Source organism: Pinus tabuliformis, chromosome 1_1, assembly GCF_031772625.1.
Source record: "Pinus tabuliformis cultivar Carrire ecotype Pingquan chromosome 1_1, CPIR1, whole genome shotgun sequence".
NCBI classification, from domain to species: Eukaryota; Viridiplantae; Streptophyta; class Pinopsida; order Pinales; family Pinaceae; genus Pinus; species Pinus tabuliformis.
Genome location: NC_142297.1, coordinates 676,189,664 through 676,478,021, shown reverse-complemented (window position 1 = coordinate 676,478,021; position 288,358 = coordinate 676,189,664). Strand labels below are relative to the sequence as shown.

Genomic DNA, 288,358 nt, shown 5'->3' with positions numbered 1-288,358 from the left:
TATGTGATGGGAGATCATATCAAGCACACATGTGAAGATTGGTTTGGATCAAAGGTTTTTTGGGGGATCATACTATGCATGTTGTGATCATTGGGTATTTTCATAATCTGGTTATTTTTTTTTTAATCAAATATATGTCTCTCATGTTTCCATTGCAAAAATTCCTTCATGGACATGAGCTTGGGAACTTGGTTTAAGTGGAGAGTTTCCATTTTCTTTGGATATGTATGTTCATAACTTAGCCATGGCAAGTATCACTTTGACGGAAAGTGATGACATCCTCTCGTGGGATGGAAAATTATTTCAAACTAGGCCTCGAGGAAGGAGGTATATAATTATATCTCGCTAGCACAAACAACTTGGGAGGATTGAAGTTGGTTCCAAAAATTCTGGAAGTGGAACCTTCCCCTTAAACTTATATGTTTTGCTTGGTTGACGTGGAAAAACATAATATTAACCTGTGATAAATTATGCAAGAGAAGTTTTATTGGCCCGAGGAGATGTGCTATGTGCAAAATAGATCTTGAAGATGTGAGACAACTTTTTCTAAAATGTCCATGCACGATTCCATTTGAACTGGCGTATTGAATATCTTACAAATTTCTGTAGAGTGGAATTCGACTTCAATAGAAGATTGTTTATTGGAATGGATCTCGAATAACAAGGTATGTCACACTCCCTTTATAGTTTTATACATATTCTGGGGTATCTGGAGAAGTAAGAATGCTCTCATTTTTTAGGATTCTTCTATAGACAACATGCTCATTTGTAGGAAGGTGGTTGCATACTACTCTTAAATTGGACGAGTTTTTAAAAAGGCTTCACCTAGAGTTATAAAACGAGTGGATGTTTGGAGAAAATACCCAATTGGTTTCTTTGACGGGGCAGCATGCAAATATGTATGTGGTTGTGGGGCATATATAGTCATTGAATTTGGAATTTATTATCACTTTTGTTGGTTTAATGGGGCGGGTTCTAATACCTAAGCTGAGATTTTTTGTGTTAAATGGTTATCCATCGAGTCTATTGATTTCTTTGGAGATTTAAAAGTGGTTATCAACTGGGTGCAAAAGTGGTCTTTTCTTGAACCACGCGTGCTTATAAATTGGATGAAGCACATTAAAATGTTGATTGGTGGTTTTCAAAGACTGATCTTTTCTCACATATACAAAGAAAAACATGTTGTTGTAGATGCATTATCCAACGACGGCTACAACAAACAATATGGATAAATCTATTTTTCAGCTATCTGCAATGATTCTCTCCAAATATCAGGGAAAATAGGTACCACATAGACACTTTTTTGTTTATGGCACATATGTATTTTCTAGTGAGAAGTTTTTTTGTGATAACGTGATGTAGGGTGTCTTTATATATCTTCTTAATAGAATACTTTTTGCGAAAGATTTTAAATTTATTTTGTGTAAGATTGGATATATATAGTCACAAAACTGGTAAGGTGTATTCCTTAGCCTTATGAATGGAGGTCATATAACCCTATGTTGAACATAGATATAAATTATTCTAGCTAATTGGAAGAATGGAGTAGAACATGGCATAACAAAACAAATAAGATGTATTCCTTAGCCTTATGAATGGAGGTCATATAGCCCTATGTTGAACATAAATATAAAGTGTTCTAGCTAATTGGAAGAATGGAGTAGATCATGACATATTTTGCTAATATAAAATTATTATTTTAACAGAAAATGTGTTGGTTTTTTTTTGTAATTTTTATTTTTATTTTTTATATCATAATAAAAATTCCAAAATTCTAGTTAGCTAACCTCTTCAATCACTTTAAACTTGTGTATATATATCCAAGTTGGTCAAATCATTAGCCCTCTTTCACGAAGCTCAAATAAATTCTCATCGGATCCATCAAAGTTAAGCTCCCCATAATAAAGTAATAAAGTGAATTAGACAAATATCATTATACACGTAGTTACAAATATATATATATAAAGTGGATTGGACAAATATCATTACACACGTTGTTACAAAATATATATATATATATATATGTAATCGCAGTTGATGTTAAAGGTTAGCTCTTTGATATAATAATTTCATTTTTAGGTCAGTCTTTTATTCAAAGTGAGTTCCCCAAGAGTTAATAATAATACATAACCCACTTGACATATGCACGTCAGTGGTATGGATTTTTTAATCGATTAGAATTTCTTACGGCAACTTGGGGTCGATTTGAATTTATTTGTGAGGGTAATAACATACAACTGAAAGGACAAACATATAATGCACTCATCGCAAAACATACATAACACATAACATGGTTAAGCAATAAGTGTATTGAGTTTGAGGGTAAAATTTTGGAATAACACTACCCTAATCATATTGCAAGTTTGACTACAATACTAGTATTCCTAACCCTTTAACTCATAATAAATGAGGTTGTTTTAATTATTTTGGTCAGAAAAGGGATCAATTTTTTTATAGTCATAAGGGTTTGGTAATAGATTAGGTGGATAATGTGCTTCTTTTCATCGTAATAGGCAAAACTCGACAATTAATTCCTCATGCCAAGGAATTGTAAGGCGGACCAACCTTTAGTCACACTATTTAATTAATATAAATCATTAATTTGGTGCATTGACCACTTGTGGTTGTCTCCATGTTTCTGTGGTCGTTGCTACTATATTTACCATAGTGAGGTAGACAGGGAGTGTTACATTAGCTAATGATGTCTAAAGGAGTCCACCTGACTCCTCTAGCCTTCCTTGACAAGTATTTTCTTGTTTTTTTCCTCAATATTATTTTTAATGGCTAAAGGCACCTCCACCATCTCAAATTCCATTTTCAATAAGGGAGCTTTTAATATCAAGTTCATGAGATCAATTTACATCTTTTCTTGAAGCATAATTTCATCACCCATCAATTGTTAGTCAACCAATTAAATAAAGCGTGTGCTACATCAATTTTAAATCATTAGCTAATTCATTCTATTTACATGCACGCATTCATTCATTCATTTTGAACATTTTTAATGATGTTTTCATACATCAACGATCAATCAAGCATTCTCAAGCTACTTTAGAATTCAACTTTTTTTTTCAAATTAAAGAAAGACATAACAGCCAATACAAAAATAAATTTTCGAGGGAAACACCCTTTCTCAATGTGTTACATAACTTGGGGACTTCACAGTGTAGTTGTTTACATCAACCTAATGATGCAGGTGCATCTAACCTAGGTCAACTGTTTATTAGAGGAGTTAGTTTACAAAGTTAGGATTTAATTCATTAATGTATTTTTCCTATAGTTTTAGGAGAAAATGATCATTCTTGTAAATAGGAGAAGATTTGAGAGTATTTTGGAAGGTTTGAGAGATTTAATGGAAAGTTGGCTCTTAATATCTAGGGATAAGGTATTGAATGAGAGATTTTATGGATTATGAGAGATATTTTGGGAGTTATTTTAGGGATCTAGAACCTACTTGGTTTCTAATCCATTTGTATAAATTGAGGTGAGCCCATGAGGCGTGTATGTATGTAGAAGTGTGTGAGTGAGTGTGAGGAATGAGAGGCCAATCATTGGGCCAGTAGTTATCTTGTAATTATTTTGTTTATTAATTAATTATTTCTCAGATCTTTATGTGCATATTCTTGGTGTGTCGATTTCAATTCAGTTTTATATGATGTGTGTGTAATACCTTATGGTTAGACATGTGTCACCCAACCAAGCCCTCCCTGCCTGATTTTTAATTATTCAAATCTACCCTCTTGATGCAACTCTGCATTCAACTCAACAAGGCAAATTTCCAAGTTCATCCACAACTGCAACATATGCAACATTTTTTATTTAAAAGTAAATTATAATTTTCAATAGGATCAACATCCTTTAACAACCAAGGGCTCTCTTCCACTAGCACTCATGTGTATATAATTTGTCCCAATATATATTATATCATATATATTATATATTTTATTACCTTCTTGAAGTCATGAATTTTTGTTGATGTACAAGTGTCAGATTCTGATATGCCTTACAAAATTTTCAATATGTATGGGTCTTATGCTAACAAGAATCCATTTAGGGAAATTTTGGCATCATCTAGGATACTTACAACGGAATATCATTTTGGGGGTATCTAAACTTCAACCTATCTCCGAGGGAGGTATGGAGAGATCACCCTTGCCAAGATTATCTTAAAGGTTTCTTTACACCTCATAAAAACACATAATCTAGTGGGCTTGGAGTTGTCTAAGCCTACCACTAACTAGAGGAATGGGAGGAAGGGAAAGACAAGTGTTGTGAAACGAATTCAATTTTTTTGTATCAGAGGCATTACTTGATGGCCCATGGAACTTGAAGTATTGGGTAGGTTAAGTGGGGTTGTTGGACTACTTACCAATCTTACTTAAATTGGATCCCATGGAAAAATACCTCCTTCATCCTTGAAGCTTAACCATACTTGGTTGGAAAAGGACGATTACAAGGATCTCATCACCTCAATTTGGGTGCATCTCTCAAACTATATAGGTAGTTTTTTTATGCATCAACACAAAGAAAATTTGTGCAAGGTCAAGAAAGATACAAAGAAGTTGGTAGTTTCATTGAACCAGAAAGCCCAAACTCTTCTTAGGGAGACTGAGAACAAAATATACTCTATTTACACTTCAAATGAGTTGGGTCTCTTTTAAGAGGAGAGGTTTTAGGAATTATATCTTCTAACAAGGATAAGGTAAGAGCTAGTAGGCAAAGAGGAGGACCTGTGGAGGTTGAAGAGCATACTTATTTATCTAGCTGAGGGTGATAATAACAAAAAAAATCCATAATTATGCCTCCTTTCAGAAAAATTGAAATGTCATTTGGGAGATATATATCAAAGATGGAGAGCCATATAAATTTTTGAAGAGAAAGCATAGGTAGGAAAAGTTCGTTTTAGCTCCCTATTCTCAGAGTTGGTTAGGTATCCCATCAAATAAATACTAGTAGTGATTAGGTGGTTTCCTAAGTGATCGATGATGAAATGAATAAGGCTTTGGACGTCGAAGTATCATAGAATGAGCTTCAATCCACTCTCTCAACCATGAAGAGAAGAAAAATCCCTTTTATTGATGAGTTTACAATAGAATTTTTCTTAAGTTCTATGACCTCATGAAAAATGATCTCCATATGAATCCAAGAGGAATGGGAAAATCATGGGAGCCATGAACTCCATGTTTCTAGCCATTATCCTTAAGAAACAGGACTTGGTTTCATTTGAAAACTTCAGGCCTATTTCTTTATTAAATGTGAAGTATAAACTAATTTCCAAAATCATAGAAAATAGATTGAATCATATTCTAAGCGATATCATCTCAGAGGAAAATTTTGAATTTTTTTTAGACGTCAAATCCATGATGTTGTTGTTATTTCCCAAGAAGGTTTACACCTAGTCAAAACACTTAAAATTACTTATGTGATTCTCAAACTAGATCTTTCCAAAGCATATGACAAGGTTAGCTAGACCTTTCTCATAATTTTTTTATCCAAATGGGCATGATCCTAGCCTGTGTCCACTAGATTTTTGGGAGGGTCCAATCAAATTACTTTATTGTCCCTATAAATGGGTCTCCATCCAACTTATTTGGTGCTTCTCGATGGCTTAGGTAAGGATGCCCACTCTCCCCCTTCATTTTACTTCTAGTAACACAAACTAAGCAAGCTTACAATCAATGCCAAAAATAGAGGTGAACTAAAAGGATGAAATATCTTCCCCCCAAAAAAAATATTCTCATATGTTGCTCAATGATGATGTGATGCTCTTTGGTGTAAGAAAACTCAAGAATATCAAAGTATGAAAAGTATATTGGAAATATTCTATAAATTTATGAGGATGAAAATAAATTAGACCAGGTAATGTGTAAATTTTTATTTACCCCAAGAAGACCTATCTCTATCCCTAGAGGCAATTCTACCTTTCCCCAAGCAAAGGATCGAAGAAGGGTTCAAGTATATGGGATTTAATCTCAAGGTAAATTATTATAGTTTTGAGGGTTGTTTTTGGCTATATAATAAAGTGGAGACTCAAATCTATTTATAGGTTAATGGATGGATATTGAGAGGAGGAATAATTATCCTTCTCCAATTGATCTTGCAAGGAATTCTCATTTATTGGACATATATTGCCAAGGTTCTGAAAGGTATTCTCACAAATATTCAAAAAGCGTATTTTCAATTCTTATGGTTAGGAGTACTAGGTCAGGGAGGAGTTACTCTAATTAAATGGCTAGTGTTGGCTCAACCTAATATCCTAGGAGGATAGGGCATAAAAAATTCCCAACACTTTAGTCTAGCTCTTGCAAGTAAAATTCTCTAGAGGCTTATTTAAAACTCTACTCTTTGGGGGCATATAAGGAGGCCCAAAAACATGGAAGACTTATCCATTGAAGAATGGTTTCACTACCCACATAAATTAGCCAAGAATGGATTGGTCGCATGGACAGCCTTGGCAGAGGCTTTTACTATGGTAAGACAATGGGTGGTATGGAAGATAGGTGATGTGAAGAAAAAGTAAGGATCAAGGAGGAACCATGGGTAAGCTTAAATAGCTAGTTTAAAATTTCTTTTCAGTTAGTGGATCGTCTCCATGAAGAGGGAGTTTTCTCATTATGGGATTCCCAAACTCAAGGTGTTAATAGAATTAATAAGTATAGTTGGAAATTGAAGTAGGAGTTGCACTTAGAAGGAACCCTATCAGAATATTGGCGCAACTATTGTAACAACCCTGGTGAAAAGTTCATGTATTAAAACTTAATAAAGGCAAAATAAGACAACGGTTAAGGGACACTTATTCCAAGCTGAATGTTGGAAAAAGATATCCTAGTGGGCATCACTGAATGTGTGTTTTGGCTAAGGAAAATTGGCAAAGGCTAAGGCAAAAGCATTAAAAGGCAAAAAGACATTTTTGGCACATGTATTTATGAAAAATAAAGGAAATTAGGAGAAAAGTAAGGTAAAAGGTCACAAATTGCATGTGAGGAGGAAAATGAAGGAAAATAATGGAAAATAAAGAAAATGGAGGCCTCATCAATAAAAAAGCTTCTGAGGACCAGTTCATGGCTTTTCTCAGTTCAAGTTTGGAGCTCTCTCAATTTTTCTCTCTCTCTCTCTCACTCACTCTTGGTCACTCGGAGTTTTCTTGGAGCACTCTAGCTTTGGATCAAGGAAGGAAAAGAAAGCAAAGGGAAAGGAAAAGCAAGAAAGAATCAAGGAAAGGAAAGCAGTATCAAGCAACCTCAGCGGGAATACTTGCAGGTAACATTTTGCGTGTGTGATTTCCTAGTTGGTTTGGACATGCATGGCTTTGCATGTTGGTGTATGATTCTTTCGCTATCGGTTGGCATGGTTTTGGCGGGTTGTGACAGTGGATTTCATCCTAGCCTTTCCTTTTTCCAGTTGCCATGGTGTTGGGATGTTTATTTCGGTTTTTGAGCTTTGGTTTGGTGGATGGATTTCAGAATCCAGAGCGGAGGTGGTCTCAAGTTCCATTCCCAAAGGCCTAGGAATCCCTTGATCGTTTTAGTGGGATACACGGTAAAGCCTGAGGGAGCAGTCTCAGTTTAGGGCCTAGTGATCCAAGTCTGTATTGCGGTAAATCCTGAGAGACAAGAAGATGAAAAATTCCTCAAGGATAGTGATGGATTCTAGATGGAATTCCAAGTTCTATTCAGTTGTGATCGGAGCACCGGTTTTGGTGTGATCACGGTTTGATGAGGGTGGAGGTGGTTTAACCTCTGGATTCCCTTGGTTGTTCTTAGATTGGTTATTCTATGATATCCCACATTCATGCTTGGAACATGGCACGGAGGTGACTAGTTGAAAGAGAGATTTGGTTCAGCCATGTCTATGGTTGGGTGGTACGTGCAAGTCCGAGACCTGGTCGGATTTGCCTATGATTAATGAAAGCTAAGTTCTCTTGATTTTGCACTTGTTTATATGTGGATTTAATGGCTGTCATATCTCTGATATTTATATGGTTTTATGTTGGTAATAAGCATGGTTAAATGACTCGTTCATGTCATGGTTATTTCATGTATTTACTTGTAACTGTTAAATGAATGGATGTAAGACGTAATTGATGATATAGTAGTTCAATGGAGAAGGAGGTGATCCTTCTGGTTATGTTTCACAAGCTCTTTCATTCATTTATGCTCTGACTTGTATCCTAGACTTGTAGGTTACATTGATGCCAAGTGTTTAACAAAATGTCAGTCCCAGTCGGGGATGCTTAGGCCTAGTCCTGAGGTTTATTTTGATTTATCAGCATTGTTATCAAGTACTTAATGAATTCTTAAGGTTGTAGCAAATTTTGGGCAGAGGCCAAGATTCTAGGCTAGAAAAGTGGCTTAAATACTGGGATCTCTGGCATGTAACTAGCAATTTTGGTCCACAGTCACTGGTAGGAAGGCTTGTGAGAGCGACTTTAGGTTTTTGGTCACTCCCTTGCCCAGAGCATGAGAGAGATAATGGTCTAGGAGATCCAGAATAGTAGTGGACCCAGGGATAGGCTATCTGACTAGCTAACTTGTCTCATGAGGGTTCTATTGATAATGTTGGATGATTGTATGTGATGTTTCATCGATTCCATTTCCTTAAGGTTACATAGGAGGCCGAATCTGATCATATTAACCTCTCGTCTCATGTTTACCCCAGTTGGCATGGTTAATTTGGGTAGACCTGGGAGGGGGTGCTACAGATTGGTATCAGAGTGGGTTGCACTCTCTTTGGGTCATATCTAATGCTACAATATTGGCGAGTGTGTTGGTCATGCATGCATGTCAATTTCATGTGTGTCTCTTACACTTACGTTCCATGTGCTTGTTGCACTGCATCATATTGATCATGGTAGAAGTACGGTTATCATGAGGAACTTGATGTCGGTTTTATGGAATGCATCATCAGGAGTATATGGTTGGTTATATGATTATATACAACTTGATTACATTCTTGTATGTTGGGTTGCATTCTTTGTTATTTTATTATATGTATCAGTCTTGTAGGTTGGTTACAAGAATTGATTGCTTATGCTCGACTACATGTGGTTATGCAATGTGTAGTCGATTAGGCATTGCTTATGCATGTTGATAGTTGCATGTGGCAGTGTGTACAGGGGAATAATGGTTGTTGTCATGCATGAGGTCATAGCATGCATTGTTGATATGGCCTTGCATTGATGACTGGACCCTACCTAGAACAATGTTTATGCACTTATACACTTATTCGATATATGTCTATACGTTGTTATGATTATGTTATACATACATCACGCTAATTTTATGATCTTGCAGACAAGGTATCCTCCCTGAGTTATGCTAAGGTACATTGATTTATGGTGATTTGGTTTAGCTGACATAGTATGCCTTGCAAGAAAGAGATCAAATGGCTAGCAAGGTGGTAGACTACATAGAATCTCCCTATGCATGAGATGAGCAGCGTGGTGTGGATCATTCTTCTGATTTGGCAGACACATTAAGAAGCTTGAGGGAAGAAATAAGGAGTTGCAAAGAAGACAATGAAAAAATCATGCAGGGACAAGAGAAACAAGTAGACGTGAATAAGATATTACTTCAGAGTTTGTCAGAATTGCAGCAATAGGGGCCACTTCGTATCAGCCATGGACAGGAGGACAGAATTAATGGGGCATATGGAAGTAGATCTCCTAGTAGACACATGTCTTATGGTGGTCACAAGTTGGATAGATCTAAGACGATCAGAGATAATAGGTTGGTGGGCACTCTGGATAGGAGAGGCGCTGGACATAGGTATTATTCTAGTTCTGGTTCTAATAAGTATCATGATCGTCATCGTTATCATCCTTACGAGAGGAGTGATAAGGGATACTTATCGGATGAGTTTAAGAAGGTGAAGCCACCTACCTTTGATGTAGAGATGAAGAAATCACAAGATGTAGAGGCTTGGTTTCTTGGCATGAAGAAATTCTTTAGATTTCATGATTATTCAGAAAACATGAAATCAAGGATAACCATTTTTAGTCTCGAAGGTAAAGCAAATATTTGGTGGGAAGATGTGAAGAATGTTAAAGGTATTGATGAAGATGATTTTACTTCGCATAAGTTTGAAAGACTCTTCAAGAAGAAGTACTTGTCAGAGAGGTACTATGATGACATAGCTAAGGAGTTTTATGAGTTGTGGATGGGTTCTATGACTGATGAGGAGTATACTAGTAGGTTTCTAGAGTTGTTGAGATATGTGCCTTACCTCAAAGAGGAGAAGGCAAAGGTTCATAGATTCCTCAGTGGATTACCAGTTGCATACAGAAACTGGATTGAGTTCGATGAGCCTAGATCGTAGGAGGAGGCCATCCGAAATTTGAAGCATTGTTATGAGCAGTCAAAGCGCAAAGTTGAGTTGAGGCGTGACTTGAAAAGAAATGACAAAGCTAAAGGAAAATGGCCACAAAAGCAAGGAATAAATCAAGATGTAAGTGAGAAATAAAATGCAGTTCCTTACAAGAGATTCAATACAGCTGAGAAGGGACATGGAGAGCGCAGTGGTAGAGAACCATTGCAATGTTGGATATGTGGTAAGGATCATCGTAAGAAGGATTGTTTGCAGTATCAAAGTGGTGGTAGACCCCAAATCTACAATGTTAAGGAGGCGCATACAGTTGGTGATGTTGGTCATAACATTCTTCAGATCTATGCAGTTGTGGACAACAGGAAGGAAGATCATCAGGCATCGATCATTGAGATGGACAATAAGCTTTGTGTTTAAGTTGTTTCTATTTTGATTGATCTTGGATCTAACTATAGTTATATTAATCCTGACCTGGGGGATAAGTGTGGTTTGATAAAATAAGTGCATGAAAAATCTTGGTTGGTACAGTTGGATACAAGTACAAAGAAGCGAGTTCACCATTGGGTAAGATCTTGTGCATTTGAGCTAAATGGTATGCTTATAGCAGCGCATTTGAATGTATTGACATTGGGATCGTATAATACGTTTTTGGGTATGGATTGGCTATACATTCATAGAACCAAAGTGGATTACTTTGACAAGGCCATTGAGTGTGTGGATGATAGTGGGGAAAAGAGGACTTTGCAGGGAAAGAAGAAGCCTACATCAATGAGGATGGTTACTGGTATGCAGGCTAAGTGTAGTTGCAGAAAAGGTTGTGTGATGTTTGCAGTGAACATTTCCAGTGACAAGGGTAAGGAGGTTTAGGAGGTGGATGTGTTGAGCAGATACCCAGTTTTGCAGCAATTTCAGGATGTATTCACTGATGACATTACAGAGTTTCCACCTCACAGGGAGGTAGACTTTTTTATTGATTTGGTACCAGGGGCAGCTCCAGCATTGAAATCAACTTATAGGATGAGCACACCTAAGTTGGTAGAGTTGAAGTTGGAGTTAAAGGAAATGTTGGACAAAGGATACATCAGACCAAGTGTATCTCCTTTGAGCACACTAGTGTTGTTTGTAAAGAAGAAATAAGGTACCCTTAGATTGTACATTGACTACAAGCATATGAACAAGGTAACGTTCAAGAATAGGTACCCTTTGCCGAGGATCGATGATTTGATTGATCAGTTGAAGGGAGCAGCAGTTTTCTCTAAGATCGAATTGAGATCGAGATACCATTAGGTACGCATCAAGGAAGAGGATATCTTCAAGAATATGTTCAAGATCAGGTATGGGCATTATGAGTTTGTTGTTGTTCCATTCAGTTTGACTAATGCTCCAGCTACATTCATGTGTTTGATGAATAGTGTGTTGCATCCATATTTGGATAAGTTTGTTATTGTATTCATTGATGACACACTAGTATATTCTAAGAATGAGGAACATGTCGAGCATTTAGCAGCAACATTGAGATTGCTAAGAGAGCATATGTTGTATGCTAAGATTAGCAAGTGCGGCTTCTTTCAAACTAAGGTACATTACTTGGGACATGTTGTCTCCAAGGAAGGCATCGCAGTGGATCCAGAAAATATAAGGGCTAGCATGGAGTGGGAAGCTGCTAAGAATGTGAATGAGGTGAGATCATTTATGGGATTGGTAGGTTACTACAGGAGGTTCATTAAGAACTTCTCTCACACTGCATACCCTATTACATCATTGCAGCGGAAAGCTAAGATGTTCGAATGGACAAAATAATGTGAGGCTAGTTTTGAGCAGCTTAAGCAGTTGTTGACACATGCACAAGTGCTAAAGATTGTGAATTCAGACTAGGAGTTTGTAGTGTGTACAGATGCTTACAAGAAGGGACTTGGTGGAGTTCTCATGTAAGAAGGATAGGTAGTGTGCTATGAGTCATGGAAATTGAATGAGCATGAGCAGAACTATCCAACACATGACCTTGAGCTAGCAGCGATTATACATGCACTAAATATGTGGAGACATTATCTTCTGGGTAGGAGGTTCACACAGATGAGCGATCATAATGGGTTGAGGTATTTGTTCGACCAACTGAATCTAAATGCCAGGCAAGCTAGATGGTTGGCTACCCTTGGTGATTTTGACTTCGAGATCAGATACATCAAATGGAACGAGAACCGGGTTGTAGAGGCTCTTACTAGGAAGGTACAGGTATATCATATAGAAACTATGAGCTCTTATGGGACAGAGTTACAGGATAGGATCTTGCAGGCAGGACAGTGGGATGACAAATGAATAGAGATCATGCATAGGTTACAGCAAAGTACAGGTGCAGGTACAGGTACAGGTGTATACTACCATCTCATGGCAGATGGTTTGGTGAGATTTAGAGACAGGATCTATGTATCGAATTGTTGTGAGATCAAGAAACTTATCTTAAGGGAGTTTCACATCAAGCCATACTCTAGTCATCTAGGATATCAGAAGACATCGATGGTGGTAAAGAAGTTCTACTGGCTGAATTTAAAGGAGGAAGTGGTAGTGTTTGTGGCTAGATGTTTAAATTGTCAGAAGGTAAAGGTGGAATGTAAGCATCCGGGCAGTTTACTACAACATTTAGAGATTCTGGAATCGAAATGGGAGGTCATTTCCATGGATTTTATTACAGGTCTTCCGAGGAAAGTGAAGCAGCATGATTATATTATGGTCGTGGTTGACAGGTTGAGCAAGGTAGCTCACTTCATTCTAGTGAAGACTACATACTCATCCAGTGAGGTAGCAGAGGTGTTCATCAGAGAGATAGTGATATTGCATGGTCTCCCAAAGAAGATTTTGTCGGATAGGGATGCGAAGTTCACTTCCAAGTTTTGGAAGGAGCTATTTGCAGGCTTGGGTACAAAGTTGGCCTTCAATACAGCTTATCATCCATAGACAGATGGTCAGACAGAGAGGGTCAACAAGATTTTGGAGGATATGTTGAGGATGTATGTGATGCGCCAGCAGAGGAAATGGGAGGAATGTCTTCCTTTGGTTGAGTTCGCATATAACAATGGTTATCAGAAGTCATTGAGGATGATTCCTTTCGAATCATTTTATGGGTAGAGTTGTAATACTCCCATCAACTGGAGTGATCTAGTGAATAGAGTACTTATTAGACCAGACATGTTGGTGGACATGGAGTAGGAAATGTAGGTTATAAAGAAGAATATAAAGGTAGCACAGGATAGGAAAAAGAGTTATGTAGATCAACATAGGGTATTCAAGTAGTTTCAGGTTGGGGAGCATGTCTATTTGTACATTAAGCACAAGAAAATCTCTTTGAGGATTGGTTCATGTGCCAAGTTGGCACCATGGTATTGCGAACCTTTTGAGATCCTTGAGAGGATTGGACCAATGGCATATCGACTTACACTGCCTCCAACAGTGAAATTCCATGATGTTTTCCATATTTCATTGCTTAAGAAGTATATAAAGCATGTTGATCATGTTATTGATTGGTTTGTACTGGAGGTGGAGCAAGAAGGAGAGTTCCAGTCTGACCCTCAGTGCATACTGCAGCTGAAACATCTCATGCTCAGGGACAGAGTCATAGAGAAAGTTAAAGTGCAGTGGAAGCACTTTGGGCCTGAAGAAGCTACATGGGAGATGTCGGATCAGATGCAGACCCTATACCCTTCATTGTTCGTTATTTGAGACAAAGAAGTTTTGGTTTTATGTCAGTATATGTTTGGGATATGTTTTTTTGATGTTTTGGTATATGTATGTATATGTATATAGATGTAAATATCGTAATGAGTTGTGTTATAAAGCTTCAGTATGCGGTATGTTTTCATGTTGTCATGATGTTTTTCTTTGAGCAAGTCCTTCATTGTAAATACTGCAACAAGCTAAGCTATAATGCTCCATAGGAAATATACTTTCTTTTTTATGGTTTTACTGAGGTCTTGGTGTGGTTTAACACCAAGGACGGTGTTCCCCAAGGGGGAGGGTTCTGTAAGTTCATGTAATAAAAGTTAATAAAGGAAAAATAAGACCACGGTTAAGGGACACTTATTCTAAGTTGAATGTTGGGAAAAGATATCCTAATGGGCATCACTGGATGTGTATTTTGGCTAAGTAAAATTGGCAAAGGCTAAGGCAAGGGCATTAAAAGGAAAAAAGGCATTTTTGGCACATTTATTTATGAAAATAAAGGAAATTATGAGAAAAGGAAGGTAAAAGGTCACAGGTTGCATGTGAGGAGGAAAATGAAGGAAAATAATGGAAAAAAAAAAATAGAGGCCTCATCAATAAAAAGGCTTCTAAGGACCAGTTCATGGCTTTTGTCAGTTCAAGTTTGGAGCTCTCTCGTTTTTCTCCCTCTCTCTCTTACTCTTGGTCACTTAGAGTTTTCTTGGAGCACTCTAGCTTTGGATCAAGGAAGGAAAAGAAAGCAAAGGGAAAGGAAAAGAAAGCAAGGATCAAGGAAAGGAAAGCAGGATCCAACAGCTTCAACAAGAATACTTGTAGGTAACCTTTTGCATGTGTGATTTCCTAGCTGGTTTGGACATGCATGGATTCGCATGGTGATGTATGGTTCTCTTGTTGTTGGTTGGCATGTTTTGTCGGGTTGTGACAGTGGATTTTAGCATAGCCTTGCCTTTTTCCGGATTCCATGGCGTTGGGAAGTTTATTTCCGTTTTTTAGCTTTGGTTTGTCGTATGGATTTCGGAATCTGGGGCGGAGGTGGTCTCAAGTTCCATTCCCAAAGGCCTAGGAATCCCTTGATCGGTTTTGGTGGGATACATGGTAAAGCCTGAGGGAGAAGTCTCGATTTAGGGCCTAGTGATCTGGGTTTGGATTGCGGTAAAGCTTGAGAGACAAGGAGGCGGAAAATTCCTCAAGGATAGTGATGGATTCCAGATCAAATTCCAAGTTCTATTTGGTTGTGATCGAAACACCGGTTTTGGTGTGATCATGGTTTGATGAGGGTGGAGGTGGTTTAACCTCTGGATTCCCTTGGTTGTTCTTGGATTGGTTGTTCTATGAGATCCCACATTCGTGCTTGGAATCTGACACAGGTCTCACTAGCTGAAAGAGAGATTTGGTTCAACGATGTATATGGTCGGGTGGTACGTGGAAGTCTCAAACCTGGTCAGATCTGCCTATGATTAATGAAAGCTAAGTTCTCTTACTTTTGCACTTGTTTATATGTAGGTTTAATGTTTTTCATATCTCTGATATTTATATGGTCTTATGTTGGTTATAAGCATGGTTAAATGACTAGTTCATGTCATGGCTATTTCATGTATTTACTTGTAACTGTTAAATGGATGGATACAAGACCTAATTGATGATATAATAGCCCAATGGAGGAGGCGATCCTTCTCGTTATGTTTCACAACTTATTTAAGTCTTTTATGCTTTGTCTTATATCATAGACATGTAGTTTGCATTGATTCCAAGTGTTTGACAGAATGTCAGTCCCGGTTGGGGATGCTCAGGCTTAGTCCTGAGGTTGATTTTGATTTATCATCATTTTTATCATGTCCTTAATGAATTCTGAATGTAGTAACAAATTCTGGGCAGAGGTCGGGATTCTTGGCTAGAAAATTGGCTTAAATCACGGGGTCGATGGCATGTAACTGGCAATTTTGGTCCACAGTCACTGGCAAGCAGACCTGTGAGAGTGACTTTAGGTTGTTGGTCACTCCCTTGCCCATAGCGTGAGAGCGACTATGGCCTAAGAGATCCAGAATAGCAGTGGGACCCAGGGTCAGGTTGTCTGAGTGGCTGAATTGTCTCCAAAGGGTTATGCTGATGATTGGATGATTGTATGTGATATTTCATCAATTCCAAATCCTTAAGGTCACATAGGAGGTAATATCATATCATAGTAACCTTGCATCTCATGTTTACCCCGGTTGGCATGGTTACTTTGGGTAGACCTGGGAGGGGTTGTTACAACTATTTTGGTCTATTATGCTTTAGTTATATTAAGTTGAATGAAGAGGATCATGGCGTTTTAGTCTAGTAAAAAAACTTGTATTAGGAGACTATATGGTGACGTTAGTATACAAGTCACTCTTAGAGGAAGATATGTAGGGTCATCAGATATGGTGGTGTGATCGCATCCAAAAATTGCATGGGTCGAAAAATTTAAATTGTCCTATCGCTCGCCCTCAACAACAAATTGTTGACCTGGGACAATGGGATAGAGGATTGACAAGTCCCAGCAGGTGTGTTCTGTGTAGATAGGAGGCTAAAGATATTGGCCATATTTTTGCATCCTTTTCTTTTGCAAGGAAACTATGGGGCCTTTTAACAAACAAATTTAGGCTATAACTCTTTTAGAACTTGAAAAGTCTGGACAAGTGTATCCAAGTTTAGATTATGGATGCAAACGTGAGAAGTTATGGCTATTTCCCATGCCAATTCATATACTTTATTTCATGGGCATGCAATATGGTTATTTCCTAAGATAAATTCATTCTAGTTGAAGTACGAGAATCGTTGATCAAGAATCTTACTAGAGAATTTAGACATGATCGAAAAATGAAAAAGACCTAGATGCATTTTATGCTCGTTCTGGACTATGATACTTCATGGGGATGTTTTGATAGGGCCAGCATGGGCCATCCTACTAAATGTGGAGTCAAATGTATTTAGTTTGTAAATCAAAACCATTCATAATTATCACATCAAATATACTCCATGATGTGGATCCAATTAAAAAGAAAAATTCTCAACACTTTTTACCTTGCTTCATTTTGCATTATCGCATGGATTTAACCGTCTTCGGGTTCTGGGGAACTCTTAGGTAGTCATAGATTGGGAAATAGGTAAAGAAAAGGTGGATGTGGCCAACCTCCACTGATTGTTGTCCCAAATCCTTAGTCTCATACAAGAGTTTGCTTGACCTTCCTTTTTCTCATATTCTTTGGGAGTTAAACTAGTAGGAAAGTAAGCTATGAGAATAAGCTCTAAATTTTAATGTCGGGGATATTTTCTATCTATGAGTTTGACACTAAGAACATGGAATCCCTCTTGTAAATTTTCCTTTAAAGTTTTCTTCTCTTGATAGTGATGGTGAATGCTAAGCAAGGACATTATTTTTTCTTTTTTGGAACATTATGATCGAGAGATATGTCTTCGTGATAGGAATGAAGCATGGGGTATATGAAGTTTTGATTATTTAGTTAGATAGTAATAAAATTTTAGAGATACAAAGTATAAAGCTATAAGTCTTATTTTATCATATGTCCCATGAACAATTTATGTATATTAGAAAAAAAAAATCAAAGAAAAAAAATATTATTAATATCAAAATTTATATATATTTATTTTTTAATGTATATACTTTTATTTTCCTTTCCTTTCTTTTCAAATAAAATAAAATTTCATTTTAATTTTAAATCATTTTAAAATAAAAAAGTATTTAAGATTTGTTTTTATTTTTAAAATTCTCATTGAGTAAAACTTCACTTACTAAAATTTTTGCCCAAATTTATCTTATTAGCTTTTTTTTTTAATATAAATTTTCTCGTATGAAAATTATTAAAATTACTATAAGGTTGTAATTTGGGAAAAAAAGGAAGATTTTACACATGTATGAACATTTATAATTAAAAACAAAAAATAAATGAAGTTCATATAATATATTCAAAATAATTATAAAAAATCAATTAAAAAAAATTATTATACTAATAAAGAACAAGAAAGACCTTTATCATAATTTTATCTATTTTAATTTATAAGTTTTCTTATTAAGGAAAAATTATTATACTAATAAAGAACAAGAAAGACCTTTATCATAATTTTATCTATTTTAATTTATAAGTTTTCTTTATTAAGGTACTATGTAAAAGGGAAAATAATGGCTAACTCTCCGTATGACAAAGAGTGAGGTTGTTAGAAAAGTAATTAGGAATGCTTTTAATGAATCCTTACAATCTTATATGATAAATAAATACAAAACCCTAATTAAAAGAAAAAGGTACGATATAAATAAAAAACGAGAGAAGGTTTTGTTTTTTAAGGTATATCTTATGAAATTCTGAAAGATATTTTAATATGTAAGACTAAAAAAAATAATATGATTCATGTGAGAGACTAAACTTCTTATTTTTTTTTTTTTTATGAATCTCATAATGTCATAGACACAGAGAAGAAGATAGTTTTTAATAAAAACATAGAGTTTGGGGTTAAGTGGTTTGCAAAAGGGAAAGTTAAAGATATCTAAGGCTATTAAGTAGAGGTTTTAAAAATTTGAACATAATCATTCACATTCACAAGCTCTTGGTTTTAGAGAGTTAAATAGAGCTTTTGTAATCCATAGACTCAAAGCCTCATTGTACGAGTTTTAAAAGTGGGGATAAAATCATCCCTCTAATTATAAGGTCATTTTGATTAGCCCCCATTTAGCGAAGCTATATGGAATTATTTTGGAAAAGAAGAATAATGCATGGCTAAAATTTCATGAAAGAAGAGCTTAAGGCTAGGCTAGATTAAAGAGATATCATTCAAATATGGACCATCCTTGTATGCTTAGGATCATTGTGGAGGAGTGTCGCAATAATAAAATTAATCTCATATGTTGTGTCATTGACTTTAGAAAAGATTTTGACAGAAGAACTAGAACTAAGATTTGGAATAAATTAGAAGAGATAAATTTCATTTTGATTTTAGAGGTATTATGATAAGGTCGTACAAAAACATTACTTTCAAATTTATGAACATTAAGGGTTGGATAGAAGAAAATAATTGCAGTGTAGGAGTTAAGCAAGGTTTCCCATTGTCCCCTACCCTTTTTCACATATACATTGACAAGTTCAAGGGTTATTTGGGAGAAGTAGGTTGTATCAACCTGACTCTAGTTGGTATGGTCATCATCCTTCTTCTTTATGTTGATGATAATGTTCTTCTGGGAAGGAGTCCCTATGATCTTGACTAGCAACTAAAAATTTTCAAGAATTTTTGTTGTAATATGGGTATTAATGTTAAAACTAACAAAAGAAAAGTTAGTATAATTGAATCCAAAATATCACTTATACTAATTTTGTGTATGACAACAATAGCTCAGAGGCAGTGACTTCATACATGTATCTTAGAATCAATTTGCATCACAAGATTGATTAGAACTATAGCATTGAGAAAAGGATAAATGGAGGGTGGAAAGTTTATTATGGACTTGAAAACAATTGTAGATTAATGGAACTTTGGCTATGGCATAAGAAGAATGTCCTCTTTGAGAATCTTGTCACTCTTGTTATCTTGTATCATTGTGAAGTTTGTAGTTGTAGCATATCTAGAGAATTATGGAGAAAGATAGAGTAAATACAAACTTGTATAACTTATAATCTCAAAATTAAAGGTAATACATCATATCCTATCCTTCTCATAAAAACAATTATTTCCCCCACTAAGAGCATAGCTTTAACTTCAAGCTTCAGTCAAAATCGCCTATAGTTCATGTAGGGTTGGCATAAATATGTCAAGTCTTGGCTAAATCAATAGGGGATCAAGGAAGAGGTTACTCTCAAAAATAACAATAATATTAAATATATTATGACACTTGGAAACGAAATCTCACGAGCTCCATGAAATTAAAGAAGTCATTGGACAATTATTAAAATATCATGGATTAAAACAATTTATCTTAGAGGTGGTAAGAGGAGGAGGGGTAATTTATGGCCCCAAGGAGGATAAAGTGTTTAGGTACTCATTGGGTATTGGTCATATGAAAAATAATCAAGCAAAAATATATGGTCTCTAGGGACGTTTGTTAGCCAAAGAACATTAAGTGGACACACTTACAGTTATCAAATATTCTCTCTTAATCCTGCATCATTTTCTCAAAGGCTTCCTCTTAAAGGAAAGGAGAAATATATGGAAAACACCATGAAAAGGATCAAGAAAATTGCAAAAGATATCCAATCCACAACATATTTCCATGTCCTAAGCGACTCCGACAAAGAAGAAGACAAGTATGCTGAGAAGGGGTGTATTTGTTATCACCCCAAGAAACTCACCTAGGTTGTAAATTAGTGATGCTCAGGAACATTAAAAATTCAACAATTATGGTTGGATAAGATGATGGATAAATGAAGATATGCTGCACATTCAAGCCAGCTAACCACTTCTACTATGATTGACCCCAGACATGGGTGAACACCCCCAGACTACAAGGCTTTTAACCACCAATTACTCACAGTTCGAGGATAAGGTGATAATGGAGAAGACTGACCACACCAGCAGATGCACAGGACCCTGTGATGGCCGGCTGCAACCAGTTAAAAGGTCTGTAAATCTAGTTTCTAATACACAGACAGGATGACATCTCTCTATGCATTAAACCACAGAAACCCGCATACACGTTCAATGATACATGCTAAATCCTAACACATAGGTGGGATGACAGCCCCTCTAATGCTAAACATTAACAGAACATGAATCAATGCAAACAAGCACAGCCTGGAACAAAAAAGAGAAGTGGAAAGTGAGCAATTAATAGCAAAAGAAGCTTGTATTAGCTGGAAATGAAGACCAGAAGCTGCAGGTTACAAAGTAGTTACAGTCTCCAGAAGTTGAACCTTACAACAGGGTCACCTTCATCTAACACTCATCCCCCATTACATCTGTTTTTCAGTATATATGGTGTCTCATTCCACAATCTCTCTGTTAGCTATGCGTGGAGGAGCCCATAAATGGTCACCAACCACATTTACATTCAGGAGTGGGCCTCTGATACAAATCTGGTTGTGCTGTAAATGGATTTGACCCCTCTGTTGCTCTGCAGTCCTCCTTTGAGCAGGTGGCATGAAATACCAAAGGAGCCATAACCATTGAATGCACTGATCTGATAAACGATGTCCTGCTTCCTTCTCGGCCATACTTTTGATTAATGACAGCTGCTGAATCATTAAAATGGCTCAATCATGACTGTTTGGCTTTAAAACAGTGAAACGCTGCTACACTATTCATTCCCGCCCATCACTGTTTCAACCTTGACTTTAAAAGGTTCGGGCATGGTTCAATCATCTATCGGGTCCACCTTTCGGGTTGCAATGCATATCTTAACCGGCCAATCCTATGTTTCTTTGTATTTCCTTATACACAGAAAATGCGCCCAAAACCATTGAAAATGGCTTAAGCGCGGATTTGAAATTTTATAAGAAATGATTCATAAAATATCGGGTCCGACCCATCGGGTCCGAACTCCATCAATCGGCACTTGCCCAAGGCCTCCTTTGTAATTTCTTTATACAAAGAAAATACATAAAAAACATTAAAAATGCGAAGGGTGCGGACCCGAAATAATATGAAATGGAGTATTGTATGGTCGTCGGGTCCAGCCCATCGCATCGCAACATAACTCATGTTAAAGCCCGCCCCTTTGAAAGCGTCGATAGCGATATTGCCGCGGACCCGATAATCTATCAGAAGGAATTAACACTGTCGTTGGGTCCAGCCCATCGGCGATCGCTCATATATATGCAAAAGGCAATGCTCCGTTGGAAACACCAATGTGATATCGGTGATCGGTCATCGACGAAATATAAAAGCCCTTTGTAAGTCCTCCATTACAGCTCGCCGATGCGATATCGACGATCGCTCATCGGCGATGTCTTGTGCCCCAATCGCTGCGGACCCGATAATCTACCAAAAACAACTTAAAACGCCATCGGGTCCGGCTTATCGGGTCGGAAGCATATCATATGTGAAGGCCCTGTCCCTTTGTCGCTGCCACTGCATCCCCCGACTTGCGATATGCCGACGTGATCTGGACGGCTGAGATTAAAGCAGATCCTTAAGCCTGTAACTTTGATTTTTACATGGTTTTTGGGGTATTTCCGCCTCCCGATAGTGTATTTCTGCCCTCCAAAGGGCTTTCCCCTTGCAATTTTTCCGATCAGTGGAGGCCTTAAGAGGATTTTGAAGGCTTTTAGGGCACTTTGTATCCATTTTTGGGCATCCTTCTGTGCGCAAACAACCCAATCAGGACTACCTTTGATCCTCAAATGTTGGATTATGTAGCAGAGCTAACAGTATTCAAGATCAGTGAATTAATGATAAATGACCAAATCAAGCTTACAATAATTCTCCTATAGCAGATGAAGTCTACTAAAACAATTCCCTAGTTGTGTTATGCATTGTAAATTTTGTGTTTTGTTGGGGCAGTTTTTTAATTTATTCACCTACCAAACCCCCCTTTTTGTTACTTAGATATATACTCTTCAGGAAAACCATGTATTCATATGGGAAAGGAGAAAAAATTGAAATTTTTCAATGGATTAACTATATAATGTTTGATGTATATGCTATGAACTAGGCGCAGAATTATATAATACAAATACTTTAAGTTAAAAAAAATATATATCATTTTTATAAAGCTAAAAAAATTGAAGATACTATTTTTTAAATATATTTATTTCCTTTTTAAAAAAAAATGGGAGACCCAGGATCAATCCTCGTAGCTACCTCTATAACACCAGGAGTACATCCAACTACCTGCAAGTCGATATACTGAGATCCTATGATTTTAGCAAGAGCTAGATTCACGTGCCGCCAAGATGGGATTGGGGAATCTGCCCCTTTAGCTATCACCACAGCAGGTCAGTGTACTCAATGAGGTTTGAACTGCGGTCTCCCGGGCTTCGCCCAAGTAAACTTACTGTCAAACCACACATCATTGTACATATATATAATTAATGTTAGTGTAATAATAAAAGAAAAAATATGGTTTTTCTTAATTTGAAGTTTTATCCTTTACATTTTTGTTTTTTTCTTTTATTTTTCAATTATTTTTTATTTTTATTTTTATAATTTTTTTAGTATTTAGATCTTAGTTTTGAAAACATTGCAATTTTAAAATCAACACAAAAGAAATATATTATTCCTAAAATTAATTTTCAATTATGAATAATTAAAGTTATAATTTCAAATAAATTATGATTTTAATCCTAAAATAAAAAAGTACTATCAATAACATCATTTTTTTAATTTGGAAATTAATTTTAAAGTTTTTTTTTTCCCGCAAAAAAAAGTCGTAATTTTATTCATATTGATAAAATTACATTTTGTAGATGCATGAGGCATATTCAGATGGTTGTTCCTGTAATGACAGGCAACAAATAGAGAAAAAAAACACAAAATAGTAGATGAATGTTCCTGTAATGACAAGAAGCTACAGAAATAGAGAAAAAGAAAAAAATGTTCCAGCAAGACTAAACTTTTCTACCCTTCTTCTTCTCCACCTGTCGCCAACCACCAGTGTCGAGAGTGGGTGTAATAATAGCTAGCCCATTGGGATCAGTTGAAGTTCTTTGTCAGATTCTGAGCCCTCTGATCCATGGGTTCGTTTTATGCCGCTTATTTCCATTTGTGGCTCTTGTTGCAGATCTGAAATGTGTAGCCCCAAATGAGTAGTTGGGGCATTTTCTTCCTGAGTGTGTGTCTGTATCATTTGAGAATCAGGTTCTGTCTAGTTCTCTGTAGGCTCCACATTTATGTCTTCTTCTTCCAATGGGTCGGTGTGCTGCCAGCCTTTGGGCTTTTTCTGTTGTTTCTTGGTTCTCCTGGGGTCCTTTCGAGCAAATGGGCAATCATATTGAAGGTGCCCTGTTTACATGCATCCCCTACACCGGAACGTTGTGTTCTCATAGTCGAGCTGTTGTATCCATTGAGAATTATTGAAATTCAGCGTGATGTGGTCAGGTAGCCCCTGACTCAAATCCACTTCTACACATATTCTGGCAAATGTAAATATTCCCCTGATAGCTCTGTCTTCATCCATTTTTAGGAATTTCCCCAGGGAATTCCCAATAGCAGCTAATACTTTGTGATGCCAAAAGTGTAGAGGGAGACCATGTAGCCTAACCCATACAGGCATCGTTGAGACTTTCATTGTATTGGCGTCGAAATCAGAAAACCAGGGGGTGAGGAAGAGGCCAGCACTGCCCCAGAACCAAGGCCCCTGATTAATAATGTTGTCTCGTTCTTGTTCTGTGTTAAATCTAACTATGAAGTACCCTTTGGGGCATAGGTAAATTTCACAGTTTGTTGTCCATGTTGTAAAGATCCACTGGTGCAGGGCATCTGATTTAGGCCAGAACCCATTAAATCTACAAATAACTGCATTTTTAGATAAATCAGAGTGTAGACTAGTTACCTCTAGCATAGATACTAGTAGCGTTGGTGATTCTGGCTTTTGTTCAACAATGTAGGGTCCTGGTAACTCTGATGGTGGTGCTGCTTTATTTTTCATTTTTTCCTTCCCTTTCACTACATCCCAAAAGGAACCTGTATTTTTAGAGCTAGTTCCAGTGCTTTCGCCACGCAGTCGAAGATTTAAAATAATGGTTAAATCTTTGGCGATGTCGTAGTGCTGGAGAGTTTGGTTGTCCTGCATACTGTATCCTGAATATATAAGGTTTTGATATTGTGTTGGTGTTCCAAGGTGTCCCTAGATTTCCTTTCCTAACGCATGGATGCTCATTCCCTTACTGAGCCGCATGTAAAAATGTTTGCCCTCAATTTGATTTGATGAAAATCTGGAACAGATCTGCATCCATACTGAGTAAATCGGTCTTGTGGAGACCTCGCTTTGTTGGATCTGGCCGATTGGGAAGTAGTGGCGAAATATTTTGTTCAGCCCTCATCCGCACAGTCGTTCCCAGCCAGTTCTTTTCTCCCTTGTCTTTATGCACGATTATAAGATCTGAATCAGGGTGGGTTTGCAGATCTGGGCGGTGACGGGCTGCATCGTCCACTCCATGTCCAGTTATAATGGGTTCAGACGACACACGGTAGGATAAACCCTGAGGCAGATAAGGTGAACACAACCCGGTATCGTGCATATGTCCCTTCTGCTGTTGATCTGCCTTAAAGATCAGATCCGTGTGCTCTGGCTCTTGCGTGCCAAGCACTGTTCGCCCTACCAATTCACCAAAGGAGCCATTAATCAGCCCGAGTACGGTGGCCCTGTCTGGATCTACCATGTCACTATTCCTCACCTTCCGGCTGATGTTGCAACCCCTCGTTAACTCGGTGGGAGGCAGGGGCGCGAAACTATGTTCTACCCTTGCTCGTACAGCGATTTCCGGCCAGAGCCCTTCTTCCTCGTCCTTAAGCGTGGCACAAAGATCAAACCCAAGGAAGAAATTGCTATTATTTTGCTGATCTAGTCGATGCTGGGGTGTGTTGTTCATATCATAAGCTGCAATGAATCCACGGGAAAATTAGTGATAAGAACCCCGATACAGGTAAGAAAAACGTGTCCATGACTTGAACGAGGTTCGATCTGCCGCAGCGGGTCGATCAACCATGGGAGGTTTGTGATCTGGTTCATTACGGGGGCAAATTCTTGACAGAGTTACTGATTTGTCTATTCCATCAACCGAGATCCTGCAGGGGCTGCCTGCGTTCTCGGCTCCTTTGTTGATCTGCAGTGTGACGGCAACGGCGCAGGGGAGTTCAGAAACCCTAGCCATCTCTTCCACAAATCAAGTAGAGTCTTTCTTATAGAGAATGTGAAAAGCATTTTAAAGTTTTTATTTACATCATTACTAATTTATTAACACCAAAGCTTCATAAAAATTGTAAATTAAACATATATATATATATATATATAACTTTTCAAAGGTTAAATCAAGATTTATGTTTGTGTTTTAACCAGATTTAAAATCATGGTATCGAAATTTTATAATTAAAACCCAAAAAAACTCTAAATACTATTTATTAATATTTTTAATCGATAAATCTAAATTTTTAAAGTTACTAATAAACTAAATGTAAAGTTTACAAAGACAAGGGAACATAAGTCCAAAATCCGATACGAAGCAGAAATTATCAACAAAGTGTACTTTTTTTAGTTGTATTTGTGAAATTTTATTTTTATTATTCAAATTTCATATTGCAGTGACTCTTACATTTTGTATACTCAATCGGTAGGTAACATGTTCAACATTTATTTAAATCAATTCTACATATTTTGAATGCAATTTGACTTACCAAATTCTAATAATTCCTTATAAAAAGGATGAAATTCCTTTTTCTAGTTGTCTAGCATTAATAGGATCTATTTTTAAAAGTCACATTCCTCATTCCTCCTTGAGGTTAAAGTTGGCTACCTCAAAAGTAGAATCTATTTTTAAAAGTCACATTCCTCCTTGAGATTAAAGTTGGCTACCTCAAACATAGAATCTATTTTTAAAAGTCACATCCCTCCTTGAGGTTAAAGTTGGCTACCTCAAACGTAGAATCTATTTTTAAAAGTCACATCCCTCCTTGAGGTTAAAGTTGGCTACCTCAAAAGTAGATGGGACTTCAATATATTTATGACTCTCAAAAGTAGATGTGACTTCAATATATTTATGACTCTTTGCCTAAAATAAGAACTAAATACAATTTAAGCTTCACTATGGAACAAAGTTTGGTAAGTGATTAATGGCGTTGGAATTTTTCGATATATATATATATATATATATATATATATATATATATATATATCAATATCAATATCAATATCAAGTTGATTGTATGCTTTTTGTTCAACTCCTATAATCTTGTGGTTTTTTTACATGTTCCACTCTTATAGTCAACTATCTCGTGTGGGAAGTGGGACCTTGGTTTTTCCCTCACCCAGTAGAGACTTATAGTGCACTAAGGCTACTTGCCATTATCAAATAAAGATTTGGGTTACAGTTGTTTGAAATTAATAATAGCAAATATAATTATGTATAACACCAGTTGGGTGTTTTATTAAAGAGTTTATGTTTTCTAATTTTTTTAAGATACTTATAGTGCGCTAAGGCTACATGCCATTATCAAATAAATATTTGGGTTATAGTGTTTGAAATTAATAATAGCAAATATAATTATGTATAACACTAGTTCGGTGTTTTATTAAAGAGTTTATGTTTATGTTTATGTTTATGTTTATGTTTGTTTGTTTTTTTGTTTTTTGTTTTTTGTTTTTTGGGTAAAATGAAGAGTTAGTGATTTGTTGTAATAGTTGTTTTTGTTATCTTTATTATAAATGTTATTATGAATTGTAATTCATGTAACTAATATGGAAATAAAAATAGCGACTAGATTGGAAGAATGGATATAGATTTAGAGGTTTGAGGAGGAGTTGCTTGGGAAGTGATTAAATCTAAGTTACTGCATTTATTTTACCACCTATCTCCCTAATGAATTTATGAGGTCTGAGGAGGAGTTGCTTGGGAAGTGATTAAACGTAAGTTAATGCATTTATTTTACCACCTATCTCCCTAATGAATTTATGAGGCCTGAGGAGGAGTTGCTTGGGAAGTGATTATACCCAAGTTACTGCATTTATTTTACCACCTATCTCCCTAATGAATTTATGACCCTGCTTGTGAAAGCATGGAAGTGGAGTATGGGTTGCCTAGGTAAAGGATGAGCTCATACAATCCATGCCTTGGTGGTGTTGGTGTGGTCAACACATAAGGGGAGGAACATGAAGTAAAGGGGGATAACGGACATGAGATGATATATGCATATGTGAGAGTATGCTCAGAGGGGCATGGAGAAATAGCAAGAGAACTCGTAGAGAAAAGAAAGAAAAGAGGAAGTTCACATAAGAGAATTCAAAGACGTAACATATGTGTGGGAGCGAGAGCACATTGAGGTGTGCGGGGCAAGGTCAAGAAAAAGAAGAGCGAGTGGAGCCACTCTGGTGCTCTAGATTTTCTATGGTGTTTAACTGGTGGAGAACTTGAGTGCTCTAGATTTCTTGTGGTGCCTAACAGGTGGAGACACTATGTGCTCTAAATTTCCTATGGTGTTTAACAAGTGGAGAAAATGTGCGCTCTAGAATCCTATAGTGGTTAAGCACGTGGAGACACAATGGCCTCTAAATACCTATAGTGTTTAATTGTTGGAGATATTGTGTGCTCTAGACTCCTAGTTAACAAGTGGAGACATTGTGTTCTATGGATTTTTGTGTGATCTAGTTGAGTTTTATTGGTGCAAATTCCATTGAGCACTTAACTCCTCAAACTTTGAATCTAGCTTGAAGGTGGTCAACTACAAGAAAGATTGCAATGTGGTTGGCCTATGGTTGGGTGGAGAGTTGAAGTCCTCCCTAAGTTTTCAATCATTCAAGTTGATCAAATAAGTGTACTTACTTGTACATATGTTGCACTACCAATGATGAATGATGTTGTTGTGTTATTACAATGTATTCATTAACATTGTTAGCAGAGGAATGTGATATTCCTCTTGATCTACAATGAGATGTTTATGTGATTATTCTCATGGTTATGAGGGACTTGTAAATCCCTATGGTTGTTGATAATTTCCTAAGTATCAGAGTTATTTAAATGGTCATGTATGAATTCTTGATGTGCTCAGTGAAACTATTATGGCTTGTGGATTCCATTGTTTGATATGCCATGGATATCATGGATCTTTGACTACTTAATCATGTTGCTTGTATTTCCTATAAAAGGACTAGCAATGATGCAACGCATTTTAGATCAGTATATGTGGTAGTGTTTCCTTGGGACAATCCTTGTGATCTAACATGATGCTATTGTATTTGAACTTATAGAGTAGTGTTAGTTGTGGTTCAGTTGGTTTAGTGCATGATAATAGGCATGGTTATAAATTTGTTGTTTGTATTATGGCTATGCATAACCTTTGGTATGTTTAGTGTTTGAATGAAGGTTTCATTCTTGTGAAAGTTGGTGTTATGAGTAATGCCTAGCTTCAAATAGAACCTTGGTTAATTTCCTTGAAGTTTTAGAATTTTTAAGTATGAGTATTGTTAAGATCATACTTGTATTCAGGTTCAGATAAGTTGTTGGCAATCTTTCACATCCAATCCAGATGTGATTTAGGCCTAGTGGATGTATCTATGAATCTGGGATCTAATTGCTCTATGCTTGTGCATTTTCGTGGATGGACAAGATTTGAATAATACAGATATATCACGAAGGAAGCGGAAAGGAATTAATATCCAATGAGGGGCCCAATAAGGCAGAGCAAGATGTTATGTTGTTTTCTAAATGAATACGGGTGATTCAGGTGTTCATGCGTAATGGAAACATTGGTGACATCGAATGTTAAATGGGTCAAATCTTTGTGAAAGTATTGAAGATCCAAAGTGGGGCCCTTTTGGGAGATAAAATGCATGAAGCCAAATTTACCGCAAGACGGATTTCGTATTTAATGTTTAGGGTGGGCCCAGTTGATCAGGTGCTCAAAAAAATAGCTCAAAATTAAAAGTTGTCAGATCGATGTGGAACCTGAACGACCGCGCAATGCTCATCATCCTGAATCCGACGCAACTCATTTCACACGAAACGGACATCGTATGCTCCCATAATCATGTTCAGTTCGCTTTCTCAAACAGGGGAATTTAAAAAAAAAAAAAATTGAAAGCTTAGTCAACAGCCTGTATGTGATGCTTTGACTGGTCAACAAGCTTAGCGAATGGTATTGTTCCAAGTGGCACACTCTTATTGGACGAAATTATACGTTTTTTGATTGGCTAAATTGGTGGCCAACCAAGCACTGACACGTGGCCCAGTCGGAGGCCGCCATGTGGCAGCCTGTGGGCCACCAAGATTATGGGTCAAGTCCGAGCAAAGGCAACGAGGGTTGAACCCACGAACTAACACAACAAGTCCAAAGCCTATGCTAATACGCCATCGCATTTAGTTCTTAACTATTACAGTCGTGGGTTTTATTTGAATTGTAATGGTGCGATATTCCAGAGGAGGGGCCAACCCATGGGGGGTCGACCCTTGGTCGCGTAACCTCACACGACCACCGTCGGACCCAGTCGACGGGGGTGGGCCATTGGCCTTAGCTCAGGCACATGGCCCCCCATGTGTCCAAATTTTTCAGAATTTAGGCATTCGCAGACATTTAAAGTGTCCAACAATTTCACTCGATTTTCGGCAAAATTGTCGCTCTGATGGCGCTTTTTGGGGTAAATTTGTAGGATGGTCTCAGATTTTGGGGAATTTGCGGTGTGACTAGCAGAATATTAGGAAAGGCCATAACTTCTTCATTTTTTTATCAAATCAGGAGTAGAAAGTGGCTACACGTGCATTTTTGGGCATTCTAGAGCCATTGGAACAAGTTTCAAAGCTTTCTAAGCATTGTAAACTAATGTATTCACATTTTATAGCATAATAGAGAGGGTCAAGCCATTGGAAGCTGGATCAAGGAGATGTAGCCCAGGAGGGGTGAACTCCTTCATCATGTGCTGATGTGATATTGTTTATGTCAGTTATATATTGTTGTTCAGTCATTTGTTTATGTTAATTTGTACGTAAAAATTACATAAAAGCACTCAAAAACCCATGTTTAAACTTGCAAATAATTTCATAAATCCTCAAGCATATTTAACATATTCTGAAAAGAAATTTTAGCACAACAAAACTAATTTTCCTAATCATGTCACATTTGGTATCAGAGCTCTTGGCTTTATTTGTGCAAGAAATATTTAACTGTTTGCAAGTGAATGTCATGCTTACAAGGTTAAAACTCAAGAGAGGAGAAGGGAAGCTGGTTGAAAGCCCTGAAATTGGGTCAAAGGGAAGGAAGACAATGTTGCCACAATCCCCACCACTAGTTCTTCCTCAAGTTGCAGTTGAGACTCCAGTGAACATGTCTCATGAAGGACAACCTGCAAACATGGCAGAGGATGAGAAAGTCTTCAGGAAGGCTTCTTTGATATGACAGAGATGGTGAAGGTCCTCTATGAAGAGAGGAATACCATACTGCAGGGAGAAAGCTTCAAACCTCCCAAACGAGAAGGTTTTTCAGGAGGAGGAGGTAATGGAAATGGCAGTAAACCTCCACCCTCTCCACCATCTTCTTCATCTTCTTCTTCACAAGCATCTGCACCCTCTTCCACTAACTCAACCCTTACTCATACTCATCAACATACCTCAAAAGGAACTGGTAAATCACCCTTATTAAAACTTGATGTTAAATTTGAGCTACCCATGTATAACGATGAAGTGAATGCAAAGAAGCTTGACAATTGGGTTCGTCAATTGGAGGTCTATTGCAGAATTCAAAACCTTCAAGAGGATTACATAAAGATTCAATTAGCTTCCTTGAGGCTGGAGGGTGCAGCACTAGTATGGTGGGAATCAAAGACACAAGAAGAGATAATAATAATAAAAGAATGGTAAGATCTCAATTTCTTGGTCTAATTTCATTGTTGCAATTAAAAGACAATTCTACCCTCTAGCTTATATGCAGAAAGCCATCATTAATTGGGAGAACTTTAGACAACTTGAATGTCCAAATGTGTAATATTACACACAAGAATTCAAAAAAAGTTCTCTAATGTTAGGTGCAGATTTGCAATCACAAGATACGTTGTTGAAGTATATAGGGGGATTACACAGTTACCTTAGGCATACTATCCTTATGTTTAATCTCAATAATCTAGATGAGGTGTGTGTGCAAACCACTCATCTTGAGGCAAGAGGGAAAAACACTCCAGAAGAGGGTAGTAAAAAGTCATTTAAGGGTAAAGGAAAAGAAAAGGGTTTCAAAGGGAAGGGAAAGAAAAATGCATACATTAAATAAGAAGGAGATAAATTAACATGTAAGCATTGTTCCTATTGTACCTTAAGAAACTAATTTCCTGGTTGTAGATAAATTGTGCTTAAGACATTAATGATTATTGTTTGTTGTCACTTATTTGTCACTTTATTGTTTGTTGTATTCTTAAATGAAGGACCTGGAAAACTTGGTCTTTAACCCTTAATACACATATGACCAGAAAATCTCAGAATACCATTTGTTGCTAGATATAAATGATGAATGAAGAAAGCTTGAAGGAGAAGTTAAAGATAATATACTGCTTAACATAGAACCTACTATCTGTCACTTAGAAGAATTATGAAAATGAGAACTGAATCATAGACAATATGATGCTTTACACAGAAATTATTATCTGCGACCCTTGGAGAAGTTAAAGATAATATGTTGCCTTACACAGAAACTATTATCTATAACTTAGAAGGGAAGGTGAAAACTTCAAGTATAAGAGTGCTCTTTTAAGGGATTTTAACTTTATCTACATAAGCAAATAAAGACTTGCAACTTCATTATTATACTTGAAAGAAGAAAGCATAAGTTGACACGTGATGAAGAATTTACAAAATTATACCCAGCAATTCATGGAAAATTCTGATTCTTTGATTAATCAACAACTATATCAGGAATACAGTGGTTTAGTCTCCAGGTTCTCCAAAATTTGAACCCCCCCTCTGTAAGTTTTCCTCCCTTTATACATTTGTGAAACAATTGCTGATCTTTGAAACTGTCAAACTACTAAACGGTTTCTCTAACTATCTGAAGTAAAAACTATTATAGAATTTTATACATAGGATAAAAGACACCTCAAAGAACATGAAATAACAAGAAAATAATTGAATTTAGAAGATGACGATAACTACTGGCTTGCTCTGTTAATCCGCTACCGAGTTCCTCTGTATATGCCTTAATAATGTTTAATTCGTTTTAGCCGTAATGAACTGTGTTTGACTTGTGTAAACCTGGGCTTACATATGTATCGGGCATTTTGATTTGCCAAAATACAAAGAAAACATACCCAATTTCTTTCCTCTTCAGATTCAGCTCTAACACTAATTCTTCCCTTTACACAGCAAAATTGACGCAAAGCATGCAAAAGCGGAACTGAAAAGAATTAACTCTCTTTAATAAATCCATCGGATCCACCCGTTTAGCGTTACATTAACTTCTCTTCGCAAATCGTAATCAGCGCTTTCCAGTGGTGTATTAACCCAATCCTTAATAAACTGCGATATGACGGACGTGTCGGAGTTATAAAACATGACATAACTAATATTGAGTCCGGCCTGTCGCAAATCGCAATCGGCATAACCATATACTTATACATAAATCGTTATGTGATATCGCGGACTCACCAGCATTATAAAATGTAACGCATATATTTTCAGGTCCGGATTTTCCATCGTTCATCGTAATCGACAAAGGAACCAACACATATGCAAAGGCGCTTCGCAGACCCGCCGAGACTTATAAAATGCAACATATAGTTTTTCAGGTCCGGCCCATCATCGCAAATTGCAGTCGGTGATTCCGTGATGATAACATAAATTCCCATTACATTTTTGTGATTGCAATTAACTACATCGCTAACACACGCGCACACACACACACACACACACACACACACACACACATATATATATATCGGGTCTGGCTCCGTATAACCATTTATATAGCGATTTGATTTGTTCGTATATCGACCTTGGCTACACCAGGGTTGATTCTTTTACACTTCGTTCTTTTGCGATTTCGATATATAATAAACAAAATACTTCATTTCCCTTAGACTCTACGGATGTAAAGAAAATAAGGGAGATACACTAAGGTTGAACCCTTGCAGTGATTTTTAGACCACGCATTGTGATAAAAGTGATAAATAAGCTTAAACAAAATATAAGCTACAACATCTAGCTCCAATTGGGGATAGTGCTTCTGCGATAGAAGCACTAAGAATCGTAGATTAGTGCCTTATCCATTGGACATGGGGTCATATATTGCTTCGCCAAGCTTAACTGTGTAAAAATTTGTACAGTGAACCCACGCCAATATCTGCAGTGATAAGATGTTTGCGCTTTGATAGAAAAATATTGAGAATCGTAGATCAGTAACCTTAGTTGAGCATGGAGTCCAAAACTGTGAAAGCCCTGAAATTTGACAACTGAAACCTGACAATCTTGAAGTCTGACACCTCTGCAAACCAGTTTCCAACTAGGAAAGTCACCCTTATCATCAACTAATGATTAAACTTAAGAACTGCAACTGGAAACCAAAGGCTCAACACCTGAGCTTATTTATGTACAAATTCCTACATATGTAAATGATTGATCTCCATTAGGTGAATTCAATCTTCCAATGGTGCCACGTTAGCATTTGGGTGTTTAATCTAGAACCATTCTGCCAGTGAAATTTTAAACAACAATTCATCCTGACTGAAAAATAAACTATGCATAAAATCAACTCACAACCAAAATTAGGAGTATATCCACAAAATGATATGTGTAGACTGCTGATAAATTCTTCCATGTAATCTGCCACAGGATCTTCAAAAGTATAAGAAAAAATATGTTCTTGATCAGCTCCAAAAAATAAATTCTCTATGTATGAAGGTTCCTGCTCGATTAAACCTTCTGTTGGGATAATATGTTCAACAGAACAATCAGCAACATCTTTAAGAAAATGATCTATGTCACTTTCATGTCTCCACTTTTCATCTCTAAGCTTTGATTGAAAATAATTTGTAATTCTAACCTTATGAAGAAAAAGAAATTTTTTCTCATTACTATACGACATATGATCAACTTCAAATATATTGTTTACCTCTGATCCATGGACATCATTATGTTCTTAAATGCACTGATATACAATCTCTTTATCAACTTTCTTTTTACATAAGATAGCCTCTTTTGCTATGATAGATGGCTCAATATATTGTTGTCCAACATATCTCACTTGCTGGTTTCTTCCTGTAGGTTCAACACCCAACTGATGAACTTGAAGAGCTTCATCCTGCTCCCCATTTAAACCATTTTCATTATAGATAGGAGGACCATCAAATTTATCAAGATAAGATCTCTGGGATTTATTTGCAACTTAATTATTTCTTCCTCTTTTCGACTACTAAGCATAAATTCTTGATGCATGTTTGAACTTTCCTCTATCTGAATACTCTCTTGATTTGCTTGGAACTAGCTCAACCAATTCTCTGCTTGGGATATTATTGAAGAATTCTCCGCATCATTTTGAGAAAATGATAGTTCTTTGCTTTCAGAGACTTGCTCATAATTAATCTGGCTATAACCTCTCTGAATGCTTGATATATTATCAACAAGATCATTAGTTTCTTCAACAGGATTATCATGAGCTTTTAAAGTTTCTTTAGCATCATAATATTCACAACAACCTTCAAAAAGAAACTTGTGTGGATAATAAATTCTACAAGAAGAATTGAATACTGAATGGAAATCTTTCAAAGATGAAATTCTTGAAAGAGGCAGAGACTTGAACCAAAGCCTAGCTTCTAGGTCCAAAGAAAACAAAAACAACTTCATCTTCACATCTTCATGAATGATGCCCTACTGCTCCATGCATTCATGAAACTCTTGGAGGTGTTGAGCCAGATCTTCATATTCCTTTCTACTGAATTTTGGAAGATACTCATTCCACGTAGAAAATGCAGGCATATCATGAGGATAGCCAGTGATCCCAGTAAAATCAAATGGATCAAATTTATGGACTAAGAATGCAGGGAGATCCATTAAAACCCAAAAAAGAAAACTTCAAAGTGTAGTAGAGTCGCCAATTAATGTTGTAAGTGAAAATCACAGGTGTGAATGTACAACCAACTGCTGAAACTTGTCACTCTGAAGGATAAGCTTCAAACTTAATAAACCTATGGAAATGTGTTCTTATTCAATTATTTTGCAGGTTGTGGTCTCTATTATTATGGAGTCGCCTTTTATTGCTTTACTTCGAAACAACCAAGTATTTCCTCCTCACTGAACAACCAGAGGAAAATAGTGAAAACCCAGGGAAAAGTGTTCTTGTCTTCTCTCCTTGGCAACGGCGCCAATTAATGTTGTACCTTAAGAAAACAATTTCCTGGCTGTGGAGAAATTGTGCTTAAGACATTAATGATTATTGCTTGTTGTCACTTATTTGTCACTTTATTGTTTGTTGTATTCTTAAATGAAGGTCCAGGAAAGCTTGATCTTTAACCCTTAATACATATGTGACCGGAAAATCTTAGAATGCCATTTGTTGCTAGATATAAATGATGAATGAAGAAAGCTTGAAGGATAAGTTAAAGATAATATGTTGCTTAACATAGAACCTACTATTCGTCACTTAGAAGAATTATGAAAATGAGAACTGAATCATAGACAATATGATGCTTGACACAGAAGCTATTATCTGCGACCCTTGGAGAAGTTAAAGATAATATGCTACCTTACACAGAAACTATTATCTTTAACTTGGAAAGGAAGGTGAAAACTTCAAGTATAGGAGCGCTCTTTTAAGGGATTTTAACTTTATCTACATAAGCAAATAAAGACCTGCAGCTTCATTACTATACTTGAAAGAAGAAAACATAAGATGACACATTACGGAGAAGTTACAAAATTATACCCAACAATTCATGGAAACTTCGAATTCTTTCATTAATCAACAGCTCTATCAGGAATACAGTGGCTTAGTCTCTAGGTTCTCCAAAATTCGAAACCCCCCTCTATAAATTTTCTTCCTTTTATACATTTGTGAAACTGTTGTTGATCTTTGAAACTGTCAAACTACTAAATTGTTTCTCTAACCATCTTAAGTAAAAAATATTATAGAATTTTACACAAAAGATAAAAGACACTTCAAAGAACATGAAATAACAGGAAAATAACTGAATTTAGAACATGACGATAACTATTGCCTTGCTCTGTTAATCCACTGCTGAGTTCCTCTGTATATGCCTTAATAATGTTTAATTCGTTTTAGCTGTAATGAACTGTGTTTGATTTGTGTAAACATGGGCTTACATATGTATCGGGTGTTTTGATTGGCAAAAATACAATGAAAACATACCCAATTTCCTTCCTCTTCATATTCGTCTCTAACACTGATTCTTCCCTTTACACAGCAAAATTGACGCAAAGCACACAAAAGAGGAACTGAAAAGAATTAACTTTGTTTAATAAATCCATCGGATCCACCCGTTCAACGTTACATTAACTTCTCTCCGCAAATCGCAATCGGCGCTTTCCAGTGGTGTATTAACCCAATCCTTAATAAACTGCAATATGACGGACGCGCCGGAGTTATAAAACATGACATAACTAATATCGGGTCCGGCCTGTCACAAATCGCAATTGGCATAACCATATACATATACATAAATAGATATGTGATATCGCAGACCTACCGGCATTATAAAACGTAACACATATATTTTCAGGTCCAGATTTTCCATCACTCGTCGCAATCGGCAAAGGAACCAACACATATGCAAAGACGCTTTGCAAACCTGTCGAGACTTATAAAATGCAACATATAGTTTTTCGGGTTCAGTGGTGATAACATAAATGCCCATTACATTTTTTCGATTGCGATTAACTGCATCGCTAACACACACACACACACAGTTTATATATATATATAGATATATATTGGGTCTAGCTCCATATAACCATTTATATAGCGATTTGATTTGTTCGTATAGTGACCTTGGCTACATCGAGGCCGATTCTTTTACACTTCTTTCTTTTGCGATTTCGATATATAATAAACAAAATACTTCATTTCCCTTGGACTCTGCGGATGTAAAGAAAATGAGGGAGCTTCATTAAGGTTGAACCCCTGTAGTGATTTTTAGACCACGCATTGTGATAAAAGTGATAAATAAGCTTAAACACAATATAAGCTACAACAGTTCCAAAGAGGGTCACGATGAGCTCATTGTTGGAAGCTTCATCCTAAAATGAAACCAAATAAATTCAACAACAAGAGAAAACAAAAGACAACTACAACCACTCAACAAGATTTGGGATCTGATTCGGATCTGATATTCACCCTATGAGTGCCATCAGTTAAAGATTTATTAAACTAAGGTATTACAGACTCATGTGTTGGTGTGTGTTCTGTGTTATTGAAACAACGTATCGATCAAATTACCAATACACAGACAATAAAATGGAAAGACAACAGAGAAATACAATAAGCAACACAAAGACATAAACAATTTTAATAAGGAGTTCACCCTATTCTCCAGGGCTACGTCTCTGGTCCAGCTTTAGGGGTGGCCTTGTTTTATTGTGTCTTTCAGCGGAGAAATTACAATACAGGGACTCAATATGAGTTATCCTGAAGCAGATTTTGCTTGGCAAGGTGGTTCTTGGATTCCCCAAGCCACTTGGAGTACACAGACTCTTCTTCATCCTACTAGCTCTGTGACCTCTTAGTCTACAATGGAAAGAGCCAAATGTGATGCTCAGTCCAGCAAATTCCTATATGGGAAGGCTTGAATCTTCAAGCTCTCTGGTGCTCAATGCTGCCTCTGGTCATCTCGGCCCTCTGTCTCTTCTGATTAGCTTTACTGTTCTCTATATTCAGTCCTCCTCTCAAGGTTCATTATTCACTGTCTCTCTTGGTCGCTTGGACTCTTCTCAATTCTAATTCCAAAATCACCTCTAACTGATTCAACTGTCTCTGTTCATGGCTTTAACCATTCGATCCCTATGCATGTTCAGTTCGTCTTCTTCCTATGTCGATTCACCTTCTGCAGTTGCGCTTGGAGTTCCATGCATTCAGTGTCATCATGAACGCTCAGGGAGTGGCCACTTGTCCTTCTCTAAATGGCGCCAGCATGCTTCGTCGGTTCGTTTCTTCAGTTACATCGTGGATGCGTTCTTCCTCCACCGTGGCGATCAAACGGATTCCAAATCCCTTTAGAACACGTCTTAATTCCCTGTCGATTCCACTTCTTTCCATCGGGTGCAATCTCAGCCGTCCAATCTGGGCCCTCCAGATCTGACGCCATACGCACGTTTCGCGTGGTTGACTTGCTCAACCGATAGCACGTGATCAACGACGGTTTTCTCTCACCTTCACCTGCCACGCGTCGATCGGTGTATGGAATCGCTTCGCTCCTGTCCAAAACCTCTTACCGTTTAAGGGCACCCAGATCAATACTGCTGGTTTTCCAACGTGCGGGTCCCGCCTTCGTACGTTAGCGTTTTTCACTTTTTCCGCCTGCGGTTTCCTAAGTCCTGATGTGACCGAGTTCTTGGGCTCCCCCTTTAGGGCCCTATTTGCCTAGCGATGCGCGATTAATCGTGCATCAAAAACCTCGTCCCATTCCGAGGCTACTTTGGCCTCCTGTGTGGTCTCCATGGGCCTCGGTCAACGTGCTTTGACCGAGGTCCTCGTCGTTCCATGTCAGCTGCCATGGCCACTGGTTCAGGGTGTTTTTTATACTTTTTTGGATTTCCTTAGAGATTTGTTCGACCTGATTTAGTCATGGTTCTTGACAGTCTTTATATGGATCCAATTCGGATCACGGCCTCCCTACTGAAAATCTTTTGGACCACCAAAAGTTGGTTTTCAATCATCGATTGAGTGAGGATATTTTTCCTTCCCTTGTCCAATCTCAATCCACTTTGCATTGCTCGGCTTTGAACCTTTGAGCCCAATCCTGAGGTACTCAACTTCTCCCCTGCGTGTTGTCCTCACCTTCCTGTCCAACATTGTGTCTTCTTGCAACTCATTGAGGTATTCAGGTAGTAGGTCATCAATAGAAGGAAATTGATGTTGCTCTTTAGGGTCCTCAATCATTGAAGGTCCAAACAATCTCAAGCAGTCTGCATTTACGACTGAGTATCCTAAAAGGTCCATACCTGATAGACTTTAGCTTTTTACCTTCAACTTGCATCCTATCCTTGCTGATATACAACCAAACTTGGTCTCCAACTTGAAAACTATGCTCCATCCGATGTTTATCATGCTTAGCCTTATACTTGGCCTGGCTCTTTTCTAGTTGTTCCTATACTGCCTAATGGATCTCCTAGATCTGTTCAATGAACCTGGTTGCCTTGTCCACATCACTGTGTCCATCAACCATGGTATCTTTACCAAAAACAAAATCCAAAGGAGACCTTGGTGTGAAACCAAAGCAGGTCTCAAAAGGAGATCTCTGTGTAGAAGAGTGTTTGGCTCTGTTGTAAGCATGTTGCACATAACACAAGTGTTCATCCCAGAGCTTAGGATTTTTACTACAATATCCTCTGAGTAACTGGATCACAGTCTTGTTTACTACTTTTGTCTAGCCATCTGTTTGTGGATGAAAAACTGTGCTTTTATTTAATTTGGTGTCCATCAATTCCCACAGACTAGACCAAAAATTACCCACAAATCGGGTGTCTCAATCAGATACAATGGAAGTGGGTAATCCAAAATGAACCCATACATGTTCAAAGAACAATTTTGCAGTTTGTTCAGCTGTGATCTATTTACTACAAGGTATCAAAATACACATTTTTTTGAACCTATCCACAACAACATATAGATAATCATGACCTTTCCTAGATTTAGGTAGTCCTCCAACAAAATCCATGGAAACACTTTCCCAAGGGTGAGAAGGAACTGGAAATGGAGTGTATAAGCCTAGTTTCCTGTTGTTGGGCTTGCTTTTAGCACACATGGCACACCCTCTTACATATCTAGAAATTGTCTCATTCATTTTCGGCCAATAGAAAAATCTTTGCAGCTGTGCAACTATTTTTCTTACCCCAAAGTGACCTGATATCAGAGTAGTGTGTGCTTCCCTAATTATCTTTATCCTCTCTGTTTGTGGAATGCAGAGTTTCCCACAATGGTATAAGATTCGGTCCTTTATATGATAGTCCAATTCTTCTACTCTTTTGCCTTGACTCAAAGTTGCATATACATCTTTAAAATCCATATCATGAGCATATTGTTCTATGTAGCTTTCATGTAGCACAAAATTATGCTTAAGTATGGTAGATGCATTTATAATGGGTATAGATAACATGTCTGCAACCTTGTTATGTATGCCCTTTTTATATCTGATGAATAAGTGAAACTGTTGTAGAAAACCCATCCATCTATAATGTCTTGATTGTTGCAACTTAGTTTGGGAGTGTAGATATTGAAATCGCTGGTGATTAGTATGTATTACTATCTCTTTGCCCATTAAATAATGTTTCCACTTTTTCACACTCTGAACTAATGCATACAATTCTTTATCATATGTAGGATAGTTAACTACTGTAGGATTAAAAGTCTCGGAATGATAACATATGGGTTTTTTGTGCTGTGTCAACACTACTCCAATGCCATAGTCACTGGAATCAGTTTGGATCTCAAATGGTCTTTGTAGATCTGGCAATGTTAGTACATGTGTTGTACTAATTTTCTCTTTCAAGGTGTCGAAGGCTTTCTGATGTTTGCCTCCCCACTGAAACACCTTATTCAATCTTGTTAAAGCATGTAAGGAAGTTGCAATCGAGGAGAAGTTAGAAATGAACTTCCTCCAATATTGTGCTGCTCCTACGAAGCTTCTCACTTCTGTAGCAGACCTAGGTTTAGGCCAGTTCACAATGACTACCACTTTAGAGGGATCTATTTTCAATTCACCTCCCCCTACTATATGACCCAAGTAATTTAGATATGTTTTTCCAAATTCACATTTGAGAGTTTAACATAAATTTTTCCTCATTTCAAAACATATAATGTCTGCTTAACATGCTTTAAATGTTCTTCCCACGTTTCACTAAAAATCAGAATGTCATCCAGATACACAATAACAAAATCATCAAGAAAAGGTCTCAGTACATCATTCATTAATCTCATGAAAGTAGCAGGAGCATTAGTTAAGCCAAAAGGCATAACCAGCCATTCATACAATCCCTGCTTTGTTTTGAAATCAGTCTTCCATGCATCTTGCTCTGCAACTCTAACCTGATCGTATCCATTGTGTAAATCCAGCTTGGTGAAATAAACAGCTTCTTTCAATTGATATAAAAGATCATCTATGTGAGGAAGGGCATAACGATTTTTTATCGTTATCTTATTCAGTGCTCGGTAATCTATGCACATTCTCCACGAGCCATCTTTCTTTCTCACCAAAATGATTGGTGACCCACATGGTGATGTGTTAGGCCTAATGAAGCCCTTCTCGAGCAACTCCTGCACCTACTTCTTGATTTCAGCATTCTCTAAAGCAGACAACCTGTACATCTCAATGTTAGGCAATGGAACATCTTGCTGCAAAATAATATCATGTACTATTCCCTTTTTGGGTGGCAGACCTTTAGGTTCTTGAAACAAGACATTATACTCTGAAACAACCTCTTATACCTGTGGCTACTATAGTTGTTTCATCTCCCGAATCTGACCCCAAATCTCTTTGAATAGCTGCAGTTGTCTTCTTCTTCTTGCCCTTGGACTTCTTAGGTCTCAGCTCTGGATGCAAAATCCAGCAATGCTCATCATCATGCCCCTCCTTTTTACAGTGAGTGCATGAAGCTTTGGCTTTCTGTGCAGTGTTAGCATTCCTTGCTTTCCACTTCTATTTTCTTTTCTCCTTGCTCTTTCTTACAGTGGGTTGGGATGGTCCCCCAACTTCTGGATTGCCATTCTTTCCTCTAGCCTCTAGATGAGTAGCTTGTACATATACCTCATCTATACTAGTGGGATTAAACATGAGGATGGTATGCCTCATGTAGTTGTGTAGACCACCAATGTACTTCAAAAGAGTCTCTGGTGAGTCTAGTGAGATACCCAACGTCAATGCTCTCCTTCTGAACTCTTGAGTATACCCTTGTACACTTTGCCCCTTCAACTGCCGAAGAGTTTGCCAACTCATCATGGCCTGTTGCATGTAGGTCAATGGATAGAACTGTTTTTTGATTGCAGAAACAAAGTCACTCCAGACAGAGCTGGTCTTACCATGTCTTTTCATATCAGCTTGGGTTCTACCTTCCCACCAAACCAAGGCAATGCCTCCTAGATGTAGGCTTGCCAGCTGAATCTTACTCTTGTCTGAGTTTATGTTTTGTACCCTACAATACACATCAATTTGTCTAATCCAATTGTCCAATTTTTCAGCATTTAGCTCTCCATCATATATAGGAAAATCGAATTTAACATCTAACTTAATCAAGATACTTTCTTATTATGTACAGGGCTATTAGGAGGTGTGAAAAAGTTTTCCTCTTTCCCCTTTCCTTTGGAGTTGTCATGGAAGTGAGACTCGTCTTCTTCTTTCTCTTGATTAGAGCCTGATGCATCTTCCACCTTTTGCTTTCTAAAGTCTTTGTACATTTCTTCAACCATAGACTTTATAGCTAGGAAACTCTTTATGAATGGAGGGTCTGGCCCCATAGAACCTTCTTCTGACATGGTCTTTCGAGGATAGACTCTTCCAATTTCAGGATTAGTTTCCACCAACTCTCCTTCTCCTAATTTGAGCTTTGATCTTGTGAGAATTCAAAGCTATACCAACACAAGCTTGTCTAACCTTACAACCTTGAGCTTTGATACCTCTTGATCTGATATTCACCCTATGAGTGCCATTAGTTAAAGATTTATTAAACTAAGGTATTACAGACTCACGTGCTGGTGTGTGTTCTGTGTTATTGAAACAACGAATCGATCAGATTGCCAATACACAGACAATAAAATGGAAAGACAGCAGAGAAATACAGTGAGCAACACAAATACACAAACAATTTTAATAAGGAGTTCACCCTATTCTCCAGGGCTACGTCTCCAGTCCAGCTTCAGTGGTGGCCTTGTTTTATTATGTCTTTCAGCAGAGAAATTACAATACAGGGACTCAAATATGAGTTCTCCTGAAGCAGATTTTGCTTGGCAAGGTGGTTCTTGGATTTCCCAAGCCACTTGGAGTACACAGACTCTTCTTCTTCCTACTAGCTCTGTGACCTCTTGGTCTACAGTGGAAAGTGCCAAATGTGATGCTCAATCCGGACAGATTCCTCTATGAGAAGGCTTGAATATTCAAGCTCTCTGGTGCTCGATGTTGCCTCTGGTCAGCTCGGCCCTCTGTCTCTTCTGCTTAGCTTTACTGTTCTCTGTGTTCAGTCCTCCTCTCAAGGTTCAGTGTTCACTGTCTTTCTTGGTCACTTGGACTCTTCTCAATTCTGATTCCAAAATCAACTCTAACTGATTCGACTGTCTCTGTTCATGGCTTTAGTCATTCGATCCCTATGCTTGTTTGGTTCCTCTTCTGCCCGTGTCGATTCACCTTCTGCAGCTGTTCTTGGAGTTCCCTGTGTTCGGCGTCATCATGAACGCTCAGGGAGTGGCCACTTGTCCTCCTCTAAATGGAGCCAGCATGCTTCGTCGGTTCGTTTCTTTAGTTACACCGTGGATGCATTCTTCCTCCACCGTGGCAGTCAAATGGATTCCAAATCCCTTTAGAACGTAGCTTAATTCCCTATCGATTCCGCTTCTTTCCATCGGGTGCAATCTCAACTGTCCGATCTGGGCCCTCCAGATCCGACGCCATATGCACGTTTCGCGCGATTGATTTGCTCGACCGATGGCTTTTCTCTCACCTCTGCCTGCCACGCGTCGATCGGTGTATGGAATCGCTCCGCTCCTATCCAAAACCTCTTACCGTTTAAGGGCACCTCGATCAATACCGTCGGTTTTCCAGCATGCAGGCCCCGCCTTCGTACGTTAGCGTTTTTCGCTTTTTTTGCCCGCGGTTTCCTGGCTCCCGATGTGACCAAGTGCTCGGGCTCCCCCTTCAGGGCCCTATTCGCCTAGCGATGCGTGATTAATAGCGCATCAAAAGCCTCGTCCTTTTCCCATTCCAAGGCTCCCAGGGGCTACCTTGGCCTCTTGCGTGGTCTCCATGGGCCTCGGTCAACATGCTTTGACCAAGGTCCTCGTCATTCCACGTCGGCTGCCATGGCCACTAGTTCAGGGTGTTTTTGATACTGTTTTGGTTTCCTTAGAGATTTGTTCGACCTGATTCAATCATGGTTCTCGACAGTCTTTCTATGGATCCAATTCGGATCAAGAGATGAAACTAAAATTACAGCGACGGGTATGAAAGGAAAACAATCCATTGCTAGCACTAGTTTCAAATTCACACAATGAAACTCCAAATGAAAAGAAGAGGATATAACTTTTTCACATAAGGGTGATCTCAAAACATAGCAAAATTGATACTCGTTTTAATAGTGGCTCTCAAGCCAATATCATCTCTGAAAACATTGTCAAAAGTTTAAACTTGGAAACCATTCCACATCATAAACCATATCCATTAGGATGGGTGTGTGATAATGCACAATTGCAAGTAACTAGAAAGTGTAAACTGAAATTCGCCATTATTGCAAATTTCATAGATGAAGTGGAGCTTGATGTTGTGCCTTTAGACACATGTGGTATAGTTTTGGGTAGCCTGTATATCTATGGCAGAAAACCTATCTTCCATAGACATGAAAACAAATACCATTTGTTCAAAGATGGAGTAGAATATATTGTGAGAGCTCATAGCAAGAAACTAAATCTTTCACTTGTTAATGTCGAGCAAATAAAAAGACTAGTGAATTCAAGCAAGAATTTTGTGCTTCTAATGATCAAACCCAAGAATGATGTTGATAATGAAGCTTTTAAAGGTTGTAATTCAAGATTCAAATCTAAATTGGTTGATGTTGTTAACCAATATGATGAGATGTTTTAGGAACCAAAAGGATTGCCTCCCAAGAGAGGAATCCAACATGAGATATAGTTGCAGCAATATAGTCATCTTCCTAACATTGGCATGTACAAGATGTCAGTGATGGAAAGTGCAAAAATTAAAAAGCAAATTCAAGAGTTGTTGGATAAAGGGATCATCCGGCCAAGTTCTTTGTCATGTGGTTCACCTATTGTTTTGGTGCCAAAGAAGGATGGAACACGGCGCATGTGTGTGGACTTCCGTGCATTGAACAAGATTGTGGTAAAGAATCGTTACCCACTGCCTAAAATAGATGATTTACTCGATCAACTGAAATATGCAAAGTATTTTACTAAGTTGGACTTAAGAAGTGGCTACTATCAAATTAGAATTGTTGAAGGAGACATTTGGAAGACAACATTCAAAACAAAACAAGGTTTGTTTGAATGGCTAGTTATGCCTTTTGGTTTATGTAATGCTCCTGCTACATTCATGCATGTGATGAATGATGTGTTGAGGCCATTTCTTGATGAGTTTGTTATAGTATACTTAAATGACATCTTAATTTTCAGTAAATCTCGTGATGAACATGTCATGCATGTGAGAAAAGTACTTGATGTCTTAAAGAAAGAACAGTTGTATTTAAAGATGTCAAAGTGTGAGTTTGGAAAAACTTATTTACTTTACTTAGGTCATATTGTTGGAGGAGGTGAGTTGAAAATAGATTCCTCCAAGGTTGACGCCATTTTGAATTGACCAAGACCGATGATAGTTACTGAGGTAAGAAGTTTTTTGGGAGCAGCCCAATATTGGAGGAAATTCACTGCTAACTTTTCTTCTATAGCAGCTCCTTTGAATGCATTGACAAGTGTGAAAAAGGTTTTTTAGTGGGAAGGAAAACAGCAAAAGGCCTTTGATGCATTGAAGGAAAAGATTAGTTCAGCTCTAGTACTTGCACTTCGAGACTTGAGAGAGTCATTTGAGATCCAGACTTATGCTAGTGACTATGCCATGGGTGCAATCCTCATGCAACATGGTAAGTGTATCTGTTTTCATTCGGAAACTTTCAATGGTGCAGTGATTAATTATCCTACTTATGACAAGGAATTGTATGCATTGGTACAAAGTGTGAAAAGTTGGAAACACTACTTGATGGGTAAGGAAACAATCATTCATAGTGATCATCAGCCATTGCAATACTTGCAATCTCAATCTAAGTTGCAGCAATCACGGAAATTTCGATGGATGGGTTTTCTTCAACAATTCCTCTCGGTAATAAGGTATAAGAAATGTATCTACAACAAAGTTATTGATATGCTTTCTAGGCCTATTATTAGTGCAATTACTTTAATCAATCATAATTTTGTTTTGCATGAAAGTTATATTGAGCAATATGCATTAGACAATGACTTTCAGGATGTTTATGCAAGCTTGAGTCAAGGTAACCAGGTAGAGGAATTGGATTATCATTCACATGATAACTTGTTGTACCATCTTAGCAAACTTTGTATTCCACAGGGAGAAAGAGTCAACATCATAAGAGAGGCACAAACTTCTCTTATTGTTGTTCATTTCAATGTAAGTAAGACGGTGGCACATCTATAGAGGTATTGTTATTGGCCTTGTATGCTTGAAAGTGTGTCACATTTTATTAAAGGATGTTCATTATGTGCAGTTAGTAAGCCTAGCAATAAGAAGTTAGGATTGTACACACCACTTTCGGTTCCTTCACGACCGTGGGAGAGTGTTTCTATGGATTTTGTAGGAGGTCTTCCATTGTCAAAAAGAGGTCATGATTATTTGTATATAGTTGTGGATATGTTCAACAAAATGTGTATTTTGATGCCATGTAAAAAGAAAATTACAGCTGAACAAATTGCTCAGTTATTCTTTTAGAATGTATGGGTGTATTTTGGATTGCCCACATCCATTGTTAGTGATCAATATTCTCACTTTGTTGGGAATTTTTGGTCAAGCTTGTGGGGATTCATGGACACCAAATTGAAAAAGAGTACAACATTTCATCCGCAAACAGATGGTCAAACAGAGGTGGTGAACAGGACAATGATACATTTTCTTCGTGGGTATTGCAACAACATTCTAAGTTGTGGGATGAACATTTGTCTATATTCAGCATGCTTACAACCAGGCCAAGCACTCTTCAATTCAAACATCGGCATTTGAAGCATGTTTGGGATAATTTCCTAAGTCTCCTTTGGATTTCACTTTTGAGAAAGATGTTGGTATTGAAGGTCATAGTGACATAGACAAAGCAAAAAGGTTCATTGAACAAATCCAATTGGTACACCAAAGAGTTCAAGAACAGCTTGAAAAGAGCCAAGGCAAGTACAAAGCAAGGCACGAAAAGCATTGTGTAGATAACAAGTTCCAAGTTGGTGATGAAGTTTGGCTTCACATTAGCAAAGAGAGGATCCAAGGAGAAGGTAAAACGATAAAACCAATTAGATATGGTCCATTCAGAACTTTGGAAAAGATTGGTAACAATGACTTTAGAATTGATTTGCCTTCATATATGCAAATTTATATTGTTGTTAATGTTGAGAAATTAAGGTTGTATGAGCCTCCTTTGATTGAATATTAAGAAGAAAATTTCCAAATTCCTTCCATTGAGTATTTTTCTCCTGAATACCTTGATGAACTATCGCAAGACAGCATTCTTAACAGAGTAACAAAGTCTCCAAAATGAGGGAATGTGGATTACCTTCGAGAGGGGCTGAAGGGAACAAATCCTTCAAAGGCCAAATGGATCTAGATTGGAAAGGTGAGGGAATCGTACCCTCACCTGTTGGACAATTGAAAGTGATCTTTTGGGGTCCAAAATGCTTCTAGTGGGGAGGAATGATCAAGTGCTCAAAAAAATATCTCAAAATTCAAAGTTGTCGAATTGGTGTGGAACTTGGACGACCGTGTAGTGCTCGTCATATTGAATCTGGCACAACTTGTTTTGCGTGAAACGAACACCGTATGCTCCCAGAATCATGTTTTGTTCACTTTCCCAAACAGGTAAATTTTTGAAAAAAATTGATAGCCCAGTCAACACTCTTGTTGGGATGGGGTCACTGGGGTTAAATTTTGTATTTCCTTTTTGTAAAAATGTAAAGTCTCCGTGATTTGTGGAAGCGGAGCGCAAATAAAGTAAGAGTTAAAGGGGTTTTAGTCCCCTAGGTTGTTGGGTGTTAAGAAGGTTTTGAGACCCACCCATGGTCCACGGATCATGGTATTGTAAAAGTAAAGTCTATAAATAGAAGAGTCATAGCGAGTCTAGGAGGGTAACTTAAGGTAGAATATCATTTTTCGGGAAAGTAAGCTAAGGCATGAAAGTTTGTTTCCTGTATTTAGGCGAAGGGGAAGGCTCCTACAACAGAGTGCGCGAAGACCTTGGTAAGTCCGCAAGCTAAGTGCGCAGACCCCTGTAGCTGAGTGCGCAGGGAAAGTCTATAGTTTGAAAGATCATCTAATAAAACACAGTTTTGATCCATACTTTGTGTATCTACTTATCTATATTTACTTTTGCAATTTGTGTGTTTCCACTCTGTATCCCAAAGTATACGAATAAATGTTTATCTAATGCGTGAAAGTGGTAGATCAATATAAATTATGCATGTTATGACTAGTTAATGACCTTCGCGAATATATAATTGTTATGTATAAGATTTATTGCTATTGATTGTTTCAGAAGGGTTAGGGTTCGAGAAGACAGAACTAAGCCCTAGAAGCCATAGGAACCCATTACATAGATCTCTAGATGCAAAACCCTGGTTCTGTCATCCTCCAATACTGCTTCGGATGAGACTGCAGCCTGCGTTACGAGGGTGGTTGCCAAAAGGGCTAGATGTTTAGGGTTTTTTTGGTTGGTGCAGCTAACATTGAACCTAGGTCAGGCCCCATTAAGCCAACAAATGGTTTCATTGTTGGGACCGAGATCCTATTAAGGAATGTGTGATAAGTGGTTCCCCACTAAGAAAGAGATTAAAAAGTGGATCAATCGGAAGATTGTCCCATGTTGGTACCTTGTCCTTAGTATACACCAAAAGAACATTCTTACTTTAACTTAATATTTTAATTTCCAAATGGATTTAGACCACCACTTTGGCTCGGCCCATCCTTTCTTTGACATGAGATAGTTGTATCCATACTTTGGTGAATATTTTCCTGTGGGTGCATGAACCCATCTCAGGATGTTTGGACGATTTCTGAGGCGTACATTCGATCTCTGAAGTTCCTTGATAAAATTTTGCCATTCCTCAACCCATTGGGGCTCCAGATGTAGGTCCCTCCCTGTTAGCCAAGCTTGATGCCAGATTGTTGATTGTCCTACCTTCTCTATTTGGCTCAAGTTATAAACCCCTCTCGCTTTCAAATGGTCGATGATCTCCCGAGATAGGGCATATCCTTCATTACATCCCACCCATGGGTCTTGCCCCACCCTTATTTTCTCTTCGTTCAATGATCTTGATCGAATCCAGTGTTTCTTTCCACACAACAGAGGCTTGGGGGTATCTCTTATCTGGCTTTCTAAGCCACTCATCCATTGAGATCAGATCAATATATTTCCTTTTGACCACCGTCGTCCATAGATTTTCCATTGATATAAGCCTCCATCCCAGTTTTGTTGCTAGAGATGGGGCGAAATCTGTGAGATCTTTTATACCCCACTCCCCCCCACCATTCCTTCAGTCTTGCCACTTTCTCCCAAGCCACCCATGGAAGGACAAAGTCCTCTTTTGAACCGGCCCACAAGAATCTGTTGCATACTTTCCTTACCCTCGCAAGAATTCCTTTGGGAACCCATGTTAGGGCAGTCCAGTAAACCGAGATTTCCATGAGGACTAACTTGATCAATACCAGCCTTCCCGCTCTCGACAACCATTTGTAACTCCAGTGCTTTACCCTATTCTCGATTTTTGCCACCAACCAAAACCAATCCTAAATCCTGTAAGTATCTGGCTTTAAGTGGAACCCCAGATATTTGAAGTTGTCTGACATCTTCTTTTCCTCATAGGGAAGATCCTCTGATATCCTTCTAATCTCTGCCCTTGAGAACCCTTCAAGTATCAAGGAGGATTTTTGAGTATTAATGCACATTCCAGTGGCTTTTAGAAACAGATCAAGGATTTTTTTTAGCTGACGAGTTTCACTCCTGCTTCCATCACTGAAGAGAAGTATGTCATCAACAAACAACAAGTGAGATATATGAAGGTTGACAACCACTTCAATGCCCTTTATATCACCTCTTCTCCTTGCTTCTAAGATCATTTGATTGAGTCCCTCTGCTACTAGGAGAAAGAGTAGTGGAGAGAGGGGGAATCCTTGATGAAGGCCCCTCTGGCTCTGAAAAAAAGATGTGGTTGCCCCATTGATCAAGACTGCAAAGCTGATATTTGTCATACATCCCATCACCCAGTTTATGAACCCAATGTTAAACCCCAGGTGAGTCAATAGCATTCTAATGTAAAGCCAACTAATTCAATCATATGCTTTGGAAAGATCTATTTTGACAATTTCTCCTTTCCTCTGGCTCTTTTTGATGTTATGTAAAGTCTCTTGTGCTACCCCCACTACTTCATGGATCTGTCTTCCATCCAGAAACCTGAATTTCTCTTTTGATATGTTCCTTGAGAGAATAGGTTTCAATCTGACTGCAATTACTTTTGCAATAACTTTGTAAATGCAATTACACAGGGATATAGGTTTAAAGTCCTCAAAAGACGAAGGATCCTTCGTCTTTGGAATTAAAGCTATAAAGGTGGCATTGAAAGGTTCATATATCAACCCTTTTACCTGGGATTCTTCAACTACCCCTATAAGTTCATCCCCAATGGACTCAAAGAAATGTTGAAAAAACTCCACAGTCCATCCGTCCGGGCCTAGGCTCTTATCCTTCTGCATTGACCTTAAGATCCCTTCGACTTCCCCTTTTGTCACTGCGCCCATGATAACTTCATTTTCCTCCTCCTCTATATATGGTGGCCTGGGTGCAGGCGATATAGACAATCTGGAAATCCTGAAACAATTTCTTCTAAGTCTAATGGAATTCCTTCTTCTTCCTGCATTGGAGCATCAGTCATCTATTTCTAGGCTGATTGTTATAAAAATTCCCCTTTTTTTCTTCAAAATCACCACTCTTTCCCCCTTGATCGCCCCAACCCTTGTTATCAGGCACAATTTATATCATAGAGCCTCTTTTCCTCTATTGGGACTATAATTCCATAGGAATTATAAGATACACTATCGGTAGGTCTTTTGAATGGAAATAACGCAAATAGCGTAAATTACACTATCGACGTTGTAAACCAAATAAAATGCGTTAATACGCATAATACATAGTCGGCGGGGCTTTATTCCAAAGGAATGGAATAACACTATCAACGCTTTAAATACAATATCGGTGGGTTATCTCACGAGAACTGAAATAACACTATCGATGATTTAACATTGGTGATTCCTCGATGCGATATAACACGTGGGCTATCAGCAATCGCTATCGACGATTCCAACACTCCAATGCTAGGTTCCTACCACTTCGGTCATGCGATGTGATAAGCTTCACGAACCCGATAGCTTATCAACTCTCCTCTATAATATTTCAGGTCCAAGGTATCGCTACTTTGGACTTCGGCAATTCCAAAGGTCGGTCCCTCTTCACTATAGTTCTATGATGCGATATTGGTTCGGACCCGATATGGGTATAAGCCAGATATAATGATATTTTAGGTCCGGAACTCCATTCCGGCTAAGTCTTTTCACGATTTTCTAGTGTAAACTAGAATTTCGCCTACGGAACTCTGCAATACATACAAATGAACCAGGGCTCGCCAATATAAAGGAAACACACTCCAAAGGCTTCAACCAAAGTGTTAGTTGTGAAATAAGGCCAAATCACTGTTATTATGACTCAGAAGAAAAATAATGAAACCAATACATGCATAAATACTAATTAACAGGAAAATATAGTTCAAATGCACAGAAAGGCTTTCAGAGGTCACCATGCCTCTGGGATTGACCAATACACAGATAATCCCCTCTTCCTTTGAGAAATATGTGATAAAAGCATGCGGTCAAAATCCTGTTACAATAGCATCCAAATTACATTTATATTGGTTCATATTAACAACCAGATCCCTAAAACAGAGGCTTAATTTAATACAACTATCAGTTCAGTTGAACATCCTCCTCAAGAACCTCCACTATGCTTAACTAATCCTATCAGTTCAGTGAGGTATTTTCCTCGAGAACCTCCACTACAGCTTATCTATTTAACATTTATTACAACATGATTTAGTCCTAGATTCTATCTCTATGCTAAACTAGAAAAACATGGGAATTGATGGCTAAAGGATCCCACTCTTTTGCTTGTAGATTTTTTTGTATTTTTGGAATAAATTTGAATATTTTTCCTCCAAGTCTCATGCTCCTGCATTAGACTCTTGAGGACAAAATTCTTCATGGGCTCCTGTCCATGAGCTCTTATACAGAATTGCCCATCTTCTATAGCATGCTTTCTGTTACCCAAGTAGCTTCAGCAATTGGCTAATCTTTCCATTTTACCAAATACTGAAAGTACTCCTGTCCTCTAGTTTTCTTGAACACCTTTTTGTCCAAAATACTTTCTAGCTGTAATTCTTTTGCTGTAGGTAACTATTTTACCCAGTCAATCTCTTGTGTTTCCTGATCCTGTGTTGTATCATCTGCAATTTCACCTTCATACTTGTACAGGTTTGCAACATTGAAAATTAGAGATATTCCAACATCAGGGGGTAATTCAATCTCATATGCATTTGCAGAAAACTTCCTTAATACTTTGCATGGTCCAATTTTCTTGAACTTCAATTTGTTATACTCCCTTTTTGGAAATCTTTCCTTTTTGAAGTGTGCTAATACCAAATCTCCCACTTCAAAGTTTACATCTCTTCTTCTCATGTCTGCTATGGTCTTGTACTTGATGTTGCTATCATGTAGCTGTTGTTTCACCTGTTCATGTATTGCTTGCATTTCTGAAGAAAAATCTTCACCCTCTAAACTTCTCATCTCATCTTTTCCCAAGTTTCTCAGCTTAGATACTCCTCTTGGATGCATTCCATAAACAATATGGAATGGATTGTCATGTACTTCTGTTAGGTGAGTCATTGTATGCATATTCAACTTGTGCCAACACTTGATCCCACTGTTTTGGATGCTCTGCAGTAAGACTTCTTAAAAGATTGCCCAAACTCCTGTTCACAACTTCAGTCTGTCCATCAGTCTGTGGATGATAGGCAGAACTGAAACTCAATTTAGTTCCCAATTTCTTCCATAATTTCCTCCAGAAATTTCCAACAAATCTGGAATCTTTGTCTCAGACAATACCCTTAGGAAACCCATGCAATCTTACTATCTCCTTGAAAAACAAATTAGCAATGTGAGTAGCATCACTAGGTTTAAAACATGGAATAAAATGTGTCATTTTTGAAAATCTATCCACTACAACAAAAATTGAATCATTACCCCTTTGAGTCTTTGGTAAGACCAAAACAAAATCCATACTTACCATATCCCAAGGTCTATTTGGAATTGGTAATGGAACATACAAACCTATGTTTTGGCTTCTTCCCTTTGCATATTGACAGATTTTACAAGTTCTCTCATACTTTTCCACGTCAGATCTCATTTTTGGCAGAAATAAAATATGTTCAACTGTTCATAAGTCTTCTCTACACCAAAATGTCCTGCAAGTCCTCCACTCTGTTTCTCTTTAATTAAGTTCTCCCTCATAGAATAGTTTGGTATGCACAGATGATTTCTCTTAAATAACAATCCATCTTGTAAGAAATAATCCAACCATTTACTCCTATCCATTAAAACAGGATTCTTACAACTTTCAAATGCCTCTTTAAAATATGAATCTGTCTCATATAATTCTTTAAGAAAATCAAAACCCAACACTTGAATTTGACTCTCTTGAAGTAATATGTTTCTCCTACTTAAGGCATCTGCAACTTTATTTGATTGGCCATTTATATGTTTCAAGACAAAATGGAAAACTTGAAGATACTCTACCCATTTAGCATGTTTCTGGCTAAGCTTTGGCTGCTGCATAATATACTGTAGCGCATGGTTATCTGAATAAAGTATGAATTCCTTTGACATTAGATAATGCCTCCACTTTTTCAATGACTGCACAACTGAGTAGAACTCCTTATCATAAGAAGAATACTTCTTTTTGGAATCATTCAAATTTTCACTAAAATAAGCTATAGGTCTGTCTTTCTGACTTAAAACATCTCCAATTGCTTCTCCACTGGCATCACACTTCACTTGCAAAAGGTTTACTAAAATCAGGTAGAACCAAAATAGGCTTTTAAGTGATTTTCTTCTTCGATAGCTGAAAATTATTTTCTGCTTCAGCAGTCCATCTAAATGGTGGTTTATCCTTCTTTATGGTCTCAATAATAGGTGCATTGATCTTACTAAAATTCTTTATGAATTTTCTATAAAAACTAGCAAGACCATGAAAACTTCTTACCTCAAAAACACTTTTAGGTGAAGGCCACTCCAAGATTGCCTTGATCTTCTCTGGATCCATCTTCCGCCCTTCAACAGAAATAACAAAACCCAAGTACACTAGCTCTTCTTTCATGAATGAACACTTCTTCAAATTCAGCAATAATTTCTCTTATTGTAGCCTTTGTAAGACATAATTCAAATGTCTCATGTGCTCCTCCTTAGACCCGCTGTAAACTAATATATCGTCCAAATATACTATTACAAATTTACCAATAAATTCTTTAAGAACTTCATTCATGAGTCTCATAAACGTACTTGGTGCATTTGACAACCCAAAAGGCATTACTCTCCACTCATACAATCCCTCATTTGTCTTAAAGGCAGTTTTCCACGCATCCCCTTCTCTTATCCTTCTCTGATGATACCCACTTTTAAGATCTAGTTTTGAAAAATACTTTGCTCCACTCAAGAAATCCATTAAATCTTCAATCCTAGGTAAAGGAAATATGTACCTGATTGTGATTTTCTTGATGGCTCTTGAATCTGTACACATTCTCCAACGTCCATCTTTCTTTGGACTCAACACTGTTGGTACTACACAAGGACTCAAGCTTTCTCTAATCAGTCCGTTGTCAAGCAGTTCCTGCACCTGCTTCCTAACCTCTTCATTTTCTGTAGGAGTCATTTTGTAAGCTTCTTTGTTAAGTAGACTAGCTCCAAGAATCAAATCTATATGATGGCTGATTCTTCTAATGGGTGGTAACTCATTAGGTAGATCATCAACAATGATATCACAATAGTTGTCCAACATTTCTTGAATTTCAATGGGTAAATCAGAAACTTTAGTGGAAGTCATTATTACCTTAGGTTTGCAGATTATAGCAAAATTTACCTCATTCTCTTCAATTTGCTGCAAGTATTCAGTTTTTGTATCAGACTTCTTTCCTGATGCATTTTCTTCTTTCATAGGTAGCAACGTATGATTGATACCATCTTTACCAGACTTGTAGGTGTTTCTTTTCCCATCATGCATAGCTCCTCTGTCATATTGCCAAGGTCTTCCAAGCAATATGTGGCACACATCCATTGGCATCACATCACATACAATTTTGTCCTTATATTTGCCCAACCGCAACTCCACTTCACATTGTTCATTTACTAATAGTTGATGTCCCTTTTGTAACCATGACACCTTGTAAGGTGTTGGATGTTTCATTGTCTTCAGCTTCAATTTCTCCACCACTTCTGTAGAGACCAAATTATCAGTGTTGCCACTATCAATGATCATCTGACAACATTTCCCTTGAACCTTACATATTGTTCTGAACAAGGTTTTTCTTTGTGATGGTTCAACTATCTCTTTTGCTAGCTTGAGCAAAACTTTATTGATTACCAAAGATTCTCCTCTCTCTGGTATATTTTCTTCTTCTGCCACTATTGTTGTTGTTGCTTCTCCCTCAACTTGAGAAACAATTACATTCCTCTGGCTTGTTCCTGCATTCTCTGGGCACTCAAAAGCTCTGTGTCCCAATTTGTTACATCTGTAACATCTTACTTATTTTCCTCTTCCTTTGCCTCCTCTTCCTCTAGAAAAACTCCCTCTACCACTTGCTTCACCATGCTGAGTTGAGCTACTATTAGCTCCATCTTTAGGTGTTGTAGATCTTCCTCTACCACCTTTACTTCCCCTTCCTCGGAAAGTACCTCTCCCTCTGGCAGACTACTTCCGCACGAGTTTTTCTTCAGCTTTTAGTACCATCTGATAAGCTTCCTCTACTGTTTTAGGAGACAGTGTACTTATCTCATCTTGAATGTCCATCTTAAGGCCATTCACATATCTAGCCACCTTCTCATCTGTATCCTGAGTTTCTCCAGATCTTATGCTTACCTTATAGAATTCCTCTGTGTACTCTTTCACTGTCATAGACCTATGTCTAAGATTTTGCATCTGTCTGAACAAGGTTTGTTGATAATTACTTGGTAGAAACTTACCTCTTAGCTTTGTTACCATCCTGCTCCAATTTTTGATAGGTTGCTTGCCAAGTCTCTTTCTTTCTGCCTTCACTCCATCCCACCAAAGAGCTGCATGGCCTTTTAACTTGGTGACAACAAACTTTACTTTCTTCTCATCTTCTATTTCTTCATAGTCAAAGAACTTCTCCATGCCATTAATCCAGTCTTTCAATTCTTCTGGATTCAGTCCTCCTTCATATATTGAAACCTCAGTCTTTGGCCTAGCTATGGATCTCAAAACTGACTGGAAGAATCTCATCTCAGGAGTAACTGCGACAGCTTCCTCCTCTCCTTCAGCTTCAACCTCAGGCTCACTAACATCCCCATCATCTATATTTCTCCCTACTATTAATGCCTCTAATCTTTCTTGCATCTGTTGCACAACTTCCATCACTTCAGCATTTGCAACTGGTCGTCCTCTTCTACCACGTCCTCTTCCAACTCTAAAAGCCATATTAACTTTCCTTCTTCCGCTTCTGAGAATCAATTCAGTGTCAAAAGGTTCCTTCGATACCACTAATGGTGGCCTAGGTGCAGGCGATATAGACAATCTAGAAAATATTGAAACAATTCTTCTAAGGCTGATGGAATTCCTTCTTCTTCCTACACTGGAGTATCAATCATCTATTTCTAGGTTAACTGTTATAAAAATTTCCCTTTTTTCTTCAAAATCACCACTCTTTCCCCCTTAATCGCCCCAACCCTTGTTATCGGGTATAATTTATATTATAGAGCCTCTTTTCCTCTATCAGGACTATAATTCCATAGGAGTTATAAAATACACTATCGGTAGGGCTTTTGAATGGAAATAACGCAAATAGCGTAAATTACACTATCAGCGTTGTAAACTAAAGAAAATTCATTAATACGCATAATACACAGTTGGTGGGGTTTTATTCCAAAGGAATGGAATAACACTATCGGCACTTTAAATACAATATCGGCGGGTTATCTCACGAGAACTGAAATAACACTATCGGCGCTTTAACATCGGTGATTCCCCGATGCAATATAACACATGGGCTATCGGCAATCGCTATCGGTGATTCCAACACTCCAATGTCAGGTTCCTCCCGCTCTAGTCTTGCGATGTGATAAGCTTCACGAACCCGATAGCTTATCAACTCTCCTCTATAATATTTCGGGTCCGAGGTAACGCTACTTCGAACTTCGGCAATTCCAAAGGTCGGTCCCTCTCCACTATAGTTCTGCGATGCGATATTGGTTCGGACCCGATATGGGTATAAGCCAGATATAATGAGATTTCAAGTCCAGAACTCCATTCCGGCTAAGTCTTTTCACGATTTTCTAGTGTAAACTAGAATTTTGCCCGCGGAACTCTATAATACATACAAAGGAACCAGGGCTCGCCGATATAAAGGAAACACACTCCAAGGGCTTCAACCAAAGTGTTAGTTGTGAAATAAGGCCAAGTCACTGTTATTATGACTCAGAAGAAAAGTAATGAAACCAATACACGCATAAATACCAATTAATAGGCAAATACAGTTCAGATGCACAGAAAGGCTTTCGGAGGCCGCCACGCCTCCGGGATCGACCAATACACAGAGAATCTCCTCTTCTTTTGAGAAATATGCGATAAAAGCATGCAGTCAAAATCATATTATAATAGAATCCAAATTACATTTATACTGGTTCGTATTAACAACCAGATCCCTAAAATAGAGGCCTAATTTAATACAACTATCAGCTCAGCGGAACATCCTCCTCGAGAACCTCCACTATGCTTAACTAATCCTATCAAATTAGCGAGGTACTCTCCTCGAGAACCTCCACTACAGCTTATCTATTTAAAATTTATTACAACATGATTTCGTCCTAGATTCTATCTCTATGCTAAACTAGAAAAACATGGAAATTGATGGCTAAAGGATCCCACTCCTTTGCTTATAGATTTTTTTGTATTTTTGGAATAAATTTGAAGATTTTCCCTCCAAGTCTCATGCTCCTGCATCAATATACCTTGGGAAGTTTTGAGCAGTCATGATCACCTCGGCAATAGACACCTCATTTAGGGCTTTAAAGAGTTTTTTAAAATGATTCCTTCTGAGGAGGGACAGTTCCTCAAAAGACTTAGCCGGAGTGCCTTCCTCCAATTTTAAACTCCAGATTGTGTTTATATTTTTCCGGCCTTTGGCATAATTCTAGAATAATTTTGAGTTTTTGTCCTCGAATGTCAACCAAATTGCTCTGCTTTTTAGTCTCCACTGCTCTTTCTTGATTGTGAGAATTTTCCTTTGATTGGATTCTCGTTGCTTGATCTTGTCCGTCTTCACTTATGTCTCATATCCGTCTGCTTTCGGGCTCTCCAACAAATCTAGATCCTCTCCTATATGTTTTAGTTCTGCTTCTTCTTTGTCTTTCTTGATTTTGGCCCATTCAATGGTTGCCTTTTTCATACATTTCAAATTCTCCATGAACAAATATGCTTTGTCCCTGCCCTGATCATCAGCCCTTGTCCTCCAAGTGGTTTTGAACAGGTTGTTGAAAGATTCATCTTTGAGCCATGATGGATTGAACTTAAATGGGGAACCAGGCTTTTTATTTGGGCCTTTCATCTCTAGCAGTATGGGAAGATGGTCAGAGTCTCCTCCTTCCCCCACCCAATGTCTAAAGACCAGAAGCCTAGCCACCACTTCTTCTCTAAGGAGGAAGCGATCCAGCCTCTTTGCCACCCTAGCTTCCCCTGTTCTCTTATTCCTCCAAGTTGGCGTGGACTTGATCAAATTGATGTCTATAAGCTTCCTGGAACTGATCTTGTTCATGAAGAAGTCTGTCAGTGGGTCTACATGAGTTGTAGGTCCCCAGGTTTCCGATAGCCCCAACGAGAAATTCAGGTCCCCCCCTAATACTAGGTTTGGATTCTCCATAAAAGATTTAGAAAAAAGGTTATTCCAGAAAAGAGCCTTGTCCTGACAGGGCCCATATATATTTAGAATTAATAGATTTGTGCATAGCTCCAGCGAGTAAAATTCTACTCCCAAAGCTTGATCTAGCCCCCGGTGGATAGGACCTTCAGCCTTCCTTCTTTCACTTCCGTAGCTAGCCCCCTGGATCTACCTTTTGCATCCAAGGACTGAAAGGTCCAACCTGGCAATAATCTATTTAAAGCCCTACTAATCTCCTCTCTAGATCCTAGGGTTTCTTGCAATATTAGCACATCAGGATCATAGAATTTTATTAGGGCCTTCAAGGCTAGTTTTTTGGGAGCACTAGCAAAACCTCTACAGTTAAAGGACATAATAATAATTTAAGACCAAGAGAGGGGTTCTGCACTTCTTGAAGCACCACTGAAAGAGATAATTGTTTCCCATCGGCAATATCGATTTTTGCTCTTAACTAAGCCTTTAAAATGCTTGTCTTCCTTCCTCTGGATTTTCGAGGCCCAACTGAAATTGGGTGAACCCCAACCCCCTGACTACTTCCCAAGGAAGAATTTTCTTTTCTCAAGGCCTGAGGTTATAATGGGGCTTCTCTGAATGAACACAGGGTAGACTAGGAGTCTCAAGACTTGACACAAGAGCACAATTCAAATATATCTCAAGGATAGAAGTGATAATGCTATCAAGGGCTTCATTTACATTTTCAACATGAATATTTTCCGAGTTTAGTAGCCTGGAAGGACCAAGCCTTGATAAAGAATTGAGAATAGACAACAAGGATGAATTAAAAGAAGGGATAGGTTCCAGATCCATACCCTTCAGCTGATTTGCAGAAACCACTCCTTCACCTTCCACTGGATCTACCTGTGTTGTCTCCCCTTGAAGATCTTCCTCATGGAGAGGTCTCTCCTCAATCTACATATCCTCTGATTCATCGACATCCATCTGCATCTTATCCTCTTCCTTCCTATCCCCCTTCTCCTCTGGATTTTCCTTCCCATTTTCGTCCTCCAAATTTTTTTTTGTCTTTCCCCCCTCGCTTCTCTGCCTTCTTCTTCTTATGAAGCCCAGAGGGCATTCTCTAGCGAGACGACCATATTTGTGACATCTATGACAACGAAATGACAGTTGTTCATAATCGATCATTTGAGTATAGGAGAAATCCTTATACTTGAGGTGGATTTCCTCTGCCAACCCTTCCCTTGGGTTTAAACTTACCAGTATTCTTGCTAATCCTTTATCCCTTGTGTGCAGGAAAGACATGTCGGCTTCCAAGAACTGTCCCAAAGTATTTCCAAATGCTTTGAAGATCGACTCTGTCCAGAATTGAGGTGGTAGTCTCGGAAGTCTTACACATACTGGAATCTCGTCCACCTTCTCTCTTTGAGCATCAAATAGGGGGTTCCATATTTTAAATAGTATTGGACTTTTCCCAAAGCTCCAATTCCTTTCTAGCACCCATTCCAGGGTTTCCCCCTTAGAGAATTTGATCATGAACCAACCCCTAGCTAGGGTTGATACCTCAAAGGATTTGTCTGGTGCCTCCTGCCAACTTTTAGCAGTCCATTCCTTAATGTAATTAGCTGAATATTTTTTCCCCTTAGCCCTCCCGACCAAGGTAACTTCTGTTGCCTCCATAACTTCGTCGATCTGAAGATCAACTCCTAGGACCAGATTTGGGGTAATCTCTTTTTTCTTTATTAGCTTATTTTTCTTTTGCTTCTCCCTTGTATTCCTATGCCTCCCCCCTTCCCCAAACCCTGGTAAGTTCTTCTCTGCATTGATATCTACTACCAGGAGCGGCTCTGACTACCCCTCCACCCAGATGTTTCAGTGGTCGTTAAAAACTCCTTCCCCTTTCTGACCTTCCTCTCCCACCGGGTGTGGTATCTCCCCCGATTCTGAAAAATGATCTGCCCGAATAAAACCTTCCCTCTCTGCCGAAAAACAAAGATAAAAAAACCCTCCCTGTTGTTCACAGTTCCACCACCCCCCCCCCCCGCCCCCCATCCTCTGAGGTCTTCTGAAAATTACTCAAAACCCCCTGCCGACCATTTTCCACTGGAAACTCCGAGAGAGGACTTCCTTCTTGGCAGAAAAAAATCCCCGCTTCGCAATTACAAAGGGCTCCTGCATGCAATGGTGTTGTCCAGCTGTATCCCCCTTACAACTTCCGACGGCCCCAAATCTTCCACTAGAAAGGATTTCAACCCCTCCTGTCCCTTAATCCCACAGCTAATGACTATATCTTCTAGCCCACCCGAGAAAAAAATTGTTCTTTGAGGGGACTAGAGTACAAATTACTTACTTGGATCTCGCCTGCTTCTCCCGCTGTGCAACATGTCAACGAAACTAAATCTTCTTGCTTCCCTTCTGGCTCCCTAACTATTCTCCAGCACTCAAGTTTAGATATGCATAAGCTTTCCTCCAAAATCCCTAAAGCTCTTCCCTGTCTCCATCCCTCCCCCGAGCCTCACCTCTTCCGCCTGGCAGTCTAGCTGGAAGGATATATTTCTCTATATTCTAATTCGTGACTTCCAATCCCCACACCGATAGAATGTCTCCAGGTTCAGGATCCAAATCAACAGAGTCTTGTTGGTTGACCATGGTTTCTCCCCATGTTTGTACTTTGAATTCTCCTCAGAAACCAGTAAGTGTTTTCTCCTTTCGTGGGTGCGTGCAATCGCTTACTATCAACATCACAATGAAAAACAAACAGTAAATTAAACCCTGCCTCCATCCTCCTTGCTCCCTATACCCCCGTTTGCCTTCATCACCATTCCCAATGCGACCTGACTTGGTGACAGCTACCCACCAGCTGTCCTTGTGCTCTAACAGCTACCTCCATGCGTCGCCATCTGCATTGTGTATGGCCTACCCTCTATTGTCGCTCTCCTGTAGCAATACTAGCCCTCACGCCATTGTTAGGGTTTCAGAGCTCTCGTCCATTTTTTTTATTATTATTATTATTATTATTATTATTATTATTATTATGAAAGGGTAGTTTAGACTAATATCGTATGATTAAGATATCTAATATTTATGAAAATATATTTTTCCTATATGGTTCATGGACTTCGGAGATAGATGACTACTACGCCATGAAATATTTGTACTAGGCAAATCAACTTACATCGTGAAATATTTGTACCAGGCAGATCCACCTAAAGGAATCACTTACTCAATTACGGAGCTTAACACTGAACGTTGACCTCTCAATAACAAAGGTGTTTTAATGACAAGGACTCAACCAATTAAGCTAATATATAAAGATATGATAATTAAATTTGAATTTTTTTATTTATTTTTTATTTTGTAAACTTGGCAGTGCTTCCTCTATTTATATTACTTTTCCAAAATCATAGACTTCCTTTTGTTCCATGTGGCTTACCTGCCCGAAGGAAACTAGGTAGCCACCTGTCTGCATTAAAACCTGTCCAAAATTTAAAAAGGTTTTTTACTATCCATCTAGTGACATTGTTTTGACTGTCTATACTACTACTGCTCAGATAAAACAAATTAAACAAGTGAATGCATTTCATCAAAATTTTATCAGATTCGAACTGGACCGCTGCATCAATCCTCATCCGAGGATATTACTAGGGTTGGCGCTTTGGCACTGGAGCCGGGCATCTCGCTCCTCTGCTCAATTCGCCACTTCATATCTTTTAGTGTTTGCTCAATTCTTCCCAAGGCCAAGTTATTTTAATAGGTCTGTATCTGAACTGTTACTATTTCCCTGAGTAGTTTAGCCCTGACTGGATCCTTTTCCTTTTTTTTCTCCTGTGCCTCTGTTCCATCACCCGTTGCTTGTTCTCGATTCAGGGTCATGGCCCATGCCACCACATTCTTCATTACCCAATACTGTTGTATGGTTTGCCTGAATAGGGAGTGACAGCCACGAGAATTCCCTGGATCGGGAACCATGCTTTCCCACTCCTCCATGGGGATGTCTTGGTTCTTAATGTTGTCATTCAGTTCTCTCTCCCAACCAGCAATTTGGGCTTTGCTGTCTAGTGGGTTCCCTGCCATATATGCGTCAATAAGAGTTTTCATGTGTTCACTGCCCAACTTCCTCCCTCTTCCTGTTCAACTCGCTTGTTCCTTCTTCCTTCTTGTTTTCTCTCTTGCCTCTCTTGGGGGCCATGTTACTCCTTGCCTGTCTGTAACTGTCTTCTTCTCGTTGTTCTCTATTCTCCTCATTGTGTTGTCCTCGGTATGAGGTGAGACCTATCACAGATCCATTGCATTTATCAGAATTATAGTAAATCAAAACTATTTCCCATTTACCCATTTCCTTTCCAATTCCAAGGTTTGTTTCCTTCAATATTTTTGTCGAAATTTCACCATTCCTCTCCTTGTTATGGGTTCGATCCTTTCTTGGGTCTCTTACTGTTTTCCTTCCATGGTAACAGTCGGCTCACGGCCTGTCTGTTTTGGCCATCCTCATGGGTTCCTCCCCAGATAAGGTCAGTTTTTTGTTCCTCCCTTCCCGGGGTCTCCGTAGTTTGTCTACGTCTTCCCTCAGGGTGCTGGCACTAAATACCTCCCCTAAAGTTTTCTTGTTTCTCTGTTCTCTATTTTTCTTGCTTTTTTTCCCCCGAGGTGCTTCCTTTTTGCCTTCTGTATCCCTCTCATCGTTTCCTACAGGGATGACTATAGTCACGCTCTGTCTGGGTTTACTTCAAGCTTTTACCATGGTATAGTCCTCTCCCTTCCTGGGTTCGAGACCCCTTTCGATTTGTGTGTGTCATCCTTGCGCAGGGGCCATGCTAATCTTCTTTGTATCATTCTAATTTTATCGAATGTCTTCGAAGAGACAATTTGAAAAATTATTATTACTTTCAAATGAAATGGTATATATTTATTCAACTTTTGGATAATAAAAAGTTGGAAAAATAATTATACTTAATTTGATAAGAATAAATTAAATATATATTTAAATAACAATAATAAATAAATAAAATATTGTACTTTTAATTATTTAAAATATAATTTAACAAAAAATAAGATAGATAATTTGAAATTTTAATTTATAATAATAATAATAATTAATATCACCCACAAGGGGTAGTTTAATTGGTGTTTGTTGTGTTATGAAGTATTGTGTAAACCATGAGATTGAAAGTTCAAATCCTTTGTGGGTCAAGCCAACAAAAATAATAATAATTACTCATGTTGAAGGAAAATAGCTTGAGTGGTAGCTAGTATGTTTCATTCCCCCTCCACCCGAGGTCTATTCTCCGGAGACATGTTAGCCTATGTGGCAAAAATTTGAATAAGTTGAAAATAGAAATTAGTAATTCCTATAAGTCCGAAGGGGCAGGAAAATTTGAATATATTAATATTGAGGTGAATAGTGTCAGTCGTTGTGATTTGATTTTGATACACTAGTTATCGTGAAAATAGTAATAATAATAATAATACATAACCATGAGCTACATTTTCTTTGGAGGAATTTCAAAATATTAAAAATGACTATACAAAGCTTTAAACATTATCGCAAAATCAAATATTTTTGTAAACACCTATATTACAAAGGATATAATGTATGTATCCATATGACACATAAAAAGTGGCATTCTTATATTCATAGTTTGAGCATACCCTATTCTTGCTTAACCATTGACATCATGTTCATTCTAGATAGCATTAGAAGATACAAAACTATAGCATATCTGGAGGCCTTTGTTGAAAGGTGATGATTCTTGCAATAATATCAAAGCCATGAAGAGGCCCTACCAAGATATAGGCCTTTAGGAACTTGACAATTTAATATAATTCATTGCTTATTTTTTAGGTTTATGTGTTTCTCATTTGGAGCTTCCCAATATTTCATGGAAACATGAAACTAAAGGAAATTACTCATCAGTACCACCAAATATGTTATTCTTAATGAGGATATTTATTATTCACTTTATTTCTCAAACCATGTGAAAATGTATAGAAGAGAGGAGTGTTACAGCATAATCCTGAATACATAAGTTTGAAGATAATAAAAATTATTTTACTTTATCCCTAGCTTTCTTAAGAAACCCACCCAACTTCAAAAATGTTGTTTCAAGCATTAATGCTACAAAATATACACTTCCTTGATCTTGGGCTTGGAATGAGGTGGGTGCAAAGAGAGCTATGGAGCATTCTCAAGACATTTGCAAGTATTGTCATATTGATGTTAATGTTGCTAGAAACAAGAAGAAGAAATTGAAAGAGTAATAAATAAAGCTACAAGAAATTGCAAAAAGGGAAATGATTATTTTGGAGAACAAAGAAGTGAGGATTTGATGATATTAAGAATCACAATTGTCATTGTTGTAATCCTAATGTTAGATGATCCAAAAATACAAATTTTATCATAGGTTATAAAATTAGAATAAAATAATTATTAATTTAAGATATTAAATTAATAATTATTATTCTAGAATGTTTAATTATTTAATGGAGACTTTTAGAATTAGCATATTGTTGTAACTAGATATGACTCTCCAAATGTGTCGTATCTTAGGCTCTATTATAGGAAATTAGTTAGCTAATTGGTTTGAATAGCATTTATTGTAAATGGACACTTGTTATTTAATAAGTGATCCATAATTAGAGGTAGTTAGGACATGGAGCTTATAAATAGCTCATTGCAAGAGTGTTTGGTTGTTCGGGTGTAAGCTCTTGCAAATCAATTATGTAATTGTTTTTTCTGATTAATAAAATTACGTATCTGAGGACACTTCTGCCATTATTGTGGTATCAGAGCTCCAGTAATGCTGCAGTTGATTTGAAGAGGAGATTTCAGCTCTACAATTTTTTGGAAACCTCCATTGAATGATAAGCGAATGATTGGTATGAGAATTGTTAAATTTTTGTTCAAAAAGAAGAAATTTTATTATTTTAGTGATTTTAGATTTTTTAAAATCTGAAAATCAATTGTAAGAATTAGTGTTGCCACCATTTGATTACGATTGCTGTGAGGAATTCTGCAGTCACTAGAAGATCTGGAAAGTTCAGACCATATAAATTGAACTTTCATATTTCTATTCGGTTTGTTTGAAAAAGAATATCGATCAAATTTATGTTCATATTTTGTTGGACAAGAACAGGGAACGTTGAAAACAGCAGCAAATATTGTGACCCCTGCGAACATGTGTTTTTTCTCACCGATGTACATATAGTACTGTAAGCAAAAGGAATGCCTGTTATATCCTTCTGCTTCTCCATTTTCACCATCCAGAGATGGTATTGAAATGAAAGTATGCGATAGCCAACTGTCGAGTACTTGCAGCGTAAATTCCTTACAATTCTTCTTTCATAAACTGTCTTTCGCTCTCGCCATTTTTCAGTGAACAGAAATCGAAATCTGGATCAAAATGAAAAATTAGAAATTGAAATCTGAAATTGCAATCGGGAATCGAAATCGGGCAAAATGAAAATTAGAATTTTATATAATTGGGTATTTGCAGCGGATTTTTTGCTGTTTTTTTTTTGGCAGTGAAGCAGCCGGCGTGAGCGGTCTATTTCAAGATCACGTTCTAGGTCATTGTCGCATCGTCGTGGAAGAAGCCGCAGTCTAAGCTACAACAGCCGAAGTCGCAGCGATTTATTAGAAAAGGCAACGTGTACCTGACTTCTACTGTTCGAAAACTTTTCACTGGCGTCTTTTAAACGTGGCTGGAAGTGAAATTCCTTTACTGTCAAGGCTATGAACGAATAAAGTGCAGTATGATCAAGATCTGGAAACTGGAAGCATAAATAGTTTGATGATCTCTGGGCATTCTCTCGACCCTTTGCTTTGGTAACCGTTGTTCCAGCCAAGCTTCCAAACAACTTTGACAACCTGCGTGGATTGGTAAACTTACCAAGTAGAATTCTCTTTTTAAAAGTCAACGTGAGTTAGGAATGATATATGCTTTAAAAGTAGAATTCACCTTTTAAAAAAGCTCACGTAACATTCATTTTTTTTTAATGGTTTTTTTTTTTTTAAATCATGATAAGATGCATAATAAAGGTTTTGTAAAGCAGAAATTAGGTGAATTACAAAGTTTTTTTTCAATAGTGTGTAATTTGGAGAGATAAGGTTTTGTAATATATAGTTTGTAATTTGTAATTGGGTGAGATGCGGTATAATCATTTTATGTAATTGGAGTAATAAGGGTGATGTTTTGAAATTTTTTGGAGTAATAAGGAGTTTTATTTGTAACTTGGAGAGATAAGGTGTGTTTGATAATTTGTTTTCAAGAAGCTATTTTTTTAATTGGGATCACCATATTTGTAACTCAAAGTAATTTTACTTTGAGGGGGGGTAAAATTTTTTTACCAGATTGTGCAAAAGCACCGTTGTAAAAAGTCAAATTTTGAAAGTTGCCCTGTAAAGATTTGAGAAATTGACTAGAGCCAAGTGCAAAGCTCAGTCAATATTCTCCTGTTTTGACGACTATTCGAGGGTCAAGGCCAAGCCCCGATAGATCGTGTTTTTTGCGTGGTGTGTTGTGTTGACTATCTTGTACCTTATGTTCTGCTTCTTGGTGCGTCTCTTCAACGATAAAAATGTCTAAGTTGATTAACTTATTTTCTGATTCCGACAAACTTGAGGGCACTAAATCTTATAAAACATGGCATCGTCTTATTGAAATCACACTCATTTACAATGAATTATGGCAAGGAATATGTGATGGAGATGTAAAGCCGAATAAACTCACAGATGCAGATCCACTGGCAAAATGGGAATCAAGAATGCTAAAGCCTTAGCTCTTATTAAATCGTCTGTGAATGATGAAATGTATGTACATATAGAGAATGCCACAGATGCATGGACTGCCTTGAAAACTTTTAAAGACCTCTTTGATACTTAGCCAGAATCAAAGAAGGTTGATCTACAGTTAAAATTGTTGCAACAAAAATTAACTGAAGATGGTGATATTCTTGAATATCTCTCCAGACTTAAGAATATTAAGCAGGAAATTATTAATGCTGGTTTTCCCGCAATTGATGATAGCTTTATGGTCACAATTGTAATTGCTGGGCTTCCTTCTTCCTATACGCATTTTTTAGAAACTTTACAAGTAACTGGGAAATTAGAAAAACTAAAGTTTGATGAACTTTGTGAAATGTTAAGTCAACATGATAAAACTTTTGGGAAGAAGAAGAAATTTGGTGAAGATGTTTTTCTCACAGAAGCCAGCACAAGTAAGTCATCAGCAGATAGTTCTCGAGGAAGAGGCAGATGGAATCAAAATCAAGCAGAACATAATCGAGGTCGAAGCCAAAGGAGAGGCAACAATTTTAACAGAGGAGGAAGAAATAATTTTCAAGGTAGAGGAAACAACCAAGGAAGAGGCAATTTTCAAGCACAAGGATATAATAGTCAAGGTAGAGGACAATCTCCAAATAGAGGTCAAAGCAGAGGCCGAGGACAATCTTCAGGACGAGGAAGAGACTTAAGTCAAACTGTGTGTCGAAGATGTAACAAAGTTGGCCATTATGCTGAAGATTGTCGAACTTCACTTAATAAAATTCCCAAGTTTCAACAGCATTCAGCACAATTTGCAAATGATCAAGATGAAGACTGTTAGGATATTCCGACACATAGGATATAGTTAAGTTCAACTTGGTCTAGTATAGAGTTAGGTTAGAGTTAGGTAAAGTGTGTTTCTTTACCGTTGTACACTTTGTAACTTACAATCCGACGGTCACGATATGTAGTGATCCGACGGTTCACTCTCACCTCGGTATTACCGACACTTGATCCGTGGCTTGACACCCGATTGGTCCATGAGTTCTATTTAAAGCGCATGGAGGGTCATTGTTCGGGTAATCCATGCATGAGAGAAGCTTATGTAAATTTTCATTCTTTGATTAATAAATTGCCTGTAGTACCCACGTTGGGACAGGCCGTGGACTGTTTCCCTCCTTGCACTCTGAGGGTTTTAACCACGTCAAAAATACTGGTGTATTGATTTGAGATCTGGTTGTGAGCGGTGTCCTTTTGGTATTCTTTCTGTGGAACTTACCCTGTAAATTCCTACATGGTATCAGAGCTATTTGAGGGCCGCGTCCGTTGGTGATCCAAATCTGAAGCCGGTAGAACTGCATGCGGCTGTCGTTTCCTAGATCTGCTGTTTCTGACTGCTTTCGGGCCGAGAGGACTGCTCTGTTGCGTTCGGAGCATCTGTTCCAGTGAGGAACCCCTTTCGTTTCACGCGAAAAGGTTTCCGGTAGCCCTAGCTGCGTCATTTTTCAGATCGGGAGGTATACAGTGTTTTTTTTTGCAGTTTACTGTTATTTTCTCTCTGCTTATTTCGGTCTCAGTTTATTTAGCCTTTTTTTTTAACCGGATCTATACCTTTCATTTCTGCGTATGCTCTTTGCCCTGCGACTGTGCGATCTGGGCAAATCAGAAACAGAAAGGAAGGATTTTTCTCATGCGTATGCTCTTTTCCCTGCACCTTAGTGTGATCTCGGAAAATCAGAAACATTGAGAAAAATATTTAGTTTTTCGGCTAAAGCTAACTTTGAGATTTTTTTTTTTTAAATTTCTAGTTTTTTGGCTAAAGCTAACTTCGAGCCGCAAGGTTCGTTTTTCTTTGCATATTCGTGTTGGGTTTTGTGTTTTGTGTTTTGTAGGGAAAAAGAGCTTTCTCAAGGCAAGCACGCAAACCGAGGCCCCCCCCCCTCTCTCTCTCTCTCTCTCTCTCTCTCTCTCAAATTTTTTGTATAGATCAATTGGTTCAAAGCTATTTTAAGAGAGTAGAGGTCTTGGGTTCAAGTCTCCATTTTGTGGGGGCGGATTTTTTCATTCCCGCACATTCGCGCACTTTGCCGGCTACTTCAACAATTATTTTTCAAAAAGCCATAACTTCTTCATCCGGAAGCCTTTTTCAGAGCCGTTTTTTTTAAAACCGCCTATTTTTTCGAGATCTATCCATTGGAACACCTACTTTCAGCATCTTCAGCTTCAGTTTTTTTTAAATGGAAAGCCCATGCCAAGTCATTCTTGATAGCACTAACTACTTCCAATGGGTAGCCTACATCGAAGATTTACTTAGAAGTAAAGGTCTCTTCAGAATAGCCACAGACCAAGAGAAGAAACCAAAAGATGAAGACAAGGCGGCAAAATGGGAAAATAGACAAGATCAAGCACGTGGTTTGATAGGGATGTCTATTTCTCCTGATCTTAGATTCCACATTGCGGAACTTGAGACTCCTCATGAAGCATTAGAAAAACTTGCTAAAGTTTTTGGGATTAAAAATGAAATTAGAGCCCATCAACTTGAAAATGAGCTGCTTACTTTGGATCCTAATAATTTTTCTTGCATTGAAGATTTCTTGTCCAAATTCAAGAACCTTAGATATCTCCTGGAAGGTGTTAAAGTTAAGAAAGACGATGGTAACCTTATTTATTCCATCCTTACTAAGTTGGGACCAGCCTACTCTGTATTTGTTTCCACTTTCCATTCTACAAGAGAAGCTTTCATTTGTCAAAGACAAGACTACAAGCCCCCTTCCTTTGACTCCTTTTGTGATTCCTTAATAAGAGAACAAGAAAAACTCTTACACCTTGGTCTTCTTAATCTTGGAAACTCTTCCACGAAAGCGTTAGCCGCCCAGCAGCAACCAAATTCAAAGAATCCTAAGAAGTCATATCCTCAAAAGAATGGTCCTAAACCATTTCAGCCTCAAAATGAAAGATCATTTCAGCAAAATGATAAGACCAATAAAAACAAATGGAAGAAGACTGCTAGACATTGTAACTTTTGTAATCGAGATGGCCACTTAGAATCTAAATGCTTTAAGAAGATGGAAGCCTTGGAAGCCGCAATGAAGAAACATAACATCCATGTGGAGCCTACTTCAACTTCAACTTCCGGAATGGCACTTTCTGCATCTCATTGTCAATCATCTCAGTCTGGTTATGCATTAAATGTATCTTCTTCTTCTTCTCATTCTCATGAGTGGCTCATTGACTCTGGAGCCTCTTGTCACATGGCCAAAAGCCAAGCCATGTTTTCTTCTTTAAATGATTGTAACACCAAAAATATATATATTGGTGATGATAGATCTCTTAATGTTGTAGGGACTGGAACTGTTCATCTAGACAATGGTCAGTTTAATGATGTATTATGTGTTCCAACCTTATCCTGCAACCTTCTATCTGTTTATCAGATAACTCATTCAGGTGAAGGTAAAATTGTTGAATTTTCACCTCATGATGTTGTAATCAAGGATCTAAAAGATCCTAAACAGATTCTAGCTACTGGTCTTGCTGATGATTCCAAAAGGTTGTATAAGTTTCACAACTTTGGGTCATCCAATCTTCCCTCAGTATTTGTTGCTCATAATGATGAAGTGAGCAAACTTTGGCATGAGCGATTTGGTCACTTAAACTATCGCTCCCTTCAGCATCTATGTAAAGAAAATATGGTGACAGGTCTTCCTATGGTATCTTGCAGAGATGGTGTTTGTTCCGGATGTGTACTCGGAAAACATCATCGGGACAGTTTTGACAAACGTGCCTCTTGGCACGCCTCAGCCCCTTTACAGCTTGTGCACAGTGATTTATGTGGTCCTCTTCCTGTTGCTTCATTCTCTGGCTGCAAGTACTTCTTAACTTTCATTGATGATTTCTCCAGACGCACTTGGGTATACTTCTTAAAACTCAAGAGCGAAGTATTTACCACTTTTTTGGCCTTCAAAGCATTTGTTGAAAAACAATCTGGACATCAAATTCTTAAGCTAAGAACTGATAATGGTGGAGAATATGTTAAAAACACATTCATCAACTTTTGCACCGAAAATGGAATTCAAATGCAACATACTGTTCCATACACTCCACAACAAAATGGTGTAGCTGAAAGGAAAAACCGCACCTTAAAGGAAATGGCTAATTGTATGCTGCAATCCAAAGGACTCAGTCTTAGTTTTTGGGCCGAAGCAATTAATTGTGCAAATTATATAATCAATCGCACTCCTACTAAGGTTCTAGAGAATATCACTCCAGAAGAAGCTTGGAGTTCCATTAAACCAGATGTAAGTCACTTTCGTGTGTTTGGAAGTGAAGCATGGGCCCATATTCCAGATGAAAAGCATAAAGCTTTAGAACCTAAGAGTGAGAAATGTACTTTTGTTGGATATTCTGAAGATGTAAAAGGTTATAGACTTATTCCATTTAAGTCCAAAAATGTTATCATTCGAAGAGATGTAAAATTTGATGAAAATAAATCGGCCTGCGAGCCTAGTCCGGCGGATGTGCCACCTCTTCCTATCTCTTCTATCTTTGAAAACATTTCTTCTTCAGATGATGAAAGCGAGGATGATAATCCTCCCCCACCTTCTCAGGATCCTCAACTTCCAAGATGGGTCCGTGCTACTCGGGATGCAGCAGGTGATCTTGCCGGTGATCCTACAGATCAGCGACGTACACGTTCTCAGTTTGAAAGAGCCTCTTCTTTACTGGCTCAAGCTCCAGTAAATCATGATCCTGACACTTTTGCAGAAGCTTCAGGCCATCCACATTGGGAAGCAGCTATGAATGAAGAATATCATTCATTGATGACAAATGATACATGGGATCTTGTTCCTCTACCAAAGGGACGCAAACTTGTTAGATGTAAATGGGTTTACAGAACCAAGTATGGACCAGATGGGAAAGTTGATAAACATAAAGCTCGTCTCGTTGCTAAGGGCTTTTCACAGGTTGAAGGCATTGACTACACTGAAACCTTTTCTCCTGTTGCCAAAATGAACTCCATCCGCCTTGTTCTTTCCCTTGCTGCCTCTTTAAAATGGGAAGTCCATCAGATGGATGTTAAATCTGCCTTCTTGCATGGGGACTTGCAGGAAGAAATCTATATGGAACAACCCATTGGCTTCATACAAACAGACTCCAGCCTTGTTTGTCGACTTAAGAAATCCCTTTATGGCCTCAAGCAAGCTCCTCGGGCTTGGTATGCCAAAATGGATAGCTTTCTTTTAGAATCTGGCTTTTCTAGGTGTCATTCTGACAATACTGTCTACACCAAGAAAGAGGGCAACTCTCTTATCATCCTTGTTCTTTATGTTGATGATCTTATTCTTACTGGTAGTGATCCCAACCTTATAAACCATGTGAAGTCCAGCCTTAAAAAGAAATTTGAAATGACAGACTTAGGACATTTACACTATTTTCTCGGTCTTCAAGTCTTGCAATCCCAAGAGGGTATTTTCCTTTCCCAGTCCAAGTATGCTTGTGATATTCTTCGTCATTTTCACATGGAAGACTGTAAGCCAGCCCCTTCTCCCTTTCAGTCTGGAGTCAAACTTTCAGTCTCTTGTACCTCTCCTGAAGTTGATGCTACCTTATACCGTCAACTTGTCGGAAAACTCCTGTATTTAACCCATACTCGTCCTGATCTTTCCTTTGCTGTTGGCCTTGTTGCGTGTTTTATGCAAAACCCCCGTGAAAGTCATTGGAAAGCAGCTAAAAGAATACTTCGTTATGTTCGAGGTACAGTACAGTTTGGGATTCATTACAGTGCCAAAGCAGCTCCTCTGTTAGTTGGTTTCACTGATTCTGATTGGGCTGGTGACCTTGATGATCGGAAGTCTACTGCCGGTTATGTCTTCACTCTTGGTTCAGGACCTATTACATGGGCTTGTAAGAAACAGGCTGCCATTTCTCTTTCGTCAGCAGAAGCAGAGTATCGTGGTGCCGTGGAAGCTAGTAAGGAAGCCTTGTGGCTTCGTCAGATCCTATCAGAGTTTGGCTTTGAGCAGCAGCATTCAACCACACTTTGGTGTGATAATCAAAGTGCCATTCAGCTATGCAAAGATCCAGTCCAGCATCAGCGCAGCAAACACATTGAACTACACATGCACTTCATCAGAAAGCTCATTCATGACCATGTTCTTGAAGTGCGATATTGTCCAACAGATGATCAGGTTGCAGACATCTTCACAAAGGCTCTCACAGAGGCGAAGTTCACTAAACTTCGATATATGCTTGGAGTTCAGGAAGTTGTCACTAAGGGGGGATAGGCTCTAGTGCCTCCTTCCTTCTCCTATTGTGTCATATTTGTAAATCCTTCAATCCTATCCCAAGTTGTTCTTAAGGGGGGATGTTAGGATATTCCGACACATAGGATATAGTTAAGTTCAACTTGGTCTAGTATAGAGTTAGGTTAGAGTTAGGTAAAGTGTGTTTCTTTACCGTTGTACACTTTGTAACTTACAATCCGACGGTCACGATATGTAGTGATCCGACGGTTCACTCTCACCTCGGTATTACCGACACTTGATCCGTGGCTTGACACCCGATTGGTCCATGAGTTCTATTTAAAGCGCATGGAGGGTCATTGTTCGGGTAATCCGTGCATGAGAGAAGCTTATGTAAATTTTCATTCTTTGATTAATAAATTGCCTGTAGTACCCACGTTGGGACAGGCCGTGGACTGTTTCCCTCCTTGCACTCTGAGGGTTTTAACCACGTCAAAAATACTGGTGTATTGATTTGAGATCTGGTTGTGAGCGGTGTCCTTTTGGTATTCTTTCTGTGGAACTTACCCTGTAAATTCCTACAAAGACAGCTCAAAATATGTTTTTACTTCCTCACCAGCATCACAAATTTCATCTCATCTTAGAAGCGACTATGAAGATGCCTGGATCTTGGATTCCGGGGCAACTCAACACATGACATGTCGACGTGATTTTTTCTGGAATTTTCAAGAATGCCAACTTAATTCAATTTTTCTTGCTGATGATACAAAACATACTCCTTATGGAAAAGGAGTCGTAAAAGTTTTTCTCCCTGACATTGGAGAAAAATTGATTTCCAATGTATGGTATGTACCCAGTTTCAAGAAAAATTTGCTCTCTTTAGTCACGATTCGACAAGCAGGACATCAAGTGATTATGGAAGATGGTTTAGTCAAGATTAATTCAGTCAAACAGAACTTGAAAACAGTTATGACATGTTATGAAGATGGAAAACTGTTACGGATGAAAGGGACAGTTATTCCAAGGCATTCTGATTTTGCAGGGGCAGTGACTACAGGTATTTCACCTATCAGACTATGGCATGTAAGATATGGACATTTGAATTTTGAGAGTCTTTCTCAATTTCAGAAACAAGGAATGGTTAAAGGACTTCCCACATTCAAAAGGGAAAATGCAAAATGTGAAGCTTGCATTTATGGCAAACAAAATCGAGAAAGTTTTCCAACAAGTTCATGGCGTGCAAACAGGCGGCTACAACTAGTTCACAGTGATGTTTGTGGTCCACTACAAACCTCATTTGGTGGTTGCAAGTATTTTTTACTATTCATTAATGATTTCAGCAGAATGACTTGGGTTTACTTCTTGAAGAACAAGTCAGAAGCATTTGATAAGTTTAAACTTTTTCGCCAACTTGTTGAAAATGAAGTCAAAGAAAAGATAGGTACTCTCAGGACAGATAATGGGGGAGAATTCACTTCAAATGAATTCAAAACCTATTGCAGTGACAATGGCATAAGACGACATCTCACTAATGTTTACACTCCACAGCAAAATGGAGTAGTCGAAAGAATGAATCGCACTTTGTTAGGAATGGCGAGATCCATGTTAACATTCAAGAGGTTAAGTCCAACATATTGGGCGGAAGCAATACATACAGCTGTCTACTTAAGAAACAGATCTCCAACTGCTTCTTTAGACGGAATCACACCTTATGAAGCTTGGTTTGGTTTCAAACCTCGAGTTAAACATCTTCGAGTTTTTGGGTCAGTGTGTTATGCCTTAGTTCCAAAAGAAAAACGAACTAAGCTTGACTCCAGAAGTTTAAAATGCACAATGATTGGCTATTCTGATGAGAAGAAAGGGTATCGTCTTTTGACCAATGGAAAATTCATTGTGAGCAGGGATGTCATTTTTGATGAAACAAAGAGTAAGAGTGCTGAAGAAATTGAAAATCTTCTTCACAAATTAGAAACTAAGGGAAGTAAAAGAAATGGAAAAATGCAAAGTCAACCAACTTCACCAAATTGGTATGAACTTGATTTTCCTTCCTCCGAAGATGAGTCATCCAGTCCATCTACATCAACAACATCATCTGGGTCTTCTAGCAGTTCATCCGCATCTCCAAGCAGTATCAGTTCTTCAGACAGTGAGTCTCCACATTCTTCATTTGAACGACGAACATCAGTTTATATTAATCCTCTTTACAATGATGGGGACTTTACAGAAGCGCAAACAAGTGAGCACCAACTTCCGAAATGGGCAGTTCAACTTTTGAAAGATGTAAAGCCTGATGAATAGAATAAAACTAGCACCCGAAGGGCACATAGAAGTGAAGGCAATTTTGCCTTGATAGCAAATGATTTTACTGAACCTTCCACATACAAAGAGGCAGTAAAACATAAAGAATGGCAACAGGCTATGGTTGAAGAATATAAAGCAGTAATTGATAACAACACTTGGAAACTTGTTGATTGTCCAGCAAATGTTAAACCCATAGGATGCAAATGGGTTTACAGAATTAAGTATAATCAGAAGGGTGAACTTGACAAGTATAAAGCACGACTTGTCGCAAAAGGTTTTGCGCAGCAGGAAGGCATTGATTATGAAGAAACCTTTGCTCCAACAGCTAAATGGAACACCATCCGATTAACACTTGCATTGGCCGCTCAAAAAGGATGGAAAGTTCATCAAATGGATGTGAAAAGTGCTTTTCTCAACGGGGATTTACAGGAGGACGTGTATATGACCCAACCACCAGGTTTTGAAGTGGAAGGACAAGAACATAAAGTCTGCAAATTGATCAAGGCTTTATATGGGTTAAAACAAGCTCCCCGAGCCTGGTATGCCAAGATGGATGATTACCTTAAGAAAGTTGGTTTTCAACGAAGTGAATCTGATGATACTTTGTATGTGCGACAACAAGGAAAATATCTGGTAATTCTTGTTATGTATGTCGATGATTTGATCATCACTGGCAATCATGATGATCATATTGCACAGGTCAAAAAGGAGTTACATGCAGGTTTTAAGATGATAGATTTGGGATTACTTCACTACTATCTTGGAGTTGAAGTCTTCCAACGTCCACATCATATTTTCATTTCTTAGAGTAAGTATGCCGCAGAGGTTCTTCAGCGATTTGGCATGCAAGATTGCAAGCTCGTTCTCACCCCCATGGAGCAAAACTTGAAACTTTCAAAATTTGAAGGGGGGGAAAGGTGGACAGTACAACTTACAGACAGTTGATTGGCAGCTTGATTTATTTGACAAATACTCGTCCTGATCTATCTTATGCAGTCAGTATTCTTTCCCGTTTTATGCAGGAACCACGAGACAGCCACTGGAATGCAGCCAAAAGAGTTCTTCGATATATCCAAGGAACAAAAGATTTTGGTCTTCTTTACACAAAGACTAAAAATTTTGTACTTGGTGGATATTCTGATGCCGACTTTGTTGGGAGTATTGATGATCGAGCATCAACATCAGGTTATTTAATGAATATGGGGTCAGCAATAGTATCTTGGAGTTGTAAGAAACAAGCTACAGTGGCCACTTCTTCAGCAGAAGCAGAGTACATTTCAGCATGGGAAGCAGCATGTGAAATTGTTTGGTTGCGCTGAATTTTGCAGGACTTGGACATTTCTCAGGGAGAAGCTACATCATTGTTCATTGACAGCCAGTCAGCCATCAAACTTGCCAAGAACCCAGTTTTTCATTCAAAGACAAAGCATGTGGACACCAAGTATCATCATATCAGGTCTCTCATTGCCAAAGATGTCCTCAAACCAGTTTATTGTCCTTCTGAAGATCAGATCTCCGACATTTTCACCAAACCGCTTGGCAGAATAAAATTTACTAAGTTCAGGGATGAACTTGGTATCTGTTCTAATGTATCTTTGGATCATAGGGGGGAATGTTAGATGATCCAAAAATACAAATTTTATCATAGGTTATAAAATTAGAATAAAATAATTATTAATTTAAGATATTAAATTAATAATTATTATTCTAGAATGTTTAATTATTTAATGGAGACTTTTAGAATTAGCATATTGTTGTAACTAGATATGACTCTCCAAATGTGTCGTATCTTAGGCTCTATTATAGGAGATTAGTTAGCTAATTGGTTTGAATAGCATTTATTGTAAATGGACACTTGTTATTTAATAAGTGATCCATAATTAGAGGTAGTTAGGACATGGAGCTTATAAATAGCTCATTGCAAGAGTGTTTGGTTGTTCGGGTGTAAGCTCTTGCAAATCAATTATGTAATTGTTTTTTCTGATTAATAAAATTACGTGTCTGAGGACACTTCTGCCATTACCTAAGTTTATGTTTTGTAATGTTGATGTGGTTCAATTTATACAAGTTCATATCTAAACTTAATTAAGAACATATAAGATAAGATTTCACCAAGTTTAATAGAGTTTTTAATCCCAATGATAATAATTAAAAAAAATTATATGAATCAAAGAAAAATTATATATTATCTTTATGATGAGCTTCACTAAATTTGTACAAGATTGGTGGATTGTTGAGACATTTACATTAAATTCTTTGCTATGTGTTTTGTTCCTATTATCTATTATATCAATGGACATTCATGAATTACATACTAAGTGGTTGAGAGGTGTGCAATATGTTGAAATGATAATCATATTAGATATCAAAGTTATAACCATTTCATGAATTTTACCTAGCAAACCCATAGCATTATGGGAGCAATAAAATAATTGTGAATCAACATGGTTGAGACTATCAGTGAGATGGAATATGTGAATATGAAAAAAGAAACATGACATGATTTTTGTGGGGTGCCTATATGTTTATCAATTTCTCTTCAATGTTGACATTAAGCAACTCATTTGTAATTAATCTTACTAATAAGTTCTCAATGTCATTACCATTTACATTCATAATTTGTGAATAGTTGTTTTGGGTTTTTACACAGCTAAGAGTGTAGGTAAAGATAACAAAAGAAATGGCATTGTGCAAGTGTGAGATTCAAGAACACGAGGGGTCATGCAAGATAATGTTGTCCAATTATGACATGTTAATAGCAATGGAAGTCCATAAAAATTGAAATTTGATCATTAATAAGAATTAGTAGATGTACTTACACAACCTTTTAGGACATGGTATAAAGAGATGAAATGTAGACCAAAAAAAAAACTTCTTGAATATATAATTTTTTCTTATGGAAAATTTGTATAACTAAAAAAATGGTGTTTTTTTAAGATCGGTATATTATTTTTTCTCTAAAATATAATGCATATGTTCACATTAGTCCCTAGGTTTAGCATGTAAATGGACCTTTTTTTTAAATTGGATTCTAGTTCTTGTGTACCACTATTTTTCCATAATGTGTAATATTAATTTATGTTTTTTTTTTTAAATTAAGAAAGCTAGTGAATCCTTGAAATGACACAATCCCCTACTACGAGGGTCGGTCTTAACATAATCATTTTTTTTTGCTTTTGAAGTACATAGGTCTTCATCTTTACTAGTGAGGCCATTTTCTGATTCCAAGATATGTCAACCAATCAAATGTTATAACAAAAAAATAATAACAAACTTATATTTTTAAGAAAGTAAAATTATATATGTCCAAATAAAAATAAATAAATAATTAATAATTAATCTCTCTCTCTCTCTCTCTCACACAATCTGCTCATAGAGCTCTATAAGTGTGTGCAATTTTATTAACAATGAACACATTGATCATATACATAAACGTGGTTGAAAGTAAAGAATTTGTAAAAATGGATGTTGTTTAGTTTATGCAAACCACACCAAGAGGCTTGTCAATCGAAACTTAAAACAAAAGTAGCAACCTTGTCCACCATGTAGTTCAAATAAGGTGATCCTAGCAATTGTTTTTGAACTTAATAACGTGCACACATACACGTTTGTATTTCAAACAACACATGCTCACATTTATAATGTGCGTGTGTTTCTATAACACAAACATGTTACTATAACGCCTGCGTGTATGTGTTTTTCTCTCCATCACTCACTCTTCCTCTCACCATCCTTCCCTTCTCTCTCTATCACCCTCTCTATTTCTCCTTCCCCCCTTCTCTCTCTCCCTTTTTTTAAGAACATGTGCATGTATGTAGACCACTTTGGATACTCAATATGGAGGTTTGGCAAAGGTTGAAGATAGGGAAAAAAAGAAACATGCTCATGTTTCTTAGATTGTGCACACTTTCTTGTAACTTCTATGTTCACATTTATGAGAATACACGTGCATTCTTGGAATTTCTATGCTAGTGTGCTCATGTTGCACCAAAATTGGATAACATCTATGTGCAAGCACCCATGAAGTATGTACAATAAATGTGATGCCAACTCTCATATTGAAAAGAATTAGAAATCTTCATAACACATGAATTCAAAGCGGAATTCACAAAGACAACATGTTTAGAGTTTTTGGAAATCTTTCATTAAATGACACATAAATATTGCATATAACAATATGGTGGTGGGATATATATCTAGGTGTGAATTATGTAATGGATTTATTGATGTGAAAGTATACACCATATTAAAAATAATAATAATAATAAGAGCCAACTAAACTATAGGTTATTTTAGTTTTTTAATGTTAAAAACAAGTATTGTGTGATAAACCAATTCTCATTAACCAACCAAACATTGACTAGGAGGACATTGATGAGTTATTGAAATTCTTACTCTTCTATTAACATTTTTATAGTATTTATTATCTTTTATAAATGACAAATAATTTTAAAAAATGATATTTTTTAATTATTCTTTTAAAATTAATTTAAACTTTTAGAATATTTAAGAAAATTTAATTTTAATTAATAAATGAATCTTAATTTTTATTTTTTTAACCAATATGTTGGAGTAATCCAAAAGGAGACCAGGATCAAATCTTCCCACTACCACTATACCACCAAGAGCATATCCAACAACTAGGAAATTAGATATACCAATAACTTATGACTTAGCAAGAGCCCCACTCCCACTATACCACCAAGAGCATATCCAACAACTAGCAAGTTAAATATACAAATAACTTATGACTTAGCAAGAGCTAGACATGGGGGTGCCTACTCTTTGAGCCTTTTCACAATGGGTCAAGCATGTCCCTCATAATTTAACACAAGTAGATGGGAGAACAAACTCTACTCCCAATGAGTGGAGATACCTACCCACGACACTAAATGAATATTTATTACTACTACTACTAATAATAATAATAATATAATTTGAAAGTGAAAACCAAGTCAAACATCAAATTGGTGTATGGACCCCCTTGTTTATGGAACAAGGAACCACTTTTGCTCAACCATTTAATTGTTAAAATTTAAAAAAATTTACATACTCTACCCTCTAAATCTTAACCTATAAACTCAAAAAAAAAACACATATTACTTATTAAACCTACTCACATGGTACCAAAATCATAATAAATGATACCAAAATCATAATAAATATATATGAGAGATATCACACCTATAAAATAAACACAAATAATATACATCCCACATGTTATATAAATAAAATATACAACATTTAGATTTATATATCATATCCTGACTTTCACATCATTTCAGGTACAGGATGTATATTATATTATAGTTGTCCAAACAATACTATTGGAAAGAATGTGACATAAGCATATAGCTTCAAATTCAATGTGAGATTGCATGATATGAGTGTATCCTTCTATCTTCAACTTTTCTCACAATGTGATATAAATTAAAATATACAACATTTAGATTTATATATCATATTTTGACTTTTAAGTCAATTCAGGTACAGGTGTATATTATACGCCTAGGCTTAACCAGTCATCTCCAGGGTATTAAATGTCCAGGGATACGCACACAGCTTAGCCCGATAACACGCGAAAGACAAAATATTATTTAAAGCCGAAACTGACCGCTCCCGTATTATCGCGTTAACCAGCGTGCATATCCCCGAACATTAAATACCCTGAAGATGGCTGGTTAGACGTGGCCTATATTATACTATAAAGTCATTTCAGGTACAAGGTGTATATTATACCATAAAGTCATTTCAAGTACAAGGTGTATATTATATATTGCTTGACATAATCATATAGCTTCAAATTCAATGTGACTATTGCATAATATCCTTCCTTCCTCTAACTTTTCTCATAATAAATCCAAAAGGACAACATTAGAGAATCAAAAGAAAGGAACCCAACTATAAATGATTTTTTTTATTCATACCTCTGACTCTGTTTCTTTGCATTCTCCCACGAGCCTTTTGTCCCAGAAAGCCAACTACCAGACTTTCCAGACCAGCCAAGAATTCGCATCTACAGCTATTTGATCCCGTCGAGACTGTCGTGGCAAGCCTAGCGACCCAGGTTCGAAACGCCCACCTGCCAAACCACGTTTCGCATTTTTCGCCGCAGGGGATGCGAGGGTTTTGTCACGACTCGCAAGCCAAGCGCGAAATATAAGTCAAAGTTCTTTGTAAATATCGACCGTGCATAGAGCACGGCACCTCCAGTGCTCACTCCGCATCTGTCACTCCATTAACACTATTGACACCTCCGCTGCTCGCAGAGCTTCGAATCGATACGAAAATCTCCGCATTTCCTTCCAAATACCCTAAATACCGAGGGTTTTATCGCTTTTATAAGTGTCAAGATCGGTCAAATTCTGCTCTTCGAACAATTTTGAGCTAAATTTGCGAGAATAACCGCCATTAGCAGTTCTGAAATTATCTAATGGCGCAGCTATTGCAAAACCCCCTTTCAGTCCACAAATTCCCACTCCAGGTTCGAATCGCGGCATTTTCCTCAGCCAAAACCCGTCAATGGCCGCCACAGAAGCTGAGGCAAAAGCTACAGAACAATAGGATCTCCGCAATGCTGGAAATCGGTCAATCTCCATTGATTTCAGAGTCAGAGATCGCAATTAATGACAATAATAATGGTTCTGCTAGCGGCGTTATTGTCAAGAAAAGCGTCGCAATGGCTCCGGGAGTTATGGAAGTGGACAGTCTGACAGAGGCCGACCTGAAGAAACACGGGCTCCGACATACGAGGAGGACGAAGCTGGTGTGCACGATTGGGCCTGCTTGCTGTGGTTTGGAGCAGCTTGAAGCGCTGGCAGTGGGCGGGATGAACGTGGCGAGAATAAATATGTGCCACGGTACCAGGGATTGGCACCGCACTGTTATCAGGAACGTGAGAAAATTGAACGCAGTGAAGGGCTATGCGGTGGTTATAATGATGGAAACAGAGGGGAGCGAGACTTATATGGGGGATCTGGGAGGTGCTGCCTCAGTTAAAGCCGAGGTATTTTACTCTCACTTATGGTGGATACTCTCATTTTTTTTTCAATAAAATGTTTTCAAAATTAAAACTATATGTTTGTTAATTTTTATTTTTATAAAACCTTCATGTGGTAGGAGGCTTTGATGGGATGAGATAGTTATGTATGGGGAGTGAGCGATAGAAATTGGAAACTCTTATTTCGTGGATTATAGAAAAGTAAATGTTGGCTGATATGTCAGGCATTTACATTTCGCCTTCTCTCTCACAGCACGCGCATCGAGATAGCAGCCTGGAGAAAGAGGGCGAAAGGTAAATGCCTGACATGTTAGCGAGCATTTACTTTTCTATAGTCTACTAAATAAGAACCGCCATAAAAATTCAGTTAGTTTGCATTTTGTGTTAGTGTTGATTGGACACTGGAGAGAAATATTCAATAAAAGGAAAGAAAGTACATTATTAATTATATATATAATATATATTTTATTTGTTTTTTTTTAATATTTAATTTTATGATTGATTGTGTTTTAACAATTTGAATAGTTAGAATGTTACAGTGTTAATAATAATTGTAAATTTTGTAAATAACTAGAAGTTGTTTTTATATATGCATATATAGAAGATGGTTGGGTATAATAGTTGTTATTTTTCTCACTTAATTCAAATTCTCATTAGTGATAAGATGAGCTTTGTTGTGATGGTTTCGTGCATATGAATATTGTTATATTGGCAACCTCACTTAGGCTCATTTTTTTTCTCTAGAAAAATATTAAATAGTTAGAATACATTATTATAATAAAATAAGTGAATTATGGAAGAAAAAAAGTGAGTTAATTAAATTTGTATATAAAATATGTATAATTTTTATTTATAAAGTACAAAGTGAGATTAAATTTGCAGAAATTGATATACACCCATATTTGAGATAGAGAAGCATCTTGCAAATTTAGGTATTTACGATCACAGCCAAGCCAGACACCAAATTGGTGTATGAGACCCCAGACCCCCTTGTTTGTGGGACAAGGGACCCACTTTCTTGCAGCCATTTGACTACTAAGTCTATGAAGGCATACATATTCTACCCCCTTTGGTTTTGAACCTGTGACTTTTTAGGAAAAAACACGTGCTCTTAAACATTAGGCCCACTCAAACTATATATATATATGATATTTTTGTGTTATAATAATAGTGTTATAGTATCAAATTGAGACTATGCATAAATCACTCCACAAAGAGCACAGGAAAATGAGAATTTGAAATATAATGGGTAAATGTAGAAGAAAGTGAGGTAGTATTGGGCTTAGCTCTCACAGGAGAGCCCAGGAGGATTGGAGATTAAAGGTAAGGGTAAAGTAGGTGTAGAAGATAGTGAAGCTCAGAATTTATGTGGTTAAGGTTAAACAATTAACTTTGCTTGTGTTTTTGGAATTTTAAAAATTTAAGATTACATAATTCAAAGTTATTTATGTAATGTTATTAAAATTAATATAGATTTTACAGATTTAGATTTTACAGATTTAATGTGATTCATGAGTTTAGAGGGATCATATTGGATTGTAAAATGGGTTTTTCAGACTAAGAGATAAACATCATTACATATCATACTAAACTGTAAAATACACCCTTCGACTCAAAAATAAAATTGATTACACACTTATTAAACCAGTGTGATCGATTGTTGCTTATTTATAGGCAACGGAGTCAACCAATATGAAGTTCCCAGTTATCTACTGGTGTAATCAGAAGTGTATTGCGTTGTTTGTTAAGCCTGATATGGTGCACGACGAGCCATGCTCTGCGTTCACAGGAAATAAATAGCAGAGAGAAGGTTATGTTCAAAAATTACAGATCCAACCAGTCAAAAAAGAGATCTGCCCATATATCTGACATGGGCGATTTTGCAGGGAGGAGATCGGGCAATATATCTCATGAAATACAGATCACTAAGAAGTTGCCGCAGCAGTGGGCCACTTGTAAACTGTCGTGGACAGGAGAAAATATACTGACAGCGTAAGAGAAATAAATCATTGTGAACAGAAAATGTCGGCTTGCTGGTCCGCTGCAGTGGTTGGATCTATCTACAATATAAATGAAGTCGGGATGTTTTTGCTGTGCACAGTGATTTCAACGATGAGAGATTTTCCACGTCACTTTGTTTTATGAGATGATCCCACATGCATAAGTGGCTATGAACTCCGGAAAGAATGTACGTAATGATAAACAAGCGACGAGAGCCTTATCCACCTTGCTACTCAGTGTTTAATGCTGTTATACGCATTTCATCCATCCTCTTACGCAGTGGCATAGAGATCACGCTGCCTAAAAACCTTATTAGGCAGTGTTTAATGTTGTGGTAAGTGGAATAGGGATTATTAATTTGAATTAGTATCAATTCAATGGATAACCTTTGTATCACTGCATCACTAAATTTTATCTAACCAGGTGACTATTAGAATGTTCTTTGTATCACTTGCATCACTAAATTTTACCTAACCAGGTGACTATTACTAAATTCTACCTAACCAGGTGATTATTAGAATGTTTTTTGTATCACCTGCATCACTAAATTTTACCTAACCAGGTGATTATTAGAATGTTGTGGTAAGTGGCATAGGGATCATTAATTCAATTCTACCTAACCACCTAACCAGGTGATTATTAGAATGTTTTTTGTATCACCTGCATCACTAAATTTTACCTAACCAGGTGATTATTAGAATGTTGTGGTAAGTGGCATAGGGATCATTAATTCAATTCTACCTAACCAGGTAATTATTAGGCAGTGTTTAATGTTGTGGTAAGTGGCATAGGGATCATTAATTTGAATTAGTATCAATTCAATGGATAGGTGATTATTAGAATGTTCTTTGTATCACCTGCATCACTAAATTTTACCTAACCATGTGATTATTAGAATGTTGTGGTAAGTGGCATAGGGATCATTAATTCAATTCTACCTAACCAGGTGATTATTAGGCAGTGTTTAATGTTGTGGTAAGTGGCATAGGGATCATTAATTTGAATTAGTATCAATTCAATGGATAGCCTTTCTATCACCTGCATCACTAAATTCTACCTAACCAGGTGATTATTAGCTACCAATTTGATATGAGACTTGTAGTATTGAGATGGTGAATGACTTTTTTTTACTAACTTGTAGTATTGAATGGAAAGTGAATTCTTTTACTATTTAACAACTTGCCATGAGAGTGCAACTTGGGATGAGAGTTGTTGTATTAGGTGCAACTTAGCTACCAATTTGCTATGAGAGTTGTAGTATTGAGATGAATGACTTCTTTTATAATCTAACCTAATTTGTGAGGAGAGTTGTAGTATTAGGTGCAGTTTGTTATGAGAGTTGTAGTATTAGGTGTAACTTGTTATGAGAGTTGTAGCATTGAGATTGTGAATAACTTATTTTTCTTTGAATTGAGCATAGTATAGGATAGGACAAATCCATATATTGCAGGGAAAAATAAGTGTACTACTAATTAGAATGGTGTCTATATATTATCTACACCCAACATTAAATTCTATATTCTAAAGTAGTTATTAGCCACCATTAACCATAAATGTGTGATGAAATTCGTAGTGTTGAAATAATAAATAACTTTTTTTCTTTAAATTAAATTTAGAATAAAACAAATTTATATATTATATAGAAAAAACAATCTATGATTAAAAGTTAAGTAAATTATAGTACTCCACGTGAAAGTTAATAGTAATAGTAAGAGGTTTATTGAAATAATTCATGGGTTAGAATAGTAAGAGGTTTATTGAAATTAATTCATGGGTTAGAATAATAAAAAGTTTATTGAAATTAATTTATTGGTTAGACTTTATTCACATTTATTATGTGTGATGGGATCATTTTCACTATAAATATAATGTGTTTGAATTTATATAGGTTTTAATGTAGAGTGTCCATATTGATTAATGATATTTGTTTACCGTGATGAATTTTTTCCCTAACTATGTTTCTATTAGAAATATAACATATTCGTATTAATTGAAGTTAATGTTTTTTATTAAATTAAAATTATTTAATATAATAATAATATTAATTAAAGTTAATATTTTTTAATCTAAATTAAAATTATTTAATATAATATATTGTAATAATTAAATGTTAGAAATAATTATATATATTATTTGGAGTTATTAATTAATTAATATAATATGTTGTAATAATTATATATATTATTTAGAGTTTGCAATAGAAAAAAAAATAAAAATAAAGATTCTATATTATAGAGCGAAATATCTTTTTAAAACTAAATAAAATATGAAATTTTTATGTGTAATTTTTTAGGTTAACTTCGGTAATGAAGAAAGGATTATTGTTCATAGCTAAAATTGTCCACATTAAAAAGAGGGTATTTATTGTCATGAGAATAGAAAAACTAGTATGAAGCACGACAACAATGAGATTAGACAATTCTCGCAAAAAAAAAAATCAAAAATCTTAATCAATCAACCTAACGCTAGAAGGATGTAACCTCAACCCTTCAATCTCATAGTCCCCCAATCTCAGGGTAACATCCCTCAATGGCCACAACATAATTAGTACTAACTAAGATCTCATCATCATGTGTATACCCTCAATGAGAGTGGAAGAGGAAAATGATAGATGTGTAGTGAAACTATCTCTACATGACCATCATTTCAATTTTTGGTAGTAAGATCATTTTAATTTAAGGTTTTCATATTCTTTGTTTATATGACCAATATGTACTAAAATAAGATAAATTTAGGAAATTTCAACCTCAAACCTAGATATGGTCAATATTATATAGATTTCTAATTTAGTTATTTTAAAGACAAAAAACTAATTACTATAAGTCAACCTAATAGTAACCAAATAAACTTCAATCTAGAATTAATAAACATAATTAATAAAAATAAACCTAGATGTTTATTAATTCTCCTAAAACTAAAAAAAAGAATATGATATGAGTTAATCTTAAATATAATATAGTGAGTTATCTCACTCAAATAATTTCAAGTATTTCCAATTATAATTATTTATTAAAAATGATTATGAATTAATATTTAAAAATCAATAAAAAAAATAATATAATTTTTATTTATGGTAAGCTTTTTCATATTGTTTGATTTCTATATTGTTTTTTTACGAGTGAATCCATTTTTTAATGATATATTTATTTATTCAAGTTTGTTTTTTTATATTTTTTATATTTAAAAATCACATCAACTTATCAACCTTATGTTGTCTTATGAAGAACCATATTGCTTCTTAAACAATTTAATTGGAGAATCAATTAATAACATATATATATATATATAAAAGGTTGTAGTGAACTTAGACATTAGTCTAGATTTATCTTAACTTTGGATCCGCCAAGTGTGTCAAGGTCGATCAAATCTCTCTCTTGAGGTGTAAACCTCTTTTAGATTGAAAAGCAATTCGATCCCTCTCGGCATTTGGTAGATACAGAATTAAGATGGATCTCGATTGGTTTAATTATTAGCCCTTAAATAGGCCACATTAGAGAAGAATACTATGGGAAATACCATGTGTTGGAGTATGAAAATGTTATTTTATTTTGTTTTATTTTATTTTCACAGAGTCAAAATGTTAAACATTACAACATCTCTACTATATTGGATTGGAGAGCACCTCCCAGTGCAATCAAGAAAAGTCATGTATCAAAATATTAAAAAAATAAAGTACAATTCGATATTGATTGATAGAGTGTTGATTGCATTGAGATCATATTTTTCATCTAGGGCTCTTTCCTAGGGTTTGTTCTGCATAGTTGTTCATGGCTAGTTCTACATGAGGGGACTCAGCCCCCTCTTTCAGTGAAATTGTCTCAAGAGTTCATAGGAATGTTGGATATGCCAGTAATCCCTCTCAAACACCTCATCATTCACATCACTTTCAAATATTAGCTAGAGGAAATGGAGATTCTATTCACTCTGAGAAAGAATAGATTGGAACATTTTAGCAAAATAAAATTCAAGCCTCGTTGCTTACCAAAGTGGTATAAGATCCAAAATATGAGGTCATATCCAACAAGATTGTAGAATACGTCCAATATATGTAGGACCATGTTTTGATTTGCAAGTTCATTGGATTATGGCCATTTGAAAAGTCCCTGATCTGTTGGATCCAAAATAAATGGAACCTCAAGGGACAAATAGATCTAGAGCTAGGAGAAAAAGGGTTCTTCACGGTAATTTTTTCCAGCTTGGAGGACAGAATGATGGTTTTGAAAGATGGCCTTAGTTTTTTAATAATTATGGGCTCTTCATGTCATTTTGGAAAGAGCAGTACGATACTGAGAAGGAAGACTTCCTTGTTGCCCCACTATAGGTTTATATATTTTCTCTTCCAAAGGAATATTGGGAAGAAGAAATCATTGAAGGCATTGGCAATGCCATTGGTAACTTTGTCAAGGTTTCAGAGGCAATGAAGAGATGTAGATACACGTCATATGCAAGGATTTGTGTCTATATGAATATTTCTTAGCCTCTTCTAGCTTCAATAGATATTTATTATCAAGATAACCTTTGGAAACCAACACTGGATTATGAAAATGTCTTATTTTCATGTAGACAATGTCATGAATATGAAAATCCTTTTAGAGATTGTCCTTTGATTGTAAAGGATTCACCCATAGATGAATCAACTCATAAAGAGCATGAGGGATTTGAAAAATTCCCCAACTGCAAAGGACTTTGAGAGCTTAGGGAGCTACAAATTTTGGTCAAGACCCCAAATCTAGAAACATGTTTATGTCTCTCCTCTCTTTACAAGATCCCAACACAAGAAATAATCATACAATCCCCCAACTAGCGGTTGGAAGTATTCCCAAATCTTTGTTTCCCCTAATAGAGTCTAAGAAAAAGAATCCACAAGGTAAGAAAAAAAATCGTTGCCAAAGGAGCCAACTAACTTAGTAACGGAAGATGATGAGATTCAAGACCCCTTAAATGACATGGATTTTGAATGATCCACACCTACTGATTCTTATAACAGAGTATAGACTCGATAAATATCTATAATCCATGTCAGGCCATCATATCAAGAATATTTACAGGGAATATCTCAAATCCAAGAGTCAAACAGATAATGCTCAATCTAGTTCAAGTTCTTCAAATCCCCATTTAGGATTTCATATGCAATCTTTCAAAGATCCCCCCTTGATAGTCAAGGAGGATAAAAAACGATGCTAGAGCATTAAGGCCTTGATCCAATAAGATGGAGAAAAGTTAGTCAAGTCAAAGAAATTCATGTCAATATTAGAAGCATTTTCTCCTTCTCAACCCAAAAAACCCTAAAGTTTTCATCCTAAATCTTCAAAGAATAAGTATGTTATTCCTGTAATTACTGCCATGATTAGTCTCTGATAATTTGTTGTTAATTAGTAGATTTACTAATATTTTTAATCGATAAACCAAGATCTGTAGTCCTCTTATAATAAATAAGAATTTTTATACTTTGAAACACTTTGATTATATATAATCTTTTTCCTAATTAATAAAAAAATCTTATAATTAAAAAAATTAAAAAATTAAAAAAATACCAAATTAATATCTAAGACTCCTTTGTTTATGCGATGGGACCCATTTGCTTAGTAATTTGGTCTTTTAACCCCTTAAAAACTATATAATTGTAAATCACTACATTCCATATAAAAAATAATAAAATTAGCTCTTGAAATATGTGTTTTCAAAATAAGGAGTCACATTCCTAATAATGATTCGACAACTTGTTAGTTTCATTAGTACATGTTTAAGTCAATAGTTATTGACACTGGAAATAGTTGAGTATAAATTTAAGGCTATTATGTTACATGTTGCAACACAAAATATTAAACGTGGCTTTGTATTACATGCCCAACTCTTACAATCAATCACTTCATGTGGGTGTGGGACCTTAATATCTTAGCAATGATTAAGGACTTATGGAAAGTTAAGACCATTTCATAGTTATGAAATGAGTTTTTGGGTTATTTTGATGGTCAATAAAGGGGGATCAAAATAAGGGACAATGATTTATTAAGGTGTTTGTATTTGAAATATTTTAACAGCGTATTCGTGTATATTTTAATATTTTAGGAGTGTTAATATGATAGGGTTTGGGTGTATTAATATGATAATATTTTAGGAGAGTTAACGTGATATGGTTTAGGTGCATTAATATGATATAGTTTGGGTGGCAATGTATATTTAATATTTATCGGGTATGTTATTGTTTTTTATTACAATCATGTATAATATTGATGTAGTAATAAAAAAGTTTTGAGGATTATTTTAATTGATTGAGTTCATATTGTTAAAGCATTTTGTTAATAGGAGGTTATGAGGTCAATTTTCCTTGACATTTTTGCGGTTAGGTTTTATTAGTAACCCGACAAAAAGTGATCCCTTCAAGTGGATTTGCCCAAATATTTCTTCAGATATATATATATATATATATATATATATATATATATATATTTAGATGTATTGTTAATACTACACCTTAATATAATAATTACACCATGAATGTACAATGCTTTGCTATTAATATCATACGATGCAAATACACTGTGATTATACATTATACCATATTAAATACAATGCCAAAATTGAATATCGGGTCGTGTCTTCTTACCTTTTCATGTGTTCAATACATCATAACTAATCACATGCAACACAAACATGGCACTATTACATTAGCATGCACCACGTTCCCAATGTGCACTAGTAGCAATGACCCATTAGACACATGTAAAGATAACTGGGAATGACTTCTCATAGGTATTGGTGCAATTAGAATAATGTGCAAAGTTCTTACGTATGCACTATAGCAAATCAAACATATTTTTAATATTTTCTTATATTTTATGTTGTGTGTTTGAATTGTCTCACACACATCATTGGAAAGCAATGCACTATGTAAACATACACACCACTCTACATCTGCTTATTACAAAACTTGTGCGTCATAGAAAATGCATTAGACCAAAAACAAAATAGAATTCTACCACTAGAAAATAAAATATTCTTTTATATATGTAAATAAATAACATAAACCAAATTACTTGGCTTCGTGATTATTCATGAGGTTTCATAACATTGAATCTTAGGAATTACGGATATGAGGTTTTTCAATAGGATTTTTGGAAAGATATATTTGTCATTGTCAAGAAAATAAGAGGACCAGCATAATAAAAATGAGAAGTGGTGAAGTAGATTAAATATTTGACAAAGCATAAACATATTGGAATGATAGAGTGCTACAGGAGTGAAAATGAAACATGTAATTTTTTTTTTACTTTTATCCCATCTATGATGTGCTCCTATCCTTAATGCACTCGTACACCCCTTATCTTTTGGTGTGCCTATTGCATTATAATTAGTCACATGCATCATTGACAAGGAAGCATTATATTGGCATGCACCACTAACAATGAACCATCAAATTGCATAAAATTACTTGTAGGAACCACTTAACATAGGCACTATTTGTGTAATCACTAGGTGTTGATGCACTACATAGTGTAATGAGTTACTATCGTTGCACTTTGGCAATCTAGACATGTAAAAAAAAATGTTTTATGACGTGTGTTGGAGTTTCTCATATGCATCATTGCATAACAATGCACCATGCAATGGTACACGTTTATCTATATGTGCCAAACAAAACATTGGAGCAATATAGAAAACACATGAGAAAACAAAAGATGAAGTATTCCACTATAGGAAAATAAGAGAAAAAAAAAAAAAAGATAAAAATATATGCAAATAAATAAAACAAACAAAATTACACATTGTAATGCTTGTTACTTAATTTTGATGGGATTGAATCTCAATAATTATTATTTTAGTATTTTTAAGGAGGAATTTCAAAATGTGTATCTACCATTGTCAATAAAACAAAAGGATGAAGATACAAGTAGCAAGGTATCCTTAACCTTTTATGGAGCATTGATACTTTGGAGTTAATGGAGCATTAAAGGAGTGAAAATGAACTAAGTGAGAATGAAACTAGTAGTTATGTTAAACTTAAACCTCAGCTAGAATGTGCCACTATCCTTGATGCATTAAGGGATGTCACCCCCATCTTCAATGTGCATTGGTTAGAATAACAGTTGTTTTGATAAAATTATTTTATGCATCCTTCAATATACCCCCACCTTATAAGAGGGTGGGTGTAGGGGGAGATATTAGGGAAAGCATAAAAGGATAGGGATGAGGGGAGATATTAAGGAAAATATATTATGTTCTCCCTAATATCCCCTTTGACATTGAGGGAGAGATATGTTTTCCCTGATATTTCCCTTATTATATTTTCCCTAATATCTCCTCCCACATCCTCTAAACATAATATGGGGATATTAGGGAAAACACATTATGTTTTCCCTAAAATTCCCCCAACCCCACCATATTATGTTTTCTCTAATACCTTCCCCTTTCCCACCCTATGTTTTCACTAATATTGACACCACCCCCGCTCCCTCCTGACCCCCTTTGGAGAGAATGGAGCACTAAAGGAGTGCAAATGAACTAAGTGAGAATGAAACTAGTGGTTATGTTAAACTTTTACCTCAGTTAGGATGCGCCCCTATCCTTGATGCATTAAGGGATGGTTCCCCATCTTCAAGGTGCATTGGTTAGAATAACACTTGTTTTGATAAAATTATTGTATGTGTCCTTCAATATACCCCCACCTTATAAGAGGGTGAGTATAGGGGGAGATATTAGGGAAAGCATAAAAGGATAGGGATGAGGGGAGGTATTAAGGAAAATATATAATGTTTTCCCTGATATTTCTCTTATTATATTTTCTCTAATATCTCCTCCCATATCCTCTGAACATAATATGGGGATGTTAGGGAAAAAAATTATATTCTCCCTAATATTCCTCCACCCCCACCATATTATGTTTTCTCTAATATCTTCCCCATTTCCCACCCTACATTTTCACTAATATTAACCCCCCCAACCCACACTGGCCCCCAAACCCACACCCTATATTTTTCCTCATGTATCTTCCCCACCTTTTTTTCCCTAATATTCCCCTCTACTCTCTTAATATTTTGTTTTCCCTAATATCTCTCCCCCACCCCCACCTATTGTGTTTTCTCTAATATTTATTCCCCAACCCAACTTATTATGTTTTCCCTAATATCTCAACTCATCATCACATATTATGAAAGGGTGGGGGTAAATGGAGATATTAGAGGAAACTCATTAAGGGTTACGGTGGGGGAAGATATTAGGGAAAACATAATATATCTCTAATATCTCCCATCACCCTCACCCTCACCCTTGACCTCACACATATAAGGGTTGTGGTAGGGGGAGATATTAGGGAAAATCGATTAAGGGTGGGGGTAGTGATGAGAGGAGATATTAGAGAAAGCATAATATCTCCCTCCACCCCCACATATTATGTTTTCCCTAATATATCCCCACCAACCCTGCCCTATATCTTGTACGACACACCAATGTATGACCAAAAAGATATGTGAAATTATTTGTGTTGGATTTAATGAACTTTATGAATAATGAAGCATTATGGATGTTGCATCTCATAAAACATTGTCCACCATAAGGTGCATTGTGGCATCACAAGTTGTTGCAAAATGAACATCCATGCAGTGGGGCTCTATGGACCTTTGAGCATATTTTCATTTAACAAGAACCTTTTTGAGTAAGTTAATGCTATATAGGACTCTCTTTTCGACTAGAAATCTTATCATATTTTAATAGAACTTTTAAGCATAAAAAGAAATTTACCATGATCTAGATCTCTAAAAAGTGATACCATGCCCTTAAATACAAATCATTAAAACTTCAATAAAAATTTTGAATCAATAAAAACTCTAACTCTATATATTACAAAGTTACTATACCTAAATTTTTTTCTGCTTTATTAAGCATAAATATACATCAATTATACACCAATATACTATTGTATTAAAAACACTAATAAAAAAAAACCGGCAACTACTTTATTTTATAAAAATAACTCACATCCACCAAAATTCTTCTCTTCCATTTTTGCAAGTACAAATCTTTGACAATCACCTTCAAATAGCTTTACTAAAAACTTATTTCTTAATAATAAAATTTCAACATATTTTTTTAACTATTGTAACGCATAACAACTATAACAACACTGTTGTTATACCAATACTCCCATAATGACATTAAAAAACATAGCTAACATACCAACACTAACTTGAAAGCACGAAAAGGAGTGACCGCATAATTCCATAAAATTCAATTTTGTGATAAGGATCCTACCTACGACCAAAGGATGATCATCCTCGTGATTTGGGTGAGTTAGGAGACAATGATATCTACCATTCTCAAACAGTTGCAAGGTCAAAATTGGAGAGGCATAAGATTTTCTTAAAATTTTGTATCTTTTTAAAACTCGTTTTTTTAATTAATTTATTTAATAAATTTTATAAAAAAAAAAAATTAGAATATTTTTTAAAATTAATTTTATATATATATATATATATATAAATTATTTTTCAAAATGAGTAATATTTGGTTTTAATAAACTAATTTAAATATTATTTTTCAAAAACTAACCATTACTTATTAATATTTTCAATAAATTAATGAAATAATATTATTATTTAAATATTTTTCTTTAAAAAACTAACTATTTAATATAATTATTACTTAATAATATTTATTTTTAATATATTAATATTATAATTTAAAATATTATATTTCTTTTTATTAATTTTAATAATTAAAAATATGTTTACTATTATTTAAAATACAGTAAAAATAATAACCTTACAAAGCATTGCTTAAAAGTATGGACTTGTTCGAGTAGATTATCTGAATAGTAAACCTGAATATTTGCATAAAAGATAAGTGTAAAGGTTATTTGAAAACTTAAAATGAATATCCCTGTAAAAGTTAAGAGTAAAGGGTATTTGAAAATCTATAAGTATCTAACTTTTAGATTATTTATTTGAAACTATATGAGAGTTAGGTAGATTAATATATATATAGGTTAGGTAGATTTATATATATATATATATATATATATATTTTAAACAAGTTAATTAATGCTTTAAAAAAATATCTAGAAATATTTTTTTTCATAGCGCTGATATGATATGTTTTTTAAAATAATAATGTATATCATTTTAATATAATTTGTATCATTTAAATAATTTTATTATTAATTTATATTATTTTAATAAAAAAATTAGGTGGATAAGAATTATTTATTATGATTTTTTATTTTTTCAAATTTTTGCTTATTAAAAAATAAAATAATTCTACTGGAGGAGAATTAAACAGATAGCTACGACTTAAGCTATTGTCTTTTAACACATAATTAAACTTTTAAGCTAACACTGGAGCTATTATCCTTTAACACTATATATCTTTAAAAACTTAAAACTATACAAATGATAAACCACTCAAATTAATAAACAAATTATTAATAATTAAAAATAATATTAAAAAATAACCACATAAATTAATTTAAATAGTAATGTTTTTCGTTTAATATATAATTTTAATAATAAAAAATAACATATAATTTTAACCATTAAAAATAATATAAAAACAAAACATAATTTTAACCATTAAAAATAACATAAAAGCAAAACATAATTTTAATAGATCTTTAAATGCTCTATAATTTTAGATTTTATTCCTCGAATCTTTTTTATTATATTATTTAATATTCAATTTATACAGATCAATATATTTAAACATTATTATATAAATTTAAAAATATATTTATTTGAAAAAAAAAAAATATACTTCTATGAATAATAATCTTCACAAAATAAATGTTTAGTTATAAAAAAATTGAAATGTTTTTTTCTCAAATGTTATATTAAGAAAATGTTGTAGTTGTAATGTTCAACGTAGTAATACAAAATAGTGGGTTTTTTGAAGAGCCAATTGTTTAGAATATATCTAAAATTCTATAATATTAACTATAGATTTATTGTTTATTTTTTATGGAGAAGTAATACAAAATCTTATTCATTTAAACTTTATAGAATTGGCTTGATATTAAAATTATCCTATAAAGCATATTTAAAATCATGGCTTAAACAAAAAATGTTTGTTATAGGTTCGTTATTGTCCTAAGGGAGCTTAGGTTCATGGTCCATGAATTTCATCTCCACATCCTTAAAGTGTTTGTTGGATTGATATTTTCTCTTTTGTACCTTTCGAGCCTAATCCAATTGACATTTTAGGACAAGACACTACAAAGTTTGAGCTCTATGCCAAGCCTACCACCAATTTGTATAACATGCTACACTTTACTTGTAAGTTTTTTATTTTCCTCTTTTGGTGAGTCACGATCTCCAAAAATCTCTGCCTAGAGGAAATTTTATTTGTCATGTTGGAGATGGCTATTTGATTATCTGTTAGTAGCCTGTCATGCCTTCTGAAAACTCAAAAAATTTCTACAACCTAACAAGAGAAACAATGACCAAGATGATTGTATTCCCCCATACTCAAAATTCTCCAAGCCTCCTCAAAATATTAATTTAGTTCAAACATGTTCTTGTTCATTTTTAGCTCTTACACTTTGCCCCATAAGTAATACAAAAGCCCTACATCCAACACTAGGTCCTTGTGTCCAATGCCCAATCCTGAATTACAAGATCCACGACAATTAACTCTCTACTATCCACAAGATAATTCTGGGGAAACCAACTAGGTTGAGCTTTACATTACCCTCATCTTCATCCTCCAATTTGATTTCTATGCACATATAAGGTTGTTTTCATCAAATCTAGTACGTGTGAATGATCTACCATTTGGAGTTGATTTGAATATGCATTATAAACTTTGGTTTAATCATCAAATAACTTACTAAGGGATTGGTGTTATGGTGGTCACATCTTTTGTTCTCAGAATTATAACCTTTGAGTAGGAGTTGTCATTAGCCAAGAGGTTTCCTTAATGGTTTTGAACCCTCAATATGTGATAAAACTTAGCTAAGTCATATCTCTTTGCATCCTTTTGTGCTTAGAATGAGCCTTTCCAATTTGCAATTGTTATGCATGGATGAGCTACCTATGTGTCTAATTATGATTGATGAGTCTCTAATGACCATCAACTTCCTAATTTTCCTTAAGGATCTTGAGCCCCTAGTAGAGTGATAAAGCCTCTACTTGATTATTGGTTCGTTCACCAAGACCTCATTCATAATGTGTTTCATGTTGTTCTTTAGGACCATATATAATCCCCCTTACACCTACTACCCCTAAATTCCCTTTCAAAGTCCTATCAAGAAGTAGTGCAAACATTTTTTGAGATAACCCTTAGCTTTGAAATACTTCCTCTTTCATTTGAATTTTCCAAGACTCTAAATCATTATAGCTTTGAATGATGCTTCTTGGTTAGGGAGTGTCTTCCTTCATGAGGTCCTTAAGAAAATTATTTTATTATTTATCTAGTAGTGCCAAATTATGACCTTTCACTCCTTTGATATGGATCACTTCTAAAAGAAGACCATGAGGTTTAGTTGTTGTTGTTCTTGGAGTGATGATCTCTTGAAAAAAAATGGCTTTGTTTCTTGCTAGGTATATTTTCTAGCAAATATACTTCATCATTGCCAACCAGACCCTTTTAAAGATTGGTTTATTCAACAAAGTCCCATTGTATATTTGCAGCTAGGTGGTGAACATCGTGTTCCAAGATAAGCGAAGTGCAACCCTATGATCAATTACATTTTAACTATAGACTTTTAGGCATGTTTCGAAAATGAGTATTCAAAGAAAAGGTGTTTTTGAGTCTTTTCTACCATTCTATGTAGCACACATCACGAGGGTCCTTGAGTTCCACATTTTGTTGATTTTTAATAGTTAGAAATCTCCAATGTGTCATAGTCCAACTGAAAATAATTGCTTTTAGCAATTCATTGCCTCTCCAAATGTGTTTCCAAACCAATGAACAAGGAGGCAAAGGGAGCTCCTTTAGTTGAATACTCTATGCAATATTTACCACATAATCATTTCCAAAAGGGCCCTAACCTCAACTCTAATCAAGAGGCATTTTTTCCATTTGTGCCAACACTCGAAGGATTGAGTGGAAAGTAGCCATTTGATGAAAAGATGACCAAGAAGGGGCAAATATTTCCACCATATCCATCACCCTTCATTAATTTTGTTCCATTGAGAAAGGTCAAATAGAGTTCAAAATTACTAGAGATGACATTCATTTTCTTGGCTCTGAAATATCCTAATTATGCATTGGGGTTATCTTTCCATTATACCATCCTCCCATATTTTTATGAACTTGCCATTTCCTTGAACCCAAGTTAGGTCATATTGAAGTATGGGTGCTGCCATTTTACACAATTTCCAAAATGGTGATCCTCGATCTTTTACAAGAGGTTGGACTAAGCATATTTTCTTGTTGGAGTGGAAGTATATTTTTGTTATCATTATCTATTTCCATCATTCAGGGTTTCTTGTAACTAGATGCCACAAATTTTTTTCTCCTAATACTATCTTCATGAGAGTTGGGTCTTTTATATGTAATATCCCGTTATCTTTTGGAGCTCTAGCCATGGTATAGCTTAATAGATAGAAATTTTTGTGTTGGTTTTTTCTCCCTTGCCACAAAAAATTCTAAACTTCTTTCCCAATTTGCTACATTATTCCAACTAGCACTAACAAATTTGGAAACTAATAACTTGGGACAACTGATAAAATAGACTTTATGAGCACCACTCTCCCTACTAGATTTAACCATTGTGAGCCCCATTGTTGTATTTTGTTTTTTATTTTGTTGATAATGTTTTTCCATATTGTTGATGTTGGATTACCCAATGGAACTGGCATTTCTAAATACTTGAATGTTGAACAATTTGGCATTTAAAATTCTAGACATGTTATGTAATTGTTGTGTTGTTCTATTCGAATTGTAGATTTGGATTTTCCCTTTGTTTATTCTACCTCATGCTGCATTTAAAGATTGATCCAACACTTATTTGAATGTTCTAGCTATGATTGTTGATGCACCCCTTAGAAGAAGAGTGCCATCAATGAATTGGTAATGGCTAATTTCTATGACTCCTCTTGCTATATTAATTCCTTTCAAGTTTCCAATTACTCTCTCATGCTCTAGTCTTCAACGTAAAGAGTCTACCATGATTATATATAGTAGAACATAAAGTGGGAATCCATACCAAAGGCCTCTTTTGCTTTTGAACAAGGAAGTGAGCATGTTATTCTCAAGGGGGTGATCCAAGGATATCTTGTGCAAAACTTCACCCATAAATTAAAGGATTCAACAAAACCAAATTTGTAAGAACATCAAATAAGAAAGAGTAATGTACCTTATCAATAGTGTTTGACATGTCCATCTTTATTATCATCCCTTTTTCTTTGATTCTTGTGACTAAAGTGAATTTCCTCTTAAACCAATATAATATTGTCAACGAGTCCACAAATCCACCTTGATTGTTAAAGATAAGATTAGGGAGAATCTTTTTACTATGTTTTCCATTTTTTTTTAAGGATTTTGTAAGATGAGTTACACAAAGAAATAGGTCAAAATATTGAAAGGACAAGGGACTTATTTATTTAATTATTAAAGTTAGGAAGGATGAATTAATGCTCTCTCCAAGCTTATACTTGTTTCTAGACATATTCAATATGTGTCTTAAGTTTAACTTGATAATAACATGCATTATAAAAGTAAATTGAAAACCCATTCATGCCTAGAGATTTGTTTGGCACATGACCTTATATCATGTTGATGGTTTCCTATTCTTCTATTTTTTTAATTAACTCCATATTCTCCTCAACAAACACCAATATTGAAATTACTTGTAGTATATTCATGGATGCATCTAAGTTGACTTCATCCTCCTCATTGTATAGATTCTTAAAATAGTTATAGGTTGCTTCCTTAATGGCTACAATGTTAGTCAACCTCTCCCCGTGTTCTAGTCTTATTGCTTTTGTTGTGTTTCTATGAAGCCTTGCTTTCGCGTGTTTGTGAAAGAATGGAGTATCTTTCATCTGTAGATTTCAATCGTAAACTTTTTGAAGTAAATTGTTAGAACTGTTGATCTTTTATATTTGTTTTGTGAAGTTTGCCACACATATCTCTTTCTTCCATCAATTCCTACCTTGTCACCTCTTCATTTTCCATTCTTGATTATAGAGAGCTAAATTGGTTTTGGAGATTGATTTTTTCGCAAGTAGGAGGAACATAGGATATTTTGGGTCACTCTTTTAAAGCATATTTGACAACTCTTAATTTTTCTTCCCACAAATAAGGGGTAAGCGCAAGGACTAGTTGGCTCTACAATGTTTTTCTTCATATATTATGATTCTTTTAATGCATGCAAATATCTCCAACATTCTTATTTTTTCTTGTAAAGTGCAAGCATATAAATATTGAATATTTGAATTATCTTCCATGTAGCTTGATGGGAAGTGCTTGTTAGAACTGAATGTCATGTGCATTGGGAATGGACTAACTTAAACATAGTGTTATCTCAAAGTGTGCATAGAACTCATGAGCCTCTTATTGCTTTAATCATTGTTCTTAGACTAATTCTCCATTGCTTTTTTCCTACATCTAACATCTCAACTTCTTATAACTTGGTCTCATAGATGAGGACTACAACTGTTTTTTCATAACTGACTAAATCTCTCATTACTTCTTCTTTCAACGTGTTTCCCATTCCCCTACTATTATAGCAAACTACTTTCACTATTTTAAATTTGAGGGTTAGCATTGTCACCTATGAATACTCCAAATGGCGTCTACATTCTAGGGCTTTTGATTGAAACTATTTTCACTCCACTTCCAAAGGAGATTTTTATGGAGGCCTAAAACCTAAATATTTTTGTTTTTTTGCTACTAACTCTCTTCTTTTCTCGTGGATTCTTCTTTCTATCTTTTTTGGGAGTCACTCTTCTTTAGGATCTTCATCATCCTCCCCTTTTTTTTCAAGTGTTGTTTTCCTTGTAACAACACCTATAGGTTGAGATGGAGGATTATCCAACATCAATCTTAAGTAAGTTAAGATTTGTCTTTAGGTAATTTGTCTTCTCAAGCTTTTGGAATGTCCAAGAGTGGATCTAGTTGCAGTTTTGAGAAAAGGGAACGTAGGAGTTGATTAAGAGTGGGAGTCATCAGTTGAGAAGAATGAGAGACTTCAAAAGGTGAAGAGGGGTTTTGAACCAAGATTTCAGATTCTTAGGGGATTTGAGCTAAAACTTCAATTTTTCTCTCTAAAGGCAATTATTTACCTTTCCTATTAATTGAAGGGTCAAGGATAAAAGGGGCAGTAGTCAACTTGTTGCTTAAGGGATTCTTATCTTATTTCCATTGTATTTATCTTCAAAGGGGTTTGGATTAGATTTATGATTTTGAAGTCCTTTATGAAATGACCATACTAATGCTATGATTTACATTTGAATGGTGGTTAATCATAGTCAAACTTCTACATGTGAGTCCAGTTGTCCAAGGATAAGGTGATTACTTCTCGTAACCCTTTTGTTAGATCTACCTCCACAAAGATATTTACACGCGCAAACATCATCTCTTTTTGGAACGTATTTATCTATAAAAAATTTCAAAGATTTGCATATGGCTTCCAAGGCATTATTAATCTCATAGGTAGATGAATTCAAATAAGGACTGCATTGCAAATATACACTTGAGGATTGGAATCGGACATCCAATGATATAGGCACATTCTATTAGAGAAATTTTGAGGTCTAAAATGGGGCTCCTAAGGAATATTATAAATAATATTCGAAATAATAAAATAAGATTAGATTACCTCATCAAGTTTTGGAGGGAAAAAACAAAAAGACAAAAAACAAAAAAACTACTTTTTCAACTCATATTTTCAACTTATCTCCCAATGATTTTACTCAAATTTCGAGCGGGAGCACTCGTTGGAAGCATAATTTAATTTTTCATCCAAGGAGTATCCATGTTGCATATTTTTGATGGACTCTACTACACGGAAAATGTAAAATACATAAAAATAAATATAAAAAAAAAATGTGATTGTAATCACGTTTTTTCATGTATTTCACATTTTTCACGTAGTATGGTCCATAGAAAGTATGCAACATGGGTACTCCTTAGATGCAAAATTAAATTTTGATCCAATGAGTGCTCCCGCTTGAAATTTGAGTAAAGTCGTAGGGAGATACGCTAAAAATACGAGTTGAATAAGTGATTTTTTTATCTTTTTAACTTTTTACCTTTTTACTCCAAAAATGGTGAATCATCCCCCATGGTTGACATCATCATATTGAATCCTATTGGTTCTTATAAAGTTTATTTTTTGTTGTACATTTTTGTTTTGAGGCCCATTTTTTACCTCAAAATTTCTATATTGCCTCTTGGATCCATAAAATGTGGTCTATTATTTAATATAAAATATGTCTTCATTTTTCTAAACCGAAAAACATGATTTCTTCAGCCTCATAAGTAATATGTGAGAGTTCCTTGAATCGTTGTTGTCCAATTCTTCTACATCCATAAATCCATAAAATTGGGAGATGACCAAAAGCCCAATAATTCCTAATGAGGCCACACTTAGCAATAGGAAGAGCTTTAAGTTATGAAATTACAGGTGAGAACCTAACAAATGGGATCTAACCAACATCTTTGAAAAAAATGTTCAAGGGTGCATTCTTAGTTCTTAAATCAGGTTAAGAAGCCATTAAGGATTGAAAAGTTACAACATCATCAAATAGAGGACGAGGGGGATTCCCCCCCATAGATCTGTGTATGATAGAACTAAGAAGGAGCAACAACCATAACAACTAAGTTTCATCGACACAACCTTGAGAGAATAATTACACTTGAGTTCTATTTTATGTATTTGTTAAAAATATTAATATATTATCATTAAAGTAATAACAAACTTTCCCAATTTATAGATTTTTTTAGTTTTATTTAATAAAAATAAACAAATAAAATATTATTCTTAATTTAAAATAAAACATTTTGCAAATAATATACATATTGACTTCTCCACCTCAAGAGACTACAATTTCTCAAGGAAAACAATAAGAACAAGTGACCCAAAGCCCAAAGATAGAAGATCCCATCCCACATGACTCAGGACAAGAATTCCATGGTAAAGTAGGGCTTGAACCAATGGCAATGCAGTCAAATCTTTAACTCAAGAAGAATCCTCAATTCAAGATCCTCCAAGCCTGCAAGAACTTGCAAGTACTCCACCTGCATCAAAAGAAGTTTGGATAAAGGTGGGGAAGAAGAAGAAGAAAGTCCTTATTAAATATCAATCCATGGTGACAAGAAGTTAGATATGGTAATAGTTAATGGTGACAAGAAGTTAGATACGGTAATAGTCAATGGTGACAAGAAGTTAGATGTGAAAACCAATTAATCATGTTTTTTTTTTCCATTGTCATGTAACTAATTCGTGAGAATCTACTCATGTAAGAAGTGTTGGAATGTAGCTATTTTAAGCATTGGGCAAAATAAGTCAATCACATTCTTAGACATGTTGAGAGATTCCAAACTAGAATTTTCTGCCTTAGAACTTTGACAAATAAGTATTTCTAAATGTACTCGACTACATGTGCTAAGCACAGATTCTACTTAATATAAATTTCCTAATTACTATTAAACAAATATAGTTTAAATGAAAATTATATTATATTTACATGCTAAATTGATATATAAGATTTTTTTGTATATATAAAATAAAAAAATTCCTCTTTACAACAACAATTTGACTATTTATAAAAATATATTCCTCTAACTCTCTCTAAATTAAAATTCATAAATAGCCTAATGGAAAAATAAGTTGTTAAATACATAGATTAGATTTAGTTAAAATTTTACAATTATACAACTCAATAATTTTATTAAATTAAAACTACCCTTTAATTTTCATAATAAAATTAAAAGTAGCTCACCTTTATGGGTATAAATCAGTTGGTGATAAAGTATATTATTAAGGTACTTTTTATAATGTTGTTAGTTTAAATTTCACTCAGTTCATGTGTCGTACTCAAGGGTATATGATGCACCTAGAGATTATAGTGATGATGGTTGAAATTAACTTTGTGTCACACAAATACAAGCCCAACCTAATTATTGATTTCTAATCACATAAGATAATTATTTTTGAATAGCTCACAACCCATTATTAATTGAATATTATATTACACCTTTATTTAAACTTGAAAATAGATAAGGCAAAAATATTTTATGTATTTTTTTTTCGCTTGCTTGAGAGCGCATGGTCTACCCTAGCCCGTGCAAGCATAAAACCAAGAGTGGATCTCAGCCACAATGGATCCAGGAGGCAGCTCTGAGATCCCTCCTCCCTTGCCTCCTGAAGTAGAAGCTTTCAGGAAACTTGTTGCAACAGCTGGAAAAAGGCTGATTACTGGAGCCCAACAGAAATTTGTTAAAAAATTGGACAGTATACCTACGGTGGTTCTGTTAGCAGAAGAAACATGCAGATCGGCTCTAAATCTAGCAGAGAGGGGACTCATTGGTCAGTTGACAAGGCTCTGGCCATCCCCGAAAGTGGTAGAATATTGGGTAAATCGAAACTGGATCCCGCTGGTTTCAAAAGGAACCAAAAGTCATTTTGTTGGGAAAGGTTTCTTTGTGTTTGTATTTGACAATGCCAAGGACAAAAGCCTGATCTTCAGAAATGGTCCATATTTTATAGGCCCTCAGGACCTGTATTTGGACAAATGGTCTCCAGATTTCAATCGGGCTTAGGATGTACCCAAAGCTATTCCAGTGTGGGTGCGACTACCTCATCTCCCCCTCCATTGTTGGAATCAGAGGTCGTTGCAATACATAGGCAACACCCTTGGTAAATACATAGATCAAGCGGTGAGAAAAGATCAATACTCCTGCGCCAGAATATGTGTAGAAGTCGATCTAGAAGTTGGTTTACCTGAGGCCATCAAACTTACTGTTGCTGATTGGACTCACATCCAAGAGCTTGACTACGAGTAGCTTCCCTTCAAATGTCGACATTGCCACGAGTATGGGCACTTTGCAAGGTATTGCAAGAAAAATAACGAGGAAGTAACAGAGAAAGAGAAAGGAGAACAATGGAATCAAGTCAAGAAACCAGCAAACAACAGGCAGAACAACAAATCAAAAGGCAAAGAGACTGGGAAAAAATCAGGGCAAAGCAATGGAAATCCTACAGATTCAGGGAGCAAGGAACCTAACAACACTGAGGCGGGAAAAAATTCCTTTGATCCTCTCAAAACTCCTCCAGAATCTCCAGAAGAAGATCGGGAAGGGTTCCTCCAGCCAAATGACACCACCTCTCTGGAATCAGGTAATGTTGAAACAATCCCCTCAAGTTCGGTCCTAGGCAATAATCCCTCTCCTTCTTATGCAGAAATCATAAAAAAAAGAAGACCACAGAAAATTCAGGCTCATCGGAGGATGAGACCTTTGAGAGGCCTTCGAAAAGAACCGGAAGGAAAACCCTCAAGGAAACTAGAGAAGAAGAAGCAGAAAGGCTAAAAACCCTAGGGAGTCAAGCCACCATTGAGATGTCTTTGGGGAGGAATACTAGAACCAGGCCAGCCAAGGGAGGTGGTCCCGCTCCAACGAGTAGTAAGTAATGCAACTGGTCTCTTGGAACTGCAGGGGTTTGGGGAATCCTGGAAAGGCAAAAGCAATAAAAGATCTTTTGAAAATTATATCCACAGATATTCTCATGCTCCAAGATACCAAAATAGAAGGGGATTCCCTTCTTCGTACAAGCAGTTCAAAATGGAAATTCGATAATGGGAAGGCAGTTAGTGCCAGGGGCATGGCTAGAGGAATAGGAACCCTTTGGTCTGGAAAAACCTTCTCTCTAGAAAGATCCCATGAAACACAACATTGGATCTTCATTGAACATCAACACACCACAAGTAATCTCAGTCTAGCATTATTCAATATGTATGTCCCAGTAAACTATGTTGAAAAGAAAAGTGCTGGAAGTCCCTATCGGAGTTTTTAGATCTCCACAACCCAAAGAATATTGTCATAGGAGGAGATCTAAATATCAGAATGGACCCAAAAGAAAAAAGAGGTGGAATTTATACTAGAGACTCCATGCTCTCTTTTGTGAAAAGTCTTGCCCAACAATGGGATCTAGTTGATTTTAAACCCGTGAGAGGATAATTCACTTGAACTAACAATAGAACAGGGGAGAATCACATTTCAACCATGTTAGATAGATTTTTCATTCACATCTCAATCTTTTTGGACAGAAGAATAGTCTTTTCCAAAATTCTACCGAAGTTAACCTCGGACCATAAGCCAATCCTCCTCGCTTTGAAAGAGGAAGAAGACTTAGGACCTCTTCCTTTCAGATTCAGCCCTCTCTGGGATGAAAGAGATGGGTTCCTTGAAATAGTCCAAATAGCCTAGTATAAAGAAGTTACAGGATCCCTGAGCTTCATATGGGAGCAAAAGCTAAAAAATGTGAAGTATGCCTTGAAAGATTAGATAAAAAAGGCAATAAAAACTCCAACCAGCCAGAGGAAGGAAGTTGTCCAACAGTTGGAAGATTTTCAATTTGATATGGAAAAGACAGAAGTCTCCTCTTCGGAGTTAGACAAAGAAAAAATTGCTCAAAGGAGATCATATAGCTTCTTTCAGAGAGAAGAAGAATACTGGCGAATCAAATCTCGCAGCTTGTGGTTAAAAGCTAGAGATAGAAACACAACCTATTTTCATATACAATTACAAAGCCGATCTCTCGCACAATCATATTGCAGAAATTGTCGCTTCTAGTGGGCAGATGTGCAAAGGGACTGAGCAGATTAAAGAAGCAGCAAGTAGTCATTTTCAAAAATTACTCAGCACAGAAGGGGATGGGTGTGATGAGGATATAAAAGATTTTCTCGCAGACATCCTGATTCTGGTTAATACAGAAGATAACAACACCCTGTTGAAACATTTCTCGGAAGAGGAAATCTCAAAAATAGTGTGGTCCATGGAGCCAGATAAAGCACCAGGGCCAGATGGTTTTTCAATTCATTTCTTCAGACTTTTCTAGGATATAAAAAACAGACCTTATGAGAATGATTCAAGGCTTTATGAGAAAAGCTAAGGTTGGAGGAGGAATCAACTCCACATTTCTCACTTTGATCCCCAAGGAAGTGAATCCTGGGTCCTTTGAAAGATATAGACCCATTTTGCTCTGCAATGCCTCCTACAAGATTCTGGCCAAGCTGCTAGTTAATCGAATCAAACCACTGCTACAAAAACTTATTTCTCCTGCTCAAGGAGGGTTCATGAAAGGAAGGCACATCTTGGACAATGTAATTCAAGTCCAAGAGGCTCTGCACTCCAGCCATTCTCGAAAAGAACAAGGTATGCTGATTAAATTGGACATGTCTAATGCTTTTGACAGAGTTAATCGTTTTTTCTTGTACAGGGTTCTTCACTCCTTTGGTTTCAGCTAGGAGTTCATAAATCTTATCAAAGCTTGCATAGGGAAGGTATGGATCACGCCACTAGTAAATGGAAGGCCATCCAATTACTTTCAAGCAACCAGGGGTCTGAGGCAAGGATGCCCACTGTCCCCTTTCCTCTACATTCTGATGGCAGATACTCTGAGCAGAAGGTTATCTTACGAAAAATATGTTGGCAGCATTCCTGTGATTCGAATAGTAAAAGGAGTGGATCCTGTGAATCATGCTCTATTCACTAATGATTCATTAATGCTCGGAGGAGCATCTCTTCGAATGGAAAATTCTTTCAAAGTCATTCTCAATAAATTTTGCAGTATCTCTGGTGCTCTGATAAATGAAAGGAAAAGCGTTGTATATGGTTGGAATACAGAGCAAGATACTATAGACAGAATTGCAAACCTTCTTGGCTTCGCTGGGTTTGCATCCTGGGAGAAAATAAAATACTTAGGACTCCCATTAACGCTGGGCTCTAACAGGAATAACCTATGGGAGGAAATCATAGCCAAATTCAAAAAAAAAAAAATATATATATATATATATATATATATATATATATATATATATATATATATACATATACATATACATATAATAAATAAATAAATAAATAATAATAATAATAATAATAAAATAATAAATAAATTAAATAAATTAAAAAAAAAAAATTTAAATTAAATAAAATTAATTAATTAAAATAAAAAATAAAAAAAAAATTCACAGTCTGGGGAGGATATTGGCTCACAACAGCGGGCAAATTAGTTCTAATTAAATCAGTGCTATCGACGCTGCCCACATTCCAGGCCTCTCTCATGCTGGCACCTAAAGCAATTACAGATCAGATAACAAGGTTAATGCGGGAATTTTTGTGGAACGGAGGAAGAGGAAATAACAAAAGGTTTCACCTCGTCAATTGGGAAATAGTGAAAAGACCCCTCGTGGAAGGAGGGTTGCAGATCAGAGAACCCACACATGCAAACATAGCGATGGGTTGTAAAATTTTGTGGCAGCTTCATACAGAACCCAACCATCCGGTTAGTCAGATTATTAATCTTAAATATCTTAATAACCAATCTTTGAACCATTTCAACACAAAGAAAACTCCAAAAGTTTCCTTGGCTTAGACCTTGTGTAGTCGAGGAATTGAATTTTTCAAAACCTTCCTTTATCGCATACCTGGAAATGGCAGAAACACTAAGCTATGGAGCGATAGAATAATGGGTCACCCTCCTTTAGCAGAAGTAAAATAAATGGATGAGATAAGAGCTTAGCTTATCAAGAAAGGAATTCGGAAGTTAGAAGATATCTCGAACTGGGATAACAATGGGAATTGGCAGAGCTGGAAGTTCCTAAGAATTCCAGATTGCTTGAAATTGCAATTTGAAACTCTTATTGAAGCTATCACTAATTTCTCTCTTGTTCACAAAGATGAGAGTGACTCTTGGGGATGGGGCAGATTTGGGGCTTATTCAGCTGCCCAAGGATACTTCCAGATGCAATCTAGGAAGGATTCAATACACCTGGCATCCTTTTGGAAACAGGTTTGGGATAGCTTCAGCATCCCAAAAATTAACTTTTTCTTCTGGACAGTAATGCACATGAAAATTTTGACTAGCGAGAACTTGAACAAAAGGAACATCGTAGGCCCCCATCATTGCATTCACTGTAAATGCACTTTGGAAACCACAGATCACTTGTTTGTCGAGTGCAAGTTCGCGAAAAAGGCGTGGTTTTTCGTTATTCAAGGCCTAAATCTTCCCTTTCCTCCACATACCTTGATAGTCTCTCTGTTCTCTTCGTGGAAAGACATATATAAGTATAGAATCAGTAGGAAGACTCTCTGGTATCGAGTGTGGATAGCAATTCCAAAGTATGTTTGTTGGAAGTTGTGGCTCGCCAGGAATGATCTCATTTTTAACAACACTGAGTGGACCCCAGATAAGGTGGCTGCAAGAGCAAAGGGCCTCCTAATCGAAACCTTAAATCAATTCCCCTTTAAAGAGGATAAAACTCTCCTAAATGAAGAAAGGTCGTGGCTGGAAGCTTTTTCCTGCAGAGACAGAAACCAAATTCTCTCCCGTCCAACTCAAAAGGAAAGATGGAAAATTCGGGATCCGGATGATAGCTTCCAACAATGGTGGAGAACCATGGGTAAGTGCACAATTTTCTTCGATGGCACTTCTAAAGGTAACCCAGGAAAAGCAAGTGCTGGAGGAGTGATCTATTTTCCGAATGGGATCAAAGAAGACAGGTTCAGCTGGGGGCTCGACAGAAAACCAACAACCAAGCTGAAATCCTTGGCTTATTGAAAGCCTGCCAATTGGTTAGAGAGAAAGACATAAGAGAAATCCTAGTCTTTGGAGATTCGGAAGTTCTGATAAAAGCTCTCAACACTGAGAAAGATCTAAAGGATCTGGGGCTAAACAAGCAGCTAATAAGATTGAAGAGAATCTTGCAAGAAATTCCCTCGACACAATTTTTCCATATTCTTCGGAGCTCAAACAAGGTAGCGGACAGCTTGGAAAACATAGGATGTACGCTGGATACTGGAATGCTAAGCATAAATGCTGAGACCCCAGTTAAGGCATTAATCCCTTGAGGATGATGTAATGAAATTTCTGCTCTCTGTAAGTGGTTGATTGGCTTGGCCCAACCTAATTTTTCTCATAAATAAAACATAACCATTTCAGTTTAAAAAAATAGATAAAACAAAGTATAAAAAACCTTATTGCTTTCACTCCGGTAATGACCAAACCCAATGTGAAGGTGACTTTCCCTCCTCTTAAACAACACTATCACCCTTGTATTATAGCCTTCGATTAAATATGTGAGATATCATGGAACATAACAAATGGACATGAAAGTGGGTGGATAATAGTTACCTAAATATCAATAACCTTAACTTAGAGTAAACATTAAAGATAACATGGAACATGACAAATGGACTTGAAAGTGGGTGGATAATAGTTACCTAAATATCAATAACCTTAACTTAGAGTAAACATTAAAAAAAGTAATAAGGTATAAAAGGTTTCAAACAAGTTATGCATAGACGACTATACAAAGACAAGGTCACATGAACACAAAAGTAATTAGGTCAATGGTACCACGTTCGAATTTGTTGAGAAGAAATAAACATTAACTTGACTCTTTGTCATGTGTTCATCTCCTATAATGAATTTTCTCATGTGGGTGTGATGACTAGGAGTGGGACCTTGATATTTTAGTTGTTAAGAAATCTAATTCTAATGGTTATTCATAAATGAGGTTGTGGGTAATTTTTAATTTTTTTTTAAAGATAATTTCTTAAGTTTTCAGAAAAAATTTAACATAATTGTGGATGGTTGTGATTTAAAGTGAATTTTTTTTTTTTCTTAAGTACAGTTTATGAAATTATGGGAAATATTATTAAAGAAAAATGAAAATATGGGAAGTGATTACTAAAAAGGTGAAAAAAATAAAAATTATTAATTAATTTTTGGGCAGTAATTGCTATGTTTAAATTTCCATGAAGTTTTGCCACTTATGTTTACTATATTTTTTTGTGTTTTTTTTATTGTTATATTATTAATTAATTTTTGGGCAGTAATTGCTATGTTTAAATTTCCATGAAGTTTTGCAACTTATGTTTACTATATTTTTTTGTGTTTTTTTTATTGTTATCACTTGTCTCATGTTTAGACAATATATTTTTAAATTTTGTTTTCGAAAATAGTTGCAACTTATGTTTACTATATTTTTTTGTGTTTTTTATGGTTATCACTTGTCTCATGTTTAGACAATATATTTTTAAATTTTGTTTTCGAAAAATATTAATAGGGTGGTGACTTTATAGAGTTAATTAAAAACTTTATGGTTTTCAGGAGGGAAAGAGTGGAATGTAGATCATTAGAATTTATATTTAATTTCAGAAGTTGTAAAATAGGTATTTTGAGTTTAGAAATGAAAGTACACATGGAAGGTGTTTTTTTTAATTATGTTAATGGAAGAGTTTTTTTGAGCAATAAGTCTTCATCATGATTAAACTACAAATTTTTATAGTCACCCTAACTATGGTTAAATTCAAAGGGCTCTTTGTTTCTCAAAACATCTAGAAGTTCTAGGAGGATATTAAGCATTTCTAAATTGGAAATATTGAGTGTTCAAATTTGGTGTGTCTTTTAATAAATGCTTGATTTCGTAGCCAATTATCCCCTTGCACTAATGCAAGAGGCTAAATCACTTTGGTTAGAGAGTTTAATGTTGTTTTAGACCCTCTTTAATTATTAAACTATACAATGGATCCCTTGGTCCAAGTAGAATAAGTATTTCTGACTCTCTGATGTTGATAGGTTGGTTTTGGAGTAAGTTAAAAAACTTATTTTTTACTACCTCTTATTGAAGTTTGGCTCCAATCTAGCACTAGATGCTGGAAGGATTGAAATTGAAAAATGCTAATCAATGTTAGAAACTTAATCTTAGTAATGGTTCTGTCACAAACTTCTGTTGAATGCTTATTTGAATATACTCATTCAATTAAAATTTAATTGGTGAACTTGGTTCTTGAGACTTTGTAATGAATGGAAGCCTTTAGTGATGGTAAATATTATAATTGATAATAACAAAAATGGCTCTTCCAATGATGTTATTATCATGAAAAATGTTGTTATCACACCATAAATTATAGAGGTGGAGTATGTAATGGAGTTTGACCCCAAGGAAAAAGGATTTTGAATTATGGGAAGGATGAAACTTGTGCACACAATTGGGCTTGCTTCATTTTGTTTTGAGAGTCTTAAAACCCTAGCCATGGGGAAATGAATGTTGTAATGTGTTAAAGTATTATGGATTAGCATTGCAATGTTATCAAGAATGTGAGGAAGTTGAATAAAGAGAAGGGTTATGCAATGGTTATTGTGATGGATGTAGAGAGGAGTGAGGTTTGTATGGGGATTTGAGTGGTGCTACTTTAGTTGAAGCGAGGGTATTTACTTATTACTCTACTTACATTAGGGAAATTTTGAGGTCTAAAATGGGCCTCCTACAGGAAAATAATAACTTAATAGTTAAACTAATAAAATAAGAGTGATGAAATTTTAAAGAAAAATAAAATAAATTAATTATTTTATTGTATTTTCGGCTTATCTCCTTGTAGTTTTACTCAAATGTCAATTGTAGACACCCGTTGGATGTGCAATTAAATTCCACATCCTTCGAGTACCCACTCTGCATATTTATGAGTAGACCCACATTGAAAAAAATGAAAACACATGAAAAAAACATGTACACTTTTTTCATGTGTTTTCAATTTTTTTGATGTGGGTCTACTCAGAGGTATGCAAAGCTTATCTCATTGTATATTTACTCAAATTTTAAGTGTAGACACTCGTTGGATGTGGAATTTTAATTCCACATCTATTAAGTGTCTACACTTAACATTTGAGTAAACGTACAAGGAGATAAGCTGGAATTATGATTTTAAAAAATAGTTTTCTTCTTTTCCCTCCAAAACTTTCTCCCCTAGGGATGACATCATCACTTGAATCCTATTGGTTCTTTTAAAGTTAATTTTGTTAGTACATTTTTTGTTTTGAGGCTCATTTCTAACCTCAAAAGTCCCCTATTGATAGAATTGTCATTCTTAGGTAATGGTGGATCTTTGTTTTACTATTATTTGATCAAATATGCTCTAAGATCATCATTAAAAAAATACAATGGTAAGCAAAGAATGAAAATTTGGGATATCTAGAGAGTTTACAACCCATTCTTTGTATCTAATAACTCCCACCACTATTGATTTAGTGTAACTTGGAAAGAGAAAGGAGTTGTATTCATATAAATACGTAATCTACTTAATCAAAAAAAATAGTAGAATATGAACACAATTTGAAAAAATTAAATGTGGAAAAGTAAATACGAGAGAGAATGAGATTAAACATGCAAAACATATTCCTTGTATTCAATATCTCCAAAAGAGTGAGAAATGTTTACAACCCTCTCTAATGGTATAACCTCCTATGAAAAAAGCTCCAATTGCAATTAAATTTGAATCACAACCAAGACATTTGGAAGTATTCACACTTTATTTATTAATACCCTTAAGATAGAGAAACACCTTTCAATGATCCTTTTAGGGGAGGAGTCCACTCATGTTCACTTGCATCTTAAGGTGGAGGGATCTTTGATTGAGCTAAAATCCAATATAAAATACTCCAATGCATTCTCATGAGGAGGATGTCATCCTTACTTATAGCTAATTATGAAACATATATCATAAAAACCTCCTAACTATCTATGGACCTTCTTTAATGAGACCAAATTATATTTATTCCTTGCTAACAAAATATTATGTCTTATTTAATAAAACAAACATAGTGGAACTAGTCTGCTTTACCTTGAATGGCAATTGTAACTACACTATTATTACTCTATTGAGCCCTTCATCCCCTCCCATTACAACCCTAATGAAGATCCCAACATTTCATCTCCCTTAGAAAAGTGTCCCCGTTAATGATTCTAGTGATGATCTATACAACAATAAACCGAAGTCCCATGTATAAGTGTTGACCTCTATGTTGAAGTAGCCAATGTCCCACATACAATTACTAGTTGCAATGTGAAGCAACTAATGAGTTTGTCTATAAATTTGAGTCCCATGTCTAGTTGCTCATGTTGATGCCCAACTAATGACTCCTATGTTTAACAAACTCTTGATTTTTGTGCTCTAAATGCCACCACAGTCATGTGGATCCAAATATAATCATGACTATGGTGGCATCTTGATTAATCACCAATAAATAGAATAAGGTTTAGAATCCACAATGTCCATGCAATTATAAAAGGTCATTTATAGATATGGAGGGAACAATACAATTAGAGAATAAGCAAGATGGCCATTGATAGTTATAACTGGATCTTGATAGCCCTTAATGATGCTCTCTACATAAGGTGGAGTAGAGTCATCAAATGGGAAGTGAAAATAGTTATCTTCCTATAAATGCTAATTTTCCATGTACCAATCATCATAAACATTCTCTATACAATACTAGGCATCCATTTCACTAGTATAGTCTACTTGGATGAGAGGATGTCTCATAAATGATACCACTTTTAATAAATCCCTAAAATTCCTCCTTAAGTCGGTGTGATTGTACCAAAGCCTTATATGCTACTACCTAAGCCTCCTTCACTAGATCAAGCAACTACCGTAATATCAACATTTGATCATCATGTGCCATGTTCTTCGACATGACCATTCTTTAGTTTTGTTAAGGTTTGGGGATGAAAATTTTGTATGGGTTGCAGTGCACTAATTATCAACTAAAAGCATAATGTATAATTTAATAAATCAAACCCCAAAATATCCTCTATCCAATGGCATTGGTTTGGTTGCAATTTTGGGAACTCTGTTAAAAGATATCCATTCTACAATAGCTTTCATCATCATTGCAAAAGCCCCATAATAGTTGATAGTAAATAAAATATTTCTCCACTTCTCGACTCTAATTTGAATGGATTTTTTTTAATTTAATTTAATTTTAAACTGAATTTTTTTTGGAGAGGAACTCAAATTTACAATTGGTTTCTTTGTATTCTACGCAAAAAGCTATAGGAATGGATCTGGGTAGTGCGTCCTTTTTTTTTCCCTTGATATATATATATATATATATATATATATACTTTCTTACCTAAATTTTTTTATGATATCACTTGTTATAATCCTTGATCTTAAACCTAAATCACAAACAAGATATTCAAGATGCTCCTATTTTATTTATCAAAATACCATTAAGGTAGGATGACACCTTACAATGAGTCTTTTATGTAAGGAATCCACTTTTATTCACTTGCCTTTTAAGATAGGTGACTTCTCAATGAGCCAAAATCTAATACAAAATACTTTCATAAACGCCCTTCATGAGGTCTTGATACGTATTTATAGATATCTATGAAACCCTAATCATAACCACCTCCTCATTATCGAACATTCTTTAATGAGGTCACATTACATTTATTCCATGCTAACTAACTAGTGCACGTTAATAGTGGACATAATCCACTTTACATTGAATGACCCCCATAACTACACTATTATTACTCTCGTGGGAGTTGCATCCTATGGAGAATCCAAATTAATTATGTGATGGGAAATTTATATGAGGTTAATGTGCTTCTACAACTAGTCCCTCAAAATGGGGTTGAATATGCAAATTCAAATTGTAAAAAGTTTCTAGAATTAACTCCAATATAGTAAAATTGGGTTTAAAATGGGTCTTGTAGGAAAAAATACATCTTTGATTAGTTGAAATTCAAAAACAACTAGAATTTCAAGAAATTGGTTCCATAATAATAGTTAAATTGGAATTGTAAAAGTCAATGATGATTATTTGTGATATCTTATTTGGCAATAGTTGACTACATAATAATAACAATATTCTAATTTTAAGGTCACGACCAAACCAAACAACAAATTGGTGTATAAGAACCCCTTGTTTGTGAGACGAGGGATTTTCCTCCACGTAGTGATTTGATTGCTAAAGTCTACAAAGATGTACATACTCTCACCTTCTCTAGATTTGAATATGTGACCTCTTATGAGATATAAACATCACCTTGATCAAGATTTTGGTAAGATCATCCTAAAATAGCCCATGGGGTATAGAATGGTGAATGGGTGCATTGTGAAGGCACTCTTGTAGGGTGGTCTAGTAGTCCCACCACATAGCCTTTAAAAAAAAAAGATCATCTTGAGTATGATTCTTGAAATACTAAATATAGTCTTTTATAACATCCAATACTTTTAAGCCTTTAAGGTTAGCTTAATTGGTTGAGTTCTTGTTGTTAAAAACACCTTTCTAATAAGAGATAATGGGGTCAATTAAACATTTTCTATTTTTAGTTTTTTTAAAAGAAAATTAATATTTAATAATTAATTGTATAATATAGAAATAAATAAAACAATAAATTATATATTTTAACAACTTATTTTTAATATAATATTTTATTATAATTGCAATTGTAATTAACTACATATTCTCTATATTTGACACTAACCCTGCGAAAGAACCTGCTCGAGAGGAACGGAGCGAACGGCGGAGCTGCTGGGGAGTGAGTTGAACAAGGGTTTGGAACAACACGGGATTATTGTTGGTAACCATGGAGGGGCGAGGAGGGGGGAGTTCCACTCCCTCCTCAGTCATGTAGTTGCGAACAGAAGCAAGGAAACCAGTTCGAATTGCTTCAAGAAACCAATGGAGGCAGAAACGGAGAGTATTAGCACAAAAAAGCCGGAAAACATCAGTTCTCATGAAGAGGAAAAGAATCATGAGGAAGTCGAAAGAGAGAAGAGAACAGGAAGCAGCACTCAAAGAGCTAAGCACAAGAGTGTGACAGGACTCTGTAAACCCAGGTCAACCATTAAACGTCGGGTTGTTTTAAATAATCCAGTGTTATAGGAGCACATGGATCATATGGCGACATACGCAGTTATATGTAAATTTATGGGAATATGGCCAATGGAGAAGGCTTTGCATGTATGGATAAGAAACCACTGGAAAGCAAAGGGGGAAATAAACCTTCACCTTGGGTCCAAGGGATTCTTCACAGTGGTGTTCACAAACCTAGAGGACAAAGACAAAGTGTTTGAAGGAGGACCATATTTTTATGTTGCGGTAGGCCTCTACATGAGACCATGGGTGATGAATTTTGTCCTGGAACAAGAAAAATTCACATCGGTACCGGTATGGATAAGAATCTACTCCCTACCTTTAGATTATTAGCTGCCAGAATCCTTAAAAGCCATAGGCAATAAATTAGGTCATTTTTAAAAAATATCAGAGGCGACTCTACGAGGAAAATACACCTCCTTTGCCCGCATCTGTGTAGAAATGGACCTATTGGGAGCACTTCCGGACAAAATCATTATATAAGTATATGATGAAGAATGGGTGCAGGCGGTGGACTATGAACATGTCCCATTCAGATGCCGTAAATTTCATGAACATGGGCACCTCTTCAGAGATTTCCCTTTAAACAAACTGGAGGACAATATGAAAACCAACACAGGCAAAGATCCTGAAGGCTTTACCAAGATGGGAGGCAAAGGGAAAGGAGGAAAAAAGTACCAAAAGAAAACTAACGAGGATAAACAACCAAGTCATAACAGTTTCAAGATTTTAGAAGAAGGTGGGAACAATGGGACGAACCAAGCATCGGAGGATAATCCTGCAGAGAAGGAAAAAGATGCTAGCATGGAGGATGTACCTGAGAACAACAAACTAAAGGAAGATCTGCCAAGCATCATGGAACTTGGCAGGGACCATGAGATGACCCCAAGTGAAGTTGGAACGGAGGACCACGAACTATAGGAAATTCTTCAGAGGGAGAATCTCGATCTAGAAAAGTTCCTGGAGCAAGGAACCACCAAAGGGGTTGATTCTCTACCACAAGAGGAGTTTGACAGAGTGCAACGACTCTTCCTTTAGAGATCTCAAGCAAAGGGTTCTGGAGTCAAAAGAAACCATGATAGCCAAGAAAATAGAGGAGTTAAAACAATGGAGGTAACATCAGGACATGCTTCCAAGAACCTAGGCAGGAAAAGAGGAAGGAAAAGACAAAATGAACTGCTAACAGAGTGTGGGAAACTCATGATTAACTCAGGTAAGATGAGAGATCTTACTAGTTACTCATTTACAAACCTTTCATAATGAAGCTCACAACCTGGAACATTAGGGGTCTAGGAAGTAAAAGGAAACAAAGAAATCTTAGCAATAGGATAAAAGAAGAAAACCCATATATGGTCTTTATCTAGGAAACAAAATGTTCGATAGACAAAATTAGAGAGATACATAGAAAATGGCTCATTAAGTTTGAGTATCTAGAAGTTAAAGTAGACAACACGGCAGGAGGGATTCTCACACTTTGGAATCCCCAGAAACTTGGAATCCCGGATGTTGAAGCATCCAGGAACTACCTCTCAATGGTGATCCAACCTTTGGGTGATAAGGAAATATATATGATCACAAATGTTTATGGTCCTCAAAATCTTGAAGACAAACTCAGGCTTCTTACCTTACTAGAGGAGCTGAGAGAGAGACATCCTGTTATGCCCTGGATTCTGGGAGGGGACTTTAATATGATCAGACCTCTTACAGAAAAAAAAGGCGAGACCAAAACACTAGGTAGAGACTCCATTTCTTTCCAATTTTTCCTAAACGACATGAGGCTAGTGGACACGGAGACAATAAATGGTAACTTCCCCTGGAACAATATCCTATAAACTAGATAGATTTATAATCTCGGAGGAACTCCTTCTCATTGGCCTTGACTTGACTGCATTAATCCTTCCTTTTGGAGGCTCAGATCACTAGCCTATCCAACTTGAAGCTTCTTTTATAGGCACTCTAAGGAACAGACCTTTTAGATTTGAAAATGTCTGGCTCACTCACCTTGACTTCATCAGTAATATTGGTAAATTGTGGGTGGAAGATAAGCTCGTTCAAGGCACTAATATGTTCCTACTACAACAGAGGTTGAAACACATCAAACTCAGGCTTAAAGAATGGAACAAAAAGGAGTTTGGCAATATTTTCAAAGCCAAAAGAGAAGTTGAACAGAAACTACAAGGAATTAATCAGATCCTCATCACAGATGGCTTTACCAAGGAAAGAAAAATGCAAGCTGACTCTCTTCAATAGGAATGGGAAGACAGATGCCAGCAAGAGGAGATCTTCTGGAGACAGAAATCGATAGTGCAATGGCTTAAAGAAGGGGAAAGAAACACAAAGTTTTTTCACAAGTCAACCGTGGATCACATGTCACATAACAGGATTTCAAAACTCAGAGATACTCAAGGGAAAGAGCTCAGTACCCACAAAGAAATGGAATGTGCTCTAGTACAACATTTCCAAAGCATAGCAGAGAAGCCTCTCTTAGACAGATCACAATTTATCAACAACTTAGCAAAGCACATTCCAAAGCTTGTAACCAGGGAAAACAATTACAATCTTAACAGGCCAGTGACTGAAGAGGAAGTTAATGAATTCATAAAAGAGATGCAAAATGGGAAAGCTCCAAGACCGGATGGGTTCAATGTAGAATTCTTCAAAGCATTTTGGGAAATAGTCAAACAAGATATCCTTGATGTTGTGGAGGACTCGAGAAGATCCAAAACAGTTTTGAGGGCACTTAATGCTTCTTTCATAGCTTTGATTCTAAAGGAGAAAAAAGCGATGACACCAAATAGATTTAGACCCATAGCTTTATGCAATGTGATCTACAAAATTATTTCCAAAGTAATTGCAAACAGACTCAAGCCCCTTCTTCCAACGCTTGTGTCTGAGGAGCAAACTAGATATGTGGAAGGAAGGAAAATTCTAAACAATATCATTCAAGTTCACGAGGTGGTACATTCTCTTAGGAGCAATAAGCAAGTGGGTATGATCATACAACTTGACCTAGTGAAAACTTATGACAAGCTAAACTGGTTATACATCAGGGAAGTACTAAAAGTGTATGGCTTCGACCACAACTAGATAAGATGGGTAATGGCCCTTGTTACCACAACTAGTTTTTCAATCCTGCTTAATGGCTTTCCATCCAGAACCTTTAGGCCTTCGAGAGGCCTCTGACAAGGAGATCCGCTCTCCCCCTTCCTCTTTATTCTCATGATGGAAGGATTAGGCAAAGCGATCAAATTAGCTAATATAGAAGGAAGAATCCAGGGTCTCAAACTCACCCTGAATGGGGATGCCTTGACTCATCAACAATTTTTGGATGACACTATGCTGCAGGGTACACCCACGGTCAAGGAAGCTAAAGTGTTCAAACAAATCTTGAACGAATTTGCTATGGCCGCTGGTACAGAGGTAAGCCTCACCAAATCAAAAATTTTCTTTTTTAATACTGACATTGCTATTCAGAGAAACCTCTCCAGAATTCTCGGCTTTCAAAGAGATCAGTTACCATCCAAATATCTGGGAATACCTCTCACTGACAAACCTCTGAGCAAGGAAGTTTGGGAGCCAGTGACTAATAAACTACAGGACAAAATTAGGAAATGGACAAGCAGGTCTTTGAATTTAGCAGGACAGCTAGTGCTTACAAAGGTTGTCCTGCAAACTATTCCCACCTTCATGTTTTCAACTCTTCCTGCTCCTAAAGGAGTTTTGCAACTCATCAGGAATATTCAAAGAGATTTTCTTTGGGGCAAAGGGGAAGAGAAAAAAAATGGGCTTTGGTAGCTTGGGATAAGCTCTGTAAACCTAAGACCCATGGGGGTTTGGGACTTCATGACCCTGAAACCCTTAGCAAAGTTTTGGGGGCAAAACTTTGGTGGAGATGGCTAAAGGAATCAACAACCCCATGGGCCAAGCTCTGGAAACAGAAGTATGCAAATAATTGGCAAGAAAGGGATCTATTTGGATGTCTGGGCTCATTAAGGGCTCCCACATTTGGAACAATAATTGGGAGAATAGAGCCATAGTTCAGAAGCACAGTTTCTGGGAGATCAGAGATGGAAACCTAGCCTGGTTTTGGGAGGATAACTGGCAGCAGGAACCTAACCTGTGTAGAGAAGAATTAGCCAATCTTAAGAATGACACTGAGAATAAAGGTTTACTCAGGGTAAGTGACTTCTGGGATCAGACAAGGAACAAGGATAAATGGAGAACATGGAAGAATTTGGTATATAGTGAAGAGACCCCTTTGAAGGCCTAAGTAGAAGCTCTTGCAGTGATCTTGGAACAAAGAAATATTTTATCATCTACATCATTTGACCAACTAAGATGGGGAAGAAACAATGAAGGCAACTTCAACCTCAAAGAAGCCAAAAGAATTTCCATTGGGATTGACTTTCCAAACCCTGATAAAGTATGGAAGAACCCACACTGGATGAAAATCAAATTGTTCATGTGGTTGGTGCAACATAAAAAAATTCTGACTTGGGAAAATCTTCGGAAAAGAGGTTTAGTTGGTCCATCTAGATGCCAGTTATGTGGTCTACAAGAAGAAACGATGGATCACCTACTCAACCTCTGCCCATTCACCTCTACCTTGTGGAATTGGGTAGCCTCAATCTTCAGGCAAACTGACAGGGACGCATCCAGCATTACTGGCACTTTAAAGAATTGGCGGAAAGACTTCTCAGAAAATGAAACAATCAACAAAGCCTGGACTCTGGTTCCAGGTTTTTTGATCTGGGATGTCTGGAAAGAATGCAACAATAGGATTTTCAAGAACAGAATTGGCTCAACCCAGAGCATCATAGCTCAGATTATAAGACAGCTCAAAGAAACTGTGAGTACCCTTCTAAAGAAACCCCCCAAAAACCCTCCTCTAAACCAGGATGCACATATACTTTTGCAATTGGGTCTCCAGTTGCCGATCCCCCAGGGCATAAGCAAGATCGTAAGCCATACAACAACAGGTAAGGAATTCTGGCAACCTCCTCCACATGGTTTTCTAAAATTTAATATAGATGGAGCCTCTAAAGGAAACCCTGGGGTGGCTGGTTATGGCGGAGTCATAAGAGATGAGCAGGGATACATACAAGTCATCTTTCATAGTCATTTGGGGAATGCCACTAATAATATGGCGGAACTCATGGCCTTAGAGCAATGCCTAGAAATCTTGATTAAATCAGATTTACACAATGCTATCATAGAAGCAGACTCTGAATTGATAATTAATTCGGTCAAGAAGATATGCAATGGTACAGCACCAGAAAAAGTGTCAAAACACTAGTGGTTATTGCAGGTCTATCAACGTATACAATCCCACCTGAGAGCCCTGAGAACACTCAAATTTGTTCACGTACGCAGAACAGCCAACAGGTTAGCAGATCGTTTGGCGAATGAAGGAGTGCTCTGTTCAAGAAGTAATAGAAGATATGCTTGGGCGTCGACACCCTCAGGGAAATTGCGAGAGGACTGTCACAGACAGGCGATCAAAGACAGGGAGTATTCTTAGAGTATGAAAAATAAGCAGTAAGGAGACTGATGGAAACAGTAGAAAATGGACCAATCGCAAGGGTAAACAGTGGGTTGGTTGGCAAGCAGCCAACCATAGATTGCCTTGAACTCCACCATCCTATGGATTTTGGGCGGCTAACCACACGGAGGTTAAAACTTAAAATGGACGGAAAAACTATAGTGAGGTGATTTATGATACTCATCGGGTCCATAAGATAAAATAAAGCTTGGGCAAGTTGCTGACCCGAAAATAGCTCTGGATTGTTGGATCAACGAGGGTTGGATCGCACAGTGATCGGGGTGAAAATATAATCGAAGGTTAATCCTCAAGCGGACCCGAAAAAAATATAGAGCGGCGGTTTTGTTTCTCATCGGGTCCGTAAGATAAATTAAAGAGTGGGCAAGTTGATGGCCCGAAATTAGCTATTGACCATCGGATCTCCGAGGGTAGGATCGCACGGTTTTCGGGTTGTAAAGACAACCAAAGGTTAAGGATTGTGTTTAAGACACAGGCGAATGCATTGTGGGCCATCGAATATGTGGGCCCTGGGCTTTCGGGTTCTTTGATGAGCGAGACTTAAGACATTTAGCAGACCCGAGAGAACCTCTGAACCTTTTAATCTCTCTTTCGGGTTCGGAAAGCAGGTTTCGTGTGCACTGGTTATCCAGAGCGTCGCTCTGAGGATGGTTAGATAGACAGGGTTGATTCTTTGTACTCTCTATTGGACGGAATGTCTTGACAACAGTCTCGTTGTAGATTTGTTTGAGTTAGGCTCAGGGTTGTGTCAACCCAGTTGTCTGTTGAGTGTTCATAGAGCTGGTGTTGTTGTTCTTGGCTCCGTAAAAAAGTGTGCATTATGTATTTTTTTTTTTACTAATGAAAAGCTCCACTCTTACTTGATCATATATATATATATATATATATATATATATATATAAATATTACATAAATGTTTTAATGGCTATCTACATTTATCAGCCATAAATTCATATCCTATTAGAATCACTATAATAAACATTTTATATTTTTAAGTATTTTAAAAGAAAATTAATATTTAATAACTAATTCTATAATATAGAAATAGATAAAACAATAAATTATGTATTTTAACAACTTCTTTTTAATATAATATTTTATTATGATGTAACTCATAATTGTAATTGTAATAAACTAATTATAATATATATTATATATATTTGATTAATTATAATTCATAAGTATTTCATCATATCCCATTAGAGTCACTATGATAGACATTTTATATTTTTAGGTATTTTAAAGGAAAATTAATATTTAATAACTAATTGTATAATATAGAAAATAGATAAAACAATAAATTATGTATTTTAATAACTTCCCTTTAATATAATATTTTATTATGATGTAACTCATAATTGTAACTGTAATTAACTAATTATAATATATATTATATATATTTAATTAATTATAATTCATAAGTATTTAAAATAGGTGTAGTCTATTAATAAATGAAATGGATTATTTGGTCGGAATATCACAATACGATTTCTAGCAAAATTGTGGTTTTTTGTTGCTTAAAATGCACTTTTAAATGTATAAATGGATTCAACAGCCTAAATAGCTCCAGAGGCCATCTAAATTTGCAAATTAAACAACTTAAACTTATGATTCTTAAAACTATTTATTGGTTTTTGGCAAGCTTGACCAAAAAAAGTCTCTGAAAAATGGTCATTTCATCTATTACTTAGACTACGCCATTAAAATACATTAAATTATATATTATTATAAGTTATTTTACCATTGAACTAATTAATTATAATTAATAATTAATTATAACATAATATATTATAATTACATCGACAAGTATGTATATTTTGAAATAAGGTTTTCAAAATCTTGATTTAACTATTAATAATTATTAAGTGATTGGTAGGGATTGAACCTCCAGTGAATATCTACCAAATATTTCTAGTAATAGTTAGGAATAGAAAGTTGAGATTTATCTCAAAAATAGTTAAGTTTTTTTTTTTTAAGGTCGTGTATGTATATTTTGAAATAGAGTTTCTAAAATCTTGATTTAACTATTAATAATTATTAAGTGATTGGTAGGGATTGAACCTCTAGTGAATACCTACCAAATATTTCTAATAATAGTTAGGAATAGAGAGTTGAGATTTATCTCAAAGGTCATGTCTACATTTCATATTCAATTTCCATTTGATTTTTATTTATGCCATTGAATTCTTATTGTTTATTGTTACTTTACTATATTTTTCTAGTTACATGTTTTTTTTAAATCTATACATGTTTAACTCATATATTAGTTTATTTTACAATTAATAGTACTAATGATTTAAAATAAAATTATAATTTAGTTAGCTTTTATATTTTTAAAATTTTGGCAATGTGAAGTATCATAAGGTAGGTATCTCGATGCCTACTATGAATTTATGCTTATCGACCTTTACCAATTATTTAATATTCAATTTAGATAAATGTGGCATCAATATGCAATATATACTATAATAAGTTATTTATAACTAACTAATTATAATATATAATATATATTATAATAAGTTATTTACAATTAGCTTTTATCTGGGGTGAAGCAAAAATGGAGGTTTGTGGTATGGTTTCTAGGATCTGCGAACTACATGTCACCAAGGGCTTTAGGATTGTAAGAGAATGCATGGTTTTTTTAGGTCTAGATCCAACCATTTACTAGAAATTCTACCAAGCGGATTATTTTTAGAAGCATATCTTTTTCATTATTTCATAGATCTAGAAAAAACCAACATAGTGCAGCTAGATCTGCATATTTTTAGCACAAGTTTCATCGAACTCAATGGTGTGGGGCCTAGGAGGAATTTTGTTTTCGAGATCAAAGGATTTGTGTAACACCCCCTCCTCACATTCGCCCATTTTTACAAGCCCTCTGGGTAAATGTGAAGCGGAGTGCCACTATGACATGCCCCGACCTCCTAGCTCCAGTTAAGGAAGTGGGGCTGACATCTGAGACTTACCGACCACAAATTAACATCCTACAGAGCTTACATGACACTCAGGGGCCAAAGAACCACCCCATGTGACCAAACCCTGAGATGGATTTTTTTTTCTCTGAACTAGACCCCCAACCGCACGCACAAGCCTGCAAGATTGCAGTTATAAGGCTCCAACTGCACGCATGACACTCCTTCCATGCAATTACAACCCAAAATTTACAGTTCAAAGGGTGCGGTCCCAAGATCTGAGCCACAATTCCAGACCAACCTCCAGACCATTGTCTGAAACTTCCTATAACCTTCTTAGAATGATACATGACATAATGACAATGTTATTCATACAAAACTTAACCTAACCAGGCCTAACCATGACAGCTATTTTGTCAAACATATGGTGAACATGTAAGCTACATGTCATGAATGCATATCTAATCATAGGAGTTTGAAACTTATCTGAGAATCACCAAGAAGGTCTAATTCCCTCTTATAATAGTTGCAATAACATTTGTTAGCCTGTGCATTCATTGACCATCAAATACTTATCAAATCCTCAACAAGTCATAGCTAGAGCACATTATAGATCCATGCTTATAACCAACAAATAACCATATTATTAACCATGACATAACAACCATCGAATCATCATAATAACAAGTAAAAGTGCTCATAGATTACAATAGGAAAATAGCTCTAACTTATTCAAAAGCCAACCAAGTCAGAGACTTCCATGTACCACCCTGTTAGCGCTTGAAATTTCACCTCAGGCTGAAAAAGGTAAACTCCAAGGCAACATCAAACCACTTAGCCTCGTAGCTAGCCCTATGGGGCAGGAGAGGGCTCTCTCCGGTCTATCTCGGCAAAGATCTTCAACGGGCAGAGATAACCAATAAAGAACACTGATTTTAGGCTAGTAAACTGATAAAAGGTTTGATTTGAGATTTTTAGGATTTTGGTGGAAAATCGGGGAACGGCAATTTTGGGTGCGGGGATTGGACACAGTTTTCGCAGGGGGCTCTTTGGGGCAAGATAGGAGACTGTATTGATGCCTTTGAAAGAGTCAGATGGGCAAGAATGACTGGTGAGGAGCTAAGGAGAGCAAGTAAACACCTTGAGTTCTCCGTAAACAGATGAAAACATTGATATTAAACAAACTTAAAAGCAGAGCATGGCAATCATGAATTCTACTTTAACACTTCATTTGCCTAATTTGCAGAAGGAAAAGTAAGAAGATGATTCACATAACAAACTTACAAGTACAAAGAGAAACACACCATCAATACATGTAACCACAGGAATCCCAAAAAGGACTGCAAAACCCTGGTCTTTCTTCCTTTGCCAAAATTGCAGAGATACAATGAGTAATACAATAGAAGCTTTCTCCCTCAAGAGTCCAACCATGAAAATGACCAAGAAAGTACATAATATAGGCAATCTAACATCTTTCCTTGCCTCTAGGGGTCGAGCTCACTATCCTAGGAGCTGTTTCAACCAATTCTAAACTGAGCACTGAAAACTAGGCAGTCAAAACAACTTGCCTCTATAAGCTAGGAAACCAATTCATTCATTAAATTTTTGCCTATCTCATGAATGAATCTTCTAGAAGAGATAAATAAGTGTCAAAATATCATAAAATTACATCATTTACAACAAGGAAGATCAAAATCTACTCCAAAAAGTCAAATCCAGTCAAAACTGTGTTTTGCTGAGCTGTAGGTGAATTTCTGTGAAAACTGCCCAACACGTCGCGCCCTGATCCTGAACGCGTTGCGCGCCTTTGGAGCTGCTTTTGAGGCACTTCCAGGTGTCCAAATGAGGCAAAAGTGGGCTTGTTGGAAAGGTCTGGACGTCTACTTTCCAACCCAAGTGGAATTTCTGAATTTGGTGGCCATTTGCCCCTCCAAAATTGCAATCTCCCAAGACTGCTTCCTGTGTGTCAAAAAGGTGGCAGAAAATCATTTTTTGCTTGTTTTTTGACTTTCTGGAGGCCCAAAACTTGGTGAAATTTCTTGGAAATTGCTGAGCAAGTGTATCTTTGCATGGAAAATCTAAAATTGCTGAGTTTTCTTGAAAAGGAGTTGCCCATCGAAAGGGTCGCGCGCGACGTGTTGGTGGAGAAAACTTGTTTTTTGCCCAAAAATTCACAAGTGACCAAAAATGCTCAAATTTTTTTGAAATTTGTGTTGGAGTTAAGTCATTTAGCATCATGCTCCTTCAAGGAAGCCTCAGCCAAGATGTGGAGGGGATCGGGCCTTTTCCTTCGTTTTAGTGCTTTGGCCAACCATCTTTGGAGCACCTTCATTCTTGCCTTGCATACGTGCATTCGGGCCCAATAGTGGTTCTTCATGTTCCGGAGCAGGTCCTTATCTTGGTTGGCCTTGGCCAGCAACCTATCCAAATGAGCATTGACCTGGAGAAGCATAGCCTCTCGCTCAACGGGTACCAAATCACCGAGTCTTTTGCGAGCCAAGTTGCGGTCCTCATGAATCCTCCGCAACTCATCAAGAGTGTGCTCATCTTCCAATTGCTTGTTGCGCTGCTCCAAATATGTAGTTGTCCATTGTGCCATCTCTAACTTTTGCTACAACAAGCGGTTCTCAGTTTCCTTTTACTGAATGATCTCGTGAAGCTCCGTGCTAGGAGAATGGATGTCAAGATCAATGATGTCGATATCTGGATCACCTGACGGTCCCTCCCAATCATGGGCTGCTTGCTCCTCTCTGATATCTGTGCTGCTGTCGGAAGCGAGGCCCCTTCCACCTGATGTGGAGATAACACTCACTGAGCTGATGAAGAAGGCGAGACCCCTTCCACCTGATGTGGAGAAAATACTCGCCGAGCTGATGCAAATAAGGCCCTGTGGCCTTTCTGATATGTGACCAATGGAGGAGAGCTGACATGTCTGGTCTCAGGGATATCATGCTATTGTGATGGTCCTCCCTCCTCATGAACAACCTCAGGAGGTGGTGGTGGTGCTGTGAAAAAATCACGAGAGATAAAATCCTCCCATGGGATACCCTGCTGAGCCAACTGATTTATGACCACAAGCTGGATCAAACCATAATGATAGATGCTCCTGTGTTGCTGTGCTGGTCTCTTTCTCTGCATCAAGGGCACCATCTTCTCAATATTCCGGCACATGAAAAATGGTATGTTCATCATCCGTACCCGTGTGAAATGCATCAACAAGCGAATATGGTACGAATACAAACATGAAAATCTACCCTCACAGGTGAAATAGCGCATGATGAGCCTCATCAAGGGAGCATACTCATCCCTCAAAAATCTGAAAGGAAATACACCAGTCATGTGCCTCATATATGCAGGTTTAATGTAGGGCTCATACTGAAATCTGTCCAATAGTTTGCGCTTGTTCCACTCTTCTCCAACATTAGGTATCCCTGTTGCTTGAGCAACCATCTCAGGTGTCAATGTAAAATCCACCCCTGCAAGGTTCACATGCCCGTCATGCAAATGCAAAACAAACAAGTGGACCAATTCCCTGTGATGCTGAATTTGAGAGATCCTCTCGCAAAACTCATAACATGACAGGTGGCGAAAACATGTGACTGCAAGTGGACAAGCCTGCAAATAGGTCAAAGAGGTGGGCTCCTCTCTCACATGGTGACCACTCTTACCACCCCTGTGAGACCTCCTTTGTACCTCAACCTCTAGTGTTGACTCACGGTCATCACTTTGCTCATAGTCGGTTGCGGTTTCTGACATGGTTTCAAGAGCAAAGTGGCTGAAATGTACCGCTACTTCTGCTAAAAAATCTGTTGTTTTAATTGTTGAAATGTTGTTTCAAGGGGACAAATAACACAAGGGAGATGTTAGGGAGGGGAGACTTTTAAGGGAAATTAGGGAAAATATATGAAATAGGGAATTAAGGGAATGAATCATGACATATACACCATCACACAATTATAATTTGCAAGGGTTTTATGGGAGGTAGGGTTTAGGGTTATATTATTGATTTTTAGGAATAGGGGTAGGGTTTTAGGGCTTTTGGTATTTTTGGTAGGGAGATTAGGTAGAGATGATATGGGAGGTGGTAAAGGGATGTGGGGAAAAAGTGGGGGTGAAAAGGATGACCTTGAAAACAGCAAAACAAACCCTAGCTTTACTAGCACTTTGACATTCTTAAGCAAATACACATGGACTCCTCATTTGAAAATAATGGCTTTTAAATACATTCTCATGCTCTTTCAAGCTTTAGCAAACAATACATTTTGATGATTGGAGGCCTACCTGCAACCTTGAAGAAATTTTGGGTCGTTTTGCAGTTTACAGGCAATTTTCTGTGGATGAATCCCCAACATGTAGCGCGCGGGTCTGGACGGGTCGCGCGCGCCCAACGCGTCGCGCCAGTGCTTTTTTCCAACTGCGATGACTCCCTTGACGCGTTGCGCCTGCCCAACACGTCGCGTGCAGGTCTGAACGGGTCGCGCGCGGGCTCTGTCTGCAATTTCGCCCAGTTTCTCTTCAAATCGCCTTTCACTCTTGCTTTGAGGCAAATGATGACCAAATGGAGGGAGAGAGGGGCTTTATAAGCTTGATTTAAATTAATTTCCCCTCAAACCCTCTTTCTAATGTTTATAACATGACACTTTTTCAAAATTTAAATGTTGCTGACTTTATGGTTTCCTTTTGTCCTGAAATTGGTTGAACTGATGCTTTTTCTTGAAAATTTTTGCAGGGATAGCTTCTGAGGAATCTTGGCAAAGGGGACCAGGGCTGCATGCTGACTTTCGAAGAATTTTGAATTTTTACAACTTTTTACAAAAATGAGAAAATGACCTTGTCTTTAAAAACAGGGTTTTTAAATCCAAGGTAAAAATTAGTTGTACAAGATGAAATCTTTTGAAGAAATACTTTGATAGTCATCCCTCTGGCCTGTTGGGCATTTATTGACTTTTAAAGACATGACCTCAAAGACAAATTGGACCTAAACCCTAGACCTAGGACTTTTGACCTCAAGACAAGACAAGTAACCTTGAAAGAGTTTATTGACTGAAACAACTTGATCCAGCAGTGCCAAGAGGGGAATAAAGACACCATCTCCTCCATCAGGGTTATGGCATGCCTAATGGAATGCAATGAGATGACACTGATGAGACACCTACTTATGCAAATGCAAAGAGCTTTGATCGCTGATGGAGGGCTACTAGACCGACTCTAACACACCCGACCATAGATTGGGCTGAACCAAATGTTTTTCTTCTGCCAATCATCCCCTTTCCATATTGCAAGCATGAATGTGGGATCTCGAGACATAAAGAACCAGGGCTTCCTGGAGATTAAACCACCTCCACGCTTAGGCTACAGTGATCTCGCCAAAACCGGTCAAGTGATCACAAAGCCCAAAATAAGATTTGATGCTTGAGAGTTTCTTCACCAATACCTTGAGGAATTTTACTGTCTCCACCCACCTATCGAGGGATTCCCAGAGATTAAACCACCTCCACCCCCAACCCATGGGAATTTTCTTGAGGTCACCTCACTCGATTCCAAAACCTTCCAGCAATCCAAAGCTCAATCAAGAAAAGAATCCCATCACACCATGGTTATCCAGGAAATGGAAAGGTGAGGTTGAAACCACTGTCAAACCAGGCAAAGCCCATACCAATGACAGTAAATGAACCAAATAAACAAACGCATGTACCATGCATTCATACCTCAGCTAGGAAATCACACATGCAACTTGTTACTTGCAAAATCCTCCTATTCAAGTTGTTTGATCCAACCTTTCTTGCTTGTCCTTTGATTTCTTTGTCCTTCCTTTGCTTTCCTTTGCTTGTTTGCTTTCTCCTCTTGGCACTCTTCTCTCTCTGAAACTAATTCCAAAGCAAAGCTGACAAAAGGTTGTGAACTGATCCTCATTATCATTTTTTTCATTGAGGCCTCTATTTTCTTCATTTTTCTTCTAGTTTCCCTCTCATGCAAACTTGTGACCTTTCATCTCCCTTTTCTCCTATTTTCCTTTATTTTCATAAATAAAATGCTAATTAATGCATCTTTGCCTTTGTCAATTGTCTTTTCCATAAATAAAATGAAAGTGATACCCACTAAGATGTTTTTCCCATCATTAATCTTGGAATACGTGTCCCATGACCTTGGTCTTTTTTTTCCTTTGTTAACGTTATTACATGAACTTTTAACCCTAGGTTATTACAAACATCTCCCCCTTAGGGGAACACCGTCCTCAGTGTTCTATGACACCTATGACCAACAAGACCACTAAAAATCAAAACATATTTCCCATGGAGCTTTATAACTTTGCTCGATGCAATATTTACAATGAACATCTTGCTTAAAAGCAAAACCAACATGACAATCATGTTGCTTATTGGAGATCTATAACACAACTCATTACGGTATTTACAATAACAACCATACATAGATATGTACATATACCAAAACTCCTTTACCTCAACTAATAAATTATGAAGGATACATAGCCCGCATCTGATCTACCATCTCATATGTAGCCTCATTGGGCTCAAAGTGCTTCCATTGCACTTTAACTTGCTCAATTTCTCTATTTTGAAGCATAAGTTGTTTTCGCTACAATATGCAATGAGGTTTTGACTGGAATTCTCCTTCTAGTTCCACCTACAATACATACAAGTCAATCACATGATAAACATCCTTCACAAACCTTTTAAGCAATGAAACATAGAAAACATCATGGAATTTCATTGTTGGAGGCAGTGCAAGTTTGTAGGCCATTGGTACAATCCTCTCAAGGATCTCAAAAGGCATGCAATATCGAGGTGTCAATCTGGCACATGACCCAATCCTCAATTAGCTCTTCTTAGTCTTGATGCACAAGTACACATGCTCCCCAACCTGAAACTCCTTAAATGCCCTATGTTAATCTATTTAAATCTTATGTTTATCATGTGTTGCCTTTAGATTTTTCTTGATAACCTTCATTTCCTGTTCCATTTCTGCCAACATGTCCATTCCAATTAGTACCCTATCACTGGATCACTCCGGCTAATGGGAGTATTACAATTTCTCCCATTAGGTGCCTCAAATGGACTCATCCTCAATGACTCTTGATACCCATTATTGTACGCAAACTCTACCAGTAGAATATGCTCCTCCCACCTCCTCTATTGATGCATGATGTACATCCCCAACATGTCCTCAAGAATCCAGTTAACCCTCTCCGTATGTCCATATATCTGCAGATGATAAGCTGTACTAAAATTCAGCCTTGTCCCCAAACTTGCAAACAACTCCTTCCAAAACCTGGAAGTGAACTTGGCATCTCTGTCTGATATGAACTTCTTAGGAACACCATGCATTCTCACTATCTCCCTAATGAAGACTTGAGCTGCCTCACTATCCGAATTAGTAGACTTCACTAGAATGAAGTGAGATAACTTGTTCAACCTATCAAACACAACTGTGATGGAAGCTTGTTGTCTAAATGTCTTCGGCAAACATGTACTGAAATCCATGGAAATGACCTCTCATTTCCATTCTCGAATCGGAATCGGCTGCAATAAACCACCTGGATGTTTGCACTCTGCTTTTACATGTTGACAATCCAAATGCCTTGCAATAAACTCAACTACCTCCTTCTTCAGGTTCGGCCAGTGGTAAAACTTCTTCACAGTTGTCAAAGTCTTCTAATATTTGGGGTGACCTGAATATGAATTAACATGAAATTTGCTCAAGATAAGCTTCTTGGTTTCATTGTTTTCTGACACATTGATCCTATCCCTAAATCCCACCAAACCATCTGTCATGAGATGGTAATCCACATCCCGATCACCTATACTCTATTGTTGTAACATATGTTTAAGTTGTTGGTACATGTCATCTTGTTTCCCTTCCTGCAATATCTGCTCCTACAAATCCATCCCATATGAACTCATAGCTAAAATGTGATTTACCTACACTCTTATGATAAGAGAATATGCAACCTTGTTCTCCTTACCCTTATTTCACCAGATCTCAAATTTAAACTCACTGAGCGTGGCCAACCATATAGTTTTCCTGATATTCAGATTAGGTTGGTCAAACAAGTATCTCAGCCCATTGTGATCACTCATCAAAGCAAACCTCCTTCCAAGAAGATAATGCCTCCACATCTTCAATGCATGATTGATAACTTCCAACTCAATATCATGAGTCACATAATTTTTCTCATGCTCGTTCAGTTTCCTTGACTTATAGCATACCACCTGCCCCTCTTGCATCAAGACTCCACCAAGTCCTCTCTTGCAAGCATCTATACACACCACGAAATCTTTATCTAGATATACAATCTTTAGAACTGGAGCGTTTGTAAGTAACTACTTCAACTGCTCAAAACTAGTTGCCCATTCCTTTGTCCATTCAAACTTGTTTCCTTTCCTCTGCAAAGATGTAATATGATAGGAAATCTATGAGAAGTTCTTGATGAACCTCCTATAATAACCTGCTAACCCCATGAATGATCTAACCTCATCCACATTCCTAGGAGCTTCCCATTCCATGATAGCTCTGATCTTTTCCAGATCCACTATTATGCCTTCCTTGGAAACAACATGTCCCAAGTAATGAACTTTTGTCTGAAAGAAACTGCACTTACTAAGCTTGGCATACAATTGATGCTCTCTCAACAGTCTTAACACTATTTCCAAGTGTTTTGCATGTTTTTCCTCATTCTTAGAATATATCAATATATCATCAATGGATACTATCACAAACTTGTCCACATAAGGATGCAACACACTATTCATCAAACACATGAAAGTAGTTGGAGCATTAGTCAAAGCAAAAGGAACCACAACAAATTCATAATGTCAATACCTGGTCGAGAAAGCAGTCTTGTAGATTTCATCTTCTTTGATGCGTACCTGATGATATCTTGATCTCAAATCAATCTTCGAGAAAATTGTTGATCCATTCAACTAATCAAACAAGTCATTAATCCAAGACAATGGGTACCAGTTCTTGGCTTTCACCTTGTTTAGATGCCTGTAATCAATGCACAACCTAAGAGTATCATCCTTCTTCTTCAAAAACAACACCGATGCACCCCAAGGTGATACAATTAGCATAATGTATCCCTTTTCAAGTATTTCCTTCAACGTCATCTTTAGTTCCACTAACTCTGAAGTAGTCATCCTGTAAGGTGTCTTTGATGTTGGTGTTGCTCTTGGTACCAACTCAATAGAGAAGTCCACTTCCCTATGAGAAGGCAATTCTAAAATCTCTATTGGAAATACATCATGAAACTGCTACAAAATCAGATACCTCTTCAAGACTTCCGCATCCTCAACATCCTTACCTTTTTCACTGGAAACATGCACTGCAAACAATACACGCCATTTCCTGCAACTTTGCTTTTCTTGCATAGTTTTGACCATTCTCACGGATGTAGGCTTCTTCTTTCCCTACAAGATTCCCTTCTCTACATCATCATCCAAGCACTTAATAGCCTTTTCATAGCAATCTAACTTGGTCCTATGAAGGTACCATAAATCCATACCCAAAAGCATATTGTATGATCCCAATGGAAGCACATTTAGATGTGTTGATGTAGACATATCGTTCAACTCAAATGCACAAGCTCTCACCCAATGATGAACTCTTTTCTTAGTACTTGTAGCCAACTACACCAACCAAGACTTTGCATGCACTTATTTTCTCAAACCACACTTATCCACCAGGTCAGGATTAACATAACTATAATTAAATCTAGGATCAATCAAAATGGAAACAACTCGATCACAAAGCTTACCTTCCATCTCAATAATGGATGCTTGGTGATCCACCTGCTTGTTATCAAATGTTGCATAGATCTGAGGAATGCTCTAGACCACATCCCCAACTGTTTGCACCTCCTTAACACTGTAAATATGAGGTCTGCCACTCTGGTACAATGGAAAATCCTTCTTACGATGATATTTGCCACATATCCAACATTGCAATGGTTCTCTGCCACTACCCTTATTTTTCTTCTCTCCAAATGAGGTCCATGCCCCTTCTCTACCACATATAACTTCTTGTAAGGAGCAATATTTTCCTTCTCACTTGCATCCTGAGGTCTTCCTCATTTTGGTGGCCACTTTTATTTAGTGTTATGGTTCCCTTTCCAATCTCGCTTAAGCTCAGACTTATGCTTTGATTGCTCATAATAGTGCTTCAACTTCCCAATGACCTCCTCCAACAACCTGTTAGTTTTTATAGCATCAGATGTGTTCTAGTCACAAAACTTGGTGTAGGGGCTAGAATACATGAGATCTCCATAACCCAGAAATTGTTTTTGAAAATTCCACCTAGAGATAGCTTAATTATATTATTAGTTGATTTTTAAATATCCTTAAGTCCAAACTTAGGGAATATGGTTAATTAAACGGAATTAATTAATTCAAGGTGAGACTTCTCTAGAAACTCACAAGGATCGATCCATGAAATGATCTCAGCCATTGATTAAGATTGAATCTTGGACGTTAGAGTCCCAACATGAAGATATAAGAAGGGATCGATGTGGTGATGGATAACACACTAAACACCAGAGACACTTGGAGAATTTGATTTTCCAGAGTAGCAACAATCAGTTACCAAAGAGTTTGATCTTCAGTGAGGAAGCAGAGACAGTGAGGAAAAGGACAGTGAGGTTGGAGGAAGATTCTTCCAGATCTTGTGAAGTGCATTGCAGAAAGGTAGAAAGAACCATAGTGAGGTTGATGCAGGGGTTGCGCAGAAGCCTGTAAAGGGCATTTCGATTTAGCTGGGGGAAGGGTCGTTTCAGGTGTTAGTGGCCGAAATAATTTCCGAAGATACAACCCAAAGGACTCCAGACCAACGATAGTCATTTAGAAGCAGATCAGAGGCAGTTCCTAGCCAATGTATTTTAGGCTCATGCAAAGGTTGACGCTTGGCCCACGCAAAGGCAGTTGGGAATCCAGTTCAATTGGCTTGATTGCGCCAGGATTGCCTATGGGAGTGAGGAAAATTCCTCACAATATTTTTGCCAGTATTTTCTCTCCAAGATGGCTAATATTTGACATCCATATTATACTTAGAATTTCGCACTGTTGCATAATAATAAAACACTTAATTGTTGCATTGGTTTGCCCAAGTTGGTTTTTTTCGGAGATATTTGTCCAAAAATAACTATGTAAATTTTATATGTGTGTGTGCTAGTATTTTCTTAGTTTCCAATGCTTTATTTCTTCCGCAGTTTATTTGTGAAAATCATAGTGTGAATTATTTGATATTTTTTGTAGCAAACAACAGATAAATTGTTAAATAAGTTAACAATTAGAAAAATAATTTCCAATTATTGTGATAGATGAAATTTTCACATGGTATTAGAGTGTAGATGATCAGGCAGGAAGCTCAGAAGCGATAAGCAAAAATCGACCATATGCAAAGAGAATTTGGCAGCACGATTTCCAGATCCACTTAGATCTTGGCTTAGCAGTTCGAACTGCTGGGCAAAGGGTTCGATTTTTTTCTTACAGGTGGCAGGAAAATTTGCAGTGCATGGAGGAAGTTTTAGCAAGCAATGGAAATATCAGAAAGAGGTTTTTGATGAAGCAAATCAGACTCTCTTTGAGCATATTCCTTGGTTGGACGTAGAGGGTTTTGCAGTTGCAAAATCAAGATCGGGTGGAAGAGAAAAGCACACACAACAGAGGGAAAATTTCTCTGAGGGAACTTTGAGTTTCAAAAGTTTGATTTTCCGAGGGAGATTGGCAGTAGCAACTAGAAAATCTATGCATTCTAGAAAGAGAGTATGAGCAGCACAACAACAACCAAGTAGAGGAAAAGAGGGAGTTTTTGATAATTTCAGAGATGGCCACAACAGGGCTTAGAGATCAGGATAGGTTGGAGGGAGCCTCCATTTTTGTCATCTAGAAGGCTAGGATGTCTTTCCTTCTAGATGAATATGGTGTGAAAGCCTATGTGGACAAAATTGTGGAAATTGTCTAGGATGCAGATTAGCTCAAGGAGTAAGGAAAGGAAATGGAAAAGGTGAAGCAAATGATCTTGGATGGAGTCTGAGATCTTATAGTCTCACATGTGGCAGACAAAGGAATTTCTAGGGACATGTGGGAAGCTCTCTCCACATTATATCAGAGTTCTTCTGAGTAGTAGAAGATGCTTCTCCAGGAGAAGTTGAGAACCATCGTGATGCAAAAGGGTGAAGGCATGGATCCCTTCCTCATGAGGAATTACGATGTATGAGATCAGTTGTCAGCCATTGGGGATGTGCCCCAACCCACAGAGCTTGTATGATTGGCACTAAACAATGTCTCAGAGGATTGACAAGTGTTTTTCCAAAGCATATTGGACATAGACACTTTGCCTAGATGGGACAAGATGTGGGCCGATTTGTAGCAGGAAGAGTTGAGGTGAGCTCTAGTAAAGAGCACCATCAGTGGCAACAATAGCAAGGTTGTGAAGAGTGAGAAGGAAGAGGAGAATGTGCCACTAGCATCTAAGGGTCCTAGTCAGGGACAAGGGGAACAAAAGAAGAAGAAGAAGGACCTGTTAAAGGTCAATATTTTCAGGTGGGGTGAGCTTGGCCACTACAGCATGCAATATCCTCTCATGAAGAAGGACAAGATGGATAAGCAGGACCAGCATGCAACATCGATCAAGATTGAAAATTTGTCCTCCAGGTTGGAGGAAGACTTTGTGATGATGGCAGTCATACCTCTAGGAGTGTGGTGGGGTGAATTGGAGTTGTAGTCCGAGAGACTGCAAAGCTTGACAGGGTACACTTAGGTGTCCACCTCATGGATCATCACCTTACTATGGGGGCCCACAGTATTCAGTAGTAGGATGGATCAGTGCCAGTAATGCTATCAGATCCAGAGTGACAGTTGCAGACTAGTAGTAGTCAGAGCTGAGGAGTGTAGTGTAGTGTTGACAACAGAGCAGGTGGCTCAATGCAGAGTTGGCAACAACACAAATTCTTTAGTGGCAGTGCAATAGCTAGTAACAGTGAGAGACTCAGGAGATAGAGGCATCATACTGAACATAATTGATTTAGTATCTTGGATGCTTCTTAGTTGCTAGTTGCAGTTGCAGCAACAATAGATAAAAGGGAGATGTAGAGTTGGCAGTGGTATGGAAATGTTAGCAGCAACATGGATTCAACATCAGAGTTGCGTAGTGGTTGGTGGGAAGTATGGTGAAACATCAGCAACATGACAGGAGGGTGGTACAGAGACAAGGTGTTTTGGGAGGATGTGTGCTCTATAACACATTCCTCACTAGTGTTAGTTTTTCTAGTAGCAAATGTGTTCTACTCATGAAAATTGGTGAAGGGGCTAGAATACAAGAGATCTCCATAGCCTAAAAATCGTTTCTGGAAATTCCACCTAGAGAAGGCTTGATTATTAGCCGATTTTTAAATATTTCCTAAGTCTAAACTTAGGGAATATGGTTAATTAATCATAATTAATTAAGTCAAGGTGAAAATTCTCTACAAACTCACATAGATTGATCCAAAAATGATCTCATCCATTGATTAAGATTTAATCATGGTCATTGTAGTCCCAGTAGGAGGATATAAGAAGGGATCGATGTGGTGATGGAGAACACACTTGACACTAGAGACACTAGAGACACTTGGAGAATTTGATTTTCTAGAGTAACAGCAGTCAGCTGTCAAAGAGTTGGAGCTTCAACGAGGAAGCGAAGACAATGAGAGGTAGGGGAAGTGAGGCTGGAGGAAGAGGCTTGCCGTTGAGAATGCAACAAGATGATGGAGCTTAGTGGAAAGAAATCGCCTTCACTAAGTGGGCCCGCAGGCTATTTTTGGCGCAAAGTCTATTTTTAGACATATGGATCATGGTCTATGAGTTGCAGGATGCTATTTGTGGATGATTGGTCATGTTGGTAAAAATAGATGGACTTCTATTTTTAGACATATGGGTGGTTTCTATTTTTAGACTGCCAGGCTAAAAATAGAACAGTCGAATATTATTAGCTCATAATAATATTTGGACTATAAACATTATCTTATCCTCTTGGAGCACTTCAGTTTGAGCTACAGATGTGGCACATGCGGCTGTCAGAAGGAAATACGCATTTCTTATGAGTTAGTTGAGCTATTGCATGGTGGACTTCAGTTAGAACTCATGTGGTTGAGTTTGGTGGAGTTGATTGAGGAGTTGATGGAGTTGTGTTCAGTTTGACTTGGTTAAACTAGTTGTATTTAGTTTAACTACAAATACACTAGTGATGAGTGATGTGTATTAATTGTAAATTAATTCACTAATTATTAACTCATAAAACAACTAAAGAATACATCAGTTAACTCAGTGCATGGATAGTTTAGTGGAGACAGGTGTTAGAGGTTGAGATTGCTATCAGTTGTGACTATAGTTGTGCATGAGATCTTGCACAATCAATGGGATTGAGTAATGCCAATGAGGATTGTGTGGTTCAGCCAAGGAAATACAAGTTTGGTTCAGCCATTCATCATTATTTTTCTCATGCAGGATTGCGCAGTGGAGGCACGCAAAGCAATGGAAGAGATTTGAACCTGTGATTGATTCAGATCTGAGCTAGTTTTGTGTGTAACAAGTGGAGATAGTACTGAGTACTTGTGAGGAGTATTGTACTATGTATTGTTACATGTTCTCAATCATTATAATATACAGATAGTGTGGGGTTTTCAGCTGTATGCTTTCCCCGGGTTACATACTGTGTTAATGTGTCCATGTGATTGATGTTTCATTGTTTTTAATGCTGCAAGATTGATGATCAACGTAGAGGAGATTATGTATTGTGCATGTATTCTGCAATAGTGTATGATCGGGATAATATCTGTGAATAAGTGTCATATTATTCAAAAATTCTACATGGTATCGGAGCAGTTGATCATCAGATCTATTATTCAGAAAGTGTTTACATATTATTTCTTCATGCAGAGTCTGTAATCGGGCCAGGTAGCCTTTGGATTCATCCTTCCTTTGGAAGGTGAGATATCCGGTAAAAGCCCATACAATCAATCTCTGTACGATAAATACTTTGTTCTCACGAACTTTAGATCAAAAGCGGTTGAGTTTTGAGCTGGTGGAATTCGAATTTGCAACAACGTTTTCTTGGTGTCAACGTTGCAATGTCTTTCAACGGATTGCGATTGGAGTATGCTCTTGAGGGCAGCTTGAATTATATTGCATGGAAAGACAGGATGGAGGTGGTGTTAGATGATAATGGGTTGAAGGAGTTCATAGAGGTTGAGGTCCCAAAGCCTACTGATACTGCTCAAGTTGATGCTTGGCAAAAGAAGATAGAAAACTGTCGAAGGATTCTGTTGGAGGGCGTGAAGGATCACATTGTGTCTAGCCTGCATGGAAAGGCTTCTCCATACTTGATGTGGAAAGCGTTGACAGATCTATTCCAAAGCAAGAGCGACCAGAGGAAGTTGGCGCTCAAGGATAAACTCAGAAACATTAAGTGTGAGAAAGGAGACAGTATGCCCAAGTATCTCACGAAGTTCACTCAGTGCAGGAATGAGCTGGGGAGTGTGGGGGTGACTGTCGATGATGAGGACTTGGTGAGCTTGGCTCTCCTTGGTCTTCCGAAGAGTTGGCATTCCTATTAGGACTCTGTCAATGGTCGGGAGAAATTTCCAGGATGGGAGAGACTGTGGTCAGATCTTGTGCAGGAGGAGATCAGGCAGAATACCAGGGACGGATCTTCATCAAGGGTAACTGATGAAGAAAATTGTGCTTTGGCTACCAAAGCAAGAAGGGGAAGAACAAGAAAGCTTCTCATTCCGGTGCGGAAGGCAAGAAGCAGGACATGTCCAAGGTGAAGTGCTTTCACTGTCACTAGCACGGACATTATGCCACAAATTGTCTGTAGAAGAAGAAAAATAACCAAGCTGCTGGATCTGCAGTAGGAGAGGCCTTAGCCTCGCAGTTTGAGCTTGATTTTTCATTAATCGCATGCTTGGTATCAAGTGTGATGGGATCGGTATGGTTCTTGGACAGTGGTGTGTCTTTTCACATGACGTGAGATCGAGATTTGTTTTCTGATCTGGAGGAGAAAGATCTTGGAGCGCACATCGAGATGGACGATGATGGTAGATACAGTGCGACTGGTATCGGTACCATTTCCTTTGAGAGGGAGTCTAGTAAACCCTTCGTATTGAAGGAAGTGATGCATGTTCCAGGATTGAAGAAGAATCTTATCTCTATGGCGATGTTAGAAGACAAGGGATATAATGTTGTTTTCAGCGAAGGAAAGGCTTTCCTGCGCAATAAGATAATTGGAGAAACCCGGAAGATAGGGGTTCGAGTCAGGAACCTTTATCAGTTGCATGTAGATGGTTGCGCAACAATGGCATGCAAGGTAGAAGGATTGGTGAGTCGGGATGATGGCGAGCTGTGTTACAGGAGATTGGGTCACCTTCACCATGGAGCCTTGAAGATACTGCAGCAGATTACTACAGGGCTTCCTAAAGGCACTCTTGCGCAGTCAAATCAGTGCAAGGGGTGTACTTTGGGAAAATTTGTGAAAGCCACCTTTCACGAGAAGGATAGTCGCGCCACGACGTTCCTTGAGAGAATTCACACAGACGTGTGTGGACCTTTCTCAGTAGCTTCGACAGCAAAGCACAGGTACTATGTGATCTTTGTTGATGATTTCTCTCGAAAGTGCTAGATCTTCTTCATGTAGAAGAAGAGCGAGACATACTCAAAGCTCTGTGAGTTCAAAGCACTGGTCGAGAAGGAATCGGGGAAGAAGGTGAAGGCTCTTAGGAGAGAAAATGGTGGTGAATTCATCTCTGGCGAGTTCAAGGACTTTTGTAGCACAGAAGGGATTCGAAGAGAGCTTATAGCTCCCCATAACCCACAGCAGAACGAGATTGTTGAGCAGAAGAACAGAACAATCGTGGGTGTTGCACGGGCGATGTTGCATGATCAGGGCCTACCCCTTCACTTGTGGGCAGAAGCATGCAATACTGCAGTATATGTGCAGAACCATTGTCCTCACAGGATACTTGGCATGAGTACACTCGACGAGGCTTATTCTGGTAAGAGGCATGATCTTTCTCTTTTGAGGATTTTTGGTTCTAATGTTTACATGCATGTGACGAAGGATGCCAGGAATAAGCTGGAGCCGACCGCAGAGGTTGGGATATTTGTGGGGTACACTGATATGCCCCGCAACTATCGTGTGTGTTTGCCAGACAGTCGCAAGACTGTTGTGCGACGGGATATAAAATTTTAGGAGGAGAAAGCCATGAAGTGTTCACTTGAGAGGGAGCCCCACTTGCACGCAGATGAGGAGCTATTAGTTCCTAAGGATGAGCTTTAGGACGTGGATCAGCCACAAGACGAACTTCATGGAGTGGAAGAGACCACTCATGCAGCGCCAACCATCAGAGGGCGAAAGCGCATTACAGAAGTTGAGCGACTGGCTCAAGATGCAGAGAAGGTTGTAGGACCACCTACAGCTCAACGTAGACAGAGACAGTCACCTGATCAGTACACTGGATACATGGCTCTTGTGAGCAAATGTGTTGTGACTGAGCCATCTCTTTCGAGGAAGCTGTGGAGGATCCCGCATGGGTAGATGCCATGGTGGAAGAGTATGATTCGATTGTCAAAAACAGTGCATGGGAGATTGTCCCAAGACCGGAAGGGAAATTAGTGGTGGGTTCGAGATGGATCTAGAAAGTGAAGCAGGCAGCTGACGAGAGTGTGGAGAAGTACAAGGCAATATTTGTTGCCCGAGGCTTTTCACAGATAGAGGGGATCGATTATGAGGAGACCTTTGCACCCGTCGCAAGGTATTCTTCCATACGGATGATTCATGCTCTCTCAGTGCATATGGGGTGGCACATTCATCAGATGGATGTGAAGACTGCGTTCCTCAACGAAGTCATTGAGGAGGAGGTGTACATAGAGCAGACCGAAGGTTTCGAGATCTTCAGCAGCGAGTCGCATGTGTGCAGGCTCAAGAGAGCGCTGTATGGGTTGAAACAAGCACCACGTGCTTGGTACACATGGATAGACAGTTATTTCACCAGACTTGGATTCTCCAAGAGTGAGGAAAATCCTAACCTATACCAGATTGTGGTGGAGGGTAAGTTGCTTATCATTGTACTTTATGTAGATGATTTGATTTTGACAGGTGATGAGCTGTTGATACTTTCATGCAAGGAGGATCTTGCTAAGGAGTTTGAGATGAAGGACTTGGGCCTCCTTCATTATTTCCTGGCATTGGAAATTTGGCGGCGTAGTGATGGACTATTTGTTTCTCAGGGTAAGTATGCTCGAGAGATACTGGAGAAGTTCAACATGCATGGCTGCAAGCCTGTTGACACTCCTCTTCCTGGAGGTTGGAGGAAGGAGGATGCTACTTCAGCAGAAGTAGTGGATGCCACTGTTTATCGACAATTGGTGGGGTTGGTTATGTATTTGGTCAACACACGACCCGATATATGCTATGCTGTTAACCAGCTTTCACAAGCTATGGTTAAGCCAACCAAGCTCTTCTGGAAGGCAGGCAAGCATGTATTGCGTTATCTCAGAGGCACATCGGGATATGGATTGTGGTACAGACAGGAGGATGAGGTGAAGCTATGTGGCTTCACGAATGCAGATTGGGCAGGGAGCCCAATGGACAGAAAGAGCACATCTGGAGGGGTCTTTAGTATCGGGTCGACAACAGTTTCTTGGTATAGCAGGAAGCAGAGATCCATGGCACTCAGTTCAGCAGAGGCCGAGTATATGGCAACAAGTTTGGCTGCATGCGAGGCTATATGGATGAGGAAGATCCTGGTCGGGTTGTTCGGTTCATACTTGGAGCCTACAGTGATTTATTGTGATAACCAGAGTTGCATTAAACTCTCGGCTAATCCAGTATTTCATGATAGATCCAAGCACATTGACATCAGGTACCATCATATCAGAGATTGTGTGCAGCGGAGAATCATGTTACTTTCATACATTCCAACGGAGGATCAGGATGTTGATATCTTGATGAAGGCGCTCACCAGGAGCAAATTCGAATACCACCGAGGCAGGATAGGGGTTGCTGATAATCCATATCTTGTTGAGAGGGAGTGTTGAGAATGCAACAAGATGATGGAGCTTAGTGGAAAGAAATCGCCTTCACTAAGTGGGCCCGCATGCTATTTTTGGTGCAAAGCCTATTTTTAGACATATGGATCATGGTCTATGAGTTGCAGGATGCTATTTGTGGATGATTGGTCATGTTGGTAAAAATAGATGGACTTCTATTTTTAGACATATGGGCGGTTTCTATTTTTAGACTGTCAGGCTAAAAATCGAACAGTCGAATATTATTAACTCATAATAATATTTGGACTATAAACATTATCTTATCCTCTTGGAGCACTTCAATTTGAGCTACAGATGTGGCACATGCAGCTGTCAGAAGGAAATACGCTTTTCTTATGAGTCAGTTGAGCTATTGCATGGTGGACTTCAGTTAGAACTCATGTGGTTGAGTTTGGTGGAGTTGATGGAGTTGTGTTCAGTTTGACTTGGTTAAACTAGTTGTATTTAGTTTAACTACAAAAACACTAGTGATGAGTGATGTGAATTAATTATTAATTAATTCACTAATTATTAACTCATAAAACAACTAAAGAATACATTAGTTAACTCAGTGCATGGACAGTTCAGTGGAGACAGGTGTTAGAGGTTGAGATTGCTATCAGTTGTGACTATAGTTGTGAATGAGATCTTGCACAATTAATGGGATTGAGTAATGCCAATGAGAATTGCGTGGTTCAGCCAAGAAAATACGAGTTTGTTTCAGCCATTCATCATTATTATTCTCATGCAGGATTGCGCAGTGGAGGCAGGCAAAGCAGTGGAAGAGATTTGAACCTGTGATTGATTCAGATCTGAGCTAGTTTTGTGTGTAACAGGTGGAGATAGTACTGAGTACTTGTGAGGAGTATTGTACTATGTATTGTTACATGTTCTCAATCATTATAATATACAGATAATGTGGGGTTTTCAGTTGTATGCTTTCCCCGGGTTACATATTGTGTTAATGTGTCCATGCGATTAATGTTTCATTGTTTTTAATGCTGCAAGATTGATGATCAACGTAGAGGAGATTATGTATTGTGCATGTATTCCACAATAGTGTATAATCGAGATAATCTCTGTGAATAAGTGTCATATTATTTAAAATTTATACACTTGCAAATTGGGTGAAGTGCATTGCAGAAAGGTAAAAAGACCCATAGTGAGGCTGACGTAGGGGCTGTGCAAAAGCCTCTAAAGAGAATTTTGATTCAGCTGGAGGAAGGGTCGTTTTAGGTGCTAGGGACCAAGAGAATTTCCAAAGATCCAAGCTAGAGGACTCTAGACTAACGACAATCAGTCAGAAGCATATCAAAGGCAGTTCCCAGCTAGCGTATTTCAGACCCGCGCAGAGGTTGACATAGGGCCCATGCAGAGGCAGTTGGGAAGCCAATTTAATTGGCTTGATTGAACCAGGATTTCCTGTGGGGATGAGGAAAATTCCTCACAATATTTTTGCCAGTATTTTCTCTGTAGGATACCCAGTATTTGGCATCTATATTTTACTTAGAATTTCTTACTGCTGCATAATAATAAAACCCTCAGTTGTTGCACCAATTTTCCCAAGTTGGGTTTTTCTGGGGACATTTGTCCAAAAATAATTGTTTAAATTTTATGTGTGTGTGCTAGTATTTTCTCAGTTTCTAGCACTTTATTTCTTTCACAGTTTATTTGTGAAAATCACAGTGTTAATTATTTGATATTTGTCATAGTAGACAATAGATAAATTGTTAAATAAGTTAACAATTAGAAAAATAATTTCCAGTTGTTGTGATAGATAAAATTTTCACACGACTGAGGATCATCCTACTCAATATGATCCTTGAATGTTGATGGTAGTCCACTAATGAACCTTTGAAATTTCGTCTTCTCATCCTTGAGGTAAGGCACATACCTCAACAACTCTAGAAACTTAGTCGTGTACTCCTCATTTGTCATATAACCCATCTTCAACTCATATAACTCCTTAGCGTTAATGTCATAGTAGCTCTCTAACGAGTACTTCTTCTTGAAGAGTCTTTTGAACTCATGCCAACTCAACTCCTCTGTCCTGGTACCTCTAACATGCTTGATGTCTTCCCACCAGATGTCTTCTTTCCCTTTGAGACTGAAAATAACTATCCTTGCTTTCATGTTTTATGTATAATCACGCAACTCAAAGAACTTATTTATCCCAAGCATTCATGCCTCTACATCTTCTGGTTTCTTCAACTCTCCATTGAATGTACGAGGCTTGGATTTCTTGAACTCATCTTGCAAGTATCCCCTCTTACTCCTCCTGTAAGGATGATAGTGATGATGACCATGATACATGTCTCAACCAGAACTAGATAACCACTACATCTCCTGTCAGGTATATCCGAGAACATACCATCTCTAACGATGTCATCCCTATCTGACCTGTGTCCTCCATGATACCTACTACCATATGCCCCATTAATGTTGTCCTCCTACCCATAATTGATCTGTGGTTTTCCTTGTCACTACAAATCTGATAAACTCTGAAGGATGACCACATTACAATATTACAGTAATCTACCTTGAAACTTCTAATCTCCGCCTTTAAACTTCTCAAACTATATGTTATGTTAGGAGAGTACTCATCTCTGTGGTTTTCATCTGATCTATAAGGATAGCCTTGTGAACTGTAATCCACCATTATGCTAGTCATCTCTAGTCCTCTTCTTCTTCTTGCAAAAATACCATGTCAGATAACCAAATATAAACATAATCAACATACTTCAGTGAAGTTCAGGGGAGGCTATCTCATTTGAAAAATCAATCCAGATTAGCACAATACATATATATACATAATTATACAAATATATCAACATCATGGATGATAATACTAACTACATAAGAGGACCTCATCCACGACAACCATAATCATGACAAGGCATGCATAACTACATGCATCTAGCCCATCCAATCCAAGTATTTGAACCATGCTCTGATACCAATTTGTAACACTCCCTCCCCACATTTACCCGCTTTTACAAGCCCTCTAAGTAAATGTGAAGTGAAGTGCCACTATGACATGACCCAACCTCCTAGCTCTAGTTAAGGAAGTGGGGCTGACAATTGAGACGTACTTACCACAAACTAACATCCTACATGTCTTACAAGACACCTAGGTAACCAAACCGTGAGCTGGATTTCTCTTTCACTAACGTTGACCCATGACCACATGCATAAGATTGCAAGGGTGTGGTTATAGGGCTCCAACTGCACGCATGACATTGCTTCCATGTGGTTACAACCTAAAATTTCCAATTCAGAGGGTGCGGTCTCGAGATATGAGCCACAATCACAGGCCAACCTCTAGACCATTGCCTAAAATTGCTTGTAACTTATTAGAATGATATATGACATAATGATGATGTTATTCATACAAAAATTGAACAAAAACTTGACCTAACCATGCCTAACCATGATAGTCATTTCGTCAAACATATGGTGAACATGTAAGATACAGGCCGTGAATGCATATCCTATCATAGGAGTCTGAAACTTATCTAAGAATCACCAAGAAGGTCTAATTCCCTCTCATAATATCTGCAATAACACTTGTTAGCCCATGCATTCATTAACCATCAAATACTTATCAAATCCTGAACAAGTCATAACTAGAGCACATTACAGATCCATGCTTATAACCAGTATATAGCTAGATTAGTAACCATGACATAACAAACATCAAATCATCATAATAACAAGTACAAGTGCTCATAGATTACAATAGGAAAATAACTCTTATTAATTGATGCAAAAGCCAACCAAGTCAAGGACTTCCACGTAGCACCTGACCATAGATTGGGCTAAACCAAATCTTTGTTTCAGCCAATCAACCACATGCCATATTCCAAGTATGAATGTGGGATATCGAGACATAAACAACCAGGGCTTCTCAGAGATTAAACCAACTCCACCCTTAGGCTATCAAAATCTCGCCAAAATCATTCAAGGGATCACAAAGCCCAAAACAAGCTTGGATGCCTCAGAGTTTCTTCATCAATACCTTGAGGAATTTTCTTGCCTCCGCCCACCAGTTGAGGGCTTCCCGAAGATTAAGCCACTTCCACCCCCAGCCCTTGGGAATTTTCCTATGACCACCTCACCGATTCCAAAACCTTCTGGCAATCCAAAGCTCAACCAAGAAAAGAATCTCATCGCACCATGACTATCTAGTAAATGGAAAGGCAAGGTTGAAACCACTGTCAAACTAGGAAAAATGCATGTCAATGGCAGCAAATGAACTAAATAAACAAATGCATGTACCATGCATTCCCACCTCAGCTAGGAAATCACACATGCAACATGTTACCTACAAAATCCTCATGTTGAAGCTGCTCGATCCAACCTTCCTTTCTTGTCCTTCCTTTGCTTTCTTGCTTGTTTTCTCCTCTTGGTTCTCTTCTTTCCTTGAAACTAATTCCAAAGCCAAAATGACAAAACACTGTGAACTGGTCCTCATACGCCGTTTTATCATTGAGACCTCTATTTTCTTCATTTTCCTTCATTTTTCCTCTAATTTCCCTCTCATGCAAACCCGTTACCTTTCATCTCCCTTTTCTCCTATTTTCCTTTATTTTCATAAATAAAATTTCAATTAATGCCTCTTTTCCTTTATCGATTTCCTTAGCCATAAATAAACAGAAAGTGACACCCACTAGGATGTTTTTCCCAACATTCAATTTGGAATATGTGTCCCATGACCTTGGTCTTATTTTTCCTTAACTTTATTACATGAACTTTTAACCTGGGGTTATTAGAATTTGTGGCTCTTGTAAGCGTTGCCCTTGTAGGGTTCACTTCCATGATGGATCCTAGCTCCAAGTGCCCATATTTGTCCATCTCTGGTGGTTTTATCGTAGCCTAGGGCATAAAAATTTTCGAAGAGAGTTTTTTTTTTTTTTCTCCGTGGCTAGTTGATGGATAAGATAGAGAGAGTTTGAAACAAATCCTCCCCAGATCTATGACATGGACCCCTATTTTTTCATATTGGAGCCACAATCTTAGGGTCTCATATCTGGATCATGAGGAAAAGTTTCAAGTTGTTTTGAAGACAGAAGGAGATAAATTGCTTTACTTGACATTGCACGCAGTGAGGGAATAGGTCGAATTGGAGGGCTTGGCTTTGTGATGTATGAGATATTTACTCTGAAGCTGTTATAGGTACCAATGGGCATCCTGCCACTGCTACATCGTATGGCAATCTCTATGGCACTCACAGTGAAGGAGGTGCTTACAAGTTGGTTGTTGAACTTATATCAATTGCATATTTTGAGAATATATCAGAATCTAACGGTTAGGATAGAGGTTATATAATAGACCTCTATCATGACTCAATTCCAGGATATTTCCATAATTTGCAATCGACGGAAGGATTCCCGAGGTTGGTAGCATAGTGGATCCATCTCCTTTCAACTAAAAGATAAGTCGACTTTAATCCAAAAAAGGAAAACGTAACATGAAGTTTAGATTTAACTGGAAAGTGCACATAGAATGGTGTTTGTTCTAGTTAAGTTGTGACTTTGGTGATTATTGATAGAAAGTCTAGATGGAACCTGCAAATCTATAAAAAATTACTTTTGCCTCAACAATGACTCGTTTGACAACGTTGCATCTCTAGACATTCTGATAAAGACAGAGATTTTGGTGTTATATATATATATATATATATATATTACAAATTTAAAAAATATAGATAAATGAAAAAGATGAGTATTAGTATTGTTTTTGAGGTTGAATTATAATTTTGTTGTATGATAATAGTAGTAATAATAATTGCCCAGTAAAATCCAAGTTGTTTATGCGGTGCCTCATAGAAAACAAAGTCCCCACCTGGGACAATATTCACAAGCGACAAAAGGAAGGGCGTAGCTAGTGTCCATTGTGCAAAAATGCGGAGGAAACTATTGGGCACTTATTCTTGATCTTCCCTTTCGCAAAGGTAATTTGGGTTGACTACAGGAGGAGCTTGGACTTAGGCCTTAATTGGAAAGGATGCTGGAAGCCTGATGTTTTTGGTGGAATGTGCCCAATGCAAATCGTTTTAGAACTCTCCTTCCTCTAATATGTTGGCGGGTCTGGATAGCTTGAAACAAGATCATATTCCAGGGTAAAATCTCCTCTTTGAACATAGTTGCATCCCAAAAACTAGCAATCTTCTCCCTTATTCTTGCTAATGATGGGGTGTCTTAAGCTGGAGATGACTACGGGAGGGGGGGCATTATCCTCTATCTTAATGAACATCATGTTTATAAAATCTATATGGGATTGGGTAAAGACACAAACAACTATGCATAAGTGCTTGGTCTCAAACTTCTTCTCTTGTTTGCTCTTGAGAAATATTGTCGGTCCCTTGAGATCTTTGGAGATTCAACGCTTGTTATAAACTACTTGAAGGAGACTCAAAGATGCCACAATCAAAATATGATGCCTATTTTAGAAGAGGTTGTATTAATTAAAAGGTCTTTTGATAATATATCATGTTGCCATAACTACAAGGAGTGAAATACAGTCGCAGACGCACTTTCTAAGGAGGTTGTTGAACATGCTTTGGGGATATGGAAGATATTTGAACAACTATATGATGAACATCTTGAATATTACCCTAGGCCTTTCACAGAAGGGGCCCCTGATGCATGCCAACAGATCTGACCCAGTGACTCTTCTTTGTTCTTATATGCTTTATGGCATGGTGACACAATATACAACCATATTTACATTTTGTATGAACTCAACTTATTTTTTGATTTACTTGCAAATGTTTACATGCACAAATTTCAATACATACTAGATAGTTTAGCAAATTTGAATACTAGTTATGTGAGATGTATCGAGCTCACTGCTGGTAAGGATCTTAGTTTAAAGTTTTTAATGAGAATGAATACTTAGCTATGCATCAACAAAATTTAAAGATTAAAATATTTTATACAATAAGATAAAGATTAAAATGTTTTATATAGTAGGATAGATTAAAATATTTTTTAATATAGATATGTTTCTTTTACATATTATTAACATATTATACTTCTATTCTAATTGCAACAAAATTTATAGATTAAAATATTTTTTAAGGTACATATGTTTCTTTTATACATTTACTTCTATATTTGGTTGAAATATTACACTTCTGCTATGAAGATTTATAAATATATAAAATTATATAATTTAAATTTGTATGATACAAAAAATAAAAATACAGAACATATACATTTAAAAATAATAAATGTCAAACAAAATTTAAAGATGAAAATATTTGTTTAATTTACATATGTATTATATTTTATTGAAATATTACACTTCTATTATAGTTGTTTATAAATATGAAAATGCATGTAATTTAAGTGTATATAGTATAAATAAAAAATTAACAGACACATATATTCATATTAAAAAATAATAAATAACAACAAAATTTTAAAAATAAGATATTTTTTTAATTTACATATGTTTCTTTTATATTTTATTGAAATATTACACTTCTATTATAATCGTTTATAGATATTATAAAATTATATAATTTAAGTGTATATGTTATGAATATAAAATTTACATTTCAAAATTGTGAAGATAAAGATAAGCAAATAGAAATTAAAAATATTATTAAAAGAAAGTAGTATTCTATGTAGATTAACAACACGACTCCCAACATTAGGGTATAAATTTGTTGGGTGGTCGAGTAAATTTTTATGATGGATTTCTTATAAAATTGCCCATTTGTGTGACATTCAACATTTTTTTTTGCCCGTTATTTCAATACTATATATTAGATTCATTTTTTTTTACTTTTGCCATTGTTGTTTGGAAGCGTCACGAAGCGGGTCTTGTCACAACCCTTGAAAAGAACATCAACTCATCTTTAATGAAGCTGGAATATAACGAGAAAACTATGGATTGCATCACAAATCATTACTTGCAAGTCAACCACAATTTGATGGAAAATTTGTGGATTGCATTATAGTAGATCCATCAATTCAAAGACCATAATCATCAAACCTTACTATACACACTTCAATCAATCATCGTTAGTCAGTGGAGATCCATTAGCCACAATGACCAAATAATTCCTTCACGAGATCGCTTTATGACCATTCCACCATAACACCTCTCTAGCTATCCTTAAAATTCCACCAAGATAGAGACTTCTTCCATTTCATTTAATTGTTTATAATTGGTATTTTATAATTGAACAATTCTAGCAAATACACTTTCCTTATTTAGGAATTTTATAATTGGACCTCCACTTTTTTTTGTAAGCTTGGGAGTACCTATCCATTCATTCATTTCAATAATAAAGCAGGTTACAAACATAAGAAACATTCAGTAGCCTCAACCTGCCTAGTAGGAAACCAGGCTTGTTGGCAACCGAACCACATTATATGCCATCCAAAACATAAATAGCCTGAGTTTGTCTATCAAATCCTTGTAGGACTTAAAGTCTAAAAACCATCTACTAGAAACAGAAATGTTACCCGACATATACATCAAAACATAAGCCAAAATAACATTAGACAAGACCTTCCATCAGCTAGTCATCTGACGATTCCACCAGAGCAAGATCTTTTGCACTTGAGCCTAGCAGTTCAGATTGAGGCAAACAAGGAATGTGGTGCTCAATGTGGCCAAGGCGAGCATTCTAGTGTTGAAGTTGGAGTTGAATTAACTGAAGTTCTTTCTGAATGTCACTGAGACCAGAATCATGATCTACATTCACAACAATATTGAGAGAGGAAGCCATTGCTTTAGCAATAATGCATTTCATAAGCCAAAAAAGATGAACATATTGTTTAGATAGAGTGAGGCGACCGCAGGTGTAACCAGGGTCAGGTATCAAATCACTCCAATCCTCATTCGGCAACTCAATCTTGGCTTTCAAGTTTAATTCAGCCTTCCAGGTCAAGATTAGATGTTTTACTTGGGTCGGGGTCGCCTCATAATAGGCTTGAATGGTGTTTTGAAAAATTTGAGCATCCGTTTTCCTTCCACGTTAGCTTAGAGGCCTGCCAAACATCAAACCTTTTTCATTTCCCTTACCACCCTGGTTTTTGCAAGCACGACCTCCACGCTTAGAGGCACCACCACCAAGAGGAGTCTTCACCATGATGAGCAGAGTCAGGGAACTCTTCATCGACTTTCTCTCACCTACCCACACTCGAGGCCCAACCCACTGTGTAGAGGTTGGAGGGAGAAGCGACTTAGGCAGACCTAGATTAACAACAATACATAAAAGCAACAGACAATCAAACTTAGACTTAATAGGAGGACAGAAGGACATAGGCATCACCGTACTGTAATGCAACACACCATGAATCCACAACCTGAGCCAATACTCAGAGAAAATCAAGAACCATCCCAGAGTGTGAGGCACCTTCTGAATGATAACAACGCCCCCCCTACACTCCTTAGCCCAAATTTCGTACACTTAGCTAGGTCCAAATGTCTGAACCCTTACTTTCCTTAGGGTTTTCTAATGAAATTTGAACTTAGAATTGTAGATCTCACATTCAACATGTAGAGTAAACATAATAAATAATACCCGGAACCCATGAAACATTCCCATACGAGATAGAAAATTGCCAAAACAAACAGAGATCAACATAACATGGTAGAGAAAGCCAGAACTGGTTATCTCAAAAACTTTCTAATTCACCATTGTTCCTTTTCCCCTCCAAATGCAAGGCGAGTCACTAATTGTAGCCCCCAACCCAAGGGAAAGGATAAGCATAAGAACATACCAGATCATTTGCGACATTTGTGAGACAAGACACATCATAACAGTTTCCTCCTTGTGTTCCGAATGCCACGAACCAGAAAACAATTGTCTCAGGCCTCCTAAGATACTGGTAATGCCAATTTGAATGTTGGACATATGGTTGCATATGAACCCCAACTCCCACCACCTGAAGATTTAAGAGATTCCAAACTACATGTCATGGATCCGCTAGGATCTACGCCCATTCATTTCATTAAGGAGATTGAGCATGTGAGGGCATGGGAGAGGTCGCCCACCGACCCTTACATTAAATTGATCAATTATGGGGATGATCCCCATGCAGATCTCCAACTAGCTCGCACCTCGATTGGGGGAAATGGACCTCCACTTTTAAAAATTAAGATAGATATAATTAATTAAAGTGATGAGAATTGTTATTATGAATTTTACTTTGAAATTATATAATATTTATTATTTTAATTTAATTCATCTTTGATATATTAAATATTACTGTGGTAAAAATAAAAGTGTGAAAAGGAGTAAGCAAACAACTAACTAATATTTGAGTAAAAAGGAAAACTCAGCTTTAACAATCTACATACCTAATTAGTATTGCATAGAAAATGTGTGGGGAGGGGGAGGGGTTATGGCACAAGTAATTAAAACTAGTTAAAGCAAGAGGTCTATGAAGCAAATTCTATTGATGTGGATAGGTATCCGTTATTCCTGGGTGTTTATGGCATCAAGAAATTTGTAAAATGAAGGAGAAGGAATATATTTAGTCAACTTACTTACAAACTAGGAGCTTTTATTCCTCTCTCTTAGCCATCTATTACAGATGCACGTACTAGGTGCATTCAAAATAAAGATAGTTGTTTAGATGTTTGTAGCCATCTTAAATTAGGGTACATAAATTAGGTTTATCAATGAAATATTGTTTGTTGAAGAAAACCCAAAAATTTGCCTACAAGTATACATTGTATAAGAGTTGTGAACATCATAAATAAACTGATCAAAAACATATTTAAGATTGTTGTTATGTGTTGATTCTTTCAGCCCTAGTATGTAGGTCCTTATAGGGCATGTGGAAGAAAGTTGAAGAAGTAATATCATCATGTTATTCCAAAACCTCCCTGGGCCTTGCTACCATTAACAATCCTTCTTTGGAAAGGTGATCTACAACCTTATTCCTCTCCCTATAGACGTGAGAACAAGATAAATAATTAAAATAATTTTTCAGTCACATTTCTTCTTCTAGGATAGGCTTGAGAGTAATATTCCTACAATCCTTAATGTCATTTAACTAGTTTATAATCAACATGGAGTCCATGTGTACTTAGATTTGATTGCATCCCTTAACTAAGATGAAGAGGAGAAAATTTTTGCAGGCCAAGAGTTTAGACATATTATTTTTATTTTTTTTACATAATTGGTCGCTGTATTATATTTCAGAAAAAGATAAGGAGGCTAAACTCCTGTGATACATAATGTTATGCCATGAAGAGCAAAGAGAGGAGTAGTTACAAGTTGGACAAAATTCCTCCTTGTTCCTGCCTTTTGGACTTTTGAAAAAAACAAAACAGGAGTAAATCGTAACAAACTGGAACAACAGAAAGCAACATTTACAAAGCATAATCAATTTATGTTGATGTGGCTGATTTTCCGAGCTGTATATTCTTCAAGCTTGTCATCAACACCGGCTTGCTTGATTCTTGATGAGCTTGTGGGGACTGCATTTCTCTTTTCCATCATATATTTCAGAATTTCAATGGATTCCTCAGCGTAGCTGCACCTATTGGAGAGCAGATTGAATTGCTCTTACAGTGAAGAGATTCTGTGGAGAAACAAATTAATGTGAGCTTCATATTTTTCATTGATGAGGCGATTTTGATTGTCAATCTTGGCATCCAAGATCTTTTGATGGACATGTATTTGCTCCCGCTCGGCTTGGAGGTTGGCGTAGTGGAGACAGTCCTCATTCCTTGCCATTGCTACAATTAGAGGATGATGCTGAGAGCACTGAATAAACCAGAAGCTGATGAAAAGCACTGCACTTGGAATCGAACTGTGAGAATAAGAAAAAACATGATGCACTGAGGAGAAGCCAGAAGTTCAGGGGGCAGCTGAGAGATTTTAGCGTAAGATAGAAGTGAAGGCAAATGCAGGGAGGAGAATTCAGAGCGGAGACTCAGGACGACAGGAAGGGGAGATAACAGGGTGCGGGGGTGGAAGGAAGGGGAGGCATATAAGAAGAGGAAGGAGCACAGAGGGCCCGTCAAGGGAATGGAGGGAAGAACAAGGGAGAAGCGAGGGAGATCACGGGTGAGGGACGGAGGAAGCAGGGAGGGATGGGCAATTGGAAATAAAACGGTTGATCGCATCATTGCAAGCAAGTTTATGAGATTTTCTAGGAGATGCCGGATCCCAAGGTAGATTTTGGCCTTGAAGTAGATCTGATGAATATTTGACCAATTCCAAATGTCAGAATTCTCAGAATTACTGGAAATCTGATTGAAACAAAAATGATTTTTTGTCATGGTAAATAGTGTTGGGTTTCCACTGCATTGCAAAGAAGGCTACCCAACGGCTTGGTACAAGCTCTGTTGGCGTGGAAGTCAGCGTCCTTGTTGAGGGTGAAAAGGATGTGGAGGAAACGCAAGTATGTCATTGATTGGCCCAAAATTTGACATCAGCTAATGGTCTGCTGGAGGAGAACATTGGGAGATTTCCTATTCTGAGTCATTAGGCTGATGACTACCGCCGAGTCTCCGAATATCAGAGCTGTGCCTATACCAAGTTTACTGAGTTGAATGAGTCCCTGATATAGGGCCAAAGCTTCGGCTCTATTATTGGATATGGACCCAAGTCCCCATTCATAAGAGACTATTCATTGCTCGTTGGCGTTGAAAATGACTCCTCCTGTTCCTGCAATTCCGGGATTTGATTTTGAAGCACCATTAAAAAAAGAAGAAGAACAAGAACAAGAACAAGAAGAAAGATAATAGTTGTTGCAATTTTTGAGCCATGTTGAAAACTCTTCTTCCTTTAATCTAATTCTCCATTTATGGTTTACATTGTTATGCTTGTTGCTAATGGTGTTTCCATTCTGGTTACTGTCGTTTTTATCCTGCAGGTAACCAATGAAATTCCGCTCTTCAACGCTGAGATCGGTAATATCAATATTTCTTTGGTTTTTGACAGAGATGGTTTCTAGAGCGAGGCTCCTTGCCTTGTTGTAGAGATTTCTTGTGGCCAATTCCTTGTCCTTGAATACTTTGCGATTTCTAGCCAGCCAAATGTTCCACAACATAGTATAAGGAAGGGTATCCCAGACCCTTTTAACTATGTTATTCTTCTTATGTTGCCATGGATAATTCTTTTTCCATTGATGCAGAGCTTCTCCTATGGAGTCCTGATTATTCCAAGGAATATGGTCGGTGTAGGATAAATTTCTCCAGCAGGTGATAGCAAAGGGACAGGAAATGAAGAGATGTTGAATGGATTCTTTAGCAGCTTGACAATTGGGGCAGCGAGAAGGGCCACTGATGCCTCGCTTTTGCAAATTTTCTACAGTAAGGATTTTCCCCTTAAGAAGAGTCCAAAGGAAGAATTTAATTTTTGGAAGGGCCTCATATTTCCAGATAGTTTTCCAGTGAGTCCATATGGGCGTGGGATGATTACTGTTGCAGATGTATTGATGGGTAACTTAGATAGTATATTTAGATCCAGATGGATCCCAGTGAAATCCATCTAAATCGTTCTTTTTTATAGGAGCTATACTATGAAGATGAGATTGGAGAACAAAGAAACTTGCCTTGAGATCATTGGGAATGGCTGGGAAGGACCACCCTAACCATAATTGGGATTGGGGATCCCACTGGGAAATCTAATCCAAGTGTTGGATGCATATGCTATCAAAAAAGGAGAGAATGGGATTGACTCCATCATGACTATTTATAGGTTGTTTCCCTTAATTTTATCAGATCCAATTTTTATATCAGCACCTCCCTTGGGGACTTTAGAAGTGTTCTGAGCCATGAAGGGAATTGCTCTTTTGCATAAACGCCAAATTTTAGAGCAGTCTCTGTTAGGAATGTATTGATCAAGAAGCTGCTGCCTTGGGAAGTTTAAATATTTAACTTCTAACACCCTTTTCCACCAGGCAGAAAGGCCGGTAATAAATCTCCAAGCAATCTTGCCTCCGAACGCTAGATTGAGGAATTTGGGAGATCTGATTCCAAGACCTCCTCGGTCTTGGGACTGAATGACCTGCTTCCAATTAACCAAATTGAATTTCTTTTTGTCATTTTTTCCTCCTTGCCAAAGGAATTGGCGGAGGATGACTTCCATTTTATAATGAAAAGAGGCCGGAGCTTGAAGGAGAGTGAATTGATATAAAGGCAGAGAGGAAATACCTAATTTTAAGAGGATGAGGCGACCAGCTGGGTTGAGCCAAATGGAGCCCCATTGCTGCACTTTTCTCTTCATCTTGTCAATAACGGTATCCCAAACTTCTGCCTTCAATGGACCTACACTCACTGGCATGCCCAAATAGGTGAAGTGAGTCCAATCATAGTTGCAAGAAACTCCAAAGGTATTGGCAATATTATGAAGGACTTGAGCTGTAGTATTCCATCCATAAATGCAGCTTTTCAGCTGATTGACCAATCCACCAGAGTATCTCATATATTTATCTAAAAGAACTTTGAAGCGTTGGGCTATTATGATGGAAGCTCCTCCAATTAGCAAGGTGTCATCAACAAATTGTGAGTGATTTATATTCTTAACTCCATTCCCAAATTTAATGTCTGTGATGAGGCCAACCCTTCGATTGAAATCCAATGCTTTGCTAAAGGATTCAGCCATTAGAATAAAGAGATAAGGTGAAAGAGGGCAACCTTGTCTAAGACCTCGGGATGATTGGAAAGCATTTACAGGTCTGCCATTGACAAGAGGGGAGACCTAGGGCCCTGAAATGCAAGCTTTGATGAGGTTTAGAAAGACCACATCGAATCCCATCTTCTTTAGAACAGCCAGGAGGAAGGAGTGCCTTACTCTGTCGAATGCATTAGCCGAATCGAGTTTAAGAATAAACCCTTTCTCATTTCTAGATTGACTCGAATGGATAGCTTCTTGGACGAAGAGGATAGAATCAATGATTTGTCTGTTGGCCAAGAACCCCCCTTGGTTTTTAAAAATGAGAGAAGGGAGAATGGATTTAAGGCGAGAAGCAAGGATTTTGGTTAGGATTTTGTAAGAGGAGTTGCAGAGGGAGATGGGCTGGAATCGAGCAAAGGATGAGGGTTGATTTTCTTTGGGAATGAGAGGAAGGTGAGTGGCATTGGTCTAACCTCCAATTTTACCCTTTCGGTGGACCCATTTGAGCATTTTGGTCAAGTCTTTTTTAATAACTCCCCAAAAGGCTTGATAGAAGAAGATGGGGAAACCATCTAGGCCTGGAGCTTTGTCAGGCTGGATAGTCCAAATCATTCTTCTTATTTCTTCCTCATCAATTTCCTTGTTCAAACTGTCATTCATATCCTTGCTGATCCCAGTGGGAAGATATTGTAGCAGACCTAGAGGAGGCAAAGCACGCGTGCAGGGTCAGAAGGTTCCTTTCTTTATTGAACCTCAAATGGAAAATAGAGTTTAGACATATTATTAGTCCTTGGAACAAGCCCCATTTTACCCTGAAAAGGTGTGAGTTTTAGACGAAAATGATGAAACCCCCTCCATTGTTCTGCCATGTGTTTGCAAGATGCACCATCAAAGAAAGCCCAAGTGAAGGTGTCATACAAATTTTCTGTTATGGTAATTATGGGTGGGGGGGGGGGGGGGGGGCGGGGGGGGGGGGGGGGGGGGGGCAGGTGACTCCTTTTTCTTGAGGGAAATGTTTTAAAATTGCCATGGCATCAGCTGCCAAGTGTTTAAGGATAGAAGGCTTGTCTTGGAATATGGCTTGTTCTGAGTCAGCCATTCTCCCCGGCATAATATCAGAACGATTTATAAATATATAAAATTATATAATTTAAATATGTATGATATAAATAAGAAAATAAAGACATGTATATATTTAAAAATAATAGATGACAAACAGAATTTAAAGATCAAAATATTTGTTTAATTTACATATGTATATTTTTTACATATGTATCACAAATCCGTTACTTGCAAGTCAACCATAATTTGAGGGAAATTTTGTGGATTGCATAGAAGATCCATCAATTCAAAGACCAAAATCATCAAACCTTACTATACGCACTTCAATCAATCATTGTTAGTTAGTGGAGATCCATTACCCACAATGACCAAAGAATTCCTTCACGGGATCGCTTTAAACCATAACACCTCTCTAGTTATCCTTAAAATTCCACCAAGACAGAGACTTCTTCCATTGCATTTTTTGTTTATAATTGAAGAATTCTAAAAAATACATTTTCCTCATATAGGAATTTTATAAATGGACCTCCACTTTCAAAATTTAAGATAGATATAATTAATTAAAGTGATGAGAATTATTATTATGAATTTTATTTCTAAATTATATAATATTTATTATTTTAATTTAATTCGATATTTGGTATATTAAAGATTATTGTGGTAAAACTGAAAGTGTGAAGAGGAGTAAGCAAACAACCAACTAACATTTGAGTTAAAAAGGAAAACTAACTTTACCAATCTACATACCTAATTAATATTGCATAGAATATATGTGGGGGGGGAGGTTATGGCACAAGTAATTAAAACTAATTAAAACAAGAGGTCTATGAAGCAAAGTTTATTTTTGTGGCTACGTATCTGTTATTCCTGGGTGTTTATGGCATCAAGAAATTTGTAAAATGAAGGAGAAGGAACACATTTGGTCAACTTACTTACAAACTAGGAGCTTTTATTCCTCTCTCTCAACCATATATTACAAATGAATGTACTAGGTGCATTGAAAATAAAGATAGTTGTTTATATGCATGTAGCCATCTTAAATTAGGGAACATAAATTAGGTTTATCAATGAAATATCATTTGTTGAAGAAAACCCAAAAATTTTCCTGCAAGTATAGACTGTATAAGATTTGTGAACATCGTAAATAAACTGATCAAAAACATATTTAAGATTGTTGTTATGTGTTGATTCTTTTAGCCTTAGTATGTAGGTCCCTATAGGGCCGTTGGAAGAAAGTTGAAGAAGTAATATCATCATGTTATTCCAAAACCTCCCTCGGCCCTGCTCCCATTAACAATCCTTCTTTGGAAAGGCAATCTGCAACCTTATTCCTCTCCCTACAGATGTGAGAACAAGAGAAGTAATTAAAATAAATTTTCAGTCGCATTGCTTCTTCTAGGATTGGCTTGAGAGTATTATTCCTGCAATCTTGAATGTCATTTAACTAGTTTATAATTAGCATTAAGTCCCTGTATACTTGGATTTGAGTGCATCCCTTAACTCAGATAAAGAGGAGAAAATTTTTGTAGGCTAAGAGTTTAGGCATATTATTAGTCCTTGAAACAAACCCCATTTTTACCCTGAAAAAGTGTGAGTTTGAGATGAAAAGGATGAAACGCCATCCCTTGTTTTGCTATGTGTTGCAAGATGCCCCATTAAAGGGAGCCCAAGTGAAGGTGTCATAAAGATTTCTTTCTATGCTAATTATGGGGGGGGGGGGGGCGGGGGGGGTGCATCGGTGAGACAACCCCTTTTTCTTGAGGGAAATGTTTTAAAATTGCCATGGCCTCAGCTACCGAGTGTTCAAGGATAAGAGGCTTGTCTTGGAATATGGATTTGTTTTGAGCCAGTCGTGCTCGCTGGCATAAAATCGGGGTCAAAGCCTTGAAGGAATGACAAGACAAATTGGAGAGCTAATTCCTCCAAGTCCCCTCCATGTTCTCCCCAGCTCATACCCCCAAGTGACTTGTTTCCTATTTGCATACATGCCAAACCTGTCGAAAACAAGGGCAAGTCATAAATATATGCGTTGTTGATTCATCTTCATTCTTACACAAGGAAAACCACCTAGGCCCAATTATAAATATTTTCTGAAGGATGTCCCTTGTGGGGGATTTATTTTCCATCAAGCACTAGATAAAAAATTTGGAATTTTTAGGACATTTAGCCTTCAAAACTGCCTTCCACCACCATTTGGTAACAACATCATCTCAGATAACCATGAGAGAGATATATCTAAGCTTAGGGGTATAAGACCTGAAGGGAGAGATGCTCCAGGAAAGTTTGTCTACTCTGTCAGTCAATCATATATGACCAGTTGATAGGGCATTAATGAATTCATTCCATGCTTCGTGAAAGCCCCCAACCAGATCCAAGTCCTCAACAGAAAGCCATATTTGGCTCCATATCGATGTAGTAGCTAGATCTGTAATGTGGATCAATTTAAAAATACCTTTGTCCCTTTGATGGTCTATTAGAGGAGGAGGGAGGAGATGGCCTTGACCACTGTCTAGCAAAGGATTGAGACCTATACACACCTAGTCCCCTTTTCCCACTTTCCATGCCATCCTGTTGTTAATAGCATCAAAGGAATTGAGGACAACCCTCCAGATCATAAAAATGTTAGCACATGGCTTGTTCTCTTGTTTAATCCACTCTTCTAGGGAGTAGGGAGCAATGTTCTTATGCATGACAATGGATGTCCATAGATTACAACCAGGACCTTAGAGAACTGAAAATTATTTTTGAAGCCCCACCCCCTTAAGAAATTTGGAATAACAACATTTTCCAATTTAACCCAAGGGAGAACACCATGATATTGTTTCCTAGATCAAAGAAAATTAACACAAAATCTTCTGATTTTTTCCAAAACAACTTTGGGGATCCATGCCATAGACATCCAATAGATATGGATAACCTCTAATATTGACTTAATTAGCACTAATCGACCTACTCAAGAAAGCCATCGAACTACCAGTCTTTCAGTCTTTTCTCGATCTTGGCAATGATCCAAAACCGGTCCTCCTTATTGTAGCAGTTTTGCCTAAGATTGAAATTGAGGTAATTTAGGCCCTCCTTGAGCAGCTTGGTTGTGAAGGGAAGCGTATGACTAAGAAGGTGAGTCTCTCCTTCATCTAGATTTTGCATGGAAAGGGTGGATTTCCTGTTGTTTATAGACATATAAGTGTATTTCCCATACAAATAAAGGATGTATGAAAACTCACTCACCTCTCTTGGAGAACCATTACAAAAAATGAGAATGTTGTCGATGAATAGAAGGTGCATGATGGACATGGATTATGCCATAAGGTTGCCATGGAAAACACCTCGCCTCTTTGCCTCTGCCAATATTAGACTAAGACCTTCTACTACCAATATAAAAAGAAATGGGGATAGGGGACATCCTCGACACAAACCTCTTTGTGCATGAAAGAAGGGGGAAGTCGAGCCATTGATTAGTACTGCAAAATAAACAGTTTGAATACAACTCATCACTTAAGCCATAAAATTCGGACTGAAACCCACGTGGGACATAACGAGCCTTAGGTAGATCTAGTTGACTATGTCATAGGATTTTAAAAGATCAATTTTGACTACAACCCCTTTTAAATTTAGAATTTTTAGAATGTGTAGGCCCTCTTGAGTAGCACCTATGGCTTCATGAATTTGTCTCCCTTTCAAGAAAGCAAATTGTTCACTGGAAATAGATCACGGAAGGATGGGCTTAATTCTCAAGGCGATGATTTTAGCTATGACCTTATAAATAGTGTTGCAAAGGGAGATGAGGTGAAATCATCTAATGATGAAGGATGGTCCACTTTGGGAATTAAGGCGATGAAGGACAAATTGAATGTAGGAAACATACACCTATCCCTTCTATATTCTTCAATCACCTTGAGGAGATCTTGACCAATTGTATCAAACAACTCAAGAAAAAATTCAACAACCCAACCATTTGGACCTGGGCTTTTATCTCTATGAAAATTGTGTTGGACATGTTATCATTATCATCAACCAATCTGGGGAAAATTTGGGCAACTCTTATTACTTCTATGATTAAGGTTTCGAGAGGGGCACAAAATAGATTTTCAAAGTGAATCTTGCACAATGTTGCTAGGCCTTTGAAATGCAAGACTTCAGAGCCATCTAGTCCCTAAATGTTCCAAATGGTATTGTGCATTTTCCTCCCCTTGGCATAAGCCTAGGAAAAAATTATGTTCTCGTCACCACTAGCCATCTAGAAGGCTCGACTTTTAAATCACCACTCCTTTTCTCATTGATTTAAAAGTGAATTTTTCTGGCTTTCCAAAAACATGAGAACTTCCCTAGATTCAGTGGATATGAATCCTTCCCCATCTTGATCAACAAGGTTCTGCAACTATTCTTCAATCTCCATTAGTTCTTGGACCTTAGCCAACTTCTTCTTTCTAGCCCATTCTTTAGTTGTCGCCTCAATGAGCTTGATATTAGCTTCAAATTGGTTGGCCGTTGAGGAGCCAAGATGGGGGTAAAATACTCTCCAATGGGTGGTAACAAGGGATAAAAACACCTCCTCCTTCAACTAGGTTAATTTCATCTTGAAAGGGCTAGTCGGTTTTAATGTGTCCCTTCTAGTTTCCAAAAACATGGGGGAGTGGTCTGAGTCTCCCCCAACTCCAATCCATTATTTGATTAATGGGAACCTTCCCACTAGGACTCTTGACAATAACAAATTATCAATTCTTTTGGACACTCTATTAGTCCCGACACACCAAATGCCAAATAGGGGCTAGTTTCACAGGAACTTGTTGGCATTATGACATAGGTTTGGCGCTATGGCACAGGTGTTGTCCTTGATGGCAACTCACTCTAGTAACAGATCTCAGTTCAGACTCTCAGAATGAAGGAAAAATATATATATACACAGGTTCATAGTGATAAAGCCGCATATACACGCGGGCTAGTTGTTCCAAAGTCGTGTATGCGTATACATGCACTTTCAAGCAAGGAAAAGCGTGTACATGTGGGAGAACTTATGTTTGGTTCGTGGTATTTATTCCTTGGTATTTGAACCTATGGTTTTGGACCATAGTATCTCGTCAGATGTGTTGATCCAAAGTATTGGGTCCATGGTATTGGTTTGTTATGGTTTTGGACCCTGGTATTGTGAAAGGCCTAAGACTATAAAAGAGGAAGGAGATAATTAGGCAAGGATCATCTGATGTATTGAATATCTGAAGACGTGCAAGTGATTGGTTTGTGTGGCTGGATCTGAATCAAGGAGGAACCTGAGCATTACAAGATAGATAAGTTTTATTGATGGCTCGAGATCTCAAGGCTTGATTAGTAATATCTTTTTGTGATTTGATCTGTTATAATCAGCACATAATTAGATCTATAAATTTGATAATTTGAGTATAAATGAAGTCTGTTTAAGTGTAAAGGGTGAATTGTCTTTTATAGATCTATACGCAGGTTTAGCAAGAGAAGAAAGTGTATACGCCAGTTTACCTTGATTCAGCTGCGTATGTACGCAGGTTTATACATAGTGAAGTAGCGTACATCTCTTGAAATATGTTTTAGTTGCTTCTATGGATTACTGCAGTATTCTGGGTTCAGCATTGGTGTCTGGTTACTAGTATTGTTTTCTGGTTACAGCATTCTGAGAAGTTATTGGTTGATTCAGTAGTTGTTTGTGGAAAGGAGATTGGTTGATGCACATATACTTGATGTTTGTTTGATATTCATGGATCCAGTTTGAAAATTGATGAAACGTGGTCCCTGGAAGAAAAGAGAAGGTTGTAGCCTTCTGTAGATCAGCACCTACGTACTAGTATCTCAGCTAGTACAAGAGCTAAGGGGGTTGTAGCTCCCTTCTTAGAGAAGCTGGAGAACGAGAGAGGGTTGTAGCTCTCTGCAGGTTGCAGCTTGCATATTGGTATAAGTCTGCACCAGTACAGAATCATTATAAAAAGAAGTTTCTAATTAAAGGAAGATAGAGACAAATTGCAGCATGTGGTTTTCACCCACATTGGGTTTCCACCTTATATCTTGTGTTCTTGTGTGTGATTGTCTTCTGCTCTATTTTTACTATTCCTGGTTACTGTTTATATGACTCTGATGCACAGATTAATAATCAACATCTATAGAACATATTAAACTATAAGTCTGCATGGTATACACTGGTTTTCTTATCTGAAGTTGCGTATATACGTGGTTTTCTCGAACTGAAGTAGCGTATATGATCTGAGTGTGAAATAATAATATTTTGACTTAATAATATTGATTCACCCCCCCTCTCAATGTTATTTCCAACAGAACTATGTATCAACCATATTTTGACCTTCAATTTTGTTCAAGAAGTAATTAGCTAAAGGGTTTGGTCGAGCCCTGGGGCCCCATGATTCATAAGAGCCCTAGAAGAAGTTCAAGTCTCAACTGAGGAGGAGGCTTAGATCATTGAAGATGGATTTTTCAAAGAGCCTATCCAAAAATTCCTTGCGATTGAGGGAAATTCCATTTGAATTTAATAGCATGAATGAAAAGCCAAGGTCCTTCATAAAGGCATGACCCCCAACCCATAATCCAGACTCTAGAAATTAGAGACTCAATTTTTCCTGACATTCCAACCCACTACAATCCCCCTAGGTCTTCGAATAACATCCAACGCCAAGAACCTCCATCCCTTCAAAAGTTCCTTTAAACATCTGACAATACCATCGCCATCCCCCAAGGTTTCTTGATGGAAAATCACATTCAGACAAGAAGCTTTGACCAATATACTTAGAGCATATATTTTATGGGGACATGTTGAACCCCTACAACTAAAGTAAAGAAGGGTTAATGGGAGACCCCTTCAAGGGCAACAAGCGCTCTAAGGGCCCCATGAATAAAGAGTTGTTCCCTGCAACTAGATTGATGCAGGATTTTTCTTTCACTTTGGTCAAATGAGATTTATGACCTCGTCCTTTGCCTTCAAGAATAGAAAGGGACAACTTCCCAAGACCCCATGTGATGTTCTCCTAATGGGGTAGGTCAATCTCGAAAGAAGATTATAAACCATAGCTTGGGTTTTTGATACCTCTAATTGGTTTAGAGAAGGAGATGATGCAAGGGAAGATTGATCACTCATCACAAACGAGCAAGGACACAAGGCCCTAACAGGAGCCAGGAATCCAGAAAGGGGAAGTGAGGGGGAGGAAGATGAGGCATTGATAGAGGAGCTAAAACCTCTATCAACATGCGAGAGGGGATAAGAGCAAACATGAGTGACAAGGGAAGAAATTGGGAGGAGGGGATCCCGGGAAGACAGGGAAGAGGGGAGAGATGGAAACTTGCATTCCTTGACTAGATTCTATACTTATGACACCATATGTAGTGGAATGGAATACCTTCATAATCCAGTCACTGAATTATTTCCTCTCCAATCCCTATATCCATATCCTGTGTCAACCCCTCTCTAAGGTTGATGTTGGTCAGGATGCGCACTAAGGCCATGTTTCATAGGTGCCTAGTGAGTTTCCAATATCTTTAAAGATTAGGGCATCCTAATATTGAGGGGGGATACCAACTAGATGCACCCAGATTGGAATCAAATCTGAGCCTTTCCCTTTTTGCATTGAAGAGAGGAGTCTAGAAATTGAATAGAACGAGGGCCACGTCAATCATCCATATATTTTGTTTGATCTATAGAGCATCAATCGATTCCTAGAAAATAAGGTGGATCCACCCTCTGGCCAGCAAAACCACCTTCAGGGCATTGTTAATAATGGGTTCAATATCCTTGCGCACCCATGATTTTAGGGTTGAAATTCCATATCTATGTCCCCTCGCCCTTCTAACTAGTGATTTCTTAGACATTTCCTCCACCTTGTGCATGGTGACTTCTACTCAAAACACTAAGGATAATCGACCTCTATGATTCTTTTTGACATAATGACTCTCTTTACCCTTGTTGGCTTTCTATGAACCTGCTTCTTGATATTATTTTGCTTCTGAGATTGGGGAGGTTTTCTTCCTTGGAACCCTAGCTTCAAGAGATGTGTCATTCAAATCTACTTTTGGCTTCAACATTGGGATATCTCGTAAAAAACAATTTGAAGACTAAGATACTAAGAGCTCCAAGATAGGAAGAGTGGTTGGAAAGGCCTCTGGAAACAAAATGGCTTCATTGTGTTTTTATTCCCTCTGAAAACCCTAGAGACACTGAGAATTGTTGTAAGTATAACACGCATCTCAGAATAGGAGGAAAGAATGACTGCATAGAATGATAGGCCTTTGAAGAACCCCATGACAATTCTAACATACCATGAATCCATCATGCAAGACCTGAAAACTTCAATCCTTGTAGTCTTGAACCAAGTAGTTCCAATCCTAGGGTTTGGGTCTCTAACCCTCCAAATTACAAAATATTCTTGACTTTGTGCTAAAGTGGAATTGTAGTGGAGATGTTTGACCCTCTCCAAGGCTTTGTGTTATCACCCTCCTGATGGTGGGTAAAGATCGAGGATCTGACCTAGATTTCTTGTGGACCACCTTCTTCTAGTTCATTGTCTACCATTTATTGCTCTTCCCTAGAAGGATCGAGGATAGAAACCAACATATCAACCATTATACCTATTGAGAACCCATTGATGTGTTTTGAGATCCTTCTAGGTGTAGTGTAAACTGAAAAGAATGGTTGACAAAAGGGAACAAGGGAGGTTGAAAGATACTTAAGACAATGACAATGTGTTGTAACCCTAGTTCAAAACCCACAACTAGTGCTGAAGCCTTTGGTTGGCTATGACTTTAGTTCTAAAGCCCTAGGATCTCGTGATTCCCCATCTGACTGGCCGTAGAGCCCTCCAATTCATCTTTGTTGAGGTTACCAATATATATTTCAACCAAAATAAATAAATAATTTTATTTTAGAGTTGGTGGCTTCAAAGGACTCAAAAATTAAAAAACGCTTACGATAAAAAATATTCCATCATTGTGTTGTAAGGGCTATATTTCCAAGAGAAAGATTAAGAAATTAATGCAAGTCACACCAACCAACTCCATAGTTATGAACAAGTACAAACAATAAATATAATTCATTAATATCAATTTGAATCAATATAAATGAATCCATGGAAAAACAAAAGTGTATTAAAGAAAATATGAACTAGTTGAAAAGATTAAAACTTACATATTTAGCATCAACATCAAATGAGTGTGTTGTGCTTAACTAGATTGATATGTAAAAATGGATTACATTTCAATTGAATAGTCATATAGGATTTATAGTTTTCCATAAAGTTTGAATGCATAATTAATTATGGAAAAATCAAATTCCCTATTATTAATTATGGAAAAAATTACTTGTTATTTTATAGAAAAATAGAAAAATCAATTTACTCCTTGTTATATTATGGAAACATCAAAATTTATGTTAAAATTATTTATTATCTTAAAGATTTACTAGATTATACTACAAGTTAAATATCCAATTTTAAGAGTTAGAACTACTATTTATATGGAACTTAAAGAGAAGTATTTTATATACGGGTAAATTTTAAATATACTCGTCAAATTGATGTTTTAAAAACTTAATTGAATGTCATTAATTACATGCATACTTTTAAAATACTAATATATGGTTGTTACAAAACGGGTAATGTGTCAAATTTAACCACTTCGAGCGTCCTCCCAAAGCTAACTTAACCCGTATTGGTCTTTCCCTAGTTGTCCATTCCAACATCCTCCCAACGCTAACTTAACCCATATTGGTCTTTCCCTAGTTGTCAAGCTTAACATTAAGAGATAACATTCCATTAGTGCAAGCCATTTGGATTTTTTTTAAAAGAAAAAAGGATTTAGACTTTAGATTTTTATATTTAATTTATAATTACGAACCTCTTTGAATTTAATGTCATTTCATAACAAACTTGAAATGAATTTCAATAGAGTTTTTGACCAATGTCGTGAAATTATTTATATTCGTGTTTGCCTTGAGATTTGCAAACCTCGTCGAATAAATTATTCGTGTTCATGTTTTCCTTGTTCGACGAAATTTGAATTTAATCAATTTTGTTTGTCGAACTCGATGACTTAGTGTGTTTGTTTAAGATTTAATGAAAAAAGATATTCTTTATGGTCACGCTGTAATGAAAGGTTGTATTTAAATTTATTAAATTACCTGTATTTTATAAATGGAGATTTGTGATTATTTCTATTATAAAAAGGTTTCCTAGCTATGTAGCTAACTTCCAACCCTAAAATTTGAATTATTACCAACATTGTTGCCACAATTGACTTTCTTGCTTATATTGGTATCATAAGCTCATCCTATCCATATTCATTAGTCATTTAACTTATATAGTTGGAATAATATATGATTCATTTTAATTAACTCATATTACAATATATAACTTATATCTAAATGATAAAATAATACATAATATAGTATATTATATAATATATAATTGGCTAGTTATAACTAATTGCAACTAACTTGTTATAGTATATGGTGTAATTAGTTAATGTTAACAGATTAATTATATTATAAATTATATATATATATATATATATATATATATATATATATATATATATATATATATATATATATATGAACATGTATTCATTGCAATATATAACCCTGGTTTGAAGGCTAAGGTCTTTTACATCACATTTCAAAAAAATTGTTTCATTTGTCCATACTTTCCACCTATGACCTTCAATACATTTCCCTGAACTATTCACTACAACATTGAAAAGATAAATTCCATATGTTCCCCATAAGACACCATTAAAGACTACATATTTGCATAACATAACAAAATGATTATTTCAAAAAGACAACTATTTTTGCTCTGATACCTGGTCGCCCCAAGCAACATTTTCTTCCACTTTAGCCTGTTTAGAAATAACTTTGTCGCCTCTAACTTAAGACTATACATTATGTTCCAATTGTTCCTCGCTGCCAGCGACCGCTGAATTGAGTTTTGCTCCAACTAGCCTTTCTTCCACTCTCGTTGGATTTCCCATACTAAATTCTAACATCTCTATGGCCAATTGAAGGTGGTCCATTTTAATTTCTAGAATCCCCATGTGTCTCGTCAAAAGCTCATTTTTCATCCCGGCTTCGACCATGATTATCTTTGCACGACGCATAATCAAGGAGATAATCAACTCGAGCATGCTTGTCATTTAGGCAAGAACCACACCAATATCTTCCTCACCTTCCCTTAGGTTGCCCTCCATAGCCTCTAAAATGAGCCTAAGATGGTAACAAGTTTAACAAATAACTTCTTTGATATCTCGCTCTTCATTGCCAGTCTCACCCATACATCCTTTATATAATAATGTACCTTCCCCACTTGCCTTGGTTCCATTCCAAGCTGCATTAAAGGTTGCTTGTAGCGCCATCACTAGACTTGTTGAAGCCTTAATGAGATGCAATGCAATCCCATCGAAATCGAAGAAGGGAGTACATGCAAACTGAAATCCAACCTCGCAAAGTGATAATTTGCACATTTTCCTTGGTCTACATTTAAACTTATCCTCTCTCCATTTGTTCGGTATCCTTCCCAAGATATTTTTGCCTTCCTAGATGTCCTGCATGGTGTGAATCTTCATGTTTACCAAGAGCCACTTCCACCTTGCATTTATGGTGAAGTCTTGGTTTTCCAATAGGTAGTTTAATAACATGGTATGACACTTTAATTTATACATATTATAGCTCATCATAAGAGATTTTCTGTTGGGGTATATGATAATAATGTAATTGATTTAATAATTTTGTTTCCTTCATCTATACTTATTTATCCCCAATTTCATTGAACACCTTGATTAGCCAAGGCATTTTCTACCTCATTCAGATTTCTTCTAGTGTGGATGAAGTCAATTGATTCAATTTTTTCCACCAACAACTTAATTCGATGTAGAATGGGAGGAAGGGTTTGATCCCCATTTTTTCTACATTTTATAACCTGTGAATGACTATTTTTAAATCTCTAAAAACTGCGAATTGTCTAAGTCCTTTGGAAAATGATAATTCCAACCCCTACCACAACACAAGATACTCTGTCAGGTTATTTGTTGCAATTCCTAAACCCCAGGCGAATTGAATCTCTATTTCTTCATCGAGGCAAAAGAGAACCCCTCCTGCTCTTGCCTCCCCGTATAAAATATATAAAATTAACAATAACTATTTATTTGATTATATTAATAATTAATCAATTATGAATTATTTGATATAAAATACAATATAAATTTAAATATTTTGTTATTATGTCATTTATTGTATGCGTGAGAATTTAAAATTGTTTTCTAGGCCTCCTCTCTTAACTTTAAAATAATTTAATTTATTTGAAAATTATTATTAATGAGGCAATATATGTTAACCTTCACTAGTTATCACTTTTGATTTAGTGTGACATGGTATATGTTTATTGTGATGTAGTTATGATTTTATCATTTTCCATAGGAGGCCCATTTTATACCCAAACTTACTCTAAGTCGAAAAATCTTGAATTGGAAACTGATCATAACATAATAGGGAAAAGTTTCTTGAGAAGTCTTGTCGATTCTTCCAAGCGTAGCATCCCTATCCCACAAATTTGTCCCTTGGAAAATCCTTTTCTTTGCTAGCCTCCATGGGAGAAATATCAAGGAGTGTACTAGAGTGGACCACTAATATTTCGCCATCTAAATGAAGTGGCAAGTTTAACCAAATCCTTTGCTAAATCTAATGCACCAACAAGTGAGATTTAGTGCAATTCTTCTCTAAGCCTCTCATATCCTACGTCACAATATAACCAACAACCTTGAAATCCTATGGAGTGGTAATGATACCGTTGATGATAAAAAAAGCCCTTAACTTATGTGAATGTTAACTATTTGTGATGCATAATCACAGTAAACATTTTCAAGCTAATATCTAAATAAGTAGGTGCGCAATCCATTGAGTGGATAACGCTACTCCTTGCAATTTGATACTAGTGAGGCCTAACCCCCTATTGATGCCTTCAAAGACACATAGCTCCCGCTAAACAAGTGGAAATGTTCTAGCACTTCTAAACTTAGACCAAACGAACCTCCTTAATAAATTCTCTAAGAAAACAAAATGAAAAGAAGAAGGGAGCTAAGAAGGCATACAATATTATGAAGATACCCTGTAGCATGCTAAGAACATAAAACTTTATTGCAAATGATGTGTGTATATATATACACACCATTTGCCATAAAGTTTTATGTTCTTACCACGCTACATGGTATCTTCATATATATATGTGTGTGTGTGTGTGTGTATGTATATATATAACCAACTTTAAGTCATCTTTTGAAGCGTTTGAAGACATTGATCCTAGATACTAGACATAGAAATATTCACACCAAATAATTACATAGACAACGAATAATGTCACCATCTTTCTTGTGCCACCAAGGACAAGTTAATGGGGAGGTTTATCATCAAAACCAAGCAACCGAAATAAGTCTGGTCACCACTAATCCCTTGCTCCAACAATAACATAAAAAAATTCAAATTATCCACGTCTTTTGAACTTTTCTTTAGGAAAGTTGGAAAGCAAAGAGTCATCTGCAAAGTGATATTACCAACCTAACTTTCTTAGAGTCATTTGCAAAGTGCTTATTAATTACCTTATCTCCTTGTGAATTACCTATAACCTGTCTTTTGTAATTTTAATAAGAAAACCCAAGACATCTACATCAAAAGTCTAAGAAATCATGTTAGATGACATTCTGGCTTAATCAATTAATATAATATAATTGAATGTGAAAACACTGCATTAACAAAAACAAATACATATGCATTATAAAAAGAACGTGTACCATAAAAACAAATTGTAGATTGATTCTCAATCCAAAGAGGATATTAGTAATGAAGGATCAATCTACCCTTAAAAAAAAATGCATGAATTAAGAGTTCAACCATACTTTATTAGTCATGAAGGATCAATCTACCCTAAAAATAAATAAATAAAATGCATGAATTAAGAGTTCAACAATACTTTCCCAATATTTTAGGATGAGTAGGTGGCTTGGCTTAATTTAGGAGTGTAGGAAGGTCACACAAAAGTCAAGATGTCTGCAAATTGATCCTTAAACCAAATTTTAAGAGCAAATTTATCCTTTAACAAAATTTTAAGAAAATGGTTACCAACTTTGGAATTCCATGAATATTCATAATTATCAAATTTACCAAAGTTAGAAAAATGGTTATCAACTTTGGAATTGCTTGAATATACATCAACGTCGAATTCCGTTTGCATTGTGTGTTAAACTTTAATATTGTGGTTAGAAATAGTAGGTGTGGCTTTGTTTAACATCATATTCTTAGGGTGTGGCACCGAAACTTTGATATCTCGGCAACTATTAAGGGCTTGTGGCAAAGCAAAGCTCCTCAATGTTTATAAGTTTCAGGTAAGCATTTAGTATGGATTTTGGGTAACTTATATGATGAGGTGGCATGTTGGTTAAGAAATTATCTTTGTTTTTTCATGGATTATGAATGATTAACTATTAGTAATTAAATTATAATTATAATTAGTGATTTTATATTAATTTAATTGTTTCATAAATTTTATTTAACTTCTCATTATTATTTTTATTGATATATTTGAGAAAAATAAAATAAAAAATTGATTATTTTTATTTTTATTATTTTAAATTTTCATTTTTCTATTTTTTTTTAGGAATTTAATTATTCACTCAATAAGCAAGATCTTAGTTTTAAATGTGAAGTCATTAGTTAAGGTACAAAACCACTACTTACTAACTATAGGTATGCCCTACAAGCATGTATTCCTTGTGATGTAATTCAACATATTAAAACCTTTGGATTTAAGTAGATCCACCTTAACCAAAATGATATCAATTTCTTTGCCTTTTGTATTGATATGGCAATTGATCTTCTTGGCAATATACCTACACACAACAACAAACATGAAGCATGTTCACCTTTCTCTTGAGTGGAGTACAAATTCTTCAAGGGTGGGTTACTCATAATAAGTGTTTTAAGTCATGATATATAGATGAAGATTATTAAATCTTGGGAAGAGAAGGTCCTCCCAAGGAATAAAGCAAAGAAATGGAGTTGATAACTTTTTTCCTTTGTAGTACATGTATGACCATGTAGAAGGACACTTAGGTGGCCATGCACTTTAGTGAAGATAATGAAGCTTCAACACTTGGCATGAATAGATGGAGTTGAGGCATGTGGTTTCATTTAGTTTGGTATATGCTTGGTTAATATTGCCTAAATTAAGCTTGTTTAGCTTGTGCTTGACTTTGGAAATTGTTAAAGCCAACTCAAGTGGAATACCATAAGGTATCATGCATTCAATCTGGATAAGAACTATTTCACCCAAAGAGGAAGTACATTTAGTTGGTGACCTTACCTTACTATTTTTTTGCGTTATCTCACCATGTAACATACAACCACCTTAGTGTCTGTTTGAAAGCAATTACTTGTAAATCAATAGGTGGTAGAAATATATGTTATTCCAAATATTAGGTGATGCATTACTTGTAAATTAATGAGCAATAGATGATATCTCTTATTTTGAAGATACAGCCACTCCACTTGGAGATTCAATGGTCATGAAACTCTACTTTTCTCAGACTACTATTTCATTCACTCATCAAACTCTCATTGAATAGGAAAAAAAGGGAATGGTGACTTGGATGGACGTGTTATTTCATCCATTGCACCGAGTGAGATCTAACTTGCAATATTTCAATCATAATATTTTTGCAATATTTTTAAGTCTATCTATAGAAGAAGAGAATAATGTAGCAAATACTACTCAATATGCAGTTGACAACTTTATCTGCATCAGTCACCCCCCTTCCATTGTTGAGCAACCTACATGTTTTAATCATTGCACTACCCTCAAAGCTCCTTGCAACCAACAAACACCATCAACCTTCAATCCAAGGAGTAAGTCATTGTTATTGAATAAAAAAAATAGTTTGATGACAAGGGAGTTCCACTCTATTGTCCTTGTTCAAAATTTGCAAGTAACACACATAATGATTACAAGTAGCACGAAACAAGAAAACAACTAGTGGAAGAAGCTAGCCTTGGGAACAATAAAGTTTACCAACTTTCCAACTCTCTCGGTATGTCACCAATGATAAGGGAGAGTAAGGACATATATTCACAATATTTATTGTAAGAGTTATAATTCTAGTAAATCATGGAAGTGTTGGAGCATTGAATAACCCAACATTTAGTTTATTTCGTTAAACCTTAGGGAAGGGTAATTGACAGGAAAACAAACATTAGAGGAAGCTAGCATTGAGAGGAATAAGTTTAGTGGCCTTCCAACCACCTTGATATGTCCCATCGATAAAGGAGAGTGAGAATGTGTATTCTTTATATTTATTGTAAGAGTTATGGTTATAGTAATTCATTAAAGTGTTGGATCATTGAAATTGATTGGAGCATTGAATAACCAAACACGCAATGCATTCCTTTAAAACTTAAGGAAGAAGAATAATAAAACATCTTATATAATAACTCGCAAACTTTTAGTATGCTAAAAGTTGCATAAAAAATTAGCTTCTCTAGATTTGATATATTTCTTGAATGAAAATTTAAGGAATGCGATAATTTACAAATTAAAAAGTTAACATATTTAAAAACACATAAAAACATTTTTTGAACATATTTAAAAATGCATAAGAACATATTTTGATTAGATTGGTTGACATAGTTGTCATGGTTCGATACATGTCCATGCACTTTAACATGTAACAACCTATCCTTCCTATCATGTTGGTTTCCACCGTTCATGTTGGTTTACTTATTTTCCATGTGTACTTATTGCCTGATTAATGTTGACCATGCATTCCTTGGGACACACTATTATTTACTCTCCTATTAGATTCAAAAGAGGGTTGTGGTATGGTTGAAAATATTACTCTTTTCTTATATTGATTGTAGTTTGGCACATGCAATTCTCCATTAGAGAAAGCCTAAATCATGACTATTAATTTTATTTGTAGGATCTATGTGTTTGTAGCATTATGATGATGCAGTATTTTTGAGTAATGTGCACAGTTTACACAGAGTAACCCATAGACATAATTCAATTTAAGATGACAATTATTATACAAGGTCATTACTATCTTAGGCAATGTGATTGTCTCCCATCAATAGTCCCGATGCTTGTTAATAATATGTTATTATTTATGAATATCAATCTTAGATTTTCTAATTTTTGAAAATTTTGCAAAGCTGACATTTTAGAGTGACATTTTATAATTTGAGAGGTAACCAAATAATTAACATGTAGACATGATTGGACAAAAAGTAGCATCACTCAAACAAAAGACATATTCCTACTATAAATAAGAACTCATAATAATCTGGAAACTCTAAAGATTCAATTTCTCTACATTTCAACGCTAGATATAAGGGTTAATAGGGTAGTGCAACAACTCTCAACACATGCAAACATCTTGTGTTGTGGTTTCAAGCAAACACCTTGGTGGCTTCACTTAAGCCATAATGTACACAATGATTTTCTTTAATGGACGTTCATTATATTAGTTACCTCATGCACATGATGTCTCAACTTATATAAATGCTCCATTTGTTATCGTTTCATCATCATTAAGCAAACAATCAATATTTGACTTTAATCAATATGAATTATTTTTTAAATATTAATTTTCAATAAAAAAAATAGGCACCAATAATCACTAATCAATTCCTAATAAAAAATAACCTTTAACAATCTCCTTCCAGACACTTCATCTAGAATAATGATTTCAAAATTTACTCAATAAAAATTCCAACAAATAACAAAACTTCAAACTTTCACTTAATTATTAATTATAAAGTTCATCACATCATTCTCCCATAAATGAAGTCTAATTGAATAACAACTTTCTTCTTGTTTAATTAAGAATTTTAATTTTAGATTAGTCTAAATTTGATTTGACAAGGTCCTAGTTTTTATAACAAGAAACCATGAAAAAATAGCTACAAGGACTTATGATACTTATGGTATGAGTTAACTATTGCAACAATCCTAACAAGAAACCATGAAAAAAAGGCTACAAGCACTTATCATTCTTATGGTAGGAGTTAACTATTGCAACAATCCTACCAATGTTGTAGTTGGCAGATGGCTCCCTTTTTAATGATTTTAATTAATAACGCTCTACTCCATTGAGCCTTGACTTCCGAAAAACAGGTAAGAAGTTTTAAAACAAGACCATATCAATGCATAAAGTAGTTACAAAGTGGTTGGCACCGTTGGAATTAGTTGAGCATACCTAGATAGCAAGCTGTCTATATATCATGTGTTCATTTCATATAGTTATGTCAATTCCCTACGCGGATAGATATAATAAGTGTGGTTTTATATCACATGCTCAACGCTTATACTCAACTACCTAGTGGATGTGGGACCTTGAGATTTAAGAAAACATGAAATTCTACTCCCTACTTATAAGTTTGATTATTTATTTATTTATTATTATTATTATTTATTTATTTTTTAAGTGGAACAATCATTGTTTTTGTCGGAATTTGGATTAGGGTTTTAAGGGAAATTGTGATTTTTTAATGAATTTTTGAATGTATAAATTATTATAATGTTTTGGAAATTTATGGAAATGTGTTGGAGCACTCTAACATTAAATAGTTAAACTATTTCAATAAAATTTATTATAAGTTAGTTGTCAAGTTGAGAATAGTTATTATTAATTATTATTCAATATGCAAGTTGATTTATTATTTTTATTTAAGAAAAATAATATTATTCAAAACAATTTATTTATAGGTTGCAAAATCTCACTCTTACTAAATATTTATACATCTTGAATTATTATCCAGTTTTTTCATCTCCAAATAAAATTAACTTTTAACCAATAAAAGAAAAATAAAAAATAATAATTTTAAATAAATATATTTTAAATGGTTAGAAGATCCTAATTCTATTAAATTGGTGCATAATTGGTTTTCCCACTTATCTGATGTAATAATAATGGTAACATTTTTTGGAATTTTTTTGTTTTATTTTAGTTTAAAAAAAAGCACTTTTTAAATTACTAATTTTTTAATAGGTTAAAAAAGATTAAAATATTTTTTTTTAAATATTTGCTACCTTATTACACGGTTTTTGAAATCTTTAGTATAATATTTAAGAATGATGTGGATTTCATTATTTTTATTTTAAATGTAATTTAAGGAATAAGAAAAAATAATTTTAAAATAAAAATAAAATTGAAAAATCATGGATTAAATATTTATATTAAATGTATAATATTATAATTTGTTTTATAATATTGATATTAAATGTATAATATTATAATTTTTTTAAAATATTGATAAATTTTTTTAAAAATATTTATTATTTCATTACATTTTTCATGAAGTTCTTGAAAAGAAATTTAAAAAAAAGTGTGGATTTCATTATTATCATTTATATTTTAAATAATATTTATACTAAATGTATAATATTATAATTTGTTTTAAAATATTGATAGAAATTTTTAAAATATTTTTTATTTCATTACATTTTTCATGAAGTTCTTGAAAAAAATCTTAAAAAATAGTGTGGATTTTATTATTATCATTTATATATAATTTAAAATAGAAGAGAAAATAATTTAAAATAAAAATAAAATACAAAATTGTATAATTTAAAAATGGATAGAAGTTTTTGAAATAATATTTAAAAAATGTGGATTTAATTATTATCATTTATATAATTTAAGTAAAACGAGAAAATAATTTAAAATTAAAAATAAAATATAAAATTATATATATTTGTGTTTTTTTATTTTTTAGGTTAAGTATTTTGATCAATATTTTATTATTTAAACCAAATAATTAAAATTATAAAATATTAATTAATATTTTATTATTTAAATAAAAGAATTAAAATCACTTTAAGACTTTGTTACACCCCCCATATTACAGATGGCATGGAGATCATTAGAGTCCATCATCAACCTTGGACTTTGTGTTAAATGGAATTTTTAAGCCCAAGAATTGAAGGGTGTTTTTAAACCTAGAACTGAAAGGAGCATTGAAAGGTGCTTCTTTGTAATTGTGTTAATTAATAAGTTTTGATTACGTTAAAATTAAAAATTCTCTTTCGTCATTTTATTGTGCTTAAAGTTAAATGGGGCTTTTATGGTTTCCTTTAGAAGTTTTGGACGGATATTTAGTCTTTTTTTTTTTTGGGAAAAGCAATTATATATTTTTTTTTTCTTCCTTTTTTTTTTTTCCGAAAGTGGCAAAACCTATCAAACTCAAGTGTCAAACTAACAGTGAGGACAACCATCTCTCGCTGCTATCCGCGAATGTCGGTTTGACTCATCACTGATGGTTGGTAAGGGAGCAGGCTGGTTGGTAAGGGAGCAGGCTTTCACTCCTGCCAGATGCCTCTGGGTCTTGGGCCGTTAACCTGTTTCCTTAAGTCGGAGGAAGACAAGTTCTTAGCCAAGCAGAGGTACTTTTAGAAAATCAATTATAACTAATTTGGTATGTTTATTTATTTATTTATGGATATTTAGCTATTTTCCTACAAATATGTTGGTTAGATTATTTCATTTAATGTATTTAATATGGAAAAGTAAGTATAACGAATTTTGTATTTTATGAATATTTAATTTGATAATTAGCTATTTTCTTCCAAAGATGTTAGCTAGATTATTTTAGTTATTGTATTAAGATTGGTTAAAAATAAATTAATATTGTTAGATAGGTAGTTATTTTTCTAAAAATACAAAATTTAGCTAAATTATTTCATTTATTAAGTTATTTTTTTTTTATAAAAAAAATAATATTTTTTTTGGACATTTTTATTTTATTTTTAATTTATATATTGAATTTCTTGATTCACATTAAATGAGCATTTCAAACTCTTCTCCCTTCATAAGTTGGTTTTTTTGAGTAGGAAAATAAGTTTATTGTGAACTAACTTTAGTTGAAGTTAAGGTTTTTATCTTTCCTTAACCACTAAAATAATTGAGTTTGATTATTGTAAAAACATATATATTGTTAATAATTATGAGTCATGAAACAAGCGTATGTTGAATGTTCAATTGAATAAAATCAATTAACTCGGGCGTAAGTAGGGAGCCTAGCCCTTTAGAGTTCACATTGTATGGAAACCTCTGGTATAACCAAAATGTAACATTGTTGCTTAGTCCCTTATCTTGAGTAGGGTTGTTGTTGCACCATATTCTTGTAATTGATACATATTTTGTGGGTAGCATAAATCCTTCTAGCATTTATTCTAATTTTATACTTTACCAAGTTGGCTTAGATACGAGCCTCTAAATTGTGCGGCAAAACTTTCCTCATTCTTGTTTTATGTAAATTTGTGTTGTGAAAGAACACATTACCTTGAATTGTTAAGTTTTGACTACACAATAAGTTTCTAGAAACTTTTTGTATCTAATTTCAAAGAAACTAACAATTTTATTAAACACTACCTAAACATATAAAACTTTTTTATAAACTAACAATACATTAATATGTAGTAATGTTTCTCTATGCATCATAAAGCAATTGAAGTGGGGTCTTGTTGGATGTGGTGTACCTACCCTAATTCTTATGGTATTGTGGAGTGGCACTATGCACTATAATTAATGAGCCTACTATTGAGTCTTCATCCCTTCAACACATTTGTGGAAAATTCATTACTATGAAGAAAGGCCAAGATATTACATTCATTGACCTATGAGAGAGAGGAAAAATTCTTAATACAACATGTGCATATCCCTTTAATGCAACTATTGAATGACATTTTTATTTTACTTTTGCAATGACAAATTTAGAAAAAGAGGAGCAACCTAGAAGTGATAGCTAAGACATCATTGATCTTAACATCAAGCCAATCAATGATGACCTAAGGTTTACAGAGGGCGATAAGGATGATTCCCCCCTAATGTATGTGTCATCCCCCAATATAATGTAAATAATTTTCAAGACGTGTTAACTTTCCATCTGTTTTTTACAAGAGAGTTAAAAAGTGGGTAAACTCAACCTTACCAACAAGTTGTCTTTTGTTGGGTTAGTGCAATGATATTCTACCCTAATACACTTTAAAATTATAATAACTGAGATCTTCCCAAAATCAACTAAAACTCCCTAGAGTAAAGTTACATGGTCACAATTCCCATCTATCATGTGGAACTATAACTTTTGGAAAATTTCTTGTTGGATTTGAAAAATAATTTTAATATAAAAATAGTCAAGTTTGTGCACTTTTTAACTTAGTTCTTTTTTATGTCATAGTCTAGCTGTTTTAAGTTTTAGAGGTTTTCTGGGCATTTTTCTAGTTAAATTTGTCCAAAATCTAGTAGACATTTGTTAGAATCACAAGTTTGATCTATGAACTTTGCACAATCTGAGTACCAGGAAGGTCTTTTTAGGTCGTTAAATCCATCTATACATTCACAAACAAATTTTAAATAATAAGAAAACACAATCTAACCGAAAATGGCTTCACCAAATTCCAGTCAAAACTCCAAAACATGGAATAGTTAGAAAATGCCCTAGATAGTAATATTTTTGTTATCTTATTAGGTGGTTCTTTTTGAACATTCCCATTAAATAATGTATGGTTTGTTCAATTATTATTATCATTATTATTTTATATATATATATATATATATATATATATAAAATAATAATAATAATAATAATAATAATAATAATAATAACATTTTGTGAAAAAAATTCCTAGACACATCTTTGTATCTACGGTTGGTATTTAATGCAAATTTATTGGTGTTGAATACAACACATGATTTGATTAAGACATTGAGTGAGATACATAACAAATACAAATGGTATTTAATGCAAATTTGTTGGTGTTCAATATAACACATGACTTTATAAAAACATTGAATAAGATGCATAACAAAAACAACCCATACGAAGAATCAACCTTAAAACCTTTTACATAAAAATACTTAACAATTCAAACTTATTATATACCTACATTATATATTTAATAGTCAAAACAAACATTTAAAAAAACACAATAATTTGATTTTTTTTAAAAATATAATCTAACAAATTTAAACATTTCCATTTTAATAATGTTTAATTAGTTGTAAAAATATTTGGTTTTCAATTTTAATAAATTATTCTTATCAATATAATTAAATTGCTTGATACTTTCAGATATGAACTGTGTACTCTCCACCAATCTTTAGGACTATAAAGTAGATATTGTCCCTAAAGATGGGTGGAGTGTCCACTCTAAACATCGGATAGAAAAAACCTCTACAGAGTTCATATTCAAATGTCTCGACCAATAAGAATAATGAGTGAAGTGTCCAATTGAAACATAGGATAGAGAAAAAACCTCTACATAGTTCATATTCGAAAGTCTCAAGCAATAAGAATAATGGGTGGAGTGTCCACTTAAACATTAAAATAAAGAAAATACCTACAAAATTTATATCCTAAAGTCTAAAATAAGTGTGAAAATCTCCACTTTGAAATATAATTAAATATTTAATTAATAAAAAAATACACTTATTTTAATTTCATTTTTATTAATTATTATGAAATTATGTTAGGAAGATTCCTACTTTATATATCTCTATATATAAAACAAAACTACCAATGACATTTTGATATTAGCATATATACACTGTTTACTAAATATGACATCATGTTGACAAATGGTAAGTTGAAATTAGGACACATCACATCACATTGCAAAGTAATGTCACACATCAAAATTTATGAATATACAAATTCAAAACAATCACCTAATAATAATATCCAACATTCATTTTATTTTATGTGAGTCACACATCAATTTTTTTTTTTCAGCATGAGTCACACATCAAAATTTATGAATATACAAATTCAAAACAATCACCTAATAATAATATCCAACGTTCATTTTATTTTATGTGACTTTTTAATATCATTTTATTTATTTATTATGATGGAACTTTTTTTTTCTTTTTCCTTGTGACCTGTTAATTTTTTTTCTCATTTTTTTTCTTTTTTCTTTTTTTTAAGGTGGCAAAACCTATCAAATTCAGATGTCAAACCAACAGAGAGGACAGCCATCTCTGGCTGCTATCCGCGAATGTTGGCTGCTATCCACGAATGTCGGTTTGACTCATCACTGTTATCAAGGAAAACCACGCCACCTGTAATAACCCGCTGGTGGTCCATAAGGGAGCAGGCTTTCGCTCCTGCCAGATGCCTCTAAGTCTTGAGTCGTTAACCTGTTTCCTTACCTCCGAAGAAGACAACCTCTTACCCAAACAGAAACAGCATACTCCAAGCTAATTCTTTCTCATATTTATTTATTTATTTATATATAATTAATTATAATCATCTTGAAAATCATTATTAATTTTCTTATAAATACCGCTCCTTCTCCCAATTTTCCACGTGGCTACATTTTCTACAGAGCCAACTACCCAACTCTTCCCAGACCAGCCGGAAAGCACCGAAGATTCGAATCTACCACTACTCGATCCTGTCGCTCCAGGCTGTCGTGGCAGGTCGAGCGACCCAGGTTCGAAACGTACACTCCCAAAACGCGTTTCTGGTTTTTGACCGCCGGTAAGCGAGGGTTTCGTCACCGTTTGCACGCAAGACACGACATATAAGGAAAGCTCTTTGAAAATATCGTTGGTCGGAGAGCACGGCACCTCCAACGCTCACTCCACTTCTGTCAATTAATTCGCATCGACACCTCCGCTGCTCGGAGAGCTCCAAATCGACATAAAAATCTCTACATTGGCCTCCAAATATCCTAAATGCAGAGGGTTTTATCACCATATAAGTGCTAAATCGTTCAAATTCGCTCTTCCAGGCGTTTCTGAGCTTAATTTTTAAGCATATAGGGCATTAACAGACCTCGAATTGATACCTTCAAGCTAATGGCGCAGCTGATGCAAAATCCACTTTCGATTCACAAATCCCCGCTCCAGGTTCGAATCCCGGCGCTTTCCTCCGTTAAAAGCCTTCAATGGCGGCCACCAAAGCCCAGGCAAAAGCTACGGATTAATAAGATCTCCGCAGTACTGGAAACCGGTAAATCTCCAGTGATTTCAGAGCCAGAGATCGCAAATAACAATAACGGTTTTTCTAATGGCGTTATGGTCAAGAAAAGTGCCGCAATGGCGCCATCGGTTATAGAGGTGGACAGCGTAACGGAGGCTGACTTGAAGGAAAACGGGTTTCGAAGTACGAAAAGGACGAAGCTGGTGTGCACGATTGGGCCCGTTTCCTGTAGTTTCGAACAGCTTGAAGCTCTGGCCATGGAAGGGATGAATGTGGCGAGGATTAATATGTGCTACGGTACCAGGGATTGGCATCACAATGTTATCAGGAATGTGAGGAAATTGAACGAAGAGAAGGGTTATGCAGTGGCTGTTATGATGGATACAGAGGGGGCTGAGATTCATATGGGGGATCTTGAAGGCGCTGCATCAGTTAAAGCCGAGGTATTTACTAGTTACTTTCCTTAGCAAACCTCTCGTTCTTCTGTAATGGCGGATCTTTCATTTACTATTAGCCGATCAAAATATGTTTCCATATTATTATGAAAAGAACAGCCATAAGAAAAGAGCCCGAAGACCAGATGGTTAGAGACCTTACAAGCCTATCCTTTGCACCAGAGATTTCATGGCTGTTGAATTTACTATTAGCCGATCAAAATATGTTTCCATATTATTATGAAAAGAACAGCCATAAGAAAAGAGCCCGAAGACCAGATGGTTAGAGACCTTACAAGCCTATCCTTTGCACCAGAGATTTCATGGCTGTTGATTCAGTGTATCTCTTGGCCAGAGAAGGGAAGTCTGAGAAGCTGATACAAATTATGGGGTTGGTGAGCTGAGATGCGTTTACCGTTCCTGGTGGAACGGTGAATTCAGCGTGTAAAGATCATCTTCTAAAATTACCCCGAAGCCCTTGAATTCCTTGAATTGGAGGAAATGTTTCAGAGTTAGAGACCGATCAGAGGGCAATATGCCAAATTCCATTGTTAGTTCTTGCCAATTCTTCGGAGTTCTTGTCAAGTTAAATCAAACCCCTCTAACCAATCCTATTAGACTTAATCCCATCAAAGTAGTGTACAGATCATCTTCTAAAATTACCCCGAAGCCCTTGAATTCCTTGAATTGGAGGAAATGTTTCAGAGTTAGAGACCGATCAGAGGGCAATATGCCAAATTCCATTGTTAGTTCTTGCCAATTCTTCCGAGTTCTTGTCAAGCTAAATCAAACCCCTCTCTAACCAATCCTATTAGACTTAATCCCATCACAGTAGTGTACAGATCATCTTCTAAAATTACCCCGAAGCCCTTGAATTCCTTGAATTGGAGGAAATGTTTCAGAGTTAGAGACCGATCAGAGGGCCAAATTCCATTGTTAGTTCTTGTCAATTCTTCCGAGTTCTTGTCAAGCTAAATGAAACCCCTCTCTAACCAATCCTATTAGACTTAATCCCGTCAAAGTAGTGTACAGATCATCTTCTAAAATTACCCCGAAGCCCTTGAATTCCTTGAATTGGAGGAAATGTTTCAGAGTTAGAGACCGATCAGAGGGCAATATGCCAAATTCCATTGTTGGTTCTTGCCAATTCTTCCGAGTTCTGGTCAAGCTAATTCAAACCCCTCTCTAACCAATCCTATTAGACTTAATCCCATCAAAGTAGTGTACACAAGTTTTGTGCGACGCTTTCTCCAATTCTTTCCTATCTCAAGTTTCATATTCCAAAGGAAACTTTGGAGCGACAATGATGACAATGATGTTCATGATCTTTAAGGGCACCCCTAACTTCTATATAATAACCTTTAAGTTATTTTTTTTGGCATGTGGTTCACAAGCATTCTGGTTAGTGAGTGATCGCTACGTCCACGGAAAAATTTGGGCGATAGCTAGGCTAAATCGCTCCTCGGCTTACTGCAAGCCCCGACTCCAAGGGCTTCAGGTGGATTCGACCCTGTGACCTCCCGATGGCGAGGCACGGTTTTTGATCAACTGAGCTAACCCTTGGGGCTATAATAACCTCTAAGTTATATACAATAATTGATTAAATGTAATTTTGGGTCATAATAAATATTTAGTTTAGATTTTAGATTTTTGTGATTCATATTGATAATAAATTTGTCTTTCGAATTAGTCATAATTAGTCATATTGTAGAGGTGGACGTTTTGAACAAATTAATGTGGTTTATCCTCAAGACAAATGGTGAAAAAATTAATCTTCACAAAAGTTTAGATAGCAGAGAAGCATCCTTGCTTGGACTTAGCTATTATAAACTAGCCATTAAGTAAAAGTTGCTAAGAATTAGTTAAGGAGATATAATATTAAATTATTTAGGAAATTGGTATTATAACTCAAATTTGCATTTAGTCAGTTAGCTCAGGAAATAAGTTTGTTTTTAGGATTAATCACATTGTAGAGATTTGGTTGATGTTTCGAACCAACTAATGTGGTTCATTCTAAGGACAAATAATGAAAAAATCATTCTTCACAAATGTTTAAATAGCAGAGAAGCATTCTTGCCCGTAATTAGTCGTTAGGAAAAGGTTGTTAAGAATTAGTTAACGAGATATAATATTAAATTATTTAGGAAATGGGTATTATAACTCAAAATTGCATTTAGTCAATTAGCCTAGGAAATAAGTTTGTTGTTCCGATTTATCCCCAGGACAAATGGTGAAAAAATCATTCTTCACAAATGTTTAACTCGTAGAGAAGCATCCTTGCCCAGAATTAGCGGTTAGGAAAAGGTTGTTAAGAATTAGTTAAGGAGATATAATATTAAATTATTTGTGAAGAACGATTTTTTTCATCATTTGTCCAAAAAATGAACCATATTGGTTGATTCGAAACATCAATCAAATCTCTACAAATCTCTACAATGTGATTAAATCGAAAAGTAAACTTATTTCCTAAACTAATTGACTAAATACAATTTTAAATTATAATACCCATTTCCTAAACTCATTCCCAAATAAGCAATACATAATTCCCTCAGGAGATAACATTGTTCTCTACACTTCGATCTTAATCTAACTCCCCTCATCTTAATCTAACTCCCCTTGACTTTTAATACATAACTTTGTTTTTACACTTCATATCAAGAAAGTCTAACTCCCCTTGACTTTAGGAAAGGGTACATATTTCTAAAGGACCTAGCACCTCTAAACTTAGATATTCACACTTAAACGAAATAAATCTAAAGTTAGATATTTTCACTGAAACGAAATAAAAATGAAGAAAGCTAAAAAATAAATTAACATAGTAAATATAAACCTAGCTATTTTCAATGAAACGAAATAAAAAAGAAGAAAGCTAAAAATAAATAAACATAGTAAATATAGCTTACATGATATTAAACTTCCCTACACATGGAAGATTTTTAAAAAAGAAGAAAGCTAAAAAATAAATAAACATAGTAAATATAAACCTAGATATTCTCACTGAAACGAAATAAAAAAAAGAAAGCTAAAAATAATTAATAATAGTAAATATACCTTACATGATGTTAAACTTCCCTACACATAGTAAATATACCTCACATGAAACGAATAAAAAAGAAGAAAGCTAAAAATAAATAATAATAGTAAATATACCTTACATGATGTTAAACTTCCCTACACATAGTAAATATACCTCACATGAAACGAAATAAAAAAGAAGAAAGCTAAAAATAAATAATAATAGTAAATATACCTTACATGATGTTAAACTTCCCTACACATAGTAAATATACCTCACATGATATTAAACTTCCCTACACATGGAAGATCTTTGTATCTTCCTATGTAGTCTTTAAAGATACCATTCACCCATATTTTGTGGAAAAAGATTCATTACCGCAATAATAATAAAGTGTATATCCATCTATCTCCCCATTTAAAAACACCATTCACCTATATTGAGTAGAAAAGATTCACAACTAATAAAAATACCCATATTGAGTAGAAAAAGATTCACAACTAATAAAAATACCCAAATAACAAGGATTCACTACCCAATAATAATAAAGTGTATATCCATCTATCTCCCCATTTAAAGACACCATTCACACCATTCAAGGATTCACTACCCAATAATAATAAAGTGTATATCCATCTATCTCCCCATTTAAAGACACCATTCACACCATTCACCCATATTGAGTAGAAAACGATTCACAACTAATAAAAATAACCAAATAACAGTGTGTCTCCTTCTCCCATGCATTTTTGAGTACATTTTTTTAAGTACAAATTAATAAAAAAGTTTAGTCATTAACATTGATGGCCATATTAGTCATTAACAATGGTGATAGGTTTAGTCATTAACACTCATGGCCATATTATTCATTAACATGGATGGTCATATTAGTCATTAACACTCATGGCCATATTATTCATTAACATGGATGGTCATATTAGTCATTAACACTATGGTCATATCTTAATGGCAGTGTAAAAACTTTAAAACAATCCATGCATCATTACCTTCTTAAGAGCTGCATGGAAGAAACAATCCATGCATCATTACCTTTCTTAAGAGCTGCATGGAAGAGCATCACGAAGAATATAATGAAGAATCATCCATTTAATTTGTTATAAACTTTGTCAAAGTCCATTTTTAAGCAATTAGCAAAAAATACCCACTTTGGCCCAACTATTTTGCATATGCAACACACTTCTACATTGTATATATAATATAGTTGCCTTTGATAAATTATCTTTGCTCTGGCCTAACTATTCTACATTATAAACATTGTATATATATAATATACTTGCCTTTGATAAATTATCTTTGCTCTAGCCTAACTATCTTGAATGCAATTGGTTTGGTTTGATGTGCAAATGCCTTAGTTATCTTAGAGTACTATGTATAATATAGTTGCCTTTAATAAATTATGTAGCCTAACTATCTTGAATGCAATTGGTTTGGTTTTAAGTGCAAATGCCTTAGTTATCTTATAGTACCCTATTGGGATGTAATTATTAGCATTAATTTTTCCAATTTGTATATTTATTAAATTTAAGATTTTGGTATTATAAATTTGGTTATTTTTATATAAATGTTTTATATGATTATTAATATAAATATGTAGTGTGTTAGATATTTAAAAAAGAAGAAGAATGAGTTGTTAAATAATTATTATGATTTAGTTTGAACAGTTCAGTGTTTTGAGTTTCATATGAGTAGTTTCAAATTCGATTTCTTAAGTTTAATAAAACTTAATTATTAAGTGATGGGTAGTTTCAAATTCGATTTCTTAAGTTTGATAAAACTTAATTATTAAGTGATGGGTAGGGATTTAATATTGAATATTTATTAAATATTTTTAGTAATGGTTAGAAATAGAGAGTTGAGATTTATTTTAAAGGTAGTTAAATTTAATTTTAAAAAAGTCATGTTTATATTTTATATTTATATTTAAGTTTTTACTTAATTTTTATTTATGGTATTGATTTTTTGTTGTTTATTGTTATTTTATTATATTTTTTTAGTTATATGTTTTTTTTTTGAAATCTATAGAGCTTGAGTGGGTTTAATGGTTAAATGTTTCCACACAGAAGGAGTAGAATATGCATGCCTTCGTAGATTTAGCAGTCAAATCACAAACAAGAGAGCCTCATACACCAATGTGGAGGTAGGCCCTTTGTCTCACAAACCAAAAAATCTCATATACCAATGTGGAGAGTGCCTCATACACCAATATGATGTCTCCCTTGATCGTGACTTTAAAATCAAATAATAATAATAAATACTTTATATATAAATAAATTTGATTTATATGAATCTACATAAATATATATGTTTTTCTTTTCAATTTAATTATTTTACATATTTTTGGTGTTACTGAGTAAATCCAGTTAGGTCTTTTCAATTTAATTATTTTACATATTTTTGTTGTTACTGAGTAAATCCAATTATGACAATTACCTAGGGGAAGAATTTTCCAATTCAATCACCCGTTCCGTTAACTTGCTTAAGACATATAATGAAGCTATTAAGTCATATATGCATAAATCAATAATCATAACATATCTTGAGCATAAGATGAAATCGAAGTTAGGTGGGTCATCATTGTTGTAATGGTGGACGCATTGTGGACCTACATTCATTATCTTAGGGTTTTCAAGAAGTTTCGCTGTCTCAAAAAAACACAGCACGGAACTACGAGTACGTAACATTTTGATATTAAAATTTGTTGAGTTGTGGTTTAATGGCAATTCTTATTTCAGACCTTATAGCATTTTAAATGTGGTCTGACATGGCAGCTCGATACCCAGAGCATATTGATTTCCGTTTTGCAATGACAGTGGCATGGCGCCGTGTTATATCTGGGTATCGAGCGGCCATGTCAGGCAAGGTTTGAAATAGGAATCGCCGTGGTTCAACCATGAATTGATGGGACATTTTTCATCATTGGAATAATTAAAATATTTTATATTTTAAATTTTTATTATATTTTTTTTAGTAATTTTTGTTTATTTGTTAAATTGTTTGTGACTTTTAACTTGGTTTGAGAAATTGTAGTATATTTAAAAAGTTTATATACTTTTTATTTTGTACATTTTTGACAATACAATCAATATACCCCTTTTTCCATGCTGAAAAAGTAGTCAAAATCATTAAAGATTTTATTAAGATTTTTTTTCACGCTGAAAAAATTGTCAAAATCATTAAAGATTTTATTAAGATTTTATTTACTGATTATATTTTAGATTTTTTAAGTGTCATTTTCCCTAACATCAAATACAACTATTCGTGAAATTTGTCAAAATCATTTAAGATTTTATTTAGTCTAAATTACTAATTAGATTTTTTAAGGTCATTTCCATAACATCCAATACAACTATGTGTGAAATCTAATCATAAGTTCCTTCCATCACGAAGCCCATCCTCAATTAATTGTGCCATTAAAACTTAACTATTTTTAAAATTTTTAAATAAAATAAAATTTAGATTTGAATTTAGACCATTATAATATATATAACTAAAATAAAATATTATGAATTAAATTCATTTATACATTTAAATATAAATAAAATTTACAATTGGCCGACTTGTAATTAAAAAACAAAACTTACGATGTTAGTACGACTTTACATCACATGCCGAATTGATATATTCAATTACATCACCGACGTGTGGAAAGTGTGATGTGGGAAATCTGGGCGACTATCATGGCTCCAGTCACACTGAGGCTACCGGCCTCCATTTTTCCACGTGGCTTGCTTTTTCCACAAAAGCCAACCAGCGTAGCATTTCCCAATTTAATAAAATTCTGGACCAACGAAAATGGGTTTGAATTCCGATCTACCACCACCACCATTCGATCCCGTTACTGGAAGTTGTCGTGGCACAATGAGCGACTCATCTTCGAAACATCGTTACACCAGCAAAATGCGTTTCACGCTATTTAGGCCGCCAAGAATGCGAGGGTTTATCACGTTTCGCAAGGAAGACTACTAAAGAAAACTACGAAAGACAGCTGAGGCCCTTTGAAAATAGCGTTGGTCGGAGAGCACGGTAGCACCCCTGCTCTCTGCGTCTGTAAATTCACTCGCATCGACATCTGCGCTGTTCGCAGAGCTTCCGATCGACATGAAAATCTCTGTATTTGTCCCTCGGTGCCCGAAATGCCGTGGGTTTTATTGCTCTTATAAGTGCTAAATCGGTCAAATTCTACTGTTTGAGCCATTTCGAGCTAAATTTGCAAGCACATCTGCCATTCGTGGATTGCAAATTCACGTCTTTAATCCAATGGCACAGCTGCTGCAAAACTCGTTTTTGGTCAACAAATCCCCGCTCCAGGTTCAGATCCCCGCAATTTCCCCTGTCAAAACCCTTCAATGGCGGCCACCAAGGCCGAGTCAAAAGCTACGCAATAATAAGATTTTTGCGGTGCTGGAAATGGGCAAATCTCCGGCTTCCGACCCAGAGATTGTGAATACAAATGATAATAATAACGGTTCTAACGGCGTTATTGTTAAGAACATCTCCGCAATGCCACCACCCGTTATTGAGGTGGACAGTGTAACGGAGGCTGACTTGAAGGAAAATGGTTTTCGAAGTACCAGAAGGACGAAGCTGGTGTGTACTATTGGGCCTTCTTCATGTGGTTTCGAGCAGCTTGAAGCGCTGGCCATGGGAGGGATGAATGTTGGGAGGATTAATCTGTGCCACGGTACCCGGGATTGGCATCGTAATGTTATCAGGAACATAAGGAAGTTGAACGAAGAGAAGGGTTATGCGGTGGCTATTATGATGGATACCGAGGGAAGTGAGATTCATATGGGGGATTTTGAAGGTGCCGCATCAGTTAAAGCCGAGGTATTTACTCATTACTGTCCTTAACAAGCCCCACCTTGTGTATATACTCTCCCTGTTCTTTCCTTCTTTGTCTTAACAACAACAAAAACAAGAAATGTTTATTTATTAAATACATACACTACCTTGATCAAAATATGCACTGGGAATTTCTTTGTAGTCCCCACTAGTTAAGCATCCCTGAGCCTAGATAGCTAGATAGAATACAAGCTCAAATACACGAATTAAAACTGATTGCATGAAAATTAGGGCAGGTCCAGCTGATCTTCATAAACTGTCAAGTTAGCAGGAATCAGAATTCAGTACTGTATCAGTTAGAGGGTCATCTTTACCTTTGGTGGTAGCCCGGAGCAAGAGAAGTAAATTTTCATTCTCAGGGCCACCAGAGGAGGCTAGCTGTGGCACGTTTTCACGCACCCATGACCAACATGGCTAGTTTGGTGCCTAGGTTGACTTTCAGAGCGAGAAAGATTAAATAGAGTAAGCAAGGGAGTTAGCAGGGGGCTTCCTGCACATGGTGCAAGGTGCAATGCCCCAAACTACAGTAGTTGGCGTGGGTGCACCATCTTCTTCTACAACTTGTAGACTAGTACCTGGATCTATAAATGGGGGTTTCCCCAGATTAGCGAGACATCATGCCATATCAAGTCTTTCTCTGCTGAATTTTCTTAAACAGAAATTTATACTTTCTTTTCAACATGAAAAAGAGGATTTCAATTCAATAATCTGCCATGCTGCATTGATTTCAATGAACCAATGAAATCTAACTATTAACAAGGTGGCTTTCCTGGGCAATGGGGGAGGGGAGAAGTTGACTGCAAAAACTGTATACCCAATCCCAAGCAGTTTTAACCAATTCTTGAACCAAAGAGATGCTTGACTCGACAATTTTCTCTTTGCCACTTGATGGGCAGTTTGACTGAGCCACTAATAGATATTCGAGAGGCTGCCTTAGAGCCAGGCTGCCAAGTGTCAGCAGCCGGGCAAAGAAGGTTTTTTTCAGTGCCGTGACAGGTTTTCGGATGGACTTTAGCTTGTAAGGCCTGATTTTCTGTTTTGACCTGAACCTTAGTTTTTTTTATTTGCCATATCTAATATGTTATACTCAACAACCTATATATATTTGCTGGCTCGTATTCTGTATCTGTAATATAAATTACCGCAGTATATATATATTACCAAACGACGCCTTCTCTTTATTTGTTTTTGACAAATTGTTTTATCTATCATTGATGCATAAGTGTTAAAGATATTATTGAATGAATACTTTAACTTTATTATGTTCTTTTGGGAGAAGTCATTAAACCCTTTTGACTGAATACAGTATGTAATTTGTTACACGATATCAGCATTACAAGTAAAAGGCCTTCCTTCTCAAACTTGCCTTTAACACAGTGAAGGGTTGCCTTGCCCAGAACAGACCAACTTGTTTGTGGACCCCGAACTATTGTCTTGTTAGGAGGACACTCTTTCTCCAACCCATAACCTATATATAATCGTAGTGCATGGAACTTACTTGCCACAAAAGCGTGATGGAGTTGTTAATGTGAAAGTCACCTAGCACTTACACATGGTCTCTTCCACAAAACATGACATTAGCATGTGGATTGATCCATGTTAACTGCGCACCTACATTATCATAAGAAGAAGTGTTGTCCCATTAACACAACCCACACTTAAAAAGACTTTGTCAACTGTCTTATCGCCTGGGTCATCATTGCTGCAAGCACTGCAACTTGCTTTTAGGTCACATTCCTGTGGACAAGTACATTGTCTAAGTTATTGAAGGTTAAAGCCATATTAGTGGTCACATGTCATAGAATGAATTGGTTTTGTTGAGTAAGCCACTGTAACTTCTGATATTGCTGCTGAATATGATGATATATTGATTTCTATTTTCTTTTCTGAATCTATTCTGTTAAATTCATTACTAGACTACAATCATCATTGCTGCAAGCACTGCAACTTGTCTCTAGAGTCTAGACCACATTCATGTGGACAGGTGAATTGTGTAAGTTATGGAACGTTAAAGCCAGAATAGTGAACACGTGTCAGAATGAAATTGGTTGTGTTGAGTAAGTTATTATAAATTCTGATGTTGCTGATGAATATGATGATATATTGATTTCTATTTTCTTTAGTGAATCTATTCTGTTAAATTCATTATATACTACTAAACTACAATGATCATTGCTGCAAGCACTGCAACTTACCTCCAGAGCAGATTCCTGTGGACAGGTGAATTGTCTAAGTTATGGAAGGTTAAAGCGAGAATAGTGAACACATGTCATAGAATGAAATTGGTTTTGTTGAGTAAGTTACTATAAGTTTGATATTGCTGATTGATATGATGATATATTGATTTCTATTTTCTTTTGTGAATCTATTCTGGTAAATTCATTATATACCACTAGACTACAATAGGATTTCTGAAAACTAAAACAAACTATTAAACACTATGCTCTAGCTCATCTTTTGGGGATACTCGTTCAGTGGCTTTGTATCTTGCACCATCAATGTCAATATTTTGATCCATTACACTTTTAGTGTCTGTCTGAGGTTTTTGTGGACTAGCTCTGGGATATGATTCTTTTGTGCTCATTGTTGTCTCTATGATCCCACTCTTATTATACCAGTTGTTTGTGCTCATTGTTGTGGTTCTATGATCCTACTCTTACTATACCAGTTGTTGGTAATATATGTCATGGATTGAGTACATCTCCAGCTGAGTATGCCTTTGGGAATGTCTAAACTGTGCCTATGTTGGCATGAACAATATATTGACAATATGGAGAAACAATCAGTGTCAGTCTTTTCTTTTCCAATATATTGGACCACAACATAGAAAAACAGAAGTTCTATTGCATGCTTTTGAATAAGAATTTGGTGTAAAGCATTAATCAAAAACTTGAGAAATGTTTCTCACTTGTCTTGGAAATATTTGATCTATTGTCTTGGTATTCCCTAGCAGAGCATGAAAAAGGAAGGAAAGTATGGAGGAGGATGATTACTATAGCCATTGCCAACATGTTATTTAAAGGTTTTGCTTCAAAGTTTGAGTAAACTTGTTGTCTTGTTCTCCATATGTTCAAAGGGTCCCTCGTGTTAACCCTTGCTTGCCTAAATGCAAGATATTTACAGAATTCAAATCTTTTGTAAACATTCACTAGTTTCTGTTACGGCCTGTGAAGATGGGATCATATCTAAGAGTTGCCCTTTGTGAAAGGTGAAAATTTCATTCACAAATACTCCTCATGAAGCCCTTTGTGCACTATTTCTAAGATACCATCCCTATATATTCATTATGGTTACCATATCATTTCAACTCCCAATGTCTGATGTCTTTATTACATGTTTTATGGATTGAGTGGGTCATGACTCATGAGGTTCATGTTGACATGATTTAGACTCTAGACCTTGCCCGCCGAACAAAAGCATACAGCAATCAAGATGAGAAAAACAAAATATCAAGTTTTTTCCTTTTCAGTTGTATGTTAAAGATGTTCCACAGTCAAATGCAACTTCTATGATATGTGTCTGATAAGAATTTCACTTCCAGGATAATTATGATAATAGAGCACTACTCTTTTCAGTTTTTACTAGAAGTTGCAATTTCATTTTAGAATGATAACTTTGTTTACTTATGGTATTTGAAATGACGTTTATCTGTTCAGGACGGTGAAGTTTGGACTTTCAGTGTTCGTGCTTTCAATGGGTCTCTTCCACCTCACACAATCCAAGTCAATTACGATGGCTTTGCAGAAGGTTAGCTCCTTTTCCAATCTCTGTAGTTTGAATTAGCTTCTTGAAATATGCCTATTCTTGATAACTAGCACCTTCTGCTCATAACTAGCGAGACATGGATTCTTTCTATAAATGGGTGCTGCCTCCTGCATGCTAATAATGAGCTTTATATAACTGCTAGCCTGTAAGAGGGCCACCGTGGATCTAGACTTTAGATTCATCTCCTTTCAAGAGACATTTATTGGCTCAATTGTAAGTCTGTTAAATCTATATAAGTCTTTAAGTCTATATAGCAACTATTAAAGACTTTGTTGAGAGGTATTAAATCCTAATAGAAAAGGTCAACCCTAGCCAAAGATCATTTAAGCCTACATAGACGTAATTAAGGCATTATTAAGCATATCAAGGTTGATTGCACCTTCCTACTAATATACAGTGACTAATAAGCATATTTACATAGAATGTTACCCTTAGACATTACATGTCTTGATTAAGATGAATAGGCTTCAATAATGGATTTGAAGGGTTCAAATCCCTTTATTCGTATAATCAAGTTTATCATTGAAAACCCTCACCTATTGATATTTAGGCACCTATCACTTCTGGGCATAGGTCTTTAAGGGAATATATTTTGGGGTTAATTTCATGAATTTTTATACTAAGGTTTCTGTTTTTATACCAAGCTTCAATGAACAAATTTATTGTATAATTTGAAAATTATATGGGTTAATAATTCTGTAGTACATTCATTGTATGGGAAACTCCACCATGCTATACTTTTTCCTAGGTTAAGTGTATGAAGTTGTTTTGTTTTACATGCCTATTTTCTCATGATTGACCAGATGTCAAAGTTGGCGATGAACTAGTTGTAGATGGTGGTATGGTAAGGTTTGAGGTGATTGAGAAACAAGGTCCAGATGTGAAGTGCCAATGTACAGATCCTGGTTTGCTATTACCACGTGCGAACCTTACATTTTGGAGGCAGGGCAGATTGGTGCGTGAGAGGAATGCTATGCTTCCCACAATTTCTTCCAAGGTTGGTTTTTATTCATTTTGAAATTTCTAGATATTTTCTTCACATGTAGTTATAAACTTATAACAGTCCCTACTGTTCATTTTCTGTAACAGGATTGGCTTGATATAGATTTTGGAATCGCAGAAGGTGTTGATTTCATTGCAATATCTTTTGTGAAATCAGCAGAAGTAATCAAACATTTGAAAAGCTATATTGCTGCTCGATCTCGTGATAGGTAAAGACTGTTTCATTACTGTTTACAATACAAAGTTGTTTTTTGGAAATTGAGCGGAGTTCTATAATGTGCTTTTATGCTGTTCCAGCTGCAATGTTAACTCGTGTAATGCCAAACCTCTATTTTTTATGGTAAATGTTGATTTATTGAGCATTTAATAAACATTTACGTGAAAATCCACAGTTTGATCATACTACTTTAATTCATGCTCTACAGTGATATTGGTGTCATTGCTAAAATTGAAAGCATTGATTCTCTCAAGAATCTAGAAGATATCATTAAATCATCTGATGGTGCCATGGTGGCAAGAGGGGATCTTGGTGCACAAATTCCACTTGAGCAAGTTCCAGCTGTCCAGCAGCATGTAGTCCAGCTATGCAGGCAACTGAACAAGCCAGTTATTGTTGCTTCTCAGCTACTTGAGTCAATGATAGAGTATCCTATACCAACAAGAGCTGAGGTAAGTTCTGACTCCTAAATCTCTGCTGCGTCCTGTTTGTTAGATATAAAATAAAAGATAAGTTAACAGCAGCTGAATCTTCTCCTAAAGCCTTCTTGGCAGCAACTATAAAATAATAAATGTATTCCTCTTGTAATGATGACATGATATTATCGAACTTGATGGTAAGTCATTTGATGACAGTTTGTATCTCTATATCTGTGTGGCATATGATAAAGATTCATTGTATTTATTAGCTATTGGCCATAGGGTCTCTTTTTTGTGAATTTCTTATCCCTGCCCTCTAAAAGGAAGGGTTTTTGTTCTGATATATCTTAAGATTCCTTAATTTCTACAAATAAACTATGTATACAGAACTATATGTGTAATGAATTAGCTGCTGTATTATTAGTTTCCAGACCCAAGGAGCCAGCATAGATATGGAGGATATGGCCTGAACTATTTCTGAACACTCCTCCGAAGCTAACTGGCCCTCGATTACCCTTGGAGGCACCATCAAAATATAATTTGATGAAATGAAGAGGGGGAGCCCATGAATGTTGATTTCGGGTAGCATCGGATGTGCCTTAGCCATGAAAATTGGTGGAGAGGCTAAAGCATATGAGATCTCCAAGACCCAAAAATTGTTTGAGGAAATTCCACCTGGTTAGAGAGATAAAATAATTAATATTTTTAATGGAGTTCCTAAGTCTAAAGTTTAAACTTAGGAAAATTAAAATATTAATGGGTATTAATATAAAACTGGGTGAGAATGTTCTAAATGACATGGATCAAACCAAATCTAATCTTAGCCATTGATTAGAGATTTAATCTCGGCCGTTGAAGACTCAACAGAAAAGTATAAGAAGAGGCTTGAGGATCAGTTGGAGATACACCAATATTGATCAGTGAGTTCGATTTTCTGGAGCGGGGTTTGCTGAAAAAATTCGAACAAGTGATCAGAGTTGCAGCGAGGGGTAGTGAGTGAATAGCAGAGAGGCAGAGATAGTGCCAGAGGGCTAGCGCAGTGATTGAGGAGGCTATGCTGAAGGCCAGAGAGACTGCGCAGAGGCTAGCAGGGCCTATGTGGGTGATGTAGAAAGCCAGAGAGCTGACATAGAGGAGCAGAGGGCTGGCGCAGAGGGTTCCAGAGCTATGCAGAGGCTAGCAGGGCTGACGCAGAGCCTTAGAGAAGCGTTGGAAAGATTTTCGTGGGGCAGACTTGCTGAATATCTGCTTCCGAAGAGAGGTATTACTGCCAGATAGGAATCTCTGTTGGGTGAGCCAATTTGGCACCTTAGTTGTACTGAAGAAAGCTGCATAATAATAAAACCCTCAAAACCATTGCACTGGTTTTCCCAAGTTGGGTTTTTCTAGAGACGATTGTCCAAAAATAATGGTGTCCCTTGTGTGTTTGTTTGTTATTTCATTTGATAATCTGTAGATGAGTTGAGATTGCATTTGTGTTTATTTTCAGTATTTATATGGTTAAATAACTTGTTAAAGAATAAACAAGTAGGTGAAATAAACCAGATAATGCAAGAAGAATTTATGACGTGTTAGAAATTTCAACAATGAATTGGGAATGCTAGAAGGGAGGAGGGGGACGGATGGGGGGAGGAATTGAAACTTGAGAGAAATGGGGGGGGGTGAGCCAAGGGCAGGGAATAAATTTATCTCTAATCACTCCACAGACTAATTTATGTCTAATTAATCCATGCTCTACTTCTGTTGAACAAGCACCTTGTGCTATTTTCGGGGGGCAGACTTGCTAAATATCTGCTTCCGAAGAGAGGTATTACTGCCAGAAAGGAATCTCTTTTGGGTGAGCTAGTTTGGCACCCTAGTTGTACTGAAGAAAGCTGCTTAATAATAAAACCCTTAGAACCGTTGCACTGGTTTTCCCAAGTTGGGTTTTTCCAGAGACGATTGTCCAAAAATAACGGTGTCCCTTGTGTGTTTGTTTGTTATTTCAATTGATAATCTGTAGATGAGTTGAGACTGCATTTGTGTTTATTTTCAGTATTTATATGGTTAAATAACTTGTTAAAGAATAAACAAGTAGGTGAAATAAACCAGATAATGCAAGAAGAATTTATGACGTTAGAAATTTCAACAATGAATTGGGAATGCTAGAAGGGAGGAGGGGGACGGATGGAGGGAGGAGTTGAAACTTGAAAGAAATGGGGGGGGGTGAGCCAAGGGCAGGGAATAAATTTATCTCTAATCACTCCACAAACTAATTTATGTCTAATTAATCCATGCTCTAGTTCTGTTGAACAAACACCTTATGCTATTTTTGTTAATGAGGATGAGGATGATGATTATTAGGATATGTAATTGTACTCGTCTTTGGCTCATGTTTTATTTCATTTTCAGAACATATAGCCACATATAAAAGATGATTTTATATGTATCTCTTCATGTATAAAGGTTGGTTTTGGAAACATGCATGTATAGCCATATGCATAAAGAATAATTTTGGATTTTGCACCATGTAATCATCTACGAGAGTTAATATAGACTGGATTTTCCTTCTACAATGTCATTTATGTGTCTCATTATTTTTTTCTTGCAATATAGAGTTATCAACTTATCTGTAAAAAATCACACACACACACGCATATGATGTTTCACCCAATCCATTTTGGGGGGTCACATTTCCAGCGGTTGCTGTTCTAGAAACTTCCAGATGTTTCCATGTTTCGTGCAACTAAGCTTTTCTCACTACTATCTTCCCCAGAGATGGGGCATAGATCTTGTATGAAGATCTTTTTGGGGTAGATGGATCCTTGCGCAACATAGAATAGTAGTTATGCATGCTGAGACTAACAAAAGCACAACTGCAACAATAGATAAACCCTATCTAAAGCTAGATATGTAACTGCAGCATGCATCTGCCCTCTATTCTCCTACATAACTGTGCCAGTGTGCCTCTGTCACACTTCAGTGTGCTTGTGCTCTCTACTATTCTACATAACTGCGCCTACACACTTTGCTGCACAGAGGAACCAAAATGAAATACTGTCATTAATGTGCTGTACGGTTCTGTCTTCACTGTTTGCTCCATATGGAAGCTGTATGGACCTACAATGAGTGTGTCCCTGCAGGAGAACACTGTCTGAGCTAAACAAGGTAAAATAATCAAACACTACAAGACTAATAAGTGTGCCCCTGGTGGAGAATACTATCTTAAGCTAAACAAGGTAAAAAAATTTGTAACACTATAAGTCTAGTGGTAAGTTTTAAATCTTCAACTCATTTAATCACTAGTCAATGCCTGTGTTTGTGGCATTGTTACATGTTATGCTACAAAATATAGGTTTGTTTTGTGTCTATCCTGTTCTTTGATTGTCCATGTGGAAATCCATTTTTCAAAGGCCAATATAGGATCTTACAGTGCATGTATAAGATAGGAAAAACAAGCTCATTGGTAAAGAAGTGGAATTACCAGTGGCTTAGAAGCCACAGCTGAGGAGTATCTATTCTGTCAAGTTCATCCAGGGCTTGCATGTGGCTCTGTCCATTTGCCTATGACAAGCCACCTAGGCTCAGCTAACCACGATATATTATTACAATATAGTAGAATGAATGTATTAGCATGCTGACCACCACTGATAGCAATTTCATTTATTATCACACCAATAACACAAACTATGATTTTTCACAGCGCATTATCATGGAACCAGTACTTATGGCATTAACACAACATCACATCTCAGGAAAACTTAGTCAACTCTATTAGCTTGGAGAACGTTCCAGGTTATGAACCTGGGTTTTCATCATAGCAAATGCTTCAGCCTTCAAGTTACCACAAGGCTACAGTTTGATGAATGAAAATTAACGTGTATTTCTTCACTGTAGGATATTTTTGTTTTTGTCTGAGGATTTTAACTGAATTTTCAATTTTCATTTTCTCATGTATTAATCATAATTTTTCATGAATAAGCTGCTTAGTATTAACACGTTCACCTTTACTGCTACAGATGATATAAATTCCAATAAAAGGGAGATATCAGTCCTTACTGAGTATATTAATCTAGGTTAGTAGCTTTTTCTGGGGAAGGAAGATATGATATTGATATATCAATCCAGTGTCCAAGTACATCTTCAAGTTCATTCTGCAGAAGGAAGGGCATGTTATTAAAAATAACAAGCACACCTCATGCATATTCATCCTAGGAGTGCCATATAAACATCAAAATTAGTGATCAGTAAAGACAGTCAAAGGTTCTGAAAATAGTGGGTCAAAGGTTCTGAAAATAGTGGAGATTCATAGGCTACTCCCCATATTGCCACGTTTGAGAGAGATTTAGAAATATCAAGTAGTTGGAATTGCAGTTCTTAGAAATTGGAACACATTTTGCAGTTCTAAGTTCTAATTTGTTACAGCAAATGACCCAGCTGCATTTTTGTTTTATTTTCCTGTTATTTCGGGAGAGGGTTTATGTTGCTGTTTGACAATGCTATCTTTTACGTCAAAATAGGTTCAAACTGATGCTCTCTGCTTTCATATCTTCCAGCTGTTTTGGATTCATTTACATACTTGGGACTGGTTTGATTGTCCTTTTTGGGTTAAGTGGGATATATTTGCATGCTGAACTTGACCAGTTTTGTGGCATCTGCCCACATCATAGGATTCTACCATCTCATTTTTCCTTCGTGATGCTTTATTCTATTCCCTTCTCTCTCATAATACCTGTGTACAGCATTTTTCTTATTTTAATACAGTAATTCTTCTTTGCTTCTTGCTTGCTCTCATTGTTGAAAACAGCAAGAATGAGATGGCAAAATGAGAGATGATGCAGAAGGATGTTGTGTATCTGTGAAGTTTAAACTTAGTCACGGCTTGATAAATACAAATAATTTTAGTATCATAGTGGAAAGTTGGACCTTATTTCTAGCTTTATTTGGTTGTTTCTCAGCTTGACCTCTGTTCATACTCACCTTTATTTTGTTTCTCTTCAAAACTTGATTTCCTGTTTACATGGTGATATCTGATACTCACCCCAAAATACTGTATCTCCCATTTCAACATGAAAGCATTTGTCCATAGAACTCTTTGTGGTATCTAGTTTGCTGATGTTGATGTTTTGATGTTTTTTGCTGAGTGGGATATATTTACATGCTGAACTTGACCAGTTTTTGTGGCATCTGTTCACATTAAAGATTGTTTTTAGGATTCTACCTTCTCATTTTCCTTCGTTTCGGTGAAGTGTGATATATTGACATGCTGAACTTGACCAGTTTTGTGGCATCTGTCCACATCATAGTGTTTTTAGGATTCTACCATCTCGTTTTTCGTTTGTTTTGCTTTATTCTATTTCTCTCTCGCAAAATATCTGCATACAACATTTTTCTTATTTCAATTCAGTAATTCTTCTGTGCTTCTTGCATGTTCTCATTGTTGATAGCAGCAAGGATGAGGTGGAAAAATGGAAAATTATGCAGAAGAATGTCGTGTATTTATAAAGTTTAGAGTCAAGGCTTAATAAGTACAAATAATTAGTATCATAGTGAAAAGTTGGACCTCAGCTTTACCTCTGATGTCAATAATCACCTTGATTTTGTTTCTCTTCAAAACTTGGTTTCCTGATTACATGGTGATAATCTGGTACTCACCCAAAATACTGTATCGCATTTCAACACGAAAGCATTTGTCCATAGAACTTTTCTCTTTGTGGTATCTAGGTTGCTGATGTGACAGAAGCAGTAAGGCAGCGTGCTGATGCTTTGATGCTCTCTGGTGAGTCAGCCATGGGTCAATTTCCAGAAAAAGCTTTAGCTGTTCTCAGAAGTGTAAGCTTGCGCATTGAATATTGGTGTCGGGAAGAAAAGAAACACGAGTCTATGTACCTTCCAGACATTGCTACATCTCTTTCGGATAGTGTTTCTGAAGCAATTTGTAATTCTGCTGCTCATATGGGTGAGTAAAATGTAGGAGTTTTATTTATATTTGTAAAGCAGAACCATTTATATGTTCCTGGTTTTGATTTTGATGGTGAATACAAGAAATGTTTGAGGGGAATGAGGGTAAATATTGAAATCAATCATGGCTCTTGGTTCAATCATTTGTTCTAATTATCATATGCTCATGTTCTTGTTTCAGCCAACAACTTGGAAGTGGATGCAATCTTTGTGTACACAAGACAAGGTTACATGGGTTCTCTTTTGTCACGATGTCGACCAGATTGCCCAATTTTTGCCTTCACCAGCTCAACAAGTGTGCGACGACGCATGAATCTTCAATGGGGTCTCATTCCATTTAGATTGGACTTATCAGATGATATGGAGAGCAACATCAATCGAACTTTTGCTTTGCTAAAAGCCAGAGGCATGATCAAATCAGGTGACTTGGTGATTGCGGTATCAGACATGTTGCAGTCTATTCAGGTCATGAAAGTGCCATGAGGTGCTTGTCATCCAGTATGGTCTTAGCCTTTAGGCAATCCTACAATTGTTCAGATCTCAATCTTGTTATGGCCTTTTTTATTTCATTGCCATTAGGTATATCTTCTTATAGTTGACTAGTTCATTAGTTTTGTCCATTTCTCAAGTGGGTAGGTGGTAAATTAACTAAACGAGAATTCTAATTCAATGTTTGATATATATGATTTTATATGTAGCTGTTGAGCTGCCAGCTCTTTAATTTGTCATTTGTCGTCCCTTAATTTAGAAAACTAGAGCTCTAGCGTTCTTTTGTAGGACACTCATTTTTGGAGAGTTGTCTTGGTTTAATCTTCTTTGTTGCACCCATTTTAGTAAAAGTTTAAAGCATCAAAGGGTACTGTATTATTATCCTCTCATTCTCCAAAATCGTTTCTTTATTATTTAAAGCTGGGACCGAAGAGCTGAGCATCTTATATCAAGAAACTTTACCGCCTATTTTCTTGCTTTTTTTCGTATGAATATGTGGAATCACATTAACATATTCCTAAACATGTTTAGAAAGTGTTTATTCCAGAAATAATAAGATTGGGATCTGCCAAATGGAATGCCTTTCTGTTTTCAGCAACAGAATGGTCAGAACAGACTGTAAAGATATTACGATCGGAAAATCATGTAACTCAATATCTAGACCTTTCAACTTTGATGCTGAAGAGGAAACATTAAAAGCCTCTATGCTGTGTGTAGCCAGTAAATCCACATGAAAGATGTGGATGATTCCGTTGAAGGCTGATTCCAATTCAACTGTATAGAAGATAGGAAGAAATGCTCCCCAACCAAGCATGTGAACGGTGACTCTGCTAACCCAAATAAAAAGTTTTTCCTTTTACCATACAATATTCTGGGAAGGTTTAGAATTCTTGCATGGAACCAAGCTACTGGTTGTTTAGTATTTTGGTACCGCAAGAGTGTTGTTGCCGAGAATGAATTTCTGTATTCAAGTTTCTGTGATCCATAATGAATTAAACAAATTCTTTCGGTAGAAATCACACAAGAGAATGAACTTGTTGAAGATCTTACGAGGGCCAAGCAAAAATTGGCCTAATTATCTGCTTCTGCGAGAGTGTTGTGCATGAGAAAGGAGCTTTAAACATTAAAAACCTCTATGTTGTGTAGCCATAAAATCCACATGAAAAATGTGAAAGATTCCATTAAAACCGATTTCAACTCAACTGCATAAAAGATTGGAAGCAATGTACCCCAACAAACATGTAGATGGTGACATTACTAACCCAAAAAGAAAGTTGTCCTAATTATTGGCGCTATTGCAAGAGTGTTGTTTATGAGCAAGGACTTTGTCCTAATTATTGGAGCTATTGCAAGGTTGTTGTTGATGTGAAAGGATATTGCAAGATTGTTGTTGATGTGAAAGGACTTTGAGAGAGCGGTTTCTACTGATTATTGTTTGGTTGTTGTTGTTGCTAAATTAGTATAAATCCATCTTAATTCTGGATCTTGCAAACACTAAAGAGGCATTAAATATTTCAAGATGCAATATCTTCTCTGCAAAAATTGAAGAATGGTTAGCACATCAAGAGATTTGATTCCTTTTCATGTTTGGTAGATCTTGAGTTAAGAGATCTATGCTGGTTTTATGTTATATATAAAATTTACATCTTTATTTAGAGAAATATTCTAATTTTTTATTAAAATCTTGATAATATATAATTACATATGCATTTGGTATTTTTCTGACATGTTTCATAATTTAACTTTTTAATGCTATATGCATAGCATTGATTATATATAGTGTATTAAGTTTTCATATGTTTATTATTAAATGTAAATATGGTTCTGAAATGTCATGGTTACAAATATGTATCATCATTATTATTTTAATTTAATTTATATAGTAAAGTAGAGCTTAATTTATAGTTACCACATACATTATATATATGTGTGTGTTTAATTAATTAATTAAATTTAAATATGAAATTTTAAAATATCATAAGTCTTTTGTAAAATAATAGGTATATTATGGATTTTTTCCGTAAAAAATTGTTTATAATTTTCTTAAAGAAAACAAAATTATAATATAACAAAACTGAAATAAGTTGATTTTTGAAAAAATTTGAGTGAAAGTAGTATTGACACCCTGCAAATTGAATTACGACCTTCTCAACTAAACTTGTTAAGGACCCCAAAAAAAATGCCCCCCGAGATTAAAACTGGTATGAAATCACCGATTCGAATTACACAGTGCTATTGCCTTTCACATGCAAGTATGGCCTCTTAGAAGTTGAGTAATTCATCTTTTAGCCATTACTTTATTTGATTAGCTTTGAAGGTTATCTTGATTGGTCTTAGACTTAGACACAGGACTTCTCAGAACTGAAAGGTGATGGATTTGCTTATCCCGATTTGATTAGCTTTGAAGGTTATTATCTTGATTGGTCTTAGACTTGGACATGGAGCTTTTCGGAATGAAAGGTGATATATTTGCTTACCCTGATTTCTAGCGATAATGGGTCATGGACTTCAACCTCAACATTTTTTAATTATTCTCAATTACAATTTTTTTTAAAAAATTTTATTTCTGGTTGCTAATAACCAAAAAAAATTCTCATAATTATAATTTTTATTCTTAAAATTAAAATTAAAAACAACAAAAACTTCTAGTAATGGTAACATCTCTACGTTTTCTAGTAATGGTAACATCTCTACGTTCAAATTGGTATCATTCTTCATACATTTCTACCGAGTTCAATGTCAATTCAAGCCCTGGTTGACCAGCATGTCGATTTTGAACTTTGTTGACAAGTCCATTAGATCCACGCACCTTTATTAAAGTCATTTATAAAGGCAAGGAACTATTCGTAATATCTAAGCCATCGAAAGAGCGGGACACCTAAGAAAAATATAACCCTGGATTTTCACCCGTTGGAAAAATAAAAGTTGCTACAAATGATAAATGCTTTCTATTATTGCTTAATTTGATATATTGTGTTACCGTGAGTGTTATCTTTTAAATTCAATTCAATTTTTTTATGCGCCATAAATTTTTGTCACGAGGTTTAATTAGTGTTATAAAGTAGTTAGTGGCTGTTTAATTTAAATTTTTTGTCACGTGGTTTAATTAAATAAAGAATAGGTAGGTTGTTTTCTCCGACCGAAATAATTGAAACAGAGTAATAGAGTAATAAAGTGTTTTCCCTGTTCAGGAATTAGCTATTCCTTCCTTTTATTCTTCTCTTTCATTCTTCCCCTGATGCGAGACTTTCGATTTCTTATTTTTAGGTTTGGTTGAATCAATATAGTAGCAGAATTTTTGACAAATAAACTTTTGGTCACGTAAATTGATATATATCTAATCTTTGTAAATATTAGCATGGGTATTAAGCAAATTGGCGACATATTTACTAAAAGTTTATTAGTATCTAATTTATAAAAAACGATGATTAGTATCTAATGAATAAATGCCTTGTATCAAAATATTAATATTGTTATCCTTGATGGGGGTGAGAAACATAGTAATAAACCCAACGCATGGAGGATGGTGCCAGACACTTGGTCGATGATGTGGGGGCCGACAAACCTAACCTCTCATTGTTAACTTTGTATAGGGGATGTTAATGCTGGGTGTGCGAACCATCCATCAACCTTGATGGGAGAGGAAGCACATGAGCGGCTTGCGTATTTGGAAAATGGCGAACATATGCTTTGGAAAATGCTGTAGCTATTGTGGTGGGTCGATGGTTGAGACTGGAGCTCGGGTTGCAGAGAGCACTCCTGTGTTTGGCATATTGAATGGGACTAGTGACGATTCCGCCATTAGTGCCTTTTCCTTGGAGTTGGGGATATTGAATTGGATGCTTTCTTTCCTTGTGGTTGACTGTTGGCTTCTTAGAGAAGGCTAAGGGTTCGACGCACTGCAACTGAGGCGACCGATGAGCTTAACAGTGGGTGGTCGGGTATTTGAGCATTTGGCTCTCATTTGGATTTTCTGGGTTGCTAGTTTTATCCCTTGAGTACCCATATAGGTCTCTTGTGGTGGGGAGGGGGCAGCTCATAAGGTGTTTGGTTAGATTTTCGTCTGCGAGGTGTTGGTGTCTGCAATTCGCTGGCTAATAAGCTCCTTGTCTGTATGGGTTCTTTGTGTCCAATAGTTACCATAGTCGGAGCTAATAGTCTCCTCATCGGTTGGGAGGCCACCCTAGAGTCATAATTCGGGTGTGGGATAGTCTCTGTGTGCTTGTTTCGTCTTTTCCTGGAGAAGGTAGTACTGTTGCGATGCGTCTGGAGCCACGCAATGCTCGCTCCCTCCCTCCAACCAAATGAATTTCTTCTAGGATGGGAGGGCGGGGCTCTTATTTGCAGGTGGTAATGGCAACAGAAACATCTCCATCGTGGTAATGGCACAGAAACATCTCCATCCTCTGGTTGGGGCGGTCGCACAGCTGGCAGAGCGGGCTAGACCACTTCTAGGGGTCGTGGGGGACGTGGTGGTTTGATGGTTGGTCACGGTGGTTCTTCGGTCGGTCATGGAGGGAGCAACCTGCGAACTCCGAAGCGGGGTGGGGGGTCGCGATGAAGGGGAACTGGTAGTCGAGGGACAACGTGACGACTTGGGCGTGGAGGCATGGCGGAACAACATTGTTGTCTGGATACTTATCGGGATTTGATTCAATCTCTGCTGGAACGTTTGGAAACTTTGGAGAGGGTGCAACAGGAAGAACATGTCGCACTCATTGCCACTTTAAACAAGATGCATTACTTCCAATGTCATGTTTGGGAACAAATCGTGGTGGTCTAGTGTGGCCAGGATTTGATATCAGAGAAGTTGTAAATGCTAGAGTCATGGATGACGCACTTTGAGGAGTACGTCAAATGTTCCTTCCGCCCTCCTCCTATGGGGACTGCTCTGGACAATCCTGCCTCAATTACTTCATATGACTAATCATGGTTACAGGTGTTTTACTTGTTTTACATGTTTTTTTGGTGCTTTTGACTTCCTAAGTTGTGGACTATGTCTCTAACTATTCTTTTGTTTCTTTGTCATATGTCGATCGCAATAGTCAACAAACCTGGTCAGAGTGAGACTACCTACATTTTGAAAATGATTACTCATTTTTTGTTGAACAAATAGAACTATGACTAATATTTTTTTATTTATTAATATTGTTAATTTTCAAATAATATATTTAAAAGCATTGATTAGTATCTAATGAAATAAATACCTTGTGTCAAAATACTAATGTTGTTAATTTTCAAATAATATATTTACTAAAATTTGATGTAGCATAAAAAATGTTAAATGTGATTTTATGTTTGTTCGAGTAAACGCTCACAATTCTTTTATTAAATTCGTGTGAAAGTTACAAAAAAAAATTACAAATTTGTGTTAAGACTTTTTACTATTAAATCATTAGTTTCCATTGGAACTTATTACTAAGTGATTTGGCATGGCGGTATATGACCATGGCTAATTGACACATCTAAGTCATTATTATCTAATTTACTAAAAGCGATGATTAGTATCTAACAAATAAATGTTTTGTGTCAAAATATTAATGTTGTTAATTTTCAAATAATATATTTAAAAGTATTGATTAGTTTCGGCTAATTCCAAATGGCTAATTCTGAAACCAAATGCATATATGCTATTTAAATATTTAGATAAACTGAGTTTTTAACCTTTGTCAGGAGGATGAACCACATTAAATAGTTCAAAATCTCAACCAAATCTTAATAATGTGATTAATCTGAAACACAATCTCATTAACATTAATTAATATCTAATACTTTATGTCAAAATATTAATATTGTTAATTTCAAAAAAATAAATTTACCAAAATTTGATATAGCATAACTAAATATTAAATATAATTTTATGTTTTTTTTTACTAAATGCTCACAATTTTTTTTATCAAATCTGTGTAAAAGTTAAAAAAACAAAAAAATACAAATTTGTGTGAAGACTTTTTACTAGTGACCCAATCTTGGCTACGATCCTCAAGCATTAGTTTTCGTTGCAACTCATTGCCATTGCTAAATGACTTGGCTTGGCAAGATTAAAGAGGTAGTATATGACAATCGCATAACTAAAATTTCTAATTAGGTGGTTATTATTTAAGATAAATTTAATTTTCATAATATAAGAATCATTGAGTCAATTTGGAATGTATCATAGCTAAGTGGTCATTACTAAATAATTTGGATTGGCAAGATTAAAGATTAAAGAGGTAGTATATGACAATGGCTAATTGTAATTAAGTGGTTATTATTTAAGATAAATTTAATTTTCACAGTGAAAATCATTGAGTCAATTTGGAATGTATAATAACTAAGAGGACGTAGTATATTTCTAAGAGGACATTGTATTGGAGTAAATTTGTTTAGCTTATATGGTATAGGATTCAGAGTAAATTTTTTAAGTTGTTAGTTAAGTTTGAGCATTATTATTTGTGATAGTTTATATAACATGGGATTTAGAGTAATTTTTTTGTTAGTTAAGTTTGAGATTTTTATAATAGCTTATATGGTAATGAGATTTAGCTAAGAGAACATAGTACATTGCTAAGAGATCTTGTATTATGGAAAATTTGTTTAGTTTATTGGTTAAGCTTGAGCATATATATATTAGTTTATATGGTGTGAGATTTAGAGTAAATTTTTTAAGTTATTAGTTAAATTTGTAATAAATTATATGGCATGGGATTTAGAGTAACTTTTTTTGTTAGTTAAGCTTGAACATTTTTATAATAGCTTATATGTTAATGGAATTTAGTGAAAGAAAATGAAAAGAAGTTGACTATAACATAGTAGTTAAAAAGACATCTTATAAGAACAAATTTGCCTTAGTAATTGATTAAACACAAACATATTTGTAAAGATTATATGGTATGTTTAATATATTATGAGATGATACTTAATTGAATAAAATAAAAACAAATTGACAATGTCTTTCTACAATGATATTAAAATTAGAAATAAAAGACTTTAATTATAATTTATAGATATTGGATTAATTTCTACAATGACAAAATTATAAATAAAAAGACTAAATATTTTATAGACATTGGACTTCCATACTTGAATTTTGCATAGAAATCTAATGTAAAATAGGGAAATGACTATAAAGTTAATAGTGTATATATGTTTTCCCACGAGGCATAGTAAGCGGTGGCAAGGTGTTTTATTAAGACACTCTATGGTGAAAAGGTCATCGGTTCAAAACTCCGTGGGAAAAATCCAACCATTCTAAGGGTTGGTGTCGCCTAGGCCGGGTGCAATCCCTGAGTAATTTTCACGGCTTAGATGCCTCTGGATCACAACTACTCAAGCCACAAGTTAGGCATGCTAGTCATCTTAGGACTCACAATACCTAACAAAAAAAATAGTGTGTCTGTCTATTATGATTTAGAGGCCAAGGAAAGTGTTTGTTTTAAAGTGAATGCTTCTAATTTGACTAAAATGTAAATTAGTAGAATCATATATAATGTGTTTGGTGTATGTCATTAGGTATATATGAAACATCAAATATCATACTATGTTTTCTTTAATTAAAAAAATTATTAAAAATCAAATGGAAAAGTAAAATGTTGAAGTGAAAGAAGAAATGCATGACCAAAGAAGGCATGTAAGTTATTTAATCCAAAGCAATCACTCTCACATACGTTGTGGACGACAATTCAAACAATTTCATTTATTCATAAATTTTGTTAGTGTTGAAATTGTTGCAAAAATTTCCAACATGGGGAGGTAAGATCACCTATCGATATCCTTACCCTTTACATAAGCCATCTTTGTATTAAGCAAATCAATGCCTAAAATAAGCACAAACTTTAACATAGTAACTTCATAGTATTGCTTTCCTGATGGGGTTGATAATTGCAGGAGTGGAGGTGGTCACCTATCGATTATCACAATGAGATAACCTAAATAACACCCCACACATTTAATGTATTGGCTCCCGCATCTGCCAACTTGCATGCTAGTGGGAATTAACTCCATCTATGCCAAGCTTGTATCTCAATTCTTCGCCACGAATTACTTTAGTGTGCTCCTGGGGTGGCTTCCTCCACTTGTTCGCTTGACTTTGTCGTTGATGTTTCTGTCGAATGTTGTGGGCTTTCCCTACATCAGTCCTCTATTTATTTCCACTTTTTTCGATCTTCAACGTCCACTCTTCTCTCCCTTCACGACTTTTAGTGGCCACATTTCTCCTCTATTGATGTATGTCGACTCTTTGCTGAGTGCAGCTAAAGGCTCCTCCATCTTTGCCTAGTTGCATGTGATTTTTCCTTCTGATTTGATGTTATTCAACCTTGCAAGGCTCTTTCTTCCCACCTTTTCCATGACCAGACACTGGGCTCACAACCACAAAGGAGGTTGTGGATGTATAGGGGGTCCATCCACCAAGTTTAGATTTGAAGCATCTCCTCACCATTTTCAAGACTGCACCCCTCCAAAAATTTAATTTGAGCTACATGAGACTGAAATGGATATTAGGCGTGATCATCAACAAATTTTGGATGCTGAGGTTTTGGATAACATTGTCGCGTGTTATTGGGCCCAAGGAACACTTAACGATGGAAAATTCACTATCTTTACACTAAGGATCTCTATTGGCATCTACAGATTGTGTCGGTTAAGGCGTTGCAAGATCATCAAGATGTAAGGAACTAAATAATGAACAAGTTGGAGAATATGAAGCTAATGCTTATGGAAATTGAGGATCACCTTGCTCACATTGAATTGGGTTCACCTTTAGGCCTGAGAAACACTCCTCCATGCAAGGATGAACCTCAACCAATAGAGGTGGACACATATTTATTTGCTTGATCTTTCTGTTTTAGTTATTTTCCTTTTTGGTTATGGAGCTTAAATAAGGTCTACTTCAATTGGTTTTCCCTTTAAAGGGACAACTCTTAAACTCTACAAATAAACAATTATTAGTTCTGGTGTTTTGTTAAAGGACAATATGTTATTCTTTGGTCTGGTGTCCCTAGTGGTAGATCAAAGGCAAACAATAATTGCCAATTTATGTTATTTTGATGAATAGTCAATGAAATCATAACTTTAAAAACAAAACAAAGTTCATAGTATTATTCCTTTTGATGATCTATGATTTTTTCTCTTTTATATGTGAAATGAAGAGTATATTTGATTTTCACATTTTAGTATGAAAGTAGAACCATAAGAAAATCCTTTAATGACTAATACTTTTAATTTCATTTTCAAACTCTAATTAAATCATTGAACATAGTTATGTGCTTAGTGCTTACCTAGCATAATGATCACAATTTCGACCCTATGGCTCCACATATGAATTGTAATATGGATAATTCAAAGAGTTAAGGAAAAAGGGAAGAAAACCAAATAATTTGTTTTAATTTACTTTGCATACTACCCCTTTTGAATCATTCAAATCATTATTCAAAATAAATATGGCTCATATATAAATATGTATATTAATGATTTGAAAATCGATTTTCCATGATTGTGGGCCAATTTTCATTATAGTAAATAGAATTCAAGTAGGATTTGTTTCAATGTAGAGGTGTGTACATACACACACACACTCACACAAATATTAAGGAAAACCTAATAGGAAACCTAAGGGATGCTTCATATTTATGGATGACATCCCTAGTAAACCCATCTACATACTAGGTCACTTAATCTAGGGGGATTCAAATTGGGTACTTGCAAGTATAGAGATAGCTAAATGTCTAGCAACATTGGTGACAATACATTGAACTGACCCATTATCTAGCTATTTATATTATATATTCATTCAAAAGAAAGCCGACAAAAACCCATATGATGTTCTTCTATATTCATGGATGACATTTATAGTAAACCCATTGATATACACTAGTATATACATTCTCCCCTTGGATCCATTTAAATCTATATCTAAAACAAATATGATTCAAATATAAATGAGATGTATATTGAGGGTTTCAAAGGTGTTTTTTCATGATTGTGGGTTGATTTTAATTATAGAAACTATAATCCAAGGATGATATTTTTCAATGTGGGGTTGTAATATATATATATATATATATTAACCCAAGAGATTTTTCCTTGTATTCGTGAATATCAACCTTAGTAAAACTATCAACAGAACCAATGTGTTTAACCTAGGGGGATTTGAATTGGGCACTTGCATGATGAGTAGTTTTTATAATCACTTCAAGATTTATTGCCTAAAGAACCCCTTAAAGACCCAAACATATATATTCTTCATATAAAATATAAAGATATTTCATATTTGTGTGTGTGTGATGTAAACCTTAAATACATACCTCAAAAGAAGTGTACCATTTTTTTTTCTTCTCACCCATTTTCTCTAGTTACATAATTCTACCTGCCAAAATCACATTTTTTAAAGATATGTAGTTTAACACATTTTGTTTACAAAAGGAATTGATATAAGAACTGCCAAGACTTTTAGAAGAGTTACTTGATTTGATAAAATATATAAAATTTTGCTCATACATAAATCTTATAATGAAAGGAGAAGGTGATCAATTAATTTAATTAAAAAAAATCTATGTATTTAATTAATTCAATTAACTAACCAATATTACATTATAAGATTTCTTAGTCAATAGTAAGATCTAAGGACTATGTGCTAATAGAGTGAAAAATCACATAAAGCAATCATAAAAAAATAAATTTAAAACTTCAAATATAGTGGTAAATTCCCAAGCAATCATAAAAAAAACTTTTAAAAGTTATAAAGTGATAAGTTGTTGAAGGGTGAATATTATAGTTAGAGGGAATTGATCTAGTGAACATTATGCTTTTAAATTGTGTTTGATTTCATTTAATTTACTAAGCAAGTACTTGGGATACTACTGATCCAGGTGGATATTAGTGGCTACCCTACTATTCGACCTAGACCTCCAGTTGGTTTCATATGTTTCCTTGTTTATTGCAACATTTAAAATTTTTAGCAATTTTTTAGGTTCTGAACTTCCATAGCAGTTTTGACCCCCTAAACGACGTTTTTTTGAGGTCCGCAACAAGCCCATAGTCGTAGGAAGGGGTCTGTCACAAATCCTATAGTACTTGGAGATACCTTTCCAACAAGGTATCATAAGCGCCAAATGAAGACAATATGACCAAGTTATGACCCCGGGAAGTTGGCTGCCCAACTAACCCCAATGGGACCTACAAACTCTTGGCGTTCCATCTCTTGGGGTTAGGGTTTTGGTTGTTTATGCTTTTCCCTCCTTGTTCAATAATAAATAGGCCCTTGAGCCTCATTGTAACACAGTTCAGAGGCATGTAGCCGCCACATCTCTTCTAAGAGATAAGCTACCATCGCTCAAGCTACTTTATTTCCATTCTGTTTGTAAGCATATTCCAATATTTTGATATTAATGAAATGAAGTGTTATTTTTGCTGCATCTTTGTATTTGTGGTTATATCTGTAATTTTTTGCACTCTTGTTTAAGTTCAGATCAACTACAAAGTTTTTAAAACTAAAAACATTTAAAGAAACATTGTACTGAAATATTTTGATAATATAAGTTAGTTTAAAGTTAACTTAGTTTAATTTGCTATTAATTCTAACAATTTGTTTCATTATAGTAATTTTCCATTTCAATAATCTAATGATCATGATCATGAGAAATCTAATTATTCAACATTTCCTCGATTATAATGTCACTTGATCCTTGACTTGTCATTTAATAGTTCCATGATGTCTATTAAAGAACATGGATGATTATCAATCAATGAGCGATTAGAGAGATGTCTTGAGTTTTCCTTTAATGTCGAGGCCTATTGTTCCTCTTTGATAGTTTTCAACCACATAAATAGTAATGTCACTATCTTTGATTTATGTGAGTAAATGTCTTCAAGTGGTTTGACCCTATGTGAGTATACATGTTTCTCAAACATGATATCTAAATGATCATAAGCTTCACGACTTTTGATAAATCCAATAGATTGCAACAACTATAGAATAATCCATGTGCATTGATGTTTGAGTTTTCCATTTGTATGATTGTCTGGGTCATTCTCTTTCATTCATGAAAAACCATTTGTTTCTACATTTTTTGGGAATTTTTGGATCAACTTTATCATTCCGTTGCATCCAAAATATTGTTCCTACTATGAATGACTTTTATTTTGTTTGAAAGAGAGTTCATTTGTTGAGATCTTCTCTTTTTTGTCTAATGATTTGTAAACGAGGAAAAATACTTTGTTTCTAAAGTTTTTATTTAAACTTTTCTCCATAATCCTTCTTGGTTTACTGGTTTCTATGACAATTTTCATGGCATTCCTTTATTGATTTGAGTATTCTATTTGATTTGGGATTATAGTGATATTCACAAATCATAAATAATTTTGTAGGTTGGGTTTGTCATATTGTGTGTTTTATTTGCAAAATACTAATATTTCTTGTAATTACTTAAGTATTTTGGAAAAGTTATTAGTAATTTACTTATGGTTATCTCATTTGTTTTGCAGATAATTGGATTAGCCCTATGGTGTTTTGGGCTCTAAGGCCCCCTTCATGATTACGTGTTAATTTTTTTGGATAATGACATTATCTTGGCACTCAAGCTTATCTTAATTGTTATGTATTGTGCTCCTCCTTTTTCCCTCAAGTTCTATGCAAAAATCATCATTGCTCTTTTTAGGCACCCCACTTCTTTTCCTAGCTTGAGTTTCTTAGGACACATGCCCTTTTTGGAGATTAAACCCAAGAGGGTGTTAGTACTTAAGAGGAGTTGCATCCTTCATGTGGGATCCTCCCACATGGGAAACCTTTCTTAGAGTCTTCACTTATTATAATGGGAAAATACCACTTTGAATACCATGAAGGTGTAATGACACTTTGACTAAGGATGTCACTCTTACCACTATTAGGATATTTAGACTCTTAGGAGTTAATTAAGATCAACTTGGTCCCCCCGGATGCGGGTGTTATTACTACATGTTAAATGAACCGCATGCAACAGCAGCAGCTGTCCGAGCACTTGGACGGATCCAACAGTCCACACACTTCTGCAGCAATTGATATGAAAGGTGAAGAACGCGGAATTAAGGCTCTGGTTATGGCATTCAATGTGCATCCGGTTCGAGAACTTCAGCAAGGCGATTTAACCATGGCGCGCTCTCCGGTGTCTGCAGATGATATTCGCAACCCCTTTTTCCTCTGCTCGCTGTTTTTTCCGCACCCCTGCTCTGTTCAGGGAGTATGGAAGCTCCTCTGGTTTCTTAATTCGGTTTATTCAGCTTGTGTCTGGTCTCCTCCCCTCCAGTTCCGGTCATCCTATCTGCCTAAGTTCCCTGTGCATCCTGCTATGGCTCGACGTCGCGGCGTCCCACGTCGTGGAGGTAATTCGGGTACTCGTGGAGTCTCTCGGCGTCATGGTGGTTCTGCTCCTCAGAACATCACTCCTTTAGCCTCTGCTTCTCCATCCTCTCTGCCTTCTGATCATTCTCGGCCCTCTCTGAATAGTTCCTTTCAAACTACCTGGTTCAAGTTCAGGAGTAGGCTCAATAAGCCTTTAATCTCTGCCACTATCACTGTAATTTTTACGGAGGAGGAAGATGAGCTTACTAGCTCGGACAACATCTCCAGGGCTCAGTCTCAGTCTCAGAATACGAGCGAATTTCAGGGTGAGATGGCTGGAGTAGTACTCAATGACAACTACAAGCAGATCGAGGATGGACTCCCGGAAGCCCCTCAACCCCAGCCAGCATCTTCACAGGATCAAATTCTTGCTTGTGAACCAGCGCGCTTTTCTGGAAGCATTCTAAATCTAGTTATCCCCCCAGATGGCAGTGTGATGGGCGCTGAAGAAAACGAAATGGTTACCTGGATTGGCTCTCCCAGCCAGGCAAACAAGGACGCGATAGACTCTCCTCCGCATGATTAAAGACTTCTGGTTTATATGCTATGACAACAGTCTCCCTTATGATATATGGTGCTCAGGTTATGCTTCCATGGTTTTTCTTTTTGTTCTATCTGTTCATGTCTCAGGCATTCTTTTTGATATCAGCATGAAACGCTATAGTCTTCAGGTCAGAAGCACTTACAGCCTCGATAGCCTGGTTTTTGACTTTTTTGTAATAGAAGCTTTAAAAGATTGTATCTCTGCAAGTGAACAGCTACCTCTGAAGGATAGGTCAACTATAGGACTGTTTAGTTTTTTGTCTCTCAAGCTTACTTCAATTCTTGCTTCAGAATCTATCAATTATGTAAAAGGACTGAAGTTTGCTATATGCACAAGTTTCTTTGGTGAAGGGCAGGCTACGGCCCCCTCAGAGGTTTAAGCCTCTCTGTAAATATTTTTATCTTTTTTAATAGAATAGTCTTTATCCAGAAAAAAAAAGATCAACTTGGTCCGATGTATCTTTAGTTAAAGTGTGTTTCTTTAATATGCATTGTAAATATCTAATATGATGGTCACATTTTGCTCTAAATATCCATTGATCCAATAATTTATCTTCTCCTTGATACTAATAGCTACTAATCCATGGTTTAACACTTGATTGGTGCATGATCTCTATTTAAAGAGCATGGATGATCATTATTTGATGGTCAATTATGAGGAACTCGTATGTGAATTATTTTCCTTTTGCATTAATATATTACCTCAAGTGATCATGTTTGTTAGAACCATGGACTATTTCCTTCTTTAAGGGATTTATCCATGTAGTAATTGGTGTATTGATATTAGATATATTTGTGTTAGTGTTTTCTTAAAGGTGCTTGTCTTGTGTAGAAATTCATGTTATATCAAACATGGTGTCAAAACCCTTATAAACACTTGCTCTCATTGTTTTTCTAGATCCTAAACCTTAGTCACGATGTACATTAAAGGACCTTTGGATTATTTTTCCTCAAAGCATTTCCGAGTCGAGATAATCTTTCTAGTGCATTTGGAGCATTGTTTTAGTTGGGAATCATTTTTGTTTCACTCAAAAGAATTTCCTTCTGCCCAAGATATGACCATTTTTATCAAATCCAAAAGTATATCGTTTTATTTTAGTTTCTTAGTCTCTTACGCTGTTTTAATACTTCATTCCAATACTTCTATTAATATTTCTATGTTGTTCCTTATGATCTACTTATGTGGTTTTTCAGATGCCTTGTGTGATTTTTGCAAATTAGAAATGTAGTGGATTTTTTTTTTTTGTGGATTCTATTTGTCTTGCATTTTCTATGATTTCAAAAAATCATAAATATAAAGACAATATACATTTTTTGGGTATATTAACAGAGGTCTAACCCCAAGCTTATAAAGATTAAACTTATTTTTCAAAAAACATTTTTGACTTTTATGTGCAACTATATTGAAGTTTTTTACAAGAAAAAACAAGGGTTTTGGGGGAAGCATACACATTGAGTGTCAATTGGGTTTATCTTGGGTGGTTGGGAGGAATGATTGTTATCTTCCCCACCCAAGTTCAATTTCTGTTATTGACATGTTGAGCTGATATCGCAAGATATTTTAATAAATTAAAGGCCTTAAATTCAATTCTTTTTTTTTAGTATATTATATTTTCAAAGCGTCCATGCAACTTTAAGTTATACCATAACTTTATGGTTGTGTTTCAATTAAATTATAAAAGTGAATCACTCATAAAGTAACTAGATTTTCTTTTAAGTTACTTTTACATGCAATTACATTGTAAAGTAACTTTATTGTAAAAGTGATTCTCACTAATTTATAAGAATGGACCACTTATATTATGAAGTAGTTTATTTGGAAAAGTGAGTTTATAGGGATTTATTTTTATTTTAGTTAGTTAGATCCACAAAGTTTTGAACAGAGAACCTTAACAAAAGGAATGCTTTAACAATACACTATATTGCCAACTATTCTACACCTTATGGGTGAGCTAATAGGGAAAGTTATAAAAGGATGTGAATTCTTTTACTAAGAAACCTCATTGTACAACCATCACCACATTGATTGACCTCCACTTATCACACGACACCTTGGTTACTTTTTATGCCTTACTTGAAAAAGACATGACTTTGACATCAAAAGTCCATTTTCAATGTTTTTTTTTTTTTTTTTTTCTTTTTTTTTTTATAAATATCCATTTTTTCAAGAGCTTCTCATCTAGACAATAAATTTCCATTTTTGAAGCCATCTTACCTATTGATCTCCTACTTACTAGTTCAAACTACTTCTTGTGGAAATCCCATATGAAGTCTATTGTAAGAAGCATGGGACTTTAATTGAGTTACCTTGTGTAGAAATTAATGTGTCGATTCTAAATTGCTCATGAAATTTTCTAAATCACAAGGCTAGAAGCTATTTTACTGATATGTGGAAGTGAATTCACAATCGAGAACACAAATCACTACATGCATCAAGATTCAACACACATACACAAATATTTATCTAGGGGAAAGCAACTGCTCAAAACCCCTTACTATTTGTATTACATTAATCAAAGAATTTGGATGAATACAATATGCTTTGCTCAAGATTGAGCTCAACCTGCACCTGTATCTTCTATCCTCTGCCCGACTGACCGACCTTGGCCAATACTTAGCCAAAATTTCAAGCCTCCAAGCTCCTATTTCCTTGTGTTGTTCCTCAAGGAATTAGCCCTGTATTATTTCAGAAAATCCTCAAACTGGATTACACAATTCCTATAGGTCCTTCTCTGGCTACATGCATGCCCGGTACAACTTGGAATAGTTTACAACTGATATTACACTTCCCTTGAACTCCAATCTCAACTAGGTAGCTCAAATTCTCCGCATGCAACAATTATTTTGGGCTAATTGATCAGTTAACTAGATGATCACTCAGTGTGAAAAAAGTTACATGCCCTTAACTTGACCTCCACTAGTTATTTTGACAGTGAGAACTAGTTACACTGACAATAACTCAATTTAACTAAAATACATTGCTACAAATTAGTAATCAATCTCGCAAATCTGAACTCAAGTATCTCCAACTCAAATTTACCGAGTTAACTAAGTGAAAAGAACCATGTCACCTTAGTTAACTACCTCCAAGTATTTAGTTGAAATTGAAATTGCAATTTCTCCTAATTTAATCAAGGGAAAACTAAATTAGGAATTTCTTGCTGCATTTTCAAAACTTCCTCTAAGAAAGAAATATATTATTAGATACCTCAATCTTGCTTCTATGGAACTTGAATTTTCCTCTTAACAAGGTCTTTGTCAAAATATCTACATCTTGTTCCTCTGTCGGAATGTACTGCAACAACATAATCTGCCTCTGCACACAATCTCGTAGATGGTGATACTAGATGTCGATATGCTTGGATCAATCATGAAATACTTGATTCTCATAGAGTTTGATACAACTCTGATTTTCATAGTAAATCATTGTAGGATCCTTCTTCTGACCAAATAACCTAGCAATAATCTTTCTCATCCAGATAGCCTCACATGTTGTTTGACTTGCAACCATGCACGCTACTTCTGCTGAGATGAGTGCCACAAATCTCTTCTCCCTACTGTACCATGAGATTGCTGCCGACCCAACACTGAAAATTCCTCCTGAAGTGCTCTTCCTATCTAATGGAATCCCCATCCAATCTACATCCGTGAAGCCTTACAGCTTCACTCTCTTTGTCCATCTGTACTAGAGACCAAATTGAGTACTGCCTTTGAATTATCTCAACACATGATTTGCTGCCTTCCAATATAATTTGGTTGACTTAACCATTTATTGAATAAGCTAGTTAACTACATAACACATTTCTAGTCATGTGTTCACCAAATACATGAGTGAACCCACATGCTGCCTGTAAATGGTAGCCTCTATTTCCTCACCTGAAGTGGCATCCTCTTTCCTCCATTTACTTGCTATAGGAGTGTCCATGGGTTTGCTACTCTCCATGCAGAACTTCTTCAGTATCTTGTTGGCATACTTTCCTTGAGATACAAACTATTACCCATCTCCTTTCCACACTTCCAAACCGAGGAAATAATGCATGAGTCCCATGTCCTTCATCTCGAACTCTCTTGCAAGGTCCTTCTTACAAGATTTGATCAGTTTCTCATCACAAATAAGGATCAATTCATCGACATATAGCACAATAATCAATAATTTACCTTCTACCACAATGTGGTAAAGATTTTTATCTGCTTCACTTTTGGTGAATCCCAAACTGGTGAGATAGTTGTCGATCCTAGTATGGTCTTCCAACACCACAAAAAAATAGATTCTTCTTCAAACCTGGTACAATTCTCTTCATCCTCGCCCTTAAATGAAGTCCCATCTCTATTTCTTTTCCTTATTTCATCCTGTGCTAGATCGGGCCATAACCACTCCCAGCTTGGTAGTTTCTCTCTACCATTTACCAAATCTTGATAACTATGCCAACACTTGGGAAGGCCAAAGAGGGATAGAGCTACCATATATTCTTTAGGAACAACAAAACTGACCCCACCAAGTTCATCACGACACTATGTAAACATGCTTAGATACTGCAAAATTGTTTCAATCTTTTGCATCTTAATACTTTGAAGCTTATCCTTGAGTGCTAGCTTCCCGCGGTCACTATTATTCTCAAACAACTTTTTCAGTGTTTTCCACATCAAGAACAGAGTCTTTTTCCTATGGAGATTCGAGACAATATGATCCTAGAATCCCTCCAATATGATCCTCCTTTCTTTAGTCACATCCTTCTTCCGCTAAGAAAGAACCTGGGCATTAAATGCTAGGGGTTTAGCTACATCTGTCTTGATGTATTCTAGTGGCCCATTATCATCCAATATTGCCTCCATGCAGATCTTCCATGTCACAAAATTTCTAGTTTGAGCCTGAGTATATTGAAAGCCATCTTCTCAGTCCTAGAGAAAACCTGTAACATTGATATTCAAATTCGAACCTCCTACAATGAAAACTTTGAAATATCTTATCTATTGTGAATCTAGCTTTGATACCATGTAAAAATTAATGTGTAGATTCTAAACTGCTCATGAAATTTTCTAAATTACAAGGCTAAAAGATACTCCACTGATTTGCAGATGTAAATTCACGATTGAGAACACAAATCAATAACACACATCAAGATTCAACACACATACACAAATATTTATCTAGGGGAAAGAAACTGCTCAAAACCCCTTACTATCTGTATTGCATTAATCAAAGAATCTGGATGAATACAATATGCTCTACTCAAGCTTGAGCTCAACCTGCATTTGTATCTTCTATCCTCTGCCTAAATGACTGAACTTGGTGAATACTTAGCCAAAATTTTGAGCCTCCAAGCTCATATTTTCTTGCATTTTTCCTCAAGGAATTAGCCCCCTATCATTTAGGAATTTCCTCAATCTAGATTGCGCAATTCCTATAGGTATTTATTTGACTACATGCATGACCTGTACAACTTGGAATAATTTACAACTGATAGTACATTGCCCTTGAAATACAATCTCAATTGGGTAACTCAAATTTTCTACATGCAACAATTATTTTGGGTTGATTGATCAGTTAACTAGATGATCACTCAGTGTGAAAAAAGTTACACACCCTTAACTTGAACTCCACTAGTTCTTCTGATAGTGAGAACTAGTTACACTGAGAACTAGTGAGAACTTGTCCTGACGATGAACCACACTGGTTGGTTCGAAACGCGTCGACAAAGGTTTTTCTACATGTGATTTACGCCGAAGTTCTTAACAACTATTATGGATTACAGAAGCCTCAATTCAATAATACCTTAATTTTTGTTGCAATCATTGAATGAATTAGGTGGGAAAGTCAAAACAAGAACAAATGAATCCCTAGCCCATCATGGGCTAATCAATTTGATCATTTCTGATGCTCTAGATAGAGTAGATAACCCTATTCCATGGGTTTATTTTTGTATATATGGATAGACAGTATTTGATAGACAATCATAGGACCTTGGAAGAATAGTGTTGGGTGTGGAGCTTGATTATCTTATTTATTCATAGGTATCGTCACATTGGACTCCATTTCGAAATGTAGAGGCAATGCCGCCCATTTATGTGTGCTACCAAGGGGGTCTTAGGGGGGTGACGATGATTTTTTAGAGCCCCCCTGGTGGGGGATCGAGGACAGCACCCCCAAAGCTAAAAATAGATGTAAAATTTCCTTGTAAAATGTTGTAATTTCGTAGTCAATATCGGTCGTTCATTAGGCAAAAAGCTGACTGTATTTTGGGCATGGAATCCCCCCACAACATGTTTTGGGGCTCAAAGCCTAAGTTTTGAGTGATATTATTGTAAATCTCTACAAATTACAGGCTTGAAATTTATGTTAGATTCATACGGCTATCCACCCTAAGTTTGAATGTAATGTTGGCCTACCCATGGTCTGTGGACCATGGGATTGTATAAATAGAGCGAGGCTCTGAGTTGTAAAGAGATCATATCATAGAATCTAATGGATAGAATGAGATAGCGAAGCATAGAAGAAGAATCTAAGGGTGTCTTGGGTCATAGTAGTAGGAAGAGGCTCTGCAGCGAAGTGCGTAGAGGCCTAGTAGAGTCCGCAACTGAGTGTGTAGGGTAGAGTTGAGTCTGTAACCGGAGAAAAGATTAATAAAGGTAGGTTTTGTTACCAATTATGTGCATCTGTTTTGAGTTATTACATGTTTGATATCAATTGCAATTATACTGTTTATTTACTGTGCGCACTTATATGAATTGTGAATATTGTTAAGTATAACTGAAAGCATACAAATAAGCTAAGTTAATCAACTAACATTGGATGATTAGTATGGATTTGGGTAATAACACTGTTCAACCCCCGAGTAGGGTTGCGCGAAGGCAGTATCTCAGGCTGCAAGGTACAGGAAGGTGCACGTAGCAACATCCACAACCGCGGACCACTTGAAACCATCAGACATCTTCAGGGTGCGGAAACCTGGTTCTAGCACCCTCCCATACTACTTCAGGTGAGACCTCAGTCCCCGCTCCACGGACTGTTGCCGAAAGGGCCAATAGTACCAAGATTTGTTTGGATAAATCACCTCTGAACTTAGGTCAGACCCCAACAAGCCAACAAATGGTTCTGTTGCCCGGACCGGGATCTGCATAAGGGATGTCTATTGTCGTGTCACTGGAATCCATTAAAGAAAGCAATTGAAGGGTGGTTGGAAAGAAAGATTCACGAATTTGCGGCGTAGGAAAATAGGAATCCATAAGTATCAAAGGAACAGTGGTTAGAGCGCTACTTATATACGGAAATCCATGAAATTTTCTTTCCATCCTTCCCCTCTGAGTTGCACGAGTGGATTGCAAAGCTAGCAGACCGTCAGGGAAGCTATAGGTTTGACAAACTAACTGTGTGGACTCCAGAATTGGTGCGCAGACTAGAAGCATCGAAAGATAAGATTGCGCATGCTGCGAACCATTGTCTCGATCGAATTATAGGAGGGTTTATCGCCGAGTTCGTGGTAGACACGACTATTAGCGACAGCGAGGTAGAACGACGTTTCCTCAAAGGACCGCAAGGTAAGTACATTAAATCGTTGAACACTTGGATTAAAATGCTATTGTGTGAAAAATGGGTTATGCGAATAAATTGATGTTTGGGTCTAGTGAAGTGGGAAGATCTATAGAAACAAAGGTAGCGCAGAAATAGAAAATAACCCCTTGATTTCGCCTTAGTGGGAAAGCGAGGAAGAGCTCGCGAAAGTTTCTCTGAGAAGCGCAATCAGTCTGATAAGGCAGCGAATTTCACACATGCCACCCCCACCTACACCACCACCAGTTTCACCATCATCACCCCCATCTCCACCCACACCACCTCCGCCACCACCACAGTTCAATATTGTGAGCGAGATAAAATTGCTAGTATTCGAAGGAGTAGGGAACGAAAATCCAGACCAATTTTGGTTCGTAGTAAAGACTGTATGAGAAGCACAAGGAGTTATGGATGACAACATAAAGAAGGAAACACTGGTAAGCACGTTGAAAAATTGTGCATTGACATGGTACATTAAGCATTCTAATGACCATCCAAATGCAGGGATTGCAGATATCCAGGCCACGCTGAACAAGGAATTTAGCAGGCCAAAATCAGAGACATAATTGATTATCGAGTTTAAGGAAATCACGATGCTTCTAGGCGAGACCCCGTGGGATCTGGACCAGAGACTGAAGAGTATGATTCGCGAAGCCAACATGACCTTGACAGATGGACAACACCGCGCATGGTTTGTAGCATCACTAACACCACATTTAAGGACGACGTTGTCACAACAGAAGCTATCCACCCAGGTTGAAGCTTTGGAGATTGTAATGAGATTACACGAGACCCCAATACAAGATCCTGGCCTGGGAGCCAAACAAATCCACGCGTAACTGCAAAATTTGTGTTTGGAAATGCAGAGTTTGAAACAGGACAGGACAACTCAGCCAGAGGCGTGCGAGGAGGTATGGTGCATAAAATGCAAAGGCCAAGGGCATGACAAGGACCATTGTCCAGTCTTCGCGAACTACTTGGCGGGAGGAGGGTCGATGCCATTAAGACCAGAGGCACAAGCAGGACCGAGTGCGGTGCCTACATTATGGTGCGCGATCTGTCAAATAGGAGGAAAACATGCTACAGATAAGTCACCTATTACAGAAATATGTAGACATCCCAACAATTGTTCTGTAATTTCTGCAGGTCGGTAGGCCATGATGAGTGCATCTATAGAAGTTACGAGCTAATTATGGATCAGACTCCTACCTATAGAGTGCAGATGGAAACGAGAGCCCTCGATCCAAATGCAGGGATGGCGCGCACTGTATTTAAGGAAATAACGATGCTTCTAGGCGAGACCTCGTGGGATCTGGACCAAAGACTGAAGATTATGATTCGTGAAGCCAACATGACCTTGACAGATGGACAACACCACACATGGTTTGTAGCATCACTAACACCACATTTAAGGACGACGTTGTCACAACAGAAGCTATCCACCCAGGCCGAAGCTTTGGAGATTGTAATGAGATTACACGAGACCCCAATACAAGATCATGGCCTGGGAGCCCAACAAATCCACGCGTAACTGCAAAATTTGTGTTTGGAAATGCAAAGTTTGAAATAGGACAGGACAACTCAACCAGAGGTGCGCGAGGAGGTATGGTGCATAAAATGCAAAGGCTAAGGGCATGACAAGGACCATTGTCCAGTCTTCGCGAACTACTTGGTGGGAGGAGGGTCGATACCATTAAGACCAGAGGCATAAGCAGGACCGAGTGCGGTGCATGCACTATGGTGCGCGATCTGTCAAATAGGAGGAAAACATGCTACAGATACGTCACCTATTACAGAAATACGTAGACATCCCAACAATTTTTCTATAATTTCTGCAGGTCGGTAGGCCATGATGAGTGCACCTATAGAAGTTACGAGCTAATTATGGATCAGACTCCTACCTATAGAGTGCATATGGAAACGAGAGCCCTCGATCCAAATGCAGGGATGGCGCGCGCTGTATTTAAGGAAATCACGATGCTTCTAGGTGAGACCCCGTGGGATCTGGACCAGAGACTGAAGATTATGATTCGTGAAGCCAACATGACCTTGACAGATGGACAACACCACACATGGTTTGTAGCATCACTAACACCACATTTAAGGACGACGTTGTCACAACAGAAGCTATCCACCCAGGCCGAAGCTTTGGAGATTGTAATGAGATTACACGAGACCCCAATACAAGATCATGGCCTGGGAGCCCAACAAATCCACGCGTAACTGCAAAATTTGTGTTTGGAAATGCAAAGTTTGAAATAGGACAGGACAACTCAACCAGAGGTGCGCGAGGAGGTATGGTGCATAAAATGCAAAGGCTAAGGGCATGACAAGGACCATTGTCTAGTCTTCGCGAACTACTTGGTGGGAGGAGGGTCGATACCATTAAGACCAGAGGCATAAGCAAGACCGAGTGCGGTGCCTGCACTATGGTGCGCGATCTGTCAAATAGGAGGAAAACATGCTACAGATAAGTCACCTATTACAGAAATACGTAGACATCCCAACAATTGTTCTATAATTTCTGCAGGTCGGTAGGCCATGATGAGTGCACCTATAGAAGTTACGAGCTAATTATGGATCAAACTCCTACCTATAGAGTGCAGATGGAAACGAGAGCCCTCGATCCAAATGCAGGGATGGCGCGCGCTGTATTTTAGGGGCGCGGACGAGGTCGAGGTGGAATGCGACCGGGAAGAGGTCGCAAATAGCTGATTTGTTAAAATTGCGGAGGGCCAGGGTATTATGCCCATGATTGAACAAATCCAACAAGAGCATCATGTTTATATTGTACTTAGTTTGATCATGAGACAGAGGACTGCCCTACATTGATAGCAAGTCTGCACGATAAAGGAGTACTCCAACCTCCCCCGACTCATGACCTACAAATGATGAGGTCTAAGTGACCCAAATGTAAACATCGTGCTTCGAAGTGGTATCACGATAGGAGATGACAAAGGTAAGCATCCTGAAGAAAGTGTGTGGGTCTGCAAGGCTCCTACAAAGGAACCTGAATTTGATTTGGAGCGCACGAAGGAGACATTCATGGAAGCTAAGAAGAGCTTCACAGAGGCCTCACTACCTTTCTGGAGACATGTATGAAACTGTTGCATGATAGCAAGGCTATAAAAGAACTGCACGAACTTATCACTAGGTGCGCTGGGTCAGGAGAACCGCACATAGTCCTGAAGCTCGGAAAGCACACATCACGAACAGGAAGGGAATGAGATTGATTGTGAAAATCGGAGAATATGAAATGGATCAAGTGATTCTAGATCTAGGATCAGACGTGAATGTATTGCCAAAATAGATGTGGGAGCACATCGATAGGTCCGCGTTGCAGTGGTCTCCTATTCAATTGCGAATGGAGAACTAGCAGAAGATCCTATTGATGGGAAGATTGTAGGGGATAATAGTAGACATTGAAGGTGCAAGTGTGCTTACAGATTTCGAAGTGATATAGATTGTTGATGACAACAATCCCTATCCTCCGCTACTGGTAATAGGTTGGGCCACTAATATGAATGGAGTGATAAACCTGAAGAAGCGCAAAATGATTTTTGAGAAAAAGTCACTACGCGTAGTGGTACCTCTAGATCTCGTGGAAGGATCGCACTACACAGATCCAGTGCGTGATGACGAGCTAGACTGTATCTATAATATAACCGCTCGGGAACAGGATTGGGTAAATCCTACAGCTGATTATAGGATTTCATGGGAGCGTGAAAGCTCCTGCACTTCGGATTCGGACGAAGAAAAAGAATGATGGCAGAATCAGTTACACGAGGTAACCAATCTCAATTGCAACATGATGGTAATATCACTATGCTGTGTGAATTCCTTAACAAATTTGAGAGCGAAGTGCCAGAACGACAACATTTTGACACTCTACAATGGGCACTACGCGCTACACCCGCAAAGTGGTGGGGTACGCACCGGCAGAGTTTTGGGGACTAGCACAAATACAGAAAGATGATGCGCTTACAATTTGGGAAACCTCAGATGTGGATGGAAGCAAGGCATGATGAACGAAGCAGCTTGCGTGCCCACCTTTCCAGATGGGTATAGGCGTATGGTACGCAACCCATACGAATGCACACCGCTTTCATGATAGGAAACACGAACAACAAGTAGAAGTAGGCAAGACAAGTGTGCGAACGGCGAAGTATGATAAAACCTAGCATGCCAAAAACCATACATGGGGAAGCCTTTGACAAGGTGTGTGAAGTGTTGAATAGGGTCCACCATGGGAGACATACCAACTGGGACTTGCACGTACCAGCAGTTGTATGGGCTTATAGGACCATGTGAAAAACTCTGACCGCGCAAGCACTTCTGAAGCGGAAGTATGAAACAAGGGCTTAAATCCATATGGAGCAGGAAAAGCTAAGTCCGTGCATAACAACACCCCTAGATACGACGATCCACGCAGATTGGAACGACGAAATCACATAGCTATGCGAAACAGAACATATAAAATTTGAGGAAGAAATTGGACGGGGAGACTTTAGACTTCGCGAACTTGAAAAAGACCGAGTACGGCTAAGGGAGAAAAGTGTTTTAGTGGACGCAGAGGTGAAGAGGCTGGAAAACGAAATAAAGGAATAATTTCTTGTCGAAAAACTGAGGATGGTGAGGCAAGGTGCGTATGATCATACTGACGAATTGGAGGACTATCGTCGTGAACTGGTTAGTCTGCTGTCGTGGCTGGGACCACATATCGCCAAACATAGTGACCAAGGTAGCGCATTGCAAATAGTAGAGTGCGCGATGCCAATCACCACAATGGAATATAAGGATTCTCTGCGAAATGTGATGGAGGACAGGATGGAGCCCCGCACATGTGGTGCGACCACCTAAATAGCCCTAGGAAGAACAGTCTTAGCACTCCAGGAAGTTGAAAGGGAGCGCGGGACTATAAAATGTTCTGCCTGGGTGCTGCGCAATATGGGAGATGTGTGCAAAATTAGAACGTCACAGGGTTCGCGACCGCGCATGGAGGGTTGCGCTGCCACACAGGTTGGCTAGGAAGTGACCGTTGGTGTCACTATTGACGATGGGGTGTTCGATTTGAGGACAAATGGAGCAGGCGGAAAGCATTTAAGATGCAAGTTATGGACAATATTTGGGAAAATATGCCGCCAAGAAAGCATTAATGGCACGAAATTGGGGTAACGGTCGAATTCAAATTCAAAAGGCGCTATAAAACTCAAAGTGTTGGCCAGTGAACAACACTTGGTCATTTGAGAATTGAGCGCTTGAGCAGAGCACAGAGCATTGAGAGCCGAATTGAGCCCCTGAGTTTGTGAGAGATAAAATACAGCCTAGAGATGATGACGACCACTAAGGATGGGTTGGGAATTGAAGAGGTAACCGCCGACGAGGCCGCACAGACCCAAATGGTGGAGGATGTTCTAGAAGGCATTGGGGTGGTGACAGAAATCCCCAAATCACCACGAACATCGAGGCCCAAGAAGGATAAACAAGCAATGGGCCCAGTATGCATGTCCCCGAGGAATCCGCGACACAACAAACTATCCATGGAAGAGAAGGGGAAAGTAGTCATAATAGAAATAAATGAGGAAGAAGAAGACGTATAGGTCTTGATCGCCACAACAAAAGAAGAAGATGTGGAGGAGGATATCCAACCGTTGTGCTCTGCAACAAAACTGTCCACGTATGCTCCTCCGCAGAAAGGGAAAACTAAAGTTCCGAAGGACCTAGACGAAACGAAAATCTCACTCCAGACCCCGCTCCTCCCTAATGTCAGTGTATTTGAGGGCATGCACCTAGGCCGCGTACTAACCATGAAATTTGAAGACTGGGACCTTGCTGATAGTGAGAAGTTCCCGCACCTAAAGACTAGGAACTTAATGAAGCAGAACACCGAGTGGGTAGTGATAACGTTAGAGGCGCGAAAATGGTTGCGCGGTGTGGTAAAGGTCGGGTTATTGCACTTGTTATGGACACCACATTTCCACCGAGCGTTCATCACCATTTTCGTCACCAGGCAGCTACTCTACCTGGTGCATGATGGGTATCTATGGTTGGAGGAGCCTATTCTCATCACAGCATACCTCATTCACCATATCTCCCTGCTCCCCTGTAAGGGAAAGGACCCCGTGACTATAGCTGGAAAAGGTAGTGATTTGGATCTTGCAAAAGCCATGAAGGCAAAGTATAAGCTGGAGAAGAAGAAGACGGGCTACGCCATCTCCAACATCAAGGACAAAGCAGTGCACGTGGCAACCCAACTCCTGGCTGGAAAAATTATGAGAAAGTGTCGCATCGATGAGGTACCAGTGTTGGTGGTTGCGCTGGCCAAGCAATGTGCAGAGGGGGTCTAGTTCAACTAGTCTAAATTCCTCTACGAGGAATTTTTGACAAACTGTCGCGAAACCCAGGAGTAGGGTAAGACCTTCCACTATGGATGGTTGCTATTTTCCATATTGCTAGTAGCAGGAGAATTGTCGGAGGATAGTCAATTCCCCAGCACTGACAGAGAGTTACCAGAGGTTGCGAAGTACGCTTCGCTCAGGACCACCAAGGATGTGAAAGAGATTCACGACACCAAAATCTTTTGGGTGGTCATGGAGGTGAGCATCCGGATGTGTATCAATCGGAGGCGGCGCCTGTCACCTACGATGCATAATAGTCTGCAGAGTTTTGCAGACTTCAAAACTGATATGCACAACATTTATATCAGGGCACGAAAGGATTCAATGAAGTAGTGGATGAAGCTACAATTTGTAGCCACTGACGATGCGATTTTTACTATCTTGGAGACATGGCCTCCCAAATGGCGCCCTGGAGACCTAGAAGAACTAGAGAAGGTGACAACATAGAAGAAAAAGGACAATGCCAAGCTGCACATCACCTAGTTGGCAGAGAAAGGGTGGAATGAAAAAGTAGCAGCTGAGGTAAGGGCGGCACAAGAAGTAGAACAGAAAGCCGCAGAGTAGAAGAAGTTGCAGAAGCAGTAGCAGCAACACAGCAGCAGAGGTAGCAATGACACAGGCAAATGAGAGCTAAGAAACATCCTTAGGGGAGGAGCCAGAGTAAATAGAAACGACAGAAGGGAGTGTGGAGCGCCTGCACATCACAGAGAGATCGGGCCCGAGGAAGAAAGTCAAGGCCTCAAAGTTGGCCATTGACCCGATCACCTTAACCAAAGGTGATCTCCATGACATCGGTGAGACAGTCCGCGATGTCACAAGTGAAGCGCTTAACGAGTTCGTGCAGGAGCATCAAACTGTGTTGGGGGCCCTCAGGGCGCAGCTACAAGAGTTACAGGTGCGTCCCCCTTAGGAAGGTATCTTGTCAACACACATCGTAGAAGGAACTTCAGCAACAGAGAAGATGTTGCACGCAAGGACAACAAACACAATAATGTTGCTAGAGGGAGCTCTAGTGTCGTCCAATGCAATGGATCAGTTGTTGCTTAGCATGATGAAAGACCTTGGTCTTAACCTAGCTGCCCTTCCCTAGGAAATGTTTTATCAGTTATAGGATGGGATAACGGCAGAGCTGCAGGCCAGGGAGAGCCGTGTGATCTAGGTTCTTAGTGAGAAGAAAATAAACATAGAACATCTCTGCTTGCAGCGCGACGAGTTGGTGTCAAAAAATAAACATTGGGTGCACATGGTAGATGATGCTTGCCGACGCGTCCTGGAGCTAGCCAACACAGTAGATCTATCGGTAAAAGTGTGGATCCACAGTTTGGCAACTGGAGTTCGCGAGGCCAGGGAAGAGATGACCAAGGTCCAGCTGGAGCTGAATCTCTAGATCGTCGAGCTGCGATTGAAGGTGCAACCTTCCACTCCCCCAGAAATCATATAACAGTGCGCCAACGCTATTGTAGCAGGGTTGTAAGAAATTGGAGGTGCAGCGCGTGACTGTACGAACATGTTGAACAAGCACTTGAGGTCCTCACAACTTTGCGGGAGGACCCCAACATCCAGCGACTGGAGAAAGAGGCGTGCGAACTCCAATAGTAGTATGACAACGTCAGAGGAACTGCGTAGATAGTAGTCCTCACTCAATGGCTTGCGAGGATGTAGCAAGCCAAGGCATTAAAGGAGCAGATGTATGTGGCGCGTCATAAGGAAACAGTTCTCAAAGCATTTGTTCAGACATGGATTGACGAGGCCTTCACAATCATGATGAACATTGAAGGGAATCTTACGCACATTCAGGGGATGCATGCGCAGATGCAGGGCAATAGGTTGGCGACAGATGTCTCTGAAGAACGGATGCAACAGGTTCAACATACAATAGCTCAGTGCGCTGCGGATATCAGGACTGTTCGAGACCAGTTGGAGGGACTTCATACCAAGATCGCTGCACCGACAGAGTGACTCGAGGGTGAGTCACGATGTTTGTGTTGGGGGCCTATTGGGCATGGAATCCCCCCAGAGCATGTTTTGGGGCTCAAAGTCCAACTTTTGTGTGATATTATTATAAAGCTCTGCGAATTGCGGACGCGAAATGTATGTTAGAGTCATAGGGTTGTACGCCCTAAGTTTGAATGTAATGTCAGCCTACCCATGGTCCACCGACCATGGGATTTTATAAATAGAGCGAGGCTCTGAGTTGTAAAGAGCTCATATCATAGAATCTAATGGATAGAATGAGATAGCGAAGCATAGAAGAAGAATCTAAGGGTGTCTTGGGTCGTAGTAGTAGGAAGAGGCTCTGCAGCTGAGTGTGCAGAGGCCTAGTAGAGTCTGCAGCTGAGTGCACGGACCCCTGTAGTTGAGTGTGCACAGTAGAGTTGAGTCTGTAACCGGAGAAAAGATTAATAAAGAAAGGTTTTGTTACCAATTTTGTGCATCTGTTCTGAGTTATTACATGTTTGATATCAATTGCAATTATATTGTTTATTTACTACGCGCACTTATATGAATTGTGAATATTGTTAAGTATAACTGAAAGCATACAAATAAGCTAAGTTAATCAACTAACATTGGATGATTAGTACGGACTTGGGTAATAACATTGTTCGGCCCCCGAGTAGGGCTCCGTGAAGGGAGTATCTCAGGTTGCGAGGTACATGAAGGTGCACGTAGCAACGTCCCCCACCACGCACCACTTGAAACCATCAGACATCTCCAAGGTGCGGAAACCTGGTTCTAGCACCCTCCCATACTACTTCGGGTGAGACCTCAGTTCGCGCTCTGCAGACTGTTGCCGAAAGGGCCAGTAGTACCGGGATTTTTTTGGATAAATCACTTCTGAACCTAGGTCAAGCCCCAACAAGCCAACACGGTAGAAGTTATGTTTAATTTAGGGTTTTTTCTCCCTAAAAGGGAAACCCTTTCTATATATGAGGGAATTGTATTTTGACTATCTAGATGTGTATTCTAAGTGTGAAAAGGAGAGGAGATTGTGTGAGATCGAAGAAGGAATTATAGTGGATCTGTTGTAGGTTGTATCTCTTCATTTTGTTAGATAATATAAATGGAAGGACTGGTTGTTTCTCCGTGGACGTAGCCCAAATTGGGTGAACCACGTATATCTGTGTTTCTCTTGTTTTATGGGTTTGTTGTGTTTATATTTATGAAATATTTTATGTGTTCCATTTCTCTGTAATATCTAATTTTCTAACAACTCGTATCAGAGCCGAAGGTCTATTTGGCTGATAAAATCATGAGAGAGAAGGGTTCCTAGTTTGAGTGGGAGCAATGGTGGAAGATGGTAGGTTTAGGGTCGAAAAATTTAACGGCCAAAAATACCAGCTTTGGAAGATGCAGATGGAAGATTACTTGTATCAAAAAGATTTGTACCTACCATTGAGTGGGAAGACAAAGAATCCAACAAGTATGACAGACACATAATGGGATATGCTTGATAGAAAGTCACTTGGAACAATACGACTGTGCCTAGCGGCATCAGTAGCCTTTAATATTTCAAAGGAAATGAAAACAGAGGATTTAATGTCGACATTGGAAAAAATATGTGAAAAACCCTCAACCTCAAATAAGGTATTTCTTATGAAGTGTTTATTTAATATGAATATGTTAGAAGGTGGATTTGTTCTTGATCATTTAAATGAATTTAATATAGTTACCAGTTAGTTAAGTTCTGTAGGGGTAACTTTTTATCATGAAGTTAGGGCTCTGTTATTTCTATTCTCATCTCCAGAAAGCTGGAATGGTTTAATTATGGCCATTAGTAACTCTATCTATAGATCTAGTACTTTAAGTTTTGATGATGTTGTTGGTGCAATCCTTAGCGAGGAAATGCGATGGAAAAGCTCCGGTGAGACATCAGGTAATGCTTTGACTGCAGAGACTAGGGGAAGAAAAATGCAAAGAGAAAAGAGCCTAGGATATCGTAGTAAGTCAAGGAAAGGCAAATCCAAGTCCATATCGGGGATAGTGTGCTGGAAATGTTGGAAGAAAGGACACTTGAAGAAAGACTGCAAGTCTCAAAACGGAAAAGAAGGAGATGCACAACAAGAAAAAAATCATGAAGCGAATGTGATAGGTGATGTGTTGCAAGATGATTTGATTCTTTCATTAGAAAATATTATTGATGCCTGGGTGGTAGATTCAGGGGCCTCATTCCATGCCACACCTAATAGGAAACATTTTCATGATTATGTTCAAGGAGATTTTGGACACGTTCGATTGGGTGATGATAAACCCTATAAAATAATTGGAAAGGGTACAGTTTTCATAAAACAACAAAATGGAAATCAATGGTTGTTGAAGGAAGTAAGGCATGTTCCATATCTAAAAAAAATCTAATTTCAACAGGGAAGTTGGGGGGTGAAGGTTGTGTAACTACTTTTACAAATAAAACTAAAAGGTCACTAAAGGAGCCTTGAAAATAGAAAAAGGAGAAAAGGTTGGTACCTTGTATTTATGCAATGGTATTTCTAATTATGTTAATGATTTAACCTCTACATGAGAAGATACGACATTATGGCATCATAGGCTCGGGCACATGAGTAATAAGGGGATGCAGATTCTTCACCTAAGAAATTTGTTGCTAGATTTGAAGCATGTTGATTTGGAATTCTGTGAGAATTGTGTTTATGGAAAATAGAATAGAGTCATATTGCTTAGGGTTGGGAAAGAAAAGAAGAGCGAAAAAATAGATCTTGTGCATAAAGATGTATGGGGACCTGCTCATGTAGCATCTCTTGGTAGCTCTCATTATTATGTTACTTTTATTGACGATGCCACCAAAAAAACTTGGATTTATTGTATTCGAAATAAAATTGATGTATTTGTTACTTTAAAAGAATGGAAGATTTGGTTGAAAATGAAACAGGAAAAAGGTTGAAGTCTCTCAAATCAGACAATGGAGATGAATGTTGCAGCAAAGAGTTTGATAGGTATTGTTTAGAGAATGGAATTCGCAGAGAGAAGACAGTTTCAGGAACACCACAAGAAAATGGCATGTCATAGATGATGAACAGGACAATCATGGAGCGTGCAAGGTGCATGAGATTACATGCAGAATTTCCTTTACAATTGATATTGTTGTTTATCTAATAAACAGAGGGCCTTCAAGTTCCTTGGATGGTGGTATTCCAGAGGAGGCATGGACAGGTAAAAAGGTAAACTACTCATTTTTAAAAACTTTTGGTTGTGAAGCCTTTTTCCACATTAATAAATAAAATAGAACAAAGCTTGAGGAAAAATCAAAGAAATGTGCCTTTATTGGATATGGTGTCAATGATTTTGGTTATTGCTTTTATGATTATGAAAAACACAAAATTGTTAGGAGAAGAGATGTCATATTCAATGAAAAGGTTTTGTATAAGGATCAAATGAAAGAAACGAAACAGGAAAAAGAAAACAGAGAATACACAGTGCTTGATGAGATCACAAAAGAAGTGAAGGTCCTTGAAAATCATAATGATCAACAGCCAGAACAACAACAACTACAACCACAACAACAAAAAGCACCTCAAACACCTGAAATAAGTGTTAGAAGATCTACCAGGATAAGTAGACTCCCTGAATGATACTCTCCTTGATTATATTATGTATTGTTGACTAATTCTGGTGAACCAGAATGTTATGAATAAGTAGTGCAGGTAGAAACCAGGAAGAAGTGGGAGCAAGCCACGAAAGAAAAGATGGACTCTTTAGTACATAACCATACTTGGGACTGATTCAGGTTGCCTGCAGATGAAACAACATTGCAGAATAAATGGTTTTATAGGTTGAAGGAAGAAGATGGAGGTAGAAAAATCTATAAAGCTAGACTTGCGGTTAAGGGGTTTTCACAGGAAAAGGGTATAGAATTTGATGAGATATTTTCTCCTATTGTTGAAATGACTTCAATCATAACTATTTTAAGTCTAGTAGTAGCTGAATATTTGCATCTTGAGCAGTTAAATGTAAAGACAACCTTTCTCCATGGGGATTTGGAAGAAGAAATATATATGCAGCAACCACAAGGATATGAGGTAAAAGGGAAGGAGAAACTAGTGTGTAGGTTGAAGAAGAGATTGTATGGCTTAAAATAGGCTCCAATGCAGTGGTATCTCAAATTTGACAGGTTTATGTTTGAACAAGGTTATACAAGATGTCACTATGATCATTGTGTTTATCTCAAAAGAAAAAATGATGGCAGCTATATTATATTGTTATTGTATGTAAATGGAATGCTTGTTGCAGGTTCTAACATGCAGGAAATAAATGTACTCGAAAGAAAATTGGCAAACTCATTTGCAATGAAGAATTTAGGTGTTGCAAAACAAATCCTTGTTATGAGAATAACTAGAGACATGAAGAATTGAAAATTAACATTGTCTTAGAGTGAGTACATACAAAAGGTGTTGAAAAGATTTAATATGCAGAATGAAAAACCAGTTAGTGTACCTTTGGCTAGCCATTTCAACGTAAGGAGTTGTGTCCCAAGACTCAGGAAGAAATGGCTTATATGTCTAAAGTTCCATATGCATCAGCAGTTGGAAGCTTAATGTATGCAATGGTCTGCACAAGGCCTGATATTGCACATGCAATGGGAGTTGTAAGTAGGTACACGAACAATCCAAGAAAAGAACATTGGATGGAAGTGAAGTGGATTCTTAGGTATTTGAGAGGTACCACAAATCAAGCATTATGCTTTGGTGGTTCAAACATTGCTCTAAAGGGATATGTTGATGTATATATGGTGGGTGATAGAGATAACATGAGGAGCACCACAGGGTATGTGTTTACTGTAGGTGGAACAACTGTCAATTAAATGCAAAGTGTTTTTTCACTCTCAATGACAGAAGTAGAGTATGTTTCTGATACAGAGGCTAGTAAAGAAATGATTTGGTTACAACGGTTTCTGGATGAATTGGGTAAGAAACAGGATTTAGGAAGGTTATACAGTGACAGCTAGAATGCCATACATCTTGCAAAGAACTTTTCATTTCATTCCAATACTAAACATATACAGCTCAAGAACCATTTCATACAGTGAGTGTTAGAAGATGGATAGTTGAAGCTGGAAAAGTACATACTAGCCATAATCCTACATATATGTTGAGAAAAGTTGTAACTAGGGAGAAACTGAGATTTTGCTCGGTTTCAGTTGGTATTCAAGTATGATAATGAAGATGAGAAACAACCAGGTCCAAAGTGGATTCATTGTCCAACAAATGAAGCAGCAGTGGAGTTGTTATAATCAGTCTCAAAGTGGGAGATTGTTGGGTGTGGAGCCTGATGATCTTATTTATTCAAAGGTATCGTCGTATTGGACCCCATCTCATAATGTGGCAGCAAATCCGACCATTTATGCGTGCTTCTAGGGGGGTCCCGGGGGGGCGACGACGATTCTTGTTGGGTGCAAGATCCCCCAAGGGAAGTTTTGGGGCTTAGAGCCCAGATTTTGGTCCAATTTTGTAATTCAAATGTAAAGACTCCAAAATTTGTGGGCGCGGAGTGTGTAGTTGTTAAAGAGTCATAGGGTTGTCCACCCTTATTTTGATAATGTAATGTCGGATGTAGAAGATCTACCCATGGTCCGCGGACCATGGGATTGTATAAATATAGAGAAGCTCTAAGTAGTTAAAACAATCAACGAGTCTAACAAAGAATCAATGATGTATGAGAGATAGCTCTGAAGTGTAAGTCTAAGTTTTGGGTCGTACCGTAGGTAGAGGCTCTGCAGCTGAGTGCGCAGACCCCTGCAGCTGAGTACGCAGGGCGAGTCAAGTCTAAATCATCTGGAAGTATTAATAAAGAGAAGTTTCCATCATTTCTGCGTCTTTATTTCCTGTTTATGCATATGTTATATTGGGTATGGATTTCACTTCTAATGCTTATATAATGCGCGAATGAGTATAACTGTATTGATTAAGTGAACACAAGTTAGAATATCTAATTACGCGAAGATAATTAAGATCTGTTAATAATACAAGTAAGACACTTAGCGTAGTTTGGGGAAATATCACAGTTCATCGCCTTAGTAGCGTAAAAGGACTTCAACCCCTGGTTAGGGTTGTGCGAAAGCTGATCGTAACAGATCGTGAAGGTACTGAAGGTTAGAACAGAACATGAAGTAACCTGCACAAAGGCAGGTATAGTTCGACTAAACAGACATCACTAACATCTCAAGGGTGTGGAATCTTGGTTCCAACATCCCCCCATGCTGTTTCGGGTGAGACTTCAGTCCGTGCTCCATGGGCTGATGCTGAAAGGGATAATAGTGTAGGGATTTGTTTGGCTAAATAACTTTGAACATGGGTCAGACCCCTATAAGCCAACAAATGGTTCCATTGCCAGGACCAGAATATGAATGAGAGATGTGTGATGTTGTATCATTGGAATCCAACTAAGAAAGAAATCGAAGGCTGGTTGGATAGAAGAATTCACGAATTCGCGGCGCAGGAGAAAAAAAGCCTGTGACTGTCAAAATAAGAGTGGATAGACAGCTACCTATATACAGAGATCCACGAAATATTTTTTGTGTCCTTCCCTACTGAGCTATACGAGTGGATCACGAAGCTAGCAGATAGCCAAGGAAGGTGGAAGCTTGATGGTCCTATTGTGTGGACCCCAGAGCTAGTGCGAAGGTTGGAAGCATCGGAGGATAAGATCGTACGCGCCGTCGATCATTGGCTCAATCACATTATAGGAGGATTTGTTACTGAGTTCGCAGTTGACACCTCAGTTAGCTATAGCAAGGCAAAATGACGCTTTCTTAAAGGACCGCGATGTAAGTATGTAAAATATTTGAATACTTGGATTAAAATGTTGTTGTGCAAAAAGTGGGTTATGCAGTTACCTTGATGTTTGGAGCTACGTGAAGCGGAAAGGTTTACAGGAACGAAGGAAATAAGGGTCCAAAAAATAGCCCCTTGATTTCACCTCTGCAAGGGGACAAGGAAGAGCTCACAAAGGTCTCTCCACGAAGTGTTATTCATCTGATAAGACAAAGAATTTCGTGAATCCCACCTCTGCCCACACCACCACCAGCTTCACTGCTATCACATCCATCTTCACTCGTACCAACTCCACCACCACCACGATTCAGTATGGCAAACATAGTGAATTTTACCATGTTAAAAGGTTTGGGAAATGAGGATCCGGACCAATTCTGGTTAGTTATAAGGGTTCTATGGGAAGCGCAAGGTGTTACAGGTGACCATATAAAGAAAGCGACACTGGTTAGTGCCCTGTAGGATCACGTGCTGACCTGGCATATCAAGTACTCTAATGATAACCCAAATGCGAGAGTTGCAAATATTCAAACAATGCTAAATAGAGAATCTAGCAAGCCTAAGTCTGAAGCGCAGTCGATTGTGGGATTTAAAGAGATCATGATGCTACTAGGTGAGACTCCTTGGGAGCTAGATCAGAGGCTGAAATGTATGATCCGCGAAGCCAATATGAATTTGATAGATGGACAACATCGCGAGTGGTTTGTAGCTTCGCTACTACCGCATTTAAGGAGTGCGCTATCACAACAGAAGATAACAACTCAGGGGGAGGCTTTAGAGATTTCTCTGAGGCTACATGAGACCCTGATGCAAGATCCTAACCTAGGAGTTCACCAGATCCACGTGCAACTAAAGAATCTATGCCTTGAGATGCATAGCTTGAAACAAGACAGAATGGTTCAACCAGAAGTGTGCGAAGAAGTATGGTGTGTGAAATGCAAGAGTCAGGGTCATGAAAAAGACCATTGCCCAATCTTTACAAATTACCTCACAGGAGGAGGATCGATGCCTTTAAGGCTGGAAGCTCAAGCAGGACCTAGCACGGTGCTTGCTTTGTGGTGTGTTATCTGTCAAATAGCAGGAAAACGTGCCACGAACAACTGCCACCTGTTACAAAATTATACTCAACATTCACAACAATTGTTCTGCAACTTTTGTAGGTCAGTGGGGCATGATGAGCGTACTTGCAGAAGCTATGAATTGATGATGGATAGGACTCCCACTTAAATAGTTCAGGTTGAAACACGGCCCCTTGACCAGAATGCAGGGATAGCGCAGACAAGGCTGCAGCGGAAGAGGACCTAGTAGAGGTCACGGAAAGATGATTTGCTACAATTGCGGAGGGCCAAGACACTATGCTTGCGATTCCACTAATCCAATGCGCCCGTCGTGCAAATATTTCACCCTGTTTAATCATGAAATAGAAGATTTTCCTACACTGATAGCTAGTATACATGAAAAAGGAGCGCTACCACCTCCCTTGACTTAGAACCTACAGATGATGAGGTCTGAGCCACGCGAGGAAGATCTAAACATAAACATTGTGCTCCGAAGTGGAATCACGACGGGAGATGAAAAGGGGAAACAACTGGAAGATAGTACATAGGTTTGCAAAGCCCTAGCAAAAGAGGCCGAGTTTTATTTGGAGCGTGCTCGGGAAACCTTCATGCAAGCTAAGAAGAGCTTCGCTGATGCCTCCACTTCAGGAAGAAAAGATAAACTGGAGCCGGAAATGGACCCATCTATGCTCAAAACTTTCGTAGAAACCTGTATGAAGTTACTGCGTGACAGTAAGGCTATGAAAGGGCTATAGGAGCTCATCAACAGATGTGTTGGAAAGCATAAGACAAGGATAGGATGAGAAATGAGACTCACTGCGCAAATCAAAGAGTACAAAATGGATCAAGTCATTTTGGATTCGGGATCAGATACGAATGTTATACAAAAATAGACATGGGAGTGAATAGGGAGACCTACGCTGCAATGGTCTCCAATTCAGCTAAGGATGGAGAACCAGCAGAAAATAATACCCATGGGCCAATTGCAGGGAATAATTGTGGATATTGAGTGAGTGAGCGCGCTAGCAGATTTCGAAGTGATAGAGATTGCTGATGACAACAATCCCTACCTCGCACTCTTGGGAATTAATTGGGCTACTGATATGAACGGGGTAATCAATCTGAAGAAGTGGAAGATGACCTTTGACAAGAAGTAACTGCACGTAATAATACCCCTGGACCCTACTGAAGGATCGTGCTATACAGAACCGATCGACGACTATGAAAGTGATGATGATCTGGACTGTATCTATAAGATAACAACGTGAGTCCAAGACTAGGTGAATCCCACCACAGATGGGCAAATTACATGGGAGTGCAAGAGCTCTTATACTTCAGATTTTGACGAAGAAATAAAATGATGGAAAAATCAGTTACATGAAGTAACTACGCTGAATTGCAATATGATGACCAGGTCGCTGCGCTACATGTCGATGGAAGCAAGAGATCTGACTACTTATGATGGTATAAATGAGGTAGATACCTTCTTGGATGCATTTGAAAGGGAGGTGCTACAAAAATAACGACTCTAGGCCTTGGATTGGGTACTGCGCGCTATGCCCGCGAGATGGTGGGGTATGCACAAGGGGAGTTTTGATAATTGGCGCGAATGTAGGAGAATGATGTGAGCATGATTTGGGAAGCCCAAGATGTGACTAATAGACAAGTATGATGGGCAGGATGATCCATGCGTGCATCTAGCCAAGTGGACGCAGACATATGGAGAAAAGCCACAACCTGAGTGGGTTCACCTATTCTGTCATACCCTGGATGTTATTCCAATGAATTGGTATGTAGAAACAGAGCTTTGGCATGGGACAGGATAATGGGATATCCTACGTGAAGGGTTCATGATGAAATTTAGTTTTGAATATGGGTTTGACGGTATTGAGGAAGCGCTACAAGAAGTGAAAGTCACCATCTTTAGGATCTCGCAGGATCCTTTAGACCTGACACAGCCTGAATGGGCTACTCAGCCGAGTTGCGTGCTGGAATGTTATAATGTATCTATTGAAGAAGAGGATGGAGATCCATGGAAAATTAACATCCCAGAGATGGAAGGCCACCGCGAGGTTCAAGGACCACAGATTGAGAACCCTGATATAACTGCGTCGGTGAAGACTAAGCAGGTGAATATTGGTACGGAGTCAGAACCCAAATTCGCAAAGATTAGAGACTACTGGGACGACATGATAGTGGATAAGGTCGCTGAGTTACTTTGCGAGTATCAGGACTTATTCCCAACCAAGTTTATGCTTTTGAAAGGAGTAATAAGAGATTTAGGAGTAATGAAGATCATGTTGAAACTTGACGCGAAGCCAGTTAAGCAAAGGCCTTACCACTTAAATCCGAAATACAAGGAGAAGGTTTGCATAGAACTAGACAAAATTCTCATGGAAGGCATCATTGAACCTGTGGAAGAATCCAATTGGGTAAGCCCAATGGTGATACGAGAGAAGAAGCAAAAGGACGAGATAAGGATATGCGTGGATCTCAGAAAGTTGAATGACGCCTGTGTGCATGATCCATTCCCAACTTCGTTCACGAATGAAGTGTTGTATAATGTAAGTGGTCAGAAAGCATATTCTTTCACTGATGGGTTCTCAGGCTACCACCAGATCAAAATTGCGCTGGAGGATAGGAGAAAGACAAACTTCGTGATTGAATGGGGTTGCTTTCAATATACTGTCATGCCATTTGGATTGAAGAATGCACCAACCATCTTTTCGTGCGTGGTTGTTGCGGCATTTAAGGAATATATTCATAAGTTATTGGAGGTATATTTTGATGACTAGACTGTATTTGGGTTGGTTAAGCACCATGTAGCGAGCTTGCGCTTGATGATGGATACTTGCCGAAGATACCAAATCATGCTTAACCTCAAGAAGTGTGTGTTTCTCGTTCCTTTTGGGAACCTATTGGGCCCAGGGTTTGAAAACAAGGGCTAATGGTAGACCCCGCAAAGATTGCAGTGATTCTGAATTTGGAAGTGCCAAGAAGTGTGAAATAGCTGCATGCTACTCTGGGACATACGGGATATTACAAGAATTTTATCAAAGGCTATGCCTAGAAAAAAGATGGTTACTGTGCCGATTCTTGTCTTCCCGAACTGGAAGAAAGAGTTTCATGTCCATGTTGACGCATCATGTATAGCACTAGGAGCAGTACTAACACAGGATAGTAGAGAAGGCTTGGATCACCCTATCGCATTCGCAAGTCGCAAATTATTTAAAGTAGAGAATATTTATTCCACCATTGAGCGTGAGGGACTAGCTATGGTGTATGCACTCTAGAAGTATCGAAACTACTTGCTACGAGGCCACTTTAAGATGTATATAGACCATTCCACGCTAAAGTACCTGTCAATAAGCCTGTGTTGCGGGGTGCATCTGCAGATGGATTTTATTGTTCAAAGAGTACGACTTTGAATTTGTTGTGAAGCCTGAATGATTGAACGCAGGACTAGATCACATATCATGCATCGAGACAAGGGAGGAACCTACTAGTTTGGAGGAAGGATTACTAGATGCGTATCTCTTTGATGTGCGCATAGCGGATGGACATTTAGAAGATATAATACATTTTCTAACAACTGGAATTGCGCTGGAAGAATACTCTATCTAGCAAAAGAAGGAATTAGTGGTGTGTGCGGATGATTTCTCTATAATTGTTAGGCATCTATAAAAGATGGGGAATGATGAAATACTGCGAAGGTATGTACATGAATTTGAACGAAGTAGAATCCCTGCGGACGCTCATGGGGGTGTTGTGGGAGGACATTACATAGGGAGATCAACCACGCAGAAGATTCTACGCATAGGGTTGTGGTGTCCAACCCTTCATCAGGATTCAAAAGCATATTACAAAGTGTGTGACGTATGTTAGAGAATAGGTAGGCCATCACATAGGGATTAAATGCCTTTGAATCCACAAATGGCATTATAACCTTTCGAAAAATGGGCAATAGATTTTGTGGGACCCATCAAGCCTCAAGGGAAGACATGCGCGAGGTATATTATCACTGTGATAGGGTATCTGACTCATTGGGAAGAAGCACAGCCAATGTGTTGTGCCCACTCTAGTTTCCTGACCTTAATACGACATTATCCTAGACACTTTATTCTTCGAGGACCTCAGATTGAGGATTTGGACCCATGACACTATTATTAGCGATTGAGATATTCATGGTTGTGATGTTTATGAATGCTCTCCATTGATATTATGATAGCATGAATGGTTATGTAGCTTATCTATCAGTATTCTGATGATTGCAATATTAAATAGTTAAGTTGGTCTCTATTTGAATTTATGATGAGGGTAGTAAAGAATATGTATGTGTTCTACTAAAAGCATAATGAGGATAAATTTGATGGATAGTTATATTTCTACGATGTTACGATGTTGATAGCTTAATGAATATGTATGTTTCCATTGATGATTATTGATGATAGCCATGAGGGATGTGTCCCCTATGTTACCTACTTCTTTTTCAGACTTACAATGGACAATGATGTGAATGACCAGGAATTGTTAATGATGCTATTATGATAATTGAATAACATTGAGAAACCTTGTTACTGATGATTATTGAGTATGGTAGGAAACCATCAGAGGCACTCGCATATGACATGTCGATGACACTTGGTTTGATGAAAATTTATATTACTTTATCTTTGAAAGTCTAAGTCGATCTTGGAATCTGCCATATATAGTTAACTATATTCTGATGATATATTAATGGTTGCAGGCACAGATTAGTTACTTGACCGAATGACTCACATATGGGTGATGGGGTTGTACAAGTGGATGGAACTACATGGGAGGGGTGGGACAGAGTCCCTGATCTCACCCACTAGCACTCCCGCCGTGACTTGGGCTGGAAGGGCTGAAACACCTTCACCTTGAAGATCACGATGCCATGAGGGCAGGTCCCAAGTTGGGTCGCTCATGAGGACTTTACCGGGGGGCGCGCATCAAGGCGGATTCCTTGATCCCCGACACCATTAGTCTCACTATAGCAGGCAACATAAGAGATGATAGTGGTCTATGACGTTGCACTATACTTTCCCCTCGTAATCACTAGATGCTTGAAGGGCAAGTGGTGTGGCACCCTTGGAACTTCAGGGGAATTTCTTGAAGGGCACGACCAACTTGGCACCCTTGGCATCACAAATAAACTATTAGGTGTGGCACCCTTGGAACTTCTAGGGAAGTTCTTGAAGGGCACAACCAAACTTGGCATCCTTGGAATCATTAAAAATAAATAATAATAAATAAATATAAGCAAGGAATGAAAACTAGGTAATTTACATCAAGGGTAAATGATGATTAGAAACCAATGTAATTAAATCAAAAATAAAACTTGGAATAAGGAGGATCATAGGAAGAACTAAAATAGAGTACCTTAAAAACTCTACCCTTCCCATTTTGGAAAATACTAGGAAGATTATGTGGTTTAATTAGGAAAAGGGGAAAGACAAACATAATGGTAAGGATAAAGATTAATCCTAAACTAATTTAAACCTAATTAAGAAAATGGGAAGGTGAATTAAAATGAGAATAATAAATTAAATTTAGAGAAATGTAGAGAAGCTCCATGTGTCAACAACCAACATAAGAATATCCATCTAGGAGATAACCTAAGTTAAATTAGGGAGTAGATTGGGGATAAAATCTTGACTCATTAATTGACTTCAAGTAATGAACACAAATTAAGGAATAAAAGGGGGAATAAAGAGACAACTAGGAGAAGAAATAGGAATCTTGTTGAGGTGAGGAAAATATTAGTTTTAAATAAAAATTTAAGTAAATAATTTTGGGAGACCCTTGATGTGAGAATGACACATGGGTGGGTGAATAATCAAGCTATTGAATTATAAAAAAAATAATTAATTATGCATGACATGACAAGTGTCACCTATGAGGACTCCTATAAAAGAAGGGGCAAGCCATGGGAGAAGGGACCTTTTTGGGGAAAACCTATGGTTGGATGGAGGAGATGATGTCAGAGCAGTGATTACGAAGCTATAGTGAGTTTGGTGAGGTAGAGGATTTTAGAGAGGGGACTCTTGAGCCAAGGTGTGCTCTCCTCTACCAGCTAGTGCTTTCCTCCATTGTACAACCCCATTGCAGCTCGGGGGTCCGCGGGGAAGAAGAGTACCCAAGGAGTAGGCTGGGAGGTTAACTGGTGGGTCTTCGCATTCGGATCAAGTGCGTCATCATTCACTCGCGGAGGTGACCGGCTACAAGGGAATACCAGTAACAACAGAGCAAGCAGAGTCTCGCCTTCTGGTGAACAGTACACATGTATTTCATTACTGTTGATCTTAGTTAAACATATGTAAATGTTATAATATGATTTCCTGAAATGAGTGTCAGGAATGTGTGTGCTAAATAAATTTGAAATTTCAATGCATTTCTTTTCTGGTTGTATTTGCTGTTAACTTTAGAGAAAAAAAAATGTAATTAGTCTGAATCGTGGTCCTCACACAATGAAGGATTGCACAGGCACGACTACCACGAAGTTTCTATTTGAACATGTACTAATGTGATTTGGATGCCCAAAGATCTTGATGAGCGATCACGATACACACTTCCTGAATGAAACAATCAGCACGTTGACGAAAGAGTTTCAGGTGTATCATCAAAAGAGCACACCGTATCACCCACAGGCTAATTGGGTAGTAGAAGCATCCAACAAAGTACTGGAAACCACGCTGACCAAGGTATGCAATGCACAACGAAGTGATTGGGACCTATGCGTACCTGTAGTGTTATGGGCTTATCAGACAACATTCAAGAAACTGACGGGACAGACACCTTTTAGGCTTTTCTATGGAGTGGAAGCGATAATGCATATGGAATATATCATGCCTAGTCTGCGCATAGTAGCACTCACAGATATGACGGATCGCGGAGCCCTGGAGGAGAGGCTCGTGCAACTAGATGAGCTCGAAGAAGAATGATTTTTGGTTGGATTTCACCAGCAGGTGCAAAAGCAGTGAGAAAAGGCATGGCATGACTGACACATGAAGCTGCGCACATTCAAGGTAAACGATCTGGTTTTATTTTATGATAGTAAGTTTGATAAATTCCCTGGAAAGTTCAGAATGCAGTGGTTAGGACCATATATTATTAAGGAGATTACCGATAGAGGTGCGGTACATTTGGTGAAGTAAATGGAGAACCTTTCCCCGGAAAGGTGAATGGTAGTCATTTGAAGCCATACACAAGTGGCCCGACCATCTGACTAGCTGACAGAAGCACAGTCTTAGTGCTCCAGGCAGCTGAAAGGAGGAGTGGGACAATAAACTACTCTGCCTGGGAGCTGCGTGATATCAGGATTGCGCATAGTAGTGAAGTGCCATAGGGTCCGCGACAGTGCGAAGGCAGCTGCACTGACACGCAGGTTTGCCAGAAAGTGACCGTTACAGTCACTATTCATGATTTGATGCTTGGTTTGAGACCAAATGGAGCGAGCGGTAGGCATTTAAGGCAAACCTTATGGGATAGATTCTTGAAAATATGTTGCCAATCTAGCATTAATGGACCGAATGTGGGGGGAATGGCTGAATTCAAATCCAAAAGGTGCTATAAATCACAAATGGTTGTCCAACAAACAACACTTGGGAATTTGAGAAATGAGTTGTTGCGTGCTCAAGAATTCATGAACCAAGACTTATTCAAGACTGTGAAAGAAAAGTCGTTGTTTGAGCAACTACCCGAGACACTGAAAGACCTATGGAATAGCACTATGTCAGCACCCGAAGAAGCCATGGACACAAGAGTAGTGACAGTCGAGGAAGTCGTGCAGGAAATTGTGGAAGTGGAAGCCCCAAAGAGTGTTGGAATAATTGTAGAGGTCCCTAAATCACCCTGCACACTGAGACCTAAGAAGGACATGCAGGCCATGGTACCGATGTGCGTCTTGCCCTGAAATCTGTTGAGGACCAATCTCACATTGGAGGTGTTATCACAAAACCAGACCCTGATAGGTTGCTGATCAGGAAGACTTTGAGTAACTATTTCGAACCAAACTTTTGGCTGAGGCTTAGCCTCCTCAACCTGAGATGGCTCTCTCACTAGGTTAAAGATTTCAATTAAGGATTAGATGGCTAACTCTATAAAAAAACAAGTGGAAAGGTATAAATGGTTGAACAAAATCAATAAACATCTATTGGGCTTATGGAGTCAGAATATGTTTCAGTATCACAGTAAGATTAGCTTAACATGGAAGTCAAGGCATCAAGATTTTTAATATATCAGCGAAACAAAACAAAAACATAAGGAACACAACCTATAAATGCATGTAGGAAGTTAGAGCATTGTCAATGAATTCTAAGTAACATGCATTCATACCACTGCAAGTAAATAAATAGAGGAAACCATGAGGAAAATCAAACATTAAAACTCTCTTCTGAATCCTGAGTAGTAAAGCCAAATCTCTGTATTAACACAAAAAAAACACAGCCTTCCACAATGACACAGTATGACTGCTTCTTTTGAAAATTTCCAACCATTGGTGCATTACACCTCTTACTCTTTATAGAGTTCATTACAATCTTGGATTCCTTCCTCTAGCATGAGGGGAATTTGGATTTACTTGACTTGACACCTGTTCATACTTTAAACAAACTATTAATTACAAGTGGTAGTTAACTAACATTCCTAGAGTCCTAATACAATTAGGAGAACAACTTCTTATTATGCTAGCAACAACCTAGAATTTGAAATAAATTCGAACTTTGACAGCTGCTCCTCCTCCTTAACTTCGACTTTGGTGATGAATATAACCTCCATGCTGGCCTTCAATCACCTCTCCTTTGACTGTCCTGAAAACTAGGCAACTATCCCCTGTAATGCTGCTTTGGTCTTCAAGGATACTCTTCAATGTTTCTGCTAGCCACACTATCTCTTTTAGTCACATGACACATATTGAATTAATCATAGGACCCTGCTCTTACATTTGTGCCAAAACAAAACTCCTTGAAGTTGCCTGAAGGAAGACAAACTGGATGAGCTACGAAATGTACTATTATTTTCGTAGTGCAAGGCTTAGTTCTTGCATATATCTTGCATTCCTTGAGTTCATCTTTACTTAGGGTGTAAACATTCTCAAATGATCTTGTTACATCTATGCAACAACATCCTTCTCAAAAATAGCCTCTTTTTCCTTTCAAGATTAATCCAAAAACAAAACTGCAGCTACGACAGTTTCATAACACGCTATGAAACTGCTGTGCATTGCATGTCACCTACAACAGTTTCATAGCGCGCTACGAAACTGCTGTGTGAATCAAAATACACAGTTTTTTCTCAAAAATTGTCTTTCTTGGGATTTCTTCACAACTTCACCTTATGCCAATAGGCCACATATATATTTGACATTACCCATCCATAAACAACTTCAAAAAGTAATGTCCTAATCAAAATCGTGTTAAGGCTCCATGACTTACTATCCGGTTCATTTGTGTCGAGGCTGTTCTCCAAATTGGCTTAGTTGAATCTTCAGGTCCACAATTTTCCTTTTCATCACTCTGATATTGGTTCTAAGCCTTTCATTAATCCATATGATGTGTCTTGCTTCTTTAATGGCAAGGACAATCCAGGTGAAGTATTGAGCATCTCTACTAACTATCTCAGGTTTTGGAACTTTCCCTTATTCCCACATGGCTTTTACTCTTTTGAAATTGGATTTTTCAACTGCATGTTTCCTTACCCTTTTCTTAAGTTGAGCAATCTCAAGATTGGAAAGCTTCAATTTCTTCTTGACTTCATCAAATCTATTTTCTTCTTCTTGAGTATCAACTGCTCTATTTCTGTCATCTTCATGCGTGAGTGGTGATGGCACTAGTGGAACTACAATCTCTTCACAGAATTCTGATATCTCCACTATCTAACTCACCTCTGATTCTACCTCCTGTAACTTTTTGGATTGCCTAGTCACAGGCCTTCTAGGCTTAAAAACAAATTCTGAAACCTGATCAACAAACTGTAACCTTTTGGAAGATTTCATCTTTTTTGACCTGCTTTGACCTGCTTCAATTAATTCTGCTTGGACCAGAGGAGACTCTTCTATGTCAATGCCCTGGAGAAGATCATTCAAACTACCCTTTGAAGTTGGGCTCTCATCAATAACCATTGTCTTACCCTTTAGCTTGGCTAATTGGCTTCTAGTTACTATTCTGTGGACTGTTTCACCAATGGAATGTTCTTGTGCTGCTACCTTGATTTTAACCTTCTTCTTCTATGACTGTTGAGGGGCATCTTGAGCAATCAGTGGTGTCGTTGGTTCATTAACTTTCTTTCTAGCTTTTAGTTTCACAAACCTGCTTGACCTAACTTCTTCTTGGTGACTAGCTGTTGGTGATGATATTTCCTTAGCCTTAGGGCTAAGTCCTGTTTGAGCTCTAAAAATAGACATAAATAGAAAAGAAGACCATTCTCTATCTACCCTTTGAAGTTCATGCAAGACAACTAATTTGATTAAGCCATGATGAAACAATGATGTTTCACAAGCTTATTTCTTCAACTGTATTTTATTAGACATCTTGCCTAAGCTTTGAAAAAGATAGAAAGGTAGTTCTATAGATATTATTCCAATGAAATGCAATAAGAGCTTGAAATGGTAGGAATACACCTTGTGGTATCTTCCTTCGCAGGTAAAATACCTTTGTATGCATGAGAGTAAGTTGGAAAATGACTCTTTGACATAACTCCTGGGCATTGCTTTAGTTAAATCCGAGTCTATAAATTCTGGCTTCAGGAATATCTTGCAGGGTGCCATCTCAAACTTGAAATTCTTAAACCATCTCTCCTGACCTCTAGGAATCTTTGTGACTAAAGATATGATCTCAAGGGAAGCTGGCAATTATAATACTCCAACCTTTGTATTCAAACCTGTGAAATTGAGAGCAAATTCCTTGCTTACTTACCTGTGACCTCCTTGTAGTTTTCCGCAGAACCTCCAGCAGCCTACTTTTTTGAAGGCTTCTTCAAATTCTTTATCTTTTGTGAGAGCATCTAAGCCTTCAGGCTCAGTTCTCAAACACTAGCTTGATCTATGATTCTTCTTCTCTTCAGACATTTCTTATTTGAAATACCTGTAAAGGAAACCTGGAAGAAACTACCCTGTTTAGTTTAAAAGCTGCCTCGCTTGAATTCGATGAAGAGTTGCCTCGCTTGAAGTGGATGAAGGGCCGTGGAAGAATTCTGGTCTATGCTCACCCTGGTCTTGCTAACTCGACCTTAAGGAAAGCATCAAGTGTTTCTCATGCATGGAAATGACATGAAAATGACTAGGACCAATTCACCCTTACCTTTTCTTTTTAAAGTTTGAAATGAGTGAGGACAAATGACTCCTAACGAATCTAATGATGAATGTGAATGGCTGCATGGATAAGTAAGGTTCTTGTACTGACACCCGATGATGAAACATTAACAGATTCTGGTGGATTTGAAGCTAGACAAGATTTGGCACGAATCCCCGATTTCGTAGCGCATCCAGTGTAAATTCTGGGTTTTGCACTACAAAAACTCGTAACTAAAAATCCTTGATTTCGTAGCGCATGTAGTGTATTTTCAAAGTTTTGCGCTACGAGAACTCCTAGACAGTTTCGTAGCGCGTTCAAATTTTAATATGACCAAATACATTACACTTTTGGAATGATGTGGGATCCATAATGGGTAAAACCAGGTTGTTGACCTTCATTTGATAATGGAAACGAGACTCTGACTTTATGACTTAGACTCTAAACAAAACATAAAAATAACTTGACCATGACTGACACAAAAATTGAGAAACCATGTAGGTCATCCAATTTTCTTTTTTTAAAAGGAACTTTTCAGTGATAATAGTGGCTCCACTTGGGATAATGTGCCCTTGTGGTACACTAAGAACCTGCAATTCCAGTGCTTTATCCATTATGATAAAAATAGAAATTTTGTTGACAAGCATCCTCTTCAAACTTTTTAGGCCTTCATCTATGGCTTAATATTTCTGTTTCAGCTTGTCATTATTAGCAAAAACTAACAAAAACAGATATATACAATGTTATGAGAGATTGGTAATATTTCAACAATGATAATGCTTTAGGAACTTGCCATTAACAGGTCCTCCAACATATGATCCTCCATCAATTTCCTGCAGTATATAAGTGTTGTTCCCATGAAAACCAACAATCTAAAAAGGACCCTTCCATAAATTCTCAAACTTACCATGCTTGCCTTTTTCTTCAATTCTGGCCTCCCATTTCAGCACTTTGTCTTGAATCTGAAAACTGTCTTCTTTGATCTTTTTATCAAATGTACTCTTAATTCTGTTCTGAGCATGTTGATGACTGTCATAGACTTCACTTCTCTTCTCTTGTAAGGCTATCAGCTGGTTGATTCTCCTCTGAATGGCATTTGGCTCTTCTTCAAGTCCTTGAATTAGTTTCATTATCGGTACTCCAAGTGATGTTGGAAATATAACTTCAACACCATAAACTAGTTCATATGGCGAAGTCCCAATTGATCTCTTTGTACAAATCCTATCAGCCCATAAGGCATACTTCAGCTTTAAGTGCCAAGCTTTCTTGTTTTCCTGCAACACCTTTTTGATGATTCTAACAATGCTCTTGTTTGATGATTCAGCAAGACCATTGCCTTGCGGATAGTAAGCAGTAGAATGTCCAAGAGTAATGTGATATTGATGACAAAAATTGATCAATTTCTTAGACTTGAAAGCTTGAGCATTATCTGTTATAATCTTCATGGGGCAGCCAAATCGAGACAATATATTATTTTCTAAGAAAGAAATAATTACAGAATCATTGGCTTGCCTTGTTGGAATCGCCTCTATCCATTTGGTGAAGTAATCCGTTGTTGTAAGAATCTAGCGATGTTGCCCTGATGAAGGAGGATGTATCTCTCCAATAAAGTCTAGCCCCCACTGCTGAAAAGGAGCTTCTACATAAATAGGGATCAAAGGCAAAGGCACAAGCTTCCTTCTTCCTTCAAAAATTTGGCACTCATGACATGCAACGATCTTCTTGTAGATATCCTTAAACATTGTTGGCCAAAAATACCCAGCTCTTAGGATCTTGTTTGCTGTAGCCTTCCAATAATGATGTCCTCCACAATCTCCTTTATGAAATTCTTCAATAACTTTATCAGCTTCTTCTTCAAGGAGACAATTCAACAAAATTCCTCCTGCATCTTTCCAAAACAGATTTTGATCATATACAAAATATCTCAAAGACTTCAGCTTAACAAACCTTGCTTTGGACTTCATTAGATTGGCAGGAGCTTTATTATGTTGTAGATCAAAAGCCACATCCTTATACCATTCTGAAACCAAGCATTTCTTATTAATTTGGACCAACTCTTCCTCATTTTCAGAAATTTCTGATATTTCTGCATTCAGATTTATGTCAAGACTGTGTAGATTTGACTGAGTCATTAGCTTTGCCAAGCCTTGACCCTTCACCAATTTGGTTGGTTTGATGTCTATATCATACTCTAGCAATTTGGTTATTCACTTTCCCCTCTTACCATCAAGATCTGCTTGTGTTAGAATATCTTTTATTACAACACTTGGAACATATGCCACAATGTGAGAATGCAGAACATAAATTCTGAAATATTTTATAGCTTTCACCAAGGCATAAGATTGCTATTCTAGAATATTGTACTTCAGTTCAGCATTTTATAGTGTCCTACTAAAGAAAGAAATAGGTTATTCGGTACCTTGCTTTCCTTTTTGTAGCAGAACTCCAACAATTGTATTCTCAGAGGCAAACGTAAAGATAAGAAATTCCTTAGAAAAATCTGGACTGATGAGTACTGGTGCTTGTGTAAGTGCCTTCTTGATTTCTTCAAAAGATTTCTTTGATTCAGCTGTCCACTTAAAGTCCACTCCTTTCTTTAACATCCTTGTTATATCCTTGACAATCTCAGCAAAATTAAGAATGAAACGCCTAACAAAATTCACCTTTCCGAGAAAAGATTGGATCTCTCTCCTACTTCTTGGGAGATCTACCTTTTGAATCACATTAACTCTATTAGGATCAATCCTAATTCCTTCTTTAGAAATGATATGACCAAGTTACTTTTTTGATGTTAAAGCAAAGATACTTTTAGTAGGATTAAGAGAGATACCAAACATTCTACATTTCAGCAGAATTTTTTGAAGGTGCTTCAAATGATCTTCTTCTTTCTTTGAGAAGACTGTGATGTCATCAAGATAAACAACCACTGATTTATCCTTTTCTTCAGCAAAAGAAATATCCATTTCTCTTTGAAAGGTGCCCCCCGCATTCATGAGACGAAAAGGAATCTTGGCGTACATGAATGTGCCCCATGGTGTTATGAAGGTTGTCTTCTCCTACATCTGGTTGCACAAGAATCTGATTGTAACCTGAGAAACCATCAAGCATAGACATTCTTTATGAACCAACAATATTTGCATAATTGAATTGATCTTGGGAAGATGATAGTTTTCCTTTAATGAAGCCTTATTCAAATTTCTGAAATCAATACAAATTTTGATTTCTCCACTATTCTTTCTAAGTGGAACCAAATTTGCAAGCCAATTTAAGAATCTGATTGGGACAATGATTTTGGCATCAAAGAGTTTCTTAATCTCCTTTTCAATCAATGGCATGAGAAGCGGATTAATTCTTCTTAACTTTTGTTTGAAAGGTTTCTCATTCTCTTTAATAGGAATAGTATGCTGAATAATGGAAGGATCATACTGCTTTAAGTCAACATAACTCCAAGCAAAAACATCAACAAACCTTTTCATCATCTCAACATATTTGACCTTCATATCAGCTGAAAGAAACTTTGAAATTTTGATCATTCTAGGTAAAACTGACGTACCTAGATTGCATCTTTCTATTTCCTCTTCATCAGCGTGTATCTTTGGCGATTTGAACACATCATTATGATCGAACAACTTCTCAAGAGGAATTAGACCCTTTGGTATTGAATTAGTTTTTTAATTGTAAAACTTTAGAATTTTCTTTGGACTCAACAAGCATGTTTTGTTGATCTACTTGAGTGTTTTCAAATTCTTCCTTCAATTCAATAATTTTTTTTACCTGTTGATCATCTTAAAATACTTGCCAATTCGTGATATTATCAGGTATAGTTGGTCTACGACAAAATTCAACCTCATATTTTTCAGAATAATAAATAGGAATGACAAACAAACTTGCTGAAATAGCAAGAGAATCAGCAATGGAGTTTTGGTCTCTAGTTTTGATAGTGAAATAATATGCTTGAAATTTTTCCAACATATCTAAAACTAGATTTTTCTATGCTCTCATTCTTACATCTTTTGTTTGATAGACACCCTCAACTTGTCTAATGACCAATTCAGAGTCTCCAAAGATGAAAATATTCTGAGCCTTCATTCTTACCGAAACTTCTAGGCCCGAAATCAGAGATTCGTATTCAGCCATATTATTTGTGAAATCAAAGTTCAATTTGTAAGAGTAAAACTTACTTTCATCACTTGGAATTGTGATCCAAATTCCAGCTCTTGCCCCTTCTTTTCTTGTTGATCCATCAAAGTACAAAGACCACCATCCCTTCATCTCTTTCTCATCTTCTTGCTGATTTTCTGAGTGCTGATTTTTTGTTTTCATCTCTTCCGGTCCACTATCAACTGACTCATTAAAAAGAATGGCAGATCCAAGTTCAGTATCAAATGAATAAATAGGAAAATTCTGAGGTTTGTCTTTGCTGCTTACCATATAAGCCATTCTGGTCTCCTGATACAATCTCCTTTGCTCACCAAAAACAGGGATGGTGGCATAGGTAAGGTCCATCTGCATTGTGCCTTTGATTTTTGCTGCCCATGATCTTGATAGCAACATCCCAAACTTTGGCGGAATGTCAGCCACAACAATGTCCATAACAATTGTCTTTGCTGGGATTTGTGTTAGACCAACAACAACATCTTTGATTAAACCAATACATTGGACTCTTTTTGAATCAAAAGAGAATAAATCCTTATATGGTCTTATTACTTGTAATCCTAACCTCTCCATAATTACTTTGGGCATGAGATTATGAGAAGCCCCTGAATCCAACATAGCATTATGTAAGGTCATATCATGAATACTAATGCTTACATAGAAAGGAGGAAACTCTTCATTTTGATCATCTTCTAACCTTGGACCCAAGTATATAGTAGGATTATCTTCTTGCACATTTAAGATATCAGCAACTCCTGGTTGTGAATTTAACATCTCTACAATCTTTCTTCTGTATTTATCTACCTTGATAATCTCACTAAAAGGGACTGATATTTTAATTTTTGAAATTTCATTCTCAAGGTTGAAAATAGAAATAGTTTTTTCAACTTCTTTGATAGGAGGTGGTGGTTGAGTGTCCTTTTTACCAAGTCAAAAATCATTTTTACCTTCAGCATCCTTTGGGGTATCCTTTTTGGCTTCAACAACCTTTGAAACATCTTTCTTGGGCTATGTTTTGTTTGTAATAATTGGTACATTTCTGTTTCTAAGGTTGTATTGTTTTTTCATTTCAAAGATAGCATGTTGATACCCTTTTAAATAATCTGAAGGATCTTCCCCTTGCTTGGTCAAATTGGACTCATCATGTTCTTCTTTAGTCATCAAAATTCCTGACATCTCTTCATCAAGACAATGGATAGATTCTTATGGAATCTCATGATCATCTTCTTCATCAACAAAATTCTTCTGAAAAGGAGGTCTCACTAGAGGATCAGGCTGCTGATTCCTATTTTCTCTTGGTCTTTGTTGGTTTTGAGGTCTCCTGAATTGAGGGTTTCTAAATTGAGGCTCTTGTTGCACAGGGGGAGTAGAGGTGTTTCCAAGAGCTAACCTATCCATCAACTTCTCCATGGTCTTCATCATTGAATCTAACTTATCCTCTGAAGTTGAAGAGGAAGGTTGCTCTTCTTCTTTCAATTTAGCTTTTCCCATTTTTTATTTTTTGGTAGCTACCATGTTTACTTCTACCTTTATTGCATCATTCTACATATCAGCAAGTGTAGCAGACTCTCTCTCTTAGCAAAAGAGAAAAATCAGAATCAAATGCTTTAGCATATCTCATTTGTGCTAAGGCTTCTGGAGGTTTCAAGTGAGCTGGGATTGAGTTAAACACTTTTTTGAACCTCTTTGAGAAATTTTGAATGGTTTCATCAGGTGCCCTTCTAAGATTGTTGTACTCAGTAAGTGCTTGAACTAGATTAGTTCTATTTCCCCATTTCCTTAGAAAACTATCTTCAAATTCTACCCAATTATGAACGCTTCCTATTGTAAGAGCTTTAAACCTTTTTCTAACTTCACCAATAAAGGTCTGTGCAAATAGTCTTAGTTTCACGTCCTCATCATCAACTTCCTCTCTATCAGCAAAATCATTAAATTTGTCTACATATTCATCTACTGTAATTTCTTCATCACCACCCCATGTTGGAATTGTTGCAGCATATTTTCTAGGAAGATCATCCAAAAGAACAGGGATGCAAGTGGGGCATACCTAGCGGGTGCAGCCATGATTAAAGGAGGAATAGTAGTTGCAGGGATAAAAGGGACAGAGGATGAAGAACTGATATGAGGAGGACTGCATGGTTTCTGAAATCCACTACGAATAGCAGAAACAAAAGATGAGGACATGATACGAAGAGGACTACTTGGGCTCTGCAAACCAATGACAAATGTACTCCAATTTGGAAGAGGTAAACCAGATTTGGATCTTAACAAGACTTCAAAAGGATCAAGTTCTTTCAATTTATCTAAGGCTTCCCTTTCTAATAGTAGCTTAGAGGTAACCACTTCCCAAAATTCTTCCTTGTCTTCTTGTGATACTAGGGTTGAGGTATCAATTCCTCTCTTTTGCAGATCTAAGATAATACCAATGAGTTCTTCTTCATTTTTTGATCTAAACAACACTTCATGAATTTTATCATCAACTATTTTGTCTTCGGGACTTCTTCAGAATTCAGAGAGTAAAGATTTTGAATAAGATGGAGTACCTTGTATTTCTGAAAATCTTCGACTGCCTCTTGAAACAGTGTTTGGATTGTCCATAGGAGTAGGTGGATTGGGGTCAGGATTTCTCCGTGTATATCTCCTTCTTGAAGCCATCTTTAAAACTTTGAAAATGTATGGAGTCAGCAAGGTAGATTGCAGCCTTGAAAAGTTATCTGAGCTCCTACTACCTTCAGAAGTTCAACTTCTTAATTTTGGGAATGAGTAATCTTCAAGCTCTCGGCAGATGCACCAATGTTATCACAATACTAGACCCTGATAGGCTGCTGATCAGGAAGACTTTGACTATTTCAAACCAAAACTTTGGTTGAGGCTTAGCCTCGTCAACCTGAGAGGGCTCTCTCACTAGGTTAAATATTTCAATTAAGGATTAGATGGCTAAATCTATAAAAAAAACAAGTGGAAAGGTATAAATGGTTGAACACAATCAATAAACAACTATTGGACTTATGGAGTCAGAATATGTTTTAGTATCACAGTAATATTAGCTTAACATGGAAGTCAGGGCATCAAGAGTTTTAATATATCAACAAAACAAAACAAAAATATAAGGAACACAACTTATAAATGCATGTAGGAAGTTAGAGCATTGTCAATGAATTCTAAGTAACATGCATTCATACCACTGCAAGTAAATAAATAGAGGAAACCATGAGGAAAATCAAACATTAAAACTCTCTTCTAAATCCTGAGTAGTAAAGCCAAATCTCTGTATTAACACAAAAAAAAACACAACCTTCCACAATGACACAGTATGACTGCTTCTTTTGAAAATTTCCAACCATTGGTGCATTACACCTCTTACTCTTTATAGAGTTCATTACAATCTTGGATTCCTTCCTCTAGCATGAGGGGAATTTGGATTTACTTGACTTGACACCTATTCATACTTTAAACAAACTATTAATTACAAGTGGTAGTTAACTAACAGTCCTAGAGTCCTAATACAATTAGGAGTACAACTCCTTATTATGCTAGCAACAACCTAGACTTTGGAATAAATTCGATCTTTGACAGCTGCTCCTCCTCCTTAACTTCGACTTTGGTGATGACTATAACCTCCATGCTGGCCTTCAATCACCTCTCCTTTGACTATCCTGAAAACTAGGCAACTATCCCCTGCAATGTTGCTTTGGTCTTCAAGGATATTCTTCGAAGTTTCTGCTGGCCACACTATCTCTTTTAGTCACATGACACATATTGAATTAATCATAGGACCCTGCTCTTACATTTGTGCCAAAACAAAACTCCTTGAAGTTGCTTGAAGGAAGACAAACTAGATGAGCTATGAAATGTACTGTTATTTTCGTAGCGCAAGGCTTATTTCTTGCATTCCTTGAGTTCATATTTACTTAGGGTGTAAACATTCTCAAATGATCTTCTTACATCTCTACAACAACATCCTTCTCAAAAATAGCCTCTTTTTCCTTTGAATATTAATCCAAAAACAAAACTACTATGCATTTCATGTCACCTACAACAGTTTCATATTGCGCTACGAAACTGCTGTGTGAATCAAAATACACAGTTTTTTCTCAAAAATTATCCTTCTTGGGATTTCTTCACAACTTCACCTTATGCCAATAGGCCACATATATATTTGACATTACCCATCCACAAACAAATTCAAAAAGTAAGGTCCTAATCAAAATCATGTTAAGGCTCCATCACTTAATGTCTGGTTCATTTGTGCTGAGGCTGTCCTCCAGATTGGCTTAGTTGAATCTTCATGTCCTAAATTTGCCTTTTCATCACTCCGATATTGATTCTATGCATGTCATTAATCCATTTGATGTATCTTGCTTCTTTAATGGCAGGGATAGTACGGTGAAGTATTGAGCATCTCTGCCAACAATCTCAGGTTTTGGAACTTTCCCTTCTTCCCACATGGCTTTTACTCTTTTGAAATTAGCTTTTTCAAATGCATGTTTCCTTGCCCTTTTCTTAAGTTGAGAAATCTCAAGATTGGCAAGCTTCAATTTCTTTGACTTCCTCAAAGCCATTTTCTTCTTCTTGAGTATCAACTGCTTTGTTTTTGTCATCTTCGTGCATGAGTGATGGTGGCACTAGTGGAACTACAGGCTCTTCATAGAATCCTAATATCTCCACTGTCTGACTCACCTGTGGTTCTACCTCCTGTAACTTTTTGGACTGCCTAGTCACAGGCCTTCTGGGCTTAAAAACAAATTTTGAAACCTGATAATCAAACTGTCACTTTTTGGAAGATTTCATCTTTTTTGACCTACTTTCGCCTGCTTCAATTAAGTCTGCTTGGACCAGAGGAGACTCTTCTATGTCAATGGCCTAGAGAAGATCATTCAAACTACCCTTTGAAGTTGGGCTTTCATCAGTAACCACTGTCTTACCCTTTTCCTTATGTAATGTATTGTTCTTGTTCTGCTACCTTGATTTGAACCTTCTTCTTCTGTGACTGTTGAGGGGTATCTTGAGCAATCAATGGTGTCATTGGTTCCTTAACTTACTTTCTAGCTTTTAGTTTCACAAACCTGCTTGACCTAGCTTCTTCTTGGTGACTAGCTATTGGTGATGATATTTCCTTAGCCCTAGGGCTAGGTCCTGTTTCAGCTCTAAAACCAGACATAAATAGAAAAGTAGACCATTATCTATCTACCTTCTGAAGTTGATGCAAGACAATTAATTTGATTAATCCATGATGAAACAATGATGTTTCACAAGCTTCTTTCTTCAATTGTATTTTATCAGACATCTTGCCTAAGCTTCGAAATAGATAGAAAGGTAGGTCTAGAGATATTATTCTAGTGAAATGCAATAAGAGATTGAAATGGTAAGAATACACCTTGTGGTATCTTCCTTCACAGGTAAAATACCTTTGTATGCATGAGAGTAAGTTGGCAAATGAGTCTTTGACATAACTCCTGGGCACTGCTTTAGTTAAATCCGAGTCTATAAATTCTGGCTTCAAGAATATCTTGCAGGGTGCCATCTCAAACTTGAAATTCTTAAACCATCTCTCCTGACCTCTAGGAATCTCTGTGACTAAAGATATGACCTCTAGAAAAACTGATAATTCTAATACTCCAACATTTGTATTCAAACCTGTGAAATTGAGAGCAAATTCCTTACTTACTTGGCTGTGACCTCCTTGTAGTTTTTCACAGAACCTCTAGCAGCCTACCTTTTTGAAGGCTTCTTCAACTTATTTATCGTTTGTGAGAGCATCTAAGCCTTCAAGCTCAGTTCTCAAACACCGGCCTGATATATTATTCTTCTTCTCCCCAGACATTTTTTCTTTGAAATCCCTGTAACGGAAACCTGGAAGAAACTGCCCTATTTAGTTTAAAAGCTACCTCGCTTGAATTGGATGAAGAGCTGCCTCGCTTGAAGTGGATGAAGAGCTGTAAAAGAATTCTGGTCTATGCTCACCTTGGGCTTGCTAACTTGACCTTAAGGAAAGCATCAAGTGTTTCTCATGCATGGAAATGACACGAAAATGACCAGGACCAATTCACCCTTACCTTTTCTTTTTTAAATTTGAAATGAGTGCGGACAAATGACTCCTAATGAATCTAATGATGAATGTGAATGGCTGCATGTGATAAGTAAGGTTCATGGACTGACACCTGATGATGAAACATTAACGGATTCTGGTGGATTTGACAGCTAGACAAGATTTGGCACGAATCCCCGATTTCGTAGTGCATCCAGTGTAAATTCGGGGTTTTGCGCTACGAAAACTCCTAACTACGAATCCCCGATTTTGTAGCGCATGTAGTGTATTTTCAGAGTTTTGCACTACGAAAACTCCTAGACAATTTCGTAGCGTGTTCAAAATTTAAAATGACCAAATACATGACACTTTTGGAATCATGTGGGATCCATAATGGATAAAACCAGGTTGTTGACATTTATTTGATAATGGAAACGAGACTGTCACTCTAATACTTAGACTCTAAATAAAACATAAAAATAACTTGACCATGACTGACACTGAGAAACCATGTAGGTTGTCGAATTTTATTTTTTTGAAAGGAACTTTTACAGTGATAACAATGGCTCCACTTGGTACAGTGTTCCCTTATGGTACACTAAGAACCTGCAGTTCTAGTGCTTTATCCATTATGATAAAAACAGAAATTTTGTTGAGAAGCATCCTCTTCAAACTTTTTGGACCTTCACCTCAGGCTTAAGATTTCTGTTTCAGCTTATCATTATTAGCAAAAACTAACAAAAAAAGATATATACAATGTTATGAGAGATTGGTAATATTTCAACAATGATAATGCTTTAGGAACCTGCCATTAACAGGCCCTCCAACATGTGATCCTCCTTCAATTTCCTACAGTATATAAGTGTTGTTCCCATGAAAACCAGCAATCTGAAAAGGACCCTTCCATAAATTCCCAAACTTACCGTGCTTGCCTTTTTCTTCAATTCTGGCCTCCCATTTCAGCACTTTGTCTTGAATCTAAAAACTGCCTTCTTTAATATTTTTATCAAGTGTACTCTTAATTCTATTCTGAGCATGTTGATGACTGTCGTAGACTTCACTTCTCTTCTCTTGTAAGGCTGTCAGCTGGTTGATTCTTCTCTGAATGGCATTTGGCTCTTCTTTAAGTCCTTGAATTAGTTTCATTATTGGTACTCCAAGTGATGTTGGAAATATAGCTTTGGTAGTCCCAATTGATCTCTTTTTACAAATCCTATCAGCCCATAAGGCATACTTCAGCTTTAAGTGCCAAGCTTTCTTGTTTTCCTGCAGCACTTTTTAGATGATTCTAACAATGCTCTTGTTTGATGATTCAACAAGACCATTGCCTTGCGGATAGTAAGCAATAGAATGTCTAAGAGTAATGTGATATTGATGACAAAAATTGATTAATTTCTTAGACTTGAAAGCTTGAGCATTATCTTTTATAATATTCATGGGGTAGCCAAATCGAGACAATATATTATTTTCTAAGAAAGAAATAATTACAGAATCATTGGCTTAACTTGTTGGAATCGCCTCTATCCATTTGGTGAAGTAATCCATTGTTGTAAGAATCCAGTGATGCCGCCCTGATGAAGGAGGATGTATCTCTCCAATAAAGTCTAGCCCCCACTACTGAAAAGGAGCTTATACATAAATAAAGATCAAAGGCAAAGGCACAAGCTTCCTTCTTCCTTAACAAATTTGGCACTCATGACATGCAGCGATCTTCTTGTAGATATCCTTAAACATTGTTGGCCAAAAATACCCAGCTCTTAGGATCTTGTTTGTTGTAGCCTTCCAATAGTGATGTGTTATGAAACCAGCTCAAGAAAAGATAGAAAAGATAGATCAACGCCTTAGAATTCAGCCTCTTCGAGGGGGAAACCTCCTTTACATTACATAAATGAACAATTCTTGGATGATACAAATGACAAAACCTCCTTTCTATATATAGGAGTCTAAGGAGTCATAATATAATCCAGCCGACCTAACAATAATAATATAAAGCCACAAAAATAACAATAGAGGGATTCTATGGGGCACAGAAATAACAATATGGGGGTAATAGGGGCACAACAATATAAATAAGGGGTATAACTACAATAGTAATGGGGTAATCACTAGTATTATAGGGACCCAACATGCCCCTCTCCTTCAAAAAAGTGTTGTCCTCAACGCTTGAGTAGTTCTGGATACTTCTGCATAAAATTCTCATCCTCCCATGTGGAATCTTCAGTGGATAAGTTCTTCCACTTGATAAGATACCTGAAATTGATCGATTTCGTAGCTGTCAAGTTCTTGTTTCTGTGACTGCTTCCGGTTCCAATATAATTTTTCCTTCCTCGTCAAGTTCTGGCAATATTGTTTGAACTGGGAGCTTGTCGCCTATAACCTTCTTTAAACATGAAACATGGAAAACTGGGTGCAATCGAGAAGCTGCAGGAAGCTCCAATTTGTATGCCATAGTACCAATCTTTTCCAACACCTTGTACGGACCATAATACTTTGGTGATAATTTATTATCCTTCTTAGCTTGCTTTAGGGACATTTGCTTATACGGTTGTAGCCATAGGAATACCCGATCACCTACATCAAAACTTCTTTCACTGCGATGTTGATCTGCCTGTTGTTTCATTCTATTTTGTGCCAACACGAGGTTATCCTTTAAGAGTTGGAGGACTTGTTGTTGATGTTCGATGTGATGTTCCACTGCTTGAACCTTAGAATTTTCTCTTAAATATGATGTGATTGATGGTGGTTGGTACCCATAAAATGCCATAAATGGGGTCATTTTTGTTGCTGTATGGAAGGAAGTGTTATACCACCATTCAGCCAGAGGCAACCATTTGACCCATTGTGTTTGTTTATCAGATACAAAGCAACAAAGATATCCTTCCAAACATTTGTTTACTATCTCAGTTTTCCCATCAGATTGAGGATGATAAGATGAGCTATGAGCTAACTGAGTACCCAGACAAGAAAATAATTCTGTCCAAAAATTTCCAGTGAAAATGGGATCTCTGTCACTTACAATAATCTTTGGGTTTCCATGTAGCTTTTGAACTGTTTCCATAAATGCAGTAGAAACTGTACTGGCTTTAAATGGATGTGATAATGCACAAAAGTGTGCATACTTGGTAAGTCTGTCAACTACCACCATGATGACACTCTTTCCCTCAGACTTGGGTAAACCTGTGATAAAATCCATTGAAACCTCCTCCCAACGTTGGCTTGGAATGGATAAAGGTTGTAATAGACCCGGTGTCTTAATTGTTTCAACTTTATTTTGTTGGCAAACCAAACATTCTGCCACAAACTTTTGAATATCTGATTTAAGGCCATCCCAAAAAAATTCCTTCTTAACCCTGTGGTAAGTTTTTAAAAATCCTGAGTGCCCTCCTAAGGGAGAAGTGTGCAATTCCATAAGAATCTTTTGTTTTAGTTGGGAATTCTTACAGAGGTATAAGCGATCTTTGTACCATAAAGAATCATTTTGCCAGCTAAATGTATCATAAGTACTGGAATCTTGTTGTAGCTTTCGAATAAGTGCCCACACTTCTTCTTCATTCTTCCATTCCTCCTTTGCTTCGTTTATCCAATCTGGTTGGATAATAGAAATGGCACACAACAATGCTTCCATATCCTCATCCTTTCTTGAGAGTGCATCTGCCACCACATTTTGCTTCCCTTTTTTGTAGATGATTTCAAAGTCATAACCCAACATCTTTGTGACCCACTTTTGTTGCTCTTCAGAGGATAATCTTTGTTCTAAAAAGTATTTAAGGCTATCATGATCCGTTTTTACCTTGAAGTGTCTTCCCATTAGGTAGGGTCGCCATTTCTTAAGTGCATGGAGTATTGCCAACATTTCCTTCTCATAAATAGCTTTGCTTAAAAACTTTCCCTTGATTGGACGACTTTCAAAAGCAATGGGTCTTTCATCTTGCATTAGAACAGCACCAATTCCATTTCCTGAAGCATCACATTCCACAATAAAGGTTTTTGTGAAGTCCGGTGTAGCTAAGACCGGTGCTTGGCACATTGCCTCTTTAAGATGTTTAAAGGCCTTTGTTGCTTCCGGAGTCCATGAAAATGAATCTTTCTTCAATAATGTTGTTAGAGGTGTTGCTATTCTCCCATAATTCTTAACAAACTTGCGATAATACCCTGTCAACCCAAGAAATCCTTGCAGATGCTTTATGGATGTGGGGATTTTCCATTCCTTAATGGCTTTAATTTTGCTAGGGTCTACCTTAACTCCTTCATGAGATACAATATGACCCAAATATTCCACCTCCTGGACTCCAAAGAAACATTTGGATCTTTTTGCATATAATTGTTTCTCCTCCAATAGTTGTAGCACCTTGTCAACATGTTCAACATGATCCTTCCAAGACTTGCTGTAGATTAGTATATCATCAAAAAATACTAACACAAATTTTCTAAGGAATGGTTTGAAAATTGAATTCATCAAACCTTGAAATGTTGAAGGTGCATTGGTAAGGCCAAAAGGCATGACCAAAAATTCATAATGACCCTCATGAGTTCTAAATGCCATTTTCGGAATGTCTTCAATCTTCATTCTGATTTGATGATATCCCGAACGAAGATCCAACTTGGTGAAGTAAATTGATCCATGCAATTCATCCAGTAATTCATCAATGACAGGAATGGGAAACTTATCTTTAATAGTGAGCTTGTTGAGCTCCCTATAATCTAGACACATGCGCCATGATCCATCCTTCTTGTGCACCAATACTACTGGAGCTGAGAAAGAACTTTGACTCGGTTGAATTATACCAGCCTCTAGCATTTCTGCAACCATACGTTCAATTTCACTTTTTTGGACATATGGATATCTGTACGGCCTGATGTTTGGAGGAACACTTCCTGGAATCAGATGAATAGCATGATCATGATCACGCATAGGTGGGAGACCTTTGGGAGTCTCAAATACCTTGGAATGATTGTCCAGGACCTTTTGGAGATCTGGAGAAATAGATGATTCCAATGTGGAAACATCTAGCGAACATAATTGTGCAATTACACCTCTTTGCTCCTTTTTTAGAAGCTTTGTCATGCCATTAGAGCTGATTATCTTTCCTGGTTTCCCTGCAATACCCCTTAATTCAACTTCCTTCCCTTCCACAGAAAATTTCATGAAAAGTTCCTGAAAATTAAAAGCTATTGTACCCAAGGATTGTAGCCATTGGACTCCTAGTACAACATCAGCACCTCCCATTGGAATGGAAAGCATTGGGCTAGTCAATACATATTCTCCCATGGATAGCTTGATATTATGACACTTTCCAGAACAATTTATTGTTCCTCCATTTGCAATCATCACTTGACACTCTGGTGTTGGATATAGGAAGCAATTCAATTCTTTTGCTACCCTACAATGAATAAAATTGTGGGTGCTTCCTGAATCAATCAACACTATTACCTTTTTCTTCTTGATTTGTCCTTCTATCTTGATGGTTTGAGGAGTGGTAATTTCCACCAATGCATTACAAGATATGGTCAGATTTATTTGTTCTTCATCTAGGCTTTGTTCCTGGAATATATTCTCTTCTTTTGACCTTTCTTGCTCCTTTTCTTCTTCCTCTTCACAATCTATGTAGAATAATTTCTTCTCAGCACACTTATGACCTTTTGTGTATTTGCTATCACAATTGTAACAAAGCCCTTTTGCTCTTTTTTCTTCCAATTGTTGTGGTGTCAACCTTTGTTGTGCAATTTATTGGACTTAAATTGCTGCATAAATTATCGACCAGGGAAACTCGTAAGCTTGTGATGATGCCAACACAATATATGCAGGAGTAGGAAACTAACCTATGTCTAACTAAATTATTTACGATTCAATATAATATGCAAGGGAAGAGGCTCCTAACTAAGGAGGTCCTGGTTGTCCTTCCCTACAGTATCATAGAGAAATCATTCATAAAACCAGAAACTTGAAATAAAGACAAGAGAATGAACTTAATTGTTGTTTAGATTCAAGTAGAGAGAGAGACTAACTTAGTCTCTTGATTGTCCTCTCATGTACTAGTCCAAACTAAACTAAGATTCATTCACAAGCATAAGAAATGAAATAACTTGAAACATAAACACAAAAGAATGAATTTCAATTACCATATAAATCAATGGAGAGAGAGCCTAACTTAGACTCTTGGTATCTCCTCATATGATACTTGAAACATAGAAGCAAAAGAATGAATTTCAATTATCATGCAAATCAAATAGAGAGAGAGAGTCTAACTTAGACCCTTAGTTGTCCTCTCATATGCTGATAAGATTCTAATTTAAAACTCATTCATCAATCTCAAACAAATCCTCAAACATCAAACATCTAAGCAATTAAATGAAATAAGATCTAATATGAAATAAAATGTTTCTCTCATCCTTTTAGAGTGAGCTCAATTCTCTTAAGAACAAGACAAATTATTCCATATACTACATTAAGAAAACTTATATCTAAAACTACATAAATTCATATCCTACATTCACACAATTTATATCTAAAACTACATAATGGAAATATATGAAAAAATGAAGCCTTATTCTATTCCATCATCAATTGGATACAATGCTCTAAGAGTCCTCTCCTTTGGAATGGAGGAGGTGCTCCTATTTATACAAAAACTAAGATAACAACCTCATAAATGTAGACCCACTATTCTCTCCTTTGACCCACATATTTCTCAACCAATGATGACACATAACCCTATCCTCCATGATCTCCTCCATGAAGCTTATCTTTTCAAATTCGAATTTGATCATTCATGGCCACATAAAGATGCCCTGGAAGCTTCCTTGGAACCTACACATGTCACCAAAACAACCCACTTTCCATATATAAAGTAAAATATATTATTTTCTAATATTTAATCAAGGATTTCTCTAAAAATGCTTAAAAATAAACAATATTTGGAAAATATAAATGAGACCCATTAATGGTGAATAGTAGGGAAAATGGAGTGACAAGGTGATGAATAGTGAGCGAAATAATGGAAGCATAAGTGAAAAATGTATGGTAATGAGTGCCATTTTTGGAGCCCAACATACTCCCCAACTGAAGTTCTTGCATGTCCTCATGCAAGCTACTACAATGACTTATTTGATTTGATTCTTAAATGAGCTTCCTTTTACAAGATGTTTGGTTCTTGTGTAACAAACATCTTTCAATCATGGACTTCCTTTTAACTTTGCACATCTTTGGATAACTTTTATTTGTTTGCAAAGCATTGACATATTTTAATGATTGGTTCTTGTGTTACAATCATTATTTACTTTGATCTCTTCTTAATGATTGGTTCTTGTGTTACAATCATTATTTACTTTGATCTCTTTTTAATGATTGGTTCTTGTGTTTACAATCATTATTTACTTTGTTGAGATCTCTTTTTAATGATTGGTTTTTGTGTTTACAATCATTATTTACTTTGTTGAGATCAATCATATGCTCATCATTTTGTAGTAGTTTTTATTGTGGGAAGACTATGTGGGTTAAGATGTAATATGAATGAGGAAAAAGAATGAAGTGTGAAATTCCCCCCCCTCCCCAACTGATGGTTTTTGGCAATTTTAAATGAGAAAGGAAATAGTGAAATAGTGGAATATTTTCCAAATATCATCATTTTAGCATCTAAAAAGAATTTCAAGATTAAAGGTTAGAAAACATCATACCTTACTTACCTAAGGAAGTGGATGAATCAATTCTGATCTGAAGCTTATTCTTCAAGTTGTGGATGAAAGATGGATCTGTATTGTCGTATCAGCTGCTGGATCCTCTGCTACTAGATGAAAAATCTGAGGAGTCTGCTGAACATGGCTGAAAGTTGTATCTGCTGCTGGATGATGAATCTGATGAGTCTGTTGAATATGGTTGAAGATAAATAAGGCTTGGAAGGTATAGAAAATATAGAAGTTACATTTTCCTCCCAGCCTTATTTATTGGCTTGTCCTCAAGTGAAATACAATGTATATAATGAATGGAAATACAATGAATGGAAATTGGCTTCATCTGCTACAAAATATGGGTCTTCAAGTCTTCAACGCTCGATGGCACAAATCTTACTATGTGATTAAATGTGTCGATGTCGAACATAGCAAGAAGTTGTTGACTTAGTGGCTGTTAATGAATGCCCCTAGCCAACACAAGAGCTCCCACCATTGATTCCAATGGGAGTCAGGATGCCTAACACATCTTTGTAGGTACGAATAAATTTGTCGTAGTCGAGTCACCTACAAGATCCAATGAACAAGGGATATTAATGTACTCCCATTGTTCATTGGCAAGAGTACTTGCCATTAAGGCATGCAAGCCTCTAGGTGTTTTTTCAATGATACATAGACTCTAGGACTTTGACTCAAGCAGAGTTTTATTGGTGGAAATGAAGGGGAATGGTGAAGACAATGGAAATGGCAATAAGCTTGTAAGAAATGAATGTAAGGAAATGCATGGTGGATGAATAAGAACTCTTGCTGTGAAAAATGGATATGGAAATGTCATTCTTTATGGTTGTACAATTGGTGGGATTCAAAATCTTTTCAGAAAGGGAGGTGGAAGGTAGTGGTTGTGGAGATGGATTTGTCTTGAGAATTTTTTTCATGAATTAGTCTTTGGAAGACCAATTGTGCACATAATGTAATCTCCTTATGATCACTTGATTATCCTGTAACCTGTAAAAAAACTTGGTACAAAGAAAACATAAGTGTGCTCAAGAAGAATTGCGCATATCCTTCATGATTCTTATGCAAAAATTTCATACCAAATAAAACAGATTTAGGAAAAATCAAAGCGTTGAAAGTAACTCAATTCATGATATCAATTTCAATCCATTCTTAAAAACAACCATGTAAAATAATACTCCCTGTTTGTGTTATGAAATGTGCTCAGCAAAAAGATTGACATTAGACGTATGGGCACCATTCTGCATATTAATATGTCACATAAAAGCATTTCATGAGTTAACTGACACAAAGAGCCAATTTTGAAGCTATCGAAAGAATCCTCCAATCGATTTTTAAAATTTGTTTCCAAGTATTCCATTTTTTTATTTTCAAAGCTGTGTGAATTTTGTGAATTTTTTTTTTTTTTTTAATGAAAACATAATTTTTTTATATGTTGATTTTATTTATTTTTTAGATTTTTCTTTAAACAATAAATTAAAAACATAAATTTTTAATTTATTATTTAAGTTGAATTTTTTTTAAAGAAAATCAACAAAATTTTATTTGTTAAAACCTAAAATAAAGTTAGTTGTTTTTTTTTTTTAAACTAAAAATAAAAATAAGGAAATTTTTTTAAATAAAAACAAAAAAATATTTTGTGTGGTTTTTGTTTTGTTTTGTTTTTTTTTTCCAAAATGTTACACAAAATATTTTATTTTTATTTAAAAAAAACAACACTACAAAATAATTTTTTTTATTTTTATTCAACTATCAAATTAAAAACAACACACAATTTTTTTATTTTTATTTAAACAACAAATTAAAAACATTGTTTTTAATTTATGATTTATGTGGATTTTTTTAATATATTAATATAGTTAATATTATTATTACAATCATTGTTTAGATAATCTTCGGCAAAATCACATAATCAATCTTTTGTCGACGCGTTTCGAACCAACTAGTGTGGTTCATCGTCAGGACAATTTGAAGAACTGATCTGGTTTAGCTTGATTAAATAGAGTGTGTAGAGACTCCAACGGCTATATTGTAACGGCTAATTTTGACCTGGGGATCAAAGTCAAACCCCTGATTTTATTATTGATAGAAGCATATAATTTATTATTATTAGTTGATTGAATAATAAATATTTTTATTGTTTAAATATAATGGTCATTATATCTTTATATTTATTAAATAACCTATATTTATTATTATCCCTAAATTATTTAAATACAAATAAATAGTATTAAATTATTATTATTCTTAGAATTTAGTTACAATAGGTAACTGTGTATTTATTTAATAATAATTGTTTAAATCAAAGGGTCCAATGGTAAATTAGATATAATGGTCATTAAGAATTATGGTAAACTAAATATAATGGTCCTTAATAAATTAAATCTTCATATAACCTATAATTATTATTATTCCCAAAATTATTTAAAAACAATAAATAGTATTAAATTACTATTATTCTTATAATATAGTTACAATAGGTCACTATGAATTTATTTAATAATAATTATTAAAATAAAGGGTCCAATGGTGAACTAGATCTTCTCTAAAATAAATCATTTTTATTAATTATTTTAATGTAATGGCCCATTCGAAATTAAAATAATAAGTTCATACAATAATTTATGTTTATTAAATAATCTATATTTACCTAATAATATATAATTCTGATATTAAAATCGTATTCCATTATTATGTAAATACCATAATCAAAGTAATTTATATCTATATTTTTTACTAGAATTTTTTATTAAAATTAACTATGTTATTACTTATCAATATATAGGAAAGCAGTTAAAGGAAATAACTAGGTTAAAAATCCAAGTAAAGAATCTAAACCAATTTTAAAATTACCCCCTGGGATAAGGTTAATAACATAATTAGCTCGTAAAAACTTAATAACCTATTACTAACTCCTACACTCCATGACAAACCCACCAAAAACAGAACTGTAGGAGGAAGACAGAAACCCTAAGACCTAACAAAAGGGGAAAGAGGAGGCTAGGAAGACAAGGCTGGGACCCAGCAACTGCTAATCTTCCAGCCATCATCCCTATTAAGATTGTTCGACCTTTTCTCAATCTCCAGGGCCTCTCTAAATTTACGATGGTGAAACTGCGCAACTTTGGCAATGACTTGAGCATCTTCTATACAGACATGATGCATAGTCTTCCCCGCATGCTCAGCCAGGGCTGAGGACTTAGTCCTACCATGTCTTAAGTCAGCCGAATGCTCACTAATCCGTTGATTGATAGAGCGACCAGTCTCACCAATATAAGGGGTCCCACAGGAACAGGGAATGACATAGACGCCCTTCATGTCCTTAGGGTCAATAGGGTCTTTCACAGACCTGAGGGAGCTACGGATAGTGCGGAGAGGTCTAAAAGTCGCGGGCACATCGTACTTCCTCAGAACCCTCGCAATCCTATCTGTGGTCCCTTGGATGTAAGGAAGGTTCACACCCACGATGTGGTCTTTAGGGACTCTTCGGATTGAAGGCTCCTTCTTGGCCCTGAGGAAGGATTTTCGACCTAGGTGCCTATTGTAACCATTCTTCTCAAAGACATCTAGGAGATGAGCCTTCTCCGCTTCCAGGCTCTCTTCATCCGAAATTCTTACAGCACGTGTGGCAAGCGTGCTAAGAACCCCTATCTTCTGAGCGGGGAAATGATGCGAAGATGCATGCAAGTATTGTTCAGTATGCGTCTTCTTTCTAAACACCTGATGAGAAAAGGAACCATCCACCTTCTTAGTGATGAGAACATCCAAGAACGGAAGACAACCATTATCTTCTTTTTCCATCGTGAATTTAATGGCAGCGGACTGGTTATTGAGGTGACTGAAGAAACGATCCAGCTCGTCAGGACCATGAGACCAGACAACACCGGTGTCATCAACGAATCTTTTCCAAAGTTTCGGTAAGAGACGAGAGGAGGCCAAAGCCTTAGACTCAAACTCCTCCATGAAGAGATTAGCGACGACAGGGGACAAGGGGGAGCCCATGGCAACTCCGCAAGTCTGCTCATAGAACTCTCCCTCGAAGCTGAAAAAGGTGGAGGTAAGGCAAAGCTCAACTAACTTAGCCGTATCAGGGTCAGTTAGCTTATTAATTACCTTCATGGCCTCATTGATAGGAATACAAGTATAAAGAGAGACCACGTCAAAACTTACCAGAATGTCCTCGGGCTCAAGTTTAATTCTCTTAAGATCCTCAATAAAAGAAGCTGAGTCTTTGACAAAGGACTCAGTCTGCCCAACCAAGGTTCTCAACTTAGCAGCGAGGAACTTGGCCAGGAGGTAAGTCAGACCACCAATGGTGTTGACAATGGGTCTCAGGGGGACCCCATCCTTATGGATTTTAGGAAGACCATAAATCCTAGGAGTGATGGGGTTACCCTCAATAAGTTTCTGGGCTAGAGGAATCGTGGAATTGCACGACTTGATCGCAAGAGCGACCGCTCTGGAAACCTTTTTGAGGGGATTTTTCGAAAGCTTCTTATAACTCCCACTATTACAGAGATGGTCAAGCATCTTAGTTCTGTAATCCTTTCTATCCAGGATAACGGCAGCCCCACCTTTATCCGCTTTCAAGACCACAACGTCCCGATTATCGTTCAAGCTCTTCAGAGCCTCAAACTCAGCCTTGCTAATATTGCTACGGGGAGGCTTAGCCCTCCTCAGGGCAACGGCGCAATCCTGCCTAATTGTGTCTTTAATCTTATCAGGAAGGTTCTTAATGCCATATTCTACATCACAAATGATGTCTTCAACCGGGATTTTTCTGGGAGCTAAGGCAAAATTAAGACCCTTCCTTAAGAGACTAAAAACCGCGGGCGGAAAAGAAAAACTCGACAGGTTCACCACCTTATTGTCCTGATGGAAGGAACTCGAACTACCCATCGACACACCCTTAATATCACCTTTACGATTAAGGCTATCAATACCATCTAACACTTTATTAAATTGACCACTAATATTATTAAATGCTTTATTAAAATCACCCCTCGGATTCTCGACTTTATTATTTATATTGTTGCATTTATATATAGCAGCTTTATTATCGGAATCGCCCTCCTTAGTGATACCAACATGCTTATTTTTGATATTCAAATTAGTGCTAACACCCAAATCATTAACCTCTCCATTACTTATCAGGTTTTTATTTATATTATTACAATTACATATTGCAGCATTATTATCGTAATTGTTAATAATACCGTAATGCTTATTATGGGAATTCGAATTAACACCGGAATCGTTGAGCGGCTGGGGGTCTCCATAACTAACCTGACAATTACATGCCGCAACATTATAATCGTAATGGTTATCGAAATTTGAAATACCATAATCGTTAACCGGTTGGGGGACTCCAATTTTAGGGTTCGCAGCATTATTAACGAAATTGTCATCGTAAGGTTTATTACTGATAATTGAAATACCGCTAACATCAGAATCGTAAACCGGCTGGGGGTCTCATTGAGGAATTATATTAATATGATTGTAATAACATATTAATATAATTAATATGTTATTACAATCATAATATATATATTAATATAAATCAAATATTATATAAATATCAAAACATATTAATCTATATTTATTAAATTATATAACTAAATATATACAAAATCGATAACTAATAATATCAAAAGAAATCCAATCGTTAATATATTATAATAAATACAAAAACCAATGTAAACTAAAAATGGAAACAAAATTCAAACCAAACGCACATATTGGCGGTGAAGGGATATGGAAGTTTTATGGTCGATGTATATTGATGTGGCCGGTTCAGTTGAAGCACCTGATCCACCGATCACCATGAATCGAAACAGCCAGAACATCGAAAGGCGTGGCGGTGGTACACAAGAGAGCGTGAGGAAGGCATTGGGTGCAAGCTTCTGGCAGCCATCCAAAATGAGAGAGTCCAAGTTCTTTAGGTCTGCCAACAGCGCCAACCCACGTTACGGCCATCTCAGATTCTCATTGCCGTCGTCGCCAACTCCCACGAGCGATTCATTATCGAATTCGGCATTGCCAGCCTCAACATCTGGGACTGGTGTACAAAGCATAGCTCAAGTACAGCGGTCATCAAGGCCTCCAATTCAGAAGCAGTACCCTTTAGTATCACAACCTTAACAACCTGTTGCTATTCAAGCACCTCAGTACCAGTACTCCTCTTTATTTAACGTCCGTGGGTGGAATCTACTCACTTCCTCAGCAACAATAGACTCAGCATTTATTCCAAACTCACACCTGAAGCTCTGGAGAATGTAAAGGCTGCTCTTGCAAGTAGTGAAAGTGAGCATAAGGCAGAGACTAAAAAGAAGGCAGTTCCACGAAAAGTTTCAGGACAAGCATGGGAAGACCCAACACTTGCAGATTGGCCAGAAAATGATTTCCGTCTGTTCTGTGGAGATCTTGGCAATGAAGTCAATGATGAGGTTCTTAAGATATGCATCTTTCGTCATGGCTAGAGTTGTAAGAGATAAGCGGTCAAATTTAAAGCTGCGCAGATTGAAGATCTTTATCCCTTCTTCATTGCAGAAAACAGCAAATTGCGTCCCCGCTTATGCATCTCCATATGCACAGGTTGATCGATCCATGGGCAGATTTGGGACAAATATCTCACAATCAAAGATCTCCGAGCTGCTGCGCCCTGACACGCATTCTGAAAAACGAAAGACAAACCCTCATTATCGCCGGCCGGTTTGAAAGTCAATTTTTTTTTTTTTTTTTTTTTAATAATAAATTAAAAACAACATATTATTTAAGTTAAAATGTTTTGTTTTTTTTTAATATTATATGTTTTGCAATTTTTCTAAATATCAAAAAAAAAAATGATTAGGGTTTATTTTTTTATTTTTATATATATATATATCTAAAAACAAAAGAAAATGGTTATTTTTTTAAAATGATTAATAAAAATAAAAAAAATGAGTAGTAGTGTGTTTTTTTTAAATAAAAACAAACACAAAAAAAATGGTTTGTTTTTTTTTTTATTATTATTTTTTAAAATCTAAAATTAAAAACTAAATATTATTATTACTTTTTCTTTTTCTTTTTTTTAAGCTTAAAAGTAAAAACTAAATTTTTTATTAAGTCAAACAAAAAAAAAAACTAAATTTCATCTAAAAATTTAAATATGTTTTTTTTCATTCACAAAATTCTTTATTCTTCAACAAGAGTTTTTTATTTGAACCAAATCAATGGAGTTTCTGATCTTCCTGATCGCACGAAGCGCAGGAAGAGAGCATACTTATCGATTGATTTGTGTTTATTTATGCAGGGGGGTGTTTTTGAAAAGACGAAATTTAAAACTAACTAAATACTAAACCATAAAAAAAACTCAAACTTAAACTTCTTTGTGAAGATCCTGCTGTCACCAGGTCTCACAAGTTATTGTGTCTAAAGAAAAATAGTACTAAATTAAATTCTAATGCCTAATCCCTTAGCACCATCCCCGGCAACGGCGCCAAAATGTTGGGCAATTTATTGGACTTAAATTGCTGCATAAATTATCGACCAGGGAAACTCGTAAGCTTGTGATGATGCCAACACAATATATGCAGGAGTAGGAAACTAACCTATGTCTAACTAAATTATTTACGATTCAATATAATATGCAAGGGAAGAGGCTCCTAACTAAGGAGGTCCTGGTTGTCCTTCCCTACAGTATCATAGAGAAATCATTCATAAAACCAGAAACTTGAAATAAAGACAAGAGAATGAACTTAATTGTTGTTTAGATTCAAGTAGAGAGAGAGACTAACTTAGTCTCTTGATTGTCCTCTCATGTACTAGTCCAAACTAAACTAAGATTCATTCACAAGCATAAGAAATGAAATAACTTGAAACATAAACACAAAAGAATGAATTTCAATTACCATATAAATCAATGGAGAGAGAGCCTAACTTAGACTCTTGGTATCTCCTCATATGATACTTGAAACATAGAAGCAAAAGAATGAATTTCAATTATCATGCAAATCAAATAGAGAGAGAGAGTCTAACTTAGACCCTTAGTTGTCCTCTCATATGCTGATAAGATTCTAATTTAAAACTCATTCATCAATCTCAAACAAATCCTCAAACATCAAACATCTAAGCAATTAAATGAAATAAGATCTAATATGAAATAAAATGTTTCTCTCATCCTTTTAGAGTGAGCTCAATTCTCTTAAGAACAAGACAAATTATTCCATATACTACATTAAGAAAACTTATATCTAAAACTACATAAATTCATATCCTACATTCACACAATTTATATCTAAAACTACATAATGGAAATATATGAAAAAATGAAGCCTTATTCTATTCCATCATCAATTGGATACAATGCTCTAAGAGTCCTCTCCTTTGGAATGGAGGAGGTGCTCCTATTTATACAAAAACTAAGATAACAACCTCATAAATGTAGACCCACTATTCTCTCCTTTGACCCACATATTTCTCAACCAATGATGACACATAACCCTATCCTCCATGATCTCCTCCATGAAGCTTATCTTTTCAAATTCGAATTTGATCATTCATGGCCACATAAAGATGCCCTGGAAGCTTCCTTGGAACCTACACATGTCACCAAAACAACCCACTTTCCATATAGTAAAATATATTATTTTCTAATATTTAATCAAGAATTTCTCTAAAAAATGCTTAAAAATAAACAATATTTGGAAAATATAAATGAGACCCATTAATGGTGAATAGTAGGGAAAATGGAGTGACAAGGTGATGAATAGTGAGCGAAATAATGGAAGCATAAGTGAAAAATGTATGGTAATGAGTGCCATTTTTGGAGCCCAACAACCTTGTAGGTTGTGGAAGACTATGGGCAACAACACTTCCGTCTTTATAGTTGTGAATGGTATGCTTCCTAGTTGCCATAATTTTGCTTTCCATTTTTCTTGCTAACCTGAATGCCTTCTCTAATGAATCAGGTTCCCAAAGGCGCACATCATGTTGGATATTATCCTTTAAAGACCCTATGAACACATCAATCCTATGCTCCTCTGGAATATCTTTTACCCTTATGTTCAATTTTGGAACTCCTCAATGTGCTCCATTATTGAACCCTTTTGTTTGAGACTTATCAATTGGCTAAAAAAAGTGTTGCTTTTTGTATCCTCATAATGTGCTATCAATTCTTCCGTAAAAATTGCCCAAGTGATAAATTGTTTACGAGAACAAAGCCATTGATACCATACAAACTGATTTGGTTCCAAATATAAAGTTGCCATACATACCTTTTGTGTGTTTTGCACATTATTGAGATCGAAGAATTGCTCCATCTGTAATATCCATGTGGCGGGATCCTTGCCATCAAACTTCCTCATATCGATTTTTGGAATGTGGTGATTCTTCGATCCAACATTAGCGTCTATGGAATCATGATTAACATTTCTTTTGTTCTCATCATGAGTTTCCTTTACTACCTTTTCACCATTAGTAAGTATTTCTTGTAGAAAATTAGTCAAATCTGTCTTCAAATCTGCCATGCCTGTCTTCAAATTTGTGTTCAAATCTATCTTTAAATTGTCCATCTTAGCTTCCATGCCGTTCACCTTAGCTTCCACGCCATTTATCTTAGCATCTGTTAACTTTTGTGAGCGTGACATTTGTTGCACTTGTTCTTGTAATTTTGATATATCATGTAGCATTTCTTCCTCTTCTTCATGAGTCATGCTAGAGCTTTCAGGTTCCTTACTAGGTGTTTGCATTTTCTTTCCTCGGGGCATCAGTTACCGATAATAATGCTCTACTATGCCCTTTGAATTCCTTCAAAATAAATTTTCAAACCAAGCTTAAGAAAAAATTTAAAAAAATCTACACACCTTTTTTCACTTTGTAGGAGCTTGATATTGACTCTGATGTATCTCTATACTTTCCAGTCATCTAGTTCTGAACTTGTGACCTCTAGTAGCTCTCTGTGTCTTCTTTCCAATGCCACAAGTCTTACCCAAATTGGATTCTCCAAGGAAGAGTTATGCGAAATCTCCCACAGTGACTTGATTATAGACTAGTTCAGTAGAGCTAACTTGTACGACGTGCCACGAGTCCCTGTTTCGACCTTTGGATCTAAAACAAAAGCCCACAAGAAACTACAGTCCATCCTCTTTCTGTACCTTTTTACGAAATTTCAATCCGATTCTCAGAGAGAAAGTTATGACAATTTTCCCCAGGTCACCTGTTTTGAATGTAATTCAGGAGTCTTCAAAAAGACGAACTTCCTTATATCATATCTCCGAAAATATCACGCGAAAAGCTCTGAAATTCGGACCCAAGGTTCAGCGTCAATTCTTCTCAAATGGGTTTTCTTTGCGACTTCTGAAACGTCACAGAAAAAAATTTATAACAAAAATTCCACGATGACCTGTTTGGAGCAGCGAAACCCTAGAATCCAAAGCTCTGATACCAAATGTTATGAAACCAGCTCAAGAAAAGATAGAAAAGATAGATCAACGCCTTAGAATTCAGCCTCTTCGAAGGGGCAACCTCCTTTACATTACATAAATGAATAATTCTTGGATGATACAAATGAAAAAACCTCCTTTCTATATATAGGAGTCTAAGTAGTCACAATATAATCTAGCCGACCTAACAATAATAATATAAAGCCACAAAAATAACAATAGAGGGATTCTATGGGGCACAGAAATAATAATATGGGGGTAATAGGGGCACAACAATATAAATAAGGGGTATAACTACAATAGTAATGGGGTAATCACTAGTATTATAGGGACCCAACATGATGTCTTCTGCAATCTCCTTTATGAAATTCTTCAATAACTTTATCAGTTTCTTCTTCAAGGAGACAATTCAGCAAAATTCCTCCTCCATCTTTCCAAAATAGATTTTGATCATATACAAAATATCTCAAAGACTTCAGCTTAACAAACCTTGCTTTGGACTTCGTTAGATTGGCAGGAGCTTTATTATGTTGTAGAACAAAAGCCACATCCTTATACCATTCTGAAACCAAGAATTTCTCATTAATTTGGACCAATTCTTCCTCATTTTCAGAAATTTCTGAGATTTCTGCATTCAGATTAATTTCAAGATAGTCTAGATTTGACTAAGTCAATAGCTTTGCCAAGCCTTGAACCTTCACCAATTTGGTTGGTTTGATGTCTATATCATACTCTAGCACTTTGGCTATCCACTTCCCCGCTTACCATCAAGATCTGCTTGTGTTAGAATATCTTTTATTACAACACTTGGAACATATGCCACAATGTGAGAATGCAGAACATAGATTCTGAAATCTTTTATAGCTTTCACCAAGGCATAAGCTTGCTTTTCTAGAATATTGTACTTCAGTTCAGCATTTTCTAATGTCCTACTAAAGAAAGAAATAGGCTATTCAGTGCCTTGCTTTCCTTTTTGTAGCAGAACTCCAGCAATTGTATTCTCGGAGGCAAACGTAAAGATAAGAAATTCCTTAGAAAAATCTGGACTGATGAGTATTGGTGCTTGTGTAAGTGCCTTCTTGATTTCTTCAAAAGATTTATTTTCTTCAGCTGTCCACTTAAAGTCCACTCCTTTCTTTAACATCCTTGTTATATCCTTGTCAATCTCAGAAAAATTAGGTATGAAACACCTAACAAAATTCACCTTTCTGAGAAAGATTGGATCTCTTTCCTACTTCTTGGCAGATCTACCTTTTGAATCGCATTAACTCTATTAGGATCAATCCTAATTCCTTCTTCAGAAAAGATATGACCAAGTAACTTGCCTAATGTTAAAACAAAGATACTTTTAGTAAGATTAAGAGAGATACCAAACATTCTACATTTCAGCAGAATTTTCTCAAGGTGCTTCAAATGATCTTCTTCTTTCTTTGAGAAGACTGTGATGTCATCAAGATAAACAACCACCGATTTATCCTTTTCTTCAGCAAAAGAAATATCTATTGCTCTTTGAAAGGTGGCCCCTGCATTCATGAGACCAAAAGGCATCTTGGCGTACATGAGTGTGCCCCATGGTGTTGTGAAGGCTGTCTTCTCCTGATCATCCAAATGCACAAGAATCTGATTATACCCTGAGAAACCATCAAGCATAGACATTATTTGTGAACTAACAATATTTGCAGAATTGAATCCATCTTGGGAAGAGAATAGTTGTCCTTTAATGAAGCCTTATTCAAATTTCTGAAATCAATACAAATTCCGATTTCTCCACTCTTCTTTCTAACTGGAACCAAATTTGCAAGCCAATTTGAGAATCTGATTGGGACAATGATTTTGGCATCAAAGAGTTTCTTAATCTCCTTTTCAATCAATGGCGTGAGAAGTGGATTAATTCTTCTTAACTTTTGTGTGAAAGGTTTCTCATTCTCTTTAATAGGAATAGTATGGTGAATAGTGGAAGGATCATACTACTTTAAGTCAGCATAACTCCAAGCAAAAACATCAACAAACCTTTTCATCATCTCAACATATTTGACCTTCATATCAGCTGAAAGAAATTTTGAAATTTTGATCATTATAGGTAAACCTGAAGTACCTAGATTGCATCTTTCTATTTCCTCTTCATCAGCTTGTATCTTTGGCGATTTGAACACATCATTCTGATCGAACAACTTCTCAAGAGGAATTAGACCCTTTGGTATTGAATTATTTTTTAATTGTAAAACTTCAGAATTTTCTTTAGACTCAACAAGCATGTTTTGTTGATCTACTTGAGTATTTTCAAATTCTTCCTTCAATTCAATAAAATTCTTTACTTGTTGATCATCTTCAAAGACTTGCCAATTGGTGATATTATCAGGTATAGCTGGTCTATGACGAACTTAAACCTCATATTTTTCAGAAGAATGAATAGGAATGACAAACAAACTTGCCGAAACAGCAAGAGAATCAACAATGGAGTTTTGGTCTCTAGTTTTGATAATGAAAGAATATGCTTGAAAATTTTCCAACATATCTAAAACTAGATTTTTGTATGCTCTCATTCTTACATCCTTTAATTGATAGACACCCTCAACTTGTCTAATGACCAATTCAGAGTCTCCAAAGATGAAAATATTCTGAGCCTTCATTCTTACCAAAACTTCTAGGCCCAAAATAAGAGATTCGTATTCAGCCATATTATTTGTGCAATTAAAGTTCAGTTTGTAAGAGTAAAACTTACTTTCATCACTTGGACTTGTGATCCAAATTCCAGCTCCTGCCCCTTATTTTCCTGCTGATCCATCAAAGTACAAAGACCACCATCTCTTCATCTCTTTCTCATCTTCTTGCTGATTTTCTGTTTTCATCTCTTCCAATCCACTATCAACTGACTCATTAAAAAGAATGGTCGATCCAAGTTCAGTATCAAATGAATAAATAGGAAAATTTTGAGGTTTGTCTTTGCTGCTTACCATATCAGCCATTCTGGTCTCCCAATACAATCTCCTTTGCTCACCAAAAACAAGGATGGTGGCATAGGTAAGGTCCATCTACATTGTACCTTTGATTTTTTCTGCCCATGATTTTGATAGCAAAATCCCAAACTTTGGCGGAATGTCAGCCACAACAATGTCCATAACAATTGTCTTTGCTAGAATTTGTGTTAGACCAACAACAAGATCTTTGATTAAACCAATACATTGGACCCTTTTTGAATCAAAATATAATAAATCCTTATATGGTCTTGTTACCTATAATCCTAACCTCTCCCTAATTACTTTGGGCATGAGATTATGAGAAGCCCTCGAATCCAACATAGCATTATGTAAGGTCATATCATGAATACTAATGCTTACATAGAAAGGAGGAAACTCTTCATTTTGATCATCTTCTAACCTTGGACCCAAGTAAGTATATAGTAGGATTATCCTGACGATGAGCCACACTTGCTGGTTCGGAATGCGTCGACAAAGGTCTTTCTATATGTGATTTATGCCGAAGCTCTTCTTATAACTGTTATGGATCACAGAAGTCTCAATTCAACAATAGGATTATCCTCTTGCACATTTAAGATATCAGCAGCTCCTGGTTGTGAATTTAACATCTCTACAATCTTGCTTTTGTATTTATCTACCT

General features: G+C 36.8%; 1 protein-coding gene and 1 non-coding gene across 4 annotated transcripts; one reads left to right on the top strand and one right to left on the bottom strand.

Moving 5' to 3' along the window:
- Positions 1 to 64,748: 64,748 nt before the first annotated feature.
- LOC149215220 (U6 spliceosomal RNA) lies at positions 64,749 to 64,851 on the bottom strand. The gene has a single exon (XR_016251608.1). It is a non-coding gene; the product is annotated as a U6 spliceosomal RNA (small nuclear RNA).
- An 18,640-nt stretch (positions 64,852 to 83,491) lies between these two features.
- On the top strand, positions 83,492 to 207,707 carry LOC149215219 (pyruvate kinase isozyme A, chloroplastic-like). 3 transcript variants are annotated; one of them, XM_089392564.1, is made up of 7 exons: positions 83,492 to 84,295; positions 199,293 to 199,383; positions 200,205 to 200,398; positions 200,491 to 200,612; positions 200,829 to 201,072; positions 206,743 to 206,977; positions 207,161 to 207,707. In XM_089392564.1, the coding sequence occupies exons 1-7, from the start codon at positions 83,723 to 83,725 to the stop codon at positions 207,460 to 207,462; spliced, it is 1,761 nt and encodes a 586-aa protein (XP_089248690.1). In that variant the 5' UTR covers positions 83,492 to 83,722; the 3' UTR covers positions 207,463 to 207,707. The 3 variants fall into 3 exon arrangements, with proteins under 3 accessions (XP_089248690.1, XP_089248692.1, XP_089248691.1); XM_089392566.1 differs by lacking the exon at positions 83,492 to 84,295 and adding an exon at positions 186,942 to 187,766; XM_089392565.1 differs by lacking the exon at positions 83,492 to 84,295 and adding an exon at positions 194,682 to 195,621.
- The last annotated feature ends 80,651 nt before the right edge of the window (positions 207,708 to 288,358 follow it).

What these genes read in the sequence shown, in the direction of transcription:
- LOC149215219 (XM_089392564.1), top strand. Translation starts at nt 83,723, where the DNA reads ATGGCGCAGCTATTGCAAAACCCCCTTTCAGTCCACAAATTCCCACTC. An exon ending in CTGCCTCAGTTAAAGCCGAG is followed by an intron (nt 84,296 to 199,292) that starts GTATTTTACTCT and finishes TTATCTGTTCAG; the next exon opens with GACGGTGAAGTTTGGACTTT. An exon ending in TTCCCACAATTTCTTCCAAG is followed by an intron (nt 200,399 to 200,490) that starts GTTGGTTTTTAT and finishes TTTCTGTAACAG; the next exon opens with GATTGGCTTGATATAGATTT.